This window comes from Tauraco erythrolophus, chromosome 4 (genome assembly GCF_009769465.1).
Source record: "Tauraco erythrolophus isolate bTauEry1 chromosome 4, bTauEry1.pri, whole genome shotgun sequence".
Lineage (NCBI taxonomy): Eukaryota > Metazoa > Chordata > Aves > Musophagiformes > Musophagidae > Tauraco > Tauraco erythrolophus.
In genome coordinates, this window is record NC_141468.1 from 4,924,558 (window position 1) to 5,203,983 (window position 279,426).

A 279,426-nucleotide genomic window follows, 5' to 3' on the forward strand; every position below is an offset into this window, starting at 1 on the left:
GGTGAAAGGAGACTATTCAGGCCAAAACAGGACCCCAGAGCAGGTAGGGTATAACCACTGAGTATGAGAGAATGAACTGGGAAAAGCACTGCCCTTCCCAAAGCGACTAGGAGCAGCCAATTCTGCTCGTGCTCCCCTCAGCAAGGGCACGTAAGGACAGAGCACGTAGCTAAATAAGACCAAGATGTGTTTTAACATGGTTCAGGTGCGGTTAGTTTTGGTGAGTGAACATTACGCCTGAGGTCTTTATTGTTCACGTTATCCCTCTCGTTGGAATAAGGCCTCCTGATTTTGCGGGGAACATGGCCGGCACTGTTCTGGGGATGCCGTTGGAGACCGAGATAAGCAATTCATAGAATCATAGAATGGTTTGGGCTGGAAGGGACCTCAAAGATCATCTAGTTCTAACCCCCCTGCCATGGGCAGGGACACCCTCCACTACACCAGGTTGCTCAAAGCCTCATCCAACCTGGCCTTGAACACTGCCAGGGATGGGGCAGTCACAGCTTCTCTGGGCAACCTGTTCCACTGCCTCACCACCCTCTGAGTGAAAAATTTCTTCCTTATATCCAATCTAAATCTGCCCTCTTTCAGTTTAAATCCATTGCCCCTTGTCCTATCACAACATGCCCTTGTAAAAAGTCCCTCTCCAGCTTTCCTGTAGGCCCCCTTTAAGTACTGGAAGGCTGCTATAAGATCACCCCGGAGCCTTCTCTTCTCCAGGCTGAACAGCCCCAGCTCTTTCAACCTGTCTTCATAGCAGAGATGCTCCAGCCCTTGGATCATCTTCATGGCCCTCCTGGACTCATTCCAGCAGCTCCATGTCCTTCTTGTGTTGGGGACTCCAGAGCTGAATGCAATATTCCAGGTGGGGTCTCACGAGAGAAGAGGGTCAGAATCCCCTCCCTCGACCTGCTCACCACGCTGCTTTGGATGCAGCCCAGGACACAGTTGGTTTTCTGGGCTGCCAGCGCACATTGCCGGCTCATGATGAGCTTCTCATCCACCAGCACTCCCAAGTCCTTTTCCTCAGGGCTGCTCTCAATTACTCTCTCAATTATTGAGGTGTGTTCACATTAGACATGTTTGATGCTGACTTTTGCCAACTTAGCAAGATGAACAGCTGTTCTTTGGGTGGGAGCTCAGCAAATTAAATTGCCTGGCATGCCTGCAGTCAGCATGAGCAGAGACGTTGGAGAGAGGCATGATCTAAGAGCTGAACTTCCACACACATTTCACCTGGAATGGACCAATTTGTGTCAAGGAGTCTTTCTGTGTTGACATACAAACACGTGCACCTTGATGATGCTCTGCCTTCACACATCTGCATCCCTCTGTTTTTCCATGCAGGACTCATGGGTAGGACTAGTCTGTCCCATTTTCACTTTACCAGTTAAACCCTGTAGGGAGTGTTGAAGCCAAAGAAAACGTTGGCACCTTCTAGGTCAAAAGCAATTTTCCAGACTGCAGACTGAAGCTGAGGGAACAAAATCAGAGCTGCATTTGGTCATAACATTGGTACCACAACTGCATGGATTCGTAAATTAAAGATTTCCAGCTCTCTGTTCTTCTAGGTAGAAGAATGAGACACCAGACATCCACCTCACGTAGAGGCATCCACATTAAACGCCCAAATAGAAGTGTCTGAACCAGAAACTAGATCTACCCAAAGCACTAACAAACTGTAGAATGTAGTGGCATTCAAAGCGAGAAATTTGACCAAGAAATTGGCAAGAGTCCCAAGGGGTTGCACAGGCATAGACATAGATAAATGTCCAGGGGTAAAATTAATTATGGTGTAAGTTCAGGGAATTACATGAAATATTTTCTTTCAGGTCTTAATCTAATCAATCTCCTTTGAAACATCTGAATAGGACCTGATGGTCCCCAGTTCTGACACTATTTGAGAGGTGCCTGTGTTCCTGAAAGTTCTTTTTTGGAGTCCCAGTCGCTGCCGATCTCCTTGCTGCCTTTAGCTGTGTGCACTCTGGCCCAGCAGAGCATTTCAGAACTTCAATATCTGGTATTATTCTGTTGGAATATGCCCAAAGTCTCTGCCAAAGGGCCTCAGAGCTGGAGATGTCTGACTGTTGGGGGGGGCTGCAGGTTGCCGAGTCCTGATATCTGGTATGTCTCTGTTAAACAGCAGTATAAAGATAAGAAAGTTGAAATAAAAAGAAAGCCTTTTCTGTATGTCCATATATCGTTTCCCAGAATGGTTGGTGTGTAGTGGAATAAATGTCAGGGCAGTAGGCACCCTGGGTAAATGTGTTGCCTTGCAGGTATACCCTGTTCTTACCTGGATCACTGGAAATTTTCAGATTTTCAAATTTCAGAAATTCAATATGGAAAGGGAAACTGATTCTTATAAGACACAGAAATGGTGAGAATTTCTCCCTGGCTGCAAGCCAAGTTAACAAGATTTAACTATTCTGAAGGACAGACTCTGCCCAGCACTAATTCGAGTGCTTCAGGTAAGACAGTGCATGAAAACTTCCTTCCAGGGGAATCTCAACCATGAGAGGACAACTCATGAAACAGCCCAATGGACACATACCACAAAGCATCTTACTGAGATCCTGTCCTCCTCGTGAAAGTCTGGCGAAGTTCACCTAACCTGATAGCAAATGGTAGGGCTTTGAGCATCCTCAGCACTTGTCCCTCATGCGTATTTTCTGTACCTTCTCGAGAAATTTCAGCTTTTTGGACTCTTTTGAGCAGGATATTTGAGCAGTTCGTGCCATCTAGTGGTCACACTGATTTCCGAATCTTATTTTTACCGAAAAAAATTAGGCCACATTTGGTGGTTATGAGATGACTGAAATAAGGGGCTGCAAAATAAAAGTTTAAAGTAAATTCTGTTTTAAAGGGATTTTTCATCTCTTCAGAGCAGCAGTGATTAGCTTCCAGGTCCAAGGTCCCAGATACATACAGAAAGCTGCATTAAGCTTTAAGGTTCTGATGAGAAATCCTAGAATCATAGAATGGTTAGGGTTGGAAGGGACCTCAAAGATCATCTAGTTCCAACCCCCCTGACATGGGAAGGGACACCCTCCACTACACCAGGTTGCTCAAAGCCTCATCCAACCTGGCCTTGAACACTTCCAGGGATGGGGCAGCCACAGCTTCTCTGGGAAACCTGTGCCAGTGCCTCACCACCCTCAGAGGGAAGAATTTCTTCCCTAGATCTAATCTAAATCTCCCCTCTTTCAGTTTGAAGCCATTGCTCCTTGTCTTGTCACTACACGTCCTTGTCAAAAGTCCCTCCCCAGCTTTCCTGTAGGCCCCCTCTAAGTACTGGAAGGCTGCAATAAGATCACCCCGGAGCCTTCTCTTCTCCAGGCTGAACAGCTCCAACTCTCTCAACCTGTCTCCATAGCAGAGGTGTTCCAGCCCTCGGATCATCTTCGTGGCCTTCCTCTGGACCTGCTCCAGCAGCTCCATGACCTTCTTGTGTTGGGGACTCTAGAGCTGAACACAGTATTCCAGGTGGCGTCTCATGAGAGCAAAGGGGCAGAATCACTTCCCTCGACCTGCTGCCCACGCTGCTTTGGATGCAGCCCAGGACACGGTTGGCTTTCTGGGCTGCCAGCGCACAGTGCCAGCTCATGCTGAGCTTCTCATCCACCAGCACTCCCAAGTCCTTTTCCTCAGGGCTGCTCTCAATCCATTCTCCACCCAGCCTGTACTTGTGCATGGGATTGCCCTGACCCACGTGCAGGACCTTGCACTTGGCCTTCTTGAACTTCATGAGGTTCTCACAGGCCCACCTCTCCAGCCTGTCCAGGTCCCTCTGGATGGCATCCCTTCCCTCCAGCGTGTCCACAACACCACACAACTTGGTGTCATCTGCAGACTTGCTGAGGGTGCATTTGATCCCACTGTCCATGTCATCGACAAACATGTTGAACAGTGCCAGTCCCAAACTGGTCCACTTTGACATCTTTTCCAACCTAAATTGTTGGTTCTATGATTCCATGATTCTATGATTATTGAAAAACCCTCCCCATTTTCCTCCTGTACACTCTCATCCTTTATGCACATCACTTAGCCCCACCTCCATGGGAAGCTGCAACACAGAAGATGATGTGGAGCAACACAGGGGAGGGGAAGACTAGCCAGGTCATGCTGTTTGGGCCTGAGGGATGCAGAGCTGCTTACTGAGTGACCTCTGCATTCAGAGACTGTCTCTTCAGGAGAAGCAATGTTGCAGGCTCTACATGTGCACCCTGTGATAGCTGAACCAGAGTTTCAGAAGAAAGTAATAAATAGGTGATGTGGGGAAGCACTGTGTGGATGGATCAATGCGAAAGCAAGATGCACGTGCTGTGAAGGCTGTGTACCAGTTTGGGTACAGCCTACAGGCTCCTAAGCTTTCTAGCATATCTGGAGATCTGTCATCTCCAACTTCAAGATCCAGGATTGCCCAGAACGTTGTGAGAGAGAGCAAATTGAGACTAATTATTCAATGCCTCTTCCAGCGTAACATCTGTGAAACAGCGTATGGAGCTATCACGTGTCAGGTTCAAAGTGGTCAGAAGGCCATAGTTCGTTCTGCGCGTAGTTAAGGTGTGGAACTCCTTCTTACAGGATGCTATGAATGCTAATTTTTTTATCCAGTCTTTTCAGAGGATATGATAGGGTTTTGGAAAATAAATTAACTGAGGACTAATAAATAAATGGAAACTGTCTCCTGTTCATGATATACCATAGCTACAAGTAGCTGGAGACTAAGGTGGTCTTTGGAAAATACCTAACATGCTTGCTTGAGTTCTTATGTTCTCTCCTAAGCACCTTTGGCAACTCTTACATAGCAGTGAGCTGGAAGGTCATTATTCTGCTTGAGTTCCTTGTCTAAATGTAATTTTGGGTCTCAGCCTGAGAAACAAACTGTTGAAAAGATAGAGGAAGGATGTGTAACAGCACACTAGTGCTGCTGAAGTCTTTTACTGAAACATAGAAATGTAACATAACATAGGATAAGAAAACAGAAAATAATTAATATAATATAATATAATCTTGTCTGCTGTTTTGTCACTGGGTCCATATAATATGGGGACCACTTTTCCAATTAAGTTGCTTAGATGTCTGCAAATTTCTTTTCTTTCATTCTTTCTTCCTTGCTTTCTCTGTTTTTTCCCACTATTGTCTTTCTGGCTTGCTTATCCAGTCTCTTGAAGCACCCAAAGAGGCAGGGAGGTCAAAACAGTTTCAAAAGCATCCAGGAGCTGTACAGCATGCATCTGACCATGTCGTCAGATGTTTTCACATTAATAACTTTGAAAAAACTAGAGTCGTTCCAGCACCAGCTATGATCCTCTCCCAGCCAGAGTGGAAAAAGGGTACTTGAATGGGTCAGGATCCAGCCCAAAGGTCTATGCCAACCCCTGTGAGATGGTTGGGTGGGAGGGCCCTTGGAGAAGCACAGTGTTGCTGTTTCCATCGCTCTGAGAACCAGTCTTCACCTCTTTTACTATAAACAAACAAGCTAGGAGTGAGTTCTTGCTTTGATCTTTTAAAGTTTTGGATACTCCAAGGTCTGTGCCTAGCAGGAAGTTAGCCAAACATCACGGGAAGCTACAAAAGCAAGAAGTGAGCCTATCCAAGCCTGAGCTGTTATCAAGGGCAGAGGCAAGTGAAGACACTATTTGGATAACCCTTGCTCAGGCACCACAGCTCAGACTTGCGTTGCAAGGCAAATATTTGCCTACGGCCTAAACAAAGTCAGCGTTTCAAAACTTTGCTCAAAATACTGCATAACCCTAAGCTGTTTCCTTGAACTTGTCTCAGAGAAGGAAAGATCTTGTGTCTAGTACCTATGCGGGCTGTTCTCAGGAGACAAGCGGGAAGAAAATGAAGCATCTGCTCTGCTTCTTGGTTTTGCTCTTCATTTCTGGAGTAGGAAGCTTTGATCTTGTTATCGACGAAATCCCAGATGTGAGTATTTCCAGGCAGGGCCTAGATCTCCCTTCCTTGCTGAAGTCAACATTGAAGCTGCAGATGGCTTTGGTGGGAGCAGAATTGGGTCATTACTTCACAGCTCTGCTTGTATCTCATGAATTCTCTTCTACTTTTAGCTGTAAATGGGATTGTTCTCATAATTGCTTTTCATCTGTCATTTGGGGCATTGCTGTTTTATTATTAAAGTTGGGATAGTATAGGCATAACTCCAATATCTTTTCAAGCAGGATTCATATTTTTACCTCAAATTTGCTTCTTCTGTTTGTTTTAAATATTCAAGTGGGCTTCTATGCTCAGACCTTCAGCGTATTTTATATCCTGTTTCCCTGGAATAAGTAGAAACAGAGCACCAAGATATCTCTGTGGATGGAGTCTCCTGTATGAACCGTTACGAACTTCAGCAAAGCTTCATATGGTCTCAGGTTTTTGTTAACAGGAATTCAAAGATGGATTTAGGATCCTATTGACTGTACGTTCCTCAGCAGAGGGGTGAGGGAGTTTGTAAAAGAGTTTATGATTTCTTAGGATAATACAATGGTGAAAAGAAGTATAGATATAGCTTTGACTCTGGAGCTGAGCCCAAACTTAAACCCCCAGACTCAGGTGAACCTAGATTTGGGTGTCTACACCCATTTCCACATTGCCATATTGCAGTATGCTGTGAAATCAGCAGGGATGGTGTGAAGCTTTCTTTTCCTTTGCAAGATTAACAAAAAGAACAGTGAGAGGGGATATCCTCTTTTTCTGTCTTCTTACAGCACTTTTCATAACACAGTGAGTTTTTTATCCTGAGTTTGAAATTTCCAAGAAAAATATTCTGGACCTCTGGTCCTTTCTAACCATAGATGCCGTATCGGTTTAACATCAATGTGCTTAAGCAATTTCAGTTAATTTTGTGCAAACCTTCACCTGTATGATATCATATAAGTTGGAGAGCAACTCCTGAACTTGAACTTCTTTATTACCATAAATTAAACTTTAAACAAACTTGAATTAAGAGTATCACTGTGGTGTAAGAACCTACGCTTCTAATTGAATCAGTGCAGCTTTGCATTTGGAAAAGACCTGATGTTCCTTTGCTGTCAATAGGACAAATTTAGTTATCAGATATGTTAACATAAAACCAAAGGCAGTTTATACTGGTTTGAGCAGAAATTCTCTGAACTTCCTTATTTAAGTGAGATCAGTATCTGAAATGCTGTAGTTGTCATGGCTGGACTCATCCTGATTATAATCTGCCTCTTGCTCTTTATGGGCATTTCAGTGTGTTAAATATTACTCCTTGTTTTAGAAGGAAAGGTTGTAAAATGATCGTAAGGGTCATGGTCTTATAAGAGTATATAGAGCTAGTTGGTGACAGATGGAAACTGAATATGTGAAGAAGCAGCATTTTTGTCTCAAACGGTTTGCACCTTTGCTCCTCATTCGCACTAAGGGGAGCTGAATTCCCTTTGAACTCTATTAGAGTGCTAACAAGTAATAAATCAAGTGGTAAACTGTAAGGCAGCAGCAACACCTCTTTTCTTCTTATTTCTCCCCTAGGAAGTGGAAAACCTGATTGACCTGGAAATCGATGGATTTCCTTCAAGTTCCAAGACGAGAAATGGCAGGTACCAGGTACAGTACCCAGAAAAGCTTCAAAAAAAGGGAAGCAAGAATGCCTTGGAGCTCTCTCCAGGCAGAATGTTCCATGCCAAGGGTTGTGAGTGTGCAATCAGGTGGGACCAACAGGTCCTTACATGCATTAAGACCTCCATGTCTCTTGTTGGGATAAGAACTGCTACTATCCTTTATGCAGTACCTAGCACAACAAGAATTTGTTCCATATCTGAGCTCCTAAGGACCACAATACAGATGCTAAACAATGGAGATACATGTCTGTCTAACTTCATATGTGGGAAAAATCCCATTGATACTCTTGTGGCTTTTCCATGAGAAAATGGAAAAGAACTTCAGACACTGGCCATGTAGGCTGAAACCTTTCAGTCCTGCAGGTAGTCCATTCATCCATATTTAACGCAGGTCAAAAAAGTGCAGCACGGTGTCACATGACTAATGAGTTGATGGAGTCTGAGACCAGGGAAGAAAATTTGTTGCCAACACACTCATAGGTTGCAGTTGGATTTCCCAGCATCTTTAAAGTTAAGCACAGGCAAACATGATTCTTCTTTATCCTAAGGCTTTTTGAAAGGGGCTTCATACAGAGTGTAAATGTAACTTATTGACACCTAAAGTCCCAATTACACTGCCAGAAAAATGGAAGATTTTAGCACAAATATGAATCAAGCCAGCTCACATTTGTCAGACCAGTATTCAAATAATTTGATCATGATCTAAGCAGAAATCCTCTCTAGCTGCACTTTCTCAGGGCATCATTTCTTTCCAACATGTCTGTGTCAGTGTCATAGGTATTATGCTGCTTCTGTTCCCCAACTTTCTGAATACATGTATATGGACATATACATGCAGTAATTTGCAATTCTACTAGTAGTTTTATTTGTACCAGTTATTCCTTACATTCCCTGATATTGTTTCCCATCCTTCACCTATCAAATGAGCCTTTGGAAACCGATAGAACTAAGATCTCAGCTGTAGGATGGGCCATCCTTATTTTATTTGAGTCACAATAAAAGATTAATAAATGAGATTAAACTGGACTATGTGAAAAATCTCAAGGCAGTAGCTCTTGGCCAACAGCAGGCACACAGTTATTTATTGTTAATCCTTAAAGGAAGACTGTCTTCCAAATTATTGTTTCAGCACTATGTTTTTCTACAACGAGCTCACTAGTCCACTGACAACAAGACAACAGAACTCCTCTGCAGATCCTACTGATTAGTTCTAAATAGAAAGAATTGGGTTTTATGTCCGGATCAGATATTCTGGTGAAAAATATTTGCTCCTGAGTAATTCCAGAAATACCGTGTCTCAGGTATGTGGATGGTCCTCGTGACCACAGAAAGAGAGTGCCCCATGGGCTGGAATGCAGGTAACCTTGTGAACCTCCGTGTGATGGTGCACTGCCGTTATCTCTGTTTTAGAGATAGATAATGGAGCTTGTGTTTGACTGCGAGGCAGGATGTTCTGCAGCATGTCCCCCAGTCCTGGTCCTGATCTCTTGCTGTCCATAGCCAGGTGAGATCACGCCTGTTTCCTTACTGCTCAGCCTGCCTGAGTTCCTCTCCATGAGAACCAGCACAGGAAGGGAATAGGAAAGAGAGAGAGTGAAATCAGCTGGCTGGAGAGCCCCCTGGCTCTCTGGTGTAATTGCAGCCAGGAAGACCAGGATTTGTCTTTAGCACTGTGAAGACGAGCTCTGCAGGACCTAGGTTTGAAATTACTCTTCTTGCAGCTCACAGTAAGGGTTGTGATCCCTAAAAGGAGTCTGTAAGAGGATGCAATGGAATTGTAATGTGTTAAAAAATGCTTAGCAAATGGCTCACATGAAAACAGATGGATCTATGAGGAAACAGCACCTCAAAGAACTGGGGCAACATGCCACACAGATCTGATCTTTCTAGTTCATCATGCCGGGCATCTAATTTTCAACCTTTTCCTGAATTCTTATGACTTTAAGATTCTTATGACTTTCTCTAGGAATTTTCATGTCCCAATACAAAAGTAATTATTTCAATTGGATGCAGTATAACATCTCTGAATCTGCTTTCCTTGTTTTACTAAGTCACACCTCAGAAGAAGCCTGTGAACTGCAACTTGAAAGCAATGGTAAACTAGGCATCCCTTAGATGACCTAAACCCTACCATCCTTGTAGTGTATTACCTCTTGCAATGCACTCCTCTCTTAGAAATCATGTCTGCTTCTTCCACAGATATGACAGGAGACACCAGGGTCAGCAGTGCTGGGTAGTAGTTAGGTTGAAGTACCCAGTATTTTCTTCATGGTACGCTGCATAGTAGTTGCAATATTCATGCACAGTGATTTCAACAAAGATCATTATGAAGGGCTAAATATCCATAGCCTGCACAGATGTCAGGAGAAGACGAGTCTCAATACATGAAGTTAAGGCCCAGCATCAAGACCTGATCCTTAAAACAGTTCCTGAGGCACTTATCTCCACCCTAATTAGCAATTTGCCACACACTACGTGTTGCACCAGGTACTGTTTCTGCGCAGTGCAGTCATCAGCAAATCTGAGTGTGGATTAAAGTCAAGGATCAGCCATGAATTCTCATGCTAGAAATAGCACAAGTCTCATGTGCCACGGAAGTCCCTACAAAGCCCCTGTTCTCTGTAACCACATCGGCGCTCGAACCTGAAGTGTAGTTACCTACAGCTCTGTCCTCCTGACCTGTTGAAGTGGCTGTCCTCTGCAAGGTTTGAGATCCTAGAGAGATGGTTGGCCCACCTCATGTCTGATCTCTAATAGCAGCAGTGGGAGTCATTACATGTGCAAGTGATAAGCGCATGTCTCCATCAGCACCTCCCCTTTCCCCTCCACCTTCACAAAAACAAACAGGAAGGAAACCTGGGCGTTTTGAAAGGTTTAAGCATCGTTTGTAAAGTGAGTCTGGAACTGTAGGCTCTTCTGAGAATCAGAAAAGCACCACAATAAAACAAATCCTCTCTGTGCTGAGGTCTTGGTCTTCATCTTTTTTTTTTCAGTTAAGGTTGGGTTAGTCTTAATTTGTATTCATACTGGTGATGTTTCCTACACCAAAGGTATGTCGGCACTGGTGAGGCCGCACCTGGAATATTGTGTCCAGTTTTGGGCCCCTCGCTTTAAGAGAGATATTGAGCTCCTGGAGCGAGTCCAAAGAAGGGCGACTAAACTGGTCAAGGGGCGGGAAAATAAAACTTATGAGGAGCGGCTGAGGGAGTTGGGGCTGTTTAGCCTGGAGAAGAGGAGGCTGAGGGGAGACCTGATTACAGCCTACAAATACTTGAGAACAGATGGTGGGAAGGTAGGGGAAGGTCTCTTTACATTAGTGATGGGCGATAGAACAAGAGGAAATGGGTATGAGCTTAGTCAGGGGAGATTCAGGTTGGATGTTAGGAAGTATTTCTTCTCTGAAAGGGTTGTCAGCCACTGGAATAGGCTGCCCAGGGAGGTGGTTGAGTCCCCATCCCTGGATGTGTTTAAGAATAGGGTGGATGATCTATTTGGGGATATGGTTTAATGGACATTAGGGATGGTTGGACTCAATGATCTCTAAGGTCTTTTCCAACCTAGAAATCTATGAAATCTATGAAATCTATGTCTGGGGACAACAGTCATTATTCACGATCTGGCTCTTTACCAGATGCGAAGGGTCCAGTTCACTGCACAGTGAGGTTTGTGGGATGCCAGCATGGACTAGGCAAGGACCAGTCCATGAGGCTTTGCAGAGGGTCTCTAGAGATCTACAAACTTCCAGAGCCTGAAATCCCAGTGTGAATGTTTCAGGTGGAGCCTGTATAGCTAGCAAATAAAACCCAGCATTTGCTCTCAGGCAGGTGGAAATCCTGCAGTCTCTCTATCTAGCTTTGAGGAATCCTTAAAATCATCTCATTAAAATGATCTTGCTATGACATGGGCCGTCTATTATGCAGCCCAAGATTTTCCTAGTAACAGTATGTTAATTATCTTCTAATGAACTTAGTAACTGTATAGCAAGTCTTATATGCATCATGTGACTAATGTAGCTTTCGTGAGCATCTTCTGTGGTTTAGGGTCCTCATGGATTTAAGTGCTACTGAAACCTGAGATGAGGTTGGTATGTTTTGGCACATTTTTACAATTTAGCCATCAGTATCAGAACTGGTCTCCCTAAGTTCCTGCTCATCATCCGTGGAGTTGAATGACTCAGTTCAGTTGCCCACACGTACAGATCTAGCAGTGTCCACAACATCTCACTGGGTGTCAGATATCATGCAAGACCTACAGGAGCCTCATGACCTCCTGGAGTCCCAGCTGACGGCCAGAGTAGCACCCTTGGGCACCACCAGCAACACTAGGTACTCACTCTTCTCATCAGTACAGTCAGCATCGTTCAGGGCAGGACTCATTCAGCCAAACTATTTCCAGATGAAAGGGATCACTTCATTGGCTGTAAGGAGCTGAGTTTACCTAGTTTTGATGTTAATACCTAAGCAGATGTCCGCATTAAACAATTGCATCTCCCCATAGAACTAGGTGAGCCAAATCCCATCCCAGGATTATTTATGCAAGTTTTAAGGAATTAAACAGAATGATTCAAATGGCCACAAGATGTCATCACCTCTTCATAGAAATTTCCAAATGGAAATATTCATATGGCAGAGCAAAAAAGCAATTAATGAGCAGTTTCAGCTCTTCTAAGCAGCACGTACATAACTAACTTCATATATATATAAAAGTACATAAATATAATATTAATTACACAATAGGGTTTTGTATACATATTGAATATAATACAAAAATATAAATATATATTCTATAATGTAAATGGAAAAAATTAGCTAAATAGGTCTGGGTTTTGAAGTTTTTCCACATTTCCTAGAAAAACAGTTACCTAGAAAAAGGTAATTTTTTTGTTAAAATCTGGAGTTTCTGAGTATAACTTTTTGACAGCATGTTTTGCTTTCAGGAAGAATGTTTCTGTTCAAGAAGAAAATGTTTTCTATAAAAAATAAAAGATAGAGGAAGAGAGATGTCCTTCTGTTTTTGATAGCCTCTAAGTCACAGCTGGGAGATCATGTGCTCCAACATCCTTTGTATAAATATATAAAATAAGACGAAAGGAATATGCACACTAAGTCTGAGATCTCAAACCAATTCTGATCCTCTTGGAAAGCAACTTTTAGATGTTACCACCGTCCGATCCCTGTGTTGAAACAGCCTCTATCTGTGTTCTTAGCTTCGCTGAAACACATTCTCCGTATTTTTCTTTTCCAGCGAAGCACATCCGACTGGGGGTATGTTGGAGATCTGGTGAGTTTTTTTCTACCTCTGTGGAAAATAATACTGAACAAAGTGATTTTCTAGTTAACCATTTTTTGGAAATCAATCCTTTTGTTTGCTCAGTTCCTTGTTTTTACTGCTGGTTGGGTATTAACCTATTTTCTTTAAACAAAGCACTGTTTGCACAATGCTGTTTGTACAACTGCTCTTGGAGGGAGAAGGGTATGGCAAATATGAAGAAATAAGCATCAAAAGTGATTAGACAAAGGCAAAGGCAATATCTTAACATATCTTAATACTGTTCTCCCACTGGCATGGTTAACCATTTGCAAGACTAGGTCTGTAACCAATGCTTCAGGTCTCCTTTATTTAGGACCTTTATTGAAAATGTAAGCTCTGTTCTCCTCAACATATGATGCTGAAGATTACTGTGTGCCCTTCTGTGCTGGATTACACCAACTGAGTCATTCCAAGGACAGGTTGCATGTTCAAAAGCGAGGAAAACATTCCAGCTCAATAAATTCCCCCTTTCAGCTGAAATGTTATAATGAACTATACTTACATGAGTAGCCTGACACAATATGGACATATTTTGCCAGGTAAAATATGGAGGTGTCTTGAACTTGAGTTCATGTCCCATCTGGCTGCCATATTGTAACGGATAACAGCTGAAAAAAAAGAAAAGGCACTGAGACTGTAAAAGTGGTTGATATTGCCCTCTGGGGCACATTTTCTAGCTATGTCACAAATTTATGGAGTAATTTTGTCAATTACAGGTGGAGGATGATGACAAGATAGGTCTTTACAGCTACAAAGTTCAATCCACCATAACGTCACGGTTGGCCAACACAATGATCCAAGCCAAAATGGTGAATAATGCAAAAAGGCCGCAGCACATAGTGTTTGATGTACAAGTCCCCAAAGGAGCTTTTATTGACAACTTTACTATGTAAGTAGCGGGCAGGTATCAGCCTTGTGCTCTCGCAGGGTTCAACGTGACAGCAGAAGGTGGTGGGAGGGAAGTACTCGTGAAAGCAAACCACCTCTTATTATTTTTCAGCTTCAGCATAATTTCAGCAGGCTTTCTCAAAGAGAAAAGACTCATGTCATCATACCGTCTGTCTGTCCATCTCTTCCTCTCCAGTAATTATTGGGCCGTTGGCCAATATTGGCAAAATGACAGAAGTCTCAAACAGACTAAGCTCCTACCTGTCTTGTGCAAGTTGACACCAGATGAAAAAAGAAACAGAGATCCAAATCAGAGCCCTTTTTGAACAGAAATAAACTGTCCTGGTTCAACATCCATTCAGAGAGGTAGCAGCCAGCTTGCTGGTCAGGAGACGTGTCCTGATCCATGTTCCAAATCAGCCATGACATGAGTAACTGCCTGTCCTGCCCCAAAGGATGGGGAAAGCATGAAGGAGGTGGGGGAGAGCAGATCCTCCTCAGAATACAAGAGTGCTGGCTGCTTGAAATAAAAAAGCAGGTAGGGAAAAAGATACAGAGCTGCTGGAAACCAGACTTCATTACTTCAGGATTAAACAAGAATCTTATTATTTCATTTCCCACCAGATTAGATTTCACTGATGGTTTTCTAAAGTGAAGAAACATTTGCCAATTGTGAAGTTGCTTCTTTTGTAAACTGACTGTGCTTCTCCCTCCTAGGGATATCAATGGTATAACATTTACCAGCCAAATTCGGGAAAAATCTGAAGCCAGAAAAATGTACTCACAAGCAAAAGCTAAAGGCAAAGCTGCTGGAATAGTAAGGTATAAAAACTTTGGCGTATGGATATTGTACTGAAATTATTAATAGGAGAACTGAGGTGACCCACACCAGGAGGAGATAGATGAAGGGGTGAACCTTGGGAAGGAAAACGGGTTGCTTACTTAGAGGAACTCTGATATTTAGTTGTTGAGGACTTGTGTTTCTGCTTTCAGCTTGATAAAACATACTGTGCTAACAGACAACTGCAGCTCCCTGGGATAGGTCACAGTTAGAATCAGACCCAGCAAATGCATAACTCGAAACCAAAATGCATAGAAGCTCTCTTTCTCGTATTTTCGCAAAATAACCCCACAGTTGACTTTTCAGGAGCAATGCCTTGGATATGGAAAACTTCAAAACGGAAGTGAATGTGCCCCCAGGGATGAAGATTCAGTTTGAACTTCACTACCACGAAATGATTCGAAGGAAACTGAGCTCCTATGAGCACCTCATCTCTGTGAGGCCAGGACGCTTGGCAAAGCACATGGAGGTAAAGTAGAGCTGGTGTATGTAGGCAGCACCCCACAGGTGAATCCTCATTGAGAAAGTAGCCAAGATTCCTGCTGCTCCACAGCAGGAGACTTCATCTACTGCTCCTTCTTTTTATATGGGCTCAGTACAAATAACCTCAAGGTCACTGCGTAGACTAGCACGAGACATTTCAAACCAGGAGCTATGTAGCTGCAGCAAACGTGTCCTGCCTCCTCTCGTGCTAACACAGCTGGGCATCTCCTGAATCGTGACTGACTCATGTCAGAACCACTTGGGCAAACAAGCTTTGTCCTATACATACCCTTGTGTAAACTTGCCTTGACTGAAGGAAAACAAACAATATTTGCTATTTATTTGGAACAGTGCTTTTCACAAAAATCCCAACTTCATGAAATGGCGTCCTATTCAGATGTTCTCTGAATGACAGTCCCTCCACAACTGGCTCCCAGAAGATGATTTGACTTATTCTTACTCTCTTTCTTACACTCATCCAAAGGTGTCTTCTGCCATCCAGCAACAGGCAGGATACAGGGCAAGCTGGACATTTCCATCTGGCCATTCTCATGTTCCTGTATCATAAATGTCTTCTTCAGCTTTCCATGACTTCAGCATTTATATGGAAGTTTGCTTCTCACATTTCTTTGGTGCAGGCTGTGATCTCCTTGGTGTCTTGAGTTAATCTTACTGAAGAGAACACCATGTCCTGTCTCCTCTCTCCATCCAACCAAAAGGGAAAATGCTCTCTGTCCTGTCAATAGCATGAGTAGAAAGGAAGAGAACTCACCATCGAGTGTGAGAACTCATCATCTGCCTGGCCTCCTAACCCAAAGCAACACTTAAGGAGAGTCACTTCATGCTTCTTTTGTGCTTTTAGCATAACCAGTGGTATCACCCTTGACTCCTGTCTCACCACTGTCCCCATGGGGTTGGACAGAGAGGAAGAATGAGAATTTCTACCAAATTATTTCTATTCTTTGGACTAATTTTTTTTCTTTCCATCATGCCTTATTTTCAGCATTACATGGATCCCCATCATGAATGAGACTAGCCCTACAGGAGCATTCTCAGGAGCATCTTAACCCCCAGATGGAGTTTGCCTATGGAGAGTTCATGAGATCCTGGTACCACTCTGGCACTGCTTCATACTAATGTTCTCCCTTCCTGCCTTTAGGTGGATGTCCGCATTATTGAGCCACAGGGACTTCGCTATGTGCATGTTCCTAATTCACTCGGAGACCATTTTGATGGAATCACCACTATCTCCAAGGGAGAGAAAAAGGTAACTGTCATAGACCGGAAAAAGCATGAAAACTTCAGTTTTCACACTTGTTGCTACACAATCATGGTGTTTTTTCATATCTGCTGGAAGCATGCAAAAATATGGCAAAAAAATATAGTCTTCATTATTGATACCTAAATGTGTGTACAAGATGCTCAAATACTACAGTGACAGCAATATAGAAATAGCGTGTAGTCCATCCATCTTTGTGCAAAGCTTTGAATTCGTAATTCTGAAAGAGCAATGCACTGGGATTGCTGGATGTGAAAAAGGTAGGTGATGAGCATCAAGTGGAATAACCATTCTGGAATAGCTCCACAGTCTCAATTTCAACTGAGAACATCTGCATAGGAATTTGTTTTAGGACAGCTCTTTTCCTTGACATTCCTACCCTAGCTTTTCTCCAGCGTAGCTCTTGTGTATAAGTAAACCCTTCAACAGCAGAGATGTTTTCTCAAGAAACTTCAAGCAGTTACTCTGGGAGGGTACAACTCTTCTTACTCTTACATGGACATCTAATACAGGATATATGAATCAGGCCCCAAAAGTCTGTCTATACTACTATACCACTACACTAGACAGTATTGTTTCTTGATATCCAGGCCTAACTTTGTGTCTCACTCACCCACATTCCTAGTTTAGCAAATTGTTTCAGAGATAGTGTGTGGCTGTATATATTATGTCTTATCTTCTCAAGGAACTTTCAAGTTATCCGTTCAAAGCAGAGAAATAAAGCCATAAAGTCTGCATAACCAATCATGTGACTAATGAAAATGATTCCTGTTACTCAATTCACAGACAAATTAAAAGCTCTCATTTGTTTGGGGAAAAAAGAATTATGGATAGTTTCAACTAGGAAAATATTAAATAAGCCAACATATTACTTACTAGAAATGGTTTGCACCGCTCTAATTGAAATATTTGGTGCTGTAGATCAGGCCTGATGGGATAATCCCAGAGTACTGAAGGAGCTAGTGGATGTTATGGCAGGATTGATCATCTACCAAAGGTCTTGGGAGTCTGAGGAGGGCCCTGCTGACTGAAAGCTCGCCAATGTTATTCCAATTTGCAAGAAGGGCATGAGGGAAGACCCAGGAAACTACGGACCTCTTAGTTTAACCTCAGTTCCTGGAAAAATTATGGAGAATCATAGAATCATAGAATCATAGAATGGTTAGGGCTGGAAGGGACCTTCAAAGGTCATCTAGTCCAACCCCCCTGCAAGAAACAGGGATATCTCCAACTAGATCAGGTTGCTCAGGGCCTCGTACAACCTGGCCTTGAATGTCTCCAGGGATGGAGCATCCACCACCTCTCTGGGCAACCTGTTCCAGTGTTCTACAACTCTCATGGTAAAAAATTTTTTCCTAATATCCAATCTGAATCTACGTCCCTCTATTTTAAAACCATTACCCCTTGTCCTATCACAACAGGCCCTCCTGAACAGCTTCTCCCCATCTTTCGTGTAGGCCCCTTTGAGGTACTGGAAGAATTGAAATAATTTATTGAATAAAGAAGATTATACTGGGTACTGTTGAAAGGCATTTAAAGAACAATGTGATCAATAGGCACCGTGAACATGGGTTCACCAAGGGAAAGTCCCGTTTACCTAATTTGATGTTCTTCTATGATAATGTCACCTGCCCAGCAGACAAAGGGAAGGCCATGGATGTAGTTTTTCTGTAAGACACAGCACAGCATCCTTCCGGACAAGCTGTCCAACTGTGGGATAAGTGGGTTCAGGGTGCACTGGGTGAAGAACTGGGTGAAGGGCACAACTCAAAGGGTTATAGTGCATGGGGCTACATCTGGCTGGCAACTGATCACCAGCGGTGCTCCTCAGGGCTCAATGCTAGAGCCAGTTCTGTTCAATATATTTATCAATGATCTGGATGCAGGCATTGAATGCACCGTTAGCAAGTTTGCTGATGATACCAAACTGGTAGGTGCTGTTGACTCTCTTGAGAGACAAGAGGCCTTGCAGAGGGGTCTACACAGATTGGAGTATTGGGCTATGATTAATGGGATGAAATCTAATGACTTGAACTGCCAAATTCTGCACCTAGGACAAAGTAATGGCGGGCACAGGTATAAATTGGGAGAGGAGTGACTGGAGAGCAGCCCTGCAGAAAGGGACTGGGTCGCTTTCTGGTCGACAGCAGGTTCAATATGAGCCAGCAGTGAGAGCAAACTGCTTTCTGGGGTGAATCAAACACAGCATAACCAGCTGGTCGAAAGAGATAATCATGCCACTGTATTCAACATTGGTGCAGCCTCACCTGGAGTACTGTGTGCAGTTTTGGGCCCCACAATTTAACAAGGATGTGAAGGTCCTTAAATGTGTCCAGAGGAGAGCAACAAAGCCAGTAAAAGGGCTGGAAGGAATGTCCTAGGAGGAACATTCTCTTCTCTTCTCTTCTCTTCTCTTCTCTTCTCTTCTCTTCTCTTCTCTTCTCTTCTCTCCTCTTCTCTTCTCTCTTCTTTGTGTCACAGGTGCTACTATTAAATCAGCATATCCAGGCAAACCTTAGTGCTGTTTTTCTTTCGAAGTGACAAAGTAGAGTACAGATAAAGAAAGAAGAAAGGTGTTCAGTGAAATAAGATATTTCATGAATAGATGAACTGGTTTTGTTTCAATGATCCACCTTTCACACAACATCTGATTGACTGATGATCACGTCTCATTTCAAGGCTCACGTTTCTTTCAAGCCGACAATGGCTCAACAACGAAAATGCCCCACGTGCTCATCCACAGCAGTAGATGGAAACTTTGTGGTGCAATATGATGTGAACAGAGATACCACAGGTGGAGAACTGGAAGTAAGTGTTGCTGTTTAACTGAGATGGGAGATCTGTGAGTACAAGAACTGCAGTCATTAAGTCAACTGTGCTAAACTTCATCATTCAGGAGAATAAGCACGAGAAAGAGCTCTGTGCTCAATTGAAAGAACAGAGAGATTTTAAGTGAGCAGAATGGATTTACTTAATTTATGACTAAGACGTAGTCCTACATATAGTCAGGAGCAGATTCCTGTCTTGTCCACAAGCCAACGTCTTTTGTACCTAGTAACACTCTGGTGATTTAATGTTGAGTCAGAGGACAGAATCGTTGAAGTTGAACCAATATATCACAAGGAGACAACCAGAACATCGCTATTTTTGTATTAACATGAAACAGAGATATGAGATTGAATTATTACAGACAGAACAGTCTTTTTAAATACATTTTTCATTCCTCCCTATCCTAGTGCATGGCAGTTGTCTGAGAACCAGACTCTGCTTTCCTTGAGGAAAAGTAAAGACTATGACATATAGATGGTGTAAGGCTACAAATACAGGGACATGCAGAGCTGGAAGTTAGATTTGGCCCATAAAAAAGAATAGCATTTTCTGCTCTGTTACTGTCTTGAATTTTCTGACATCTTTACTATAGCTCATTTCACTGTGAATATTTTTATTTTATTTTGCAGATTTTTAATGGCTATTTCATTCACTTCTTTGCTCCAGAAAATCTTGATCCTCTGCCCAAAAACATTTTATTTGTTATAGATGTCAGTGGCTCAATGTGGGGACTGAAAATGAAACAAGTAAGTGTTTGACCTCTATTGTAAAACGAACCTCCTGCCAAGTTTTCCCATGTGCCTTAACGCACAATTCTGTAGCCGACTGGCACTCAAAATTACCAGATAAGTTCTTTACACTTTACTCCATCAAAAGTCTCGCTGAATTTGGAGAATATTTGGTGAATCAAAGACTTCATGACTTTACTTTTTATTTGTAATGCTCCTTCGCTGTTGTAAGGAAGAGGTGATGCCATCAGCATATTAATTTTAGCTCTAAGTTAAAATTTTAACTGACGGATCACAAAACATTTTGCAAAGGCTCTGACCCTCATTTTCTCTAACCTCCTCTGCTGAATCCTGGGAAAGTCTTGGTGGGGATACTGCCACCCTGCTTTCAAAAAGTTGAGGACAAATTGCTGACAGCCCACTGAAAAGCAGTGAGAATTGTTTAGACAACATAACCCATTGGGGGAAAAAATGCAAAAAATAAGATGTTTTCATCTGCAGAATAAAAGACTAGAAGAGACATAATCAGCCTCCAAATATGCAAGTAATTGTTCTAAAAGGGAAACTCATCAACTGACTTTCATGCCCACCTAAGGTAGAATAAGATGGATTTACAGCTGGAGAGATTTGTATTAGATAATAGGAAAAACTTTTTAGTCCTGAGATGAGAGTTCAGAAGAATGTGCATCCTGTGTCACTAAGGTTTTTGAGAACTGGTTAGGCAAACGTTAGATAGGGATGATCTAGGTATATTTGAATTTGCTTTGGAGCACAATGCTAAGGCTTGGCAGATTGCTTCCTTGGGGAAATCAATGCCACAAAACTGGGATACAGGCTAATAGTCACTTGTTTAAATCACACATCTTCAAACAGATGTTACCCAGCCTGAAATGACAGCATTGCAGACAGAGCTAAGTCTCCTGAGCTGATACAAGCAATTTCTCTCTCCTGATCCACGATGTCTCACAAACTTCTTCTCTTTCTCACCTCACTCTGTTAGCAGGAGTTAAGCAAGGATGGGTTGAGGCACATGGGTTTGTGCTTGCTAATTGTGTTTTGTCTGTGTTTCTTTGGAGAAAAGTTCAACTTTATGCAAGAAGTGCAAAAAGGAGAGATTTGGATAGCAGACGCTGTTTTGCATTCCAGTGTTCATGCTCTTATCCATCATAGGCATCTCTTTGCTTGTAGTCACAAGTTAAGAAGATGCTTTCAGCAACAGGAAGCATAAACTTGTCTTCTCTTAAATTTCTTCTTCTCAGACCATCGAGGCCATGAAGGCAATACTGAGCGAGCTCCGTGCTGCTGATCAGTTCTCCCTCATCGACTTCAACCACAATGTCCGATGCTGGAGGGATAATCTAGTTTCAGCCACCCCAGCGCAGGTTGAAGATGCTAAGAAGTACATCCAGACCATCCATCCCAATGGGGGTATGAGGTTTTGATTGCAACGTGCTCATGGAAGTTAGATATGGCAGGAATGGGTACCTCAGACAACCTTCAGATTGGCAGAGTATTCCTGCCAAAAAATCTGATTCCCAAGATGGGAAGAGCGTGCCTAGGGCTAAATGAGAGCAAGGATTCCAGTTTATTTTGTTATAGGATGGGATGACATTTCCTTCTACTGAATAAACTATGACAGATAGAACACAGACAATAGAACAGCTGCCTTTAATCTATAGGTCCTATTTCCAGCCTCACAGATCCCAAATATTCTTGAAAGACCAAGGCTGTCTTATGCCTTTGTAAAGTAGATCATAAGCAGCCCACCTCCAGGGTCTCCACTGGCTGTAAATTGTAGACTACACCATGATCTACTAAATGCCATCCTTGACAAACTCTTCCTCCTTTTCGTGCCTTCATTTCCTATCTGATAAACAAGGACAGTTGCCTTTTTCAACCCTACAGCACTTTTGATGCTTCATTTGTTAGTGCTCAAGCTACTTGTACGGAAAGAGCTCAGGATCATTTTAATCTGTTGCTCTCTGAAGTGCAACCCTAGTGTAGTTGTGCAGTTATTTGTACGCCCATAGTGTGTAGAGGCTCTACCCAACATCAGAGCCTTCTGGTGCTGTGGTATCTTCATTCCCAGAAACATCCACTGGCAACATATAAGGCAGGATCAATACAAAGTTATAGACTTGTCCAAGATCATCAATGTGTTGGGAATAGGAACCCATATTGGCTATTTAGGTGCCTCATAAGCCTGACTTTGTTACCCTAAATGAGCTGACAGACAAGATAAGAGACATGCTCCCATCCAGCAAAGCCAGTCTGCAATGGAGCATTTTATTAGGATAATAAAATTAGTCTCTGGAGCTGCTAATGCTTTTCTTTCTTGACAAACAAAATATCTGTTTTCTGACTGCTCAGCCTTAATACTCCTGTTCCTGTCATACTAAGTTCTTACTCAGTCACTTCTATGCCACAAGCCAAACCTTCAGATAGGGTCAGTAAACATAGACCTCTTCTTTTCCAATCAAGATGTTCAAGGAACAGGCTGTAGCAAAAAAGAAATTTTCTTCTTCTTTCATTCAATCATCTACCTGTAAACCCACTACTTCTTCACACAGCTAATAATTCCCAACACCACAAATGGTCCCACTGGAAGTAGTGAGGGGAATGGTGGGGCGAAGGTGGAGGTGATAGCCTGGAATTAAAAAAGGTATCAACATCTGGTCTCTTAATGGAACTTACTGTGAAATGCATATGTACGTGTATATACAGATGTGTATAAATTCATATAAATAAGTGTTAATGTATTTCAATATCATAGTAAGAAAAAAGTAGCATGCTGAGGAATGAATTCAGATGGATTACAGACTATTTCCACTTACAGAGATGTACATCCTGATTAATTCTGTTGATTTCAATATATAGTGTAACTATAGGCAAGGAAAATGGAGAAGATCTGTTTAACACAATGACCCATGTGCAAAGCCTTTCAACTTCCATTTCTATAGGGAACCAGAGTGTTAGCAGACATACCGTAAGTATCACAGAGGAGGGGTTTGGCTGCCTTGATCTTAGGTCTTGTCCATGCTGACTAATTCCACTTGCATCTCAAAAGGGATCTGGATTTGACAAGAGACTCAACAAGAATCGGACTTGTTTTCTTCATTGTGTCTTTCACAGGCACAAATATCAATGAAGCTCTTCTCCGAGCCACGTTCATCCTGAATGAAGCCCAAAGCTTAGGCATGCTGGACCCTAACTCAGTCTCCATGATCGTATTGGTGTCTGATGGAGACCCGACAGTAGGTAAGGATCCTGCTCTAGGTGAGAAGAAAGGCCGGTGGGATTAGCCTGAGAAAATCATGCAACACGTAGACACTTTGACAGTAAGTTAAAACAATTCTATTCCCCTTTCTTCCAATGCCTGCGCTGCTCTTCTGCCAAGTGCCATAGGTGCCATGGGGCTTTGCATAGAAGCTTTCAAGAAATGAGCAGATTATGTTACACACGTTATGTACTTATTGCAATAACAGAGATGCCCAAGTCCTGTAGGAGAGGTAATGACAACAACCTTAGAAAAAACTTCCTCTTCCAATGACCTTAGCCCACACAGATCTATGTAGTCTCAAGCGTAACGTCGAAATCAGGAAGATAAACTATAAAACAAATTAATTTGGATTGGATTTGGTACAGGTGAAAACCAATTGCTTACTGCAGGATGCCAGCCCAGAAGAGGTTGCCATTAAAAATAAGTCTGAAAAAAAAAGTCAGTCTCAATGGTGGCAGAGAAAATCTTAAGTACAATAACCAAAGTAAAACCTTTATGGAGATGTCTTAGTCTGCAAGGAGCTTGAAGTAGTAATTCAGGGAGAAGTCCAGGTGTGTTACAATTACAGACTTCCCAGGAAGTTAATAGCAGCACTGGATATGCAAAGAATATGCATCAAATACAAAAAAAAAAAGTTCAAAGGAATCATCTTCAGTGGAAACGATTTGTTAATCTTCATCCAGGAGAAGCTGGAATGTCGCTGCAGGCACTGCAAAACAGATTTGGCATCTGATCTAGTTGTCTAGTTATCTCTTGTATTAAGAGAGAACCAGGGACACTAGAAGACCATGAACCTACTTACTTTGATGGAGACTTCCTCCGTTGCTCAGATGGATGTCACCTTTTGTGTGTCTCCAAGGTGAGCTAAAGCTGACGACAATCCAGAAGAATGTGAAGCAGAGTATAAAGGACGAAATCTCTCTCTTCTGCCTCGGGATTGGGTTTGATGTAGATTATGATTTCCTGCAGAGAATCGCAACTGACAACCGCGGCATGGCCCAGAGGATCTTTGGAAATCAGGAGACTTCTGCCCAAATGAAGGTGCGTTTCTGGCCCATTGTCTCTGAAACTGAGAGCCCAGTTCTGTTCACAGCTGTGGAGCTAGGTGTGGAGCTAGGTGACTCCACTAGGAAGAGTTACTGTAGGTTCATAGGGGAGGTCACAAAAAGCATTGTTTCTTCTGGAAAGTTCTGCAAGATGACAACTGTGAATTAGCTTAAATGCTCCTAGTTACCATTTTTGTAGTCTCTATAATACGTACTTTACTGCTCTGCTTAGGATTTATATTCTATAAAACAGTTCTAATTGTAAAAAAATATTTTCTGAATGAAAATTTAGGCCTGGATTTTACCTCAGACCATTTCAGCACCAACAAAAGGCCTACATCTAAATGTTAAATGCTCATCCAAAGTTTGCCAGTGTAAGAAAAGTTCAGTTCTAGGAGGCTGTTTCTCCAAATCCATAAGCAGCAATTACCGCTGAACAAAATCTTACATCCTTATTCTGTTTCTATTCATTAGTTTCATTATCTATGCAGATTTCTTGTACTTCTTTCCCAACACAGATGTGCCAGGACACGCAGAGGTGTGCCAGGACACGCTGCACGGTGTTCTGCCAAATAAAGCAGCACTGAGAGTGCAGCCCCTCGGTATAAGACAGCCTCCATCCATGGCACTATATGGGTACCTGTTTTCCCTCTCTGGTGCCATATACTAAACCCATCTGCGCACACATCCCAGTTCACATCAGCCAGGTACCACAGGGTCAGAAAAGGGTAGACAGCCTACAGCAAAGAAGCAAGTACGAGTGAGATATAGGTCTAGTTTTTTTCAACTAGCAGCTGTGTGTCTTACACAGTAGCCAAGATCTGGTCAATCTAATAATAGATTCAGGCTCATATGCATCTATGTTCAAGCCTTTTAGGACTGGAAGAACACAGTCCATGGGCTTCTGCCCATCCTTTGACTTCTGCAAGTCTTGGGCTTGATCATCTTTCTATACCCTGTTACAAGTGGACTAAGGTCTAAATATAAAGAAGTCTGCATTTTCTGAGACAAGAAGAGTCTCATTTGTTCATTAGGGCTTCAGGTTTTGTCGTTTACTGACCTTTCAGTAAGAGTGGTGCATGTAGGAGGGTTGCTTCAAGTACAACAAACTCACTTCTCTGTCTCTTTCCATCTCAGAATTTCTACAACCAGGTCTCCACCCCGCTCTTGAAGAAGATTCAGTTCAACTATCCCCAGGAGTCAGTGTCAGACATCACCCAGAGCAGCTTCCACAACTACTTTGGTGGCTCAGAGATAGTAGTGGCGGGGAAGGTCGACACGGAAAACCTGCAGCACTTGGAAAGCATCGTCACAGCGACAGCAGTGAGTGAAGGTGTCCCTAGGATACCTGCTCCTGGGGTTCAGGCTGGTTCATTCACTCATGTGCACAGTCTCCTTGCTGGAGGCTATTGCCAGCAGTGTTTTGTCTGCTTGGGTCCTGGATGGGAGTGTGGAGGAACTCAGAGGAGGGTTGTCCAACAATGTTTCACAGTAGCTTCAAAAACAGCCATGAACAGCCACTGCCTGCATCCCGCGTCCTGCCAGAGGAATATCCTTCTAATAAATGTACCAAACAAAATTCAATTGCAAATCAGAATTTTGCTTTAAGACTATTGAGTCCTCCTTCATCCTTTGTGGAGGTGCTGGGGAGGCCTTCTAAGGTAACTTCTTTCATAGCTGAACCTCCCACTGCTGGGATTTCAAGCAGGTGGCTCTACAGAATATCAAGTCTTAGCACTGTGCTTTTATGCTCTGCCTTGGGGCGTGTGTAATGAGACTTTCCCCATGTTTCAGGGCTGCTCTTCCAGGTCCTATATCCAGATCCTTCTTTCTGAGGAGGACACAAAACATTCACACTCTTATGGGGCTTAGAAGTTACCATTTGTTATTTGCTGGAAAAATCAAACACATTGAATGTCTTTTTGTATCAAAACACAGTGCAGTCCAAGAGTCTGTGGGAGAAAGTAGAACTTCATCCCTGTTCCTCAGTAGGAATTAGATGTGAAAAAGCCTGAGAGGCAGATAGCAGAGCATGTGGTAGCACCCTCTTTGGCCACTGCTGACAGCTCCTTTACCTGTTTTAATCCAATTTCACTAAAAGTGTCTTTAACAGAAGACTCTCTTGCTTCAGCTCCCCTTCCCATGGCAGTCAGGTCAACGGTGCCAGGACTTTCTGATCTACAGGTGACCACAGACAGAGCCAGAGTGGGTCCTTAATGCCAGCTACTCCAAGAGAGAAACTCAAAGCCACTCCATTCTCCTGGGTCACCCTCCATTACCTTTATCTCTTATTGATTGCATAGGCAAATGCAGAGCTTGTCATGGAAACCCTGCGAGATGTTGAAGAACTGGACGGCTTCATGAAGAAAGACAAATACGCAGATCCTGAATTCACTAGGAAGCTGTGGGCATATCTGACTGTCAACCAGATGCTGGCAGAGAGGTGAGGAGAAATGTGGTCTGTGAAGGGAGAGGTGAAGCTTGAGAGCAATCTGGTCCTCTCTGAGACCACAGCCATGAGGCTGCTCACAGGGTTTCAAGTGGATAAGGTAAACAAATCAAAATAAGGGTAGGTGATATCTTCAGCCACATTCCTCCTACTTTTAGCACTCACAGATATCAAGCAGTAGAATTTGGGAGCAGTTAATTAGAGGAATAATGGTCAAACAGACCTGGCTGTGGGGCTGAGGGAACGAAATGTATAGATTTGCCGTACGGAGCCTGAGTAAAAGCTATGGAGAGGTTCAGGACGAATCCCCACTGAAGCAGAAAGAGGTCTCCTGCTGAGACCAGGAGATGGAGCAGACTACTTTGAGTCCAGGCAAAAGACCCAAAAAGGCAAGAATAGTCTTCTTATGGAGAGTGCATTCACACAGACCCTTAGCCTTTCCTTCTTGCAACACCTACGAGTTCGTCTCTGTGACTGCTCTGTAAAGCTGCTGACCATGCCTTCTGTTTTGTTTTCCATCCAGAAACACAGCCCCCACTGCAGCTTTGAAGAGGAATATTACCAAATCCATCCTACAGATGTCTCTTGACCATCACATTGTTACCCCCTTCACAGCCATGCTGATAGAGAATGCCGAAAAGGACGAGATAATGCTGGCAGACCAGCCTAAAGACCCCAGAAAGGGCTGCTGCCCAGGTTAGTGTCTCAGTCTGTCTTACTCTACCTCTCATTTTGGCTTTGTTCTTCTTGTTTTGGAAGAAGTGTTGTGTTCATTGTTCACTCTGGGTATTTGGGCTTTGATAGCCTGTATTTTCAGTAAAAGTTGACCAAATCGTCAGCCACTTTAAGAGCCTCCTGTTACAGAAGTTTGGAGCCGTTGGCTTTAGTGAGGATTGAATGTGCCAACGTTGCAATGATATTTCCAATAAACCTACAGTCTCAGAGATTGAACATCTTCTAACTGGTACAGATATGCCTAGTTCCCTGCACTGAAGCGGTAGAATTCATTAAACTGTATCTTATCTCCACTTGGAAACTTCCTAAGATCGTCATCAATAGGCCGCAAGCTTACATGGAATCTGAGTTGTCTTAACAACAGAGAGTTCCTCATTAATTAAACTTCTGGATTTCTCCTTTAAATCCATTATTTCAATACATGTTCCAAGGTCTTTGTTACAGCAACCTTATATCCAGCCGAATGAGCCCGAGTTGGCTTGTTCTGGCATTATATACTAGAGTTAGTCCCAAAGCAACAGCTGTTGACATGCATGGGTGTCCAGCAGATTCAAAGTCATCCCTGCACAGCCATGTGCTTCCAACGAAACTTAGCAGCAGCTATTTTGTGCCCTCACCAGTCAGTGATTTGAAAAAGCACAACTGTTGCTGCCAGTGCCATGCAACCGAAGCACCAACAGTAAAAGATCAACTCCTTCAACAACAGAGTCTGGTGATTTAAAACCTATTAATAAACAGGAGTGTTTACTATGGGTTGTGAAGGAAAGAAGCAACCCACATTACACCAATGGACCACATCATCCATCTGGCGTTTCACACTGGAACTGGCTGTGACTTTGCTGAAACTCCAAGTACATCCTGCACGCTCGCTTCTCGTGCTCTGGATAACTGTAAAAATGTCCTGGTGCTGGCTCAATGAAATAGGGTTCTTATGTCTGTCAATTGTTATTTTTAGGTTCATTTATTCTTCTTTTCAATTTGAAAGTCTGCAACTGAGACCCAAAGAGAAATTAAATAGTTGTTCTTTGTACTGCATGCTACAACTCACAACTGCCAAACAGTTCAGCACGGAAATAGCATGCATTGCATTCATGGATAATGAATTCATTATACATGGCATCATCATTATCTTGATTTAGGTGATGCGGAGGATTTGAGTGATTTTAATGCAGGTTCTTGTGTCTTTGTGTTTGATGGAAGAGTGAAAACTTAACAGCACTGAATTCATGGTTAAGGCATGGATGGGTTTCAGGGACAGCGGGACATGACTCTTGAACCTCAGCAAAGGACAGAGCTTGTAAAATAATATCAAAGTAAATCTGTGCTTAGGAATGTGCAACACATGGGCTGTACTAAAAAGTTTGCGTATACAAGAGACAGAATGAGTAATCTGGAATAGATTTTCCTGTCTGTCCTTTCACAAGTTTGCGGACGACACCAAGCTGGGAGGCTGTGTCGATCTGCTCGAGGGTAGTGAGGCCCTTCAGAGGGATTTGAACAGACTGGATCGTTGGGCTGAGGCCAATGGCATGAGCTTTAATAAGGCCAAGTGCAGAGTCCTTCACTTGGGGTATAAAAACCCCAAGCATCGCTATAGGCTCGGGGAGGAGTGGCTGGAGAGCTGCCTGGCGGAAAAGGACCTGGGGGTGTTGGTTGACTACCGGCTTGATATGAGCCAGCAGTGTGCCCAGGTGGCCAAAAAGGCCAATGGGATACTGGCGTGTATCAAGAATAGTGTGACCAGCAGGAGCAGGGAAGTGATCCTGCCCCTGTACTCGGCACTGGTGAGGCCGCACCTGGAATATTGTGTCCAGTTTTGGGCCCCTCGCTTTAAGAGAGATATTGAGCTCCTGGAGCGAGTCCAAAGAAGGGCGACTAAACTGGTCGAGAGGCTGGAAAATAAAACTTATGAGGAGCGGCTGAGGGAGTTGGGGCTGTTTAGCCTGGAGAAGAGGAGGCTGAGGGGAGACCTGATTACAGCCTACAAATACTTGAGAAAAGATGGTGGGGAGTTAGGGGAAGGTCTCTTTACATTAGTGATGGGTGATAGGACAAGAGGAAATGGGCATAAGCTTAGTCAGGGGAGATTCAGGTTGGATGTTAGGAAGTATTTCTTCTCTGAAAGGGTTGTCAGCCACTGGAATAGGCTGTCCAGGGAGGTGGTTGAGTCCCCATCCCTGGATGTGTTTAAGAAAAGGGTGGATGATCTACTTGAGGATATGGTTTAATGGGGATTAGGGATGGTTGGACTGGATGATCTCTAAGGTCTTTTCCAACCTAGAAATCTATCAAATTGATGAAACTCCCATCAGAGCTGCTCTGTTTTCATAGACAGAGACCACTGAAATCACTCACTTTTCAAATGATTGACTAATTGTTCTTTTGTCATGATAGACTTATTGCAAAACTGGACTGTGCATGGGAGAACTTCTTCATGCATTGTGGTCTGTGAAATTAATATGACCTGGAAACTCAGGACTCTCTGTCTTTTTTAGTTTTTAGTTCCTTTATTATCTGCACTGACTTCACATTCAACTGTGCAAACTGTAAAAACAGCCTATAGTCTGAATTAAGAGTTCAAGATAGAAGATGCTGACAGAGATTTAGAAGTTCTAGCTGTGCAATCTTCTGTCCTGCTGTTGTTCCTGGCTCTTTTTTCCCCTTACTCCCCTTCAGAGCAGGGCCAGCAGATGAGAATATGCGCCCTGCTTCAGCTCTTGCCATTCTCAGCCCAATGTATTAAAATAAACCAAGTTTCATGGATTGTTTAAGATCATACTGCTTCATGAACTAAGTGGCAGAGAGAGGGCACATTTTACTTTCTTCTGCCTCTGCCATGGCAAAGGCAGAGAGACCTCTAGCAGAAGGGGACACGTTAGGGGATCATATTTTAAATGCTTGCACTTATTTGCAACCTTTATGCATGTGGGTCATCCCAGGGCATGCAGAAAGAGTTTTCCCTTTTCTCCCGCTCCTCAAACTCAGGACCCAAGTCAGCAAAGCTTTTACCACATGCTAAATTTTTTAAATTTAGCTGTTTATTTTGCAAAACACTTAAGCCCTTGCATTGAGGGCTTTGCTAAAGAAGGGCCTATTCATATGAATAAGTTAAAAAGTGAGGTTCCATTTTTCATCAATAGCTTAGGGTTAGCTCAACCGCCCTAGTAAGTTATATTCCTCTGATGGAGACACTGGAGTAAACCCGTCCTAACTTCATTATACAAATCTGTTTGTTTTAAAGAGTGTTGCACTTGCTTTACATTGGTATAAAGGTATCAGGCTCTGACCTCCTACATTGCTTTAAAAATTACACTAGCAAAAATCTCAGCATTGACAAAAACCTGGTTATGACTGTCGTTTAACAGGTACTCCAGGAATAACTCCAAACGCACCTAATAATAACAAAGGTATCCCAGCCTGGGCCAACATCACAGCTGAACAAGTTCACTTTGTGCATGAGCATAAGAGCCCTCTTGTGTCTTCTCTGAGCATAAACCGAGGTAAAAGCTCCAGTATTTCTCTGCAAAGTAAGACCACACAGAAACACTCATCGCCCAAGACGCAAATAAAGGTGATACAACCAAAGTGATCGGGCGCTTTGGGAGTTTCAGCTTCTGTGACAAGATGCTAATCCCAATAACGATGGAGGAGTGTATCAGTTGTCCCTATTCTTCTTGCTGAGGTTTCTAAATTGTTGGAAAAGCTGTATCTTCATTTAGGGGCTAGAGACTCAATCAACTGCCTAATGAAGCTACTTCACTGCTGTAGCAGAGGACATCAGTGTGAAAAGTCTTTGGTACAGCCTCTGCTGAAGGTCTGATCAGGGCACAATCATGCGCATCCCAAATGACAGCCACCTCAGTCAAATTTTTGCAAATCCATCCAGCACCCAAGGGTTAAGCTTTTCTTTATAAAATACTTAAGTCATTTTGACTATAAATAGACGAACCTGGGAAAATATGCTCTAAATTACAAGGACGAGACTAGGTTAGATCCTAATAGGATCCCAGTGACCTCATCTGCTGCTCCATGCTTCCCTGAGGCTGAGTCAGTTTGCTCAGCTTACCTTCAGCTTCTCTGCACTAGTAAAGCTGATGTAAAGTTACTGCCCTTGTAAGTGACAGATGAACGTTCGTTTGGTGGTAGATAAAAATCTCTGAATGCACTGATGACTGATGGGTCCTGTTAATGTTTGGGCCGTGTCCACAGTTTAGTGCCTACCTAAACAAACCAGCTGTGAGAACCGTTGCCTGTAAAAGCAGCATAACTCTGCTAACTCTGGGAGCGTGCCTGCCTGCGGATGTGTGTATTTACGTAGCTATCAAACAAAGAGCTGGCAAACTCCTTCTTGGCATAGCTCCAGATTTAATCTAAGGCTTTGGGTAGTCAAGAAAATTCTTGGAAAAGAAGGTGAACAAGGCAAGGTTACCCGTCCATCTTATACATGTGTTTTGCACTGGGAATTCTTTCTATTCCTGGAAATGTTGATCAAAACAGGCCTTGTGATCAAGTTAAGGAAGATCAAGCAGTTGGTCAGAATAAGAAAAGATGATTGAGAGCTATATTCAAGAGACTCAATATATTCAAAATATTCAAGACATTCAAAAGCTCCTTCACCTCTTGAAGTGTACCTACCCCACGGTTTCTTGTGAAGATATTCCTGGTCAGGGGTCTAGCACAGGAAAAGTCAAATGCTTCCAAGAGGTGAGGAACACCAGTGAATGAATGGAAGCTGGCCTGGCTATCCCCATAGGCAACACTGAGCACGGGGATGTCTCTGGATGTTGACGGGGAGATGCCAACCACCACCAAGCCAGCAAGAGCTGGGCAGTGCTTTGCACTTCAAGATGAAATTGGAGGCAGCTGCCTTCAGTAATAGGTGCAGATGTTTGTCTCATTCCAGGCAAATTATAAAGAACACAGGACTTCCAGAGGGGCCTAGTCCCACCAGGGTGTTAAACATACTGTGAGAACAAGTCCTGGATTGTATTCCTCAGAGAAGTTGGTATGCAGGATGTATATTTACCCAACATCAGTATGATGGTATGAACTTGTAACATGTCTGAGAGCTTCTTAGTTTGAGAGAGTGATGTCCTGGGAGGGTGTCACTGCTAGAAATAGGCAACAGCTCATCATGGACAAGGTTGGATATTAGTTTTGAACAGAGGTGTCACCCAAGTCTTGCTTTCCATGCCTTAGGTCCTTTCCTGGACCTAGGCCTTAAATATGTGTCCCTGTCTGTCTGGTGCGCAGATGGGTCCTTGGTCTCACCTGGAGGCTGGCTTCCATCATTAAGAAATAAAGTTCGGTTTCTAGAACTCCAGGTCAAACCTATGGCATCCTAGTGTGTAGCTGACCAGTTAAACCAGTAGTTCACTGCAGTTGGCAATGCTCCTCAAGCCTATAATGTCACATACTTTCCCTAAACAGGGGAAGTATATGAGGAGAAAGTGTCTGAGAGGCTTTCGTGAGGACCATCTGAGAACTGTCTTCACTCAGAGGGTGGTGAGGCAGTGGAACAGGTTGCCCAGAGAAGTTGTGGCTGCCCCACCTCTGGAAGTGTTTAAGGGCAGGTTGGATGAGGCTTTGAGCAACCTGATCTAGCGGAAGGTGTCCCTGCACATGGCAGGGGATGGGAACTAGATAGTCTTTAAGGTCCTCTCCAACCCAAGCCATTCTATGATTCTATAAACTTCCTTAGCTACTGCAGAGGTGGAAAGGGCCCTTGTCCTACTCTGAGAAGTCCCAAAAAGTGCTTCAAAATCCTCCAAAGAAAGTGTCTCAGTCTTTGTGTCCCTTACCTCAAGGGCAGGTACCAGTCTGCTTCTCATGCCTGTTTGTATTCCATGTTTCAGTTGACAATGATCCACATTTCATCATACACCTGCCCAAGAGCCAAAGGAACATCTGCTTCAATATCAACTCAGAGCCTGGAAAGATATTAAACTTGGTTTCTGATCCTGGTACCGGTAAGGAATAAAACATGGTTTACTTTACAGCACACTTTTCTTCTCTGAAAAAGTTCTGAAAGGTGTCTGGAGGGAGCAGGGGAAATGCCTACGGGGAGGACAGCGTGCCAAGAGAAGTGTGGCCAGCAGGTTGAGGAAAGTGATTATTTCCCTCCACATCTGGAGAATTGTGTCCAGTTTGAGGCTTGCCAACACAAGAAAGATTTTGACAAACTGGATCAAATTCAGTGGTGGCCACCAACATGATTATGAGACTGAAGCACAGGACATAGAGGGAGAGACTGAGACAGCTGGCTTGGGTCAGTCTTAACAAGAACTTCAGTGAATCTTATTGCTGTCTACAACCACCTAATCCGATGGTAAAGATGAAGCCTGACGTCTCCAAAATGCACAGCTAAAGGACAAGAGGCAACAGAAACAAGTTGCAACAGGTGAAATTCAGAGCAGGAGTGGGCTATTGGGAAAAACTTTTTCATTGTGAGGATGGCCAAACACTGGGAAAGGAGCCAAGATAGGTGAGGAAGTCTCCATGACAGGTGAAGATTCCCCTCTCTCATTTATGCTTTTAAAGAAGAAAGTGGAAGATAGATACAAAGAGAAATAAAACTGGAGGCATCCTTGGTGGCAGGCAGAAAAAATGTGTAACTGTACTCCTACAGGAAGCAAAGGGAATTAGCCTCTTCTTCTCAGAGGGCTTTACCTATCAACATTTCTTTAATTTCTGGGGTGTATGTGAAAAGTGATGAGTGTTTGGAGGCAGGGTAAGCTGGGCTGGAAATGTGGTGCCATTCCTCCACTGCCCATCGGCCCCATGCCCTTCACAGCCAGCAAGGGACCGAATGGCTTATGAATCAGCTCATGCTACCAGTAAGATGTAACATCAATTCCCACCAGACTGATAGGCTAAGGGGTGAACAGTGCTATCAGGAGGTGATTTAATAAATTATCCTCTTCTCGTGGCTGGCAAGATGAGAAAAACAGGATCAGAGGGGTCCCTGTTTCTCCTGATCCCATGGTACTCCCTGCTGAGATCAGAACTCCAAGTCTTGAGGTGGTGCTCCAAGGTTTAGGTAACATCTGCTTCTCTGCACTTCACAGGAGTCGTGGTTAATGGGCAGCTCGTTGGGGCCAAGAAAACAGAGAATAAGAAACTCAACACATACTTTGGCAAAATTGGCTTTTATTTCAAAAACAAAGGCCTGAAAGTGGAGATCACCACAGAAACAATAACGCTGAAAGATGGATCTTATGGCATCACGCTGACCTGGTCTGACACGGGGCACATCATTCGGAAACAGTAAGTTGCTGAGAATCTGTTGTCTGCCCTATGGAAACCATTTGCAACGCAGCATTGGACTGTCCCAGCGGTGGGTGGGATCCAGGTCACAGGGTGCCTACACATGGGCATGTGCATCTTAGATGTCTGAGCTCTCGTTATAGTTGATGAAATTAGGCAGTCGGGCCAAGAGAACAATTCAGTTGACCAGACACTTGTAGAAAGAGTTGAATTCCTCTTCCTTCTGCTGACTGCATTAACTAAGAGCAGGACTCAGTTGCCTGAACACAAGCACCTCAGATTATCTGAAGTATCCTCAGGGTTCCTGACATCCACAGGTGGATGAGAGACAGGACTCACAACATCCAGGAGACTTTCACAAGCAGATTAGCAGCTAGCAATCATGTTGGACAGCTTACAGCACTAGACACCTGTTTAGGCAATGGAATCACTTCCAAAATCTCCACTCATTGTAGGAAGAGTTTAAACTTGCGAAGCAAGATTTGGTTGCCTGAACATGGGCATGAAGTGTCTGTCCAATTAGTCACTGTCCTGCCAGACCTCTGGGTACCATTCCCAAGACTGTGGGTTTCTGACGGATCCTGTCATATCTGCCAGCCCCGTGTGGTTGTTTCGGATGCCTGAGAGCATCTCCAGGGGCCTGAGAGCTCATGTGAGGGCAGCTGAACTGAGCCTTCCCTTTGGTTCATCTCTGCTAGGCTTCTCATATCTGTGAAGAAAGAAAGCAACGTTACTATCAGCGTGGGTGAGGAGATGTCCTTCATGGTATTGCTGCACCGTGTGTGGAAAAATCACCCGGTTAATGTTGACTTCCTGGGAATTTACATTCCCCCTGAAAACCAGTTGTCTCCTGCAGCCCACGGGCTGATCGGTAAGGTCTGCGGGTTGGGTGGTGGGAACGGCAGGACATAAAGAAGGGGTTTTGCTGGATCTTTGAGTGAAGTCGTTGGTGTTTGTGTCCTGATGGGGAAGCTGTGAAAATTATTCAAATAGAAAATAAGGGCGATTCCCATAAAGTCCTGGAAGTCCCACGGACATTGTAGAACATCAGGGACCAGGAGATTATTCCTCATCCCAGCCAGGCGAGGGTGTTTTCAGAACAGCCTTGGTGACACTGTGACAGGGCTTCCCCAGCCTGGCTGATCTGCTGAGGTTTGAAAACAAAAAGGCTGAAACAAACCCCTCAAAGCTTCTTTCTGAGAAGACTTCTGTGAAAAAGTTGGTAATTCAGCTCTCCCTGGAATGACAGCCCTTTTCTGGCAGTGGTATAAACAAAAGCAAAGGCTCAGTTTACAGGGAAAATCAGCCCTCCAAGCCCTGGACCCACCCAAGGCTTCTTTTAAGATGTGGGCATCCTGAGCAGCAGAAGTTTTCCCAAATACTCTTCCCAACTCCGGTCTGCTTTCTTAGAAGACATTTGCTGGCTCAAAAGCAGAGCTTTTTACCCTCCCAGTGTGGGTGACCGGATAGCACTGGAGACACACGGTGCCCTGTGATCCATGCAGGAGGGGTTTGCCCGCTGATTTTCCAAAAGTGCCCGGCAGCAGCTCACATGAGAGCCTCAAAGGTTGGGACATGCAAAGAGCTTTAAACCTCTCTTTGGTCAGGTCAGTTTGCGTCTGAACCCGAAGTGTATATCCACCACCAAAGACCTGGGCAAGCTCCAGAGAAACCACAAGCCACCATGGAAGTGAAAGGCAACAAACTCACAGTTACCAGGTAAGAATAAGGTGCTTTATTGTTCTTTTTCTAAATCTGACTTTTTCTTTTTAATGACATCAATGACCACAAGCTGATTAATTCTCAAGGATTTCAGGGGAAAAAAAAAAATCCCTGTTTGCCCTCTGTTAATAAACCAGGGGACAAGTTGGGTTCTTTCATATTTTTGCATGAACAGCTCTGACTGTGTAGCTGCTCAGCATCTGACCTCGGACAGGCCATGTCAGAGTGTCTGGGACCACCACAAAAGGGCCCATGAGGTCATAGAACTGTAAAATCCATTGCGTTTTGTGGGTTTTTTCCACTCTCTGTTGGTGGAAGACACGCATCTCACTGCTTTGGCAGAGCAGCACCGTGAATAAGCAGGACTATCGATGTCTCCTTGTCTAACTGTCACACCGTGACCTCCATTTCGGGTGGCCTCTCTCTCACAGGGGGCTGCAGAAGGACTACAGGACGGACCGCGTGCTTGGGACCGATGTGCAGTGCTGGTTTGTGCACAACAGTGGCAAAGGTTTCATAGATGGCCACTACAAGGATTACCTCGTACCCCACCTGTACAGTTTCCTGAAGAAACCCTGAGTGCTCCAACATGAAACGAGTTTACGACACAAAATTCTTATCTGTGTTCCTTCACGCCCAGACAACTCTTCCCAACAGTAGCTGTCAGCCTATCAAGCCAGACCAGCCGATGGTGACTTCACCACCATTTGCTCTGTCAATGATCAGTGTTTCAAAGCAATGTAACTCCCTTTTCTGTTAAAAAAATATGGAATCTGTAATAAAGTGACATGCTGGGTTGTAGTCGGTATCCTGCTCCTGCCATGCCTTCGTTTATTGGGTACTAAACTCCTTGAAAAATTTCAGTTCACATTTCGCAGTAGACCTGTAACAGCACCGTGGTCCCTGCCGTGCGGATAACGCACACGACCGGATTTTGTACTTACACCTTCGATTTTTCAGACTGCTGGGAAAACATTAAGTTCATACACTGCTGGACTGGGCAAGAGGAGGATGGGCAACAGATGCAAAGGAAATTTAACAGAAAAGGAACATGGGCTCGTCAGGAGGCTCCAGTCATTGTGTTAACCAGTGGTGAGGATTGTCCTTGAAATAACTGATGCTGTCAGATTGCAGGTTAATTAATTAGATGAGTCAGTCTATTTTTTGTGAAAATTGTGACATCACAGTGGAGTTCATCCTCAGGTACAAATCTGGCAAAGCAGGAAAAATTTAGACTATCTAGAAATCCTCATCAGTACTAAAAACTTCCCTTCCAGAGGGATCAGCTCCCAAAATGAGTCTTGCTCTTCAAGAGTATTCAACAATGAATGAGATCAGTAGTGAAACCAATATGCATGTGTATGTACCTAGGGCCAGATTTAAAACTCTGCTTTCAGGCAACCTTAGGAAAAAACATGGGCCAGATTCTTCCCAGCAGCCCTAAAAATCGAGAAAGGGGACTCCAGTAACCTACTCACCATTCTGAAGTTTTGTTTCCTTCACTTCCAAACCAAAGGCTGGTACGCCATCTTTCCTGCAGCCATGGTGTCAGGAGTGAGAGGACCAATGTGTTGTAAGTGTCTCTTCAAAGCAACTCTTGGAAGTGTAAGCAACTTCCCTACGAACCATTCACTGCTGCTTTGAACTCATTTATTAGTTTTGGCCTCCACAAGATCCTGTAGCAGTGAGTTCCCCAGTTTACCTGGCCATGAAGGAAGAGGGAAAACCTATCAAGTGTGTTTTTAAAGCAGTAATTCCACTGTCTGCTTCCTAGCTTATGTGTGAAAACAAGCAGTGAATAATCTTTCTCTGTTCATCTCCACACAATTCATAACTTGTCTATTATATTCACTCTAACTTTTCAGGCTCCAGAATTTTACACGTAACTATTTTCAGTGAACCTGAAGCTGTTCTGTTCTTTCACTCAGCCTCACTACTCTCCTCCATACCTCTTCTCACTCAGTACCTGTTCTTCGAGAAAAGGCAGAGCTGTTCACACAAACCAGTTTGCACAAAGAGCCTGAATTTACAAACAAGCACGTCTGCCTTCTCCAGTTCCCTTCCTCATAATTATCCGTTTTTTCGATACTGCATTCCTGCTCGGATCCCAGACTGCGATCCCTGGACAGCCATGTGACGTCCTATGTGAGGTTGGTTCAGGCTTTTCCACACAGGAGTTGTCTCACTAAACCTCTGCAGTCTTTCAGTTTTCCTGCAGGGGTCCTCTGGAAACCACAAATCAACAAGACGGTGAATCTTTGAGGCAAGGAAAGGGACAAGGAAGAGTGACTTTTGCCTTCAGTGACATGGAATTTTTAGATGGCAACATAACCGATGTGCACATCACAACAGCATCCTGCCCTCTACAACCCTCAGCTGAGATCTGCAGACCCTGAAGGGTTACAAGGGCTATTGATTATCGATTATCTTTCTGTCAGGTTCCAGACACACACGACCTACTCAGAGGTGATAGTTTGTACTTTCCCTGGGACAACCTGCATCTTCGTTACACAAAAAGGCAGCGCACCAGCCGGGCACCTTGCCGTGCCCTTTGGCAGGTATAAACCAACAGACACCTCACGCGTTTAAAAGGCTGATAATAAATACACTGACCTAAGAAAGGTTTGTGTTTATTCCTGAACTGCCTTAGAAATTAAACATTGTACAAAATGTGACTTTTTTTTTTAAATAAAAAAGTAATGTTACATCATTTAGGATAAGTAACGTTACTCATGTAGCAGAGCAGGGAAACAATGGAAGCATGAACAAAAAGAGGCTCTGGAAAACCAAAACAGCGATCACCAATTCTTATCTGCACACACTTTGGCCAGCATCCTAGAAAGCCCACAGGTGACATCTCTCTTGGAGTCCATATGAAGATAAATTCCACATTACTATTATTAGGAACCCTGACAACAAGCGATGACTTGGATTCTACTATGGCTGATATGCTCACCAAAAATAAGTTGGTGATAGCACTCAATAAAGCAGACCATTCTTACAAAATCCAGGAAAATAATCCCTCGCAGCACTGTTACCTTCCCGCTCCTCTCTTAATCCCTTCCCTTGTTTCTGCAGCCAGAACTCAAATTTTGGCTGCAGACTGAGAAGTGTGTTGTTTAAACTCCACTGGCTCCGACACACACTGCCTCAAGCAGCTATTTGTAAGTAATTCTCTCTCTTATGGAACTTCAATAAATAAAATACTCCAACCTGCAGCTATCTGCTGTATTTTCCAAGAAGGAAATTGAACCAAATATTGTAACTTAACTTTGACGCAGAATCAGCTGAAATATTTCCACTGATAAGATTTCCACAAACGTTTTACATTACTAAATCCACAGTGATCTTTAAACAAATCCCATTTGCTTGTGGCTAATTGCTATATACATTATAAATACATACACACGCACACACAATTAAAACCCTGACATGGTAGAGTCCTGTGTCTGCCTGCAAGATGCCAGAAAGGTGTCTTTGGGAACCAAAATCTTCTCTGATCCACGACTAGTGCCTCAGGCAAGTTTGGAAATGTCTTCGTACGGGATATCTTCAACTCGGCGTCCTTTTAAAGGGCCCTGGAGAATAACATAGTAGAAGAAATAAGATGGAAATAGAAACTTGTTTGTTTGTTGAATTCCCAAGAGGGAGTTTAAAATGGCTAAAGGGGTGTACGAAATCCTGCCACATTTAGATGATTTTCAAGAAGCACAACCAAAGCGAACAGCTCTGCAAATCGCAGGCATTGGTGTTTTTCCTCAGTGCTGCACACAGCAGATGCACAATGACTACTTTCTTTTGAAGTGCTCTGTCCAAAAGCCACATGTAACTGCACATGGGCTGCTGTACAGGGCATGCACAGCAGGATGCATCCAAAAAACTGCAGGTCTGGGATTTGCTCACCACCCAATGTTTGGTTTCGTTATTTTCAATGTAATCAGAGAATGTGACAGGGCCTCCATAATGTCCCAGAAATCTTCTCACTTTCAGGACACTCTTTGTATTAATTAAAGTCCTTGCAATTTCGAGGCAAACATAAGCAGCTGTTTTGAATTAATTCACTGTGAACTTACAAGTAGTAAAAGATTTCATTTTGAACACAAACCTATTATATACAAAAATCATAGTCACCCTATAATCAACAGGAAACTTCTCACAGACTTCACTGGTTTCCAGGAGTATTTTCACCCATTTTTAATGTACAGACTCAGAACTCATGCAGGGAGGGGAGCAAATCTTAACACCTACAAGTATCAGAACTAAAGAAAAACTACTCTTGCTTTCCAGTATCAATGTTATCATGATCCCCCAACCAAAGTTCCTTCTGTGGTTAGGACATCCCTACAGTTTCTTCCCAAGTGAATTCCCCAGAATCCAACATAGGCTGAGTTGCTGCAGTCCATCTTCGCATGGGACCCTAACAGGGTCTCTCTTCTGCAAGATGTGTTTAAGAAATTTGGTTTTGAGCCAATATCCTCTCTGCTGTATCAATGAGTTTGAAGATTGGTTTTGCAAAGGAGAACAAAGAAGTAGCCACAGAAACAGACACAACAACATGGCCTAATTTTAGCCCAGAGAAAGGTGACACATCAAAAAAACCCCAAACCCAAAACCAGAAGAACCACCACAAATGTTAATCAGAAACAAGAAACAAATAACCACATAAAGCCTCACGTTTAGTCTGGAAAAGGCATGAGAAAATTCACTTCCTTGCACATTTCTCATTTTTTACCTTCCCACAAAATAGTACAACAGCCACGTTCAAAACAAACATACAAAATATTTTGCACGTCTCTTCAAAGTTCAAAACTGGCCGAATTCCGCACCCTGGTAGCTTTTTAAGGGCAAACAGCAAAGCATTAGTCTGCAGTGAGGAATACATGGCTGGTTTCGTACTGGTTGGGAACAGGTGGAGAGTGAGCACAGCACTTTATGTATCATAAATCCCACCTGTAAGACAGGATTAATGATATCATCTTTCCTCGTGAAAGCTCTCCGACATGCAGATGGAAAGCGCTCTACACAAACTAGACCTTGCAGTGTTTGATGCTTACAGAGTCGATGATTATTGTCGCTGAAAACCTCTTTTCATTGATGGATTCCAGGATGCCTTCATTTCCCCTGTAACCACCATTTAACACCATCACTTTCTTGCCTGAAAGGAGAAACAGGAAAACAAGTTACACAACAGGGCTCCCAACTTCTTTTGATGGAGTTGCGTTCACCTCCACTGACGGCTGAGGGAGGGAAGGTTCCTCCCAGCAGCTCCAGCAAGCAGCACCCAGCTTTGCTTCACAGACTGCCCATTTCCAAACCACACCTAAGTTTACTGCTCTAGGCTGCACTGATACTACGGGCAGAAACCACTGAAACTATGCCAGGGAAAGAAGCCGGAGCTATTTCTCCCGTGTCCCACTCCCTGTGCTAACAGCTCAGTGTACCTCTTTTTGCTTTCTGTCTCACACAGGCAGCCCCCTCAGGGCATCAGTCCTGGTGCAAGGGTGAGCACAGCCCACCTACAAGTACCATTATGCTAAAGAGCACTCACCGACACCATCAACCAGTTCTTCACCAGCTGCAGAAATGCAGAGTGCAGCAGGTCTGCTGAAGAATCTGTGAATCCCAAAATCCTGTTTCCCCATATGCTGAGAGTGTTCTGTTTACTGCTACCCTGACTGTTCCCTGAAATACTGGTCAGAGGCTACACACAAACATCAGCGTGTTCCAGCCAAAGAAATGCCAGTGAATCAAACAGGAGATGAGGCGAGCTTTGCCAAGTACCCACAGCTATTTGAGGCATGACTTTGGACGGAAGACACGGGATAAATACGACCAAGGGTTCCGTAGGGCTCCCAGAGATGCTTCCTGGCAGCTGAAGAAAGATACTTTCATCTCCTCAAATGAACTGATTCCTAAAGCACTTCTATCTTCTCAGAAAATAATCTAATTCTTACGAGAAGGGACTGTGAAGACTCAAAGCACAAGGAGTGTAATAATTCCCTAGAAAGTAACCAGAGGATATTTGGTAAATGATCAGAGTGGCTTATGAAACACTGTCCCGAAACCAAGATGGCTCTTGTCATGGTACTTTCAAGTGGATGAACTATAGTTTAAAAGAACTGAACTATATGTTTTGCAGTGACAGCTAAGCTGAAAAACAAACAAAATAGCTGTACCTGGTGCTGGTATGACAGTTTCTAGATGCGTCTGATCAAGCTTCAGTTTGTCTCCAGAATCAATCATCTTCACAACTGCTGTGTATTTGTCAATCACTTCCTATTGTGAAAGGCAGAGGCTAATCAGAAAAATAAAACAATTTTCTCTAAATTTACATCTCAAAATTAACAAACTCTGCACCATGAGTCTCCTCTTCCACATTTTCAAAAGCAGCAAGGACTTTGGAGCTGTCCTAACGGCACTCAGCTTTCACAGACTGCTGACTGGCCCCACTCTGAAGTTAAGCCAGATTAAAAGAACATCAACGACTGGTCTAATCGACCGCTGATTTTGTCAGCCTTGCCAGAACGTTTTGTCAACCTTCAGGTCAGTTATCTTAGCTACTTTCTCAAAGACGGAGAGTAAATTAGAGGCTTCTTTCCCCCATGGGAGGCTAAGATGGCTGGAAGCCACACAGTGACAACTGGGACACCACCTCTCAATGAGGCAAAATGTTACCGATCATCTTTGTGCCTAATATAACTCACGTTCCACTTCTCATTTTCAGAGTTCAATGGAAGACAGCCCTTGGGACTCATAAATTCTCCCAAACATCTATCAAAAAAGCTGTTATTTTGGGCTCTGTACACTCTTGTCAATCATTCAAAACACATCTGGGCGGCACCTTTGGCGCTCTCGCCAGAGACTGTTGAGCCCTGGCCTACCTACTAAAACATCATTTCACTGCCAGTGGCTAAAAGAAAGCACTTCCCAACAAGAGAGCGAGGCTTACAGCCTGAAGATTTTGTATGCAAATAGGATCTTACCCAAAGGCAGCCTGCAGCTTAATTATCAGTGCAAAACTGACCAGTCTCAGATTAAAATGCAATTGCACTGGTCTTGGTCATATCACTGTGACAAAGCGACTGTTCTCCAAGATGGATGTGTTAATAGGGACCAAATATGTAGGACAAAGAAAGGATCACTGAGTAAATGGCATTAAACCAATTCAGAGATTCACTCCCTGCCCAGAATAAGTCCCAACACAGGTAAGGTGATGTTTCAAGCCCTGTTGGTGTTGACTTAAGACTGAACGACTTGCACCAAGAAACAAAACTTCAGAAAAGCTACAAAACTACCAGAAAAGCCTAACCAATGCCACGTGCTTCCATTTGCACACTTTACCTTAACAACAGCTTTCTTCTTGTGATACTTCTCTCCAAGCTTTTTCGTTACAATTTTTACAATTATTTCCTGGAAGATTTGAAAGGAGAAAAAAAAAAAACCAAAACAGTAAATGCCAAAATATACAAAGAATTACACAATCTAAACTCATTGCACATTCAGGTCACTCTGACTCCAACCACAGATTGTACAGCACAGCGCAGGAAGCAACAATAGTAAAGACTCAGCATTCAGGAACTTGTCTTTATCCTCGAACTATTGCCTCAAAGTAGTAGCTCTCAAGACTTTTTTTTTGTTTTACAAGTACAGTTACACTTGAATTCAGGATATAACGTGACAGCCCACAATGGGTCAAAGGCAGGACTTCTTGATCTGGAAGTTCAGTCAGTAAGTAGAAGCTGAGGTCTCTCAGCTCAAAGGCTGATGTTGACTTCTACATCTGTGTGTGACTACTACTGCAGAAAGAAGAGGGCTGTAAATAACATCATGATTTAAACATGATGAGTAGAAACTCATGTATCAACACTTTATTTAGAGAATTCCATCCCATCTCAGATCAGGCACACAACGCTTCAGACTGCAGATCATGTTCAACCAGAAGAGTAATTCCTCCCAGATACTGTAATATTTCACATTTGGCAGGTTGGAAAATAAGAGTGAATTTAGTTTAAAATCTGCTTCTGGATCTTCACACAAATCAATAGCAGCTTTAGAGACGCAGAATTGGTTGTATTTAGTATAATAATAGTAATTTTTAAGACACTTACAGGCTGCAACCAGTAGTCTCTTCGAGATGTTCTTTTCTTCTCCTCTTCAAGCTACAGAACAACAACAAATAATCACCATTTACTTCCTCCTTTCACTGCAGCTTTTCCATGCCTTTGAAAAGCTAAACCTATTCTCCAGGCCCACATCAAGTGAGGAATAAAAACTCCCCAAAACTAAATAAACATAAGTCAGTATGTTCTTGCTGCATAAAAATCAATCTGATGAGATCCAGGAATCCATAATAAAATGATGGAGGATTTTGGTTGGTTTTTTTCCAAGTGTTTCTAGATATTTTCTTCTCTTCCAAAATCCGTATTCCTTTTACTTCCAACATCTCACTCGTTTGGGGAATAGGCACAGATGAACAGCAGAAACCAGTTTTAATGGGGAAGTGAAATCATTTTGCCTGCTAAGACATAAAAGTCTGAATTCCACATGAACCGAAGGTCACTTCAAAGGGATGCCCTGGTAAAGCAGACATTGCCACAGGCACGGGGCTATAAAGACACAGATCCTGCATGATTATTACCTCCATAATCTCATCCAGTGCAGATTTCTTCTTTTTCTCTTTGGACTGACCAGAGCTCTGCGCTGGATCTTTTCTTTTAACTGTCCCTTCCACCATCTTCAGCGCATTCGGTCCAAGGACGCTGCTGGAAGAGTAAGATGGTGTTTTCACAGCAGACCTTACATTGTCTCCTCTACCAAGATGCATTTGAAGAACTGGTTGTGCAAAAAGGCCTGCTGATCTATTTAAATTCATTTGTGCAAGGCACCTTCCAGATCCTGCATGCCTCCTTCTCTGGGACTGCATTTGGCAGCTAGAACTGATCTCCTTGAGGTGTAAACTCCATGTCCACTGACATCTGCTGCAAGCAGTGCAGCAGAATGAAAACAACCTAATGATCAGTTCAGCAGTGCAAAAGCAAAGAGTTGATTGGGACTTGAGTTCAATGGAGAAGACAAAAGCGGCTCTGTAAATAAGGTTTTCAAATTCAAAAAGGACAAATTTGTGGCTTTAGAGAAGCCACCTGGATAGAGCAACTCTCAAACATGGTAGACATGTAGAACTCCTTCCAGACAGAGGTACTTAGCCTATCTGGCAGAGGGAGAGAATACATGGGAATCTATAGAAAAGGGCTCCATATCCAGCAAATAAACACCATCTTCACCATCATATTCAAAAGAGGGAAACAGCCTACGAGTTAAGAAAGAAAAGAGCAATCAACACAAAGTTACATCTCAGCAATCGGGGAATATCTAGGTAGAGTGAGAACTGCCTAAGGGCAGCTTGAGTTAAGCCATTTTTATAAAAGACATTTGAATGCAGTAAAAAAATTTAGGTGTTCTCTCATCCAGAAAGGTGAAGAAGGCTGCTGCGAGGTGGACAGTAAGGTGATATTAATATGGCCTTACAACAAATCCCACGTTCTGCCTGTGGCAAGGATGTTGGATATACTAGCAAAGGGAAGATATGTAATGGGAATGAAGATACAGAAACGGTAGAAGTAGCAAAATTGAGAGAAAAGAACATATTTCAGAGAAAGTCTAGATAATCTCCATAGCAGAGTTCTAGAAGAAATAGCACATTAAATCCTAAATCAAAGAGCAAGTACTAAAAAAAAAAAATCTCATAAAGGGTATCAGACAATTAAAACATAACAATTGCAGTGCCTATATTCAAGAAGGAAAACATACCCAGCTGTGAGGTTATTAAGGGATTCCTGGGTGTCAATACTAAACCAAAACTTATTTCACATATTCATCAAGGACCCTGGGACAACGAGTGAGAGATCGCCACCACTGTTCGGGTGTGTCATCAATATGGAGGACACCAGAAAGAACTGGACACCAGAAGGGACAGGTTTATCTTGAAACCCACATTTTAAAACCCACAAAATTCAACAGCACATTATGAAAGCTCACATACTTTGGAAAAGTTGACACTGATTACCTTCTATCTACTGGGAGCCTTTTAAGAAAAAACAAAAGCAGAAAGGGGTCTGGCTATAATCCCAGCTGACAGCTACCAGTGTGGAACAGTCATGAAAGAGTCAAATGCAACCCTAGGAAGCATCAAGACAGACAAGCATTAATGCCTTGCATAAGTCATGGTGACGTTTCGCTTGCAGCATGCACAAACTCCATCAGCTCCCCTGTTCAAGATTAGCTGAAACTGGCACAAGGACAAGGAAGGGATATTTAGCGGATCAGGGGAATGGGGAGCTGAGGCCAGCACCGTGCAGACCTGCTTGTACAGCACAGTGCAGGCTGAGAGGCTAAAACTGTTCTCCACAAATACATGGTCTGAGAAAGCAAACAGCAGGGAGAAAAAGAACTATTTGTGTTAAACGTCCATACCAACATGAAAGCAACTGGTATAAACTGGCCCTGACTACATTTCACTGGGAAATTACAAACAAGGTCCTAACCATGAGAAGAAACAGGTTTTGAAGGGTCTTCCCTTGGGATTATAGGGCTGGGGAGACCCTACCTGTGTACAATGGAGGTAGATCAGTGTGCAGACAGGACTGGACACTGGTACACTTGCAGCACTGCAGACAGGAGTCAGTGTCCTTGACAGTAGCTTCTGCTCACTCCTTAATTAGAAGTAATTCTAATCTTACCTTTCCACTGAGTGAGATAAGCAGGGATCTGAAGATGTAAGTTCTTGATGGAAAAAAGTAAGTCCAGGGCTCCCAGTTTGCTCAAGGGCAGTCAGCATCAGAAGCCGTGCCCGCGGTGGCAGTGGTGGCTCCTAGCTTCATGTCAGCCACACGGACGTCCAAGGGAAGGCACACCCCCCTTCTCACTCCCCTTCTCAGCAAGGCTACAACTCCATCTCTGTACCCAACTACCAGTATCCCCATGCCCTCAAAACTCGATCATCCACTACCGACGATCTCCTGGTCCTATTTCTGCACCCTGCTCAGGAGACACAAGTGCCAGGTTTCTGTAGCTTGTGCTGCGAGCATAGAAGATAGGAAGTCAGGAAGTCCTGTAGCTTGTGCTGGGAGCATAGAAGATGGGAAGCCAGGAAGTCCTACTGTACACTGCACTGGGGTGGTGGACATCAGGTTGAACTCAGTTGATCCTCAGTAACAACCAACAGCTGCAGACACACCTTTGGGCTGACACAAGGCAGCAGCTTCCACATATGACTGAAGTGATTCCTGTATCACCAGTGACACATAAACCACTGTCTGGTCACTTTACCATGAAGTGGTATCCAAATTTTGCTTCCATTGCGAACAAATATCTCCTGTATGCTATGAAAAAATTAAGACTACTTGATATATGATTTCACATTCAGCCAAATTTTAGCAAGCACTTTAAGTATTCCTCACTGAAACTCTTCAGGTGAGTGTCTGAACTAAGTTTCAGGCTCATCTGAAGCACGACTCAATGCTTAGGGATAATTTACCAGTTTTCCTCAAAGCCCGAAATCTGTATCTATTATTGCAAAGAACTACTTTATTGTCTCATTTTCTGCCTGGCGTATCTCCCATCAGATATCTTATTTAAGAGCTGAGCTTGTGATGAGAGGAAAGCTTTCATTTTACCTGCAATGCATTTAATTATCATATTGCCTCACACAGTGCTCATCAAACAGTTTCAGCAAAAAGTCAGTACTGTTTGCATTATTGATCCCTTTTGTCCTGTATTTCCTGTGGTTATATGACAACAATTAAATTCAGGCGCTTTAGAAAGATTTACATCAGGTCGATTCAGCTTCTTAAATGATCAGAGAAAGTACTACCTTCAATTAGACAAGGCAACCAGACCTTTCAGGAACCAAAATTAACAAGTCATAGAAGGCAGCTGGGACTAGATGGCATTCACTTCAAAGGTTTTGACTGGATCCCTTATCCATCCTTCCACGTGACAGTATCTTCTCAGAGGTACCTCTAACTGCCTATTACTTTCCAGGCATCTGCCATGAACCATAGTGAATTCAAGAAGGCCCTTCACAGCACACATTTAAGATATTCCCATTCATCCATTTTAAATACAAAAGGAACCACGAAGTCGCCCAGTATCCCCTCCTGAATAACATAGCAGGATGAGATATTAGACTCCAAATGTTTCAGGACAAGATACATCTTCCTGCCCATACAGATATCATTGTCACATAAGTGCTTTGCAACAGTTAAGGGTTGCCCTTAAATTCTTTTCTCACCTTGTTTTAGAAGATGCTGCTATTGAAGTACTTGCTCCTTTGTTTAAATTAAATGTAACTAAAAAATAAAAAGACATTACTCTATTTCTATCTTTAAAAATAACTATATTGAAGGATGTTACAATTTTTAAAATCTGCAAATGGAAAAGATCATAAATTTGAAAATGTTTACTAATCTATGTTTTGCTTCAGCTTTTAAAGCAAATTACTTTAAACTTTATAAGAAAGAACACTCTGTATTTCCATATTCCAGCGCTCTTCACAACCGATCTCAAAGCACTTTACAAAGCACCGAGCAGGCCTCAGTGCTCCTTTCGTTTTAATCATTAAATCAGCTTCAGTATGTTCTAGAAAATTACACGTATCAAAGTCTGGTTACCTTTTTCTTCTTCACTTTCTCTGTTCAGTTCAGTATAGACTGGCTTTTCCTGCCAAAAAAACACAAAACACATTTCAAGAGTCAAACAGAAAACTGAGCCAGGATACCATTTTTTGGTGATCACTGATTAGCTCAGTTTTACAGACTGCTGCAAGATTATTACAAGCAACTGTAATATTCAACCTGGCTTGATTCACAGAAGATTACAAATTGAAAACATTGTCTCATTACAGGCTCCTGTGCAAAATTCTCTAATTAACACTCCCTACAGAGATGCTGTCTAAACTTGCTTGATTCCAGCGTGAAAGGAAAGTGGCCTTACTATAGCAGCTTTCTCTATTTGAACCAGCATGATTAGACTGGTTTCTGGACAGACTGATAACTCAAAGAAAGAAATTCTGGACTCTTTCCAAATTTTTTGAACCGAAGGCTCAGACCATTTAAATTTCAATTAGTTTTAAATTAAGAAAAAGACAACTGTTTACAACAGCATTTAAATTTATCTATCAACACCCAGGATCTAATGGGAGGTTCTAGTCCCAGGCAACAACAACGTGTATGGGAGTCATCGAATGATGCCAAATAAACAGATCCCAAATATCACATCAGCACTATCAAAATAAAACTTTTCACTATGTGGATTTTATTACGTCAGCCCCACCCCCCCTGCCCCAGTTATCTGTCTCAGCCTCCCCACTGTACAAGGTACTCGTTATCTGCAGCCACGAAAGTTGTGAAATACCATAAATGAAGACACATCATGCTGGTTACTGTATTGTTTACTCTCCCTTCCTAAATTGAAGAGTGATTTTTAAATCACTAATCACTCAAAGAGCAGTAATTATTACTCTTTTAGTACTGAAGCAAGCCAGGTACAAAGTAACCAAGTTTTCCTCCAGAGCAAGTTATAATCTGTATAGCAGGAAAGTCAGAACGTAAGTGAGCTGATGTGGTGACTCAAGCATGGAAGAAGCCAGTCTAAATGAAAGTGAAATGGCCAGGATCAGACACCAGGGCCACAGGATACAATTCCAGCAGATTTCAAAATCACATCAAACTTAAAAGGAGCTGAGACCTCTGCTTTCTTTGATTTATTTATTTTCTGGAACTGTGATTCCATAGAGGACCTTGATGGTCATCAGCTGTAAAAACCATGAGCAAGTTGGGCAGTAAGGAAATGTAACAACTTGCAATTTCAACAGAATCAAGATAGTCAAGGCTGCTATCAGAAGCATCTGGAAGAAGACTGTTCCTCGTGGCTTAGAAAAGAACAGCAATGCAGCCAAATACGCCCACTGCTCCCCAGTTTGAACTGGTGATGAGCTTGTCACCTGAAGCCTGAAGCTTACTCATCACCTTCCAACGCTGCAAAGGAAATACCAGTGCAAGAATCCCAGTAGCATCAAATACACCATTAAAGTAACCAAGAGGAGCTTTGAGCTGAAGGTTGACATACAGTGCAAGTTTCCTCACCAGTTCTTTCCCCTCCAAACCTCTTCTAACTTGCTGCTCAATGAATTTAGCAGTTTTTTCTTCATCATCAAGGTCCTGTTTCTTCTTCCTCTCTTGTTCCTGTTGCCTGCGAATAGTCTCTGGGTCCCTGTCAATGTACTGAATGTACCAGCCTTTTGGAGTCTCATCAACCTTACAAAGACCTGAAAAGTCAATGCAAGATAAAGTAAGATTAATACTCACAAAAGTCAGCAAGGGACAAAGAAAACACCAAGAACAAGGTGCTGGAGCACCTCTGCTATGAAGACAGGCTGAGACAGTTGGGGCTGTTCAGCTTGGAGAAGAGAAGGCTCCGGGGTGATCTTATAGCAGCCTTCCAGTACTTAAAGGGGCCTACAGGAAAGCTGGAGAGGGACTTTTTACAAGGGCGTGTAGTGACAGGACAAGGGGAAACGGCTTTAAACTGAAAGAGGGCAGATTTAGATTAGATATAAGGAAGAAATTTTTCACTCTGAGGGTGGTGAGGCACTGGAACAGGTTGCCCAGAGAAGTTGTAGATGCCCCATCCCTGGAAGTGTTCAAGGCCAGGTTGGATGAGGCTTTGGGCAACCTGGTGTAGTGGAGGGTTTCCCTGCCCATGGCAGGGGGGTTGGAACTAGATGATCTTTGAGGTCCCTTCCAACCCAAACCATTCTATGATTCTATGATCATTTTCACGGTCCATGTTCACTACAACAACGCAGATACTTTACCAGAGGAATGTAACCCTTACTGGCCTAGTGAAATTGACTTTTTATGATCTTTACTATCTGTTTCTGCCCTTCAGCGAGCTGGTTCTATTTGGAAACAGGCCAGAGTATATAGCAAAGTGGAGTGGTTTATACTACTTTCCTTATTGAAGAAAATGTTTCCTTCCCACTGTTTTAACAAGGAAGAAAACAGAAATCTGACACATATAAACAATATACATTAATAGCATCACACTAAAGGAAACTTAACTGTGCTACACTATTGTTACTCACTCCTGCTAAAGTGACTTTTCAAACACTGTATGACTCATGAATGTATCCTGCAGGACACAGGCAACCAGAGCCAAAGTAAACTTTCTGTCATACCACAGTGCCATTTAATCTCTGTTCCTTCCACTGAACACAAAACTGCAGATCTCAATAAACCAGGAATGAAAACTGCTCGCTTCTTGCCACCTGAAATACGGAAGGATTCCGTAGTCATAAGAAATGTTGTATCAGAGCTTTTAATTTTTAAATGGCAACTGTTGGAAGTGGATTTAGAATTTAGCAATACCTCCAGAAAATACAGACCAACAGATGAAACAAGGAAAGGTTCATGATTGACGCTCTTATCCCCGACTTCTGACATTTTTCATAAGCAAATTCCTAATGGTTAGCACAGAGATACGTCTGGACATCTGTTAATACATATACAGGAGGGGAGGGGATAAAAACGAAATGGGAGAACTAACATAAATGTTTACTGATCACTTATCAGCAACGCAATTATCCAATAACTCTAAAATTTCCAAATCCTAAGCAACTACGCTTACCTTCTCTTCCCAGCCATTTAGTAAAATCAGTCAGTGTCTCCCACTGTGTGGCGTTCATGTGGATGTGTTCTCGATGACTGATATACTCATTGTACACAATATTATTGTGGACTCTCTTTGTTCCTGAAATACAGAATTATTATTATTATTATTAAATGTAAGTATTAGGAGAAAGCAACCAAAACTTCTTGCACTGAACTAACAAAAGACATCAAAAACAAACAAGCAGTAAAATATTTACCAAATCGCCTCCTGAGCAGTTCTAGGAAATCATTTCGGAATTCCCTTAGGGGATAAAAATAAAGTATTTTAGTAAAACTAACAATTACAAAGTAACTTTCTATTGTCATTAACAATTAAACATCTGCAGTATAAACATGAGTTCTCTTTTGAACTGAGCATGACGAAATCCAGACACTCCTCTTCCAAAGGGTAACACCCTCTCAAAGAGAGAAAAAGGAAAGAACAAAATCTCAACACTTCCCACTAATTGCTGGTATTTCATTACCAGGTGTCTTCCCAGGCGGAGTGACACAAAGCACAGGGCAGGACAAAGGGCAGCAGTGGGAGATGGGGTAGCTGATCACTCATCTCACTGGTAATTTGAGGGCTTGAGCATAAAGCCTCACTTCAGACAGCTCCAGTCAAACCAGCTGTCCTGTAGGTCAGCTGGACAAAGGACTGGGGGAAACTGGGGGACATTAGTCACACCCCTGACTTGTTATCTCTCTGTGATGGGTCTTTCAGCTCTTTGTCATTCTGTGTGTGGCGGTGACTTTGCTGGGCCAGAAGGGTGACCTACTTGGTAACACAGAGCACCTGAAAACGGGGCTCTGGCAGAGATAAAACTGTCAGATTTGATCAAACATCACCGTTTCCTGAAATTTGATCAAACATCACAGTTTCCTGGAACGCCTCATGTACGTTTGAAAGCGACACCACCCAAATTTTCAAATTGCCATTAAGAAAAGAGCTGATGCTAAAATGTCTCAGAATCAAGTGTCGGGGGAGGCGAGTGGGCTGCGCAGATGTGACTCAGGAGTGAAGACCTGGGTGAGAACACACGGCAAACTTACTCGGAAAAGTAGTCCATGAATTGCTGAGGATTTTCAGAAGCCAGCAGCAACTGCCTCTGGTGGGACTCAGACATACAATGACACTTGAAGCCATTCTAGAAAACAAAAATAAATACTTTGTCTGTCTTTGTCTTGGTTTGCAACACTTGCACAGGCGAAGAGTAGTAAAAATAACAGCTTCTACATGAAATTTCTCAGAGGCTCCACAGAAAAGACCTTAACTTAGTCACAGTCTAAATAGGGTGGTTGTTCCTCCTGACTGGATAAGCCAGAAACAGAACTCTTTCCGAGGCCAAAAGCCTTAAGCCAAACTGTGAAAGGGTTACAAGACAGAATATCCCAGCAGTTCTCTTCGTCCCTTGTGGAATGGGATAGACATGGCACCACCCAGGCCCACCCAGGACCCATCCAGGTGCTTGTGCGAGAGCACTGGAAACATTTGCTGGCTTCCTGCCTGACCAACGCCGATGCCAAATGTGTTTAAGGAGGGGATGGTGTCTTGGGAGAGCTCAAGCTACGGATTGTGATGGTTTGGCCATCTCTAGCACAGGGCTGAAGACATCAGAGCTCCCCAAAAAGCACCCCAGGCATAGGATGTGTGGCCGCATCCTTGTTTTGTCTAATATTGACAACTGAACATCCACGGGATGCTTTACTTCTCTAAGGCACGTTAAAGAGACTGTTCATGGAGAATGAAAAACTAAAAGCACAGTTAGCTCAAGTGGAGGTACTTTCTGAACACAGCTCTGGTGGAAATCAGGAAGAATCATAGAAAGGTTTGAGTTGGAAGGGACCTCAAAGATCATCTAGTTCCAACCCCCCTGCCATGGGCAGGGACACCCTCCACTACACCAGGTTGCCCAAAGCCTCATCCAACCTGGCCTTGAACACTTCCAGGGATGGGGCATCTACAACTTCTCTGGACAACCTGTTCCAGTGCCTCATCATCCTCTGAGTGAAAAATTTTTTTCTTATATCCAATCTAAATCTCCCCTCTTTTAGTTTAAATCCATTTCCCCTTGTCCTATCACTACACGCCCTTGTAAAAAGTCCCTCTCCACTCACATCCCACAGGCATCTGGGTCTAAGTAGACAAGTGAAAGGAAGAGGAGGAAGCTTCAGAGAAAAAACATCTCTTTGTACCAGGTAATAAAGGAAAGAAACCAATCCAGAATCAGAAGGAAGGAGCCCTCAGTGCAAGAAAGACACACATCTGCTGGAGCGGGTCCAGAGGAGGGCCACAAAGATGATCCAAGGGCTGGAGCACTTCTGCTATGGACACAGGCTGAGAGAGTTGGGGCTGTTCAGCCTGGAGAAGAGAAGGCTCCGGGGTGATCTTATCGCAGCTTCCTAGTACTTAAAGGGAGCTACAGGAAAGCTGGGGACAAACTTTTTAATAGGACCTGCAGTGACAGGACAAGGGGCAATGGTTTTGAACTAAAAGAAGGCAGATTTAGACTAGATACAAGGAAGAAATTTTTTTTAATGAGGGTGGTGAAACACTGGAACAGGTTGCCCAGAGAGGTGGTAGATGCCTCATCCCTGGAAACATTCAAGGTCAGGTTGGACCTGACCGACAGGAGCTGCTCTGGAGTCAGCCCGATCTGCAGTGCAGCAGCAGACCTTGACGTGCAGGGGGTTTTCCTGAGGCAGGGAAACATCAGCAGAGAGACACACCAGGAGCCAGCGGCTCTCGCGGGAGCTGCTGATGGGGCCTGGGCATTGCCAGAGCGACAGCGGCCACCCCACACCCGGGAAAAGCAGCCTGGGGAGCACAAGCGACCAGGGGCACTGTGAACAGAGGGAGCACACAGAGCGTGGCACATCAGCCAGGGGGTAGCACGGCAGTCACCCTGCCAGCTCAAGAGGTGGGTTCCACGGGTGGCCATCAGCCCCTCAGAAGGAGCTTAGCTATGGTATCCACCTGGCAGAAAGCCATGTCCTCTATGCTTGCCAGAATGGATCTGACAACTCAGACAGAGCTCCCACGAAAACACACAGCCACCCAGGTCTCAGGCTGCAGGGAGTGCCAGAGCCATCCACTGGTAATGGTCAGCAGTGGTGGGAACAGCTGTGTGAGGTGTGACCAGGAGGACAAGGACCAGGCTCTGCTCAGCTGGTGGCACAGCAGGAAGTAGAAAGGTTGAGGAGTATCAGGGAGTCTGAGAGAGAGAGAAGACCGGTGGAACCATGCGCTGCCCTCCCTGAGGCAGAAACAGGAACGACCACCAGAAAAAAAAACAAGATCAAGGGCATGCTGTATCCTCCCTCCACCAGGCTGAAGGCAGCAGCTTACAGGAAAGGAGTCAATGGAGGCAAGTCCATGCTCGAGGCGGCAGGTGAACCCCCTCCTTGCCCATCTCGCCTTCCTAGGTGCCTCTGTACAACAGGCAGGAGGCTCTGGATGTGGAAGGTCGGTCAATGGATGATGCGGATGATGGTCCATCTACACCAGGGGTGTTGCCAGGGTCAGTGAGGCCTCACCCCCATATCACAACCACCTCCATGAGGAAGAAAAGACAGGTTACAGCTGTAGGTGACTCCCTTCTGAGGGCAACAGAGGGTCCAATATGCCAGACAGACCCTCCTCTTGGGGAAGTCTGGTGCCTCCCTGGGGCCAGGGTTAAGGACATCACTAGGGAACTTCCCAGCCCGCTGTGGCCCTCGGACTATTACCCATTACTGCTCTTCCATGTGGGTGGCAATGAAGCCACAACACGTAGTCCAAGGGCGACCAAAAGAGACTTCAGGGCTGTGGGATGGCTGGTAAGAGAACCTGGAGCACAGGTTATTTTTTCTGCTCTCCTTCCAGTTCTGGGCAATGACATTGGAAGAAACAGACGTGCCCAATCTATTAACACATGGCTCTGTGGCCAGTGTCACGGTCACAATTTTGGTTTTTCGATAATGGGATGGCCTCCATGGCACCAGGCTGCCTGGCACCAGGTGGGATTCACCTTTCTCAAAGCAGGATGAGGGTCTTTGCTCATCAGCTGGCGGGGCTCAGTCACAGGGCTTTAAATTAGACTTGCCTGTGACAAGATGGGAGCACCTGAAGAGCAGCAGAAAGAAATTCCAGACACTCCAGCCAGGAAGTCAGCTTTATTGGGGTCCCAACTTAAATTCCTCTATGCAAATGCATGTAGCATGGGGAATAAACAAGAAAAGTTAGAGATGTGTGCACACCTGCAGGACTATGGTCTTATTGGCATCATGGGGCCATGGCAGGATGAATCCTATGACTGAAGTGTTGGAATGGAAGGATACAGGTGCCTTAGGAAGGACAGGTAGGGGAGACGAGGAGGAAGGGTCACCCTCTATATCGAAGACCAGCTGGAGAGCATGGAGCTGCACCTGGGGATGGACAAGGAGTCAACTGAGACCTTATGGGTCAGGATTAAGGGGAGGGCAGGGACAGGTGACATTACAGTGGGGGTCTGCTACAGACCACCTGACTGGGAAGACAGAGTGGATGAGGCCCTCTACAGACAGATAGGAGCAGCCTGACGTTCACGAGCCCTGGTCCTCATAGGGGACTTCAACCACCCTGATATCTGTTGGAGGGACAACACAGCAGGGCATAGGCAATCCAGGAGGTTCCTGGAATGCATGGATGATAACTTCCTTCTCCAAGTGATAGAGGAATCAACGAGGAGAGGTGCTTTGCTGGACCTTGTTCTCACCAACAAGGAGGGGCTAGTGGGGAACGTGAAGCGCAAGGGCAGCCTTGGCTGTAGTGACCACAAAATGATGGAGTTCAATATCCTTAGGGTAGCGAGGAGAGAGCACAGCAGGCTCACTACCCTGGATTTCAGGAAAGCAGACTTTGGCCTCTTCAGGGATCTGCTTAGTAGAGTACAATGGGATGAAGCCCTGGAGGGAAGAGGGGCACAAGAAAGCTGGTTAATATTCAAGGATCACCTCCTCCAAGCTCAGGAGCAGTGCATCCCAACAAAGAGGAAGTCAGGCAAAAACATCTGGAAGTCTGCATGGATGAACAAGGAGCTCCTGGACAAACTCAAGTGCAAATGGGAAGCCTACAGAGGGTGGAAGCAAGGACAGTAAGGAAGCCTGGGAGGAATACAGAGAAATTGTCCAAGCAACCAGGGATCAGGTTAGGGAAGCTAAAGCCCTAATAGAGTTAAATCTGGCCGTGGACATCAAGGGCAACAAGAAAAACTTCTATAGGTATGTCAGTGATAAAAGGAGGACTAGGAAAAATGTAGGCCCTCTCCGGAAGGAAACAGGGGACCTGGTTACCTGGCATATGGAGAAGGCTGAGGTACTCAACAACTTTTTTACCTCAGGCTCCACTGTCAAGAGCTCCAGCTGCACAGCCCAAGTCACAGAAGGCAAAGGCAGGGACTGGGAGAATGAAGAACCGCCCACTGTAGGAGAAGATCAGGTTCGAGACCATCTAAAGAACCTGAAGGTGGACAAGTCCATGGGACCTGATGAGGTGCATCTGCGAGTCCTGAGGGAACTGGCAGATGAAGTTGCTAAGCCACTATCCATCATATTTCAGAAGTTATGGCAGTCTGGTGAAGTTCCCACTGACTGGAAAAGGGAAAACATAGGGGAAAAAAGAAAAACCCAGGGAACTACAGGCCAGTCAGTCTCACCTCTGTGCCTGGCAAGATCATGGAGCAGATCCTCCTGGCGACTATGATAAGGCACACAGAAAATGTGCCTTAGCACATCACAGGAGGTGATTGGTGACAGCCAGCATGGCTTCACTATGGGAAAATCCTGCCTGACTAATTTGGTGGCCTTCTACGACAGGGTTACAGCGTTGGTGGATAAGGGAAAAGTGACCGACTTCATCTACCTGGACTTGTGCACTGTCCCACAGGACATCCTTGTCTCTAAATTGGAGAGACATGGATTTGACGGATGGACCACATGGTGGATAAGGAATTGGCTGGATGGTCGCACTCAGAGAGTTGTGGTCAACGGCTCAATGTCCAAGTGAAGGCCGATGATAAGTGGCATTAATCAGCAGTCGCTGACAAAGATGTTAAACAGCACCAGTCCCAATATCAACCCCTGAGGAATGTCACTCATCACTGTTCTCCACTTGGACATCAACCTAGGAGTGAATCACCCCTCCAGGCACTTTTGGGCCTGTGCTCCCTCTCACTGAGGGTTGATCAGTCTCTCTGCAGGAGACTGAACATCCCCAAAGATGGATCAGGGCCAACACACTTTCTCCAAAGCAGATGAAGACTTCTCCCATGGGGGATCCCAAAGGGACTGCACCACCCCCTGCATCTGGGAACCCTCCAGGTCCCACCAATCTGTCCCCAAAGGGACCGTGCTCCATACAAGAAGGACTAGGGACTCCTAGGTGAGAATAATGGCCCTCTCCAATGCTCTCCTAAACAGACTTGCGGCTCCCTGTGCTCCCAGGAAGTAAGACCGCTACACACCCTAGAAGGATTACACCCCACAGATGGGATCAGAGCCCCCACAGGGAGACTGGAGACATTAACAAGGGGTACCTGGGCCAGCCCTGCACACTCCACAAGGGAACTAGAGAACTCTACAAGGTTATGAGGCCATAAATCCCCTAAGGCGATGGCAGCACCACATAAGAGGACTGAGGACCGCAACAAGGGCGATCGGAGCCCCTCCGTATCCCCTCCACCGGCACTGCGGACACTCACAAGGTGGATAAGGACCCCCGCAAGGGGACTGAGTACCCCAACAGCGGGGATCTGACGCCCCACGAGAACCGCCCCCCTCAAAGGTACCGGGCCTCCCTCCAAAGCGGTCGGAACGCCCCGCGCCCCCTCACAGACGATCGCTCTCCCTCCTCGAGAGACCGAGGCCCGCCGCGCTGGCCGGCCGCAGGCCCGGCGGCTGCCGGGGCGCGCTCACCTCATCGCGGCACTGCTTCTGGCACATCTGGCAGTACCAGCGCAGCTTCTGCAGCCCCTTGGACTTGATGCGGTTGGCGATAGCCTTGGGGCTGAGGAAATCCGACTTCCCCATGGCGGCGGCGGCCCGAACCCCCCGCCCGCCCGCCCCTCCCGCTCCTCCCGCCGGAAGTGGGGGCCCGCGCCCCGGAAGCGCTTGGCGCCCCCCTCCGGGCCCGGCTGCGCGCATGCGTGGTGCGGCCGCGCTGACCTTCAGCGGGGCTGTGGTGGAGGCGCCGCCATGTTCGCCCGGGGGGCTGTGGTCGCGCTTTACCAGCCGCAATGGTAACGGGCAGGGGTGCGGGCCGGGAAGGGCGCTGTGGGGGCGAGGGAGGGCGTCCCGGTGGTAGCGGCGGGGCGGATGGGGTCGGCCGTGGCGGGGCTGAGGGGATGGCGCTCCCTCAGAGATCGCGGGGCCGCCGGCCCCTGAGGTGCTGCGGAGGAGCGGTGACCTGAGGGGAAGCGGCTTCCCCGGGGCACGGCGGTGACCTGTCCGGGCCGAAGGCTCTGTCCTCTCTGCCGCGGCGCTGCGGGGGACGAGGGGAGAGGGCGGCTCGCAGGGAAAGGGCGCCCGGCCCGGAGGAGGGAAAAGGACAGCCTCGTAGGTGACAGGCGGTGCAGGGAGACTCTGCTCTCGTCAGGAAATGGTGTCGCCTTCTCTGCGTTGTTTTAATAATTTTTAAAAACCAGTTACGGTTTTTGAAAGTTGGGCTCTTCTGGTGCCGTGCTGTCTGGCCTTGGTTTTCATCGTGCTGCTATCTAAGGCAGCGGATAATGTATTAAATTATAAACGATGTAACAGGAGATAAAGAGAAGGGAGGAAGATCTGGATACAAAGTTTGGTTTAGAGTGGCTTGTCCCTGATACAGATGTGTTTTAAGAACCAGCAGTTCTTAAATTTTCATCCCTCTGAAAGAGACCTGCTCTTGATAGATGTTGGTTTGCTGGAGAACTGGAAAAATAAAACTTACGAGTTAGGGTTAGGGGCTGAAAAATAAAACTCATGAGGAGCGGCTAAGGGAGTTAGGGCTGTTTAGCCTGCAGAAGAGGAGGCTGAGGGGAGACCTGATTACAGCCTACAAATACTTGAGAAGGGATGGTGGGGAGGTGGGGGGGGCTCTTTACATTAGTGATGGGTGATACAACAAGAGGAAATGGGTATAAGCTTAGTCAGGGGAGATTCAGGTTGGATGTTAGAAAGTATTTCTTCTCTGAAAGGGTTGTCAGCCACTGGAATAGGCTGCCCAGGGAGGTGGTTGAGTCCCCATCCTTGGATGTGTTTAAGAATAGAGTGGATGAACTACTTAGGGATATGGTTTAATGGGGATTAGGGACGGTTGGACTGGAAGATCTCTAAGGTCTTTTCCAACCTAGAAATCTGTGAATCTATGAACTATCCTAATGGCTCCTGCATTTGTTTTCAGGGGCCAAGTCAGGAATATGGCAACTCTAAAAGACAGTAAGTACTGCTTCTGATTGCTTTTGAGAGAGGGAGATTGCTGCAGGAGAACCATATGTTAAAGTGTCATTCTGGTTAGGCTCTGTTGGATAAACTGGTTGTGCTACACCGTAACGTTGATATATGAGCCTCCAATACTTCTTGTATTAAGTAAGTGTTTTTCAGAAAAGGATAAAATGGTTTTAGCACAAAATTAGATGTCATTTCAGCAAGCCAATATTGTTTTACTCAAACATATTTTGAAAATCCAGAGTTTTGCTCACCTTTAAGAATTAATTAGTTTTCTGTTATGTTTATTTCCCTGTGCATTTATCCAACGTTGGGGAAAAAAAGGTTGACTTTGATAAAAAAGGTTTTACTTTGATAATGCCTCTTTAAGCCATTCCTCATGTCTTCTTTTTCAGGGATATTGCCTTGGAATTGCACTTGCCTATAGGACAGTTGTTTTGTTTTCTTTTTGCATCACTATTTGAATTTGATTTCGACACAATTTTAACAGAGAAGGAAGTTTATTCTCTTTCTTTATAGTATGGTGTCTTTTTTTTTTCCCTCCCTTTGTCATCTAGGAAAAGATGACAATATACCTCAAATGATATATTTGTGAAATATACAGAAGTGGAAAGAAAGAGAATAGTAAATAGATCTTATGTTGGGCTAAATATTAAATGTTATGTCTGGGGGAAAAAACATACTTATTGTAAAGATGCGTTTGGTTTAGCCAGATTACCACTTTCTTACTGTAAATACTAGGGGCATGTCTTCTGTGAGGTTTATTTGTGCATCATTTCTTTGGTTTTATTTGGTTTATTTCTTTGAGGAACTTGGCAAGATATTTTTGGGTGATTGTTGCTGGTATTTTACCACTTGGTTTTGATATCGTTATGCCCAGTACAGTCCATGACCTTCAACTATTAACCTTGTAGTTACCAGGCGCTTGAAGTCCATCAAGAACATTCAGAAGATTACAAAGTCCATGAAGATGGTGTCTGCAGCAAAATACGCAAGAGCTGAGAGGGAGCTGAAGCCTGCTCGAGTCTATGGAACAGGAGCACTGGGTGAGAGATGACTCTTGCACTGGATGATGTGGGAACAGAAGAAGAAGGTTTTCATGGTGGTGATAAAATGCCCAGAGTTTTTTAACCTTTTGGTAGTTTTTTTTTCCAAAAGCATTTGCATCTCTAGGCTTCCTTGAGTGTTCCTTATAAGTAGTTGATGAAAAGTGATTTTGAAGAGTTCTAATGTGAAGTGCATTTTGATTTTATTACTTTTTTAGCTTTTTATGATTGTATTTGTTCGTCATAAAAGCACCATAACTCTGAATTTTTGGCCTGCTTCTGTTAATGGAATTGTGTCCTGCCTCTGTAGCATCCACAGCTACTGCCACATCTCCTTGCAAGCTCTTCGGCTGCACGTGCTCCTGAGGCCGTGGATTTGCACAGCGAAGTTGTCACATAATCAGTGTCATTACTTAGTTATCTGATGCAGAGGTGTGACTGGCTTCGAATTGTTTCTTTGTCACCACTGGTTAGACACACGCAGACTTGAATGATTGTGAGGGAGGCAGAATTCATCTGACTGTGATTTGAAACCCCTTTTTAGTTTAGAATAATTCACAGGTGTTTTGATAAAATTTATGTGCTTCCTGGCACCCTTGAATAACTTCTCCATCTTCTTTTCTAGCTCTTTATGAGAAAGCAGAAATAAAGGCACCTGAGGACAAGAAGAAGCACCTCCTCATTGGTGTGTCCTCTGATCGAGGTCTGTGTGGCGCTATCCATACATCCGTTGCTAAAACCTTGAAGAATGAGATTGCCAACCTCTCAAACGCAGGGAAAGAAGTTATGGTGGTCGGAGTAGGTGACAAGATCAGAGGCCTACTTCAAAGGTGAAAAAGAGAAGGGTTTGGTTTGGTGGTTTTGCTTGTTTTCTGTGGTAGAAATTTCAAGACTGCTTTGAAAGCTGTGTGGTGTTCACAGACAGTTGCATTTAATGAAACTGCCCTCTACAGTTACCTGAAAGGAAGTTGTAGGGAGATGGGGGTCGGTCTCTTCTCCCATGTTGTGAATGACAGGACGAGAGGGAATGGCCTCAAGTTACACCAGGGGAAATTTAGGTTAGGTATCAGGAAAAATTTCTTTACAGAGAGGGTTGTGAAGTATTGGAACAGACTGCCCAGGGAGGTGGTGGAGTCCCCATCCCTGGAGGTGTTTAAAAACCATGTGGATTTGGTGTTGAGGAACATGGTTTAGGGACCCTGACAGTGCAGGGTGAATGGTTGGACTCGATGATCTTGAGGGTCTCTTCCAACCAGATTCTACGATTCAAGTTCCTTTTTAAAAAACAAAAAAGCAAACCTGCAAATACCTGAAGATGGCTTTTGATCATCTGGACATTTGTAAAACTGCTGCACAGCATTATTACATTTTCGGGATAAAAGTCTGAAAGCTAGCAACAGTAGCACGACTATAAGAGTGTGTTTATCATGAAGCTATCACAGTAACTGAAAAAAGACAAAGCTTATCTCGGACTCCAATTCAATAAAACGCTCAGTTCTGAACACAGAGTATCCACTTGTTCTAACAGAGGTTTCATGTCACTGCAGGACACATGGCAATTACTTCCTGCTGACATTCAAAGAAGTGGGACGGAGACCTCCAAGTTTTGGAGATGCTTCAATCATTGCCTCGGAGTTGTTAAATTCTGGCTATGAATTTGATGAAGGGTCTGTCATCTACAATCGATTCAGGTAAGATTAAACTGAAAAACTGGAAAACTAATGGGTAAAAGGCTTCAAAGAGCATATTGGCTCGATGAAGTAATAGGAAAACTGTAAATTATCATGTTTTGTCATAGGATCTTTGTTTCTTGAGGAGCAAGTGCGTTTTGGTGTGTGTGAGGAGCTGTTGGGTTGGTTTTTTTAATAGCTGTGGTTGGAATGATCTTTTTACCTGTATAGTGGGTGCTGTTATATTTACAGTCAGCACATCATTACCTCGACATGATATCTGAGATATCTTCATCAGGATTATCGTAGAACTTTGTGGGGTTGGAAGGCCAGAAGTTGTCTATTCTGGTTTGATTTTTAGCACTCAATTGAGGGTTAGTTGGACTGAAGAGCCTATTATGCTGCTTTTATACAGGTCTGTCATCTCCTACAAAACCGACGAAAAACCCATCTTCTCCCTTGAAACAGTTGCTGGTTCTGGTAAGTAGTGAACTAGAACCACCAGTTTCATGAAGTGATAAATCACAGAAAAAGTACTCTATGATATTAAAACATCTTATTATGGTGCTTGTATCATAAATTTAACAGATTGTTTTATCTTGGCAGTCCAAGGCTGACCTTTCGAGATGCTGTGGGGCAAGGAGGTTAAAAAGAACGGTTGTGCTAATTTTGATTTGAGATTCTCTCTCAAGCAGGAATTACACGTGTGCAAAACTGTCAGTTCCAGTGTTTTGGGCACTCAGTAATTTTGCATTACTCATTAAAAATACCCCAGGATGTTTCTGCAGCATTGTGTGGGAGGATTAAACATAATACACCAGTTCTGTCTTTAGCCTTGGTCAGGATCCGACTTTCCCGGCATTAAATTAGCATTAAAATCCCAACACAAGAAGGACAGGGAGCTGCTGGAACGGGTCCAGAGGAGGGCCATGAAGATGATCCGAGGGCTGGAGCACCTCTGCTGTGAAGACAGGCTGAGAGAGTTGGGGCTGTTCAGCCTGGAGAAGAGGAGGCTCCGGGGTGATCTTACTGCAGCCTTCCAGTACTTAAAGGGGGCCTACAGGAAAGCTGGAGAGGGACTTTTTACAAGGGCGTGTAGTGACAGGATAAGGGACTATGGATTTAAACTGAAAGAGGGCAGATTTTGATTAGATATAAGGAAGAAATTTTTCACTCAGAGGGTGGTGAGGCACTGGAACAGGTTGCCCAGAGAAGTTGTGGAAGCCCCATCCCTGGAAGTGTTCAAGGCCAGGTTGGATGAGGCTTTGAGCAACCTGGTGTAGTGGAGGGTGTCCCTGCCCATGGCAGGGGGGGTTGGAACTAGATGATAGTTGACCAACTGAAAATGAAGAGGTTAGCCTACAGAGGGTGGAAGCGGAGACAGATAGCCTGGGAGGAATACAGAGAAGCTGTAAGAGTGACCAGGGATCAAGTGAGGAAGGCTAAAGCCCTGAAGGAATTGAATTTGGCAAGGGATATAAAAAGCAACAAGAAATGCTTCTATAGGTATGTAGGGGACAAAAGGAAGTCCAAAGAGAATGTAGGCCCCCTCCGGAAGGATACTGGTGCTCTGGTTACCCGGGACATAGAGAAGGCTGAGGTACTCAATGAATTTTTTGCCTCAGTCTTCAATGGTAAAGCCTCTTGTCTTACCACCCAAGCTGTGGAAAGAACTAGCAGGGACTGTGAGGATGAACCACCGCCCACTGTACTTGAAGACCAGGTTCGAGAACGTCTGAGGAACTTGAAGGTGCACAAGTCCATGGGACCTGATGAGATCCATCCGCGGGTCCTGAAGGAACTGGCGGATGAAGTTGCCAAGCCACTGGCTATTGTATTCGAGAAGTCGTGGCGGTCTGGCGAGGTCCCCGATGACTGGAAGAGAGGGAACATAACCCCCATTTTTAAAAAGGGGAACAAGGAGGACCCGGGCAACTACAGACCGGTCAGCCTCACCTCTGTGCCTGGCAAGGTCATGGAGCAGATTCTCCTGGGAACCATGCTAAGGCACATGGAGAGCAAGGAGGTGGTGGGTGACAGCCAACATGGCTTCACCAAAGGCAGATCGTGCCTGACCAACTTGGTGGCCTGTTACGATGGGGTGACAGCATCGGTGGACAAGGGTCGACCAATGGATGTCATCTACCTGGACTTGTGCAAAGCTTTTGACACTGTCCCGCACGACATTCTTCTCTCTAAATTAGAGAGTCATGGGTTTGATGGATGGACCACTCGGTGGATAAGGAATTGGCTCAATGGCCGCACTCAGAGAGTAGTGGTCAACGGCTCAATGTCCAAGTGGAGACAGGTCACAAGTGGCGTCCCTCAGGGGTCCGTGTTGGGCCCGGCCCTCTTCAACATCTTTGTCGGTGACGTGGACAGTGGCATGGAGTGCACCCTCAGCAAGTTCGCCGATGACACCAAGCTGTGTGGTGCCGTCGACACGCTGGAAGGGAGGGATGCCATCCAGAGGGACCTTGACAGGCTGGAGAGGTGGGCCCGTACCAACCTCATGAAGTTTAACCAGGCCAAATGCAAGGTCCTACATCTGGGTCGTGGCAATCCCAGGCATAAATACAGACTGGGTGGTGATTGGATCGAGAGCAGCCCTGAGGAGAAGGACTTGGGAGTACTGGTGGACGAGAAGCTCAATATGAGCCGGCAATGTGCTCTTGCGGCCCAGAAGGCCAACCGCGTCCTGGGCTGCATCAAGAGGAGCGTGGCCAGCAGGTCGAGGGAGGTGATTCTCCCCCTCTACTCTGCCCTCGTGAGACCTCACTTGGAGTACTGCATCCAGTTCTGGAGTCCCCAACATAAGAAGGACATGGACCAGTTGGAGAGGGTCCAGAGGAGGGCCACGAAGATGATAAGAGGGCTGGAGCACCTTTCCTATGAGGACAGGCTGAAAGAGTTGGGGCTGTTCAGCCTGGAGAAGAGGAGGCTCCGGGGTGACCTTATAGTGGTCTTCCAGTACCTCAAGGGGGCCTACAGGAAAGATGGGGAGAGGCTGTTCAGGAGGGCCAGTTATGATAGGACAAGGGGTAATGGTTTTAAAATAGAGGGAGGTAGGTTCAGGTTGGATATTAGGAAAAAATTTTTTACTATGAGAGTGGTAGAACACTGGAACAGGTTGCCCAGAGAGGTGGTGGATGCTCCATCCCTGGAGACGTTCAAGGCCAGGTTGGACAAGGCCCTGAGCAACCTGATCTAGTTGGAGATATCCCTGTTTTTTGCAGGGGGGTTGGACTAGATGACCTTTGAAGGTCCCTTCCAGCCCTAACCATTCTATGATTCTATGATTCTATGATCTTTGAGGTTCCTTCCAACCCAAACCATTCTGTGATTCTATGATAAATCGAATTAAAACATATAAAATACTGAATCTGCCTGCTATTTAAAATTCTATTACGAAAGTACACGTTGTGTGTAGAGAAAATACCTCTGCATTGCCTTAAGCAGAGAAGCGGGCTGGTGTAGTAGTCTTTCACGTGGCATTACATGGTTTTGCCAGAAGTGATGTATCTTGGATGTCTCTGAGTCCACCCTTCTGTATTTTACAGAAAGCCTGAGTATCTATGATGATATTGATGCTGACGTGCTTAGAAACTACCAGGAGTTTACACTAGCAAATATTCTGTACTACTCCCTGAAGGAATCTACCACCAGTGAGCAGAGCGCTAGGATGACCGCTATGGACAACGCTAGCAAGAATGCTTGTAAGTCTACTCCGTGAGTTTCCCGGGAATTCAGCAGTTGGCATGAAAGTACTGACCTCCCTTTGTGTACTTCTTTGCTTCCAAAATTATAAGAAATGAGCTGGTTTCTCACTTAATTAAATTTTGAGTCTTTTTTTTTTTTTTTTTTTTTTGAGCCCGTCCCACTGGGATTTTTTTCTGAACACATGAGCCTTATTTAGTCCGCGGAAAGAGGGATTGCTGTCAAGTGTATGAGAAACAAGACTAGATAACTGGAAGTGAAATAACGGATTCCTTAATGAGAATATGAAATACTAAACTAATCTTGTAACGGCCAAATATTCTTCTCACTCTTCTCATGTGGCTGGTCTGAGGATTCCCAAAATTGTTACAAACCTGTACCTACTTGTGAGCCTGATGTAATTAGTGCTGCATCAGTTTAAAGGAGGGGAAACTGAAACAATGGTTAAATACTTTATCACTTCTCATGCAGCAGGGTGAAAATATACCAGTATCCCTGGGAAGGTGTCCAGGCTGAGTACAGCCCAGAGAGTATGCCCGTGATATTAGTGGGAGAGAGCTAGTAGAGGAAGAGGTGATACTTTCTGTGTTTAAAAAATAAATAAAGCCTGGCTCCCTTTGCCAGAACACCAGTAACTTGAAGGAAATACCAGTGTAGTTAATTGACAGGTCTGATTTAAAAGCACATAACACGTGCTTGTGTTGCAATAAGCTGTGTCGTACGATGGTGTTCTCTAGTCTGTCAGCTGTTCTTCAGGTGTTTAACTCTGATGCCTCAAGCCAAATTATCGAGTTTCTGAAATGTCTGCTAGTAGTGTTACCTCCAGGGGCAAAAAAAATGGAAAGTGCACTAAGCCTCTTGATTGTCTGCATGGATTTACAAGACTGTTTGATGTTCTGTTCACGCAGCTTCTCTTTATCTGTGTTTGAATACTTATTGCGTGTTTAAATTCCAGTTGGTCTTTTTTTCCAGCTGAGATGATTGACAAACTGACCTTGACGTTCAACCGTACCCGTCAGGCCGTCATTACCAAGGAGCTCATTGAGATCATCTCTGGTGCTGCTGCTCTGTGAGTACCTGCGTCAACGTGATGCAGCAGTTGTTGCACAGTCGTGCAATGCTTGTACGTCCTGCTTCCGTCGGGGTAATGGGGAAGTTTGGGGCACGTGGGTCCTGAGGCTGAAGGGAAGACAATCCGTGGGGTGACTCTCGAGTTTTCAGCTTGTATGGTTCTACTAACAAGTGTGAAGTTTGACAGTCTTTTTCGGCCAGATGAAGTTAAAAAGCTGGTAACCCAGATCTTTAGCTTCAACACACATCCGTGCCTGATCAGGCAGTGGTTTTCCTCCTTTTTGCCTTTAGTGGATTCCCCTCCCTCTTGCCTGGGCTGCTCTTGCTCTGCTCACACAGCCCAGTAGTGTTGGTGGGGAGGAGCAGCCTGGGTGACTGAAGTGCTTTTGGACAAACCGGCTGGTGGTGGTGTTTAGAAGCTGAGAGTTTGGGGTGGGGTTAGGAGGAGGAGGGAATTTCTGGAGCCTGTTGATACTGAATGTGTATTTTACTTCAAGTTCAGTGTTTTGCTTATTTCCCTGAGAAAGAAGTTTTGGGAAGGTGTGTACTGCAGGCTACAAATGTGTGGACTCAGACCACTATTTGTAACTGCACGTAGCTAATGCGTATTATTTCTAACAGCTAAACATTTGTGCTACACTCAGATGCAAATCCATGTGTTACTATCCTCTGTGTTTACAAAATGCCTGGAATACAGTTACATGGTGTATTGTGCTCCTCACAATACATTTGCGTTACGAAGACGTGCGTAGTTTTGCCTGAATTTGCATGAGTTGCTTCCTAACCTGCTTGTTCTGTTTTTTCTCATAATACCATAACCAGGGATTAATCGGGAAAAGCGGTTCAGCCAAATCCAAGAGGTAAAGTTATGAAATAGAAACTAGATTGCCTTTTAAAATGAATTTACACAGGGAATCTCAAAGCCAGAATTCAGCAGTGTTGGTCAGCTGGGAAACTGCCTGTTGCTAGTTTGATCTGTCTGAACAAAAAGTTGTTAATAATTTTAAGCAAAATAGGTTGATGATAGCACACACCCACGTTTGACATCATTTTCTGTGGGTTTTTTCGTGGGTTACTTGATTCATTTGCAATTACTGTTTTAATTTTTCTATTGTGCCTTGATGACTGAAAAATGTCTGTATGCCAGACATCGTACCTGAAGAGGTTTCTGTAGTGAAATAACCATGTTCAAAATGTAAAGCTTCAAGGGAAAATAGACTTGATAAAGCGTTTGTGGGGCGGGTAAGGAATATTAGTGAGTTGAAGTGTTCAAATTGGAGGAGAAAAAAGTTTGAAATTAAAAAAAAAATATAATTAAAAGGGTTTTAATTTGCTTCAATTTCCCTTACAGGTGAAGAAGAGCTCTTCTGAGCATATGGTGTAACCTGTGTGAAGGAGACTGCTCTGTTATTTCGTGGAGAAGTGGTAAAGCTCCAGAAATCTGTAAATTCTCACAATAAACCACGTACATGAAACAAGTGCTCTTGGTTGTCCGTGGAGCAAACGCTCTCGGTGTCTAAATCTCTGGGTTTGACTCGGGTGTGCTTTGAAACAAGCTCTTTGAAAGCTGCGCTCTACATTTTGTAGTGTATCTGCCAGGCAAGATGTAGAAGTGGGTGTTTCTTCTGACGAGTGGAAGACATCGCCTGTCTTCGCCCTGTGTCCAAAAGCCTTGGATTATTCCGTACATTGTGATGTGTGCTGAAGGAGACCGTGGAATAGCCTCTGCATCACACAGTTGGAACGCTGATTTGAATCTCATTTGAATCATAGAATGATTAGGGTTGGAAGGGACCTCAAAGATCATCTAGTTCCAACCCCCCTGCCATGGGCAGGGAAACCCTCCGCTGCACCAGGTTGCCCAAAGCCTCATCCAACCTGGCCTTGAACACTTCCAGGGATGGGGCAGCCACAGCTTCTCTGGGCAACCTGTTCCAGTGCCTCACCACCCTCTGAGTGAAAAATTTCTTCCTTATATCTAATCTAAATCTCCCCTCTTTCAGTTTAAATCCATTGCCCCTTGTCCTGTCACTACACGCCCTTGTAAAAAAGTCACCTCCCTCAACCTGTTGCCCACGCTGCTCTGGATGCAGCCCAGGAAATGGCCTTGAGCTTCGGAGCCATCTGTGAGTGTGACCCAGGGCCAGGCGTGAGCAGCCACCTGTGTCCTCAGGCTGCTGTTGGGTTGGACCTGTCTGCTGGTCTACAAACGGTGGGATGAGTGCTGAGCCTGTGACAGCGTGCTTCTGTAGAGGTGGCTTGGCTTAGCGAGGTGCTGTGGTGTTGACACCCTGCAGCTTTCGGTGTGCTGCCTTGGCACATCAAGACGTACGCATGGATAAGAAGGGAAGCAGGATCATGACCTGAAGTGGGATTCGGGGAAACGAGAGAGTCTGGCTTGGGGCAGGTTTGTTACATGTTTAGAAAACACTTCCAATGACTTCTTTTAAGGAAGTAGGGTTTTCGTGCTGTTGCTCTTCACACCACTGGAGCAGCAGACTGGTTGGAGTGGGTGAGCTCAGGGAGTACTGAAATGTGGGAACAAAAACCAGCCACCAGATGTTGTGATGGTGTAGAAATCCCTGATCTGTGCAATTCTTAGTTCACAACCCTGAGCCTGTACGTCTTTTAAGCATAATTTTATTTTTATTTAGAACCCTTTTAAATCATGTTTTGTTTCCTTTTCTACCAAAGTGTGGGAAACTCTGCTCTGAACATGCAAGCCTAAAATGGCAGTAGGTTGTAATTTACTGTTAAAAGTTGAGAGCTAGCCCTGTTGTTTCAACAACTTCCATGTTTTTTGAGGTAATCCTGATGATTTATGTTACCCTTTTCCTCTGTAAATTTATCCTTCCTCTCTGTTCTCTTCCATGTGAAATTCTATCCCCATTAAGGAGTAATTTCAGGCTCCTGCTGGTTTTCTAATGCGGCTCCCACCACATTCCTGACCGGATGGTGCCTGAACCAAGGTCCGTAGCCCAGGGCCAAGGCTTTCCCACAGTGCCTGAGTTTTTGTGGCCACCTGGCCTGCAGCCACCACCTTGCAGGGCAGGGTGTGCAGTCCGTGGGCTCGGTGCGACAGGCAGCCGTCTGCTGCTGTCACCCCAGATGAGAGGGATGATGTGTGGAACGCTGGGCACGGAAACGCTGGTCTGAAATGGTTGGCAAAGTGGAAACTGCTGCGTGGGCCCTGGGCAGGGCCTGCCTGGTGCAGCGGCCATGTGCCAAGTCAGCTGGGTCCATCAGGCAATGTGAAGAAGGAAAACACCCCTCCTGCTGTCCCCAACCATCTGACTGTTCCTCGCCACCCAAAGGAATAGTCCTTTAGTTCCTCTCAAGCAAGGAAACCTTTTCTGTACCCTCCATCCTTCCCTTCTCCCTTTCAAGACACAAAGGAGCACCTCGCAGCACAGCCTGGGTCGGGTCAACGTAGCTAAGGAGCAGCATGTCCACAGAGGAAAGTTCTTTCCAAGTCCTTGAATCCTATGTTAATTCCCTGAAGAATACTTCTGAAGTTTCAAAACAGGAGCCTGTGTGTTTGCAGCTTGCCAGAGCACTCAAAAAAAAAAAACCCAAACCAACCCAAAAACATTTCTAAGGTGGGAAATGTGATGCCAGTTCAAAACTGCCCAAAGCTCCTCAACGAACTGACTTGAGACGTGACCATACCACGAGACTGTTTATTGACTAATCGACACACTACGAATCATCTAATAAAGAGCTAATTTGTGAGCTAATTAACTTCTAATAATAGGCAGCTCTTATTTACAATTTTGTCCTTCATGCTCCGATTAGTTACACACAATTACTGCGTTACAGTTTAGCACTTGTTCCTACTCCAATAACAGTTCTGTTACTCCTTGTTTGACCTCCCACACCACTCGGGAGCTGTTATTTTTGTTTCTGATCCTCCTTTTTGCCACCATAGTTTCATTCTTTCCCTGCTCAGTTTTTTCCCCAAGTAAACAACTCGCCCATAAACACTTTTTTCTCATTGTTCCCACTTTTTTCTCAGTGTTTCTACTACCTACGCAATCCTGGCCTTACAGGTAATTATTTCCAGAGCTGCCTACATACAGGTGACCTTGCAAAGTTCTTCTTCCCCAAAATATCCCCCAAACTTTCCTTCAATTTGGCTCATACTGGCTCTTAAAAATTGTCATTCCAAGCTATGCAAAAAATTACAGCTCCAGAAGAGATTCACAAAAGTCATCTTCTCTTCCTCGGCTCTGATGTTGGATGAATTACTGAAATTAGAAAGGGGAGAAATGTAACAGATCAGCCTTTTTTGTTTTTTTCTGCAAAGAAGAAATATCCCCTACAAGTCTTCTGGCGTTAAAGGCAATTTTGTCTTAAAGTGTCTTCAGTCAGGCTCTTTCCTGTGTCCTTAAGTCTCTTCACTGTCAAAGGATTTCTGTGTTACGCTAAAATTTCTTCTCCGTTTCTCAGATTCCCATTCCTCAAAGCACAGGCCTAACCCTGCAAATTCCCAGTGAGTGCGGGAGGTCGCTCCAGAACAAACCCAACGCGGTGTCGATGGCGTGTGTGTGTCGTGGGTTAGGCTGAATCTCACGCACAGCCAGTCACTCACCCTCCCCCACCCCCAGGAATGAGGGAGAGAATCAAAGGATAAATGGGAAACCCGTGGGTTGAGATAAGAACAATTTAACACAGATGATTTAATACACAGTGTAGATGCTCACCACCCCCTCGTATGCGAAGCCCGTCTCGTCCCAAAGCTGCAATCCCGGACGAACGCGAGGCCCCGAAATAGAGAGGGGCAGAGAGAGCAAGAGAGTACTCTGAGAGTGGGAGTACTGGGAGAGAGAGAAAAAAAAACAATAGAGCAAAAGCAGCGAAAGAGCCAAAGTGCAAAAGCCCTTCTTCCCGGCTGACCCTCACTTTTATACTGGGCATGACGCTGCGTGATATGGAATACTAATTGGCCAGTTTGGCCCTCAATCTTAAGTTCCACCACAAATCACAAGGGGAATTGTGTCCCCCTTGTCCCAACTATGCTCCCCCCTTATCCTGCCGTGCTTCTGCACTCCGGCACACTGAAAAGTCCTTGGAGTCTCAAACATCAGCTTGCTATCAGCATTCTTCTCAGAGCGAGCCTCTGAGTAAAACCAAAACACGGAGCTTTTCTAGCTGTTAAAAAGAAGAGCTAACTGTCCCAGCTAAAACTAGGACAGAGTGACACACAGGGCAGCAGCACGCAGCATGAGGCCATACAGCTGCGGAGCGATGCGGTGGGACCTGAATCCGCCATTTCCGAATCAAAAAGTGACCAACTGGCAGGATTAGCACAAGGAGTAATTAAAGGGCTTCGCTCAAAAGGGAAAATCTAACGGCAAGGTCTTGGCAGCGAACGTTTGATATCCATGCGTACGAGGCGCCGAAGGATGTTGTCAGGGAGGGGAAACCCGGTGACAGCCATGGCTGCAGAGAGGGCTGACACCTGACTCCTCCACCCAGCTGAAAAGAATAAAAAATATCTCAAAATAATCAAACAGGGCTGCGGATAAACTGCTTTGACGACAAATTTTCAGCTTTCTGGCAACACGCGGCATTGCTGCCCCTGGGTTCTGCTCCGGCGCCTCAGCGCAGCCCCGGCTCTGGGCCTGAGGTGAGGGAGCCGCGGTGGCCCCTCGCTGCTGAGGGAGCCCAGCCCCGGGCCCGCCGGCCCCCAGCGCTCCGAAAGGCCGCCCGACATCAGCATTTCCTCACAAAAAAAACCCATTTCGGGGTTTCTTGGGGCAGCAGCGCCGCTCCGCAGCCATCAAACCCCTCCGCCCGCCCCGCCCTGCCGACGGCCGAGCGCTTCGATGCGACGCGCCCCGCTCGATGCGCTCGGCGCTGGAGCGGCGCGGCCTGGCGCGCGAGGCGGGGAGGCGCGGCGCCAAGATGGCGGCGGCGGCGGGCCGTGCGTGAGCCTCCCTCGGCCCTCCCGGCCCAGGGCGGGCGGCGGGCCCGGGCGGCGCCGCGCCGAGCCGGCATGTGCGAGACCTATTCACGGTGGCTGCTGCGGGTGTCGGTGGCTCAGATTTGCCAGGCGCTGGGTTGGGACTCGGTGCAAGTCTCGGCCTGCGACCTCCTCACCGACGTGCTGCAGCGGTACCTGCAGGGGCTGGGCCGGGGCTGCCACCGCTACTGCGAGCTCTGTGAGTGCGGGCCGGGGGGCAGCGCTGTGGGGAGAGCGGCTTTGGGAAGGGACGTGGTCGTTGCAGGCTGGGCATGGTCCTGGGCAGGGGGCTGTGGGTGGCCCTGCTCGAGCAGGGGGCTGGAGCGAGCCACCTCCGTGAGTCCCTCCCTGCTGGGCTCGGCCGTTCCGTGAAGAGAGACCGCGGGGCAGTGCTGTGCGCCGTGGGGAGGGAGGGCTGGGGGGTAACATGGGCACGGGGAGGGCAGCTGTGGGGCGTCAGGCTGTAGGGTGCTGTGCAGGGAGGAGGGATCTGGAGACTCGGGCTGCGGGGCGGTGAAGGAAGGCACGGGCAGACAGGCTTTGGGCTGCACAGGCGGCTGTGGGGCGGCAAGTGCGAGGTGCAGGCATGGCAGAGACCAGGCTGTGGGGCAGTGTGGTGGCGTGGGGAGGCTGCCTGTGGGGCAGTTCTGCGGGGGGAGACCCTGGGAAGCGATTTGTGGCAGGGAGGTGTGGGGCAGTGCCGGGAGCCTAGGGGGAGGTCGGGCTGTGGAGGAGTGTGGCGAGATTGGCTGCGTGACAGTGGCCCACGGTGTGGGCATGGGGCAGATGAGGTTGTGGGCCAGTGGTGGGGTCTGTGGGCTACTGCATCTGGGGGAAGATGAAGGGGAGGTGGGCTGCGGAGCAGTGCAAGGGACAGAGAGAATGAGGAGGGAAGCTGTGGGGCAGTGCTGGTGCATGTGGTGACAGGCTGTGGGTCTGGGGTGTGGACAAGGGTGAGGAGTTGGGACTGTGGGGCTGTGGACTGGGCAGAAACGGAACACTGAAACAGTGGGTCTGGGATGCGGGGAGGTGGAGCTGCTGTCCCGCTTTCTCTGACTGTCGTGTAGCAGAGTATGTGTGTACAGGAGAGGGAGGTGAGACTGTTGACGCTACTGCCGGGGCTGTAGTGCACTGGGTCTGGAGGAGATGTACTGGAAGAGGAAAAGGAGTAGCTAGGCTCTTTGCTGGGTAGGGTGTATGCATGGGAGGATGTGATGCTACTGCTGTGTTGTCCTTGCTCACCTCTTAGTCAGGGTCTGTGCCTTGGTGGGAATGCTGAGGAGGCTGTGGAAGCCCGCTGCAGATGGATTGTGTGTGTCAGGTCCAGGATGCGGGCACAAGGGGAAGTGCTGAAGCTGTAGGACTCAAGGTGTGGGCTGGCTGCATGGGGTGGGGAGGTGGGAGGTGTTAACCCCATGGCTGGGCCTCTAGCGCGTGTGTCTGGGGTGTGTGTAAGGAGGGAAGAGACGGAGCTGCAGTGCACAGGGTCTGAGAGGTGTGTCTGGGGGGAGTGGAGTCATCTGCGTGGGGAGACACTATTGCTGGGGCTGGGTATGTGTGTGTGAAGGGGCAGCAGTTTGTGGGGCTGGAGGTGCGTGTGTGCAACAGGAGGTGTGGGGCTTTAGTGCTGGGGGGGACACACGTGTACTGTGCTGTGTGGGGTCAGGAGTGTATGTGTGTTGGGGTGACATGAGACTGTGGTGCCTGGTGCCAGGGATGCCCGTGTACCAGGGCAGCACGGAGCTGTATACATGGGGATGGGGATGTGTGCGTACAGGGGGAACGATGGTACTGGTGGGCTGAGAGCATGTGTACAGGGGATGTGGGGCTGCAGTGTGTGAAGGCAGGGATGCACCGGAGTGTTTTTTGGAGTGAGATAGAGCTCCAGGATGTGGGAGGGTGATGGGGCTGCATGTGGGAGGTGTGGAGTATGTGTATGGAGAGCAGGAGGGATGGGGCTGGGGATAAGTTTAGTGCGTGAGGTGTGAGTGTCCTCATGTGGATGCAGTGGAAGAGTTTTGGCTGGATATAGAATCATAGAATGGTTAGAGTTGGAAGGGACCTCAAAGATCACCTAGTTCCAACCCCCCTGCCATGGGCAGGGAAACCCTCCACTACACCAGGTTGCCCAAAGCCTCATCCAACCTGGCCTTGAACACCTCCAGGGATGGGGCATCCACAACTTCTCTTGGCAACCTGTTCCAGTGCCTCACCACCCTCTGAGTGAAAAATTTCTTCCTTAGATCTAATCTAAATCTGCCCTCTTTCAGTTTAAAGCCATTGCCCCTTGTCCTATCACTCCACGCCCTTGTCAAAAGTCCCTCTCCAGCTTTCCTCTAGGCTCCCTTTAAGTACTGGAAGGCTGCTATGAGATCACCCCAGAGCCTTCTCTTCTCTAAGCTGAACAGCCCCAACTCTCTCAGCCTGTCTCCATAGACAGCCCCAACTCTCTCAGCCTGTCTCCATAGCAGAGGTGCTCCAGCCCTTGGATCATCTTCGTGGCTCTCCTCTGATCCCGTTCCAGCAGCTCCATGACCTTCTTGTGTTGGGGACTCCAGAGCTGAATGCAGTATTCTAGGTGGGGTCTCATGAGAGCAGAGCAGAGGGTCAGAATCCCCTCCCTCGACCTGCTGGCTGCGCTGCTTTGGATGCAGCCCAGGACACGGTTGGCTTTCTGGGCTGCCAGCGCACATTGCCGGCTTATGTTGAGCTTCTCATCCACCAGCACTCCCAAGTCCTTTTCCTCAGGGCTGCTCTTAATCCATTCTCCACCCAGCCTGTACTTGTGCTTGGGATTGCCCCGACCCATGTAATCTTGGGCACTGTAGTTAGCCAACGCTGCCATGGAGGTGGCATGTGCAGGAGCTGGGAGTGATGGTGGAGGGCAGGATGCCCAGGGCCTCGCTGCGTTTGGGGTGAGGCTGTGCTGAGGTGGGAGCACGGAAAGGGTGAGTTCACACCAAGTGGGAGAAGAGAAAGAAGAAAGGTCTGGGACTCTGTGTGAGGTCTGCTGGCTAGGTCACATAGGAGTACAGGGCGTTTGTGTGTGGATGGGATGGGGAAGGGGCAACAAGTATCACTGCTGGGTCTGGGAGTGTGACAGAGGACGAAGTTGTGTGTCCCTTGGGGTTGTCTGTGTCCTTGGAGAGACTGTGGTGGAGGTACTGAATGGGGCAGATGACCTTCATGCTGGTAACTGCAACATATGGGGCTGTGGGAGGGCAGGATGCCCAGTTGCTTGCTGCGTCAGTAATGCTGACTGGGGGGATGAGAGGATGCTAGGGGTCTGCTGGGTGTAGGAATGTCAAGAAGGGGGTGCCAATGTCCTGTTGGGTCAGGGAGGGTGTGGGGAGGTGGTGGTGTGTGTGGAGAGGGAGGCTGTCGGGGCTGCTGAAGGGCCTGAGCACAGGGAGCATTGCAGGGGATGTGGATCAAGGCTCAGGCTGTCAGTGTGGTGGGAGAGTCGTGAGTGTGTGCGCGTGGAGCCCTTTGGTGCCCTGCATGTGGGGCAGGGAGGGTGTAACGGGGCAGGGAGGACAGCAGAGATGGGGCTGCCACTGCTGTTGCTGGATCTGTAAGTGTTTGGGGAGGGATGAAGCAGGGGTGCACAGTGTGGGGAGCTGGGGGAGAGCGAGAGTGCCCTGGAGGGATGGGTCTAGGCTGTGTATGCGTGGACAAACACGGCTGATTGTGCCTCCTGCGCCAAGAGGGACTCGTTCCCTGTTACCGTTTCCTTCAGCGTGCTGGGGAGCTGTGGGATTGTGGGCTGCCACTGCTGCTCCACGTGTCCATGTGTACTTGTGAAGTCCTGGAGAGCCCTTTTGAGCGGAGGTCAGAGCTGCTGTGGTTGGGTCTGACCGCAGGGAAGGTGTTGAGAAGAAGCAGGGGCTGGAGCTGGGATGGATAATGTGATTGCTCGCCTGAAGCGCTGAGTGAGGAGAAAGTGACTCACTGGTGGTGGATTTCGGGCTACCGTAGTCACCACCAGTTCAGAGGACGTACTGGCAGGAGGTTATGTATGGAAGAGGGAACAGGGATGGCAGCCCTGAACTGCCTACATGTAGAAGTTTGACAACTTGTGTCTGAGTTGTGGAAGCTGTGCTAACGAGGGCACCACAGCCGCGGATGAGAGCAGTGTCAGAGGCACATTGCTGTCAACTGGTGGTGGATGCAGCCTTCAGATCAGAGGAATTTCGAGGGCTGGAGATAATGTCTTCTTCTGTAAGAGTGAATTTGGAGAGTGTGTGGAGCAAAGACCTGCGGATTGGGAGGCACGCCATGATTAGCTTGGTGAGGAGAGGAGCAGCCGTGGCCTGAAGGTGCTGCTGCTTGTGCTCGTGCCTCTCCTCCGAAGCAGAAGTTACCACTGCTGTGGTGATCCCTGATCAAGGAAAGTGATGATCTGAGCATACCTGGGCCTGCCTTTGCTTCGGGATTTCAGGAATAACTGAGATCAAGTCCAGCACAGCTGAGCTTAGGAGGGACTTAGTGAGATTGCTGCAAACTCTTTGAGTTCTAGGTTGAACAGGTTTCCTTGTACAAGCTTTCTGCAAGTTTGAGAGCTCGTTGGATGTGAAGCCATGTGTGGTTAGTCTGGAAGTGGGACTGTGCAATATTAAACCAGCAGCACCAGTGCAGCTGCTGCTCCTGTGAAGTCTGTATCTCAATCCAAACAGAGATGATCTGTGAAGAGATTAAAGGGGACAACATGGAGAGTTTGGGAGAACTGGATTATGGGGTGAAAAAGGAGCTAACCTTGGCTGGGGATCAGAGATGTCCTTCGGTGTGGTTAGTACAAATTTTGGGGAGATCCTTTCGTAACTGCATCACTGGTTGAGCAAGAGAGGAGTTGTTGAGCAGCGTGTCCCCCCCTGAGCTCAGCTGAATGCCACCAGTACCGCAGTGATTGTAAAACTGGGAGGAAAGGATGCGGAGATGATGAAAATACAACTTCCCTTTGGTGCTTGAGAAGTTGTACTCAAGTTGAGAAGAAATACGGTGTCCTTCTCCTGCTTTGGGTGTGTTTCCTGAAGATGGGGAAAGGAAATTTTTTCCCCCCTCTTTGAATGGAGAAGGAAGTATCACAGTCGTCTTTTTTTTTTTTTCTTTTCTTTTGTGGAGGAGAAGGGGATTATGCTGTTTTCATGCCAGGTATTTCTTGTATTACCTCTCTTAAAATGATTCCTGTATTTATTTCTTTAAAAGTTTTGTAAAAAGACATCTTAACGCTCAACTGATGTCTCTCTGCTTTTTCAGAATTGTTTCCTTTTGCTCATAAATAAGTTACTGTACAAACCCAGCCCTGGCTGAACGAGCTGAATTTTGCCATGGTTTTGCATAAGTAGAATTAATTAAATTCCAATTGTAACATCTTTATTGTCAGTGTGTTATCTCAGAGTCAAGCCAGTGGGGTTTGAGTTAGCAGGGTTGTCAGCTGAAGGGACAAAATCTTTGTCTTGGAAAGGGAATGGATTTACTGGGACGTAATTGAGGCAGTGTGGTATTGCTCTGAGAAGCATGGCATTGCCGTTCACGTTGTTTTCTCAGTTGCAAAGGAAAATGGATAGCTTTCCCAGCTGTGTTAGATCTTTGTTCCAGCTGTTACATCCCATTAGGAGAGCTGCATTCAAGATTTTCCTTACTTTTCTGCTGTTGTTTCTTTGCATTTGCAGTAGCTGTCGTTGATGGGAGCTTCTGTGGCTGCAAAGAGAAGGCAAAAGGATTTGTGAAGCGGGCTTGGGATGTGTTTGATGCCGTGAAACGCTTCTGAGTACTGTGTTGGGAGAGAGAGTCAACTTAGAGGGGAGAAAATAAGGGTTTTTTCTGTTAAAGTACACCATATTATGCTGTTCAAATTTGTGGAAAGCTTGTAAGAGGAAGCCTATTCAATCCTGCTGTGTGCTTCAACATGTTTTTATCCTAAAATTCTATAAAATATTTGCAAGACAGTGTTGGAGTATGTAATGAAGGTATTGAACCACAAACCCAACTGACACGGTGTGGTTTGTGAGCGCCGAGTTCCATGTTTTTGGTTTTGTTTGTTTGAAGCAGAGGTGAAAGGGGACAAGTCCTCTGTTGTGTGCCACGTCGTTGTGCACTCACGTTTCCCATGGGTTGACAGAGGTGGTGGCACATCTTTGGGTTAACTGCCGTGGGTTTTCCAGTATAGAATCATAGAATAGCATGGTTTGGGTTGGAAGGGACCTCAAAGATCATCTAGTTCCAGCCCCCTGTATGTGTTGGTTTGTTTAGATTGGGGAAAGGTCCAGTGAAGACAATGCTAGCTATGGATTTAAGCTAATGCAGCTTGGCAGTGGGATAGTGGGTTATAGACACACAGAATATGTCGTGGTTTACCACTTAACTCAGCACATCCAGTAAGAGAGTTCAGTTTCCAGTATATTTACGTGGGTGGTGCCATTCATGAGAGGGATGAGGAGGCGAGTCAGGATTTCTGTTCCCAAAAGCCCAATTTTTCTATTGCATTGTTTTAAAAAACCAACCAGGTAGAAGCTACTTAACTTTAATCACTGGGGGCATTTGGGCACATTTGAGCAGGACAAATCTAGATCATCTGCTGCTAAAACTAGAAGTGTAATGAACTAGATAATTAACCTGGAGGTGTGTTGGATCTAGAAGTTGCTTTTTCAGTACCCTTTCCCTGAATTTTCAGTGTTGAGCATATGCTTGGACATGCTATGCTTTTTATTTTTTTAATTTTTTTTTTCTGTTGGAATTTGCTTACAGCACGGAAACATTTTAAAAATTTCTCTTTAGTTTCATATCGTATGACTACTTTTTTGAAGATTTTGAAGATGATAAGAGGGCTGGAGCACCTTTCCTATGAGGACAGGCTGAAAGAGTTGGGGCTGTTCAGCCTGGAGAAGAGGAGGCTCCGGGGTGACCTTATAGCGGTCTTCCAGTACCTCAAGGGGGCCTACAAGAAAGATGGGGAGAGGCTGTTCAGGAGGGCCTGTTGTGATAGGACAAGGGGTAATGGTTTTAAAATAGAGGGAGGTAGATTCAGATTGGATATTAGGAAAAAATTTTTTACCATGAGAGTGGTAGAACACTGGAACAGGTTGCCCAGAGAGGTGGTGGATGCTCCATCCCTGGAGACGTTCAAGGCCAGGTTGGACGAGGCCCTGAGCAACCTGATCTAGTTGGAGATATCCCTGTTTTTTGCAGGGGGGTTGGACTAGATGACCTTTGAAGGTCCCTTCCAGCCCTAACCATTCTATGATTCTATGATTAATTTTATGTAAACACAGACTCATAGAATGTCTCAAGTTGGAAGGGACCCATAATGACCATAGAGTCCAACTCCCTTCTCCTCACAGGACTACTTAAAACTAATTTTTTATGGATATATAAAAATATTAAATAATATCTGAAAAAAATGATATTAATAATGGAACTACATTTATAGTGCAAAGGCAAGTTCTGATCTGGTGAGCACAACGTTGTAGCTAGAAGGAAACGTGACAGATCTTGCAAAATGTTTTGCCAGGGTAGAGCTGGCTCCAAACTTACTCCAATGTCACTGCACAGTCTCCTGTAAAGGAAAATTTAACTTCATTATAGCAAATCTCTGCTTTGGAGAATGCAAACAGCAGACCAGTGTTTTCATTGGGAATTACCGCAGTGGAGAGAATTGACCTGGCATCACCAATTTTCTCTTTCTAGTCAAATGTCAAGTCAAATTTACCTCATATGCTTTTTTTTTTAATTTTGTTCTTTTTTTTTTAGTTACTTCACTCTTATCAGTGTGTAATAATAAACTCTATCAAAGTGTTACATTTTGATAGTCAGCTTAAATGACCTGATTCCCTGTACTGATCCTGAACAACTGTTGTAACAAATCTGTCCAGGGCCCATAACATTTGTTACAAGAAGTGTACCTCTTTATGTCCTGATAACCTTAAATGTTGATGTTTTTAAGCTAATTAACTTCTCGCTAGCTACCAATAAAGGACAACTTGGGTTTTTGCTTGACGTTTATGAGGTTAGTGGGAAAAGGAGCAGCCAGCATCAGTAGAATCATAGAATGGTTTGGGTTGGAAGGGACCTCAAAGATCATCTAGTTCCAACGCCCCTGCCATGCCTGCTGGTAACTACGTTAATTGGACCCTTTTTCCCCACTTAAGTGTGCTCAAGTAAGGCTTATATACTGATTTAATAATCTGCTGTGTGTGTGCTCCTGACTGTTCTTGTGTATGCTGGATGAAAGTGGTGTTTTGTCTGCTTGGAAGAGTTGTCTTGGAGTAACTGTTCAGTGTAGATACAGGGGTATTTAATGGGTGGCAGGGTTGTGTGATGTGCTGGAGCACAAAGAATCTGTGATATTCCACCTGGAATACTGCGTTCAACTCTGGAGTCCCCAGCACAAGAAGGACATGGAGCTGCTGGAGCGGGTCCAGAGGAGGCCATGAAGATGATCCAAGGACTGGAGCACCTCTGCTATGGAGACAGGCTGAGAGAGTTGGGGCTGTTCAGCCTGGAGGAGAGAAGGCTCCGGGGTGATCTTATTGCAGCCTTCCAGTACTTAATGGGGGCCTACAGGAAAGATGGGGAGGGACTTTTTTACAAGGGCATGTAGTGATAGGACAATGGGCAATGGATTTAAACTGAAAGAGGGGAGATTTAGCTTAGATATAAGCTAAGAAATTTTTCACTCAGAGGGTGGTGAGGCAGTGGAAGAGGTTGCCCAGAGAAGTTATGGATGCCCCATCCCTGGAAGTGTTCAAGGCCAGGTTGGATGAGGCTTTGGGCAACCTGGTGTAGTGGAGGGTTTCCCTGCCCATAGCAGGGGGGTTGGAACCAGGTGATCTTTGAGGTCCCTTCCAACCCAAACCATTCTATGATTCTATGATAAATTACTGTAATAAGTACATAAGTCTGTAATAAAAATACTGAGGAGCTATACCTAATAATTTGCTGATTAATATAAAATCTTTAAAAAATCTGTTTTGTAGCAGACATGAAGGTGAACACTGAGCTATTTTAACAGACCGTACACGTTGCATGGGTAGTGACTCGTTCATTTTGCTCAATGTATTTTTTACAGAGCTGCAGTGGCTCCCTTTAAAAAATCCAGCATGAAACTAAAAGCTTTTCTGTTCTGTACTTGTTTGCTTGTTAAGTTTTCACTGATTTATGTGAACTTTTGGAGTTGGTGATGGGAGTGAGTTTGACAAAAGTAAATCAGCGATTCCTGACACTGAATTTCAGGAAAGTGAGATAGTTTTTCCCTAACCCCCACCCGCCCCCTCACAGTTTCTTCAGATGACATGAGCATTGGTCAGCTTGTTTGCTGGAGGAATTCTTGTGACTTTGGCAAAATTAACTAGGCTTTGGTAGCTCCTAAAAATTCTTTTCCCCTCAACTGAGAGTGAGCTTTTCTTGCTAGAAGGGGAGTTAGTGCACAGCCGTGGTTCTCTTTTGGTTTGTTTTTCTTTGTGGTCAGCGGGGTTTATCTGCAGGTGACGCCGAGCAGCGGGATTGAGGGCTGGATAACTTTTCACTCAAATACTCGGCTCTGCGTGGATTGTGTTTGCCCGTCGTTAACGGTGCTGTACTTTTTGGGAGATCCATTTCTGCATGCAGATTCCTTCTCACCCAGCGTTTGTTCTCATTCATAGGGAAGCTGAGAGTAATGTAACTGCACGGCCATTCCCACAGGTTTCTGGTGAGCTGTTTTGGGATCAAATGGTCTTAATTTAACTCTGCTGTTTGCTGCAGCTGTATCAGTTTCGAAGCACAATTCCAGTTCAGGGAGATAGTATGACTTAAAAGCTTGTGAGAAAGATATTTTCTTAGTTCATTGTTTGCAGGGTAAGGAGGTGAGTTGTGACTTGCTGGATGAACTATTCCCACCTCCTTCCATCTCTTCCCAGTCCTGGACAACAGATATTATTTGAAGTGTCATGGTATCAGGAACAGCACGAGACTGGAAACCAAAAGCTCCAAAGCTGTTTGTGATCTGGCACTGACTTGCTGTGTGACATTGGATTGATTATTTCACTGGGAGGCTTCATCATCTGGATTTTTAAACTGAGGATAGCACAAATGTCTGAAGGACGTTGAGACAAGTTCAGTAAGCACAGATGAAACTCTTTTTTTGGCATTATTTACTTAAAGAAAAAAGCCTAAGACTAAATGAAAGACCAGGAGTGAGTGTTACATGTTTGTCAGCATTCTCCTTCATGTGTCAGGCTTCTGCTATTTTAGTGAATTTTTATTAAACCAGAGAGAGAAGAGGAATGCTAAACTGTTCAAATAAAAGTATGAAGGTGCAAACTTTTATTTGATGAATCATCTGAAATTACATTTAATGCATTTTTGTTCTGTGTATATTTCTAATTGATAAGTGTTTAGATTTCAACACAGATATGAATACAGACCTGGAACTTTTTTGGTACGCTTTTACCACTGAGGACACTTCTAGGAAAGAAGATGTTAACTGATTGGTCCTTCCGTTGCTGTGACAGTTGCAGGTTTAAAAAGTTTTTTAGCTTTTAATCAATCTAATGACTTAGCATTGTCACTTTTGAGGCAAATGTCAAAGGTATGAGGAAACTGAATCTTCTTCAGGTTATTTTGGGTCACCTTTTGAACCTACTTTCTAACACACAAAATTGTTTTTTGATGTGGTCATATAAATATTTCCGTGCTTCAGTTACTCTTAGTAGTTGCTTCTCTGCCATGTGCTCTTAAGAAGCACTTGCAGGAAGAAGTCCTTTTCAGCATTTATCACCTGCTAATCATGTCAGCACACTTTTTTGGAGGTTAAAAAGATCACGTGCAGATCTAGGAAAAGTCTTTTTCCCATCACGGTAATAACGAACTGGACTAAACTGTCACCCTGAATACACAACATTGCTGGTATCAAAAGGCACACACTGAGCAAGGGACTCGAAACACCTTCATGAGCCCCAGTAATGGGCTTGGTGGCACGGTGCATCTTGCAGTCCTGTGCCCCAGGTTATAGAATCACAGAATGGTTAGGTTTGGAAGGGACCTCAAAGATCATCTTGTTCTAACCCCCCTGCCTTGGACAGGGACACCCTCCACTACACCAGGTTGCTCAAAGCCTCATCCAACCTGACCTTGAACACTTCCAAGGATGGGGCATCTGCAACTTTTCTGGGCAACCTGTTCCAGTGCCTCACCACCCTCTGAGTGAAAAATTTCTTCCTTAGATCTAATCTAAATCTCCCCTCTTTCAGTTTGAAGCCATTGCGCCTTGTCCTATCACTACATGCCCTTGTAAAAAACCCCTCTCCAGCTTTCCTGTAGGCCCCCTTTAAGTACTGGAAGGCTGCAATAAGATCACCCCGGAGCCTTCTCTTCTTCAGGCTGAACAGCCCCAACTCTCTTAGCCTGTCTCCATAGCAGAGGTTCTCCAGCCCTCGGATCATCTTTGTGGCCTCCTCAGGACCTGCTCCAGCAGCTTCATGTCTTTCTTGTGTTGGGGTCGTTGGGGTTGTCCAGCTGAGAAACCTATGGCAGCATTGTCTGGAACAGGCTTCCCAGAGAGGTTGTGGAGTCTCCTTCTCTGGAGATGTTCAAAACCTGCCTGGATGTGTTCTTGTGTGATCTAATCTAGGTGGTCCTGCTCAGGCAGGGGGATTGGACTAGATGATCCTTTGAGGTCCTTTCCAATCCCTAACATTCTGTGATTCTGTGATTGTCCCTGCCTGTGCGCTTGGTTTTTCTTCCAAGGGAAGCTGGATGCGAGCACAGTATATGTCTGTCATTGTCAATATGTTTTCCAGGTCTAGGCAATGCCCACCTGGGAGTGAGTGCTGTGAGGCTCACCGTGGATTCCCCTGTCCTGCAAGCAGCACAGGGAGCATCCAGTGAATCAATATGCTCTACTTCTGGGCTTGTTGAAAAGTTTTCCCCACATTTTTCTTTTTAACTGGCTGTTCAAGTTGTACCTGTTAAGTCTTGACACCTTAGAAAATGGTTCAGTAAGTTCAAAGGTATCATTAGTCTGAAGGGCAACTAAAAGTGACAATGCAAAATTTCTTAGCTGTGTCAATAGTCTAAATTTAGGTTTTTAAGGATAAAACACTCTTCTGTCTGCCTAATAACTGTAAGCATCTCATTAATTACTCCACAGTGGCGATACTCTCCTTTAATTATGTTTGTGTAAGTCTCCACATTTCTCCGACCCTAGAGTCTGCAGGGGAAACTGGTATTACACTTGTACTGGGTATTATACAGCCACAAAATTTGAGATGGTTCTTGTCGTATGGAGTTCACGTCCCAAATACAGACGGACAAAAGAGGTGATAACTTGGTCTGATCTCCCTTTTAGCTGTGGAAAGAATTAAAACACAAGCGGCTTGCTCAGAGTCACACAAAAAGCCAGTGTTACAAAGCTGAGAATCAAAACCATAATCTGAGTATTACCCTTATCTTCACCACAAGACTAAGAAGAGAAATTCTAGAACAAAATTCTTATTTTCTGAACCTACCTGCAGGCGTAAGTTGGCCGGGGGTTTGGATTCATCCAGTGATGTGAGAACCAGCCTGCTTGACTGCTTCGCCTTCAAGATAAACCAAGAAGAGATTAGGTTAAAGGACAAACAAAGGAGCATCCCCCCCATTCTCCGAAGCTGGGGCTTCACAATAGCAATTGTGTTCCTTCAGTAAGCATGGGCTGCTTTTCCATGATTGCTTTTTAAAGTAAATCACAGCTTGTCATCATGTAGGGATGTAATATCTTCATAAGCCAACTATACAGAATGTTAATAATTCGGTATTTTATTGAATTAAAACAAATCATGTTTGGGGTTTAAGGCATCTTTTTTTCCTGTTATTGTTGTTATGAAAAGTTAGGATGAGACTCAAAGCGGTGCCCTGGCTACCAAAGGCAGGTGCCCAGTTCTCCCTCCGGAGGCCTTCAGAGGGATTTTCCTCTGTCAGATCAGGGAAACTGAGGCACTTGGAGGACTTCTTCACTGTATAGTTTAAATCTTTGAGCCAAATTACATCTGTAGAACAAACTGTATCCTCTCTCGAACTATTTTCTTGGAGATCACATTAAATAAAGATCCCGACTGCTACACCAGTAAGGTCTTACTATGCTTTTCGTAAGGAAAAGAAGATTTTTGCTGTAGAGTCAAATAGCGCCCTAGGAAATCAGCCCCCGAAGTTTAGTATAAAATACTCCCTTCTCATCAGATCACTACTTAATATTCCTGTGTTTCATCTGGGAGGTATATCTAACAGGTAGGTAAAGTGACTCATAGTTTATGAAGCCTGTAGATTTCATCTGGTGGAAAGATACTACGTGAAGTATTTTTGTTATCAAGAGATAGGCGAGATACCTTCTTTTTTGCTACCCGTAAACTACAGTTGAGTCAACAAAATGAAACTGTGCCTTTTCTAGGTTGAAAAATAACGTTTGGTATGTTACATGCTGCTAAAGGGTCACTTTCTGCATATGCAGGGCTTGTTTCGTTCATTTGAATTTACCTTATGCCACCGAAAACTATTTGAAGTGGCGTTGCGTGGTGTTAATTGACTGTTGCAGGTAAAGCTGCCTGTTGCTGCTCCCTCCGTTTTGCTTGGTTTGCTTCTTGAGGTGCAGTTCTTTAGTGATAGGAATTGAAACAAAGTGGTATGGATTGAAATAAAACACTTTTAAACGAGAGCGTGATCTTAGCCTGCGACGTTGTGTAGCCTGATGAGCTGTGAGCCTGGCAGAGTTGTGGGGCAGCAGGCTCCGTTACTGGTGGTGAGCCGGGGCAGATTGTCATCTCCTAAACGTAGATCTGCAGGTCATTTTTTTTTAAACTGAATTTTTGCAAAAACATTGATTTCTTGTTGGTTTTTTTTTTGTTACAGATGGCCGCACAGATCCAATTTTGGATGATGTAGGTGATGCCTTCAAGCTTATGGGGGTAAACCTGCATGAGCTAGAAGATTATATACACAATATTGAGCCCGTCACTTTTGCACATCAAATCCCTTCGTTTCCCGTCAGCAAGAACAATGTCCTGCAGTTTCCCCAGCCGGGAAGTAAAGATGCAGAAGAAAGGAAGGAGTACATTCCTGATTATATGCCACCCATTGTCTCCTCTCAAGAAGGTGGGAAATTAATACCTTGCTTTAAGTTTTCGTCCCTGTGTGTTTGCGTATTTGCATCCTGGAGCAGTTCAGGATGTGCCGCCCGTCGCAGGTTGCTCAGGAAGGATCCCACTGGGAATTACACAAGTGTGGTTTCAAAACAGGTGGCAGTGCTGCGGCAAGTTTATTTTCCACTCTTTTACTTTCCTCCAAGATTAACTGGTGTCAAAATACACTGTGTTAATACACGTTTCTATAATGCATTTAAGTTTTAAGTTTTCAGATGACAATAGAAATGAGTGCTTTGTGTTACCTTTTATGTGTTAGCCTGCCTCCTATGCATACTGCAAGAGCTTACGTAATTTGGTGAAGGTAGAAGAAAGAAGGCTGGCGAGACTAGCACAGCATTCTTCTTCCTTTGGACAAATTTAACAGGAAAAAGCAACAACCAACAAATCTCTTCCAATTAAAATGAAGTCGGATTTAAAATAAGGCAGTAAGAGTCGTTTAGAGGCACAGTGCTGGCTTTTGATTCTCTTTGCTAATGTTGATTAGGATTTCATCATTACTATTCCAACTGCTCTCTTTCCATTTCTTGTCCCACAGAAGTGGGATTTGAGGATGACAGGGACAGTGAAACCAACTATCCCAATGCTACGAGCTGCAGTTAGCCTGGGAATTTTTTAAAAGTGGCAGCAGAACAAGCGAAATCGTTTTTTTCTGTTTTTCAGCTACGTGAGACTTGATTTCTAACAAGATAAACCTTTAAGAAATGCTGCCTAGTCTAACTTTTCTTTTGAATAGTGAACGTCACACAACTATGTTTTGTGGGGAAATAAACATATGTAAGCTTGTGGGTTGGATTCAAAAATCCCAGACAGAAGAACTTTATATTTTTCAAGAGAGTGTAATGAGCAGGTACAGTCCTCACAAGAGACTTATTTAATTTATAATTTCCATGGGGACAGAACAGATATCATGGTCTGTTACACATATTGTTCTTTTTTAAGAGCTGAAGTCTCACAAGTCTGTACATTGAAATACGTGTAAAAATTCTGCCCAGTGTAAAGATGAACATACACGGTATCACCTTATTGGGTAAACAAAATCCATTGCTGTCTGCTACGAATGTCGCGTGGGGCAGTTTTTCAATGATTTTTTGAGCTGTAGTAATTGTATGTTCAGTCTTCCATACATCATGTTGAGCTAGATAGATGAAGTTACTATGTGCTCCAGTTAAACCGAGGGAAATTATAGCCAGGAGCAGGTATCTGAAGTGTAAAGGGCTGTCAGACACAACGGTTTCAGTGTGTTCAGGACAAATATACTATTTCCAGTAACAATGTGAGGACTTACTCACGCTGGTGAGTATTGCTAAAGCTCCGTAGGTGTTACTTTGCTGTGTTCTTTAATTGCACAGAATAGTTATTTTCTAGATCAATAGCATTTTAATGTCTCTTGCCTTAATATAACTCAGGAGGTGAAACTGCTGTTCAAAGCAGAAATGTTTTCTTGGATTGAAAAAGAGATACTAAAATCTCCCCTTTGTCAAGTTTGTTAAAAGGGTTGTTTTTAAAAATCTGACAGTGAACTCTCTTAACCCACGAAGAGACAAACAAAATGTAAATGTCACATATGTAGACAGCATTAATAAGAGAAAAGTAGAGAGGAAGAAGCCATTGAGAAGTGAAAAGGAATTTTAGCCACCCTGTTCTGGCTCCTTTCTCGAAACGCTTCAGTCTGATTTTTGAGGAGGTGAAACAAACACTGTTCTGTCAGAGAAATCCAGCGTCTTTGGACTGTAACAAGTTACCCGGCAGTTCTGCATTTGATTGTTGTTTTTTTTTTTCTCTCACTTGGAAAACCATACTTTAAAACTGTGCAAGAAAGATCAAATCTAACAGGGCTCACAGCGACTGTAGACGAATATCTGAACACGGGGAGTGAGAGATGAGAGTGTTACAGACTCCGTCTGGTGATATATGACATACAAAGAGAGGCTAAAAATTGAAATGGGGACAGTTGTGCTTTTTTTTTTTTTTTTGTATGTAACTTTTTATACTCTTTCTCTTGCAAGTTAGATCCAGGAGTCAGATTTTAGCAGTCCTTATAAATAATGTATGAGTCCTTTTAACACCCGAAGCAAGAAGATATTATTTCCGAAGTTGGATGAGAACCAGGAAAACTTCTGATGCCTAAGGCTAGTGTATCAGAGGACTTATAGACACAAATTCAAAAATGAATACAATATTTTTTTTAAATGGAAATTTAAAGCAAGCATTACACATGACTGCTGAATGCAGGTTGTTATAGTTGCTGTAAAATGCTTATAGTTGAGGACGTTTTAATTTTGAATTAAGTGTTTTCTGAAAATGCTATTTGTAATTTTGTGCCCTGTGTGGTTTTTTTTTGGAAGGGATGAGGTGGATCAAGAAGCTGTTGTATATATTTTGTTGTGTTTACTCCAAGTAAAATTTGGAAGAAAAACTTTTACTTTTGCAAACTAAAGGAATGCATTGTAAAAATGCTAAAGAATTGCAGAAGCTGTTTGAACAGTTTACGGATCTTTGTAGAGGAGGAAAAAAAAAAACGTGCTGCTGCGAAGATTGTGCGGTCCATAATATTTGAGTTGCTTTGAGTAGGCAATAAAGATAATTAGTAACGAAGGAAGACTTCATGCACGTTACGATGCATAATGTAAATCTTTCAGTCACTTAAAGGAACTGTCAAGAAGACTTGTTATGTCCCATTTTGTATCGAAGCCTAGAGCTCAGCTCATGTTATGAATATTTATTTACTGATAGGATTCAGAAATTACTAGTGCTGATATATTTTAGGAAGAATGTAGCCATGAGGGTCTAAGGGTGTGAGCAGAACAAGGTTTATTGGGAGAGGCAATGTATTTTAATTTTATCACTTGATCTAATTAAAAGTATTATCTCTAGTGACAAACTGACTTCATAGGTAATTTTAGCTTGGTGCTTTAGTAAGAAAAAGCTTTTTTTAATTGTTAGTTTAAAAAAAACCCAAAACAAAACGGTGTTCAGTGTGCACCATGACCAGTAGGTGTTGCTAACCTCCTTCTAGAACGTCCTCTAGTTCTGTGTGTGTAACTAACTTCTGATTTCCACTTGTGCTAGAACTGGTGGTGGTCCGTTCAGAGTGGGCGACATTCCCAGCAGCTTGCGTGATGTCTTGTGCGTGTCACAGAATCCCAGAATGTCAGGGATCGGAAGGGACCTCAAAGGATCATCTAGTCCAATCCCCCTGCCAGAGCAGGACCACCTAGATCAAAAAAATCTTTGTCGTTGCCAAAGACTCGGTAATAGCAGACAGATCTGTCCAGCCTGAGAGAAGCTGTTTCCTTCATGTGTACTTAATAGTGAGAAATGCTGAAACGGTGCTCGGAATGACTTCTGGAGTTGTAGGGGAAAGGGAGGAAGGCAAACAGGTTTTCAGGATCTGTATTTTGGGTCGGTTGGAAGTTCCGTTCAGTGATACAAGTTTTGTTCCAAGACAGCAGAATATGTTTTCTTGCCTTAAATACAGAGTGCCTCGTTTCAGAGCGTGCACTAAGCAAATGCTTGCACCGAGGATCTGCATACATAACTGTACACTGGATAAAACAATCTGACTCAATATTGCCATGGCAAACGTTGGGGTTTTAGCAGTATTTTTACAAAGGACACCGAAGGGGTAATTTTATGCCAATGCATCATGATGTTCACCGCCTGCCTATTTTTAATTAGTCTCCTTTTTGTTTTTTGAGTTATTTTAGCGCCGTTGTCACTAAGATGTCATGGTAAACTTGTAAGACAGATTAAAAAAGGAGAAAAAAAATAAATTAGTTGCAAAACATGATGGTCATGCTTTATTTCTTGTGCTTTAATGTGAAAGAACATACATTTTGCAGTAATGCATCAACTTCATAGAATTTGTTGATTGCATTTGAAGCAAAACAGTACTGTGCTGAAACTAGGCCAGCTGAGAAAGCACAGCTAATAATAATCACTATTACATTTTGTGATAATGTTGAGAGGCCTGGATCCTCATGCTTTAAGAACATGTACTGTTCTCCATAATTAAGACACAACTAAAGTGAAGTGTGAATCCTACGTGTGCCGTGGTAACCTTATTTTTAAGCTTCCTGGAATTAATTTCTACCTGTAATTGCTGCCTGTTGCTATTACCTCATTTTAAATAATAATAACGATTTATTTTATTTGTAAATAACCACTTGATGTTATTTAAACTTTAGGTTATTTAAATTGCTTTCTTTTTCTGAATTTTTGAAGTCACAGGTACTCCATCCATATTTCTCTGACTGGAAGACTGAAGAAAACCTGTTGCTTTTGTGTGTGCAATACTGTTCATAGTCTATTATATTTTATTAGACCCTCATTCCTCTCTCACACTGAAATTGTACTGGGTTAAATCAGAAGGGTATGAGGGAGATGAAATGAGAGTCTCTTCCCAATAGTTGAGATTTTTTTGTGGGGAGAAGGGTAGCTTTTAGGGAGTCAAACTTCCTCCTCAATTCTTGTTTCATTTTTTTCTGTCTTCTGCTTCATTCTGCTTCACTCCCACTTCATAGAGGTTCAACTCCTGTCCCTTAAAGATGATCTGGAAACAAATGTCATTTTTAGGGAGCATTAAGTTTTGTGGTCTTTCATTCCTGATAACGCGTGTTCAAGCACTGGCATTGTATTTCTGATCAGTGAGTCAGGACTGGTTTTTGGCACGGTGTACAAATTCGGTTTTATTTGTAGCCTTTTGTCTGCAGTGTCGAAGCATTTTATTCCCCCGGCAGATCAGAGCATAAAATTGTCCATCTTCTTACAGTCCTGCCTTTTCCCCTCTTTGCTTTGATATGATGTCAGGACCTGTTGCCCATCAAATCCTGATGCTTGCAGCCACCTGGAAGTGCGGAGACCCAGCTGTCAAATTATACCTTGTCTCCGAACGTCTCTATTTTTTTCACATTACATTAGTTAGTTGCTAAAAATCACGTTTGTTACATGTGTTACATTAGTTGCTAAAAATCACATTTGTTACATGTGTTACATTAGTTGCTAAAAATCACATTTGAATTTATGAGAATGGGAGGAGGATGAGGGGTGAAGCAAGGTGCTAATCAAAATGACATGATTTTCGCATGTGATGTCTAGGGTCTACCAGTGCTAGAATTGTAATTGTATAAAGCATTAAGCGTCACGGTGGTATAAAGCATTAGTGTCTAGCTCCAGTGACTAGATATATCAGATTTTAAAATTGTGAGTGGCCCCCCACTCTAGCAATGCTTTCTTTGGCTGTGGTCCAGAACGGAATGTAGCAAGCCTTGGATCTCAGGCCCCAGTCATTTCGATCTCTGGTTTCCTCAAGGGTTAAACAAAGCCAATTCCTCTTTCTAAATTAGCATGTGGTGGGCTTAAAAAAGGATACTGGGATATCGACTTTGCCATTTGGAGAAGGCAGGTCTCGCTCTTGTCGTTTTTAAGCCTTTCTGCCTTTCCCCAGATGTAGCTTCACCCCACAGACTCACCATTCTTCGTTCTAACAGCTGCACCGGTGATTTCAAAGCAGCGATGATATTTTCAACAGAGCTTTTCCAGTATACTTGGTTAGGAAACCACCACCCATCAACAAACAGGTGCTGTGTAGTCAACCAGTTTGAAGAGTTAAACCCCTGGCAGACTGTGAACGCTTTGCTCCTGGCTGCTGAGTATTTGCAAGCATCCTTTCGCCGTCCGTGCAGCGTGCTGAATGTTAGACACCGATTGCTTTTGTGCAGACGAGTCTTCACGCGTGCATCAGCCTAGCAAGGAAGAAGCAACAGGGGAAACAGGCAAAATGAGAAAGGCAGCCAAGCTTGAGATGCAGGCAGAAGAAAGGTGTTGGGAAAGAGCCAATAGGAGAGGCAGGTTTCAAAGAAAGAGGAAAATGGGGGCAGGAACAAAAAAAAAGTGTACGGAAAATGTGCCCGCTTTAAATCTTGCCATTAGACGGAAAAATAACTCTTTTCACAGAAGGCGTGCTGATAAAGCTGTCATTGGGAAGACAACTGTATCTTTACCTTTTCTTAGGAAGTTGTATCATAATCGAAAGCATAATTTCCAGTGAAATACTGCAAGAAAGGATTTAATGAGGAAGATTTAAAAAAAAAAAAGCTTAAAATGTGAAGCTAAATAGACTGTCAGCAAAGAGATTCATTTAATTTGCAGCACTGAAAAAATTTTTTGGGGAAACAAATAAAAATTTTGATTTTATAAAAAATAAAATGCAGGGGGGGGAGGGGGAAATCAATGTAATAAGTGCTGTAGTAAAACTTTATCCGTGGCAGAAACCAAACCACACGGCATCCGTAGACTATGGAGACAGAGGCATACACTGTTTTACATTCTGTAGGAGACTAGTACCTAACGTTTTCTTAATCATTCATGTCTTTTGGAAAAAAAAAAAAACACAACAAACTTTGCAATTTTTGGAAGAAGCACAGTGGCAGCTGAAAGTGAAGAATGGAGGAAATGGATTAAAAACTTTTGTGTTGGTTTTAGGAGAGAGCTCGTGATGGATTTTAATGTTTTTGTTTGTTGGAGTCTTTTAAGTATTGTATCCTTCAAAACAAATAAACCAGCTGGAACCTGACTGTACCTGAATAAGCAAATCAGAAAATACATTTTATAAAGATGCTGAATCCGTTTTTTTTTTTTTAAAGGAATAATGAAGAGTTAGTAATACTACCTATAAAAATTCAGCATTGTTCAAATGTATTTATTCAGCTTCTTTAGCTCTCTAGTTTTACTCGCTGCATATAGCAGAGGAAATGAAGTTAATGTGACTTTTCTTCAAGGGGATATCATCCTTTTAAAACCTTCTCATGAAGATTTTTTCTGTTTTTCAGACCTGTTTAGATAACTTACAAGTTGTTAGTGATTCTTGTGGGTTCATAATGAAGACTGCACAGTGCACGAGTTTTCTCATAAAAGCCAGCCTTTTGCAGTAAATTATTTACATTGAGTCGGAATGAAAGTCATGGATTCTTTCACTGCATTGTGATGTGCAAATTGCAATTTGGGCCATAATAAAACTGGAGGACAAAACGGGACTTTATGATAAAAGGATTCTATTGTCTTGTGCATTTCGAACAGAAATGCTGTCATGATTTTTAATTTCCTACTGATCCTTTTTCAGCAGAACTTTTGTCACTTGTCTTAACTCGTCATGTCAGATCAGTTTTTTCCCTTTTCTGACAACGTATGACTTTGTTTAGCGCCTACGTTGCTTCCTGCACTGTCTGCTGCTACTATACTTGAGGATTTTATTTCCTCTGGATCATCAGACACCTCTGTGCCTTTGAAAGCATAAGTTTCAAATTAGGTTATCGCCTGATAGCCACGTGTCACTGTTCCCAAGCGTTTCAGACTTTCCCTCTCTGCACTGAGCGTTTTTGGTGATAGAGGTGAGGGGGGTGGGAAATGGAAAGTCTAGCCATCGCTTAAAGCAGGATAAAAGGGAACTGCAGCTGGCCTATTTTAAAGGCTGACTTTGTAACTTTATTATTTTTCAGTGCTTTTGCTTCATGCAGGAGCTGTTCTTATTTTTCTTCTCATCGTATGCTTTTAGTTTTTTCTCTGACTTTTGCCACCAGGGAAGCTTTAGCTTAGGAAAAAGGTTAGTCAGTGCTTACTAACAACCCCTGGCCTTTAAAAAGCAAGTAATTCTTTTAGCTGCTGGGAGCAAACCCATGAATTCGATTGTTACCCCACTGCACAGGAATTTGTGCCACGCTTTGAGAAACAGCTCATAACCCAACCAAACCTTAATTTTTGTGCTCTATTTGAGAGACTTGTTTGGGAAGGACATGGAAGTCAAACATGTTGGTTGAGACCTCGTATGTATATCTGATTTTGAGACACGTGGCCTTAAGTTTCTCCAGCAATGCCAGCATCCTCCTTCTGCATATTAACAGCTGTGGCATTTACATGGACACGAGGAAAGGTCCATGCCTGGAGTTCAGCTTGTTCTGAATAACGCTGCTGCCCAGAGAAGAGTGATGTGCAAAGTAACTTTTTTTGGTTAAACACCTTTGAAGCTTCTGAAACATTTCTTTCCTTCTGTGAAAAATATCCATGCTTGGAACTATTCAGGAACGGGCATTGCATGGTATTTACACGCACTTTTTCAAGCATGGCTGACCCTGACCTTGATCTTGGCATCAGGACAAGCCTGTGTCTAGACAAAGGTCACTAGTGGAGCACGGGACCCATATCTGTCCTGGGTTACTCAGGTGAATGACTCATTACAAGCTTCTGCAGACAAGCATGTGGTAGAGTCCAAGTTAAGACCGAGGAACTTTGGCTTCTAATTTTTGAAATTATGACTAAGAAAGCTCATTTGAATTATTTGTCTCTTGCCACACACAGATAAGCGCTAGAGCTTTACCATACAGCGCTCAACTTCAGTGCTATCTTCCAGTCTTCACCTTTGAGTACGTGTTCCTGTTTACTCCAACTCTCAACTAAAAGGAGTATTAGTGAGTGGGTAAGTCATTAGGAAAGGATAACTCATTTTTGTGTGTAGGCAGTTCCACTTCATTCCATAAGAGCCTGAGAAATGTAAAGTTGGGTGGATAACAGGGAGAATTCAAATTAGAAGGCATTTGGAGACATGACCCTGGTTCATGTAGCAAGACATTTGAATAATTAAAGTTCATCTGTACCTGTTTTTGTGGAATTTTTCGGTTTTGTAATTGCACTCTTTAGAAACATTAATGACTTTCTGACGACAAGACGGTATTTTTATATGTTTCTTTAGTTTTGATTTCGTGTCTTGGAACAGCTGTGTGTTGCGTGACTAGGTAAAATGTAATTCTGTTTGCGTGTTGTGTATAAATGTGTATTGTTTGGGTCGGCTAAGCCAAAGCTACTGTAGCATACCTGTGTTTTTGAGAAGCAGTGTCAAACTCGAGCAGGGCTGGATCTGGCTTGTATGTAGCCCAAGGCTGGAAAACATAGGGTCTTCAGGTGGTAACACAGTCAGTCACAAATTTCTCCGACTTGATTTGAGATTAATATTTCAATCATGGTTGTAAGTGATGACGCCACGCAGCCAGAGGTGGTGTTTTATATGGAGAGATAAATTGAAGATCAGCTTCACGTGTGTGTGTTTAAAACAGTCCGATAACAACTTAAGTGGCCTTTATTCTGGCCACTTTACAATCTGCAGCGTTCTGCTTAATTTATTTTCTTTGGTGAACTTGTTTGCCCTCTGCGCTCGCACTGTTGATGTCTGCTGCTTTCCCATTCCAAAGAGTTGTGTTAAAGGAAGACTGCGTGTTTCATGTGTATTCCTACGGTTGGGATGAAGCATACTTTTCTTCAAACGTTATGAGCTCTTTTCCCTGAGGGGAGGAGGAGGATGGTACTGATTCTGTGCGTCTGAGAGGTACACCTTAACAGATTGGCCAAATAATCCATCCTGAATTGGAGAGTGAATAATTTTAATACCCCTTATCTTGCATAGATTTTTGTGGATATTCATCTCAGCAAATGAACTTTGCATTTCTGAATGTTTAGAGCAGCGTGTTCGTTCAGGTACGGCATACTTGAATCTTAATATTCTCCAAGTTTCTCCAGGTTTCTGTGCATGTGGGACTCTTGTTCCAGGCATATTTAAACAAATGTTTTGCACTTGTGTGCGGACAATGCTAATTACGTCTGACAGTCACAACTGGGAATAGCATGGAGGGAATAATGGTTCTTGACCAGTCGCTAAAACACAGGAAGTCCCGGTGCCATGGGAAGGGAGAGAAACTCACTTTTCATTTCCTTTGGAGTCCAGTGTGTTCAGATTCACTTTAAAGGGAGCTGAGGTGCAGCTCTGAGGATTTCGTTTTCGATCGCGTGGAGCCCGGCTCAGCAGGCAGGCAGTCACCAGCCAGAAAAGCTCTCATAGCTCAGCTGCTGGGTGTCCTGTTCCAAATTAAATATGAAACAAGGATGCGTTTGGTTTTGCATGAGAAACTTTTAACGCATTCATTAGAGAGACTTGGTTTCTGTTCTGAATGTTTTAAATCACAATATCACCGACAGTGATAGCTCATCTGTAATCTCTCTGAGATAACGAGTTTCTCTTGCTAGTTTAAAGAGAATTTACTATTCTTACATGCAACAGTTTTAATTTTCTATAATACAGCTTTTACATATGTGGATCAGCAAGGTTTGTTGTAATTCAGTTACTTTTTTTGTGTGGGGGGGGTGTGTGTATAAAATACTCTACAAGCAAATATTTGCAATGTGACCAAAACATGCCCATATATTCTTTTTCTTTTTTTTTTAAGAGAAAAGCTACAGGTAAAATCATCTATCCTTGTCTAGGGAACTTGAGTTGGGGTGTTTTTTAAGAAGCTTTAGAACTAGAAGTGAAAATCCATTTAGATTTTGGTGAGATTTAGCCATCCATTTATCCTTCTTTAGCATCACACCTTAACTTTTTTTTTTTCCTAAGTCCTTAAAACTATGATATAGAATCATATTGGTTGTAATGAGCTGAAAAATCGAGGAGGAATCTTATTGTTGTGGTGCTGCTCTATAGTTCAGTTACACTTACAAACTGCAGCATATGAAGGGTTTATCACAACGTTGCATATATGGACACAATTCAATTTTTATTTTTTTTTTTTGACTCCTGGGGAAAGTAAACTTTATGTGAATTAAAAAGTGATAAGTGTCTTAATGCTTATGTTGGAGGTAACAACCTTCTCTTAGATGAACTGATTTTCACAGAGTACAGCTTAAGCATAGTATCTATTTAAAACTTCAGGTGATTCAGGCTGAAACACTGAATTTCTTCAAAACCGCGGTGTAAACTTCAGTTTTATAAATGACCCGTCTATTTAAGGTGTTTTTTCTTTACACAGACGTTCCTTCTCATGTGAACTCACTAAGCTGAGCTCCTTGCACATATTTTTGGTCCATCTCTGCTCTGGGAGGCAGAGCGCTCGGTGAGATGACCTCAGCGTGTCTTCTAGACCCCCCGGTGTAATCTCATGCAGAGGGGATGCCAGTGAAAAGCTGTGGTCTTAAAAACTAGCCCTGCTGCCTGGTCAAAGACAAAATGCTTCCCCTGGTGTATGAAGTGAAGAATGTTAGAAAAAATTTGATCTTGAATTTTGCGTTATTTGTATCGGTGGTCTGTCTGTCCTGCGTGTGGGACATCCGTCCTGTGATTTTCCTGGGTCACAGGCTAAGCCAAGCAGGGTTGGTGCAGGACTCATGAAGAGGAGACAACCCAGGCAATCCAGTGGAGCAGGAAATAGTCTCGATTAGTAGATGGCATTTTGTAAGAAGCTTGATCTGCTGTTGAGACTGGCATATTTCAAATGAGATGAAAAATTAAGTCCTTGCCACTCGTGGTGATTAAAGCCTGGGTGGCTCACTTTTCACGAGCAGCATGTTGAGCCTGCTGGCGCGGTTCCAGTTGGGTTATAGAGTTCTGCCAACCTCAGTGCCCCGAGCAGTTTCAAATTCGTGGAGAGAGAAAACCACTTCAGCCCCGCTCTGTGCCACCAAGTAGCCACTGCGTCCTCCCACCAAGATGAGTGCATTTCAGCAGTGACTGAAGTGATGCTGAGTCCTCTTGACTGAATGAATGCAGCAAGCGTATTTTTTTCTTTTTTAAGGGTAAATCCAGCAGTGCATGTGTGTTTTCTGAGTCAGCATTAGACCTATATGTGTGAGTGATGATAAATAAATGCAAGGTCGTTACGCTTTTCCTGGACTAGGACAGTGAGCAGAGGCCATCCTGGTATCAAGTCTGTGTTTGCAAAGGAGAGAACTGTGTGTGATCTGGAGGTGCTGCAAACGTGCTGAAGAAACAGAGACAAATAAACAGAACTGTTGATTCCTGTTATCAAAATAGTTTCCTTCCTTTCTCATGCACCAGGGCTGCGTTTGTGCATGTTATAGATGATAATTTCTGTGTGGCATTTGTAGCAGACGACATACAGAAAAGGTGTGTGGACTTTTGGAGTAGATGCAAAGAGCCAAGTAGAGGGACAACTGGTTATCATCTTCTACAAAAGGCGTGTGACGTGGGAAGGTGATGCTGGCGGTGGGGGGTGTGTGCCACCAGGAGAATGCACGTAGGGGTTAAATAACTTACAGTAGGGTTTTTGTAAAATAGAATAATTCTTATCAGCTCCTGGTAAAACGGCTCACACTTGTGCTGCTCTCAGAGGCCAGTGTTACACATGTGCTTATTCCATGGGGTAGCTGTTGGCCTTATCTAAATGGAAAACCCTTTCCAGCTTGAGAACAACTGAGCAACTTTTTAATATCAAAAGGAGCACATTATACGCAACACATGTACAAGACTCAAAGGAACATGTATGCTGCCTAAAGTTTTGGAGCTCGTGTGTGTGCGTGCTAATCTCCTGAGAGTTCATTGCTCCAAGCTTTTATCAAGAGCAGAGGGAGTCGGAGCCGAAGACTTCTGTGCGCTGCCTCCATCTGAAAGAACCAGCTCCTTTTTCCTTAGTTCAAGGCAATACGCCCAGAAGTATGTGTACATCGTTCCTATCAATGCAGTCACAGGACTCTGACTTTCTTTTCAAGTGAAAATAAATTAAAATGTTTTCATTCTGTATTGTTAAACAGCAGAGGAGGTTTCTGCTGCAGTCTAATTGTCTTAGATCTGTTTCTCAATGCAGCACATCTTGGCATTAAGCTGTTATTACCTTTTTATGTTGTTTAGAAGAGATTAAATATATTGGTGGTATCTCAAGGGAAAGACTAGATGCTGGTTTTACAAGGAAAAGCATAGATGTGGTTTAAAAACCTGCTGTCTTCTGGTTGTCACAAGTTGACCACAGTTCAAGCTACTCGGAGTTACTGTGGCCTCTAAACGTACAGTTTTGCAGTTTCTTTGCCTTAATTGGTTTAAGTTTTTCTTTCCCAGATAATCTTTTATGAAAGGGCAGTGAGATGAGGGAACAAGTGAGCTTCAGAGTGAGAGATGCCATCAAGAAGTCGTGTGCACTTAGTATCGCATTAACAGGGAGGGAACACGCGAGCTATCGGATAACACGCTAAACACCCTTCTCCAGAATTAGGTGACTTTGTCTCCTCTCCTGCATTTAGTGTCCCAGCGTCTCGCAGAGGTCGGGGTTACTTTTTGAACAGCCAGAGCTGCGTTAGTGCCATTCATTTGCTGAATGGTAGTTCATTTTTTTTCTCTCTAGTGTTAAGACAGCAGCTGTAACCTTTTCATTTTAATGAGTCAAAGCTTTGTTAACCCAGCAACCTCTCCTGGTCAGAGGTAGCATGGTACATGAACATAGTTAAGGCATTTCATTTTCCATAAGAAACGGTACGCAAAGAAAAGTCTTGCTTCCTCATGCAAAGAGTCAGATTCCTAATTACAGCGGGGTTGATGAGGAATGACATTTGGCAAAAATCCAGAGCAATGCTCAGCCTTGTTGCCTCTTGTTGCAGAGTGAGGCACCTTAACTGTTCTGTCATAGAATCATAGAACGGTTTGGGTTGGAAGGGACCTCAAAGATCGTGTTGTTCCAACCCCCCTGCCATGGGCAGGGACACCCTCCACTACACCAGGTTGCCCAAAGCCTCATCCAACCTGGCCTTGAACACTTCCAAGGATGGGGCATCTACAACTTCTCTGGGCACATCACATCTTCTGATTTAATGTAAGGAAAGTTAGAAATATAAGTGGATATTTTTAAAATTTTTTTTTCCCCTCCACTTGTATTTGAGAACATACATGAATCCTCGATGAGTACAGTATTTATTTGTTTAATGTTAGCTACCTATACTGAGTTGTATCACACCTACCTTCACTGCTGATGCAGTGTCAAGGCTGAAACTTTTATTCTGCAAAACCCAAGTCATTTCTCTTAAGCTCTTATTTTGGCTTTTATGTGCATTTCTCATTTACAGCATTCCTAGCGAAATATTTGTCCTTAAATTAACAGCAGCATAATCTGGTTTCATATGGCAAAGGAAATAATACAAAAGATCTAGGCTTTCTCTAATCTGAGTCCACATAGTATCTTACATTGCTACATGTTATGTGGCTATAAAGTGCATTACATGAGTGGAATATTTTAGTGTTACGTTAAAATTTGCAATTTTAAAAAATTAGCATCTCTAAAAGACTAATGTTAATGTTTTCTGCACTTTAATTAAAATTAATTAAATGTGTTTATTTCTAAGTTTATTTTAAATTGCTTACTAGCTCTTTCTACCACCACCTCTTTTCTTGCTCAAAAGCAAAATGAAGGAGCATATATCGAGAGAGGGTGATTGTACACCACGCTCTGGCTTTCAGAATGGAAACTTCAGGAGGGAAAGAGAGAGGAGCCAGGCGAGCACATGCAAAGAAAGTTAAATGTTTCAGGCCAATATGAGCAGTGCAGATCAGATAGCTACAGTCGTGTTGTATCTTCTTGGAGGTTGGATTCGTAGTTACTATGCAGTAATCTCTACTTAAGGAGCGCTTAGTGTGTGGTACACCAAGCAAAATTTGGAGCGTGAGGTCCAGCTCTGAGTGATCTCTGTCCTCAAGAGACAAAAAAAAAAGAGACACCAAAGTGGTCTGGCTTTAGCAGTTGGCTAGAGTTTGGGGGAAAAGGAAAACAGCTAAAATGCTATCGACAGTAGTGAAGAGCATGTTCTGTGGTTGAGTTGAACCAGAGCCTTCAGGGCACACCAAGCTGTCAGCAGCGTCATCGCCATTCCTGTTACAGCTCTGGGAAGAGCACAGGACCACAGCCCATCTCTAGTTGCACCCCCATCGCTTTGAGGTGCAGAGGACATGGTGATGCCGTGGGAAGGGAGATGACAACTTGGTGCCCTGTGATGGGAGCACTTGGTGGAGAATGCTTTGGATTAGAGCTTGCACCATACCCTTCTACAATGTACATGTGTGTCAATATCTGCTTGAAGGACTCCTTTATTCAGAGACCACATCTGCATCTTTTTGTTCGATGTTCCTTGATGAATCCGTCTAAGGAAGAGCAGGAATCCCTGCTGAGAAGGGGATTGTCCAGGTGGAGTGCCACGTTAAGAGATGATCCTTGCTTTGCTAGCCAAGCAGTCTTGGGATATGGGTACACTACTCTCAAGGTTAGACTGGTCCTGAGATGTCCTTTCTCCCTGCAAAATGAGTGGGTGACGTGTCTGCAGACTGTCAGTCAGTGTTTGGAGTCTGTTAATGAGCCAATTTTACAGAAAATACACGTTCCATTGTTATTTCTTTTCATTAATGTTCTAGATAGCGTGAAAAATTAGATATTTTCCTCTTCCCTCTTAAAACTCAACCAGATGAGGCGTTTTCAAATCACACAGCTGTGGGTTTTCGCCGTAGCTATCGTATGTCGTTTGCTGCTTAATGCAAATTCAATAATCATATCAGTTCAGACTTCTCCACTGATGCAGTCAGTGTGTTTTTAGCAGTAATATTTTACAAATCACTGCAGAAGCGCGTAGGTTGCACGCTATTTTCAGAGGAATTTCCAACTTGAAAGTGCGGTGAGCTTCCTTTACAATAGCTAGAAAATCCTGAGGTGTAAAAGCCCGAAAGGTCTTTCTCACTCTTCTCCCTTCAGATACCACACGTGCAAGAATTTTATAGCATCGTTCCAAGCCTCAAGTTGAGAGAAGTTATGACTTAAGGCTATTGAACATGTCGTTTTCAAGACAGCTGCAAGTTCTGCTATTTTTAAGCACTTCTTCACATGCAACAAAAGCTCTAGTTGTTATGTGCAATAATGTATTCAATAACTTTGATTTAAAACATTTTTTTTAATTTTAGCTACGTTTTGCTAATAAAAAAAGCAATATCGAAGGAAATATTTTATTTTACTCAAGCAGCTGAAGTCTTACAGCAACTTTCTCACAGAAATTCAGCTCCTAAGTGGAATCCATGCGTAAGATATTGCGTTTCTAATAGATTGAGTTGTTTGGAGTTTTTTTTCTCTGAGAATTAAAAATGTCTGAGGCATGATTTAAAATGGAAATAGCGTCATAGCCTTCACCATCGTGTCACTATCAATTTGCTGTAGTTAAACCATTTGGGGAGATAAAATAGATTCAATGGAGCGATCAGATAGTATCTCATAGTCTTTTTATTTAGATGCTCTTCACTCTTGATGCAGAAGAGAGCATGGATATATGTGCCTGTGTGTGTTTCCAAAAGGATCTAAAGAGACTAAGGGCTCTTAGTGCTTAGTGAGTTTTAGTTTTTGTTGTTAGCTCATCTTTTTGCAACACTCATTTCTTACCTTTTGCACATGTTATTACTTTGCTAAACTGGCATGTTTAGGAATTAAGTTTTTTTTCACCTCAAAGCTCAGTCTTTCCAGCATTCTGGAAATTTTCGTTTTCCTAAACGCCTCCTAATTTGTGTGCCACTTTCCCAGCTGGAAATGGAACATGGTTGTGACAAACAGTTTTACACTGTTTCCATGGATTGTTGTGGGTCTTCTAAGACTGACCTAAATGTTGCAGTCAGATTTGCTGTGCCTTTTCTCTCTGCCAGTGCATACCTCTTACTAGTAGTTACCACTCTTAAGTAGTCCATGCTTCTCTTTCTAATTAACAGCTTTCTTGAAATGCTTTTTTTTTTTTGCATGCTGAGATCAGCTTGCATTGTTCTAAGCATCGTAGTTTATTTATGTATTTATTTCTCATGGCTGTCGTTTTCCATGAGCATTTATGCCACACTTTCAATGTTATACAAGTTTCATTAATTGGGATGATCTTTGTTTTAAAATATGACACAATAAGAGTATGGCTAAATTATATTCTTTTGGTTCCTTGCTAGATAGCTCTCTCCACTTTTTCATTACCACTTGTCTGCATTCTTTCAGCATGTTTAATTTTTTTCCAAGACTTTTCAAGTAAGATTTTGTGATACTGTAGATATCGAACTTTAAAGCTTCTATTATGATTTCCAGTTATCTATTATTTTTGTAGTTCTTTCAGAAGAATCTGAAAATTGATCCAGTTCTCTTTTTTCTTTTCTTTTTTTTTTTTTTTTTTCTGTCTAATCTTATAGTGTTTTTTCCCTTACTATGTCCTAATTCTGTTAGGGTTGAAGTGGTAGTTGTTAGGGTCGTTCTTTTGAAGAGTGTGCATATATTCTGGACTAACTGACAATATTAATTAGATACATGTAATAACAAGCAGCTTTACTAATGAGTGAACTCCTGATAGAGACAGCACAATAGTTTGAGGCATAAATTTTCTTGAGCAGCAAGACAAAATGATCCAGATGCTCTTCGCTTTATTATCAAAACAATGTTGCCCACTATGTACAGGTTTCTTGGGTTTGGGATACACACCACTTGGTACCGACTGGCTGTTTGTAATTCTGGAATTTGGCAGTGATGGTTACAGTCTGAGTCTACTCAGAATGAAAAAAAAAAAAAAAAGGCAAACCAAAAATAAAATATGTTGGTTCTACCTCACTGAAAAAGTTCTTCTATACAAGTTTTATTATAGAAATGTGAAGATATTATTAAATGACCAGAATAAACTGCCCAAGAAGTTCAAAAAAGTCAGGATAAAGTGCAAGGAAAGAGAGAGGCTTTAAGTGTTTGCAGTTTGTATTTCTATCCCTGTTCGCCTTCCTGGAAACTTGCCCTGAGTTCGTACCTGGGACTGGTGGCACGTGGTAGCGGATACGGAGATGTGGCTGTAACCCATGACTGCCCTTACAGGCAAATGCTTTTCTCTAGAGTTCTTGCTAAAGGATAAAAATAAAGTTAATTTTCAGTCTTTTCTTACTAGAGTTTCCTTTTATTTCCCTAGCTTGTGTTCTTCTGAAAAGGCAAAAAGGTTTTCCTTGCATAGCTGGACAGTGCAGGAGTCTCTGAGTGTTAATTTGTCTGGCTGGTGTTATATCCAAACTCGATGACTGCTGTGGTCCAGATTTAACATGTTGTAGAGGTTTAAATATTTGTCTCCTTAACATTGAAAATAAATTTTGACATGTATTTTGACAGAGTTGCATCAGTGCTAACTGCATTTTTTTAGTCGGAAGATTTACTATTATATCCAATTATTTTCCCCTATTAAATGTGCTTATCTTGGCTTACATACCCCTTCTCCTAATTTTTAGTAAGACTTTTTAGTTTCCTTACAGGTAAAGCCTGGTGTGAGATATTGAGGGTACAAGGCACAGAAGTAACGAGGAAGAATGACTGAAAATGATGAAAGTCCATTTTTACTGAAAGTACGTTAGTCTCTTAAGGCAGCAGATAGGTTGGTTTGGTTTTTTTTTTAATGAACAAGTGGCTTTATTTTTATAAAAAAACTTCTGTGCAGATGTCTAAAAGGGAAGAAAAATTTGATGACTTTGCCAGTGGAGCAGCCTGCTTAATCACCATGATGAGATCCTAAACGAGCTTTCTGAAGACAATTTCTCCACTGTTGTGGAGAAATCTAAAGGAACAAATATAATAATAAGGTGCCAAAAAGGTAAGATGTTCCCTACAGGTGTCTCAGCAAAGTTCTCACAGTCACGTTTAGTTTCCCCTCTTCAAATTACTTCTTCATTTTTGTGATGGTTTTTCTATGTTTTCTCAACTTTCAGAATTTTTTCTGAATCTTTTTGAAATCTTTCAGAGGAGAAGGAGGCAGTTTTGTTTGGCAAGAGTCTCCTGCCTATATATGCAGATTATTTATTCTCTGAAATGAGAATTTTTGGGGTTATGCTGTTTCCTGAATTTGGCTAACAATTTAACTTGGAAATAATGTGTTGCTCTTGTTCCTTTTCGTTAGATGTTCTGGTTTGGGTTGGGTTTTTTTGGAGGGAGGAGAGATCAGATTTCAGTGCATTTCAATAATTTTTAAATCACCTAACTGAAATTATCTCCTTGGGGTAATGTTATATGCATACAAAAAGCTTCGTTTCCCTTACAGACCACAGTTTAAATGCACCAACTACATTCACTTTTACAGGAGTGATGCAGGGGGGAAAAATGTTCTCCATTTAGTGCTTTGTTAGCGATAGGCTGTTTTGGAAGATGCTTGTATTTGTGTACTGAATATAAAAAAGTATGTCTGTGAGATCAGATCTAATATGCTATCACTGATTTTCACGTTGTGAAAAATGTAACTGTAAAAAATTAGTTTGGGCCAATGCATTAATCTATGGTAAAACTATAAATTTACCCTTGGAAAAAAATCTGCTTTGCATATTTTAGCCTGAATTCACCATCGTAATGAATAGTAACCACAAAAGCTGCAGCAAACCTCCCAGCACACAGAAAAAAGGCATTTTTTCCCCATTTTCCATGTGCAGAGAGCTAAGCATATTCTGACCAAGTGCTAAAGAAATGCTTTTGGGGCAGAAGCCAAGATTTTTGTGTTTTGAGGAAGGCTGCTTTGCAAAGTTCCTGTTGTGTGCTGTGGAATCTGTGCTGTGAGTGCAGCAGCGTGCTGGGCGTGCAGAGGAAGGTGGGTTTGACATCTGCACATCCATTTTGTCTTTCCATATTAATCTGTGGATAGATTACTTGCGAGTTAAATATGGTTTCAGGGTTTTTTTCATCTGATTTAAAAAAGAAATAAAATAAATATTTGTTTGTTGGGAGAAAGAAAAGGATTTGCCCCTGAAATGGGCTCCCTTATTCTCTAAGCAACTTGAATTTGCACAGAGAGCTTTCCAGCTTGTATGGGCAGCACTGATGGTTAGGGGGGTGCCAGGCACTCCTGTCTTGCTCTGCTTCACCCTTCTTCCCCTCTGCTAGCTCCAGCCTTCATTTTCTCCTTGTTGTAGTGACTGGCAGCAGATATTGGAGCAGGGAAGAGAGCTGAGAGCGTGATGTCTTCTGAGATGAATCTCAAACATCAGGGGAAACTCTAGAAAGTTATCAGCGCTTAAACCCCAGGTGGCAAATTAATTTGGGTGGCTGATGTGCTCTTCAGTGGCACTGGAACAGAGAATTCCTGAAAATCTCCATTTTCCAGATGAGTGAACAGATAGGTCTGTAGTAAATTAGGGATAAATATTCTCTTTGATTACTTGTTTGCTATTTTGAGTACAGTAACCTGCTTAAATTCTCTGTAGGAGAAGAAGGTGGCCCGATCTTCCTATTTTTAGCTTCCATGTCTCTTCAAAAAGCCTCAATTTAACCCTTAGAGGAAGAAAATGCTTTTCACCTTTATTGCTTGCTGGAACTTTGTAGCATTTTGCACAGTGAACTGTCAAACCTCTCACAATTCTTTGTTATTGTGATTATTCAGAAAACTATGCCATCATCTTATAAGTTTTGTTGACAAGGAGATGAGCTTATGCCAGAGTGATAGGGGGATATTTCTGCACATCAAGAGAACTTTTGTGAATCACAGCCTGTTGGATTTTCTTAGAAATACACACTGAATTTAAGAGTCTCCCTTTTGGGAATGAAAAGGAATAACTTAATACAATTAATCACTCCTGGCATTACCTGTCTAAAAGAACGCATTGAGATTTTTAGATTGTACAACTGTCTTGCGAAACAGAACACTCCTTTCAGAGAGGCAGAAAGCAAGCCACCTACAAGCAGGCAGAAATTGCATTAAGACTACGGATTTAAACAAAATGGCAAATGGACCTTTAGGATCCAACAGCAGCAGTAAATCTTCCATCATTTGCATGGAATATTGAGTAAGCAGCTTGTTAAATGTGTTTGTCTAGCTGGAACTGGTGGTAGTATTACACATCTTTGATATTGCGTTATTAATATGCTTTTTTTGTTCTTATTGCACTGATGTAGCTTAATTTTATCACCTCCATTTAACCTGTGGTGTGCATGAGTTTCGGTGTACGTCCAGTGGAGGCTCACCTGCTGCCATCCGTGCAGTGGTCTCTTTTGTGGAGGGGGGAGCAAAGGGGACTGGTGAAAATTAAGCTCGCAACACAGATTTAAAACTGAAATAAGTGGTGTGTGAGGACGGCTGCCTGACTCCTTAAAAAGACACAATTTTCATCTGTACTGCTGTGTTTAAGCAACTAATTTTACAGGACACAGTTAACTAGGAGTATTCCAGCCGTGCTGGTGCGAAACCGAGGCAAAAGAGGAGGTCGATCTGGATGCAGAAACCCCAGGGCTTGTAACAGTATGTAGTAAATAAAAAGGCTGTCAGGATGGCTAAGAACTCGTATCTTTCTTTGAAATTAGCAGCACCTGTAGGTACTCCAAACCCTGAAGGTTTATGCTTAGTTTTAGCACCCAGATTTCAAACCATTGTGCTCGATAAAGATTGCAGAAGACAGTGTCTGTCTCCAAGCCGGAGCGAGCATCCTGCTCTCGTTCTCCAGCATCGCCATCTAGATGAGTGTCTGGTAGATTGCCACCTCTCAGGAGGCTGACAAGGTGGTGGAAGAGTTACTGTCATCTACAGTACGTGCAAAAAACTCGCTTCGGGACTGGCAGCCTGAGTTTGTGTTTCACATCGAATGTTCTCTGTCGTTTAAAAGCACATACATTTAGTATTTCTCAAGAGTAAGATGTTGGGGTTTTTTGTTATTACTGATAAAATGAAAGCAGGAAGATCACTGTTTACCCCCAGTTTTAAAAAAGGTGTCACTAAGGTGGAAAGACAGGAGTTTTAACTGTCTATGTTTGCCCCTTTCATGCTGCTCACCTTGTTCCTCTGCATACCCGGAGAGCACAGTGTCTGTTCTTACCTGAACTTTATGACTGTGATCTAGTCTAAAATATCTGGGTGCTTGTGGGTGGACTTTTTTGCAGGTGACAAAAATTATTTGTGAGTTAATTGTTAGAGAGCTATTGAATACCACGGGAATTTGGGGAAAAGGCAATGCTCAGCCTTTCAAAACTGGAGTTCATTTATTAGTTGAAATTCTTAAAACTTTGGTCATAAAAAAAAAAGCAAACCATTAAAATGGAATCTCCTTTTATTCATCTTTCATTCCTTTTATTCTCCCAGGTTAAGGGATATAAGGTAGGGTCTGCCCACCTCGTATCTGCAAGAGCTCAGTCCTGAGAACCTCCGTTTTTATAGCTAAGAAATTGTGCTGCTGAAATAGTTCCCCCAAACACACAAAATGAGAACGATTGTGCTGAAACCAGATTGTGAAAATCCACCCTCTTAGGAAGAGTTTACTTTTATTTGGTCCATTTAAAATCCCAGTTGTAATGGGGAGATGGGGAGATGTCGTTTGGGGTGGATTGTTTAGTTGTTCGATTTGTTTTGTTTTTGTTTTTTTTTTCCTTAAGGAAAAAGGAATGGTGAGGGAGCTGTCAGAAATTTCTATGCTACACTTTTGGTCATGCTAAGATCCTTTGCCTCCTGTTTCTGTTTCCCCTTTCCCTTTTCCACTCGGCCATCTGAAACTGGAATTGTGAAAAACATCATCCGGCCTCCCCTCGGTGCTTGGGATGGCGTTTAGTTTGCTGGTTTATTGGCAGGAGCCAGACAGCAGTATTTTGAGGGTATTTACCGTCTGAGAAAAAAAAAATAAATTCGTTTTCTTGTTAAAATGTATTGAATAATGCATCATTTTCTAAATGTGATTTAGATTATTTTGTAGCCTTCTTGTTTTTGACGGTGTTTCTGATATTATCTCATTATATCCATCATAATGCATAAGTAAACTGAGTTGGATCTTAAGAAAAGCATTAAAAAGCAAGAAAAGTGAGCAAAGTGTAGGATCCTAAATAGATTAGTCCGGGAATGTCCTTGCTGGATGGATCCTGTGAGCGAGAACGAAACAATTCCGACCTCAGACGTTGCTTTTTAAACGTCTCCTGAAAAGATGAGCTGCCATCTCGTTGAAAAACGCGCGCCTGCCACGCTGGCCTGTTCGCCCTGCGGAAAGCTGGCAGAATTCCGTTTTGTGAGGATCCCTAATTTGAAGCAGAAGCCATCCCGAAATACCGATCGATGCCCGGTTTGGTGTCCTTTTTGGTGCTCGTGCAACAATTGAGCATTATTTTAACGCCGCAGCAGAGGGCACTGTTGGAGCGTTAAAGGCGCTTGAAAGTCTCATCTCCAGCTTTTCTTGATATGTTTTTCTTTTTTTTTTTTTTTGGAAAGTGTTTAATGTTCTCCATGTAATTAAATTCAGTTCCCTGTATAATTAGCAATAGAGCCTTATTCTTTGTGCCACTGCTGTGGGTAGTATTATTTTTGTCTCTATTTGCCTTCAGTCAATGCGAAATACTGTTGCCTATCAAAACGCGGAAAGTTTTATTGCTCTCTCTCAAAGCTAAGCAATATGTAAAGGTGGAAATATAAAACTGTGTAGTTAGTTTCATTTAGTTGCTGAGAGTAAATAGGAAACCTTTAAAATTCCTGCTCGTGGCTCGGGAAATAGCAGAGTTAATGCGCCATAATAATTTTACCTGTGTATCCAGACGTGTATTATGATATTGTTGGATTGTCGGTACTCACAGGTTGTTAAAAATATATGCACAAATCCGTAATATTTAATTATGTGGGAAACCTATTGGTTTTATTTGGCAGATTTTTTTCTTTCTTTAATTTGTTTTCCTCTGTGTCTTTGCAAGAGGTTACACTGTATTGGTGCTGTTTAGCATATTGAAATATTAATTACAGAGTGATCAGGCATAGTTATTTTTCATTAATTGCAAATGCAAAGTAATTACTGTGACCTAGAAATAGTTTGCTTGTCCAAATCCCTGTAAACATCCTAATTTTTTTCTAATTTATGAAGAGCAGCTACAAAACATTGTGTCAGAAAGAAATAATTTTCTGAGGTAGTAGAGATCTTAAATCTTAATACTTACATTATATTAGAATGCTCTTACTGCTTGTAAAGAGAAGATATTTGGAAGTCTATTAATATTCTGATATATTTGGCTTGTAAATTGGCAAATACGTACAGAATTAATTACAAAAACCACGTTCTAGTTTTCTTTCAGAAAGTGACTCTTTGTCTGTGACTTGGTTGAGTTACACGAACAACCCGGAGAAGTTTGCGCTAAAGATCGAGGGAAACGCTCTGCCGCCGACTGGCAGGATACTCTTACATTCATGTAAAAATCAACCACAAAAGACATCATCTCCAGAAATCTCTGTTACCTTCGGAATAGTGAGGAATCTTTTTTTGGGGGGGAGTTGAAAATGTTAATTAAGTTATCAGCTGCTAAACACGGTCGGGAGGATCGCAAGGAAAGGAGAGTTTGGAAGCGTACGGTGCAGATGGATAACGGCTCTTCGCTTCTAGGGCTTCCACAGGAAATCCTGGAATCAGGGCCTGATCCTGCTGCGGACCTGGTGCCTTGATGGTCTCGGAGGGTCTTTAGGAGCGGAGGGCCCCGCGCTCCGCAGGGTGGCTCCGAAGGCAGCCCCGCTGCGGGCGGCGGGATTCGCGTCCCAAGGCCAATGTCTAAAGTCACCGCCAGGATTATGCAGCTGGAAACGGCAACTGGAAATAACAAAGGCAAAAGTTGTGGGTGCAGTGCAACGCAGCTGGCTTTTGCTTTCACAAAGAGAAGCGATTGCCTCCAAAAAGAAAAAAAAAAAGCACGCTCGGCAGTATTGTGTGCAGTGGGTTGTAACGATCTGGCGTTACACGTTTTCTGAGGGGACTAATACTGTCTCTAATTAAGTGTACGGGTTTCTTCTTTTAAAGCTTTCTTTCATATCGTTTCCTATTTATTAGTGCCTCCTCACATCTGCTCGGTAGGCTAATAATATTCAAGGAAATTCTCGTTTCGCCTGGAACATTAATACTGATGTCCTGCTCCTGTATCATCTCTGTAGCTGTTATCTGCTGTGTGTGTTCCCCATGAGAGGCTATCGCAGGTTTTTAGTCCAGACTGTTTGTATTCGACAAGGTCAAGATAAGTTTTATCTCTATAGATAAGTCAAGTGCGTCAGGATCGATACAGTTACAGTAAAATACATTGGCAATATTTATTGCCAAGATCCTAATGAATTTTTAAAGCTTGCAAGACTCTGTCTCAGTGTAGTGTGGACGCCCTAAATGGTTGCTTATAATGAGGCCTCTGCAATTGTAGAGTTAGGTACTTTTTAAAAATAAAAACCGTACAACTTTTATGTTTTTTAATGGGGAGGGAGCTTTATGCTCCTCCTCCTCCCCCAAATCCTAACAGATTCTTAAAACACATTCAAAATAAGCGTTTACTTCCCATTCACTTGGATGTCTGTACAGGGATTTATGAGGCTTATCCCCAACTTATCTGTTACAATTAAAAAGTTGCTCTATTTTTAACACACTGAAAGTTTTTTGGAATTTTACCTTCCATTTTTTATCGACAAGATAATTGTCTTTGCTTTGGCTTTGACAGAGTGGCTTAGGCCAGTTTCATTTGTGATATAAATTTCCCTAGGTGCATATTTATGCAGTTAAATCAATAAGTATTTCATAATCTCTCTAAATACTTATGTAACTTAATAATTCCAGCCATTATGATGCGTCTACTTAAATATGTATTTTATGTAGGGGCATTTAAAAATGCAAATTATAGGGATTATTTTCCTTCAGGCTTTGTATTTTTCTGTTGCATCAGATAGAGAGTAAGAAAATTAACCCACAAAAAATCCTGCTAAAGTAATACTGAAGATCTGACTTATATCCGGTAAAGATAATTTGTTGATAAGGCTGCATTGCTCGTTCAAGCTCATTTTGCTTTCTCTGTTTTCTGTAGTTGATCTTTTAAACCACACGATGCAGCCATGGCAGCATAAGGACTAAATTACGGAGAAAGTTTCCACCTTTGCCACAGTCACCTAATTTCGGGTCTTTTTGTAACACCCCATTGTTGTCTTTTGTAGGTATGTTTTCTACCCCTCCTGGCTCCAGAGCGCTCAAAAATTACTTCTTTGTCTTTTTAATACTTTGAAATTCGAAATCGGGATTGGTAATACTGTGTTCGGAAGCTGCTGTGTAGCTTCTCGTCGTCTTTACCACGGAGGTTTGATACCTGACACTTTTAATTTAATTTAATTAGGGAGGCAGAACCCCATCTTGGTGTTCATTAAGGGGATTATTCATCAAAGTTATTGCTTCCTTGATGGAGAATAACAATATCGCTCGCAATGGCTGATGTTGCTCTCATAATTATATTACTTTCTACTATTTTTCTCTCCAGGGCTTTGTACTTAGTCTCTTTATTTGAAAATTTTAAATTGAGGGAAGCGTAAACTTCTGGTATAGGAAATTCACGAGGGCCACATTTATTTTAGTCCAGTAGCTTTATGTCACGTAAATGCTTAGTTGAATTTTTTTTGTTCCTGCTTTTTATTGGTTCTTTGCGCTGTCTTTAAATATTTGTATTTCTTTCAAGCTCAGCTGCACTTCAGCTCGAGGCCTGAGGTTTCTGGCTGCCTGTTTGCTGATGTAGCTGAACTCTGCCGCGCTGAAATCCTGCAGAGATCGCTGTGCTCAGGAAGCCTCTGGAGCAGGGAGTCACCGTGGGGTTTGCTGGAACAGAGTCGAAATCTAATGTAAAATTAATAAGGAGGGGGGAGAGCTGTTTGCAAAAGTTATCTTTTGTAACGCAGCCCTAATCAAATATTCACAAAATGACGGCTTTAAAAATAGAACAATTGTCCTTTTAAATCATGACTAGTTTGGTTAATTTACCCCCAAGTATCCGGTGTCTGTGACTCAGAAAAACTCTTATCTACTAAGGGGGGGGAAAAAGAGCATTGCAGAAAAGGTGACAAGTTTTCACCTCTTTCCTCAGAGAACATTTTAATTCCACTTTAATCAGCCTGCCAATAAAAGAGTACTTGGCTTTCAAGGGGAAACAAATCAAAATATGCATTTATCAGTCACGAGGCAGAATTCAATCGCTCACAACTGATGAACTCCAAAAGGAATGAAACTAGTACTATCATGCTGCCTTGGTGGTGTGCTTTGTACTATCAAAGAAATGGTACTATCTTTTTCTGCCACATCCACTGTTTGTCTGTCATCCCTAATTACGGCCTTTCAAAAGAAACGCTTCATAATTGCTGTTAATAGTGAAAATAAAAAATTTCGCATCTAGATAACTAAACTAGTGTTCTGCTGTGTGCAGATTTGTATGCTCTGCAGCTGCCAAAATAACTAAAAAAAAAAAAAAAAAAAATTAGGCAGAGGTGAGGCAGAGGAAAGAGAAAGAGGTTGCAAAGTGGTACTGTCAGTGTTATCACACAGGGCTCCTACAAGGGCATATCACCGGCCTGTCTTATTAAAATAAAACTTTATTTTCCACTAAGAGGAGACTTCAGGTTCACGTTGCGCTGCACAGGTGGGATCTCATTTCAGACTCCTCTCTGCTCCCGTTAAGAAAGAAGAGCCTGAAGTGGAAAGAAGGTGGTTTGTTGTTGGTTGGGTGATTTTTTTTTTGTATATTGCAGCAAAGTTGGATGCTGTTTCGTGTATGGGTGTGTTTCTAGGTTGTGGGAATTGGTTGCTCTGGGTTTTCTGCTTGTTTAGCGTGAGGCAAACACATTGCTCACTTTATTGATATTAAACAGAGTCGTCCTGATGGTTACAGTAGTTAGACTACAGCATGATACACAAAGCTGAATCTTTCTGGTGAGAGAAGCTGCATTCTTTGGGCTTATCTTGCTCCCTGCACTGGAATTTACATGCGTAACTACCAGTGCATCAAGATGAGTTTTCCGCCTTTGTGTGGTTTGCATCTCAATGAGGGTGGAGAGGTGCACTCTGTTTAGCTTTCCTTCTCCCTGCCCTGAAAAATGGTTAAAACTCACCTCATACTTTATTTATGCTTTGTTCCATCCGACTCCTCTTCTGCGAGTAAGGATTTACGAGGCCGGAAAGCAAGAGCCAAACTGCTCTTCTGTTTCGTTTTCTCCATTTCTCCTCCTTGTTTGCTTGCTTTTCCGATTTTTGCTCCCTGTGCGAAACACGCTTTCCCGCGCCTGACTGCGTCGCCCTTTCGGGCACGGCTCGGGCAGATCCCGAGATGCTCAGCTCCCCTCATCGCGCCTTGTTAAAAAATCCTTCCTCCACTCCGGTGTCTTGGGATTGCAGCTTGACGCTGGTTGTGCAAAATACCAGCCTTGGTGCGAGTTTGATGTGCAAAAACACCAGGATCTGACCTCTAGTCTCTCCTTTTCCCCTTCCTGTGGTTCCACAGTATCTCGCTTGTGTTGTCCCAGTCTGGGGAGCTTTCTGCTCTCCTCCATCCCACTGAGCTCCATCCTCTCTTCAGATCTCACCTCCTGACCTCCTTTCTTTTTTTTTTTTCCCCAGGAGTCGATTAGACAAAGGAGATACGTTGTCATGTGGATGGTATATACAAATAAATTGCATTGTATTTTTTCTTTTTTTTACGGTTGATTCTAATCTTGTGCTTCAAAAGCGTGCTAGTAGCAGGTAAAAAGTATAAAGTAGGATTGTTAAAGTGCCTGTTTGGGCCAGGCGTTTGTGAAAATGAATGTGTTGATATTGCCTGAATAGATAGGACAACTTGGGATACTCTAAAATTAAAAAGCGGGGAGAAACAAGGTAGAAATGTGACGGTGGGGGAGAAACTTTCGTCTCTTTCGGTTCGAGAGTGGTTTCATCAGTCGTAGGGTAGTAGTAGTGAAGGGGTTTGTGTGCTCAGCTATTAATTTCAGCACTGCTTGTATTTAATTGACGTGAAAGCGTGCTTGATTTAAAAGATATGTTGCACAGCTTTGGAAAACGAAGTTTAGGAAAACCAAGTAGAACTGTAAATAATAATAAGTTTATAAAAATGCTCCTCTGGCTGCAGATAAATGATTTAGGATTCTAACTTGCCATCACTTAAATAAACAGTTGACTTTACAAACAACAGATTGTACGGAAACCAAAAGTTTTCAAAATAACCATAATTTTTAAAGGAGAATTGTAAAGCTTTGCGTGGAGCTTCTGACATTTCATGTATGCATTTGCATTCATGCTCTTGTCACATAAACCTTTGCAGACTTCATGCTCTCGTACATGTTGCTCGAATTCCTGCCTCTGTGGCCCGATTTTCTGATGATTTACTGCTGTCAAGAAATATTTATATATTCACTCTGGGAAGACATGGAAACATTACTTTTCTTTAGGCAGTTTTGCTCAAGAAATAATCTATGAAGGTGGTAGTGTATTATGTCTCTGAACCACTTGGAATATACTTGGTATATACAGGCTACTAACGTCTTAAATTAAAATGTCTGTACTGTGAATGTAGATAGTTCTGTGTTTTCCGGAGAGCTGATGATTAGGAAAATGATAAATCATTAGACAACACTAAGGAAGGTATGTCACATGAAAGTTGGAGGAGGAGGAGGAGGACTACTAGGTAAAGGATGAGTCAGAAGCTGGCAAGGTTCTTGAGAATTTGGTAATTAACAGAAGTGAAAATAGGAGTCAGCAGGAGCTGGAATGACAAAGATCTCTAACTCATTTTAAGAATACAGAAATCCAGGTGTTGTAATGTTGATTCTGTATCCTGACAGAGGATTATTATCCTGTTTGTTATCCTGTGTGTGATAGGTGAATTCCAAGTATTACACAGAAAAGTATGAAATGCTCTTTGGAGGACAACTGTAGAACATCCTATCTCAAAGAAAAAAGTATTTTCTCTTAAGTTTCCCTGCAAGGCTTGTGTGCTGAATCTTTTTTTTAATAGAGCTATGGCTAGTCTTATTAATTGTATCAAATTATCTTCAAGTTTTTAATGAACTTTAGAGTTTTTTGGAAACATTTCCTGCATTTACTGGTACACTTTTGGGACAGTGGAAGAAAGATGTGTTTTATTTTGTTGTCTTTGGGAATTGAATGCCTAATTTATTTTTATCTCCTCTGTACCTCTACCTGTACTGCTTCTTCTTTTGCCTTTTTTCCTTATTTTTTTTCTTTTAAATGAGCATGTAAGGCAACTAGATAGTTGTGTCACAGCTTTGGCCAGTGATTTCTGCCCTTGTGGGTCTAATTAGCTGCCCTGTTATATTGCCATATTATGTTGTTTGGCGTGGTACAGCCACCTAATATTACTACTTTTTCCTGACCCTCCTATAAAGGGAAACCACAATAATTGAAGTGGCCTCTAATTCTGTAGCCTTTTCACTGGGTGTATTTGCGTGCGTTACTTTAGTGTTCTCAAACAATTTTTATATGATGCTTCTCATGGCCAAATCTTGTTCTCAATAAGATTAGTGGGAAATGTCCCCCTTATTTCTTTGGGGACAAATTTTGTTAGTGTGCAATTTATAACTTCAAAGACAGCGATAAATAGCTGGTCCCCGTCGCTGGAGCGAAACACACTTGAGTGAAAGGTCAGAAAGAGGTGGCAATGCTAAGAAATGTCTCTGAATGTCAGAATCAATTAAAATATTACTTTATTTAAATTACTGATTCCATGGTATTATTCTAATTCGTGGAGCCTTTTAAAGCCATGAGTTCCATTTGGAAATATTAACACTAAAAAGCATTGAGTGCCTGAAAGCAGTGGGTTTGGGGCTTTCATTACTATTTTTTTTAGGAGATTAATAACTCAGAGTCCATCTCGTTTACAAAAGCACGGATGTAAGGCATGAAGGAGAGATTGATTCAAGACCCTTTCCTCGCTGCTTTTTAATCTGCTGCAATTACTGTATATTCTTAACCCTGTAAGTAGATGAAGTTGGGAACTTAGCTAGCCTTTCAAAAAAACAACAAGCCAAACCCACGAGTTTGGTGCATTGGGTTTCAGAGCAAGACGCCACCGCCGTCGCCTGCAGTGTGGTGGTAACCTCAGGGTCAGGCGAACTTGAACAGCAGCGTTCGGTCCGTCCCGACGTCTGTCAGGCTTTTCCTGCCAAGTTTTCCAAGCAGCTTTGTCCTGGTGCCTTTGGCATGAAAGAGAAGAGAAATACGTGTCGTCTGCTGGTTTCGCCTTCTCCGGTCGGAAGGAGCTTTTACCTTCCCGACCTTCCCGTTTCACTCACTGCGGAGAGCTTTGCCTGAGCTGTTGTGATGGGAAGTCATGCGATTTAAAGAGAAATATGTTTTGGCACGCCATGTTTATCTTATGATAGGAGTTGTTAAGTGTCTAATGTGTAGCTTGTTTTTACCATGAACTAGAAAACTGGACGCAATGTTTCATGTTTTATTTGATCCAGCACACGCATTTTTGATGCTCACTTAATGTTCGAATCAGTTCAAATCCAGCTTTCTATAAGTAACTACTAGCTCTTAGCCTCATTTTTCAGATTGTCGTGCTCCATACTATTTTCAAATGTGATCTAGTCTTTGTAGGAATGGCTCTGTTATAAGTGTTCATATAATAAATACATACTTAGTTCAAAAGGTAGTTTCAAAACTTAGGTGGTAGCTGACCTGGAGGACAGGCAAATTGCCTTTTTAAGAATTTCCCCCAGTATTGTTATCTGGGTTTGCATAAAACTTAGTACTTTCCAAATTAGATGAGAATACCAATTTAAAAAAAAAAAACAAACTTTTGTGAAATAGTAGCTTCTGGTTTTGAGCATCACAAACCCAAGGAACCATTTACGCTTTGGATTTTACAGTTGTGATGATGCAAAAGATGATTCAACCAGACTGAACCCCCAATCAGTTTCATGTACTCATGGGTTTCTTTTTTTTAAGCCAGAGGAATCATCATAACATTTACTTCGACCTTCAGTATAACAGACAGTAGATTTCTCATCGACTTGCTTTGTATGGAGTCCAGGACATTCGGAATTTTAAATCTATTTTCCCCTCTAATATGGCCTCTGTGCACCTCTTGCAGCAGGCAAATGCTTTCACTGGCAGGGGCAGGCTAAGGGGCGCTGACTGATAAGGAAAAGTGACAATGAACTTCAAAAGAAACAAAACAAAACAAAAAACCCTAAACCAGTGTTTGAAAGCCTGACCTCTGCTAACTTGACCCTCTGTTTCAGGGCATTTCGCTTGTGTTGGATGCAAAGGGATGGCTGCGGGTCTGCAGCGACACAGCAAGTGAGCACCAAACCCTGTAACTGAAAGCTCCTCAGTGGTCCAGTCTTGATTATTGGATTATCTTGATTATAGTCTTAATTATTTTGTTCCTCTTGATTTTTGAAACTTCTGGATGTGCTTAAAGCACGTTAAGTTCTTAACCATGAGAACTAGAAAGTGTTTGCACTGAATGCCAGGATCACTCATGCAGTCTCATGGACCTGCACATAAAGTCCAGAGAGAAACACAAAATACCTCTTTTTTTAAAAAAAAAAAGTGGTAAAATATAGAAAACTTCTTATATGCTTTTTTTCCCCCTCTGGTATTTTCCTTAGCTTCGTGGATTAGGAAATTCAGTTGAGAGAACTATATACGGTTTGTATTTTTAACATTCTCCTGGACCATTCATGACCTTCCAGGGATTTCTAGGGAGTAGCAAGGGGACCTCCTCCGCACGGACAAAGCATTTTGTTATTTTTGGAGAAATTTCTCATTCCTGATAGTTGGAGCAGGAGCAAGACACAGGCTTCCTTGCTTTTATTGCCTTTTTGCTTGGCAGGGTGGGGGAGGACCAAGGAGGAGGGGGAGAGGCAGGGGATGGAGATGCACGATATCGTTAGGGCTGTGGGGAGGTGTTTGGATCTGAGCAGCGGATGCTGAATGACAGTGCCGGTCCCGTTACTTCTTCTGCCTCCCTTGCGGGAGAGTGTTTTATGCAACAGTTTGTTTAAACCAAAAGAGAAACATTTTTATAAAACTGGAGAAGAGGTAGCATGGTGTGGCAGGACATGGTAGCAGAAGTAGTCTTTTAAGTGTAGTAGGTAAAGGAAGTGCTGGGGTGCAGGGAGCCTAATCTGCTAGAGATCTGGGTGAAATGCCAGTTGTGTTTGGGTTTCTGTTTGTGTGTGTATTCCCTGCGTTGTTAGATGCTGCTGTGTCTGAAGGAGTGCTAGCTGCTGCAGGAGCTTTAGAGAGGTATGAAAAACATTCCTTCTAAAAATACTGGGAAGCTCCCTCCACCCCCATTGTTTATTGGAAACTTTTCCCCCCCCTCTTAAGATATTTGATTATGGTGTAATGCAGCTAATTTAAGCATCTGTTTATCACTGCCTGGCTAGACTGAATGTGAAATTTCAATTGAATTACCTCCCAAGAGAGCTTTGAGCTCCGAGGGTAAAACAAATCATTTTCTCTCCGTTCCTCCGGGATTGTCAATAAAAAGAATTCATCTAAATAGTTTACATGCGTTTTGAAACGTTGCATCTACTAGACTTGGTTGTGTGGTTAGTGGAAAACTGCCAGTGTGAGTGGAATACTGGCTGTAACTCGACTATGGCAGTGTTATTGCACGGTAGTGCAGCGTCTGGGAAGGCTACAGCTGTGAAAGCATTTGCATTGAAGTCATTCATATTTGGTCAATAAATATGCATATTTTATTTTAGAACAGAAGACAGCGTATAAACCTGAGCTTACTACAACTTCTGATATAAGCTGCCACCAGCCCAGTAGCTTCTCCAGCTTTTCCAGTTGGTGTCTTAACAATAAAGTGAATTACTGCTGTGGGCTGCTGGTGGGACCCCATGAACCCCCCATCACCACCGCACCTTTGTCTGCTCCTAAGTATTTGTGTGTATGCACATTGCTAAAAATATTTCCACTTCCACAAGAAACAGTAGAGTTTCTCTTTTATTTGTCATCACATCAACAAAGATCTGGGAGAGGGCAGAGACAGGTTTTTCTGGCTCTGCAAAAAACCTAGTTAGTGGGTTTACATCTTCTCTGTCATTTTAATAGTGCGAAGAAGGGAGATTTTCCTCCTAGTTGCCTTAGATTTGAAGTGAAATCTGCGGCCATCCACATGCAGAAGACCTGCACACGTGATTTGTAGGTGCTTTTACCCTGTCCTGGGCTGCTCTGCTGCAGGACAGGTGCTGCCCTCACTCAGACTGGGATGTGCGGATGTGTCTGTGAGTTGCAGGCAGCAGTCTATGTGCTGGTGATGCTCCGGTGTCTCCCGGCTGCTCTCCCCAGAGGACAAGCAAGTTCTCTTCCAGCTGAGTTTGCTGACTGGGAAAGAGCTCTAGACTGTCTCAACATAAATAACTGTGGGCCACATTTCCAGATGCAAGCGAGGACAAAAAGATCAGGCTTCCTTATGGGAATATCCATGCTAACCTTTGAGCCCATCACCAGAGTCTCTCCAGTGGAACACCACTGTACCCTTCAGCTCAGACCTTCCGGCTTAGTTGGAGCTGCAGTGTAAAGGCTGAGAGTAATTTAATTCAAGCAGGAATATTGCAATCCCAAGAGTCGTATAACTAGAAGATGTCATGACAGTGTGAATGCTTGTAGCCCAGCTATTGCACCTCAAACCAGCGTGCAGGTAACCCAGACAGCGAGCAGACTGAAGGGAGATGGACACCTCTCCTCTTGCCAGCAAGAATTCCAGCTGAGAGTGAGAAGGTCCAGCTAGCAGTAGTGAGATGCTTCATCAGCGAACACCTTCACACCAGCTTGCCTTTTATAATGTGGATAGCTAAAATGTGCTCTCATTCAGGTATCCAGGCAGTGAAGAAAAACTTCTTTAGAAATCTTCTAGTAGTGGTAGCAGTAAGAAGATCGGAGGTTCCCATGCAGAGCGAATGCCTGTTGATTACTTTGCAGTGGAGACGCGTTTGGACCTGCAGGAGCTGCCTGGGTTAGCAGCTAAACTCGTGTCATTACCCTGTTACTCTCTGTCTCGTGTCCTGGTTCTATTTTTATTGATTATAAAACCCATCTCATTATGTTAACTGGGATTGTTTTAGATGACATAGAAGTTGGGATCATAGAATCACAGAATGCTTTGGGTTGGAAGGGACCTCAAAGATCATCTAGTTCCAACCCCCCTGCCATGGGCAGGGACACCTTCCACTACATCAGGTTGCCCAAAGCCTCATCCAACCTGGCCTTGAACACTTCCAGGGATGGGGCATCTACAACTTCTCTGGGCAACCTGTTCCAGTGCCTCAAGGATAACAGTCAAAAATCAGACTTAAAAAACTGCGCGAACCTTTAAATAAAGGAGATTGGGTGGATGATCTACTTGGGGATATGGTTTAATGGGGATTAGGGATGGTTGGACTCGATGATCTCTATGGTCTTTTCCAACCTAGAAATCTATGAATCTATGAGATGAAAGCTTAAAGAAATTTTAGATTTCACTTGTTCAGGAGTTTGGTGTTTCTGTGGTCATTCTGATCGTTGGTCATGTTTAATGGCAAAGCCTGAAGAAGTTAAATACCATTTGCATAACCAGTATATTTTCATGGCAGCTGTGATGAGCAGTAGCTCCCACAATCATCACCGGCAGGGTTTGAAGGAAGGGGTGTGATGTCACTTGTTTACTTGTCAATATTTTCTTTAGTATGAGGGATCTCCTGTTTGAAGTACTTGTTTTCAGAAGCAATAAAAGTTATACACAAATTGCAATGGTCTACGAACGATTCAGGTTTTAAATTATGTCAACGTTCATCGTAAGCAGCAAAGGTGTAATCATGGTAAAGATCATTCTGGATTTTTATTCCAAAACAGTAGTAGACCAGAAGTCTGCGGGTACGTTGACGCTTTGGCCTGTGTTGTGAGATGCTAATAGTTCATATTTCCTTTCTGGCTCTAAATATGGAACTGTTTTGACAATTTAAGTATACTTTAAAACGATTCATCCTGACAGAGTTGATAGTAACCTAAGAAAAAGAATTTTAAACCCCAAAACTGCAGTTTATCATAATGAGTAGCTCACCCTGTCAACAGCAAAGCCGTGTTACGGTGTGTAATAGGGTTTAGAGACTGCCACGGTGAGGAAGGACAGGTCTGGTAGTTTTAAAGTACATGACTAGAAGTAGAGATAGCCCCTTCTTTTTACAAGGGTGTGTAGTGATAGGACAAGGGGCAATGGATTTAAACTGAAAGAGGGCAGATTTAGGTTAGATATAAGAAAGAAATTCTTTACATTGAGGGTGGTGAGGTACTGGAACAGGTTGCCCAGAGAAGTTGTGGATACCTCATCCCTGGAGGTGTTCAAGGCCAGGTTGGTTGAGGCTTTGGGCAACCTGGTGTAGTGGAGGATTTCCCTGCCCATGGCAGGGGAGTTGGAACTAGATGATCTTTGAGGTCCCTTCCAACCCAAACCATTCTATGATTCTATGATTCTCTGTGACCATCCATAGTCTTCCAGCATGCCTCCAGACCAAGGGGGCTTCACCTGTGCCTCTCCCCCATTGCTTGTAAAACTATGTTAAGAACAAATTTATTTTTGAGATGCTCGAACTGAATTGGTCTTCTTTAGGAGAGGTGTGCAAAGATACCAGCTTTTTAAGATAAAACAGATACAAGAGTTTGTGTAGCGTTGAAAGCAGGCACCTACATGAGAACAGTCTTGGAGTGTTTTCCAAATACAAATAAGTCCCGTGTCACAAATAGTCAGAAGTCTCCCTTGAATGAAGATCATTACCCTCAGGGTGCCTGTTGGTCACTCTTTAAAATTCTAATAAAAACAAAGAAATTAATTATCCAGTATAAAAACGGGGCCTACGTCTCCTGGCGAACATTCAATTAACTTTTAGTGCTTGCTACTTAATGTTGTGTTTGACCAGTCGAGCATTGAGAACGACTTTCCTTTGAAAGGGAGCTGGGGTGGAACGTGGCGTTGGGCTGGAGCTTTGCTCCAGTTGCGGCTGGTCATCAACATTTTTCCCATGATCGCTGACTGTGGAGCTGGTTATGTTTTACTTATGCATGCGAGATGTAGTTTGCTTTGGGACAGGTCTTTTGTCGGCTGGATGATGTTTTATAGAGAATATAATTTAGCTAGTTTTGCAATCGTAGACTGGATTGCAGTGGTTGAGCATGAACTACCAATTAAAAGCAACTGTATAATACTTCTAATTCCCATGACTAATGGGCTGAAAATATGGAGCTCTTTGACCTGGATCCGATCCAAGCTAAGGATGAATTATGTCACATAGATCACATTTGCTACTGTTAAAATGGCAAATGGTGCAAGAGTAAACCCCAGAATTTAAGAAATACTGACTTCTAAGGGATGAGCTGACATGACGAGAGATATATTTTGAGAGTAATGCATGAGCAATACTTGAATAACTTTTTTTTTTTTTAGAACTTTTACCTATTTCTGTACGCATCGATATAATTTATAATCTCCTTTCACCATTAATCTCCTGCTGCTTTGCTAAAAAGTGATTGCATACAATTGGAAGGTGAAGATTCTTCGGCGTTTTTTTATTAAGTGCCCTGTGTCCTTTAGATTGGCAGTGTAAATCTCGTTGTTACAAGATGTATCTTTTTTTTGTTTTTAAATGCATCGCATATGTAGAGATTCTCAAATTGATCTTTGATTGTCATATAGGATGTATATTTTCTTTTTTCCTCAAAGGGATGACTGAAGTTGTTAAATTTGGTGTTAAATCCAGTAATCTAAATAGCCAAGTTTTGTTGTTCTCGTGGCAGAACAAAATTTCAGTATCCACGGGTTAAACTTAAGGCTGGTTGGACTGCTAAAAGCTGTATAAATATGCAAGGCGCCGGAGTTTATACGAAGGAAAGTGCTCTGCTCGTCAGCCGAGGGAGTGATTACGTGGCAGGGCAGTAGGAGTTCTCCTGGAAACAGGGGAAATTATCAGCGGACCAGGAGAGAATGCAGAGGTTGATCTGCTGAATACAAATAAAGTATTGAGCACCAGGTTCTGCCTCATGGAGCTGGCGCTTTGGGAGCTGCTGTGATAAATGCACTGATAAATTGGAGGGAATGAGTGCTATTGCAAAAGCCTGATGAAGGCTAGAAAGTGTCCAGCTAGTAGGAATTGCATTGCTTGGTCAGGCACAATGAAATTAAATAGAATTTGCTTTAGTGAAATTGCATCAAGGATGATTAAAGGTGCTGCTGGGAGAAGAAGGTGGTGATCACCTTTCACTGAAGCCACTTCAGTGACTCCATTGCTTACTCCTTTCCTCTGTTTTTTCTCCTCTACTCATTTCCTCTAAGTTCAAGGCTCCTCTCTCTCTCCTCATCCCTTCCACCATTGTGTTGTGCCCCTGCTCCGAGCCTGGAGGTAACACCAGGGCTGCTTCAAAGATCAGGGAGCTCATCAGAAGCCGCTTGTCAGCACCATTCCTTGAGACCATGAGAGTTTGCCTGAATAGACCAGGTCCTGCACTTCCCTCTCACAAATACACAGCATTCTTCATTCCCTATTCTTTCAAAATTGCATTTTGGGTCAAGATTTGGCCTTTCAGTTTTGCTGTCAACAGCTCCAAAAAGCCGATCCGTGTAACGCGGCACCTTCTTGTCTAGGTGAGACCGAGACACGCCAGTCGGAGCTGCTCGCCACTCCATCCACAGCTCCGCTCTTCGGATCCACGGTTGGGATTCCAGTCTGTGTCTCATTTCCAGTTGAGACACCGAGCAGTCTCTGATCCCCAGCTGCTACAGCCACCTATGGTGTGGTGTCACAGGCCACCGCAGTGGCTCAACTGCTCTTTGGATGTTTTCTTGATGCAGAAGTCTGCATCGAGTCCAGGTCAAACTGCTGTTGGTTTCGCTGTATTATTTTTGCGTTACTTTTTAGGGGCCTTCGGAGAATGAATTATGAGGTAACTCACATCTTTCCAGTTTTGCTTTCCTTTCTGAAAAATAAAACAGCAGCAGCAGGCAGGACCAGGGGTTGCTGTGCTCCACCGTGTGTGCAGGGGAGCTGTGGTACCATGAACGCAGAGTTTGAGTGACTTGAACTGGGTTTTGTCCCGGATGGGCTGACAGTGTAACCGGTCTTTTAAGCTAAACAAAACACATAGGCGCATAGAAACACACACATATGTGTATAACCATGTGTAACATCCATGTGTTACCAAGACGAGATGGTATCTCATGACTTTTTTTGTTTCTATTTGATATTTAAATGATCCTCCAGCAGTGGGACTAGAGTTACATACTCTAAATAAAAAAACACACATTCGAACTCATGTAAGAGCCCCCTGGCACTATAAGTGGTGCCTATTTCCTCAGATATATATATTTTCTTGAAGAGTTTAACGTTTTACTACTTCTGCTGCTGGTTAATACTAGACTGAGAAGTGTAAGGAGTATTTTCCGTGATCACAGTTGTTGGAACAGTGCATGTGCAGAGCTATATTCAGTCATTTATTCCCTCTTCATTTTTGTAGCAATTGTAGCATGAACTAATTATTTTCTCAGCTTGAGATGTACTGGAGTTGCGTTTGATAACTGTTTATTTTACAGACACTTTTTTGAAGGAGTGACATGAGCTTGGATGTGGAGTCCTCTGCTCTGCTCTCTTCAAAGGCACGGGGAAGATCAGGGGCTTTGCCGGGGGAAAAAAGGTTGGGTGGTAGATTGGTACACCGCCTTCATCCATGTATGAATATCCAGGTGAAAAATTAATGCTGCCACTAACGGGATTATCTTCTGCTCCGTGCTGGCACGTCCCTTGTATTGCCCAGACAGCAGCAGAGGTAGCCAAACGGAGCCATCCAGCTCAGAGGAGGTGAGGGGAGAGAGAGAAGCAAAGATGTTTCAGCAAAAAAATCAACACACCGTTGGGTTTAAACCACTTCTCTTTGCTTATCCTGGGAATCGGAGCCACAGAAACGCTATCTTCTCTCTGCCGTTGACTCCCTTCCTAAGGATTTGCTGTTGGCTGGTACGAAGGAACCTCAAATATATCGCGGAGCTGGAAACTTGCACCAAAATCAAGCCATAGTAGTAATAATAATAAGAGTTCCTGTTTCCTACGGATTTAAATTCTCAGTAAATTCGACACCAAGTATAGCTTCTGAGGTGATAATGTATCAGATTACACTATATGGTTATTTTTTGTGGCACGTCAGTGAAATAGAAACTAATATTCTATATTGACGTTTCAGAAGATGTTTCTTCAGAGGGTTAAGCTTTCAGTGAGGATTTGAAGACTTATTAGTATAAATGTGACTGTTCTGTGTGTGTTTCAATCCAGGCAGACTGCTTCTATTATAGAGAAAATGTTAACAACTCAATATTTTGGTTTAGAGTTATAGATGGTAGAGTTTTAGAACATAAATACATGCTCTGTATGGCAAAAAAATATGAAACAGCACATGAAAGAGTTCATTATCTTCATAATTCCGTAACTTCATTAGTTCCCTAACTTACTTAGTGCTCAAGCAGCATTTGCTGGGTGCTTTGTATGTGCACAAAGGGGCAGTTTTTGCCCTGAAAAGCTCAATCTTGGGGTATCAGATGTAGGATTTGATAATGCAGGAAGCAGTAAACGATGACCAATTCTGTAAAGTTTTAACTTTAACAGCTGGTTAAAAAAATTTGTAGGCTATTCTTTAACAGAAAATGAGGTTCTCAATTGCACCGATACTTTTCTTGAAAGGGATTTTGCTTTCTGTAGAAAACTGCCTTTTTGTGGTAAACCAGAAGACTTTTTTTTTTTCTTATAGGGAAGAGTTCTTCGCAGGAAACCATTTTCTGACCAGCTTTAAAATACAGAGATAGCAAAGACCACTTACAGTTTTTTCTCATCGCTCCTAAGGAAACTAAATGCTAAACTCTCAACATGATGTGAGGTTTACTGAAAGAAGGAAAGGTTCTTGCCTTTTTATCCTTTGCCCATACCCCAGAAGAGGAAGAAAGTAAAATAAAATATAAATACCAGGGTATTTTTGCCCCTAAAGTTATTGTCAAGAGCTTTAGCTGCTTCAGTGCTTTCCTGTTTTCTCCCCTCTGAAGTTGTGCTTGTTGGTCCCACTTGCAGCAGCTGACACAGGGACAGCAGCAGCCTAAAACATTTAAACATGAGTGGGACGAGAGGAGGCGAAGCAACGTTGACTTTTTCCTTGAAAATGTGACTCTTTCACCAAACGTAGTTAAAACAACAGCTTTTCAAGTGAGAAACCTGAGTTTCTATTTGGAAATGCTGCTGTAACGCTGCTGGAAGTCCTGCCTTCTCCTCCTGGCCTAGGTTCCCTGGGTGGACTTCAGTTTCTTCATCCGAATGAATGACTGTGCCTTTTTGTTAAGCTGTGCTGGAAAACAGGAGAAAACAGTCTAGTTGGAAGGCTGTATGTCCAGAGAGCAGCGAGGAGGGAAAATGAGAGGCACCAAACTGAAGTGCCTGTGAGATACAGTGATGGTGGCTATCATCTTTCAGACAAAAAGGTTTTGGGTTTTCATCTTTCAGACAAAAACCAACCTCGTGGTCGCAGTGGTGCTTGCCAGTAGCACTTAGTGTTTGCTAAATTGTGTGCTTGCCCCTTAAGCTTCCTTTAGTATGTGCAACATCAGCATTTACTTGTGTTAAAGCAAAACGGTGTCAGAAGTACTTCATTAATGTAATGGTGGGTCTCTTTGGATCGCCCTGAAAATATTTGTCACTTCAAAACCAGTTGTCGTTCATATTTGTCACTGCGGTACCAGGTTTCATTCCTAGACTCTGTTGGAGCAGTTTAGGTCAATCTGTGTAGCAAATCAGTGGCCAGACTAGTATTGGCATTTAAGATTTCTTGATTCATTCCCTGACCCTTAAGAGCATGATAATTTTAAAATAATTGGTATTTTGTTAGGCTTTTTAATGAGAAAAATAGTATGTGCATATTTTTCATTTTGGCAATTGTCTGTTCAGAGGTCTCAGCCCAAACAAGCAAAATCAGAGTTATAATAGATGAAAAAAACAACTTTGTTGATGTTCTTAGTTATTGGCAGTTGCTATAGCAATAGGCTGCCACACTTTCTTGTATAATGGTTTCAGTATGGGGCTGCTCACATCAGTCCGGTTGGAGGTGCATCTTCCCTGGTAATGGAGATGAAAAAAATATCTTAGCGACATATACACCATAAAATTGGGTTTTCATGGTTTTTGGAATGCTAAGAGTTATATGTCTGTGTGTTGTTGGTTGGTTTTTTTTTTTTTTTGTAAGCAGTACAAAGCCTTAATCAATTCCCAAAAGTTTGTCCAGTGGGATAACTCCAAGTGAAGCATGTTTTTGTTACAGCATCCCGGTGCTCGGTCTGGCTGGTGCCAAAGCAACGCAGCTGCGTAACCATGGTGGAGGAATCCTACTTTGCCATGTATTTTTAAGACCATAAAACTTGACTTGAAGGGCAGAATGCCCTTCCTCCAACAACACTTGGAATGCACTTCCTTACTCTTCACCCCAAAGCCCCAACTCCGTGAGCGTTTTGATGGCATGGGATGGTTTCTTCTTTCTGGCTCTAACCAGGTTCTAGCAGGTTTTTCACAGATGCTAAATTGCATGTTTGCAGGCTGCTCGTGGTGTGTATTTCCATCCTCACCAGAAAATAGCTTTTCAGGCAGCAAGCCACAGCTCTCTGGATCTTCACCTCCAGTGTAATGGGAGTGAGTTTTTGGAGCGCTCCAGCGCATCAAAATTCGGGCCGGCTGTGCGTGTTTCAGTGTGTGACGTTGTACACACGTGAGGACGTTCACACGTAGCCAGGACCCTCACTCGAATCTCACGTTGCTCGTTCAGGTACACTGTGCCTTGTCCGAACAAGGACAGGCATAAATGGGAATTAAATGGGAATTAACAGACAGACAGACACTTCCAGGATCAATAGCAGGTCGGGTCTCTTCCTTAGACAGGAGGAAATCCAACAGGAAAATTGATTATTAACACGATGCAGTAGAAATACGAGGATAGAAAAGGCAGGAAATGAGGCTTGGGATTTTGGTAGCTGTTTTAATTTGGCTATGTAGTTCGTAAAATGTCCACAAATTAAATTATGTGCTTTGGTTAGAACATGAATATGGATTCTGGCATGCTAAACTCTGCATACGTGGGAAATCTGGATTTGGCTGTGGAAAAGTTGTGCATAGAGCACAAAATATTTTGGGATGGACAGACTGAGATGTGCTGCTTGTATAGGAGAGTTTATGTTGAAATATATACTCAAAAATAAACCTGGAACAAAGTAATTTCAGCTTCAAAGTGTATTTTCAACCTTCATATGGTTGCTTGACTATAATTTCATTAACTTTTCTTTTAATTGAATGTGGAGGCATACTTAAACTCTGAAATTTAGATCTAAATGTTTTTTTTTAAAAAAATCTAAATCGCTCCTGTTGAGGGATTTGGTTCAGGATCCTCTTTAAACATGTGTGTGAATATTCACACCGGCTAATACAGGCTAACACAGATACCCAGGTTGTTTGACAAGTGATTATAAATGGGAATTAAAGATCCCTATAAAGCCATTGAACAGCCAGCCAGTCACCTCCAGGAAGGTGATTCAAAATACTGGATATCTAAACTGGATGTCTAAAGAAAATTATAGAAATACCTCAGATTCTCCCCTCTTTTCCTCCCCACCCTGTTCTTCCAACAGAGATTGACACGAATCCATTAGCAGAAAAGGCGACTGTTTCCTCCTTAGTTTCACAGATTGTTTTAGCCTTAAACACAACACAGCCTACGAAAATGCAGTTATTTAAGGTTTTATTTTTAACGTGGCTCTTCATTGCTAATTGAAGAACGTGAGATTAAAAAAAAAAAAGCCCGTAATGTGAATTAAATGTGGAGGTGGACGGTGAGTGTTTGTGTTACAGCAATAGTAGCACAGGTTCATTTCCTTTGTATATCTTACTTCAGTTTTGCCAACTGCTAGGATGGGGTTTTTCCAGCTTTTTCTGTATGCTTTTCCAGGGGCTTTTGTTTCTAGAGATGTAAACTGAAGGAGATGACATTTCCACGCAAAGAGAAGAAATGTTTATTTTAAGAACACACAAGTACCCAGTTACAATATAACTTGTTGAATCCTCCGTGCCAGACTGGCTTTGCTGGGAAGATGAATGTGGATTTGAAAAGGATCCTGTCAAAGTAATTGGGCTTTACAGCCGACTCCTGTTAGCCAAATCTTTGCTTCAAGCTCCTCTGTTTTGTCTTTTAAGCATGCAGTAGCAACGTTTAAGAGAAAAAAAAAAAAAAAGGTTTGCAGCCTTGGTGTGTGTGGTGAGATATTTTCATAGTCTTTGTACTGTTTCTAAACAGGGGCTGAGCCTTCCCCTCTGCTCCCTCCCCAGAAAGAAGAAAAAAACAGAAACAAGCACCCAAAAACCTCAATACAAGCGGACCGAAGCAAAATGAGCAAAACCTCAGACGAGTTTTCGTTAAGAGTTTTGGGGCTTTTTCTCCCTACGCCGATGCCGTTGCTAATTTATAGCTGGAGCAGCCTGCGGCTGCGGGGAGACGTGCCGAGCTCCGGGGTGGGTTCACTGGTCGGGATGGGGATGCTGTAGGTCACGGCTGTGGCTCGCAGTGCCTGGCTGCAGGTCCCTGGCTCTGCTTTGGGTCCCCGGGCGCAGCAGAGATCGGCGCCGGCTCGATCCCGCTCTCAGCTTGCGGAGAAGGGTAAACTGTCTAAAACAGGTTTTCGCCATGCCTTCTTTCTCTGCCAAAGTTGTACAGATGCAGGGAGTCAGAATATCCTCCTGCCACCTTTCCCGAGGCATTTTTACACCCGCGCTTGGCTGTAAATTGGAGAAGCAACAAAACAAAGGAAAGGGACAGTATCAGGGTCAGCTGAGCTATAGCAGTCACCTCCTGGGGGTGTTTAACCGTGCATATATTATTTTCTTTCTGTCTAACTGTTGCATATGCGACTGCAGACAGCGTGCTCTTAGAAAAATTAGAAGTGGGCATTAAATATTGTGCTGCAGGGTGATGTGGCAAAGCTGGGGCTTTCTCACGGAACTTTGCAGAAGCATCCTGCTTCCCACTGATCTTTTATTCAGCATTTAGAGATGTTAAGATTTGCAGTCCTTTTCCTGGCATGTTTTTTCCTACCGGTATGCTTCTCGCACTCTGCTTTCCTGTTCGGTTTTCTGTATTTCTAAATGTTGTGTGTATGGACAAGGTTTCATAAATATATATGTTCCTTGGTGGTTTCAGTTCGTGCGTGCGTATATGAATATATATCCCTCGATGGAGTTTCAGTTCTGCTACAGACGCGATGGATTTCTTCCTCTTTATCAGTGGCACCATTAGTAGAGATAGAAATGGAAACTTTTTCAACTAAAACCAGCTGGGATATCATTGATCAAGATACAGTCTAACCCAGGAAAATGGGGTGTAAGTAGTAATTGGAGCTGTAATACAGTTGAAATGATGTTTTTTCTTGCTGTTTGTTTTTAGGATATTCCATGACCTATTCATTCATTCATTCTCTCTCTCTCTTTTTCCCTTAAACCCATAAATTTCTCAAAGCTAAAGAGGGTTTTAGGGCTGATTAAACAACAGATGGAAAGGGTATCATTTTGTTCTTTCAGAAAATATTAATACATTAGAAGTTTGTAGAAGGGGAAATATTAATCTCTGAGGAATTTTCAAATCAGTGACATCTTTTTCCTTTACTGTGTTATTCTTAACGTTGGTGTTTAAAAGCATGGAATGAGACTTCCTAGGTTCATGGATGTTTGTTTTGTTTTTTTTTTAAAAAAAACCAACTTCCCTAGACACTGGATTTACATTTTAAAAAGAAAACACATTACAAAGACCTTGCCGTTAACTTTACCGAAATGAGCATTTGATGATGAGTTTCAAAGGAAACAGATTAAGTGGTTAGCAAGTACTGTGGCATTTGGCACCGGTGCAGATTCAAGCAATAAGTCAAAAAGACACAGATAAAATATTGTCAGGGAGCTGGCTTTGTTGCATCTGTTTTGATGACAAAGATGTAATTTTGAATTATTTTGACAAATTAGAAATGCAGTTTACACCAGCAGGTATTTTTCCCTTAAATGCAGAATGCCAGAGAGACAAAACGACTTGCCTTGACTATCTTCTCTTCCATGCCCATCCTCCATAACTAAATTCCGGAGTCAGCTCCGGAAACTACTTTACTTTCCTTTCTAAAACATATTTTAAAGACAATAACTAAACTGTATTAAATATTTACATGTCATCAGTCACCGTAATTACCATAATGTTTACATTCTGTTTGCAGAGAGTGAGGGAGGTGGTCATGCAACAGCAAGAGGCAGCTGATATTTAGGAGACAACCTCTATCGTGGCGTGATCGTTGTGAGAATACTTTGAGGCAAGGAAATACTTTTTCCAATCAAATGCATTTCATTAGAAGATTCAATCATCGATCCTGCCTTGCTCTCTTACTTTCTCAGTTGGCTGCGTGAACATTATTAATATTCGCTTCAGGTTAGCCCAGATATGGCTCAGATTTTCCCAGTTTCTTCCCTTTGTGATTCTTTCCGTTCTCTCCCTCATCCCAAGTACTTCTTCCCAGCATACGCCTGTGGGTTTTACACCCTTTTTTGTAGAAGGGTGATATTAAAACAGTATTATAGCAGCCCCTACTAAATGCAGAGCCTGCGTGTATTGATTACATGGGATTAGTGGCTGTAGATGTGTGTACACACAAAAATAGTTGTTGGACATCTTTGGCCAGTTGATCTCTCTGCTGGTCAGTCTCCTGTTGGATTTATAGTTTTAAAAGATCCATAACAAATTCAGAAAATTGCTTTTTTATTAATCAGTCTTCAGGAAACAGAGGAAGAGTTCTCACCTTTCTTATTCAGTTTTTGAAAGATCCTCTGTAGTTCCTCCTGTATAACCACCAAAGCCACATCCATTCCTAGAGCAGTGTTTAGGTTCTGTGTATCGTGACAGTACATTACCCCAGTTATTCGGAAGGGGTGCGAAAGACCAAATTTTAGCTTGTGTAGTTCGTAATATATCAGACATAATGTTGATGTACAAAAAAGCTGTTATAATTGAAAAAAATTCTAGATGTCCAAAAAGTGTTTCTGTCCATTAGAAGTTTGACAGTAACACCTTGGCTGTGAACATCTGGAAGAAATTTTAAATGGTCTGAGTCATTATTTGTTAAAGCTGAACTATAATCTCTATTTCTAAATACACGTATACATCACAGTTGTGCTTTGGCTTTTAGTTTCACCCTTAAAAAATGCAGTCATCTCAAATCAGACCAGGAAAACCATTACCCAGGTATTTTTGTGTGTGCTCATTTTCAGACATAAATCAGACACGCAGTACAATATCTTCTTTTTATGCTGAGGGAATCTCAAAGCATCTGAAAAGTCACACCTGCATAAGGCTGCATGAAGATACAGTGGAGCCATCTCTTGTGAAAGGTGACAGGTAGATGATCCACAGCCCTTTGCCTAAACTTTGTCCTCCTCCACGGTGGCACGAAGGACTTTGTCTTATACACCCTGGTGTCGGGAAAATTGCAATAACAAGTTTAACGTCTGAGCAGACTAAGAAAGCTTGTTTATTTTTGCCTTAGTTGCAGTCCCTTCACTCCTACACAGATGCATCAAGCTCCATGGCAGTTATCTTAAAAGGATGAGGAGCAGGTTGGAAATCCCATTAGGATTCCGCACAAGGGTTTCTGAGCGCTCCACGTCTGCAAAAAAAAATTAAAAATTTCAGCCCATCCCTTAGGATTGCAGAGGTAGCACCACTCCTCGTGGCCCAGAAACGTTTGTGCCATGAGTTGCTCTTTCTTCCACCTACACTGGCTGTGAAGTAGTAAGAATTCTTGGCCATAGGACACACAGAGCCATGAGACCAGATAATTGGTGTTTAGAAGTGTTGCCAGGATCATGTAAAATTGTGTTTTATGTTCTCATCATTCGGGAGAGTTGTTTATTTAATTTTTTTTGGCGGTGGCAGTTAGAATAAACGTGCTAGTGTTTCAAATAGCATAATAATGCGTTGTTTTTGTGAGGAAACAGAGCTCCAGAGGAAATGATGGTTTGATTTTGTGCATATTTTCTGTAGCAAACATTTTTGGCATTCCTTTTTTTTTTTTTTTTTTTTTTTTTCATACTTTATTTTTCCTGCTTGGTTTAATGCAGCATAACCTCCTCTAAATCTAGTGGGAAGTGTAAATGTATGTAATGCTTTTTCTGTGGTTAGAAAATACATGTAGCATTAAGTTATTAAAGCTTGACTTTAAACTATGTCTTGGGCTAATGATTTTACAGTATAATTGCTTTAGTTAATTTGAAGGCAGGTATACATACAGCTTATTCCATTTTGGCACTATAAAGTTTGCCATTGGTATTATACCTCATTTTTTATGATTTACATAATTTGTGAAACAGATTTAATATTTTGTGTGTGAGCTAATTAGTTTCTGGTTTAGAGCCTTCATTGTATGTTCATTGGGTTTTGAACACCTTTTACAGTAGCACAGAAGGTCATTGTTGGATCTAAATTCTTTGTAGAGCAATCAATCCCGATTTAATAAAATAAGTTGCATAATTTCTAGTGTAATTAAATTGGGTTACACGGAATTGTTTTCAGCTGTAAATTTGCTGAATTGGAAGAAATATGGTAGTGATGTGTTAATTACTGTGCTGTGCTCCTTCCCTTGTTATGGTATAGTTAGTTTACTGGACTTTGGATGAGCACCATTTTATATGCACCTCTAACGAGCTCTTAAAGGGTGTCTGACTTTTCCTAGTAGAGAAGGGAAAAAAAAGGAACATGTCTAGTAGAATTAAAAAAGTCTTTCTGCATAACTTTTAGCGGATTCAGTGTTAGGATGTCGTTAACGTTTATGAGTAATTGCCAGATGACAGCAACGCCAGCTCTTCGGCAGGTGACGGCGAGGGTGGGTGGCTGAAATAAATGCTCCTTTTCCAGTTCCAGGGGCACGCCAGAGAAACGGAGCCCCTCCGTGCACAATAAGCATCTGCAGTCACGTCACACGCCAGCCCAAAAAAGTTCTTTTTCCTCTGGTATGTGATTCCTACATAAGGGCACATGCTGGCTGTTTTCCTCTCCAAGGAATTGTTTTCTTGGCTGCCGCCATCCCGTGTTTAACAGCACTGTGCAGCTTTAACGGCTCCTGGCTTATTAGGAGTCTAAACAGTCTCCTGTATCCTTTGTGTCAAAATGAGTGAAAGCTTTGGAAATCATTTTGGGATTCATTGAGCAGGAAAAGGAGTTGCTTGAAAGAGTCAGACCCTGCAGAAAAGCTAACTTCACGTGTTGAAAATGAACAGTTAGAATTCCTTTCCAGAAGTTTTTTACATCCATTCCTTGTGCTAACTCAATCTCTTAATTTACCAGATTATTTCTGTACACAAATTACTTCTAATCTGGGTTTTTCTTGTCTGTCTCTACCTCTCTTTTTACCTGCGTGGCCCACACGAATGTGCTCATGCTTTTTTTTCTTCGTAAAATAGTTGCAGTTAGTACAGAGATAAATTAAAGTTAATGAGATAGAACCAGAACACGGTGCAGGTATTTCCCTTCCTCTGTTAGGAACTGGTTCTGGGATTTAAAAAAAAAAATAATAAAAATTCCATCAGCCACAACGCAAGTCGGTATCTCGTGGGACAGTTGCTGTAAGTTGTACCCTGTGTGTAACCCTGGCTCTGCTAAACGGATTTTGTGGTAGAAGCAAATATTAACAGTTGCCTTCGTGCTCTTTGCCAACGTGCAGCTGATTTCATTTAACAGTGCACATGAGCAGTCTCCTACGCAGACCCTGCCATAGATGTTTTTTGATTATTTCTGAGAACCTTGAACGAAGGCTGTGTTTTTCTGACATGTTTACATGTATACATAGCTGTACAAAAAGAAAGAAAAAAAGAAAAAGCTGACTTATTATTGTATTTGCAGCCATTCTTGCTCAGCATAGAGTTGTTAGACCTTTGCAATACGATTATACCAGCAGAAGCCTTTAAGGCATTTATTTCCAAGTAGGAATACAGTTTCTCCTACTTTAAACAATTAGATGAAGTGTAATCTCACTTTCTTCCTGTGGAATGCCACACTTTTATTGCTATCATTGATCAGTTGCGAGATGTAAATAGGACACAAGCTGAGGAGCTTGGCTCAAATAAAACCAGATTGTATTGATTCTTGTGTGGTACAGAATGAAACGGAAAATCATCTGACGTCCACTCGCCGTTCATCGAAGCAATTTTTAAAGAATAAAGACTGAATACATACAGTATAAATTCCTTATCTTGTTTACTTGATACACACGTGCAGTTCGACAGTCAGAAACCTGATAAAAATCGCAGCTAAATGTGTGAGATAGCACCTATTATTTTCATTTTAAGTTTAGAACGTGAGATGTCGTAGCGGGGTCTAAAAGCAGCTTTGAAGCACGCAGAAACTTTGGAGATGTGCTGACAATTTATTGACGGATGCCTAATGGCAGGGGGGAACTCAGAACATTCACATCACTGACAGCAAATGAAACAGAGTGAAAAACTGAGGTTTTGTCCATGCAGCAAGTTAATGATTTTCTTTTTTTTTTAAAAAAAAAAAAAAAACACCAACACAAAACCTTTCCCCATCCCCCTGCGCTGCTAGGGAGACAAGACGGCTGCTGATTTCTTAAAGCCTTAAAGTTAGCTGACCTCCTCGCTGAACCCAACTTTAATGTAAACATTTTCTTGAGATGGTTCGTAGCAGGGCCAGCAAATCTGGAGAATATTAGTGGCGCTGTGTTTGCGAGAAGCAGGAATCCCTTGGTAATTCTTGGGAGCTCTTTTCCAGGCCAAGGCAGCCTGAGACACAGTTGTGTTTTCAGTTTTGCAGGGTTCGTTGGTAATGCCCTGTGTATCTTTTTAAAATGTAATTAGTAAAACACATAATTAGTTTTCGCTTTGAAGTCGAGTTTTTCTTACTTGCTTTCGCTCCGTGAAAACTCTTTCTCTTCCCCCACCAGAGGGAAATACTACGATAGCACAATGTTCGTGGTGCTTTAGTCGTCCACGGTCTGGCGTGGGTGTCCGAATCTAAACAGAAGAGAGAAATTAGAGCAGGGCTTCCTCCAAATCACCTCTCTTTGCAGCAATATTAAGTTCCTTTAATGCTCCACGCTTAAGCGGAACGCGTGGCTGCCGACTCGACCCCGATATTTTAAAGAAAATTTTATGCTTGTTTGGGTGTTTGTTGGCACTTTCAGGATCTTCTTGTGTGCCCGTTCTGTACGGCATGAATTGATTACAACGGCTGCGTGGTGCCTGATCACGGCAAGTATTTTGCAGGTTGCAACTGGGGGCTGAATTTTTAAGTTTTCCTTACCTGCGTGCCCTTTTTTTCAAGATATTTTGGGTTTATGATAAACTTGAGCAGCTGTCGAAGTGACATGCTGAAACAGGATGTAATACTTGGCACACACTTCTTGTTTTTCAGCTTCAAAACACTTTTTCACACATTAATTGATCTCCCCAGCGTCCCAGTCTGCCCAGCACTTGCAGCATGCCTGGAGTGGGTGCACTGGTGGACAGGAGTCTGACGGATGTCAGTCACTCGTGCTTGTTATACCCTAGCACGTGCTCTGTGTTGTAATGCACTGACTACAAAAATCTAAATTTACTTGAACAAAAAAGCATGTTCATCCATAAGAAACCTGTGCCTGTTAACAGGCACTTGATTGCTGTCACTGCATGTTGCATGTTAATCTGTACTCCAAAAATTGAACTCAATCTCTTGACTCATTAGATGAAAAAACTTGATAGAATAGACAGATTGACGGAAAGAAACTGTGTGTAGTTACTTTTTTTTTTTCTGTGAAAAAAAATACAGCAAAATTGCTTTTTTGATTCAGAAGGAAACCTTACAATTCTTCTATTGAAGAGCGTCTGAAATCCAGTTTTCATTTTCAGCACAGGGCCGCAGAGATGGAAAACTCCCTTTAGATCTTTCATTTAAATTATTGAGCAAACTTGCAAAAAGGAGGAGAAAAAGAAAAAGGGGAAGACTGATGTTTTCTGCTTAGGTGTTTTCACTTCAGCGGTATGCACCATTGCCATCCTGAACAAAACTCCCATGAACAGCACAAAACTGGTGCTTTTGCAGAGTTAGAGCAGCACCCAGGCAGGACGTTACCAACATCTGCTGGTTTTCCTTGATGAGTTGCATCAATTAATAGTTCTTCTCTTGCCCTTCTATCCCAACTGTCTCTATCCATCAACTCCACCATTAATTTTTCAGAGCAAGGATTCTCTTGGTTTATCTTCTCATGGGCTGTAGCGTGTTTTGAACACACGGGACGCTAGTTGGAGTGTGTGCGACTTCCTGAAATATAAATAATAACAGAAAGAGTTTATGTTACTACATGATAATTTGATTGATGCTTCTCACAGTATTTTTTTCAGGTTTTGATCGCAGGTATGTTTAATTGGTGTTAAAATTGGCTGTTGTGTAAGCTCGTTGTCATGGCTTGTTTAATACCTCGTGTTTGCAGTTGTCCTGGTTTTACCATCTTGAAAGATGGTTTCTATTTAGTTCCTTTAATGTTTTCCACAGTTTGTTTTAAAACCCACAAATTTAGCTGAAGTGTTTGTTTTTTTACTTAAGAATGTTAACTTTAGAAATAAAATATTTCCTGTTTATCAGCAAAAGTGTTTCTTCCCACTTGCTGGCATGATTTGGAAGATGGATTTTTTTTATTTCCTTCTCTTACGCTGCCTTTCTTTCTTGTGCTAAACATAATAAACCCTGAGCAATGATAAAGCTTATTTAACCCAAATATACCTGCCTCACCTCAAATAAATACAAAATAAATTGGGCAAAAGAAAGAGATAATATTTTTGAATCAGTACACAAACATTGCTCTCTGTAAGATATTCATTGTACTGCAATAAATGGGGAAAATATATTGAATTTATGCACACATGATTGACTTTTCATACAGTGAACCCAGGTTAAACATCTTGAATATGGAAAATGAATAGAGCTAACATTTTCATATGAAGCAATAATGAAAATGAACAGAGCTCCATTTCGACTGATAGCAAAGAACATTTGATACTCCAAGGCATAAAATGTGTTTAGTACTTGGGTTTTGTTAAGCCTGACAGAAGCCAGGAAATGGGGCGGTACAACTGCTGCATAAAGGCTGCTGCCGTACCCGATGACAGGCTCCGAGATGTAACTGGGTAAAAACCATGATGCCACCCGACTGTTCCTCCTTCCCTGCAGGAAGAGGAGAAGGAATTCACGGCTGCGTGTCCTCAATGGGTTCATGTCTGAAAACATCATTAGGATGTGGTTTATATTCCCTGGGCTGAGCCTGGTGCCAGGTGGCAGGGAGAGGGGCAGGAGAGAAGGGAAGAGCAAAACTCCTTTTTGTAGATTTTACAGGGTGGACAATGTGTGCCATTTTTATTATTTCTTTTTTTTTTTCCTCCGTGTTTTGTTCTGTAACAGCCCTGGATGAAATGGAGTGTAGTCCAGGTAATAGGAAGGATACCACGGTGCTTTCCTGTTCTGGTGGGGTGGATGGCTTGCAAACCAGCTGCACTTTGCAAGTACTAACATTACTTACTCTGGGTTCCTAACCGTGGTCGTCCCATCTTCTCCCTCACGGCAGCATCTTCTAGTCAAGCCATTCCAACAGAGGATAACCAGCCTGTACTTCAGGAGCTTTTTCCTGCCGTGATTCCACTCCCTGATGAGCTTTCCTTGTGGAGTCTGTGCCTGTTACCATTCTGATAGGCAGAAAAATCAGAAGTCAAAATATTCAGGTCATGCGAAAACTGCCCAAAACTTTCCTTCTATTCCCTTCCCTTTCACTTCCAGCAGAAGCTTGAGTTGCTTTTATCTTACAGCCCTATAAATGCGCTTGTTTCCGTAGTTGTAACCCTATAAATGCTGATGTTTAACGTGGGCTGTGTTAGAAGAGTTGACCTCTTATTTGTTCTTAGTGTTTTCAATTAAAGGTACCTAAAAATCAACCTAAAGAAAAGCTTGGCCCAGCAGTTAAGGTTTGACATTAAGCTCCTGCGTACACGCAAGGAAACTTTCCTGAAGAGTCACACAAGGGAGAAATTTGTCTGATCGGTGAACACACGGTCCATATAGCTCTGAAGGCAAGTTTGGCTTCCACTCAATTAAAATAGGCTCTTAATTGATCCGGTGCTAACCCAGAATGGGAGCTTTTTGCTTTCTTTCAAGGAGATGGAGGCAAAAATAAACTAACAAGGACACCTGTCGGCTTCCGAGCTCCGGGTGTTTTCAGACTGTGTCTGCTGAAAGGACATGATGCTTACGGTTTAATCATCATAATGATGATTTACATTAACAGCTTAAATATATAGAGCTTCCTAGCGATACCACAGCTAAACCTGTGCTTAAATTCCTTAGGACTGACCTAAAATACCTCGGTATTGTCTATTTTAAATACAAATGCTGCATCAGCATCCTGGACATTTAAAGAGCCACTGGAGAGATGGCTACTTCTGCCCTAGCCTAATGGTGATCTGTTTCACCAAGTGACATCACCAAGTGGTGATCACCTTCAGCCAAGTTGAGGGTCTTGGACCACTTATCTTTGCAGTGATTGTTTTCAGTATTGTGGATCTTGTTAAATGCATTTTTTTAACAGGATTCTCTGTACTTCTTGTAAGTTGGTTGTTGTGAACGGAAAGTCTTAATTGCAGAGCCCTTTGAATTTGTGTCCAACCTTCAGCTGATCCAGGAGGAAGTCTTCTTATATCATTTAATCTCAATTTATTCACCTGTGAAATAGGTGTGATGTAATGCTTAAAAAATTGCATTTAGTACACCAGTATGTCCTGCAAATAAATAAAATATTACGTATGGAGAACTTGCTGCTATGTGGTAGGACAATGACATATACTAAATTTTCTGGACGCAGAGGACGTAGAAGGGACAGTACAGTTGTGGGTTTTGAGTATCGTGTGAGAGTAAAACATTTTAGTCCACCAAGGAAGATACCATACCTCATTTAGAAGGTCCTTTGAAAGCCCACACAGAGTCTTGGGCCTATATTTTCCAAACCAAAAAACTAAGTGAGGCAAATGGCAGAGGGAGAAGGCAACTAAAGATTTTTGTCTTCCTGTCCTTAAAATTATCATTCTTGTCTGCAGCTCTAAAACTGATTTGTTGCCTTGCGCACTGGAGCCCTGAGCTCTCCCGATGCAGCATCAGCCTTGCTGTGCCAGTTCTCCATCTCAGGAGGAAGATGAAGAACAGTTTTGCAATTAGTGCACTAGACTGGGATTCAGAAGATTGGGGTCAGACTTGCTTTGTGACCTTAGGTAGGTCACTTCCTCCATAAATCAGTATTATTACAGTAATATTTCCTGTCCTTCATCTTAGGTATGTCTTCCATATTTGATTTGTAAACTGTTCTGACTGAGGGTTTTTCGGGTTAAGTCTGGACAGCATCTACGACAATGAAGTTCTGTTGTTAGCTGAGGTCTCCAAGATACTTCTTTATTAAAAGCAATCATAAATTCAAAGCTACTATTATGTTGCATCATTCTTTTAAATGTTGAGACATACGAGGTTTTACTTGTTGAGCTCAAAAAGTCAGGAAATACCAGTGGTGAGGTTGGACATAGAATCTTAACATGTCATTGCACAAGTGTGTTACTCAGAACTTAATTTCTTAAGTGCACGATATCACTAATATTTGACTTACCAGAGCTCTGTAAACAGCAAAGGATGCAGCATGATGTCGTGCACCCCGAGCAGTGATCTGCTGGAGCTTGGTTTGGCAAATCTGATTCTACAAAACTACAATAGAGTAGTTTTGCTTGATATTTACACCTAGACACTTAGTACCTAACTTAGTCCTTGGTTTATGGTTTTGTAGGTACTCCTCGTTGTGTATGTATGAGATTCTTTTCTGCTTTAATTTTATTCACTTGTAATGTTATACTTTACATTGAACATTTAAGAATCCAGAGGAGCATTTTAGAGGAACAACAAAATTTCAACCGGTATATGTCGTGTGAATGAACCTGAAGCCCAGTACAAGCGATCTGGGTACTCTCCGTTGGTCCAGTGCTTCCCAGTTTCAAACTGACTGTGCCTTTGCAGCCCGGCCTGTGTGCACAGGAAACCCCTGCTCGTTTCTGAGCAGACCTAGGAAAAGAAAACAACGGGAGCGAGATGCCTTTGCCAGGGCAAGTCATTCAGCCTGCTCTGATTTTCCAAGTATTCCCCAGGCGTGCTGCTGTAGAAGAGTGGGCAGCAGACTGGTTTTTCTGTTCTGGCAGGACACACACAACCAGCAGATCATCAGATGGTCTTATCTGCACTGTCAAAGATGTATAACTCAACTCCAGTCTTTCAAGAGTTAGCAGGTATCCCTGTCAGTGTCTCAGGATGGTTTTACATTACATTTGCAGAGTATTTAAAAGAAAGAAACAGGAAAAAAGGATTCATTTTGGCTGCACACTAGCAGCTTGGTCTGTTCTGTACGTGACCAGAGATGTGCCTTGCATCAAAGCTTGCGTGCACAAGGAAGGGGGTTTGCCACCACAGGAAGGTCCATGAGTAGAAGACTGAGGTCCAGAAGACGCTGTCCTAGATCATTTCTGCAGAGTCCAGTTTTGTTCGCTTTTGCATGGTAAGGAGCAAGGCAAAATCGAAAAGCCCTGACTTATTTGAGTAGGAAACCTCGTTTATGCTTGTGGAAGTAGGGCAAATTAATTCACATATATGCCTGGTTTAACACAGCTTCTTGGAGGGTGATATCCCTCTGTTTCACGTTGCTTCCACAGCCGTGTAAATTCTCACTTTCATTATTTTATACTTTATGGAATTTACATAGGTGGATTCAATGATACCATACCTAGTTTTCCAAAAAAAAAACCTCCAAAGCACCATTCAGAGAGGTTTCTCTAGTGGTTTCCACCTCAGCTCCGTCACCCATGGGACAGCAGAACTGCAGTTAGTTTTGTTCTACTTTCATGTAATTTGAGCAGCAGTGAGCAATGTTTCCTAAACTTTTTTTTGTTTTTAAAGGCTGTGACAGGCCAGACCTGATAAATTTTAGCATGATAGGGAAAGCTATAACCTGCTGAAAATGGGGGTTATAATTAAAATGTGTAGGCACCCTGAGTTATAGCTGTTGCGAGTGTTCCAGCTATAGTAATAATTGAAGACCTTTTAATAATTTTGTATGTTCTTTTCTAGCTTGGCCTTGAGCTTAGGCAGGACTTCAGTTTCGAGATAATTTTCTTGTCCTCAAAAGTTAAATTGCTTTCTTTAATATAAAGCATACAATAAGGAGTGCAATTGAAAAGCTGCATGCATGCCTACTGAACCTGCTCTTTCAGCATGAGACTCCACTCGTTAGGAGCAGATCCAGAGGAACAAACACTCTTTTATTATTAGATGATAAATCCCTGATGCCGTATCACTGTTTTGGCTTTCAACCTTATTGAACTTTCAAGAGAAATGCCTCTGTTTATAACGTGAACTGCCCAGTAGCATCCAAATATCTGTCACTGTACTGTGGACTTGAATTTTTATTTGGTAAACCGTGCAGTGTGCTGTGTTGTTAACAGCATGTCTGATGCTGTACGACTAGGATCTGGCTTATATCCTGACGAAAAGCTGTAGAATGAGATGTGGGGTTTGCTATTTTTATTACAGAATTTCGATTGCAAGTTAGAACTTCTCATAAGCTTTAATTAAAGGAGTTGGCAAATCAAGGTAAGTTCTTCGAAGTGCCTAAGAAATGCAAAATGCTATTTCTGCTGGAAGTCGTTGGGATTCTTATTCCTAAATTACCGAAGTGCCGTTGAGAATATGACCCCAAATTCAAAAATACCTATGCTGAAGGCAAAACCCCACGTGCTTTAGAAAGCATCATTTACTACCACGTAGAAATATCTAAATAAATAATAATACCTCTAGCATCTGGCTTTGTTAAATGCAGAAAGCCTGCTGGAATGGAAAAGCAATTTCCATTGCTTCTGCCTGCGTGCACATACGCGTGTTTGGCGAATTATGTTTCCATGTTTGAGTTTTTCCATTCACCGTTCTCAAGTACCTTCAGCAGTCTCTGAAATTGGGGAAACTGAGGCACGGCTGAATATTATTTTGCAGGCAACTTAGTGTAGAGGCATCTGTGGCAAAGCAAAGATAAAAGTTGAAATTCTGCAGGATCGGTGTCTTAGGTGCAGGGTTGCCTATGAAATTTGCTTCCAGATCATTTCCTTTGAGATACCCCACATGTTCCTTCAACAGCAATCTTTGCTTTTGACACAGCAATGGGATGCTATGCCAAGAAAACATTTTTATAATATTGATATCTTTACCCACAGTACAACATTTGTTTAATGTTTCGTAAGGTCTCAGCTACAGCAACCAACTAGCAAAAATTTTCTTCTTGTGGGAGCTTTCTACTGAGTTCTAGCACGTAGTCAAGATCTGGTATTTTATAACGCCAAGAAATGTCGTTAAAAAGCTTTGTAAGCCATCAGGCTTTAAACAGTGTTTTCTACAGCAGAGTATCAAATTGGTAGTCAACCATAATTTGGTTTTTAAGTTTGTCTGTTGAATGAGTACCAATTTGTATAGATAATATATTGTGTGTTCAAGTGAGTGCTCTGCTTTTGTCCATTCCCTTCCATTAAGAAGATGAGACCTCGGATAACTAGGAGTTTCAGATAATGTGGAATCAAATATGTTAGCAAGTCATACTGTAACAAATCAGCACAATGACTATTTTATGTTTGAAGTGGAGATCGTGTTTGGAGTGCCTGTAAATGCCTTGTTGGAAAAATCAATTCCGAGCATCCCCTTTCTCCATGTTTTGATTCATTTTACCTCGAATGTATTTTGACACTGGATGTTTCAGTCCACACACATGCAGGATTTAGCTCTCTTGGCTTTTTTAAGCTTAGTCCAGATTTGCACCAGGGTAGCTGGGAACAACATGTGCTTTTGACAGACACGTTAACCAGTGCTTAATTGCCGTATTTGACTGGTAAAGCAACGTAAGAAAAGCATGCACAGAAGACACCTGAAGAAGTTAAACAACATGGCTCTTTTGAATTGTTTCCTCAAGACATCTCCCTAGACCTCAAACTCCTAATATTTTTGGACGTCTCGAGTTTTTTGGCAGACCTGCACCATGTAGAACAGGAACGCTATAGCGTCCTGCCCGGTGGGATTGCCAGAGCTTGTTTCCTTTGGGGCAGTCAAATCATGGAATCATAGAATCATAGAATGGTTAGGGCTGGAAGGGACCTTCAAAGGTCATCTAGTCCAACCCCCCCTGCAAGGAACAGGGATATCTCCAACTAGATCAGGTTGCTCAGGGCCTCGTCCAACCTGGCCTTGAACGTCTCCAGGGATGGAGCATCCACCACCTCTCTGGGCAACCTGTTCCAGTGTTCTACAACTCTCATGGTAAAAAATTTTTTCCTAATATCCAATCTGAATCTACCTCCCTCTATTTTAAAACCATTACCCCTTGTCCTATCACAACAGGCCCTCCTGAACAGCCTCTCCCCATCTTTCTTGTAGGCCCCCTTGAGGTACTGGAAGACCACTATAAGGTCACCCCGGAGCCTCTTCTTCTCCAGGCTGAACTGCCCCAACTCTTTCAGCCTGTCCTCATAGGAAAGGTGCTCCAGCCCTCTTATCATCTTCGTGGCCCTCCTCTGGAGTAAATGAGTAAATAAGGCTTCCTGGGACACTCAGAGACCTCAAAGCACTTGGGGAAAAATGTCAATAATCCCCGTTTGATAGAGGGTGGGAGCAAGGCGCGGAGCTGTGCCTTGTCAAGCACCACCGAGCCGGTCGCTGCCAGAGCGGGGCCTTCAAATCTGCTTGAAATAGGAAAGTTGATCAGAGAAGGAGATATGAGAGGGCGATTCCAACCTGACAGATCGGAGGGAGAGGTTTTATAGAGAGATGTAACATGTTCCTTAGTTTGATTTACTTATTTTTCCTTGCTAAGGAGAGAGTCTGCTGTATTTCACGTTAGATAGTCGTTGCCCTTGGTGCAACAAGCTTTTGCGTTTTCTGAAGGGATGTATCGGATATATATATTGTGGAAATGTGACTGTGACCTATTTAGGCAGGTTGGAGTGGGGTACAAATCTCTGCACTAGGAAGAAGGATCATTTTCCAGCTGGGCAGAAAATCGCATTTCTTCTGTAATAGAACACAAGAGCTCATTGAACACCGGAGTGCAGTGGCTGAGCCATCGGCGCTCCGCCGGGGGAATGAAGTCTCCGCTTAAATATTCCATCAGATAGCAGAAATCCTGAGAGTCCGGGGAACAGAATTACCAGCTTCAGCAGATGACCAGAAAGTTCCTCTTTTTCTTGGGAGAGACTGCTCGGCTGCAGCAAAGGATTGTTCTTAGAGGAGCTGCAAGATGCTTTCTGTAGGTATTCTCCTTGCTGGTTGTAAAGGGCTGAAAATAAAGAGGAAAGTGTTACACATGAGCATAACCCTGGACTGGCAAGAAGATGATCTTCAGAGATCTTAGCACATTTAAATAAGCCTGTCTTAGGGAGGGGAACTTTTGAATCAAAGGCTTCTGTTTCTCAGAAAATCAACTGTTTGACCTAAAAGCTCAAAAGTTCAGTAGGGGGACTACCTAAATTATTAGGGGTGAAATAAGGTGGTGTCCTTGCCCATGGCAGGGAGGTTGGAACTAGATGATCTTTAAGGTCCCTTCCAACCCAAACCATTCTATGATTCTAAGATAGTCCAGTAATTGTGTTAATAATGCTGCAGCCAGGATCAGACAGTTTGTAGGAGGTAATACTCCTCCTAGGCCTCCCATTGTGGTCGAGGGGAAAAAACAAACCAAAAAAACTTTCAAGTGCACGAGATCCTGGCAAATAGCTTGTGCATCCAAAACTACATCTGTTTTTTTTTTCCATCTGTTCTTACTAGTCTAGTAGGAGATTGCTTCTCCTTATAAACCTGGACTTTGCTGCCTTTCTTCAAGAAAAACTTAAAGATGAAGGATTTTTTAAATTTAAGATTTAAATAAGCTTGACAAATTCACACTGTAATCAAAACATTAACGTGCAAGACTTTGTGAACTTGGACGGTATCGTGTCATTAGGTTTGTGCAGGTGCTCTGAAGTACATCACAGTTATTAAATTTCACAATGTGAGATGGGCAGATCTTCTCCTGGCCTCGTGCTAGCGTCACAGCAGTGATCTAGTTGAATTCCCCTACGTTATGGAAATAGCTAGTGTGGAACCTAAACTCTGTATTACAAGTTTTGACACAACCCCGTTTCCACCAACGGGGAACATATATTATTTTCTGTCCTTCAAAGCTGCTTTTCTGTAGAGATAACGTTGGCATGGATAGCTTCGAAGATAGGCGCTCACTCGGCGGAGGAACATTTCTGTATTACTCACAAAGATAAGGTGGTATTAAGAACTTCCTTGGAGTTCTTACCAAAAATCAATTCTATCTTTCATAGTTCTCCAGAGATAATTCATCCCTCTCTCCATCCTAATCCGCACTGGTGGGGGCGGAGGCAGGGAGAAGGATGTGGTACACAGAGTGGATGTTACAATCTCGCAGTCCTTCTGTGATTTATTTTAAAATTAAAAACTGTACCTTTTTTTGAATGGGGCCTCAGCCACAAAGCGATGGTCATTCCCAAATCGGTCATAACCTGGTGACCAAAGTAGCAAATGTATTTCAAGGAATTAAACTAAACTACTCTTTCTGCCAGAAGAAACTACTGATGGGTTCTTGCAGTAGCAGGAGGAGCTTGCCTCTCCTAAGGAGAGATGCAGAATAATAGAATCATAGAATGGTTTGGGTTGGAAGGGACCTCAAAGATCATCTAGTTCCAACCCCCCTGCCATGGACAGGGACACCTTCCACTACACCAGGTTGCCCAAAGCCTCATCCAACCTGGCCTTGAACACTTCCAGGGATGGGGCAGCCACAACTTCTCTGGGCAACCTGTACCAGTGCCTCACCACCCTCAGAGTGAAAAATTTCTTCCTTAGATCCGATCTAAATCTGTCCTCCTTCAGTTTAAAGCCATTGCCCCTTGTCCTATCACTACAGGCCCTTGTAAAAAGTCCCTCTCTGGATTTCCAGAATCATACAGCAGATGAACAAACACCAACATTTCCTTTTTTTTTTAAGACATCTTCCCTAATCCACAGAGTGAAAGATGGGCTTTTTCTCCTTCTGACTGCATAAAAAAATAGCTGATTAGCCAGATTACACCTTCTCCTAAGCAAAACGTGAGTTGGTAGGATCAGTGTTAGATTTCCAAACTCATCCTGTACTTCTAATACTCAACTCTGCCACCAGTATTTTGTGAGACAGTGACCATACGTAAGTAGTTTGTCCTTTCTGAGCCCTGTTTGGTTTTCGCTCTGTAAGATGAGAGCGCTGGTTTTGTTTGGCTCTGCAACTTCTGTGTCGTTTGTGGATGAAGAGCCTGTGAAAATATGTGGCTGTGCTATGAGCAGGTTGTCCTGAAGTATCTGGGTTTGGTAACAGAAAATTCCCAAAACAGTGGCTTGGCACAAATACTATTCCTGAGCAAGAATGAATTTAGGCTTTTATTCTGAATTGGGTATCTTGTGTCTCTAAATACGTGCTATTCTTGAGCAGTCATAGAGCTTATTAAGCATATGGCTTATGATAAATGATATTTTTTGCCACTCTGTCATTCAACATGTCTGGTATATGTCAAGGGTAATATTCTCTTGGAGTAGTGTAGCGTATTGAAAATGGAAATAATGTATTTACAGTTTCTCAAGTGTCCTGAATAAAATTGTTACCTTTTCTCCTCCCAGCTCCTTATACTTTTAACCATAACTGACTATATTTTTCTTTTCTAATTTGCAGAAGGCGTAGGTGCACGTCTTTCTTACTTGGAGGATTGAGAAGGTGTCCTTGTTCTTGCTCACAAATTTTATGGTTAGATTTCTTTCTACCTGTAAGGCACCTAGATTTTTTTTTAAACAGCTTTCTGTGCAGATAGCTGAGTAAATCTTAGATTTTTGTAGGAAACCTTTTAATAGCCAGAGCACAAGGTATTTATCCAATGGTAGCAGATATGTCTTAGAGACCCATAAAGAATTTATGGCAAAAGGAAGCAAGTAGTTATTGTATTAAAATTCCTAATACTTTATTTTTCTTGTTACTTCATCCCACAGTTCTAGAGGTCATTTTGATTGAACTTAATGAGTTCCTGGGTGTACACAGAGTGCACCAACATTTTGTGTTTGTTTCTCCAGCCCAGAAATGGTGGAGGAGGGGGAAGAAGCTCGGAAATAAAACAAGAATCTGGTGTCTGCCAGGGTCTCACCCAGCACTTGAAACAAACTCAGATTTGTGGATCTGAAATTCTTAGTTGTTAAAGGCTCTTTAGGTCCCTGCAAAAGAAGTGGTGGCAGATCCTTTTTGTACATTTCAGTGATATTTCATCTCTGAGAGAGATTTCTAGACTTTATCTGAAGTTCTTCTGCTGGCTGGCTTTCTGCTCGGAGCAGTGACAGTTCTTGGTGGGAGGGCGAAAGGAAAAGATTTTCCTTCTCCCACTTTATTAGGGAATAGTACGGTATAAAGAGAGGGAAACAAAACAAAATTCAGAAGGTAAATTGAAAGGTGATCTCTGCTGAGTCGAAGACACCATTCAGGATCAATAAATAAATCTCCTGTCTCAGAGGGAGAAAGAATCTTCTGTCCTACTGCAAAGGAAGAGACCTGAATAAGTCTTCTCCTGAACTTTCTCCATCTGCAGCAAGAGGCTGAATGGGTACACAAGCATCTATATCTACCCTTAAGAGGAGATGAAGGAAGTTTCATCTCACAGGAAAGGGCTCATAGGTCTACTAAAATACAAATATCAAAGTTAGCGACAGAAATCACGCAATAGTGACCTAGAACGTTGTGTGTTCATCGTGTGCCGTTCTTTTAAGCCAGAGGACTGACACCACAGGTCTGACGTAGGCTGCTCCGTGCTGGCTGGAAGGTTTGCCTGCTGTAGCTGTGGGATACTGCCAAGAGGAGCAGGTGTGCTCTCATCTTGGGCTGGTTGTTTCTCCCCCTTTCCTTTGAGTTGGTTAAACAAGTTGATTAGGCTAAAAGTTGGGGTTTTTTTTCAGGAAGGAGGGAGAGGAGAATTTGGCTTTCCTTCAGCTCGCTAACCTGAGCTGCCCTGTGGCTGCACAGCCACTGGATGCTCTGGGACAACGGATGGCAGAGCATGGCTGTGCGTGAAGCCAGGGTAAGGTGCAACCACGCTCTAAGGCAGTCTACGTTAGATGGTGTCAGTGCCCCGTGTCCCAAGGTGCTGATCTTTGGAAGCAACTGCATGCTCTTGAGCATGGTTTTAGAAACCAGAAAAACCCCAGTGACTGTAGGCAAAGTCATCTTGGCTGTAATGAGCTAGACAGATATATTCTCGTGGTTTGGCATGGTGGCACTGACTTCACCATTTTAAGAAGGACAATCTGTAACTTAGTGACCAAACTGGAATTCTTCAGCTATTCCTGCTTGCTACTGTAACATATGAATAATAAAGCCAGATCTGCAAAAGTAATATATCTAAAAGTTAGATATCTAACTGCAAGGAGGTGGTGGGTGACAGCCAACATGGCTTCACCAAAGGCAGATCGTGCCTGACCAACTTGGTGGCCTTTTACGATGGGGTGACAGCATCGGTGGACAAGGGTCGACCAATGGATGTCATCTACCTGGACTTGTGCAAAGCTTTTGACACTGTCCCGCACGACATTCTTCTCTCTAAATTAGAGAGTCATGGGTTTGATGGATGGACCACTCGGTGGATAAGGAATTGGCTCAATGGCCGCACTCAGAGAGTAGTGGTCAACGGCTCAATGTCCAAGTGGAGACCGGTCACAAGTGGCGTCCCTCAGGGGTCCGTGTTGGGCCCGGCCCTCTTCAACATCTTTGTCGGTGACGTGGACAGTGGCATGGAGTGCACCCTCAGCAAGTTCGCCGATGACACCAAGCTGTGTGGTGCCGTCGACATGCTGGAAGGGAGGGATGCCATCCAGAGGGACCTCGACAGGCTGGAGAGGTGGGCCCGTACCAACCTCATGAAGTTTAACCAGGCCAAATGCAAGGTCCTACATCTGGGTCGTGGCAATCCCAGGCATAAATACAGACTGGGTGGTGATTGGATCGAGAGCAGCCCTGAGGAGAAGGACTTGGGAGTACTGGTGGACGAGAAGCTCAATATGAGCCGGCAATGTGCTCTTGCGGCCCAGAAGGCCAACCGCGTCCTGGGCTGCATCAAGAGGAGTGTGGCCAGCAGGTCGAGGGAGGTGATTCTCCCCCTCTACTCTGCCCTTGTGAGACCTCACTTGGAGTACTGCGTCCAGTTCTGGAGCCCCCAACATAAGAAGGACATGGACCAGTTGGAGAGGGTCCAGAGGAGGGCCACGAAGATGATAAGAGGGCTGGAGCACCTTTCCTATGAGGACAGGCTGAAAGAGTTGGGGCTGTTCAGCCTGGAGAAGAGGAGGCTCCGGGGTGACCTTATAGCGGTCTTCCAGTACCTCAAGGGGGCCTACAGGAAAGATGGGGAGAGGCTGTTCAGGAGGGCCAGTTATGATAGGACAAGGGGTAATGGTTTTAAAATAGAGGGAGGTAGGTTCAGGTTGGATATTAGGAAAAAATTTTTTACTATGAGAGTGGTAGAACACTGGAACAGGTTGCCCAGAGAGGTGGTGGATGCTCCATCCCTGGAGACGTTCAAGGCCAGGTTGGACAAGGCCCTGAGCAACCTGATCTAGTTGGAGATATCCCTGTTCCTTGCAGGGGGGTTGGACTAGATGACCTTTGAAGGTCCCTTCCAGCCCTAACCATTCTATGATTCTATGATTCTATGATTCTAAATCCCTTCATAAAGTAATGAATGCTTCATGAGAACATGAAGTGTAATTACTTTTTAATAACTGCTGAGATACGTCACATCTGAACAGCTTCTTATCTAAGAGTATCCTCAGGCAATTTTTATTTTTCTGGACATGCATAAGAAATGAAGCCACAGTGTCTGCCATGACAGGTGTGAGATAGAACAACTCAGGAGTGAAGAGACTCTCCCTAAAGGAGCGTTTGAGTACCAAAGCTTGCAGGATTTAGCATCACATAATGGAGAACCCAAACTAGCAAGCGATTGCTCCACATTCACATTCTGTCTTCTTCCACAGTCGCTTTGACCATCTGTCCGCATCATTATTTGTCCCATCTTCCTCATTTTACCCCTGAAATACTTATTTGGTGTAAACTCCTCTTCATCTCCTCTCCCGCAGCACTTCTTACCATCCAGTGTTCCATGGGCTTTCTGGATGATTTGTCCTTCACCCTTTGCTTCAGTCTTGCCTTTGGCCACCACTCTCCTTCATGAAAGTATCCCGAGTGACACGAAAAGCAAACGTGTTCTTGCCTCTTCCAGTTTTCCTGTTTCTGCTAAACGTCAGCAAAAGAGAAAGCTTAGAATGAGGGACAAGAAAAAGGTGGGCAAACTGTAATATTTTCTGGGGTTTGGAAGGGATAGGCCATGAAGACCAAACAAAAGGAGGAGAATACAAGCATGACAGAAAACAGAATCAGAACAAAAAGAAGAAACAAGGAAATGGGAAAGAAAATCTTCAGTGTTGTTTGTGTTCATGATTTATCCATGGAGCAGTGTGGGTGAAGGCAGGTCTTTACAAACATAGTTCAGGTCCCTGCCCCGTGAATTTACAATTTGAACTGGGAGGTGGGAGAAATTAATGCAGAAAGCCTGCCACATTTCAATTTATTTCTCTGTAACGCATCCCAGAGCATATTTAGTTTTGGGGAGAGGAGGTAACGATAGATTGTTGTTGCTAATAGGATTTGGGTCAAACTGCTGCTTACTGTTTGGCACGTAACTAGATTAATAGGGGGGTGTTCTTAAAAATTACATGCCACGGCAGGAGGATAATCCCCTCCCCACCGAATTTCAAGTCCCGTTCATCAGCAAAGGTGTTTGGCTGAGCGTACTCTGCAACAATTTATCCATTAAAACCCAAGCTTCCCTACCACTGGCTTTAATCCTAGCTTGGAAGGAGCTCCCTTGCCACGGCTGAGCACACTCCATTCTGCCTGAATCCCGAGAATACCAACAGTTCGTGCTCACTCCCATAGATAAATCTCCCCTCCACCCCCTAAAACACGTGAAGACAGAGGTGGTAAAGGTTTGAGTTTATGGAAGCCATGCAGAAGCTTTGTCTACATTGGCCAGGAGCTGGAAGACAGTCAAGCAACCTAGGTTAAAAATTGCCACACCACCCCTCCGGATGCTAGCAAGGGCTGGTTGTAGCTGTCTACCAGAATGGCACTTCTGATTACAAGGAAACTATGTCTAGAAAATAGCTTATGTGAGGTATTGCATGAGATCTCCTGGGGCTGGAAGGTTGATGGGCTTTTAGAAATAAAGACTGTAGGTTTTGTTTGACGGTGGCGGTTTTAAGAACATGGGTTTAGCAAGTGTGGCAAGAAGAAGGACATCAAATAAATAGTTACAGATGAATTTTAAATCAGCTGTAAAGGCTTTTGCTGCATTTAATAGCTAGAGGAAGTTTCATGTCTCATGATGAAGAAGTTGCCTTTAGTTTCTGGCTTCTTCGGGGGTCTTTGTAGAGCATCGGCTGGTGTCCCCGGTAGTGTACCAGTCTCAGGTCCATGAAACAGGAAGATTACATGGGAATCCAACAACTCTAAAATGAAGGATTTATTATTTTTTTTAATGTCTGAGTGGAAAGTTAATGTTACGTAAAACTGCCTGCTGAAGCCAATTCCTTCGCTAAATTTGTTTTCGTAAGGTTTTTTCATTTCTCCCGTGTGTCCAAGAAAAATATTACTTAGCTAAAAGACATTAATTCAGTTTAAATCAGAGTATCAAGCCCTCTGAGTCTAGTACTGATGTGTGTGCACAAGTTTCTTGTTTAAATTAAGCCTGCTGGCTACTGGCTCTTTGTTTGTTTCTCCACTATCCCTGCTTTCCCTATATTCAGGATGCTTATCTCGTAAACTGCTAGAAAGCGAACAGCCAAGTACCATTTTTTAAATAATTCAGATGGAAAAGCAATATCCTGCAAAATTTCTGTAATCAAGTATGTGTACAATCCAGCTTGTGCAGAAACTTGATCAAAATAGATCCTTAACTTCTAGTTAAGCCTAATTAGGTTTGGGTTGGTTTTTTTTTAAAAAAAAAAAAGCAGCGTTCGATACAAAACCACTTCTCATTTTCCTTTGCAATCAGCACATCATTTTTGTTTTGTTAAAGGACACAAGTTGCATCCCAGAGATATACAGCGTGGGCAGGCTCTGCAAAACAATTAGTGCATCTTTCACATGGTCTAAACTTGATTGAATAATTACTCAAATAACGGTCAGTAATGGAATACATAGGGTTATCTCGTGGCTAATCCCCAGGTAATGGAGTTGGTGTATCTCTGATTTTTCTCTTAGCAGTTCCCAGTGAACAGGAGCCTGAGACAAAAGTGATTATGGGAAGTAGAGGGAGGAACTGGAGGCCAGCAAGGAAAAGGAGGCCTTATCTTAAGCAATTAATCAAGAAAACTCCTATTGTGGGACAATTATTCAAAGCTCATTCTAAAATAGCTTTAGAGCCTGAGGTCCTGAAGGGTTTTTTTGGTGTGTTTTTTGCTGTTGTTTTTGTTTTGTTTCAAGAATTTTGCCAAGGTCGTTGGGAGCACTGGGGCAGACCGTGCATGGAAATGCAGGCTGCTGCATACTCAAGAGTGAGTTGAGCACAACGTTGGCTTCGAGGTCGTTGTCAGAGCTGCAATTGCTCTGACAATTCTCTGACAATTCTCTCGTTGTCAGAGAAAAAAAAAAGGTCGGAATGTTTCTAAACAGTGACAATATTTCAAAACTTGCTTAATGTTTCCAGAGAAACATCCTCTGTTATTCTGCATCCATTGCAAGCGATACCAAGAGGAATGTCTCACAGATCATTTCACCATCGTGCCGTGCTCTTCTAGTGTACATGCAGGACTCTGACATCTCTGAATCTCTCTTCTATTCCTTTTCTCTGTTTTTTTTGCACTGCTTTTTGCTTAGCTTAGTTGTCCTACAAAGGCTTGCAAGAACTACAGAAGCGTAGGATTGTTTCATGGCTGTGGCTTTGCAAAAGACCACAAGGTTTTTCCAGTTGTCCCCTAAAAAAGCTCTTTTACACTGAGAGCATCTAACAGACCCCTTTGCTCTGTTTTAGCCTCTGAGCTCCCTTGGAAATGAGATTTATTTGAAGATGTTGCTGTGATCCATGAGTTCCTACGGAAAGAAGCAATAGATTTTAGCAGCTGTCCCTGAAAAATTATAAGGTCGCCGGAAAAAAAAAAAAAAAAAGGGAGAGGTTTTAAATTGGATGTGGTTTAAATTTTCCTACGGCCTCCCAAATTGGGCTCCTTGCTAGAGTGGGAAGCCGCCTGCAGAATTATTACTCGGCACGGTCACCCCGTGCTCCCGTACCACTTTTTTTTCCAGCGGTGCTGACAGCAGCATTTTGAACCCGCCGTAGCGTGGGGCTGCCCGATCCGGTTTCAAATAGCTGCTGAGTGCCGCCTGAGAAGTGCTGCCGTCTGGATGTGTAGGTGATCACGCTGCCCTGATTAGTTTTCTCTCTGCCTGTGGGCACCTTTTGCAGGGCAGGGTTACAGGGAGAGCCGGGACGCACATGTGCTCCCATGCAGAATAAAGCGGGAGAGGCTGGAAGACAAAGAGAGTCACTAATTGGATTTGTAGCTGGAAGAAAAAAAACCCTCTCAAAGTAAACATTTTCCCCTCTTTTTGGCTCCTCTCGTGAAGGCTGCTTGAAAGTATCTGTTTCGGGGGTGAAACCTTCCCAGCAAATTTAATTTTGAGGCTTGTCAGGCTTTATTAAAACCTTATCATCAGTGATTTCCTTCTCTGCTAGATCAAGCAGATTGTATTTGTTATGGGATTCGTATTGTACCTCAGGATTCTTCCCAGCAAATGTGGGGTTTTGTGTACGTACCAGGATACACCACCACTAGTTGAGAGTACGGAGGTCCCGGGGTGTGCGTTGTCAGCACATATTCGTGAAGACTTTGGATGCTGTTCAGACAAAGTCGTGGGCTGGAGCTGCAGTTGTATGTCCGAGTGAGCAACTGTTAACTGAATATTCAACACGTTGCTCTGGGTGGCAAAGGCATTGCTGATTGCTGCAGTATCCTTAAAGGAATGAGCTGATATACCCATTCCCAACAGCTGGAATATTTGGTAGACACTTTGGGATATGGTGTGCATACGTATATTAAGACAGAAGGTGAAAACATGCCTTTTTTTACTTTGAAGATGTCTTAACTCTGTTTGCATTAGTGGGAGTTTCCAGTCATAGAATCATAGAATCACAGAATGGTTTGGGTTGGAAGGGACCTCAAAGACCATCTAGTTCCAACCCCTCTGCCATGGGCAGGGAAACCCTCCACTACACCAGGTTGCTCAAAGCCTCATCCAACCTGGCCTTGAACACTTCCAGGGATGGGGCATCCACAACTTCTCTGGGCCACCTGTTCCAGTGCCTCACCACCCTCACAATGAAAAATTTCTTCCTCATATCTGATCTAAATCTCCCCTCTTTCAGTTTAAATCCATTGCCCCTTGTCCTGTCACTACATGCCCTTGTAAAAAGTCCCTCTCCAGCTTTCCTGTAGGCCCCCTTTAGGTACTGGAAGGCTGCAATAAGATCACCCCGGAGCCTTCTCTTCTCCAGGCTGAACAGCCCCAACTCTCTCAGCCTGTCTTCATAGCAGAGGTGCTCCAGCCCTCAGATCATCTTCGTGGCCTCCTCTGGACTCGCTCCAGCAGCTCCATGTCCTTCTTGTGTTGGGGACCTCAAAGCTGAACGCAGCACTGCAGGTGGGGACAATGGCAAGGCTTTTTTATTTTTTTATTTTTTATTATTAACTTTCAGTGACTTACGTTCATTAGTGCCACTATGGATCGATACTGGAGATCAGGGGTTTCCCTAACAGTGTAGACAGACTTTTTGCCGTTTATCCTACAGTGCTGGATCTGGTTGGCATTTTTGTACATCTCAATTCATATCTTGAAAATAAACTTCTCCCTCCTTCAGTTGTTCTCATTGTTATAAAATATTTTTTTTATTGCTGAGAAAATACTTAAATTTCCCGTTGTTATCCAATGAAGACAATCAAATGGATGGAAGAGTCTCTAAATACGTGCTTCGGTTGTTTGTTTTCTTTTTTATAGTGCCCAGAAGTAACCAAAGCACTTTGAAAAATACAGATACGGTTCTTGCCCTGAGCAGCTTATCATTTGGTTTCAAACGTGCCCTTGCAATTCCAAGTAATGCACAATAGGAAGAGGAGAGGAAAGGCAATTAATGGCCAAATGAGTTGTTGAACTCAGAAGTTATTTGAAGGTGATATAAACACTCGCAGCCTTTTTATGATGGCAAAGTTGCATCTTTGTCCTGCATAGCAAGAGTGATGATGGTCTTTAAGTCGTGTTGAGCCAAGGCGTCCTTCTGGTAATGCATTTTTGCAGAAGCTCCATCACGTGAGCAAGTGGATAACAGATTAGTACCCAAAATAGCCCAGGTTTACCTCTGAGGGAGTAAAGCAAGTCTCAGGCAGATGCAGGTAATTGTAGCTGATTGCAGACCTCATCTGGCAGAGATGTTCTCTCTCCACCCAGGTTTTGTGCCACACCTAGCGCAGCGGTGTCCGTGTTTATCCTCTGGGCTTTGAGACAAGCTAATCATTCCGTAGGAGACCTCTGCCTCCATATTCCCATTCCGTGCTACTGCTTACACGTCCAACACCTTCCCTGCGCTGATGGATATTGCCACCATCTCCCCTCCCATCTCTTCTACCTTTGCCACAAAACCAGTAACAAGTCAGGTCATCAGTGATCACTGGGCTGAAGAGCACATCAGCTATTTATAGCAGCGATATAAACAGAAATATTTTTATTAATACAATCTAAAATACCCTATTGTGCCAATATGTCTGTCTCTTACTTGCTGTCTCTGAGACTCCTGAGGATGAGAAACGCAACTCTTAAATTCTGGCACCTGTGCCCTAAACCACAATTCTGCTCTCATGGGCACATCACACAGAAGGCAAAGCTTTTGAGATTTAAGTTTTGAACTTTAGGGAAAAAAAGGTGAGGCCTGAGGTAGCAGGGTAGAAGAAATATGTGATGTCTATGGGTACGACTATGCCTTACCTTTTCTGGGGCTCTTTAGCTCAGTTGCAAAATAAGATATTAAATAATCACTGTATTGTCTCACTTCCGAATCCAAGTACCTGAGTTCGTGTGTAGGTTGCAAATCTGTGAAGGACTCAAAGAAATTCTGCAATGCCAGGTTCAAATTATTAGTATGGCAGAAGTACAGATAGCCCAATGTAAAAAATACCTAGTTTATTCTTCCAGTAGGAGGTATAAATAGTTGCTTCTTAAAATATTTCTAAGTCTGGGTTTTTTTAGCACAGGATTTTATTGAAGGTGGAACAGTATATTTTCTTATACAACACCATAATATCTAAAAGGAAAAGCACTGTAAAATCCTTCCAAATGTTTATATAGTTTCAGTGGTTTTGTTTTTGGTAAGATTGGTGATACTGGAAAAGCTGATTTGGAAAGCTCAGCCAGGAAGATTAGATAGGGAGGTGCAAAGTGAAAAGACTGACCGTCTGCTTTCCTTTTGTCAAGAAAAATACATATAAAGCCCTCGTATTACATTTGAGAATCGTTAGGGAGAGATAATACAACGTGGATTTTGAGTCTTTAGATCACAAATTTGATCTTTGCAAGAGGAGCGGTGCCGAATCTTAGTTGTAGCAGAAATTCTCATCCAGAAATACTCCCAGGAGGATTATTAAAATACTACAGGCATTGACATCGGCTGCAAAGATCTACTTGTGCATATTTCTTTAAAGGGGGGGGAAAAAACACCTTAATACACAGTATTACCATAGCTGGGCCCTATTATACTATTGTAATCATAGCTGAAGCAAGAACGGTGATTAACGATGGCAATTTATTGTATCTGACGAGGGGAGAAAATAGGAGATGTTGTCGTTATCATAAATCATATCATAAATAACCAAAGAGAAGCACTCAGAAAGCTTGTGTGGTGTCAGCAGCAAGCCCTTTCAGGCACGTTAGCCCAGGATGTAGCCATAGAAACCCCAAAGTCATATTGTTATCTTAGTCTTGCTGCAGTTATGTGATACAACAGTATTAACATATAGATTAGGCCATTTATAATACTAGGTGTCATTTCAGGTTGGCTTGCTTATATAGCATTTTAGTTTTTTATTGTGCCGAATGTTAGGGAAACGCTGCATTTTTACAGGTCAGTATAGAGCCATTTATAACGTATCGGCTTCACACCTCTGTCAGTCTTGCTAATGTACTCTGTTATTGATTGGTTGTACTCTATGAATTGTCATTGCCTAATTACCTTGTCTTCACTAATAATTTCATTTTTTAGAAGTCAAAATGTTCCTTTAAAGAGAAAACCTCTATGCCTGCACATGTACTTTTGGGCGAGTTCCCGATTCTGTTAAGGATCGTACACCCCAGAGGGAGTAAAAAGTATAATAAAAAGCAGGCAGATTTGTCTAGATTTTGTCACGGAGGTTCTCTGTCTGCGGCTGTACGTTTTGATCAAACGACTGTGGTTTTCACATCATGTTCTGTGCTGCAGATCTCGGGGCAGAGACTCAATCACAGGTAATTCAGAACACCACCAAAGTGACCTAACCAGGGCTGCTCTGCTGATAGGGAGCTGCCTGGTTCTTACACATCTTCTCACTCCGTCACTTCCCAAAGATGCTTCTGTGGTTGTTTTTTATTCTCCGTCCAAAACCTGTGTAACAGCTTCAGACACGTTAGCGTAGCATCGCCCTGCACATGCATTTATTTGTGTATGCGTGTGTGATCTACAAAAACGGTTAAAAAACTATTAGAAAGTCAAAGTGAAAATCATAGAATCATAGAATCACAGAGTGGTTTGGGTTGGAAGGGACCTCAAAGATCATCTAGTTCCAACCCCCCTGCCATGGGCAGGGACACCCTCCACTACACCAGGTTGCCCAAAGCCTCATCCAACCTGGCCTTGAACACTTCCAGGGATGGGGCATCCACAACTTCTCTGGGCCACCTGTTCCAGTGCCTCACCACCCTCACAGTGAAAAATTTCTTCCTCATATCTGATCTAAATCTCCCCTCTTTCGGTTTAAATCCATTGCCCCTTGTCCTATCACTACATGCCCTTGTCAAAATTCCCTCTCCAGCTTTCCTGTAGGCCCCCTTTAGGTACTGGAAGGCTGCAATAAGATCACCCCGGAGCCTTCTCTTCTCCAGGCTGAACAGCCCCAACTCTCTCAGCCTGTCTTCATAGCAGAGGTGCTCCAGCCCTTGGATCATCTTCGTGGCCCTCCTCTGGACCCGCTCCAGTAGCTCCATGTCCCCACTTTGTATTTAGACTTTTTTTTTGCTTGCTGTGTGCAGCGCAAATGCCGGACTGACATTTTGTCAGGTCAGAGAGAGATCGTGAGTGTAGCTGATAACAATCTGCCAACGCTGTTTTTCTGTCTTCAGCAGGAAGCTGGGTGTGTCATTTTGAGAATCCTGGGTAGTTTGGCTTCATAAACATTGCATATTCTAAAAAGTATCATAATGAGGACCGCCACTAGTACGTGTTTAAAAATGTTATTCTCATTGCATCCGGTATCCTAAAGCAGCACTGGAAGCCAAAGTTGTGCATTACAGCTGAAGCCAAGATCTGATGTCCAAGGAGTGATGCTCCACACCACTCTCCTCTTCTTTCCCGTACCTTTAGGCTTGGCTGATCCTGAGGTGGCCTTTTTACTTAGCCAACTGGACAGCTAAATACTTCTTTTTTTTTCCTTCCTTTTCTCTTTTTTTTCCTTCCACCCCTGGATATATTTCCATCTGAGTTAGCCCATTCAGTCACTTCACTATGGAGAAGAGGCGAGGTGAGGATAAAAGAAAGGAGGTGCAGGACTTTCGTCTGGCTTTTGCTAGCCCAAAAGCTTGAGTAGTATCACGACAGACCAGATTGATCATTTGAGTTCAAACTAACAGATATTCTTTGTTAGTTAAGCCTTGATTAGTTCCCCGTTCTCCTGTACAGATGCTTGAACCAGGACAAAAGATAGGATGGGTCTGTTTCTTTTTAAAGCAACACTGTCATGTAGAACTAGAGCTTTAGTAGTTGTGGTTTGTTTCTGGCAAACTATCGATATCTTATTCTCATGCTGGTTTTCAAAAGTTTATTTCCGTTGATTTCATACCAAGAAATGCCTAATCAAGAGTGTGAAGCAGTTGTTCAACAGGGTGGAGAGATAACGGAATTGATCTGGAAATTCGTGAGTCCTGAACCAGATCGTTGCTATTGTCAGTATTTGAAGATGGATGGACGTATTTCATCAATAGGGATGGAGGGGGATTTTGTCAACCACTTGTAGCTTCTTAAACAGATTAATAGCTACTTTTCGAGTGATTGATAAATTTATATACCAAATCTTTCAGTCCTGTTGAACACCTCCAAGTTCAATCCTGGCTAATTCCAATGGTTGAAGGCACCACCCAGCCATTTGGGCCAAAATTTTCCAATGTGACTGATGAGTCTTGATGTTAACTTCAGAGAGAGGTTGTGAGAGAGATGCAAAATCACCAGCCACACTTGAAAGCTTGGGGTTTTTTTAAATGTATTTGTGGTTTTTGCATTTTAGAACATACCGAGAAGGCACTGGAGTGAACTACTCTGGCAATGTCAGTGGAAAAATTTGAGACACATGGAAGATGAGCTCCTTGATGGTCTCTTCCCATAGAAAGTGGTCAGGGTTCTGTACTACGTTGCTTGATCTCCTTTATACAGTAAAAGAGAAATCTGTTGGTATATCGCCTGTTTGGTAAACAAGTCATATCAGTGATCACTTGAATTCATATGACATGGAAATTATATATATGATGATATATGTATGACATTATATGTATACACATATATCTATATAAAATCTGGCATTTTAAGCTCAAAATGTGTTGCAGGTATCTTAGTGTGTTCATTTTGCATTAGAGTATCAGGATATTGGCCTGTAGGATATCAGGATTGAATTTTGTTGCTCTTCCATTAATTTCCTTTATGGACTACATGCACACTTTCTGTTTGTTTTGGAAAAAAGCCATTGTTGTTACAAGTTAAAGAGGTAAAACCTATCATGGCATAAGAAAAAAATCTTTTCACTTTGAACAGAAGTCAAAAGCCCCTACTATATGATATGATAGGGATGTTGAACTCTTGACTTAGTGACTTAAAATTTCCCAAAAGATATTTTTGGCTTAATCTCATGCTTTATCTAGACAATAGGAAAAATATTCTGCAAGTTTGCAGGAAGTTTTTTGGTATTTTTTTTTTCACTAAAAAGTTTCGTATGTTGGGTGGGAACGATCGTTTCCTTTCTTGCATTTGAGAGGGCGAGCTGGCTTGTGTAGAAAACCTTCAGCTCGATATCCATGCGGTCCTAAGGAGCATATGCTTGGAAAGAAAGATGGATTGCAGATTTCTGTGGAGGCACTGCCAAATTATTTCCTTTCATGAGTCCTGAGTTTCCGTAAAAACCCTGACACTTTCAACTTCTGTATTTAGGTACTTGGTACCATGCAGTGCAAAGGAGTCCAGAGGCCTGATGTGAGCAGAACTGTGCGTGAAAGAAATGTGTGATCTGCTGGTAGATCTGTATTTGGCCATTTTGTATTCTGTTAGAATATAAAACGTTCAGATTCTGTTTAAAAAGAAAAGGGTTATGGGAGAAATTTAAAAAAAAAATAGGCGTGTATGAGCTGCATGGAAACATCTGCTCATTCCGAACCGTGTGCTTAGTGGGTTTGCTCTGAGAGCTGATACTGTTTATCTGCCAGCTAAAGTTAGTATCAAATACTGAATGCCAAAATCTTGCATTATTGTAATAACAAGAGTTGGTTTCCACAGGAACTGTTACCTGCCAGAGCTTTGTGCAATGAATATGTCAGCCTTTGCACGAGGTAGGAGGCAGCTGTTACTAACACCACGTGATGCTTTCTTCAGCAAGTGGTGTCCATCTTTTGGCCAACATGTCTGACTCTGCTTCGTCTTGTACCTAAGAAATACTGGTTTATTCTTAGATCTGCAGGTCTTAGCCAGATACCACCACCCTGTGACAGAGGGAAATATTAATCCAGCTTCCAGAAGAGAGACCACAACTTTGCTTAAATTAAATACCAGCCAACAGACGGTTTTTGGCAGAGTCAAGAGCTGAGCAGAGATATTGTCTGTCCCGATCTGTGCCTTGTTCCTTAGGACGTAGTCTAATTGTAAGTGTGAAGCTACCAAGTAAAAAGTCTGGTAATGAGCAAGATGATGACAATTTAAATTTTTTATATACATATATATATATTTTATATATGTGTGTCTGTGTCATAGGTTTTCTGGCTTGAAGAATGTCTATACATAGGTGTGTTTCTCATCAATCAGAAGACTTTTGCATCTCTTTTCTCCTGCCTTCACTTTCATCTGACCTGTTGTTGAAAGAGCAATGCGTGCAGCCTCCTCTAATGAGGCAGCCAGGGGAGCGTGATGGCGTGGTACGGGTGATTGCACTTCTTTTTCTGCAATAAAGGCAGAATTTCTGTTCCTTTGTACCCCTGTGTCAGTTTTAGGGACAAATAGTCCCTCAAATGTCGTGAACTTGCAAGTTCATTACTGAAGTGTTGAGTATTGCTGTCCTGAAAGCGAGCTGTGGCCAAATGAAGAAGGTATATTCAATAAGCCTTTGGGTTTGGAGCCTGTGCTGGGCTTCACATGATGTACGAAGAAAGAAATTTAGCGCTTCTTTAGTGTTTTTTCATTAAAAAGGTGCAGGAGTTTTGGTTTCTTGCCTGAACTATTCAACTTCAGCAATTTTCCAGCGTTCGAAGTGGTGACAGATCCCTGCGGCTTTTGTTGGGGATTCTAATGCTTTTTGTCCCGAGATCCCAAGGAGCGCTGTGTGTTTATCAAGTTCAGCTTTTACAGCTCCTCGGTGAGATGAAATTATCGTCGACAACAGTACGTGGTGTGACCTGCCCGAGATCAGCCGTGTCAAGAGCGGAGTGGATTCCTTCCTCCTTTTAACTTCAAAATCATCCTTTCATGCGAGTGAAGAACTTACCTCGTTACACAGACACAAGACCACGCTGCGCGTCCTAACACGCTCCAGTAAGAAACGCTGTCTTAACAAACGGTTTTCTCGGAAGCAGTGTGCTAACAGCCATCGGCCTGTCTTATTCCAGCGTTGGAGAAATTCACCTTCGGAGCGGCGACGGCTGAGCTCAGCCCTCCTGTACCCCGTGCATCGTCTGAACGCGGGCTGGGCGCGTGGGGCCGGCCGACGTAATAAATTGCCCTGTGTACCTTCAGTAATGCGAGTATTAATATTGATCCAGCGCTGACTTCTCTAACAACAGCCCCCCTCCCCAAAAAAAAAAAAATGTATCTGTTATCTTGAGAAACCTCCCAAACAGCTCCAGTCTCCTTTCATTACAGGAGAGAGTTATTAGGGCAGATGGCTGGGGTGATATCCGTTTGACCTATAGATGCTAACTCAAGAGTCGGATCATTAATAAGGTGGCCAGAGATAGGGGGAGATGGCAGTAAAGAGAGTTAAAAAGCAATCCTGTGAGCAAAGGATGGCGCGACGCGAAGTGCCGGGGAGTGGATGAGATGGACAAAGGTGAAAAAGTGGCTGCGTGGTTTTAAACGCTCATCGCCAAGCCAAGCAGATTACGCTTGGAAGGTGATGTTTCCCTGTGTTTGCTTCCTGCTCCGGCGTGAATCCTTCTGGAGGAAAAAGAGCCTGTCGCTCTTGAACGCGAGACGTAGATTTCACTTTCTCTAATTAAAACTCTCCCAAAAAAAGTGCTTTATTGTTTTCTGCCACGGTCACAGCTGCGGTGGCTTAGGTTTGAAAGCCGCTGCCTGGCAGAAAACCAGTCCTCGCTGAGGATCAGACCGTGGCCCCGTTCCAAGAGAAATTTGGGTTTCATTTGACCACGATAGGATTCCAGATTGTCATCTGAGCATGTCTGAAAAGTGGTGAATGTGTGTCAGTAGTTAAGTGCTCGTGAACTTCCTTAGTCCCTGGATTGTTCAGGACTGACCCAGGCAATTTTTTCCAGATGTTTTGGGGAATCCAAGTCCATGTAAGAGGGATGGTAATGCTTCTGCTTCCTTACTGAGTTGTCTTTGTGGCTTGCAGGAATGTGCATGAAAGCTGGAGCCAAGACACCCCAATTTCTAGTCTCACCTCTACAAACTGCACTTTAACCTTTCCTGCCCTTCGCTGGCATCTCCACCCAAGATCACAGAAACTTCGTGGGCCTGGTGCAAACTTTACTTGGCCTTATTTAAAAAAAAATAAGCATTGCTTTTTTTTTTTATTGTACAAAACTCCGGTCCCTGTTCTCCAAACCTCCTCTGAAACTGTTTTTTCACCTTTGATCCAGCAGCTGCTGATTTTCTGCAATCCTGAGTAGGTAAAACATGAGAAGCACCTTGGGATGAGAAAAAGTTACAAAAATATGAAATATTGCCGTGCACTTCCGTGAGACACAATATAACCGAGTGGCTGTTTAAGCGGACACTGGGCAGAAATCTTTAACAAATAAATGTTCTGATTTTTCTAGTAAATGTAACTTTTTTACTGTTCATTGCAGTAGTTTCTCTTCTGCTTTATTAACTCTTTTTAACCCCATGTTTTTTATGTTGCTATCTGCATGATCAAACCCTGTCTTTCCTAATGATTGAATTTGGCTGCCCTTTTCATCTCCTAGCTGAGGCAGAAGACTTCTCTAAATCCTAATTTTAGAGTATAGTGTTTGTTTTAAATTTTATCGCTCTTCTTAAATGAAAACAAACTCTCAGCGGCGAACTGGGTTGAATGGGGTTGGGAGGGAATTGCTCAGTAGCAACCGGTGCTGTGTGACATCGGATGAATGCTAATTCTTCATCCCCAAAACACTTTTGAGCAGATGAAGGCAGCTGATTTCTGCCACAGCTTAAACAGAGATTGAAATTACTCCTGTGATCTAGAAGCAGATTTTTTTTTTTCCCCCCATAGCAGGTGCAGGCTCGGTCTGCAGTGATTTCTCAGTTGTACTCTTAACTTTGCAGTTTAAAAAATTTAATGTCAGTGCCCAGCCAGGCAAAACCTAACTCCCTAACATTTCTGTTTTTCACGGAAGGCTAAGACTTTATCCTCAGGCAAAGTCTCCTCTCTGGGCTGGCTGCTGTAAATCCTCTGGGCCCTGGCAAAAGCCAGAGTTGCTAGCTCATTTTACTTAATTTGTGATGCTGGCAAGATTTGTGCTGCAGCCCAGGGCTCTTGACTCAACTCTCCTAAATCAGAGCATTGACACGTTACAGTAGAGAAACACCAGCTCAGAAAACCTGAAAATAAACACCTCGAAAAGAGATATTTCAGAAAGATGCTGTCTTACAAAGCTTTAAATGGTGTTAGTGGAACGTTCTAAGTTTCTTGGTGTTTGCTTCCTTAAAACCACTTGCTCATTAAGAAGTTGGGGTTTATCTGCTGTCATAATAAATGGATTTTACTACGTGTTTCATGAGAGAATCTTAAGGCACTTGATATCTTTCTGCAGAAACACTGCTAGACAAAATGCCACGCGTTTTTGCAGGTGGGTAAACAGAGACATGGGGAAAAGGGAAGTGAGGTTGTCTGCACAGGAATGTTAACTGGCATAGGTGTAATGACGTAATTAGAGCAAATATAGATGTGTCAGGTTAACGCCGATGTGCTCGCTCGTATTCCGGACTAAGAATCCTTTTTCCTGCTTGGATAATTCTGTTTTGAAAGTGAGGAAGTGTATCCAAGAGGATAAAGTGCTTGGCTGTGGTTGGGGAGATCAGAGGTTCTCTTCTTAAACCCACTATGGATTTGCTGAGAGATCTTCAGTGAATTTTCTCCTTTCTCTGCACCACGATGTCACATGTGTGGGACTGAAGATGGTGTTATATGTAGGAAAAAAAAAATTGCTATTAAACAAAAAAACCCTGAGCAATCACACAGGTGGTGTCCACGCTGACTTGAAACCGTTGGTGCTTGATGTCCACACTGTGTGTCTTTCAGGTTTATCTTATTTTCAAAAACTGGTGGATTTGATCTCGTAGCCTAAATGCTCGCTTGCGACTGGAGCACGTTAGGTGTATTCCTCTGGCAACGTAGCTTTTGTTGTGGTTTCACTATAGCAGGAAACCAGCATATGGACTGCAGGATTGCTCCGTGATGCAAACAAAACAACAGTAAGCAGGGATGATGGGGAGATGCATTTCAAAGGTGTGCTGCTGATCCAGACCAGCACGCACACACACGATGCTGGGGTGTTCCCGTATAATCATAACAGGTAACGTCCATTTGCAGCAAGTTCTTAAGATGGTATCAGAGACAGAACCTGGCAGGTTGTATGCAGCTTAGTCCTCTGCTTTAACCTTCAGGCTGTGCTGCTTCAGGAAAAACAAACCAGGTTTAGGAAGATGTTTTCCTCGTAGCTAATCTGTAGTCAAAATTGTGTGATATATAAGCAAAACAGCTAATTCCAGTGAATTTTAATCGAATGTATGCTTTGCAGTCCACTTTGTTACAGAAAAAAAAATGCTTCAACATCTCTCTTCGTTTAGAATGAATGAAGCAGGTTTGTGTTATTGTAATCCCAACAATTGCAGTAAGAAATAATCAGGACGTTTTTAGGTTGATTATGGACCTGCTCCACAAGGTCTAGCACCATTGGAGAGCTCTACTCTCATATCCTTTGCTCATGGGTTTGATGTTACACTGCGATGAGGGTACCTGCCAGTTGTGACGGTGACTGATGCAAGGCAGAGGAGGTGCTACGCTTTTCTTCCAAGTAGACCAGTAAGAAGGTGCTAGGTGGCCGGTTATCTCTTATGGGCTGCGTGTGAACATGTGCTCTGATGCTTGTCTGTTTCTGTAAAATGTATTCTAATTACCTTAATGCCTTTTTAAAATGTTCTTTGTTACAGAAGAGGAAGAGGAACAGGTGCCTACCGATGGAGGTACTTCTGCGGAGGCCATGCAGGTGCCACTGGAAGAAGAAGGAGATATGGAAGAGGATGAGGCAATTAATGATGAGAACTACTTGAGCAAGAGACCGTTAGAAAGTCCTGATGCTGAGGAATTTCCACCTGTGAAACGGCCAAAACTATCTGTTTCCAAAGGGGACACCTTGGACGGAGCTTTGGAACCGCGTGAGCCTCTTAGCTCAATAAATACTCAAAAAGTACCACCAATGCTTTCTCCAGTTCATGTTCAGGACAGTACAGACTTAGCCCCTCCTTCACCAGAACCACCAATGTTGGCTCCCATTGCAAAATCGCAAGTGCCAACTCCCAAAACTGTAGAGACAAAACCGTTTGTACCCAAAACGAAGTCCAAATCAAGTTCTCCAGGACAGAAGACAAAATCACCTAAAACAACGCCCTCTCCAGTGGTAACTGGAAGTCCCATACGTTCACCAAAAACTGGATCCAAAGAGAAAAAGTCACCAGGTCGCGCCAAGAGCCCAAAAAGTCCTAAAAGTCCAAAGGTTCCTGCTCATGTTCCCCAACCACCTGTCAAGCCTGAAACACCAAGTAGAACCCCTGTGGCTGCATTAAGTGACAAGATAGGAAAGGAAAACGTTCAAGTAAAACAAGGACAGACGCCACCTGAGCCTGCCACCAAGCCAAATATTGAAAACCAGACTAAGAAAGTACCGGTAATGGACAAGACCATTGATGATTCAATCGATGCTGTGATTGCTCGTGCATGTGCAGAACGAGAACCGGATCCCTTTGAGTTTTCCTCTGGTTCTGAATCAGAAGGGGAAGTTTTTACCAGTCCTAAAAGACTTTCTGTTTCAGAGACTACAACTCCTAAACCTTCTGTTTCTGCCAATAATGCAAATAAGGCAGGAGCAACTCCAATACCTCCCTCAGGTGGGACTTCAAGTTCAGACATTTCATGGACAATGGATGACTCAATTGATGAAGTCATTCGAAAGGCAAACATGGGGACACCTTCTAATCCACCTACCAACTTCACTTATTTCTCCTCACCTTCTGCTTCACCGCCAACTCCAGAACCTCTTCTCAAAGTTTATGAGGAGAAAACCAAGTTGGCTTCATCAGTAGAAGTGAAAAAGAAATTGAAAAAGGAGCTGAAGACAAAAATGAAGAAGAAAGAAAAACAAAAGGAAAAAGACAAAGAGAAAAACAAGGAGAAAAATAAGGAGAAGGAAAAGAGCAAGGAGAAGGATAAAGACAAGGAAGGAAACAAGGAAGCGAAATTTCAGTGGAAGGAACTACTCAAAGATGATGATCTCGATCCCTATAAATTCAAACTAAAGGACTTTGAGGATGCTGACACAAAAGTAAAGTTGAAAGATGGCAATACCAAAAAAGAGAGAGAAAAACATAAAGATAAAAAGAAAGAGAAAGAGAAAGGCAAAAAAGACAAGGATAAGAAAGACAAAGAGAAACTTAAAGATAAGGGTAAGGAAGATAAGATAAAGGCTCCATCAGCACCTCTTGTGTTACCTCCCAAAGAAATGTCTTTGCCCTTGTTCAGCACACCAACTGCCATGAGGCTCCCCAGCATGTTACCTTCCTTGTCTCCAATGCTTCCTGAAAAACTGTTTGAAGACAAAGAGAAACCAAAAGAGAAGAAGAAAGACAAAAAAGAGAAGAAGAAAAAGAAAGAAAGGGAGAAGGACAAAGAAAAGGAAAAGAAAGAGAAGGAAAAAGAGAGGAAAGAAAGAGAAAAGAAAGAGAAAGAAAAAGAGAAACACAAACATGAAAAGGTAAGCTGTTTAGATGAGTTGAGATGTCATAATTGCTTGCAAAATGCACTTGGATTCGTGTATATATGCTGAGCGTTGTTTAGCAGCTTTGAGGAGATGTGTGATTACAGGTTTAGTATTCTCTAAAAATAACAGCTCCAAGGAAGACATCCTCCAAGAGCTTCAGGGATTGTCCCAACTCTTTGGAAGACAAAACAATGGAATTTTGTAAATTTGAAATGCGAGGTGGTCTCGCTGGTTTTCCTCGATTCACTTTTCCTTTCAAAAAGCTGGGGCTCAGACTCAGCAACAGCACACGCACAACAAATGTGCACAAATTTCCTTCTGTAGATTTCCCCTAGTAGGGCCAGCAACCATGTACCTTTCATATAAACTTCAAAATGTAGTTTCTGAGAGTCTGCTGTTTCAAAGCTTGTACAAGTCTGTAAATTACCAGGTGGGCAGCAGTGAGGAGCAGACTGCCTTCAAATAAACAAGTTCCCCAGGTATCTCAGATGCTCAGAAGAGCTGCTGAATCCTCTTTTAGCAAGACCGCCCCCTTGTTGCTCCAATTTGTTTGAAGTAAGAAAATTGTTTTCAAATTATGGCCTAAATGTTGAAATGTCACCTTTCGTTTTGAGTCTTATGCTTGAGAGAGAAGAGGAGAGAGAGTTTTCAAGTGGGTTGAGCACCTTCCACTCCTGTAACTTTTACTGATTTCCATCAGCCCAAGATAATTTCTTCTTTCCAATATCACCTAATCTTAAGAATATGTTTAATATTTAAGAAATGAAACCAGCATATTTGCATGTTATCAGATTTTAAATCCATTAGAAATGGCTCCCATAATTCAGGGTTTGCTCTAATTTTTTGTCACTTCACCTTATAATACGCATTAAATTGTTAATATAAAAAAAAAAAAAAGAAGAAAGAAGAAGGAGATTGTCTTCATATATGATAACCTTGGATACAGGATTTCCTAAATCTCTATCCTTAGCATTAGGAAGCACTATTTAAGTTTTGATTTTACCAAGATGCTCTTTACATCCTGCTTTGAGCATAATACTCAGTTCATACAAGCTCAGATTGGGACATTCCTCACTTTCCTTTTTTGCCTGTTGTGGTACCTGCTGGACTTGAAACAAACTGCTGATTTCAAAACTTGACATATTTTTTAAGTTGACAAATGGTTTTTCAGTGCAGAATCCAGGTAATCTGGAGAACTAACATTTATCTGCTGTGGACGAGTCAGTGATCAACAGGGTGGTGGTCCAGTTGTCCGTGTTAATTTAATGTCCAGTTTTAGACTGGAGCAACACTTTCACGGATTTCCTATTTTAGCTGTTTGCCCCTCATGCCTAGGATGTCTTGTCAGTATTTCATTGAGAATTTTTGCAGAGATTTCTTTTCAAGTTAAATACATGTGTATATAAAATAGAGACTATGAGTTGCTCGTTTTTCATGCATTCAATTTTGCATTTCTTCTGCAAATCCCTATATCTAGTTTGCTTTAGAGCAGTATGACAGATAGACAAACAAATACAAACTGGTAAAGCTTGGGTGTAGACTGAACATATATGTATTAGGAAAAGGAGTTCGACAGTAATAAAAACTTGGACAAATTAAATTGACAAAGCTGCCCATTACCTTGGCAAAAAGTCCCTGTCAAAAGATAAACTTTAAAGCTAGAATGCATGAAAGAGTCCCCAGATAGAATTAAAATTTAAACTGATTCTCGATAGATAAGCTTTTTTTAAATCCACCTCTTTGCTGCAAGTCAGGATTTTAAAAATAAATTTCCCCTTTAAATCTCTTGAGCGATTTTCATTTTTTGCAAGGCCGCACTGCTGGTGTCCTGGAAAAATGGAGAGTTAGAGCTTTATCAGTTGGTGCCCTGAGGTATGTGGCAAAGAAGCTAAATCCTTGAAGATTAGCAAAAAAAATGCAGCACATGGCAATAAGGGGCTTATATGACTACTAGTATTAGTTCAGGTGAAAGAAGTATTGCTTATACATAAAACTGGACAAATCCACTGACAATGTATTTTTAGTTAGCTACAAAGGAGTCTTATATTGCTGGACTTTACCTCTTTGGTGATTTGGGAAGCTTAGTAATCCACTGTAAATGCTCTTCTGCTGGCCCCAATTCCCAGTATTACTCCAGAATGCTGCTCTTTCGTTTTAACCCCTAAAAGTACATGTTTCCTTAATTTAGCTTTTGGATCACACAATGACTTATTTAGCCAGCAGTTGTGCTGTAAGAGCAAATGATCAAGTTACCGCTCGGACGCTTAACCTTCGGTGGCGCGGCCGCTTCGACGGCGTGAGCGCAACCGGAAAGATGAATTTGTGGGCTAACGGCAGCTTCAGCTCTTGATGGCCAGTAGAAAATATCAGATTTCTATTTCTAATATCGCTATACTTAATCAAAAGAGTGTCTCGACGTTATTACCTAAGCGTGCATCCCATCCTGTTGGGGAATTGAAGCTTTCCGTCAAGTTTTGCCTGCAATTTTGCCCCGAGCTGCTGGAAGACGCAGACCAGCAACGAATACTCTGCATGAATTGCAGAAAGCAGAAGCTGCAGGCTGCGTGCTAGAAGTGTTGGGTGGTGAGACCGAGGAAGAGGAGCTTTTGCCTGGGGCTCTGCTGCAGCTCTACACTCTGCTGTAAGCGTTGGGGTGCTGCCCTCGGAGCCAGAGAAGCAGACAGCGAGCTGGGGTGCTGCCGTGCGCGCACTGCCAAAGTAAAAGCAGGCAGTTGAAGCAGTTACACCCCACTTCTAGGATGGAGATTACTGGGCGTGCTGAAGGAGTGACTGAGCAGCTCACGAAGCAGCTGCTGACCCAGTTTCAGCCAACCTTAATACTCTGAGCTGTAAACTAAAGTAGTTGAGGAAATGCTCCATGAGAAACGGAACCATCTTTGGATTGGGGCAGGGCTTGCCAGTGCTGCCCCAAAGTAAACTGCCCATACTCATCCCTAGAAGTGCTCTTTTCATCCCTGGAAGTGTTCAAGGCCAGGTTGGATGAGGCTTTGAGCAACCTGGTGTAGTGGAGCATGTCCCTGCCCACGGCAGGGGGGTTGGAACTAGATGATCTTTGAGGTCCCTTCCAACCCAAACCATTCTGTGATTCTGTGATTCTACTTGTGACTCAAAATCCTATCATCGACGTGGAAGAAAAGCAGGATACCCAGGATATAACTGTGAATGCTCCTTAATTTTCCCTCTGCTCCAGTCATGCAAACCCTACACGCAAACTGGTGTTGTAGAAAGATGCTTCCTCTCCTCTTGTATCAAAGGGTAAGATTTAGGATTGTCATGGAGCCCAGTTTTCCTCTCGCAGCAGACTGTGATGTTGGTGTCTGAGCATAAAGAAGTGGTTTGTTTGCTTTTCGTCTGCGCCGTGAGCCCACACCACCGTCGTTGAGCACATCTTGGTGGTATATGCGTAATAATACAAAAGACCTTCAAACAAAGGATGGATGACATGAGTATCTTTCTGTGCTGTGTGCTGGAAGCTAAGTAGCAGTGCTTGTCCTAGGAAGTTTCGGATTTGAAACAGTCACTGCAGAAGGAGGAAAAACCTGGAGGAAAAGAGGTAAGATAACCTAAGGCATATGCCTGAGCGTCTTGTACCCAGGATTCAATTCCATGTCTTTATCCAGTGGATGACGCTACAGGTTAAGGTGCCAGGAAAGCAGTTAAGAGACTTACCTATGGAAAGTGACAGTGAAATTGTTCCAGGCATTAGGAGCTCGAGAGGAAAAAACCTCTTGCAACACTCCAGGGGGATGACATAACAAAAAATCGTGCTATATAAACAAAGGAGTAGAGGGAGGCCTGTGGAATAGGCTAATACGTATCCATTGAGAGCTTTATTGAAAAGCATGGTTAACTGTGTCAAAACAGAAATACCACTCAGGCTGCAGCCCTTCTCTCTCTGGAGTAGACATCTCCTAATGAGCAGCTCTGATTCTTTGGGCAAGGTGTGCGGCACGGGACTTGGTCATTGCCATTCCTCAATGTAAGTCTTAATTGAGTCCTCCCACTCTGGCCTGTCGTCTCCTGCGCTGCTTTCCGTGCTTCGAATTGGTTGTTTGCCCTCCTTTTCTTAACGAAAGCTTTTTAAAACAGATTTCTCCCACTGAGAGTTGCTCGGGTTGCCATTTAGTGTATGCATCCTATTTTTGTCTCTTTAGGTTCCTCGACCAGATTCAGCCAAGTGGTTATTGTATTAAATACGATGACACACATGCTCAAAATTCTGGCAGATACTGGTTGTAAGAGTTTAAGGACATATTAAGGAATGGAAATCCATTGGGGTATCCCCGCGCAGGTCACCAAGTTGTGTGGTGCTGTGGACTCACTTGAGGGAAGAGATGCCATACAGAGGGACCTTGATAGGCTTGAGAATTGGGCCAGTGCAAACTGCATGAGCTTCAACAAGTCAAAATGCAAGGTCCTTCACCTGGGTCAGGCCAATCCTAGGCACAAATACAAACTGGGCAGAGTGGGTTGAGGGTAGCCCTGAAGAGAAGGATTTGGGCTCAACATGAGCCGGCAGTGCACTCATGTGGCCCAGAAGGCCAGCCGCATCCTGGGATGTATCAAGAGAAGCGTGGTCAACAGGTCGAGAGGTGATTCTCCCCCTCTACTCTGCTCTTGTGAGACCCCACCTCGAATACTGTGTCCAGTTCTGGTGTCCCCACCATAAGAGAGTCATAGATTTTTTGGAGCGTGTTCAGAGGAGGGTCACAAAGATGATCCAGGGGCTGGAGCACCTCTGCTACGAGGACAGGTTGCAGGAGCTGGGATTGTTCAGCCTTGAAAAGAGAAGACTTCGGGAGGACATAATAGCTGCCTTCCAATACCTGAAGGGAACTTACAGGAAGGCTGGGGAGGGACTTTTTACAAGAGTGTCCACTGATAGGACAAGGGGAAATGGTTTTAAGTTGAAGGAGAACAGATTTAGATTAGATTTTAGGAAGAAATTCTTCAGTACGGGGGTGGTAAGACTTTGGAATAAATTGCCCAGAGAAGTTGTGGATGTCCCCTCCCTGGAGGTGTTCAAGGCCAGGTTGGATGGAGCCTTGAGTAGCCTGGTCTAGTTGAGAGGCGTCCCTGCCCATGACAGGGAGGTTGGATTAGATGATCTCTGAGATCCCTTCCAGCCTATGCCATTCTATGATTCTATGATATTCAGGTCATTTAAACTCCACCAGATACTGAGGTTGGAAACCAGGCCATTTGAAAAATAGCCATTAGAAACGTCAGTCTAATTGCATTAAAAAGCAGCAATTCTGTTATACCGATGTGGATAAGCACTCTCATAAAGTATTGAGTATTGATACTTGGGGTTTATTTGCTTCCTCAGTGTCTAACTTTGATTCAAGAGGGTCACAGTTCATTTATGTGATAAACCTGGCAAACAATTGAATTTAAATCTCAGAAAAAAAGTGCAAACACCAGTGGACGCCTATCAAGTTTGCGTAAGAAAGTCAAAGCATTTCATGTCATTGTTTAGAAACATACTGGGGTTTTTCGTGTCTCTAGAAGTAAATCAGGAAAACTTGTTAACAAAGTGTATGAGCAGGTACAAATGCAATGAAACATCAAGTTGACTCTTTAGTCTAGAATTCATATTTGTGACTTGCTTTGGCTGGGAGCTCCCAACAGACTCTGACCGTCCATACTACAGCGTGAAACGTGAAAGAGCAGTGATGAGTCTGTCATGGTCTGTCTCGTTAAGCCGATATACTCTACTTGGTTAACTCCATCGGTGCTTTCATGTAATTAATGTATTTTGGGAATCTGCTTGCAGTCTTTGATTGATGATTGTGTTCCCTTGTACAGATAAAGGTGGAACCAGTTGTTCCGGCTCCGTCACCGGTTATTCCTCGGCTGACATTAAGAGTGGGTGCAGGCCAAGACAAGATGTAAGTACAAATAAATCCCTCTGCAAGGTGTATGCTTGCCGCAGTTCATCCTCTGTCACTTGGGGTAGCTCTTATGTTCAGTGAGAAACGCTTAAAAATTAGTGGCAAATTATATTCATACACCTATGACATCTTTTGACCATTCTAATGAAATATCAAGCAGAACACTTGCCAATATAAACTTCTTGGACATTTTACCCTTTTTCTTCTGCTCTCCAAGTGGGATCCATCCATCTTGCATCCATCCCACTGTATTTCCCGCTCCATGCCTTTCTAGGGCATAGATTACAGGCTGAGAGAGTTGGGGCTGTTCAGCCTGGAGAAGAGAAGGCTCCGGGGTGATCTTATTGCAGCCTTCCAGTACTTAAAGGGCCTACAGGAAAGCTGGAGAGGGACTTTTTCCAAGGACGTGTAGTGACAGGACAAGGGGCAATGGCTTTAAACTGAAAGAGGGCAGATTTAGATTAGATATAAGGAAGAAATTTTTCACTCTGAGGGTGGTGAGGCACTGGAACAGGTTGCCCAGAGAAGTTGTGGCTGCCCCATCCCTGGAAGTGTTCAAGGCCAGGTTGGATGGGGCTTTGAGCAACCTGGTGTAGTGGAGGGTGTCCGTGCCCATGGCAGGGGGGTTGGAACTAGATGATCTTTGAGGTCCCTTCCAACCCAAACCATTCTGTGATTCTATGATTCTGTGATTACAAGACTCCATCTAGACGTGTACGATGCCTCCGGTGACATTTAGTGAGTTTTTCATAATGGACAGTTATCCCTAATGTAACCTACAGCCGAGTTTCATAACACTCTTCAGCTAATAGTTGTTTTATGCTTTAAAACATAACAGTTGAAATTCCTTGATACGTGTCGGTTTTATTATTGTAACTGTTGATGATTATTCATGAGCGTACCTAACGCATTTCAAATGTTGGTTCATTAGCTCCTTAATTATTGGGTGCTGTTGTACAAATAATAGTTACTTTGTACCGTACGAGCACAAATAGGATGATCCCTATCCCGAGATCATACAGCATAAGCAGGTGGCTGGAGAGGCTGGGGAAAGTATGTGTCACTGGGCTTTATAGCCTGGTCCCGTGTTGTATGTGAAGGGTTTCTTTTAATCAGTTTTTTTCGTGTTGTTTTTAACAGCGCAGAGCACACTTTCATGTCTGATGATAAACACAAGCATCAAACAGATTTTTCCTTTCCGTTCATCACATTAAATATTGTAATGTAGTGTCGTGGGTTAGGTTGAACCTTCCCCCCACACACACAGCCGGTCACTCCCCCTCCCCCACCCCCAGGAATGAGGGAGAGAATTAAAGGATAAACGTGAAACCCGTGGGTTGAGATAAGAGTGATTTAATACAGGTGATTTAATACAATGTAGGTGCTCACCACCCCCTCGTATGCGAAGCCCGTCTCGTCCCGAAAACTGCAAAATCCCGGACGAACGTGAGGCCCCGAAATAGAGGGGGGCAGAGAGGGAGAGATAGTACTCCGAGAGTGGGAGTACTGGGAGAGAGAGAGGAAAGAAAAAAAAAAGAAAAGCAATAGAGCGAAAAACACAGCAAGCGCAAAAGAGCAGAAGCGGCAAAAGCCAAAGCGCAGAAGCCCTTCTTCCCGTCTGACCCTCGCTTTTATACTGGGCATGACGCTGCATGATATGGAATACTAATTGGCCAGTTTGGCCCTCAGTCTTAAGTTCCACACAAATCACAAGGGGAATCGTGTCCCCCTTGTCCCATCTATGCTCCCCCCTTATCCCGCCGTGCTTCTGCACTCCGGCACACTGAAAAGTCCTTGGCAGCTTGTTATCAGCGTTCTTCTCAGAGTGAGCCTCTGAGTAAAACCAAAACATGGAGCTTTTCTAGCTGTTAAAAAAAAAAACTCTGTCCCAGCTAAAACTAGGACATGTAGTTGTTTCTCTTTTGTAGCCTTTATGAACTAAATCTCCCAATCACTAATTTTTCTTTGATGATTATTCTCTTTTTCTGTGCTGTCCTGCTCTTCCCCACTAGATAACTGTGACTTTTACTGGTTTGAAGTTCCTAAGGGACTTCAGGCACTTCTTGGTTTCTATGGGACACCTCCACCTCAAATATCAGGACTTTTTCCTGCCCTTGAACCATTTCTGCTTTCTTTCTTTCACAGTCTTTGAGTGTGATCAAAAATTTCTGTCCCTCAGATTGTTGTACAAAAGCTCCAGCTTTCTAAGAACAGTTGTTTGAGCTGCTGTGCAGACTGTCCCATTAAAGCCCACAAATCCATTTTCCTACTTAAGGAGCCATAGATACTTTTAAACTCCTCTTTTTTAAGGATCATACAAGTGTTTATATTGGGAAAACTAAGTCAACTTTCAAGGCAGAACTTCTAAATTAAAATTCTGAAGCCATATTTTAGCACAAAAGAGTTGACTTTGCTTTCCATCTTATCTCATCCTGGTCTTTCTTATACCCAGACGCATTTTGGGAAGGGATTTCAGACTCCATCTGCTTGCTAGAAATCATATGGGTAGAATCATAGAAATCATTCCAGCCACTGGAATAGGCTGCCCGGGGAGGTGGTTGAGTCCCCATCCCTGGATGTGTTTAAGAATAGGGTGGATGAACTGCTTAGGGATATGGTTTAATGGGGATTAGGGATGGTTGGACTCGATGATCTCTAAGGTCTTTTCCAACCTAGAAATCTATGAAATCAGCAGCAGCCCTGCCAGCTTGAAATGGGTCAGAGATACTGACATCTTGGTTTATGGCCTTTTGGGAAACTCATTTCCCAAATTCCAGTTTTCTTTGTGCATCATTAGTGGCACCATGACCAGCATGTGAGGACCCCAGGTGTTGTGATCCTTAGCATGGCAGAGCCTAGAGTTTAAACTCTGATTCCAGGATGAGAGATACACAAAGCTGACTTAACTCAAAGGTTCTAGGCAAATTAGAGGAGAATTAAACACTAAGGCTGAGATCTTCAGGGACAGGGAAGTCCTGGAGGCAGCTGGTAGCAAATGCTAAGTGGTGGTTGTGCTCCAGCTCTCTGCAGCATCTGTGCAAGGCCTAGGAAGAGAACTTCATCTTCTCGATGTGACACTCATCCTTGAGATAGCTTTAGGCTGCGTAGCCAAACAAAGTTTGAGTCATTAGTATTCCATCTATTTGCTTACTGCTTTTCCTTTCTACCTTAAATATCTCCTCACTGCCCACCATACTGTCACCCTAAATTTGTCCCGATATAATGACTCTCTCACCCAGTTGCACCTTCTGGCTGATGGCAAACAAGAACTTGTGGAGCTTTGTAATAGCTTTTAAGATTTGTCATTGTATTCCAAGGCAAATCCAGGAAAAAAAATTTCTGTTACATGATTGAATACAGTTTGTGCCATGTGGCTCTGGGAACTGTTTCGAGTTGCGTGTCCATCTGGTAGAGCTGCCCTGCTCTAAACAATACTTTTGCTTTCATCCTAAAAAATTACTGTTCAGCCTGAACTCAGAGCGTGTTTTAATTTTCGTGTGTTGTGATCATTATGAAGAGGACTGATGTGGCTCTAAGGCAAAGCATTACGTAGCTGTGTAAGACTTGGGACCTCTGAAGTAACACCAGAAGTCTCTGTGACGTCAATTTGAAGTTATTGGTTGAAAAGACCATAGTAGGATCATCAGCCTTTTAAGTAGCTTGTAACAGGCAGAAACAAAAGGAAAGTTAAACTTGAGTTTTCATCTGTGTTGATAATGGAGTTGTGAATATCTGGTCATTATCATATAGAAATGTTGTGTTTCAGTTAGCATGTCTCTGGAGTTTACTAGCATGAGATTGTTTGAAAATACCATGGAAAGGTATGAGAAAAGTTATTGGAAACTCATAGAATTTGGTAAGTAAAAAGCAGATGGACTAACGAGCTATTTCAATTTCCTGTGTTAAAGAGAAGAGCTGTTTGGAGGCTTTTGGAGGTTCTTAAGTATCTGTTCAACTAGAGGTTGGTTTGTTTTGGGGCAGCTTCACATAAACATTGTTTTTCATGGAAATACTTAACATATCTTGGTGAGGCCACAAAGTCTTTCAGGTGTCTGAAGGAAAAGCCTCAGATCGATGGTGTTTGAATAAGCTTAGTCAGGGGAGATTCAGGTTGGATGTTAGAAAGAATTTCTTCTCTGAAAGGGTTGTCAGCCACTGGAATAGGCTGCCCAGGGAGGTGGTTGAGTCCCCATCCCTGGATGTGTTTAAGAAAAGGGTGGATGAACTACTTAGGGATATGGTTTAATGGGAGATTAGGGACGGTTGGGTTGGATGATCTCTAAGGTCTTTTCCAACCTAGAAATCTATGAAATCGATGAAATGGAGATTCACATCACACCATAAACGCAGCACAAGGACAGCAACACAGTTTATTCTCTATTATTTTGCTTCTTGACTCCTCTGCTTGGACCAACATGCAAAGCAGAGGCAGAGAAGTCTCCTTCTTTCTTCTTTCTGTGCATATGAGTATGTATTGCTCCTAGATTCAAAGTGATCCCTGCATTCCAGCTTGTCCAATGTGCAAACATTCTTACGAAACACATAAGTTCAAAAGAGACAACTATGAATAATCTTAGGTTAATAGACATGAAAATGTACTGTTGCTAAAGGATGGAGAAACCAATATTGGAAAAACTGTTCTATTTCAGGTTTTTTTGCAAGTGCTTTAACTACACAGTAAAACAAGAAGAAAGTAGATTATAATCAAAGCATTTCCATCTTCGTTGTAAACAATTACAGCAATACTTGCATGGATGCCACATTAGAAGAAATTTACTGGATTCCATTCTAATGCAATTAGAGCTAATTTTGTTCTTTAAATGAATAAAAGGTCAGCTAGTAAATCTAGTTTATCTCAAGTCCAGGCTTCAATAAATTGTTTTATTTAATTTGTTGTAAAAGATCTTATCCTTAATGGGCCTAGCTCCTACTAGTTTGCTAGTAGGGTTCTAAAATATTTATGACCACCTTTTTAGATATGATTTGAATGATATGTAGGAAGGGCTTTTCACTGTTGGTTTTTTTTCCACTCCAGTGTTATCAAGGTAGATTGCTAACTGAGTTAGTATAGGAAGGAACTAGAGATGCTATCTTTTTTTAAAAAAAAAAAAAAAAAAAACAAGACAAAACAAAAAACCACAGCTAGAATACACTTCAAAATTCTAAATCAACTGCAAATGATGAGCAGAATTGAATACTTTTGTTTGATGACATCCTGGTTTCTTTTTGTCTAGTTATTTTTTCTAAGCACAATCATTTTTCAGACACATAAGTGTTTTGAAAGCATATCTGTTGCTGAGGTGTTGACATTCCAGCAACTACCACAGTTGACTTAAACTTTAGCAAAGGTGTATGCTGTAATTTTTGATACTTCAGATAAATTTATTCTACATTTAAATACAGTTTTTAAGAAAAACCACATGGCCTCTGACGCTAATGCCAGACCATAAAGCAGAATACTACTCACTGGTTGCTGTTTTGATGCTTCTGTGACTTAGAAGCAGGATACGTATTTTTTGTGAAATCAAATCTCCAAACTTACCTTAAAATGCTGAGCTTTTGTTCCAGACTCATACTGCATTGTATCATAGCTCTGCCACCAGCAAGGAACCTGGAAACCAGACATGAGAAGAAAGACAGGTATTTTAACAGTGTTTAACTTGTAAACGTGACCCGCCACTCTAATGAAGTTGCCCCTTATCTTACATATTTTTAAAGTGAGCAGATATGTGACTTTCTCAAAAAAAAATCATACACATGCTCAGATATGTTTGTACATGTGTCTGTAAAAAGTGTATATTAAATAACCTGTGGATTGTAAAATAAAATCCTAAAAGAGTTAAGGGATAGAAGAAGTTTTATTATCCAGATATTTAATTGACTCCACCAAAGCTTTTTATCACTTGGTAGGATATTATCAGCCCAAGGCCTAACTTATGTTCGTTTGGAGGCTCACTCGACTGCTTGATATCCCCATGACAAAAGCCACCAGCATTGCTGGCTGACATTGTATGGAATCTCAAAGCCAAGTGGCATATATATAGACCAAATTATTTTGTGACCAGTAGATGTGACCTCTCTGTGTGGTACTGGTGACCCAGAAGCGTGATTTAGAGACTAAGAGGACAGATTCAGCTGTCCTATTGCTACCTATTTTATTGCACAGAATTTCTGTGATCATCCCTCTAAGAACATCTGCCACAATAAGGTGCTCAGAGCACATATTTTCATAAGATGACAAATTAGCATGTGTTTGAAAAAATGCAAGCCTGAAAGGAAATGCAGCTTGAGAAAATCTCATTGAAGCTATAACTCTACCTGGAAACACAACTGGTCTGTCAGAGGAGTTTATTTTTCATAAATTTACATGGCTTGGGTCATCACTGCTGCTTGCTCAAGAATTGGTTCTTTTAAGTGCAACCACAGTTGGGCAACAGAATTGCAGTAAAACAGTTCTTGATTTGTACTTTTTGAATTTCTGTAAAACTTCATTACCTAACCTGAAGCATGCAGAGTACACCAGGTTTATTACAGGGTAATGTTCTCCAAAAAACAGATGCCAAAATGACGGATCTTCAATCTCCAACAAGCTTTATTTAAGGAAGAGTTGAGCTGCAAATTCTCCAGAGATTAAATTTTCTTGGGAAAACTATACGCACACATACACAATCAGACTTTTAAAAGGTAGTGACACCAACAGAGGAGAGAAGAAGGTATTAGCAAATCCATCGACACGTTTTTTATTGACCTGGTCGAAGACAAGATGTTAGGCAAGGGCTGTGTTGGTGTTCCCCTGAGCTCACCGAGGATGTGTAGTTGCTGCTGTAACAGGAATATGTATTTTTTTGAAAACTGCTTAAACTCCCTGGGAGTTGTGAAAAAAGCCAAATATCTAAGACAGGACTTTGCTATTGACTTCAATTAAACTGGAATGCTGCCCTGTGTAGTTTCCAAGAATGCATCTTAGTTTTACAGTATCGTCTTTGATGGCTATTCAGGATCTTTCATTTTTCATAGAGTTGTTCTCACACGGATAAATCAGACCATGTGAAGAAACTTTGGAACTTTGGATGCTATTTAGCAGAGAGCTCCTCAGACTTCGATAATTTAGATTGCTGTCTTCGAAGTGTTTGCCCACAATAGCTGAATAATGGGGTTCATTAGCCTCCCTGTGTAGGCATCTCCAAATTATTTGCCTCTAGCCTTGGCGCCCTACGTGTGGCTGGAGAGAAAAGGGTTGGCTTTTTATTGACTTGTCAAGCCATAGGTTTGCATTACCAGCCAAGTAGCTCATGACCCGTTCCATTTATTTCACTGTTTTGTGGTGGGCAAACAGGTAAAGGAATCCTGCTGGAAGCCCCTCCTTCTGCCCGTTTTTATGAATAAGAGCAGTGTTTGGAGCAGTTAAGGCACCGTGACCAAATCCTCCGAAAGACGTAATGCAAGCAGCATGGGGCCATTGTGGGACACAGCTGTGGGCGGTGTTGGTTACCCTGCGAGACGTTGCTTATTCAACAGAAAGCTCTGGAGAAGAACTTACTGTGGAATTAAAGAGGAGGGAAAAAAGTGATACTTCAGGGAGAAAAATGTAGAAGGGTAAACCACTGTTTGGGAAAATTAAACAATAGAGCCCGGGCAGTGAAAGTCTGTGTTTATTGCAGGGCTAATGAGTATCCCAATTATTTTACAGTGTAGCACTTCACAGAGAAAGACCATGTTAACCATCCGTTAACAGAATTAACGCTCTGGGTGTCAATCCGACTTTTGCCAGAAAAGAGCGTGTAATGGTGAAATCGTTTTTGATATGATCAATAGACCACCTAAGTGAGGAGGCAGAGTAATGAAAAATGATCCTGCTCCTCTCCAAGGCTGCAGAGGTGTGCTTAAGGAATTCCAGTGATCTTTACAGCTTTCATAAATCTTTGTGTGTGTGTAGAGATACCTGCATTTTTCTCTTCTGTAGGCTTTCGAATTGTAAGAGCTAGAGGACTGATTTTCAATGCCTTTTTAAATGCTGAATGTATTTAAATGAATATATTGTCTCAGGTTTGATTCATATCCCTTTCCTGATTGTTCTTTTTTAGTGTAACATATTGGCCGTGATCCTGCAGTAAAATCCCCATGTGTGGTCTTGTATCCATCCAAAAGTCTTGTTCACTTTCATGGAGGTTCCCCAGCCTCTCCCTTGCTGCAGGATTGCAGCTTCTACATGAAAAAAAAAAAAAAAAAAAGTGAAGAATACCATAGCCCTTTTACCAAAACAAGTACATGATCATTTTTGTTTATATTTCTAGAGGTGATTTAGAAGCTTTTTTTCTTCCTTGAATGTGAGTTATTTCCAACTTCAGATGTAGTCCTTAGCTTTTCTCTTCTCTCTTTTTTTCTTTTTTTTTTTTTTTAATTACTGAAGCCACCTCAGCTAATTATTCATCCTGTTTATGGTAGGTGGTAGGCTGTGGCAAATTATTTTCATTTTGCTGCTGGCCACGTTGGGTGATGACTCCAAAAGTGAATCCATAAAAAGGCTTGAGTCATTAGAACACAAAACAACTTACTGTGAGATTCTTTGATTTTGCTGCTTGTTGCTCAAGAGTAAAAAAATTGTATACTGTATACCACAATTAAAAAAAAAATAATACTTCAGGCATGTTTAGACACATAAGCAAATTGCTTGTGTGAAAGGGCATGAGCATCTGCCCTTGCAAAGCACAATAGAAACCGATCAAATATGTGTGAAAGATTAGAAAGGCAGATGGGTGTTTGTTTAAAAAATAGACTTTGTCTCCATAGAAGATGACTGCAAGAGAAAGGTACTAATTTTTTACTGTCTTTGACAGAGGTGCTTCTTTTTATTCACTCTTTTATTGAAGTTTTTAAACAAAAGTGAGGAAACTACATAGACCCAAGGATTCGTGTTATAGTTCCTGAGAGCTGGGCATGGACAAGAGGGCTGTAGAGAAGTAGCTCTCCATAGACACAGAGGAAAGAGATGGTCCTACCTGAAAGTAGTAAAGTTGTCCTGTGAGCAATTGACTTTGAGCTGTACAGAGCCTCCAAGTTCAGGACTGACCGACTTGCTTGATTCTTTCAAAAACTTGTCTCAGTAACAAGCTGGAAATTACAGTTTTAGCAATTTCTAAACCCATGCTCGCATGATTTTCTGGTAGTTAATAAAATCCATATTCTACACTAGTTCCCATTAAAGAGGGTAGATGTAGGACTGGTTCATGGGCAAGCTTCTAGATCGGGCAACCCATAATGTTTCCCAAAACAAATGACAGTAAAGGGCAGTTTGCAAGGAACGCGTAAGAAAAAGTTTGCAAAGAGCTCACTGGCATAAACATGTTTTACCAGCTTCTGGTTTTGCTGTTGAGAACTCAGCAGAAGGGGATAATGCCCAGGTGGTTTTCACATCGAAGCTCTGAGCAGTTTGTTATTGATGATAAGAGAGAAGAGGAGATGCAAGATACCAAGGCGCCACGCTACCAGCTCAGTTTTGTTTTGTCAGACTGGTGATGAACCAGCCAGAGGTGTAAGTCAGAATGGTGAGAAAGAATGAGGGGGAGATTTAGGAGTCATCGATAGAAAGGTGTTTGTGGTTGTTGGGAGAAATACCCTGGTGTAACAGATAGGGAGGGTGGAGGCCGAGGGCAGAACTCTGTTTCACTTAAAATAAACAGTAGAAAACCTATAATTCAATTTCAAGAGTGCAAATGTCCATAAACCAAAGGAGCTGGCTAGAAATGTCAGCTGGACTGAAGACCTGATGGATTCAAAAGTGGTGTTTTCTGCCTGTGGGAAAGGGGCACTTGTAGCAAAATTACTACAGAGTGAATTGTTGTGAGCAACTCCTTCCAAAAGAATGTTGGGAATAAGCATCGTACCTCTAGGAGAAAAGGACTGTGAGCAAAGAAGTTGCGTCTTCAAGGCAAGAGACTGTGCAGGTGAAGTCAGACGTGGCAGAAGTTAAGCTGAATTAAATGTTTTGAAGGATATTGAGCAAATAGGAAAAGAAGGGAAGAAGGAGGACCATGGAAATGAAGACAGGAAGAAGATGAAGGATAATATAGGTATGAACCAAGAACAGAAAGAATGCTTTCCCTCTAATCCTGCGTTCATTCTCTCCTTTACTGAGAACTAGGAAAAGATGGATGACAGCAGTAGGTTGATGACGGTGGAAATTACCATAACGAACTGGGAAGCAAAATATAGGGACCTTTACGCAGTGAAATCAAGGAATGAGATAATCTTTTTCCCAAGTTCTAGAAGAATTGGGTCGTGAATTTGCAGACTTAGTGACAAGTAATTTTTAGTACATTTCTTTTTATTTTAAAATGCAATGTTTGTTAAATTTGTTTTTAATAAATAATAGAAAAAATAGAAGTGCTTAAGAAGAGAAGAAAGGAAAAGTGATCTAGACACGCAGTGACAGCAGTACACGTAATTATAAAACAAATTTTGGAGGAAGGGCTGATTAAAGGCTGATAGAGGGTAGATTTCGATTAGATCTAAGGAAGAAATTTTTTTACACTGAGAGTGGTGAAACACTGAAACAGGTTGCCCAGAGAAGTTGTGGATGCCTCATCCCTGCAGGTGTTCAAGGCCAGGTTGGATGAGGCTTTGAGCAACCTGATCTAGTGGAAGGTGTCCCTGCCCGTGGCAGGGGGGTTGGAACTAGGTGATCTTGAAGATCCCTTCCAACCCAAACCATTCTATGATTCTATGATTAAAGGCTTGGAAGTGATAGAATAAAACACAAAATGGAAGTAAGCCACACCAACAGGATTGTTATCCATCTTTGATAAAGCAACTGATTTTCCAGGTTAGCCTAGTCCAGTTGACACTGCCTGTGAGAAATGTGGCTGCCAGTGGCTGATTTTTTGCCATGCATCTCAAGTGTCTGTTTTTTCCACCACCGATGCTGAGAGTGGCTGCCTCCACCTCCCACTGCAGAGTGATTTCTTCTGGACTGGGGAAGCAGTTGCTGGGTGCTTCCCCTCCAAGGGAAAGTCTCAGCTGCGGTGGAGAAGAGCTGGGACACTCGCATGTGCGTAGCTGGAATAAAGTTGACATCTGTCCTACTGATGGGAGAAGGAATGCTCTCTTCTGGATGAATAAAAGATGGCAAATCTGAGCTGGATTTCAGGAAAACGTTTAATACTATCACACAGGACATTCACAGTGAAGCTGGCAAAGACGGGATTAGCGAAGGAGCTGCTCAGTAGTAAGGAACTAGCTCAAAGGAAGATAGCAACTAAGAGTTGTAAGAGAGCTTATCTAAGCAGAGAGGAACATGCTCAAGGATGTACTTCAGGACTGGTTTGATTTAATAATTTCATTTACAATTTTGTCACAGAAGGAGGTAGAACACCAGTGGGGTTTTTTGGCAGTAAGGTTGAAGGACCATGTCAGTACAAATGAGAATCTGAGGATTGTCTGGAAAGAACTGGATCCCCTTGAATAGAAGGGGAAAATGGTATTTAATTCAGTAAATGAAAAATTGCATTTGAGGCTTTGCATTTGAAGTGTACCAACAGAAACTTCAGCCAGAAGTGAGGAGCTGATCGGTAGGTGTATCACTGCGGCGGGTGCGTTAAGTGGATGAGAGATCATTAATTGATCACCGAATGACAGGGTTGCCAACATGATACAAGTGTGACCGTGGGATGCATTGCAAGAGGTAATTTTAGCAGAGATAGTGGAAGTGTCCAGGCCATCATATGAGAACTGGTTGATACCTCGTCTGAAATGTTATATTCAGTTCTTGAAGGCAGCTTGTATTCAGGAAGGATGAATTGGGAAGAGCAGGTGCAGAGGAGGGTTTGGAACACTGTTAGAGGGAGCGTAGGGGAATCCGTGTTATGCTAGGCGAGGAGAGCAACTTTGTGTGTTTAGTCTAGCATGTGAAGAGGGGATATGATTGCTGGCTACAAGGACATCAAGCAAGTAAATATTTTGGAGGGAGAAAGCTATTTAAGCTAAAGAACAATGTTGGCACACAAACAAATGGGAATTAATTGGCTATGAACATAGGCTGGAAATTAGAAGAGGCTGCCGTGCCACCAGAGCAGTGAGATCCTGGAACAGAGTAGTGGTGGGGACAAAAAGATTAACTGGTTGTAAGATGAAGCTCAATAAACTTGTGAACGGGATTAGGTGACACAATACCTGCAAAATCGCTGGACTCATTTGCCCAAGACGGGATGTTTATAGAGTTTTGCCGTGCTGATGAAATGGAGAATGGGCTGTCCAGCTCTGTGTGCGCCATCGAAGGTCAACACACGTACGTGGAAGTTGTGTCGTTTGTATGAGACCAGTCAGTGTCCACAAAAATGGATGGTATCTTGGAATAAGTGTTGAAAGTTCATTTTCCTTCATAGAGAAGAATATCGCATTGCAAGCAGTTTGTCACATGGAAATATTTATATCTTTTTAATTTCAAGTTTAAGTACTGAAGTCTTTTCACTTGCAAAATTGCTAGGGGCTCCACTGGAGGTTTGATGCATTTTGACTCTGCAAACGCACGAGTTGGTCGTAGCGTGTATTTCTGGAGCTTGTATTTGCCAATATGACTTGTTTGCACAAAATAAAATATCCAGCAGAGCATAAGAGATAAAAACTAAATTTCCCTTTTGAAAACTAATATGGGAATTAGCCTACGTTACAGAACTTAAATTACACCGATTCTCCTCCAGGGTGGGAATAAAATTTTCAAAATCACCTCTAATCTTTGAAGAATCTAAACCATATGGAAATCTTTCTAATTTCCCTGGGTGTTTTTGATGCTCTTACCCATAGGTCTTACAAGTATTTAGTTTTTTTCTGGTGCAACAATCTCGGTTCCAGGTGTGAGATTTTTCAGTAGTAAAATAGTTACACCACTTAAATTTCTAGCGCCAAGGAACTTATACCAGTAAGGGAATATCAATGCTAATAGATAATAATATCACTCGTAGTAATCCAAGTGAGTTGTACTAGTTTTAATTATGTCAGTGCAGTTGATGGTGTCATTTTCCTACGTACCAAGACTCCTTCAGCTCCTGCTCCTTGCTTAAAAATGGGTCATGGGTTCAGAAAAGAATTAGGACTTTTCAAATGTTTTTCCTTTGGGCAGAGAAACAGCTTCTTTGGAGCTCTGCCTCCGAGAAACAAAGATCGCTGTGATTTTTTGCTAGATGTTCCAAAGTAATGATACAGTATTTTTTTGGAGCTCATCACCCGTAGCAATCATTCAGCCCTGTGGCTCATATCCTATTTTTGAAAAGCCATTTCCTTTCGGTGCACATGTCTTTTCCCTGTGTTTATATGAAGCAGTCAATGGGGCTTTCAGCCGTGAGGATCAGAATTAAATCAAATAAATTACTTCCAAAGATAGGAAACCATTTCACACCTTGGAGCCTTATTTTGCTCCAGATGTAGCGTGTTACAGCTCGTGCCCGTTAGAGCCGATTATAAACCAACTGACCTGTCGCGACACTTAAAATATTGGTGGAATTTGCACTTTTTGTCGGCAAGCCGACGCTTCGTTTTCATCCCGTTCGGATCTGTAGCTGTGAACGCAGCGATTGCCCCGGAGTAATGATGAAAATGGGTTTTCATTTACTCTGCCGTTACAAAGAGGTGTATCGATACATGCATTCAGTGGTAAATCCACCAAGGTTCTGTAAGAAGTACAGATCCTCCTGGCATTTCGAAAGAAATCCAAAGTGAATTTAGGTTGGACGCAACCAGATACACCAAGTTTACATAAATTCTGGAGTTTTTTTAAAGGGAACCTTTAGTTATGATTTATGGAGGCTCTTATTACCACATCTACTCCAAGGGTTTTCTCACACCCCTTCATTCTGGAGGAACTATTTTGACTCAAAAACAACTTTAATTGACTTTTTATCTTGCAGCGTAGAGCATGTTTGTGATATATTGTCAGACAAGCAGCCTGCAGAGAAGTGTGCTTCTTGTCTCAGGCCTCGAGTGTGCTGATGGTGGTTGATGCTCGTTTGTATCTGATTACCTCAAAAAATACTGATCCAGCCTCGGGTTTAGAGTTTTTTGAATTGGGGTGGGGAAGGATTTTGTCTCGTTTAGTATTGTACTTGCAGACTTTTAATATGTAAGTGCTGATTCTGGAATCATACGAAAACCACGATCTTTCCCAAACATTTGGGAAAGAAGACAACGACATGTGTATGGTGGTGTCCAAAAGTAGAGTTTAAATCCTAGCAGGGACATAGGCACCAGGAGGATCGAAGCGTTGCCGTAGTGAGTCCCGCCTACTTGCAGTGTGCTCTGTGCCTCATTTTCCTGTCTACAAAACAGAGCTCATAAATCTTGTCATCATTTACATAGTGTTTTGATATCAGGTTTCTCTCCCAAGTCTGAAGTAACGTTAATTATTAGTCGTGGGACTGCTATTTCCCTTTGATTTCTCCCCACCTCCATATTGCCATGTGTGCAGCCCCTTCTTCGGAACGGAGGACAGGCTAAACCACCCTCCCTGAGATTACTCCATCACCTCTAATAGTGTAGCACAAAGCCATTCGTTTCTCCACTCTGGATCCTAAAGTCTATGAACTCTATTAGCCCAAGGGAGTGGTAGGCCCAAGCGTGCTCCGAAATGCCGATCTCCTGTTTTGATAACTGAGCTCTAAAATCAAGATAAACAAGCTGCCCTATATACTGAACGTGTCCTAATTGCACACTTCAAGCAAACCAGCCAATCAATGAGTGTGTGTCGCCCGCTAATGAATATTTGTAGTTTCAGAAGATTTCATATGTGATGTTTCTTGTAGCTTCTGCAGTTATTAGCAGACCGGCTTCGAAGACCCTGTTGAGGAGGAGAACCTGGCTTTATCTAGACCAAGAAACTATGTCATTTAATTTCATGTGTTAGCTGGGCATGGTCACTCTTATTCAAATTATATTAGCTAATACTTCTTTAAAACTGTTTACACTGTGTGCAAAGTTGTGTTTAAAATCCTATTAGCTAATACATTTCCTAGTCTAGACTCGGGGAGGGTTGACTCCCTGAAGAACGCATAGCAGGACTTTGTTTACTTGGAGGGGGTAGAAGAGGGAGGCGGGGAATGAAGGGGTAATGATGTTTGAAACCGTCCAAATGACTTTTGCTGTGCCAAATATTTTGCTGTCTGTCTCTCTCCTCGCTTTTATTATTGCGAAGAAATTTTTTATTGAGAGGTGGCTCTCAAGTCGTGAGGGTAACTTTGGAAACCATGGGAATATTGCCACCAAGCAAGGTCTTGGGTATTCAGCATTGAGAGCCTGGGCTCTCTGTGGGAGCAGTGGAAGGAGGAAGGCACAGAATAAGCATCTGAGTCGGGGTGGCCAGTCTGGCAGGAGCCCCAGGGAGCCACACGCTAAGACTTTCATTGAACCAGAAACATGGCTCATGGACATTCAAGAGCCAAAGAGAAAACTTTCTTGGTGTGAGATGACAGTGGCTTCCCAAATCTACCCTCACTAACAGGAGAAAGAGGCTGGATTTCATGTGTGAATTGCTCCCAGGATGGCCTGATGATAGGACTTCCTTCCTTCTGCAAGTCACAGACAATTTAAGTTATGAGTCCTGCACTTCGACTCACAGTTTGGCACCCTACTGACACATGTAAAGAGCTGGAGCTCCAAGATTAGGTACCCAAAGCAATCACTGGACATCAAGTGGTGGGAATGCCTTCAGTGTTGCTGATGAAAAATCATCCAACGCCTTTAAGATTCTGCTCCACTCTAAGTTTCTAAACTTCCTCGGTTTTGGTTTTCTTCCCCTAGTCACTCATGGTAGGTCTCAGAAGGGAGGCGTGGTGACAGGTTGGGGAATACCAAACCCATTGCTCTGTTTCCTTTTACTAAGTCTGTCCTCACTATAACTTGTCATGGTTCTGATTTAGTAGTGCAAGTGGCATATCTTGGGAGAAAACCACCATCATCTCAGCCAAGCATTACATACTGTATATTTCCAAGCCTTTCTTAAATGATGGCTTGGATTATTGACTTGAAATGCAGACAGTGTCTCTGATCTTGGCGGTACTGCCTTTCGAATATCGTAAGAGAGTCACAGTAAACTCTGAAGTTGAATGTAAAATTTCCATTGATGGTGGAACGGGACTTTGCTGGTTCTCTGGAGTTGTTGCAATTTGATTTTCGGCGTGGTTTTCCTACTTGTGTCTCCATTTTTTGCTTTCTTAAGATATTCTCCTCCCTGGGAAGTCTTAACCTTTCTTTAAGTCACCTTCTTCCTACTGTCCCGTCACAAATCAATTGCACTCCCACAGTTACCATTTAAATATAAATAAGTTAGTTAAATGATTTACTAAAACGTGGTAAAACAAATAGACCTATCCCGTGTTTTGTTTGAGGGCGCTTTTTCTGTTTGTTTTTTTTTTTTCTAAAACATCCTTTTCCTTCTCTGTGTTTCTAATCTAGAGCCTCATAGTAAGGGCTTTTTCTGTCTTGCCCGTTAAATTGCACGCACATCAGTAACACTGTGTATCAACATTCATTAATAAACGTTGGGTCCTCCATGTATCCCCCTTCCTGGGCAAGATTATTCTATACTGTGTATTTACTAGAGCTACATCCTGTCTGCTTCAGCTCCTCGAGTAAGTAGCAATATTTTAACTGCTGAGTATATAGTGTGCGTCATTTATTTGTCCTGACTAGATCCACTGCTGATTTCATAAACATTTGGGGAACGAAATACCAAACCAGCAAATATTTGGAGAACCCCCTAATGTAGGATCTTAAGAGGATGATCTCGTCTCTCGGTTTGAAGATTAAAATCAGTGCTGTTCACAGCTGATTAACTTTCCTTTCTAATATTTCCCACAAATTGAGCTAATGGAATAAAACTTAACGAAACAAGGTTTAGTAAAGCCACAGAGAACATTTATATGGCAGCGAGCTATAGAGGGGTTCAGACAGTCCTGGCATTCCTGTTAATGGCTCTGTGCTTTTTTTCCTGTCCAACGGATGTAGCAATGACAACAGTCCTTGTGTTGGAGTGAAACTTTGATTACCCCAAGGTGGTGTGAATTAGCTGCACTGTATTGTCGTTATATCTAGTCGCTGATCAGTCGTTGCTTTCTTTCCCATCAACTCTAACGATTCTCATTTTTGGTCCTACAGAGTCATCAGCAAAGTGGTGCCAGCTCCAGAGGCCAAACCTTCTACTCCTGTGAGCCGACCCAAAACACCTCCGCCCGTGCCGTCACCGGTACCAGCTCCTGTTCATGTCACCCCTCCTCCAGCTCCAGCACCTCCTCCTCCACAGGCTACCGTCTCACCAGTCCTGATCCCACCGCCCTCTCCAGCCGTCTCGGCGGCAGGAGGCTCCAAAGCTCCGGTTAGGAGCGTGGTGACCGAGACCGTCAGTACTTACGTGGTAGGTAACACATACTGCCATGCTTTGTCCATGCCAGTGACGTTCTCTTGAATTGTTGAGCTCCTGGGCGACTCATCATCTCAAACTGATGGTACCTGGGCTTGGGATGTTGCTCTCTATTAAGCTACTCTTTATCTGGTCCTTCCTTCCACACTCTTGTTTTGAGGCATTAATAGCTTAATTGAAACACCACTACTTGGACTGAATTTTTTCTGTGTTCCCAGTTCCATGTTTAAGTTTCTTCTAACAAGTCCAGTTATATCTCACTTGGTATTTTCTACTAACTGAGATGGAGCATTTATTTTTGGAGGTGGAAATTTTTTTATAGATGCTTTCGTAAGTGCTGAATTGAAACCTCAAATGTCAAACTCACCATAGATTTTGCTGTCAGTCAGGTAGAGCACAAAACCCTCATACAACATCAAGAATTTGACTTAGCTTTCATTTGAGATGTGTAGAGTCCACTAATCTCTTTTCTGGTTTCCTCAACTTACAGAAATTGCAAATATTTGTGCATCTCAGAAAGTCTGTAGATAGTTCATTACTCTACAGTTCAGTAGTCTGTTTGACATACGCTCTGAACTTGGCCTTTCTCTGGTAGCCTTAAGACATCTTCATTCCTTTAGAAAAGTCTCCCATCCAACATGATGAAGGAACTGCATGCTCTAAAAGAACACGGTCATACTTCTGGGCAGGACTAGGATTGCTGTGCTACTGGAAATTTCTGCTTTAGATGTGATGTGAAATGGAAGTCCTGACTGCTTCTGGTCATTGAAGAGCAGCAGGTACCATTAACAACGGCAGCAGTGGTGTTATCCTCCCTGCCCTGGCTGAGTTCCAGCTCAGTTGGTGACACCTTGCTTATCTGTACTGGGTAGCAGTTAAAAAAATCTCACCATTTAAAACACCTGAAACTTGTTGTTATTACTGAGTTTCCTGTGCTTTAATTGCAACATATGCATGATTTTTCTCTTTTTTTATTTTTGTTCCTGTTTTTATAATGATTCCTAGTGTAAATCTACCCTACTGTTTCTAATGGAAAAGGTGCTCTTCCCTGCTGGACTTAAACTGTTGTATCACGTTACTGGCTCTATTTAAACAGCTGCTGCATTTCACTCCCGAGCTGGTTACAGCACTAGGCGACGGCACATAGGCTGTCCGTGTCTCCAGGGAGCAGGATACACATCCTCACCTTCTGTACCACAGGAGTAAATGCAGTGTCACTCTGACAGATTCAAGTGGTGCCCAGAAGCTTGGAAATTCACTCTAAGAGAGAAACATTTCCGAAATACTGGACTTCATCCTATTTTATCCAGTAAGAATTAAAAGCAAATAATTTAGAGATTATGTCAGTTTGAAGAAGGAAAACTTAGAACTTTTCCTAGGTACTTCTAGTGGTAACACTCTTAGCACCTTCTGGAGAATTTAGAGGACGTGTAGGCTTCAGGTTCGTTCTTTCTTTCTTCACCATTATAGTTGAAACTAGGGCTTTACTGCCTTAGCATCCAGCTATGTGCACAGGCAGAGAGACTCTTGATGTGAGACATTTATCAGTCAAAAAGCTGAGAGAGAGATTGAGGAAGAAGGGAATAATTAATAACTGTTAGCCCCTTGTACGAAGGGAATCCATGATATAGGGTGATGAAATGACTTTTCCCAGGTGGCACACAAAAGCTGTGCTAGAGATAAGACTGGAGCCAGTGTGACAGAGGGGCACAGCTCCCTTCTGCAGGGGAGGGCAGGAGGGTGATTTTATAGTTTAAAAAACATACGTACAATGTGGGATCTCCCTGTAGGAGCATCTCAGCCAGTGTGCTCTGATCGTTAACTCTCAGTGGTTTCTACTAAAATAGCACTCGGCAATCACATGCCATCCCTTCTTCCATGACCCTTGGCTCGTTCGGGAACAAGAAGTTACACAATATTTTTAACATCCTCATCCAGCAGCCCAAGTTCTTGTTTAACAAACAGGCAGAGGTTTCAATGATTATAGACCACCCTGCCCCTCTCCAGCCCCAGAAAGCCTGAGGCGAGTGTTCTGCAGAAAAAACATCCCCTCTGAAAAACTAAATTTGAAGAAGTTGACAGGGAGCTGTTGGAGCAGGTCCTGAGGAGGGCCACGAAGATGATCCGAGGGCTGGAGCACCTCTGCTATGGAGATTACAGGCTGAGAGAGTTGGGGCTGTTCAGCCTGGAGAAGAGAAGGCTCCGGGGTGATCTTATTGCAGCTTCCCAGTACTTAAAGGGGGCTACAGGAAAGCTGAAGAGGGGCTTTTTCCAAGGATGTGTAGTGACAGGACAAGGGGCAATGGATTTAAACTGAAAGAGGGCAGATTTAGATTAGATATCAGGAAGAAATTTTTACATCGAGGGTGGTGAGGCACTGGAACAGGTTGTCCAGAGATGTTGTGGCTGCCCCATCCTTGGAAGTGTTCAAGGCCAGGTTGGATGAGGCTTTGGGCAACCTGATGGTTGGATGAGGCTTTGAGCAACCTGGTGTAGTGGAGGATGTCCCTGCCCATGGCAGGGGCTTCAAACTAGATGATCTTTGAGGCACCTTCCAACCCAAACCATTCTATGAAGTTAGGATATCTGTCTTCTAAGGGGACAACATCAGGCAGCGCTGCCTACACCTGGCACTGCCGGTGCCTAGAACAGGCAGCACGGTGGATGGGTGCCGCCCAGGTGCCAGTGCCCGTGCCGGGGGACAACGCAGGTGCAGCCAGGCTGCTCCAGCAGGTGGTAAAGGGCTGCAGCCATCAGCCCACAGCATCGCTTCTCTGCAGCAGCGCGGTGCAGCACCTCCTCCTTCCCCAGCAGAGTCACCCCACAGAAATGACTACGGACCTTTCCGCGCCGAGCGCAGGAGATGTACCTGCGGAGCAGATGCTTCTCTGCCCACTTCAAATGACTTTGCAGGTGTGAGATTAGATGCATAGATAAGAATGATCATGGCAATCAAGCAGCTCTAAAATCCGACTCGTTGTATGACGTTGCCTACTCCGTTTCGCTGTTGGGAAGGGGATTGTTCCCTGCTTAATAGTCCCGGGCTTTGTATTTTCTTGTTTTAAATCACAAAAAACATTCAGGGCTTTAAGAGGAGTCGGTCAAGAGTGATGTGTTGGTTGCAGCTCTGGTACGTTCCTATTGATTTTTCGGGAAGTGGTGTGAGATGTGCAGACCACCGTGTAGTAGCTTTTTTTTTTCTTTTTTAAGAGCATTTGGGGCTTTTCATCTACTGCTTCTTAGTATCGTTTTTGTAAGCTGTACAGATAGCAAAAAGTTATTGCCTTAGATATGTGTAACTGCACTAATGCATAGCAGCTGAGAACAAAACAGTTTATGTTTTTGAGATTCAGTGATAATGTGCAAGTCTTCATAAAAGAATGATGAAATCAGGGTAATGCCCCATTTTCTACTTTGCATCGTTAATCGCGCTTCTTTGGGTGGATTTCATGACATTTCGCATGTATGTTTTTACCAAAGAACTGTTAAAGAAACCACTTGAAATTTAAAAATACAAATAATGGGTCTAGCAGGATATAAACAGGAAAAAAAAAAAAATCATAAAGCTCTGAATATGATAAATCCGGTAAGCAGCTGCCTCATACTGTAAATGATCTGCCTCTCGTTTCATTTACCCTTTAGTAAATTGTTCTGTGGCATAAATGTCATAAGGGGAATGGAAAGTTACTCAGTAACAACTTTTTTTATATCCTGATCTTATCAGCTCGTTGAAGTTGAAGACTTTGGCTAATAAGTAATATGGCAATATGTCCCCGTGGCACTGTGCTTGGCGTGCGTGTGGGACCAGTGTCTCACGCAGGGGGCTGCCGTCGCGCGTTCTTGCCGTTAGCAGGGTAGAATTTAAAAAGTCACCATAGTACAGACAGAGGAGGGATTGTGTCCTTAAGCCCCGGCTGCTATATGTGAGTGCCTGTGCTTAGGTCGGGTGGTGTAACTGGCTTTGCTGGTTTACAGGACAATACAGAGAATTGCATGTTTTTGTCATGTCCAGTACAGGAAAATCAATTAAAACGTAACGATCAGAGAATTTATAAATACCAACAGCGGCCGCTGGATAGCTTTGTCACATAAGCAAGAAACAACTTTTTATTTTATTTCATTTTATTTGGTGAATGACGATTTTGCTGCCTGCTTAGCCCTGAAAACCAGCTCACTTTCCTTTTTCTTTGCACCAGATCCGAGACGAGTGGGGTAACCAGATCTGGATCTGTCCTGGCTGTAACAAGCCAGATGATGGCAGTCCAATGATAGGTTGTGATGACTGCGATGATTGGTATCACTGGTAAGTTGTTCTCATCCATCCTGTTCCACTGTTCTCTGGCAGATTGGAGCTAGATTGTTAAAAGCTTTTTTTTTTTTTTTTTTATTTTAATGGTTCACAACGCCAGGAGCGTTTGAATGGCTTTGCTGCATCCAATTTAATAATCTGGAAGATATTTTTATCTCTGTTTCTCTGGAATTTGAAAAAGCAGATTTTAAGCCATGAAGGAGAGTTACTTTTTAATTAATGGGCATTGGTGATAACAGTTGTTTTTGAAACTGCTGGGAAATATTGCTGATTCCGGTAATTTTGTGAGAACTACAGGATTATGAGCATAGTGTATACAGATAGACATTTCAAATTACGAAGCATTGTATGAACAGTAATATAAATGTCAGCTCTTATAAAAGGGTTGGAGGGAATTAATCACTTTTTAGGCGTTTTCTTAAACTGCTACATAAAATCATATGGTTTTTTGCAGATGTGTTGAAGAAGCATTTGAAATTATTTTAAATCTAGCCCATTATACCTGAAAGTGCGCTCATATTTTCTATTAAAATAACACTTCTTATCTGAGTGCCCTTTCGGTACATTTTTTGTTTGTTTGTTTCAAAGCAAGTGGGTTTTAGGTTTCTATTGATCATTCTATTCATTAAGAGAATGGTAATATAGTTGCTGTATTAATTTGAAGACCAGATCCTGGCTCCCACTGCAAAGTTGCATGTCTTTGGGTAAGAAACAAAAGGAACGTTACTCCGCTGAAGTGATACGGTATTTTCCCATCCTTCGCAGGCCTTGCGTTGGGATCACGACTGCACCTCCAGAAGAGATGCAATGGTTCTGCTCCAAGTGTGCCAACAAAAAGAAAGACAAAAAACACAAGAAGAGGAAGCACAGGGCGCACTGAAGACTTCTCCGCGGATTCGAAGTCGTGCGGTCGCCGCGGCGCCTTCTGCCCCGACGCCGTTGCAGGGGGCATCCAGCCTGCTCGTGTCTCCCGCTCCGTCACCGGCGCTTAGGGCTGTGACTCTGGAGTGAACTGGGGGCAAGGAGATGCTCTCCGTTGGGGGCTGTTCCGTTTTGCAGACCGCCCGAGCCCCAGGGGGGTTGGATTTTGGTGCGTTCTGACGGTGTCGTTCACCTACCGAGGGAAATTTGCACAGAGCGATACGAAGACTTCGGTAGTCCATGGTACCGCTCCCGCTCCTGGGGCTCGGCAGCAGCAGAGATGAATGTTGTAAATACAGATATTTGTCCTATTCTTTCTCAATTTGTTATTAATCCCTCTTGAGCCTTTGCTGTAAGGTGCTCAGAGGAGGAGAAAATGTAAATTGCAGTAAGTTGTAAACTGAGGAGACCTCCTGGAATGATTTCTGTAGTCTGGATACAGTTCAGCCTCTATTCCTGCTGAGCCAGGTAATCATAATGTGGAAATAAAAAGTGGCTGGTAAATATTTTTGTGACGAGAATATATGAAGCTTTTTTCCTTGATTTTTAGTACTAACATAAAATAAACACGTTCAAGCTTTTGTGATATATCTTCTATTTTTTAAAAAAAAAATGTTTCTATTGTGTCGGATTTTTTTCTTCCGTGTGAATTTATTTCGGTGGACCTGTAATATATTTTATACTTTGGTTTTTGTTTTTCAGTCTCCGTCAGTGTACCTTTTCATTGCTTGTACATTTCATTGGTGTGTAAAAACACTTCCCATTAAAAGATTTTCACACGTGTAAATACCTGATATTTATAAAGTACTTTTTTTTTTTTTTTTTTAATTATTTTCAGGCCTTGAGAATTTTTGTTTTCTTTGCTTGAGAATACAAACCTAGCAGCTATTGGAAGCCCGTGCGACATACGTCTGTCCTCATGGCTTTAAGGGATTGGCAAGACCTGCCCCAGTGATGCACACACAAGGAGCCGGCCGGCACCGTAATTAGGCTTCAATTCAGATACTTAAACGTGTGGTAACTTCTTAAGAAGTGAGTAATCCTGTTGCCTTCAAGGAGCCTGTTCCCACACTTCGTTATACGTGTGCTTAAACGCCTTCGGAATTGGGAGCTCAAGTCAGGGGGCTCGGCACTTTTAATGGGAGCTACAGTGTGTTAATCTGTAGCTGAGCTTTTTTCCTTTTTTTTTGATTTTTTAACAAGTGGTAGTGAGTTTGCCAAAACGATCGAGCTCATGTTTAAGTGAAGGAGATGCAAAACAACGTTGAGGGCAGAAGACAAGTTACTCTGTTTTGTGTGTTTCCTTGGAAAGACCAGTAAAGTGAATACGAGTTATGTTCCCCATTGAAAATGTCGGGGGGGAAATCGCAGTGAAAAAAAAAAAAAAAGACAGTGTTACATGTTGTAGTGCAACAGGTCTCAGAGCTAAATAAAATGTAAGAATGAATCTGGAAAAAAAATATATGCCTTTTGTTTCCGAAGCCGTAGGGAACATTTAGACTTCAGTGGTTAGTTTGGGGATATTTCTGCTTTAAACCGTACAGTGAGAAACATCTGACGTTTGAGAATGTGGCCCTTTAACCTGTTGTGCAGATATTAAGAGTTATTTTTTTAAATGCATCCAAATTGATATTAATGAGAATGAATTAGTCATGTTTTTAAAAGTACCAGTCTAGTTAGAGAAATGAGGCTTTGCTGATAGAATTGTTAAATTGCGAATCCGTGGAGATACGGATGAAATTGGTTTATTAAAAGTGCACTGTTACCTTCTTTGTTCAATGCCACCTCATTTATATTCCGTCCCTGCTAATTACCAGTCAAGAAAGTTCTTGGATTTGATTTTTTGGTTTATTTTATTTTGAATTGTTGGATGTTGCAAACCTGATTCTTGTGTTTTTCCATGTGTAATGTGCCGACATACAAAATACACAGTCTGTGGTCACTTCTGGTTGCAATAATAAAGAACTAGCTTTTGGTAAGTTGTTTATCCATTTCCTCTTCCCCTCCGTTAATCAGAACTTCTCACATGTAATCAACTAAATTATTCAAGGTGCCGTGGGAGGGCTGAACTTTGCCGTTTCGATGGCCGTTCAGCTATTTGTATACATCCTTGTGCGTTGCTGCTGCCGGGTTGGTTCCTACCCTGGGTTTTATGATTTTATAAATGGCCCCTGTGGCAATAAAACCAAAGCATCATTTTCAGGAGACTTGTGTGGCTGACGGGATTAGTAACAGGAGAAGGGGCCCTTCACCTCCGGGTCATCGGTTTGAAGCCAGCCTCAGTCTGTGCCTCCCCTTTGGCGTAGGCTGGTCTGTATCAGGAATCAGGGCTATAAAAGAATAATCAGCTTCCAAAAATAGTTACCCCCTCAACAGCCGGGTGGCATCAGGCCTTTCTTGCAGCCCCTCGTACCACCCAACGCTGAGCAAGCCCAGCTGCTTCCCCAGATGTTTGTATTTAAGTGTTCAAGGCCAGGTCGGATGAGACTTTGGGCAACCTGGTGTGGTGGAGGGTGTCCCTGCCCATGGCAGGGGGGTTGGAACTAGATGATCTTTGAGGTCCCTTCCAGCCCAAACCCTTCTAGGATTCTATTTGCTGCCATAACTTCATGGGCTGTGTGTTTTTTCCGTAAACTCTACCAGAGTTAGGGCTGCTCCCATGATTCGCTACTTGATTTTATGGGTGGGCGTTGGTGTTCCTCTGAATCCATTTATGATTTGGGTCTTGGCACCACCGTCCATGGGAAGAGGGCACAGCGGGTGGGTCACAGGTTGGTTTCCTCATTGATTGTCACGGGAGAGCATCAGCGTCTCTGACTGGTTTACCTGCCTCGGAAGGCAGCTTCATCCAAGAGGAAAGCCAGTTGCGAGCGCTACCCCTGGAAAACATCTATGTCTATGATTAGTTGGAGTAGAACCGGTTAGAAGTTTAGAAAGTAAAGAATTAAAGTGTTTTCAGTGAGGAGAAGACAACTCACCACCTGCCCACGGTATAAGGACAAGACATAGAATTTTCCCCTTTTTACAGATGCACCATACGTGGTGGATTTCAGCGAGTATCGATAGCAAATATATAAGAAAAGAGCGTAAAAGCTATTCCGTGAGAAAAGCTTGTTGAATCCTGCCTTTACTCTGGGGCCAGATTATTATCTGGAGTCAGTTGGGAGTCAGTTGGAGCTGTGTCAGTTTACACCAGCCCAGGAGCTGCCCGCTCGACAGTGGGGCTGGGGAGCAGCTCCATTTATGGTGAAACGAGGTGAGGCTGAGGGTTTTTTTATCCTTTTTCTCCTGTAAATTCTCCTTTAGGGCAGCCAGAGCCTGCAGGACGCTGGGGAAAACGGCAGTGCTGGGTGCTCCCTGCAAAAGCGTGTTGGTCATTAGGCAAAACTGCAATTTGTTAATGAATTTCAGACCCAGGAATATCTATGATGTTAATATCGAGACAGTAAGCACAAAGCTCAGAAGTAGGAGAAACTATCTTGACTACTGATTTTTATTGGAGGGCAGAGATATAACTGCAGAGCATCCATCCCCGGAGTAATGGGGATGCACTTTTCCCGAGATAATCTTCCTTTCGGGGCTGTATGTCGTGCTCAGAGCATCATTTCTCTGCTTGACAAGGTGTTTCTCTTCTGAAGGTGTCCGTGGCTAAGTACAGTGAGGATCTTTATGCTCCGCAGCTGATTTGTGATTCCAAATGTCCTGGAAGAGAAAGGGAATAAAAAAAAAAAACACTCTGAATTGGAGGGTATCAGAGCCTGCTGACTTTGTCTGGGCTTTCCAGAGATAAAATATAGTGTATTACTTCGCTGTATCACCTAAACCTTCTTTGTTCTCCTTTCAATAGGACGATTAAACAAAGACCTACTAACCAAATTAAAGTATAAAATGAACGCTGAGATATGGAAACCTTGCCAGGAGGAATGTTAATGAATGGAAGTTCACTGAAGGCACGCTGGCTAAGTTTTCAATACAAATAGTTTTATGGCCAATCTCTTTAGATCATAGCAGTTTTCTTTAGAAGTTTTAAGTCTCGAAAGTAGATGAGTTTCCTTCGCCAGGGAATGAATTAGATAATGCTCTGAATAAACTCCCTCTTCGCAGTCTTGTCAGTCATGCTGCTTAGGAAACTCTCCCTTTCTTCTGGAGACTCTGGGATCAGCTGTAACCTCAAAAGTAGAAAGCTGCTATTAATCCGTGTGTGCTGTATGGCAGAGGAGGCTGTAACGGGAGATTTGCGGCCGGCAAACAGCTCCTACCTGGCTGATGTGGGCAGAAGCCTTCAAACGTGAGCTACGGCAGCTGATCCTGGTGGGCTTTCCCTCAGAGGTGCTGCTTCAGCCTCTTCAAGGTTCACGCCAGGTGAAGTGGGGACAGACTTTTTGGCAGGGCCTGTTGTGATAGGACAAGGGGGAATGGTTTGAAACTGAAGGAGGGGAGATTCAGGCTAGGTATAAAGAAGAAATTTTCTATGATGCAGGTCGTGAGACACTGGAACAGGTTGCCCAGAGAGGTGGTAGATGCCCCATCCCTGGAAACATGTAAGGTCAGGTTGGACGGGGCTCTGAGCAACCTGATCCAGTTGAAGATGGCCCTGCTCATGGCACAGGGATGGACTGGATGGCCTTTAAAGGTCCCTTCCAACCCAAACCATTCTGATTCTCTGATTCTATGATGTAGCTCTTTGTGCATATGGAGTGACCTTTTGCACCAGGATTTTCCATCCTGTGATGCTCTCTGGAGGAAAGAGGAGAGCTAGGGGCTACTCGACCACTGTATCCCCTCTGCCTTCTCCCCCATAATGTTCTTTCTAGTCCATATTTGCTCCAGAAACCCTGACCCTTAACTCAGGTTTCTGGTGGCCACTGCTGAAACCACAGCATCTCGGTGGCTGTTGGGCGCTTTGCGTCACGAGGACTTGCCTTTAAATGCGTTGGCACTGAGCAGGCGCTGATAGTTGAGATTTGGTGGAATATTGCTGCCACGAGCTTTGACCAAGGAAGCCAATTTTTCAGAAAGCGAAATGTCAAGTAAACCCAGGATAAGTGGAAGATCTCCCACTTATTTTTGAAAACACAAGGAGAAAGACCTTTCTAATGAATATACAGCTCCGTGTTGCGTTCTCAATGGGAGTGTTCCCATAAGGACTTTGAAACAGATTTCTAAAGCCAACCAGAGAATAATTACCTTATTTTATTGCCCAGACAAGGGGGAAAGGGAGAAAGAGATTTAAAACACATTTACAAAAATTTACGTTTTCATCACCTGTCACGAGTAGGAATTTGGTTTTTAAAATTAGAAAGTCTTGCCTGCCAGTTCCTCCCTAAGCCAGCGTGGGTCTGACAACTTACTGTGCCTGTCGTTTGCTTACGGTGGGACTAATGACAAGTGTGATGGGATGTCACTGGCCCGACGCCCTGGTGTCACCCGGGGCCTCCAGCGCCGCTGCTGCTTAGCTGCATGCAGGAGACCTTCAGTCTTCCTTCTCCCCAAGGGTGAGACTGGACATTATTTGCTGTGGATTTTTTTAATTTAGTATCCAAATTTAAAAACAAAAATAAAATTTTTTTCTTCCTTATACATAAACAAATTAGGAAATTGAGTCAGGCAATAATGTGCAGTTGTTTAATTGGGATGTCATTTACAGCACTTTTCTAATAAAGGCTGTGAGAATTGTCATGTTTAGGGAATATATCTGCTTGTAGGTCTTGTTGTCCACATGGTAACCATTGCACATGTTCAAAGGGAGAAATGTCATCTTGTTACGGGGAAAGCTGGATGATGCAGTTCTCAGCTCTGTCGTTTTCTTTACTGGTGCGTTTGGGTGCAGGATTGGCACATGTCCCAGTTTCCATCCACGGAAGGAGGATAACGTTTCCTGGCCTGGCAGCTCTTCTTCAGCCTTGGACCCAGGTGATGTGAAGCTTGTAAAGACAGCCCAGACCTTCTCACGGGTTAAATAACTGGAATAACACCCTGCACCAGAGTGGATAAAGCTACAGAACTGTTGGGAGCTCCCTTAGTGATGGGTCTGTCCTTGAACTTGCTCCTCAACTGAGCCTCTCTCTGCACTTCTGCATTTGTGTTTTCATTGAGGTTGGGAGCTGGAAACTGTCTACTACGCTCCTGAACCAGACAGATCCTTTGGTTTTGCAGGTTTTAGTTGGCCCTCTTCCAACAAGTTTTCCAACATGAACCCAACCCTCTTTTCATCCATGGATTTTGAGCTGTTCTGTGGAAGGAGCCTGTCTGGGCTCACATTGTTTTGCTACTAACTCTTTTTTGCTTCCAGGGATACCTGGTGGGGTTTATCTGAGAAACAACTTCTTGCTTAAAATTACTTCAAGGATGTCGAAATACACCCCTCGTAATTGGTACAACAGGTGCCTTCTCTGGGCTTTGTGGGCTGTGAAATATCCGAGCTAGTGCTTGGAGTTGGCTTGTATTAAGATGCTGAGAATTAAGTGATGCTGTTGTTCTACTTTCTGCAAAGACAGGTGCTCGGTCAAGCCCAAAATCCAGGCCTTGGCCTCAGTATCTAATAACCCAGCCCGACCATCGACACTTAGTGCCACCTGCTTTCTAAAAGGCTGGATTTGCGGTGCCACAGCTCAGGAAGCACGTCCCTTCCTCTGGCTAAATGCTACATTTATTTGCTTTCAGGGTTGCTTTGGCCTGACAGAAAAAACAACCTTTCCCAAAGCAAGGATGTTCAGTGATTTTGTGATGAGGATCCCACTGAAGGTGTTGTAGGTGTCTAATACATGAGAAGACCTTCAGGGAATATAACCACGACCTATGCAGAGTCTTGAGCTGAACCAGCAAGAGAGTCTCTTGGAGATGCTCTGGTTTGGTGGACACTTTGCAATGGAGAAATGTCTTTCCAATTCAATGAACTTCAGGTGTCATGTTTATATTCTGTCTAGGATGTTTTTTTAAGTCTACCTGGAGGTTTCATAGCAAACACAGCAACTGTCACTGTGCACTTGCTTAGCATTTATTCAAACCCTGTTTACTCATTTTACTCGGACCACAAGAAATCTATTTTGCAAAACCCTTGTGTCCCTTAGAGTTGGGAAAAACATTTCCTACCTACCAACTCCTTTGGAAGCTGATCCTGCTCCATTTAATTCTCTACGTCTCATGTTTCTGTGCTCTGCAAGATTTGGCTAGATGACCTGTGAGGGCCAGGATGGACCATTTTTACCCTGTCACAGCGATTCCAATTCAGATGTGTTTAAGATTACTATTTAGTTATTTTGAAGATAATACATATCTACCTTCCCTTTCAAGCAAACATGCATCTGGGTCATGGACAGCTGAAGTGTACTTAGGAGCAGCAAACTGAAGGCAACTGACAGCAAGTTCGTCCGTTCCGTGTTGCCTCTAATTAGCAGCTGCTAAAGCATTAATGCCTTGAAAGGAGCAAATCTGAAGTATGTTCCATCTTCCACCCATAGCACACAAGGTAGCATGGCTACGTCATGAAACAAACACTCAGGACCTTGTGGTGCCTTTTTCCTCTTTATTACTGTGGTAACAAAAGTGCAGGAGGAACAGGAACAGTTCTTACATGACCCATACTGCTGGTGGCAAAGTTTCAGCTGTTCTCCGTACACATTGCAGTGACCTTTCCATCAGTTTGAGACTTTTTTCCGTGTCCAGAAAAAAGCAGATTGCTTGGTACCACTAAGAGCATGGACCTATTTCTCTTAGCGTGGCTTCTGCAAATAGAAAATGAGATGTTTGTCTCTAATGAATCCAAACATTATGGGATACTTTCATTCTTTTGATGGGCTTGGATGGGAAAAGGATGAAGGGACAAGCAGAGGGTGAAATAGTATAAACTACTGAGAAAACACGCAGCTTGAGTAGATATATTTGTCCAGGGTAAGAACAGCTCCATTCCACCTTCACCCATCATTGCCTGCATTGTGGGCTTTGGAGTTCATCCTTTACCCACTGCAGGTCCAGCTCATTTCTGTGCCCAGGATCTTTGGAAAACTTAGTTCTTCAGAGCTAAAACAGGCACAGTTTGCAACTTCTTGCACATCCAAGGGCAGATCTGCTATTGCTAATGATGGTGAGGCCCAAGGTGAGCTTTTGGCAGGTATCAAATCCTCCTTTCAAGCCAAGAAGTTCTCACTACTAGAGAGCAATGCTGTGGTCTACTTAAGTTTTGTAAGCCGTTAATGAGTCACTTGATATCAGCCGGATCAGTTCGCTTACATGGAAAGGGCTCCAGTTTCTCCTGGTGGCGTTGACTTTGGCATGTAGAGCAGGGGAGCACGGAGCTCCAGTGACTACTGATCCTTCCTACACTCACTTGCACAAGGGTACGGCAGCACGATGGACTCATCTCGGATTCCTTCTGGAGGTGGTGACAGAGCTCCACCTTAATGAGTTCATCGCCCTGCCAGCATTCTTCCCACACCCAGGTGCCCATGTTGGCAAAGCTACGCTCCACCAGCTCGCTGGAAAATGTTCCCCGAGTTTTTAACAGACTTCAGATCTCAGGATGCCTGCCCTACTCCTCATTTTCAGTTGTCCTCTGTTGATGGTCCAGTTGTGTTTACAACCAGAGCTGAGAGTGCTGGTTTGGTGTCAGGGGAGGAGGGTGTTGGGGAGACATGGGGGGACCAGATTACTTGTGAGGGCTCCCACTGGGCCAACTTTAGTACAAGTCATTCAGTGTGCAAGTGGGTGGAGGGAGGAGCCAGTGCCTGAGCCAGTGCCTGAGGCTCCGATGACTGTTACACCAGCTCTGTTTACCAAAGCCATGCTTAAATGGCTGCAGAGCTGCATCACGTCTTTGTTTTTCTTCTCTCTTCTGGATCGCATGCACTGGCCGTGGAGTTAACACTTACCAAATAGTATTACTTGGACTTTTGGTATGAATCCAGCCTTGGATGCACACGTTGCAAAATAGTTTCAGAGCTGAGTGTGCGCTTGGCATCGCCTCCCCAAGGTACTCCAATTTTCTGCAACGACTTGGTAATTTAGCTGTTTGTCTCCGTTTTGAGTTATCCTTATCTCAGTCGGAAGTGTCCTGCTGCTTGCGATGGGTCCCTCACTTTTACTGTTCTGGCATTGCACGTTTCCTCTCTGTGCAAGAAATCTGGCTGTTGTCATCCACTGGAGATACACCTTCTACACCTCTGGTGCCCAGGAGCATGGAAGCTGCTGGAAATCAGACCTCTGCAGATAGCAACCTGCCTCTTCCCTGCTGGCAACACACTCTGCAGCTGGAGAACACAACTCATCACTATTTGTATGAATTTAAGACATAAGGGGACCTCCTGAGACATCTAGTCAAATTTTGCCGTCACAATGCAGCACGTCCCACCATGCCACTCCTACACTTGCGGGCATTTGGGCATGGCAAGTGTGTGTCCCCAACAACTGCTGGGAGAGGGTAATAAAAATAGATAACTCTTCAGCGTGGCTATTAGTTTAATGGCGTAAGGACTCAAAAGCTGTGGTAGTTCTCATCAGATGTGCTTGGAGAAATCATGGGGCCCGGCTACCATCACTCACTTTCTGTGAACAAGGACTGGTTTGTTTTCTGCTGGCATTACGAACAGCGAAACCGAAGCAGGGTGGTGATGTGATTTGTGCCAGGTCATAGAGCACGACAGGGACAAAGCCAAGATGGGGACGGGCACCTCTGAGCTCCCAGCTCCCCTCTACTCCAACTAGACGAGGCTGGTGCCGGAGCCGTCTGAGGCCAAGAGGGTCAGTATCTGCAGAGAAAAGTCACCTAATGATACAAGAAGGGAAACTTTCTTCTGCTTTCGAAGCTTGAGGTCCCTTCTAGCAGCTAATCCTTGCTTTAATAGTGACATTTGTTGCAAAATATGTCTTTGAGCTTTCTTCATCCTTGGGTACCTCTCCAGGTACTTTTCCAGGCACCTTTATATGAACCTATCACTGCAGGCACCAGCTTAAGTTAAGTTTTTATCCCAAGTGAGTCTCAGCTGCCAAGTTCTCCGTATAATAGACATGCAGAAGTCTGGATCCCTCTGCAAGGTCCTTCCAAACCAAAAGCATGGAGAGATGTCTGTACGTGGGCTCCCCCTGAGGCTGCTTGACGCAGCTCCCAACCACAACTGGGGTACAACGCCAGGCGAGCCCAGCAAGGCACTTGGCAAGAATTGGGCAGGAAGTGGTGATTTTGGATAAAATCAGGTTTGTCCCTTCTTGAACCAAAAGATGCGTCTCTGCAGAGACCCCAGTTGCTTTGCCCCAGACTTACAGGTAGACAGGACTGTGGTCTGGTGAGCAAACTGGAAATGAGTCTCTCAACTGGTTGCGATAAATTCTATCAGACAACAGACGTTTAAGAAAGGCATTTCCATTTCTGTGGTCCCAGGTCAGGATAATGTGTTTCTAAATCCACACTTGCTTTTTTCTTTAGGTTATTGCATGGCATCTTCAAGTTGAAGTGGTTTAGCTGCCTCCACTGTAATTTTCCACACCTAGCTGCTTTGGATTTCTTTTTTAAGTCTCACCTTAACTCTAAATTTATTCAGGTTTGTTTTTGTTCGTATGATAATCACAACATTCTTTTGATACATTTTTTTTCAAGCCTTGATTTACTGAGATTTGCTTGCAACCTTCGTTCCAGTTTACCATTTTTTGTGCGTGGGGATATTTTAAATGAATATAATTATATTTAATAGCTTTTGCAGGTACTAAAGCATCTTTTGATTTGAGTCCTAACTTTCGTTATTACCCCACACACACATACACACCTTTTTAGATATTCTCTGTTTAACCTATGCCTAGAGATTAATTAAACTGTCATTAAAATGCCTTTAGTACGTTTTGTGTCCTACATGCCTGGAAATATTTTTTTCCCACAGTCAGAATTGTTGTGCTTGTACCAACAATAACTGGCATGTGGCTTGTTTTGTAGATCACCATGAGATATAACGAACACTCCTAATTAGAAGAAAACACATTCATTTTTTGGATGCCTGTTCAAAGTTTTCTCAGGAAGACCCACTAGTTTTTCATTTACATCTCTCCACCACTCTTGGCCAGCTCCGATGCCAGGGCTGAGCGCTCCCTCGGGAGCACAGCATGAGTCCTGCATCGCAGACAGTTGCGAAATGGAAATTCAGGATCTTCCTGACCAGATATGGGGCAGAGTTTCTATCCCATCCATAAATTTTCAAGCTTTTAGTGTTCAAATGTGTATAGCCCAGCCTTGGGTACAAGGTGTCCCTCCTCTTTCAATATTTCAGCTGGGGGAGAACCCATAGCTGGAAATTAATCTGGATTTAGAGCACATATGCTTATCTACAGCCAAATCCTACAGCTGGCTTTGCAAAAATGGAGCTGGTCAGAGAATGGGAATGGGTATGATCTGGCCATTGCTATCGATGACAAGAAAAACTAAAGAAAGCAAAAAAAACCTCCAAAATTTTCTCATTTTTTTTTCTCCCTGCATTGTTTCCAGCCCAGTCATCTCCTGCAAGCTGGATTGCTCAACCAGAGCAGCACCATGTCAGCACCATTTGCCCTTTGAGTGGAAGCCCCCATGTGTGGTGCTCACCAGGACCTACTGGGATGGGAAATGCTGCCTGAACACCAGATTGCTATTGCTGCCATGGCAGGACTGAGCTTTGCCAGGTGGGCTGGAGGGGTTGGCACAGCCCCGATGATGGACGAGAGAGATGTGCGTGAAGCAGGAGTAGAAATTAGGAGCTCTTGGTATCTCCCTGGGCAAGGAGAGGGGCTGGTCCAGGTATTAACATAAAAAATTTAGGACACTACACAACCTTGACTAGGTGCTTTCTTCTCCAACCTTTTGCAACTCCTTAAGAGGATTAAAAAACAACAACCACCAAAAAAAAAAAAACACCAACAAAAAACCCATGAATGTGAGCATCTGGGATAGAAAAACAAAACTCAAACTGCACAACCTCTCCGAGGACCTAATTCATCTCTTGATGACATCTTTTTTAGGTGGAAACCTGGACTCTGAGCTCCTCTTTCCCATTTCCTAGGGAGCTGAAACATGACATGGGGCTGGGCAGCAGGCTCTCATGCAAAGTCAGCACCAGCTTGGAGCACCAGCACCATGCCCTGGCTCCTTTCTGGTTCCACCTTCATCAGAAAAGGACCTGAGACTCCCAACATCCCAGAGTTTTTCAGCCAGGGAGCCAAGCTTGGAGCCCTCCTTGTTCCCTTGTTTAGCGGAACATGCCAAGAAGGTGCCAACCTGGGGTCATAGAGGCTTTTAGCATCTCCCCTCCTAAAAGACACGAGAAGAATAAAACAAAAAATGACAGGAGAAGAATAAAACAAAAAAATGGGAACAAATTGCTGACTTCTTGGGGAAGATGGCACTGAAGATAGTGTAATTATAATTCCTTTCAACAGCTAAGAGGAGTTGGGCTGTTTCACTGCCTGACTTCCAGACCTTGGCAGGTTTTGCAGCCGTAGGCTTTGGAGAGCCTCTGCCCAGCAATTCTCCCTCTGCTGGTAATTTGTTACTGGTTTAACATGAGCCTTGGCCTCCTAGGCTGGTGCACCAGTGGGGACACCCTTGGGACATCACCAGCGAGCATCATGGGCAGACCCCGTGGCCCCTCTTCTCCTTCCATGACTCAGAGCCAGGGCAACCACATCACCTCTCAATAACAATTCCGTCTTTTGTAAGAGGGCTGACAGCGACCCACCTTGCAATTAGCAAGTAGTTGGGGAGAAATGCTAATAAGCACCCTGATGAAGGCAAACCGAGGAGGGAGGCGGACACTGCCTTGACTCAACGTCCTCCTAGGATGGGGGAAGAAGAATGCTCAAGATCTGCTGGACATGATTTTGCGACACAGCCTTGCTCACCCTCCATTTCCAAAGACTCTTGGGGCATCCCATCCCAGATGAGTTGGTGGGGAGACCGGGAGAAAAGGTCATTGCTGGTTTTAGAGTGTGGCTGTCCACTGCCATCCTCTCCCTGTGAATTTTTGCAGCCTCTCTGCCTTTCTGCTGCCACAAACACCTTATTGCCAACATCCTTTTCATCCTTTGCTTCTCTGGTGAGTACCGCTTTGCAGGAGTGTTGGAAAAGCCTTAGCAGACCACCGTTGGTTCAGAAACAAGGCGTCGCTGCCCCAAAAAAATCCCAGATCTCCACTCCTGCAGTCTTCAACCCCTCCATCCCCCCTCACAGGTCAATGCTGTGGGTTATAATTTGTGCTACAGTAGCTCCAATCAGGACCTGGGGTATTATTTATCGCAGTTAGTACCTGCCATCAGTCATGAAAACTTAACAAAGACCCTATTGGGTTTATCTATAGGCAGCTAAACAAACGTATCTTGCTCTGCCGTTATCTTCTTGTTAACAAAACGCTATCAGGATGTTCTAAACATCAGCATTTACTGCACAAGAGCCCTTTATCTGGCATGATATATAGAGAGCCCATCAATTAGTACAGGGGGCTCAGAAATACCTGCCACGCTTTGCTCAAAAGTCCCAGCACCATCCCAGGGCTGCATCACAAGCAAATATCCCTGCGAGTTTCCCAGCCTCGAGCATCCCTGTGTGAGCGGGGAGAGCTCGTTATGAGCAAAAATGATGACAAATATATTTTTTCCACTTTTTTTTTTTTTAATATCAAGCTAGGCAGGCTGGAGACTTTCCATGGAAGGAGCGGTGCAAGAGCAGCCAAGGCACTGGAAGGTGCAGGGGATGGGGAAAAGAGAAACAGGCTTTTATCCAGAAAGGCTGGATGCGGTTTGGGAATACAGTGAAAAATGTTATGAGACCGTGCACCCTCCTGAGACCAAGACTTTGTCTGCAGGATCAGTCCCTCTCTGGTCCCCCACCATAACATCGCACTAGTGGAGCAAGACTCACTCTTGCTCACCATTAACTCAAAGGGATGGACATGGCACGTCCTGGACACCAACCACTGAGGATCCAGGGCAGCTGCTTTCTTCAAATACCTCTTCTAAATCACTACCTCAGCAGAGGAGCCACTTCACCCCACGCCATAAACCACCATCCCATGTGTCAGCTGGACCGATGATGTTCCGCCCTCCTGCATGGTGGTTGCATCGCAATGGGAAAGTGATTCTTCAGATAAATCGCAGATTGGGAGCTTTAACCCCAACTCCTGTTTGTCTCCAATTATTTGAATATCTTGCAAAACAGAAACTTTGTAAACAAGCACACGGCCTGGTTTGGAAACCACTGAGGCTGTCTCCAAGTGATGGTTTGCACTTGGGAGATGTTTTCCTCTAGGTGGATCTCAGGGCTTCATGCACTTGCAGAAGCTGGACTCATATGGATTTCCCAGTCATTTCAGTGGCTCCACGTATCCAAGAGAAGAAGCTAAATGTTTAAAGGTTGTTAATTTTATTTTTTTTTAATTCCAAAACTAAAAATAAAGGGAGAAACAGCAGAGCTGGGGCTGGGCTGACCTCCGCCTGGCTATGAAGAGGCAGCATCCAACATTTAAATGAAATAGGTGATAAAACCAGTGAAGCCAGTGATGGGAGTCAGAGAGGGCAGATGGGATCAGAGCTTTGGGCCAGGCCGGTGCGATTAGGTGTGTTTTGCACCAGGCTGAGCAGGACACTGTAGGAAGGAGGCCAGAGAGGTGCAGCAATACGGAGAGATAAGATCCCAAAGCAGTGCTGGAGCTGTCTGGACAGAGAAGAGTAGGAGGCACCATAGAAATTTCCTAGGAGCTTATCACCGTGGGCCATCTTCTCCTCCTCTTTCACATCCGCAGCAGACCTGATGCCGCAGGACTGTCCAAGCAGCTGCCCAACCCTCGCCCGTCCCTGCTGCTGTCAGCTCTCATGGCTGCAAGACCCATCGCAGCAGGGTGGGGGTCTCTGTCCTGATGTGGTTGGGAATGTTGACCTCCAGGGATGTTCAGATGCCTTAAAACAGAGCCAGAAAGAGGCAATAAATATCTTCAGGCCAGGGGCTCACGATCCTAGGCGCTGAGAGGTTGTGGAGCTGGTGGCCAGCAGATACTGAACGTGGACATTTGTCGAGCTTGGCTTCAGTGCTAAATTCACAGATTCACAAAACGATATTTGTGCCTTTATTCGCCCTGTTCCCGGTGGGAAAGGGCTGCTTGCTAAAAGCCAGCCCAAAGTGCTGCATCGCATTCGGTCTCCAGAGGCGAAGGATGGGGCTGAAATAAAATCCAGCAGCGTGGCCCCATATGGGCAAAGCCTCACTGGTGGGGAGGGAGCACCTCAGGTTAGCGGGGCCCTTTCCAGCAGCACATTAACCCGTTGTCTTCTTACAGCCTGAGCTGGCTTTTAACACCCTTAAACCAGCTCCTACCACCACGAGAAGGACCCCCTATAATTTATACCCAGAGCCAGGGCGCCCAGGTAATGAGCCAGGTAGCAACTGGACTTAAAAAGAGAATCACCTCGGTGAGGGGGTGGTCATTGCTGATCGTTATTTTGTTATTTGGTTTTGGGAGGTGCTTGGTTTTGCAAGGCACATCTCCATGTGGGTTTTACATTCAGATATTCACCTCACACCACTCTCATATCATTGCTGTTGGCTGTTTTTTCCTTCAACTGCTATTAAAGTTACTATTTGATAGGAGAACAAAAGACAAATAGGAAGCATTGGTGCAAAACCTCACCATCTAAGCATGATCTTTCTGGACCAGGAACTCTAAGCCCCTGATCTGTGTGATATATGGTTTGGGTACAATAATATCTGCTACTGTTATTATTACCTATATTACAAAGATCTCAAAAAAAAAAAAAAAAAAGAGGAGGGATTGCACACGTGCTGGCTAGTTTCTCTGTTAGGGGGAGGGAAAAAAAAAAAGAATGAAAGTTTAATAAACGTGTGCTGTGTTGTGGATGACTTTGTGGCGACCTTTGTTGCAAATGGCCTATGCATGCGGAATAATGGTCTCCGTGCAGAGAGGGAAATGGCTTAGTGCTATCATCGTTGCCTCGGTAACCATCAGAGTCTCCATCTAGCAGAGAGAAATGAGTTATGAAAAGGCTTGAGTGAAGAAGGGATTAACACATGATCCCAGGGACAGCATGTCAATCAAAATCAGCGGAGAAATTACACTGCTCTATTTGAGAATGTCTCCGGAAACGCAACCTTAGTGGGTGTACGTATGTGGATGTATGCAGGCATGATGGAGAGATGTGTAGCTCTGAGCCTCAGATGGAATATATATCTTTATATATATATATATAAAAATATATATAGTTATATAAATATATATAGTGTAAGATATCTGCGAGCACTGGTGTGCACAAGCAACCCCTGCACACATGCTACCTATACATTCGTATCCAAACACACACAAGAGGTACCTTTCCATAGGGACACACCTTTAGGATTCCCATATGGTGGGTGGCCCCATGCTCGCTGGGCTCCATGCTGCCCCGAGCAGCCAAATGAATGAAAACCATTAGAATAAAAAAAAAAGTAAAAGTAATCCAAAATGTATATTTGATCCTGAAATTTGCTCGTCCTCTCTCCCGTCCTCACCAGGCTGCGTTAAAGTGTCCCTGATGGCTTCCCTCACTCCTGCAGGATAGCCCAGGGGATGAACCCCCTAAAGTCTTTCGTGTACCGCCGAAACGGAGAGCAGAAGGACACACTTCCCCTGTAACAGAAGGACACGCTTCCCCTATAACTCGCTCAAAATGCAAAAGCCAGGGCAATATGGAGCCTATGGCTCTAGACTGAGGGCCTTGGTGGCTTCTCCTGAATATCTTCCATCAGCGTCGCACTCCTGAGCTCTGCAACTTGCAGGTCAAGGGCATGGGAACGAAACCCACGATTAACTCCCTCTTGGTTTTAGCTCTTGCAAAAGAGCTAAGCTCTCTACCCTCTTGGTAGTTACAACCCCCCTGCGCTGCTCAGCCGTGTGTAGCTGTGCACACATTTTCTATGGCGATTGTTTGCCTTGATTCAGCTGACGAGCTTTACATTACCTGGGACCAGAGTGAATTTTCTGCTAATGTCGGGAGCAAAATGTGATTGTCGGGAAGGGAGGGCTTGTGCGGCTTCGCTCCTGAGGAGTGTGGCTGGAAAAGGCCCCGAGTATTTGTTCTGTTCATTGGCCACTTCAGTAATAGAAAACTTTCTCTTCCAGGAAATTTTCTCTCTCTTTTTTTATTTATTTTATTTTAAGCAGGTGATTATTACAGGGAAAGTAGAATTTCTCTTTGGTGTCTTCGCTGCCTGCTGAGCTGCCCAGCCTACCCTCACACTGAGAAGTGGAAGAGCACCTGGGGAGGAGATACATCCCCCAAAAGCATTGCTGGATCACTCAGCCCTCCGCAGCCTGAGCTCGTCACCCAGCACGTCCCACTCACACCCGCTCATTGGCACAGTGTGGACCCCTCGCACCCACGGCCCTGCACCCCTGCATGAGCCCTGTGTGCAGCCCATCCTACTTACTCACACCTCACACTTTGGCTACAGGCACAGTTCGTTGCTTTACAGCCGTCCCTATATGTTCCATACGTGCACAGCCTCTTCACCTGCCCCCATCCTGCCATGCCCCCATCGCCACAGGCAAACATCTCCATACATCCCCCTCTCCTCCTAAGGCACAGACATATGGGGCATCTCCCTAAATCCTCATGCCAAAACACACATGCCCTGCATCACCCCAGGACCACAAACCCTCACCCAGGTACTCAGCCCTCCCGGCCAGCCCTGCCCTCACGCACCCTTTGCAAAACGCACCTTCTCAGATGCACCTTTGGGTTCTCCCCCCGCACACAAACACAGTGTGCCCCCCCCCTACCCACACACTACAAAATTCCCTCTGCATCTTCAAACCCCTACGGCTGTACCCACTCATCCAGGGTGCCCCCATCCGCACCCTGCAGCCTCCCAGATAAAACACCCGGGATCACGCCCAAACGTGATGCCACTGGAATACATGTGTCGCCCAAACGCTCCCAAACATGCACCCCCCGCGATGGACAGGGACACCCCAGCCTAGCCAGGGCCACCATTAAACCCTCCACCAAGGGTTTCCATAGCCCTCCACCACCATGAAACCCTTGACCTTGGCTTTTCTGGGCTCTCCAAGCCCCTCATCTCTCCCCATACCCCATCCTCTTCCTCCCCAGCTCCTCGCTTTCCTTTCTCTCGGGTTTATTTCCCCTCGGCTCCAGCTCCTTTTCCCCTTTCCTTCCCTTCCCCCCTGCCACGTCCCCAGCCTCCCACACAAGTTTAAAGCCATCAGCCCAGCCAACGGTTAACCAAATCGCCTTGACCTCTCTGCTATTTGATATTCGCCTCCTTGACACTCATTTAGGAGAGCGCAGCGGTAAAGCAGACATTGGACAAGTCCAGCCTGAAACCAAAGCCCTATGAAAGGAGGAGAGAGATCAGAAGAACCTGATAGCTAGGAACTTGTTCTCTCCAAAGGCTTTCTGGACATTTTAGCCTGGATCAGGGGTCCGTGGAGCGCCAGTTCGTCGCCAAGCAGGGTGTAAACGTTAAATGTTAGCTATTTGTTCCAGAGATTGGCATGAAGATCGAGCCTTTCTGCCTCCTCTCCCCCCCGGCCCCCCTCCCGCAGTCTCTCCAGCCCGTCCAGAGTCTCACAGACACTCATTCATTAGCGGTTTAATAACCCTCCCGACGTGATAACATCCTTTACTCCCGGCTCCGCGAGCGGAGGTGACCCTGGGGTGGTGGGGAGCGGCTCACTCGAGATGCTCCGGTGGGGAACAGGCGAGAAGGGGGGGGCTCGGGGGTACCGGGCAACCAGCACGGGCTGCTCTTCGTGCAATTGCCGGGTGAAGAAAAGCATCTTCCTTCCTTCTCTCCTCCACCAAAAAAAAAAAAAAAAAAAAAAAAAAAAAAAAGAAAAAAAAAAACACCACAACAACAAAAAAACCCACAACACTTTGGTACTCGAGTCCCTAAAAGTCCGCGGGGCGCCTCCTCCCGAGGTCCCCAAACCCGGAGCGGCGGGCACAGACACGCTGCCCGTCCCCCGCAGCCGCTCCCCATGCCCCGTGTCCCCAGCCCCGGCTCGCCGGAGCCCCCGGAGCCCTTCTGGGATGATGCAGAGATGCCGGCGGTACCTCACCTCATCAAGCCCCAGATTCTTTTAAACGACTCTAATTTCAACATTAATCGCGTTTGCCCCGTAACTGCGGATCCAGGCATCTGAAGCAACCTTTCCAAACTCTGATTAGTTCAGCTTTGTTCAGTGCCTTTTCCTCCCTCTCCTTTCTCCCCAGTTTTAGTTTGGGGTTGTTTTTTTTTTTTTTTTTTCTCCCTCGCTCCCTTTCTGCGCCACTTTCACGCGCGGCAGATAAGATATAAAATACTCTATCGGGATACTGTAATATTAAAGATCAAAAGTGGCATCAGTTGAAGACCAAACGCACGGAAAACAAAGGGGAAGGCTGGGAGATGTTCATCAGCTAATTACAACTGCAAATATTATGCAAATTTATCTTGGCACAGAAACGGAGAAAGCGAGTTTAAGTGCGGAGATAATGCTGGAATATTGAATGTTCAGCTGAGGGTGGGACGTGGTCCAATAAATCCATCTGAGGGAGAACCGGTATTATATATATGTGTATTCCTATCAAATCATCTACACTTCATTGGGGGGAGGGGGATCAAAAATTGCGGTTATAATTGATACTTGAAATTCCTTGACAAATATTGCACGGAATATAGGGTGGAGGACGAGTAGGGAAGCAGAGATTACTGTTCGGATGGAATTTGTGAAACACCGCATGTAAAATGATAAACCTATAGCAGGGAGACGCGCATTTGCAACACGCACACGCGGGGTGGTGTGGGGGGGAAGGTCCCCCCCATCTCAAGACCCCTTTAGGCAAAGGGGAAAAGCGAGTTATTTTTCAACCTCATTTCAGAAGCGTCTCCCGCTTCCTGGAAAAAAAAAAAAAGGACCGTGCTAGACCTGGGTAATGATTAAACACCGTCCCTGTGCCGTAAGAGCCAACAAGGGATGAGAAGGAGCCAGGGAAACTTAAACCAAGGCAGAAAAAGGCTGCCAGCACCTGTCCCCCAAAATTTTAGCATCAGGAGGGCTTGTACACAAAGAAAGAAAAAAAAAGGGGGGGGGAGGGGAGGGGGAAAAAGAAAGGGGGAAAAAGAAAAAAAAAGCGAGGCACAGCAAATTGACCACGAAGAGGATTTTAGGCACCATTTTCTCTCCGGTGCTGTCCAAGAAATTAAGGAGCGGGGATGCTCTAACGTGGGTCCGGAGCATCCCCCAACCCCTCGACACGGTGTTTTGTTTTATTTTTTGGGGGGCGGGGGGAGAGTGACGGGCTCGAGCCCTTCTGGGATTTGACCCAGGCGGTGGTTCAGTCAAGATGAACTTCTGGGCTGCTGTTACTGCTGTTGGAATCTCCTCCGCCCCCCCAACAACCCACCCCTTAGAGGGGAGTAAAATGGAGTTGTTCGCTGCAGAAAATGTTTGAAACGCATCTTTTCCCTGCTCAGGTGAGGAGGTAGACACCAGGTGCCTCTTTCCTTCAAGGATTCAAACGAATCCAGCAAAATATCAGCAGATCCTCCCCTCCTCAGGCACACGAATATCAATAATTTCAGGTGAATGTTTGTATGTGTGTGTGTGTGTGTGTGTCCCCTTCTTTTCATTTCTGCAGCCAGAAACACAGAGCAGCGTTCATTTGCATACAAAGCAACCCGCGGAGTTTCTCCAGTTTATAAGAAATGCCTTAAAAAAATAAAAAATAAATAAATAAAAAAAAAGAGGCAGAGACACAGGGAGAGAGAGGGGAGAGACTCCTACCAGCAATTTTATCGATTTTTTGCCATGCATGTATTTATTCGGCAACGGGGCGGGGAGAAAATTGAACATTATTGGCAGCCCTCCTCCTTTTTTTATAAAAAAAAGAAAGAAGTGGGTGAAAAAAGAGAGATGCAAATTGTGTTTTATCTTAACCCGGCTCCGTGCTTTATTCAATGTTTATGATGCATTATCTCCCCCTTAAATAAAAAATACATCGTGTAAAATTAGGATCTCGCAGCCACCGAGAGGAGAAGCTCCGGTCGATTTTCTTAATTTCAGTCTGAAAGTGACACACTAATTAAAGCTCCTCATCGCCCCCTCCCCGACTTCTTTTTATTATTATTATCAGATTTACTTTACACTTTCCCAATTAAAAAAAAAAAAAAAAAAAAAAAAAAAAACCAAACAGTTTCACTGCTCCCAGGATAAAACCGAACTAAAATAAGGACCCTCGGTTTTTGGTATGGTTTCCTTTTTTTTTTTTCCCTTTTTTTTTTTTTCCCCCAACGTTGCCCATCGCTTTCCGCCATCAGATTCATTGTGATGTATTAGATGCAATAAATTATCCCATGTAACAAAACATTGGGAGCTGAAAGGGTGATAATCTGGAAAGCAGAGATAAGGATTCATTATTCCGAATCATTATGAATCCAACGTTGCCTCTGACTTCTTTCTTAATCAGCTCCTCTGATCCTGGATATGTGAGCAGCACAGATAAGGAAAGAGTCATTTATAATTCTGTACCTCGTCTAATATTTTAAATAAAGTCAGAGGCAAGAAAACGCTATAAAACACAAGCAAGAGGCGGGCTCCGAATGAAATATCACTTCGATGTTGTTAGAGCCGCACTAAGATTTAATTAAAATTCTCCACTTCCACGTGCTTTATATATTTTTATAAATATATTCTGCCCTTTGGCTTTAATGGATAGGAATTTGCAGCTGGGGCTATTTGTTGGGCTCTGTATTTGACTTTATTTATAAGTCTCTGATTTGAGTGAATAGAAGAGGTAGACGGGGGGGGGGGGGGGGGGGCAGGAGGGGGGAATTATTTGAAATTCCGAGGTTTCCCCCCAGCCCCGCTCTCCCTCCCCATCGCTCACACAAAGTCATTAGGTCGATCCTACCGAGGTAGGAGGCTGCGTTTAATGGAAATCGTTTTAAAGCGAATATCCTCGGCGCACACAAAGCCCAGGATCGATGCCAAACCGACTGATTTGGGGAGATCAAGACGGAGGGTGCTTCCTCCCCCCTCCTTGGAAACGAAGATTGCGACGATGGTGTTAAAAAAAAATAATAATAACCTATAGGAGACTATTTTAACAACCGGGTGGGGGGAAATTATTGATTATTAACAACTTTTCTCCGGGGCGGGGGCAGAAAAGGGGATGGTTTCTCTCCGGGGCAGACAAGGCACTTTAATTTTAGCGAATAAAACATCCCCAACCTCCTTCCTGCAACCGGCGGAGCGGCTATCACCAACAATAACGTATGGATTTATATTTATGGAGGGTCCGACTGCAAATCTTGGTTCAGGCGGAGCCGGAATCGATTGTGTGCGCGCGTGTGGAGGTATTTATTTCGATGTACACGCGTCTAAACGTGTGCCAGGAGGAGAGCAAGAGGTGGGATTAGCCACACGCACTCGGAGAATCACAGGCTCCCCTAGTGAGTTGGAAAACAGAAGGAAAAAAATATGTATATATATACATATACATCCACCCCATGTATATATATTCCACGTATATATTTTTATATATATACACAAACACAAGGAAATATATATATGTGTGTGTGTGTGTATATGCATGTATTTATTTATTTAAATGACCTCTGGCTACCTGAATATTGCTTTTAATGTATATTCGGACCTAAACTGCAGGCATCGAGGAAGGTCTGTGATATTTATGATAAACCCCGGGTGCCATTTAAAGCCTCATTAGTTATGTTTAACCTTTGAAGCACCAGCCATCATAGCTGCAAATGAACTTCACGGTGCGGGGTGAGTGGGGGGGAGTGTATGTGTGTGTGCGCCTGCGCCTCTGCCCAAATTCCGCCCCCCACCCCCCACCCCCTCCCCAGCAAGCCCCAGCTGGGGGAATAGAGACAATAACACGGGGACTCCATCTCCATGCGCTTCCCAAGCGGTTTTTGCAGGGGGATCCTTGATTTTTCGTTTCCCCACCTCGCCCCCACTTCCACGATGTGCTCAGACATCCCAGATCCAGCTGCCTCACCCTTCCACCCACCTCCCTCCCACCCCTTTTTTTTTTTCCTGGGCAGTTTTGGAGGGATCCAGCAACATCGCCTTCTATGTTGATCTCGCCTCTGTCCCGCAGCACTATTTTGGGGAGAAGAAATCGTGGCGAGCAGAATATTTCCCAGGGATTTTTCCCTGCCCGGTGATGGGGAACACACACCCCGATGATTTTAGCTGCGTTCTCGTTTTTTTATCCTATACCCTGCAAGGATTTAGCCCCGGCTCCTTCACTCGGCTCAGTGCAAGCCACACAAATATCGTGGCTTTACAATACTCGTTTTCGAAGCTTTTCCCTGGCAAAAGTAATTTCTTGGCCAGGGTAGATGGACTCAACCCATCTCCTCCCGCTGTTGGGGTGCCCGAGCCGTTTCCATCGGTGTTTCGCGGTGGGAAGGCTCCCTTCGCAGCTCTAATGAGCTTTTAAGTTATTACCTTAATTGAATGTGTTTTCTAAAGATAGAATTGGGAGGCGATCGCGTTACCTTTCACCTTACAGAGAGTCACTCTAGAAGCGCAGATAGCGAATCCCCAACGTCAGCAGAAAAAAACTCACAACAATATCCCTCCTGGAGTAGGAATATATCTTTTTTTTTTTTTTTTTCCCCTTAAGTGATCAATTTTCGCCCCCGTTTCTGAAGCGCCGGTTACTCCGGCACTCAGCGCCGCCGGGATGCGCGGGATCCCCGCCGGGTACCGCGGAGACGGGCCGGGAAGGGCGGCTTTGCATCACCCCCCCTCCACCTCCCCCGCACACTGCACGAGTGGGTCTCCCACTCGTGGGGCCTGGGAGCTGCTGCACGCACCTTCTTTAGCCCTGGGAATAAAGATCTTCTGGTTTACTCCGGTGGGAGCATTTCACGCAAGTGGTGGATGTGGGGTTTGGGATTAAATAGACGGGATGTATGTGTTTCTCCCCTCCCCCCCCCCAAATTTTTTCCCCCTCCCCACTTCTTCTCCCATCTCGGGACGTACCTGCCCACCCCTGTAGAACAGCGTGGACAACCCAGGACGCGTTTTCCGCTGCGATGTCTCCCCCCACCCACCCCCAGTCTGATCCTCTGGGTTGTGTCCGGCTTTGCTGGCAGGACCCCAGCCCGGGGGAGGCTTTGCAGAAATAGGCACCCACCCCTAATAATCAAAAGGAGCATCACCAAACCGCGGGGAAGTTTCCTTGCGAGAAAATGCACCCGTGTATCAAGGGGGAAGGGGGTAGGGGGCACACTGAGGCTGCAACATTAGATTTTTGGGACTGACTCGAGTTGGGAGTTAAATGTGGAAAACCAGCGGCCCCCTTTCGCCGGTCCCTTCAAGATTTGGGGCATCCCCCGGAGCTTGCGGCATGGCCACAGCCCGGCTCTCAGGCTTCTCCGGCTCTACAGCAGCTCAGGGAGGGAGCTTTTATTCCCACCCCCGGCTCTCCAGCCCCTGAAAGCCCCCAGGAAGACAGGGGAAGGGTCTGCAGCTCCCCTCGGCCGTCCTGTTTGCCCCACACGGAGATCTGCCCCGCGTTCAAGCCCGTCCAGCTCTGGGAAGACAGACAGTGGGGGCAGGGGGGGCAGACCCCCGGACTGGGATCGACCCTCAGGATCGGTGTTTCCTTGCAGAGTTGTCACATTTCTGCATGTGGCCGGGAGTCTTCCTCGTCTCGATGAAGACGGAGAGACACGGGAGACGGAGGAGCGGGGGGACAGGGGGACAGTGTGTGTCCCCCCGCTCTCAGAGTGCTAAGGAACGTGTGCGGATTATATTTTTTTTTTTCTGTCCAGATCCTGGAGCATTACATAGACATATATATCAAATAAAAATTAATAATAATTTTAAAAAATAAAATAAAGGAAAACAGGGTCAATAAAAGTCCCTCCCAAGGAGGAGCGGGGACAGAGGAGAAGAAACAGCCCCTGGCAGTTCATGTCACCGCTTTTCCTCGAAAGCTTTCGATGCCAGCGGAGCGAGCCCCGGCGTTATTTGTAGGATCATACGCTTAATTGCTTTTTTTTCCCCTCACTCTTCCCAGGCGTTGCAGGCTCACGGCAGTGACAGTTGCTGCCGGGACGGGTTACATCACGCTCACACCGCTGCGAGCCCCAGTACCTGGCGCGTCCCACCCCCCCGGCCCTGCCCCTGTGTCCCGTCCCGTCCCCCCCCCTCCACCCCGCCTCCACCTCCCCGCCCCATGTGATTCCCGGGATGGGTGTGTAAAGAAATGGCCCATCATATTTCTCTCACTCTTTCTCTGCCCTTTCCCAACCCGGAAGAGCTCTGATCTTCAGCCCAGCCCGAAGGAGGAGGAGGAGGAGGAGGAGGAGGAGGGCAAGGGTGGGCGTTTGGAGGATGCGGCTCCCCCAGGTTTTCCCCCTCGGTGGGAGCTTGCGACATGCCAGCAGCCGCCACCGCGGCTCCGCTCCTCCCGCACTCCTGCCCTGAGAGCACCAGCGGAGCGGGACAAAACAAAAAGCATCTGCCCAGGTCAGTAAATTCTCCGATTTGTGTGTCTGTATCTGTATGTGTGTGTGTCCCCGCCTTTTTTTTTTCCCCCTTCCTTTTTTTGTTTTTTGTTCCCCCCCCCCTTTTTTTTTTTAATTCTTTCGCCTCCTTCTTTTACTCCTTCTCCACGTGGAGGGGATTAGGATGGGGATCTCGGCTCAAAGGGCTTGAAATTCAACACGATCCCCCCTTATCGCTTGGTGTGTGTGTGGGGGGAGTTGGGTTTTCCCAGTGACCTTGGGGTATCCCCCCAGTATCCCCCCGGCCCAGGAGGGAGCTGAAATTTGGGAAGCGGGTGAGAAAAAAACCTCTTTCACTCCCGGGTGTTAGGGGCAAAGGAGTGAGAATGGGATGGTCGGGGGTGGAAGCTGGGACACGACATTGTCTGGGATGCGAAATATTAATCTCAGGACGGGAAGGCGTGTATCTGCGTATGCGGGATCGGGGCCTTTCCGTGCCAGGCTTCGCCCCTACGTGCATATCCCTTTGGATACAGCAGACTCGCATACGCGTATCACTTATATGTCCGTATACAGCGATGTCCGCGCGTGCCCGCGTGTGCCGATGTCTGCGAGCGCGGCTGCGAACAGCAGGACGTCTGCGTTTCTATGCTGTTCCCATATATAAGGCTTACCGACGTTGATTTGACTATATTCTGTCGATCTGTGCTGTATGGTACATGATATATACTATATATTTAGCATTATATATGTTTATGTTAAAATATCTATACATAACAAGCACACCACGCTTCTAATAGGATCTAATTAGGGTGATCTTCCTCCCCTTCCCGCGCAGATTCCTCCTTTTACGTGTTGTAAACCTAAAACACAGCTACCCCAGCCGCGGAGGAGAGATGTGCCGTTAAGGCAAGCTGGGGTGAAGAGGGAAATGGTTCCGCTCCGGGCCCGGACCTCGCACCTTCCCCGCGGCTCCCGGCTCCCGGCCCCGCCGGGCAGCGCTGCCCGCAGCGCCCGGGGAGATCCACGGGCCGGGCCGGGCTTTCTTGGGCTCCGGCAGGACTCGGTGCCCGAAGGAGGAAAGGAGAGTTTCCCGTTTCTTCCGGCACCCCTGCATTTAGATCTCTCTCTCCCTTCCCCTCCTTGTAGGAAATTTTTCCACCCTTCAGACTGGGCGGAGGGTATTTCGGGAGGGAGCCTGGCAATGGCTCCGGCCAGAAATGTGCGTCTTCAAAAAGGGAGAAAAATATAAAAATATGTCTGTCTGTCTATCTGTCGATCCATCCATCCCTCCATCTCTCCCCCCCTCCATCCCATCTCCTCTTACCTTCACGTGGCCGTACACAGGCAGCGGGCTCCGGGTGACGGATTTTAATGCAACCGGATAATTAATAGTCACCGGTCCTGCTTGTTTTCTCCATTATTTATGGGCCGCAGGTGCGGAACGGGGGAGCCGGGGCTCGGCGGTGCCGCGGGCAGGGGATGCAGCGGCGACTGCCCCGGCCGGCGGGCACCGGTACCCTGTTCCCGGGCGCACCGGGTCTGGCATCTCCGGCCACCGGGGCAGGCAGAGAGGACAGAGAGGGTCCTGGCAGGCTGGGGGGCACGGGAAAGGAGAAATAGGCTCTCGGGAAGGAAGTGGGGGGAGAGGGAAGGTCTCCCCTCCGGCATTTTGCTCCCGGCTGGGGCAAAGCGCTTCCTTCTCCCCGGGGATGTTTTTTTGTTGGTTGGTTTTTTTTTTTTTTTTTTTCTGCAGAGCCGAGGGGGGTGTTTTAATTTCAAGGAGGGGGGAAAAAAGACGAGTAAGTGCTTCCTCGCAGGGGCAGGTAGGGAGCGGGTTGCGGTGGAGGGGGACGGACCCGGCTGGGGGCTCCGTTCGCCCCCCGGAATGAGGGCAACATCTCCATCGGGCGGGGCGGGGGGGGAAGACAGCATGTCGGGGGTGCCTATTTGGACACCTCAAGGGAATTTGGGGTGGGATAGTCCCCCCTTAAAGCAATAAAGAAGTCGTCCGGATTCCCCCTCCCTCCCGATGTTATCTCAATTTGGGACCCTGGGACCCCAAATACGCCCCCTCCCTCCCCCCGCCCCATTTACGGAGCGGGGCGCGCCACTGTGCGATGCGGCCGTGTCGTGCGGGGTCGTGAACACGGGAGGTTTATTTTGAGGGGTGTTGGGGGTGCAGGGTCTCCTCTAAACTAGCCGCAAAAGGAGGCTTCCCGGAGCAAATCGCTCCGGTTTTGATCCCGGGAGGTCAGGATATGCCCCCGCGCCTCGCCAAGGAGCTGGTGTTAATTCTGCCGCCTCTTCTCACGCCAGCCGCCTGGCGATTTGTGTTTTCTGCTTTATCTAAGTCCCAGGGTGATTCCTGCTTTTGGGAAAAAAAAAAAAAAAAAAGTCATTAAACCCAACGGCAGCTTCACCTTCTCCATGGGGTGCGAGGAAAACGGCGCGACTCGGGTTTAAAGCCCGCAAGATGCTTTGCCTTCGCTTTAAGCCGCCTTCAAATCCATCGCTCGAAACCGTCCTGCCGAGAAATCCGAAATAAAACGCCTCCCCCCATTCTTTGGGTTTTGTTGTTGTTGTTTCTTTTTTGGTTAAAGCGCATTTCCTTAACCTCACCTTAATTTGAAGGGGCTGTTCAGGCGGATTTCTAGTTTTTTTCTTCTCTTATTTTTTCATTTATGGGGTAGAAGCCTTTCCGGAGCGCTGCCCGACCGCCCCTACCCCAGCGCCGGGCGGGCGGGAGCGCTGCCCGGTGCCGCGGCAGGGATCCACGCAGGGCAGTGGGCCGGGAAGGCTGACCCGTGCGGCTTGGAGAGCAGGAAAAAAAAAAAAAAAAAAGAAAGGAAGGGAAAAAAAGAGAGTAGAGGAATAAAAGGGAAAAGGAGAATCCCCTTACAAGCTACCCTTTTGCTGTCTGAGAAAGGGAAAGGGAGGAGAAAAGGGACTTACCGGGTTGAGCTTGAGCTGCGGAAGGGAAGGAAGGAGGGAAGGAAGGGTGCTGGACTCTGCCTGCCACCCCGGAGCAGGACGGGGCACCGGCAGCGGGGATGCCACGGCTAACCCGCCCCCCTCCCCTTCTCCCCTTTGCCCGGCTCCTCTCCGCGTCTGTGCCGCGCAGTTTGGGGAATGTGTCGGGGGGAGAGGTCGCCTCTGGGACTTGCGGAGCCGGTTTTTGATCTTTCTCAGATTTTTTTTTTTTTTTTTTTGACTCCTGCAGTGTCCCGGGGCAGTCGCCCTCCTCTCAGCTTCAAAGACGGGGGGGGGGGGGGGGGGGGGGGGGGGGGGGGGGAGGGGGGAGGGGAAAGAAAAGTCCCAGTTTCTCTCCTAATTTTAATTCTTCGAATTTCTTTTCTCCGGCAGGGCAGGGTTTTCCCCCTCTCTCTCCCCCCCCTCCCCCCCGCCTCGCCATCAAATAGCATCATTTACTCCGAAAAAAGCGTGTGTGTCTGGGGGGCGGTGGTGCACGAAAGGAGGAAAAAATTGGACCCGGTGTAATCAGACGTTGATTTGTTTTCTCTCTGCATTTGCATGGCTCGGCACTTCTTTGTGTGCGTGTGTTTATGTTTCCTCTCGATCTTCTCGAAGGAGAGATAAATGAATTATTAGACGAGAACGGAAATATATATCTATATGTGACAAAAAAAAAGGAGTAAAAAAAGATAAACCACCCATGTGGCTGGTTTCGAAGTGGGGAGGAAGGCTCGCATGGGATGAGAAAGGGGAGTCGTGCCAGTCTAGTGTCTCCATCTCTCTTTCTCTAGGACTTTTATTATTATTATTATTATTATTATTATTATTATTATTATTATTATTATTATTATTATTATTATTATTATTATTATTATTACTACTATTATTTTGCCAGCCACTAGCTGAAAGGATGCTGATTATCATTTTACTGATAAAGAGAGAGTGGGGGTGGCCTTGGGGGAACAAATCATAATTCCTGCCTGATTCATGAAGAGGGGGAAAAAAAAAAAAAAAAGAAGAAAAACAAAATATTCTCTCTTCTCTCCGCCTTTGTTTAACCCGAGATTATCTCAGCAGCCTTACCAGGGCCCAGCCATCCTCACGCCGGGGGCTGTCCCCGGGGGCTGGCAGGCTCCGTGCCCCGGGAGGGGCTGCCCCGGCCGGCGGGCACGGCTCAGCGCCGGGAGATGGCAACGCCGCTGGCAACCCCGGGTCCCTCTCCCTCGGCAAGAGAGCAAGTTTCTGTATACGGGAGGGGGGAATAAAATAATAATCGGAGCTCTGCCTTGGGCCGTGTCCTCTCCGTAACCCTCCGATCCGTCGCTCCCGGCTGTTTGTACAGCTTTACCTGTACTATTCTGGTACCCTGGAAAAAGAAAACCCAGCCCGGCAAACGTAACTTAATCCGCTTTCAGTCAATTGTCGTCTAAAAGGGGGCTAAAGGAAGGGGGGGGGGGGGGATGTGGGGGAGGAGGGGGCTTTTTCTGCCTGTCCCCGCCCCGAGGTGCCAGTCGCGGCGGTGGGCACCGATGAGGCCGGAGGCAGCTTTAGTGCCCCGGGTCCCGGCACCAGAAAAACCTTCCCTCTATCTATTTTAATAGGAAGACCTGGAGGGAAAAAAAAAAATTAAAAAAAAAATGGTGAGGGACAGCTTTAGTGCCCTTCGACTGCTTATTTTTAGGGGAGAGGTAGGCCGGGTAACAGCCCCATCTCCCCGAGTTTGAGTTGTTTTTGTTGTTATTGATGTTGGGTGTTGTGTTTTTTTTTGTTGTTGTTGGTTTTGGTTGTTTGTTTGTTTTGTTTTTTTTTGTATTTTCGCCCTTTTTGGGACTTCAGTGACTTTTGTCAAAAGCGTTTCCTCCTGATCTTTTAGCACCAGAATTAGTCCTATTTTGTCCCCCCCACTCCACCCCTCCTCTAGGTAGGAGGGATGCTGGAGCCCCGCTCCCCGCAGCCTCCCCCCGTTCTCCCCCCCCCCCCCGGCAGAATTAACCCCCGAGCCCCCGAGTCTTATCTAGCGGCTGGTGGCGAGCTTGGGGCTAATTGCTCCAACAATGGGCTCCTATTAACGCCGAGCTGTCACTGGAAACCCTGCTGGGGGCTGGGGGGGGGGGGCGAGGTGATGGATTTGCAGCCACAGCCTGGGAAAAGGACGGTCAAGGCCAACGCTCCTCGCAAAACCCCCAGGGATCACCGATTAATCCGAGGAGTGGGCCAAAATGATGGGTTTACTTTCTTTTTTTTTTTTTTTTTTTGAGGGGGGTGTTTTTCCCTCGGTTGGGAAGGGAACAGGAAGATTGCGGGGTGAAAATGCAGGCAAAGGCTGAGAAAACTAGATTTGAAAGCGGGTATCCTGCTCCCGAAAATAGGACTGTGGCTGCGAGGGGACAGGCGGAGCGCAGGGTCCCGCCGTGCCACCCTGTCACCCCCCCGGTCGGGACAGGGTTGTTCCCACGTCTTCCCCCCCGCCACTGATCAGACGGTTTAGCTATTGATTTATTTTATTTTATTTTATTTTATTTTATTTTATTTTATTTTATTTTATTTTATTTTATTTTATTTTATTTTATTTTATTTTATTTTATTTTATTTTATTTTATTTTATTTTATTTCATTTCATTTCATTTCATTTCATTTCGTTTCATGTCACTATTTTATTTCTTTCATTTCTTTTTTTTTTTTTTTTACTTTATTCATTTTATTTTGCGTTGAACATTCCGTTCCCTCCAAACAACTGAATGAAAGCTGTTTCCTCCTACCCCCGGACAGGGAGAAAGGCACGTTTTCTCGATGGCTTAGCATTTTTGTGACCTCTAGACGGAAATTTCCCTCCTGTGATCCCACGGTTGTAGGTCCCAGGGCTTTAACTGTGGGAGGGGGGGCCGGGAATCTCAGTTCACCTGCCCAAATTGCCCAGCTCGGCACTAAGACCCACACCCTCTACCCAGAAGTTAAAAGATATTTATTTTTAAAGTGACACTTTCCAAGTGCTGGAGATCAGCTCCGCAAGCAGGGTCTGCTTGGGGTCTGGGGAAGTTTGGGAAGCAGGGATAAAGGGGCAAATCCCGGGGAGACACTTTGCCCTCCCATCCATAAAACGCATTAAATGGCGGGGGGGAGTGGAAAGTTTGTACTCTTGCCTGCAAATAAATGCTTTGCATACGATGCTTCCCTCTTTACTGCCCTCCTCCTCTCAAAAAAATCCCCCCCAAGGAGGAGGAGTGGGTAAGGGACCCCCTCCGTGCTGGGGCACCCCGCCGCCCCCCTCATATCGCCTCGGGGAGAGGTCGCGGGGCCTCTCGGTGCGGAAGGAGCCGGCAGGGCATCCCGGCAAGCGCATCAGGAGAGATCGCCCTGGTCCCCCCACCCTTTTTCACTCCCCGTGCACCCCAATAACTGGGGTAGAGAAAGGAGGGGGCACCCTGCAAAATAAAAAAGCTGTAGGCAAAGCGGCTCCTGTCTAACTGGGGGGAGAGAGGAAACACGAGCTTTCCCAGAGCGAGTCAAAGCCCCTGGCTCGGGGAGGGCTATCAACATCCCCCCCAGCACCCACTCCCCCCTTCCCCTGTCCTCCTAATGGGCTGCCGAGAGCGGTGCCCGGCTCCCCCCGGGCTGCGGGGCTCGGCGCTCGGCCCCGACGAGGCTGGACAGCGAGGGGCAGCGCCAAGTCCTGCCCCGCCGCTGCCTCCCCCTTCTCCGGTCCCCTGGACAGTCCCAGGATGGGGGTGTTGGACCTGCTCCCCCCATCTCGGCCCGTCCACCCCACCCTTCCCCGGAGCTCCCAACCGGGCGCGTTTCCCCGGTCCCCCCATCGCCCCTGCTGGGCTGCACCGACCCCATCGCACGGCTGGTTTCCCGGTTTTCATACCTGTCCCGGGCAACTTTTTTTTTTTTTTTTTTAATAAAATAAAATAAATATACGTATGCGCATCCCCACTGAGGAGCATGAAACCTCGGCGGTGCTTCTCTGTCCCCACGCCCAACAGCGGATGGGCCGCACCGTGGGCTTAAAACCGGTTTTAAAATGGGCGCGAGGACCCGGAGCATCCGTCTGGAGACTCAGCTCCTCCGTCCGTCGAGGAGCGGCCGGGGAGGCATTTCCAGGCTGCAGGTTGAGCCCAGCCCGGCGCTGCCGCCGCGGGGAACGGCGCTGGCCTCGCCGACCGGAGACCGCCCCGGCGGCACCCGGCGGGGGCAACGGCAACGGCGCGGCCGCCGCTGCGGAACCCCAGTTTTTAATTAGACCCCCCCGTGTATAAAAACTCCTGAGAGGCGCTTCCTCTCGCACCCGGGTAGACGGTCTCTTGCCGGCGTGCGGAGAGACAGCACGCAAAGGCACCCTGTAAGTGACTTTTTCTACTTTTTTTTTATATATATAATTTTTTCCTTTCTTTTTCTTTTCTTCTTCTTTTCTTTTTCTTTTCTTTTCTTTTCTTTTCTTTTCTTTTCTTTCTTTTCTTTTCTTTTCTTTTCTTTTCTTTTCTTTTCTTTTCTTTTCTTTTCTTTTCTTTTCTTTTCTTTTCTTTCTTTTCTTTTCTTTTCTTTTCTTCTTTTCTTTTCTTTTCTTTCTTTTCTTTTCTTTTCTTCTTTTCCTTTTCTTTTTTTTTTTATTTCTTTTCTTTTTTCTTCTTTTCTATTTTCTCTTCTCTTTTCTTTCTTTTCCTTTTTGTTCTCTCTTCTCTTCTCTTTTCTTTCTTTTTCTTTTGTCTTTTTTTAAAAAATCTTGTCTTTTTTACTTTTCTTATTTATTTTTCCTCTCTCTTTTTAAGTTTCCTTTGCTTTTTCCTGCTTTTTCTTCCCCCTCTGTCTTCCTATCTGTCTTTCCTGTGTCTCAGCGTCTTCGCTCCTCCTATCTCTCTTTTCCCTCTTTTCCCTCCTCTCCCCCCTTCTCCCTTTCTCTCTCTCCTCTCTCCGTTTCCCTCTCCCCTTTCTCACTTTCCTGCGTTCCTCTCCCTTTCTCCCTTCCCCACCCCTCCCTCCGCCAGCCCCGCCGTGCCCGGGCTGTGCCCTGGCCGGTGCCCCGGACCGTGCCGTGCCGGGCCGTGCCGCGCCGCGCCGCCGGCGGGGCCGCTAGGGGATGCCCTGGCTCAACGCAGCGGCCGGGCCGGCCGGCGGGGCGCGGGCGGGCAGCCAATCAGCGCCGCCCGGGGCCGGCGCCCCAGTTCCTGCTCGCCCCCCATTGGCTGCGGGCGCGGCGGCGGCGGCCCCCGCTGGGCGGCGGGCGGCGCTGCGGGCGCGGGGCCCGCGGGGGGCGGCGGGGCCGGGGCCGGGGCGCCCGGGGGTCCCGTCCCGCTGCCCCGCCTCGGACGGGGAGCGCTGAGCCCCGCGCAGCCTCCCCGTCTTACTTGAGAGCCACTGGGATCTCCGGTGGAACTGGGAAGGGAAAAAAAAAACCGCCCTAAACCACCCCAAAATCTTAGTATTTCCAAACACGCGCTTATATCCCTAAAAAATTTAACAGTTCAATCCTTTATGAGATGGAGCAGCTCTAACCCGCCGGTGTAGTAGGAGAGACAGCTTTATTTCAGGTGGCCAGCCCCCCCGGAGGTCCTGCACCTGCCGGCACATCCCCGGCTGGGCTCGGTCTCGTTCTGGGGGGTGTCCGGTCCCTTTTCGCATCCCCCGGGGTGTCGGCAGCAAAGCCGAACCGATCCCCTCCGCGCACGACCGACCTCCCGGAGCGGCCACTCGCAGAGTTTCCTGGCCAGCGGGAAAACTTATTTTCCCCCTTAACAAGGGAGAATTAAAAATAAAAATACATGAAAAAGAGGCGAAAAAAGAATTAAAAGAAGTTGGTGGAAGGGGGTTCCCGCGGGTGAGCGGCGGGGGCAGCGCGGAGGCGGCCGGTGCGCCCCGCCGGTCCCCTCCTCAGGCGGGGACAGGCTCCGCCTCCCCCGGGCTTATGACACTGGAACCTCCTTAAGTTGCGTCTCGCCACAGCTGTCTGTAAGCACTGAGCCGGCTGGCGCCATCCTGCTCCTTTCAGAAAGAATGCCTTCCCTGTAAAAAAAAAAAAAAAAAAAAAAAAGGAAAAAAAAAAAAGAAACAGAGAGAGAGAGAGGGAGGAAAAAAAATAGGGGAAAAAAATAAGGCGAGCGAGCGAGCACAATCTGATCTGATCAAGCACTTTCAGCTTCATCCCTCCTGGGTCACATACTGCTTCTCCACCAAGGTTTGTGCGGAATTTCTTAAGCAACTTGTCGCTTTTTCTTTTCCCCCCTCTTCCCCCCCCGTCCCCATTTTCCCCTCACTCCTTCCTTTCACCCCCACCCTCTTCTCCATCGCTTTACCCTCCGTCCTCGGTTTCCCGACTCCTGCCTTCTCTTTCCCCCCTCCTCCGCTTCCCCCCTTTCTCGGTTGCATAATAATTAATGAGCAATCAAAGTGGCTCAAGGCTGCAGAGCAGCGAATGGCACAAGTTCTCACCGGCTTAAGCCGCTGGAGCTTCTGAGGTGCAAATTGAGCAAATAAACAAATAAATAAACAACCGCGACGACAGAAAAAAAAAAAAAAAAAGGAAGACACACGTATACACACACACAATAAGAACAAGAGTGCGAGCTGAGGCGGCAGGAGCGCGGTGAGAGCTGCTGGGCTCCGCTCCGAGCCGGGAGAGGAGAGAGCGAAAGAGAAAGAGGCGCTGGGGAGAGGTGGGTCCAGGGCAGAGCAGGCGCTTCCCAGGGATGGCTGCCGAGGGATGGGATGGGTTTGCTCTTGCCTAAAAAGTCAGGTGCTAAAGTTCAGAACTTCTCAAGCACGTTTCTCTCTCTGCTTCTCTCTCTTTCTCTCTGCTCCTTCCCTTTCCTCTTTCTCGTTACAGGTGATCAAAGAAGAGAAACATCTGCAAAAGAGCGGAAGATACCAAGGGGATCTCACTTCGTAGAGACTTTTTTCCCCGAGTTTGTTTGTTTTCCCTTTTTTTTCCTTTTTATTATATTTTTTCTTTTTTTTTCTTTTTTTTTTTTTTTTTTTTGGAATCGATCGTTTATCACCATAACCCCCCCTCCCTCCACTTTAAACCAAACCTAACCAGAAACATCCCCAAACTCGCCGAGCACTTTCCCCCTTCCCTCTGCATAACTCCAGCACCGTCTCCCCCTCCTATCCCAAGCCCTCCGCGCCTTGCTGAGGAGGAGGAGGAAGGAGGAAGAGCAGCGGCGGAGCAGCGAGCGTGGAAGATGGAGGTCTCCACGGACCAGCCGCGGTGGGTGAGCCACCACCACCCTGCCGTGCTCAATGGGCAGCATCCGGACTCGCACCACCCCACGCTTGGCCATACCTACATGGACCCCACGCAGTATCCTCTCGCCGAGGAAGTGGATGTACTTTTTAATATCGACGGACAAGGCAACCCCGTCCCTCCGTATTACGGCAACTCCGTGAGAGCCACCGTGCAGAGATACCCCACGGCCCACCACGGTGAGTGTCCCCGACGAGACCTCGGTTCCCACGGGGCAGTCCCGGTCCCGGCCCCGGCTCCGGCGGCTCCGTGCTGCTCCGAGCCCCTCCGGCCCGGCTGCCGTCGGGCAGACCCCGGCAGCTCTCCTGCCGGCAGGGAAACTACGTCACGGGTGGATTTTGGGGTTGGCTTATTGGAAATAAATCAAAATCCAGAGTTCCTGCCTTTCTTTCTTTCTCTTTCTTTCGCTATTTATTTTTTCTCTTTTCCTCTTATTCTTTTTTTTTAATCTTTCTTTCTCTTTCTGTTTCCTTTCCCTCTTTCCTTCTTTCCTTTCTTTCTCTTTCCTTATTTCCTCTATTTCTTTCTTTATATCTTTGTATCTTCTTTCTCTTTCTTGCTCTCTTTCTCTCCTCTCATATCTCCTCCCTCTCTTCTCTCTCCCTTTCCCCCCCTCTCTCTTGCTCTTCTTCTTTATCTTTCTTTCCTTTCCATCCTTCTCTTGTTTTCTTCCTCTTTCTCTCTCTCTTTAGTTCCCCTCCCCTCTTCTTTAATCAGGTTAACAGTTAGGGTTTTCATGCGGTGTTTAGTTTGTGCACGATTAAGCTGCTCTGGAGAAGAAAAGCAAGCTGGAGAGCAGGGGTGTGAAAATGACTCTGCTGTCCTCACGCTTGGGCTATTTCATTCGCACTTGGTGAGCTTGTTAGGCTCGGGCTGAAAGTTTTGCACATGCACCCAGGGCCCCACCACGGTGAGTGTTAAAAATAAGAAAGAAAGAAACTAAATCCCGTGGTGTAATTAGGTATCAGACCTGATGTGTTTTCCTGTGGGTCCTGCAGGAAGGTAAGGATCCACAATGTGAATTTTGTTCCTGGGTCACGGTTTTTAGAGAGGAGGTGAAATACCTGAGGCCAATGGGGCCCAGGTCCATGGAGGGATGAGTGCCTTGGTGCCATCTTTTTGCGAAGAATGGGAGAGATCCAGTATTTATAGTTGAAGTTTACCTGTATGGTTAAAAAATAAGGAAAAGAGAAAAATAAAAAAAAAAAGGAGGGAAAACAGCAGATGCTGACTTGTGCAGCTGGATAGTGACCTTTGTAACAGCGAAATCAAAAAACCCTCGAGGTTTGCATGGGAAATTGCACCCCAAAATCAAGGAGAAGAAAGCGGGATGAGCGAGTGGAGATGGAGCCGAGCCGGGTTCAAGGGGCTGCTCCCAGCCCTCAGCCACTTGTTGAGTGCGAGTCTGCATTAGGCTCCGCTCAGTAACTGCATTGTTCTGCTATTAGTCCCTTTAAAACAATTATTTCTAAGGATCAGCAGCCTTTGTCCTGTCTTTCTTTTCTTTTCTTTTCTTTTCATTTCTTTTTTCCAACATATCAGCAGAAAGTGGAAATGCGGTCTCTCTGATCTAGCCTGAATATTATTTACTATGCTACTTCCTGGAGAAGATAATGAATCTTGACCCTTTCTATTGGTATAACCCACCTTCCCTTCCTTTCGAGCAGTTACTTTCAGTATTGTTCACAAATGTCTGGTGCGATGAAAACTAGCTTGGAGATTTTCTAGGCGCACACAAGCTCCCATGCAAACCTACGTGTCCACACTGCGCCAGTTCTTTAACTGTGACTCTGTAGATCTGTGTTTGCATCTCTCCTTCTGTATATTTAGCAGCCTGTATACATATATCGTGAGACTTAAGAGAGGTTAAGGCTCTCTAAATGTCAGTGCGTTTCCAGAGCTTTATTACCAGGCACAAACTTGCTGTCCTCCAGTTGGATAACTGTGTTTTTCAGCTCATAGCGATTTGCTCAAGTTGCTGTGGATTTAGGTAGATTCGATTCTTTGGATATATCTTTTTAAAGCAAGGGCAGCGACCAATTTAAAAATACTAAGTACCAACCCTTAAGAACATTTAGAACCAAACTGAAAAACGCTTCGAGTGCGTAAATCTGGTGTTTGGTTGTGTTTTATTTTTTCTTTTGCAAAGTCCAGGTCTGTATTTTAAAATGCAAGTGAAGGGTCTCTTGTCATAAGAAGGGGATGGAGCGTTTCTTTTGAGGCAGTTGGCACTTTCTGCGCCTGCCATATCGCCACGAAAAAGCCGGCTAACACTTGTGTGCAGCCTCATGGAAGAAAAAAAAGACCAACTAGGCGGTTTGCAAAGTTTAGCAGCTCTATTGGAAAGGTGATTATCACGTCTGCGGACATCTTCTGGTCCTCTTCGTTTGGCCAGAATATTCCCAGAGTTTATAGCCCACGGCTGCGTTCGGGAAATTATTTTCCAGCTAAGAAAAAATTAAAAAAAAAAAAAAAAAGAATTCTGCAGTCGGGGCTTGGCAATTTCACGCAGGATCTTCGCTTCAAAGTCCGCGTGGGATTGTCTGGAAAAGGCAGAGAGCGAAGCAGGGCTCGCCAAATTCCGTGTCCCAGGGCTGGCATCCCTGCTAGGGGGGAGACCCGGTCCTGAGCAGGATCGGGGCTGCCACCTCGAGCTCTCGCAGCTTTAAAATTCAAATTTTCGAAAGAGAGTGGGGGGTTGCCTCGCGTGTTACTTTGCTCGCGCTCCCCCCGAATGCTGAGCCCTTTGGGAAGGAGGAGGAGGAGGGTTACAGCCCGGCACCCCCACGGGGGGCTTGCCGGGGTGGCAAAGGGAGTGTAACCGGATTTTCGCTGTTCTTTCTCCGAGCAGGGAGCCAGGTGTGCCGCCCCCCGCTGCTGCACGGCTCGCTGCCCTGGCTGGACGGGAGCAAAGCGCTGAGCAGCCACCACAGCGCTTCCCCCTGGAACCTCAGCCCTTTCTCCAAGACTTCCATCCATCACAGCTCACCAGGACCTCTTTCCGTCTACCCACCTGCCTCCTCTTCCACTTTATCCGCCGGCCACTCCAGCCCGCACCTTTTCACCTTCCCACCGACCCCTCCTAAAGATGTGTCCCCGGATCCGTCCATCTCCACCCCCGGCTCCACCGGTTCCAGCCGGCAGGACGAGAAGGAATGCATCAAATACCAGGTGTCCCTGGCCGATACCATGAAGCTGGAGTCCTCTCACTCTCGGAGCAGCATGGCCTCTTTAGGAGGAGCCACCTCCTCCGCTCATCACCCCATCACTACCTACCCACCGTATGTCCCAGAATATGGCTCTGGACTTTTTCCCCCCAGTAGCCTCTTAGGAGGATCGCCGACCGGGTTCGGGTGTAAATCGCGACCGAAAGCACGGTCAAGCACAGGTAGGGCTTTTGGCTTCTTCATCCCCGTTGCTCGGGAGAGGAAGCTATGGGGGGAAAGCGGGGGGGCGAAAGGGGAAAGGCTGCTCCCCCCCCCCCCTTCTGCACGCAGAGGGATGCGCACAAGCATCCGTGTGATGAAAGCAGCAGGGACTGAAGCCCTCGAGGGGGACACACACACGACTTTTCCTTCCCCGCAGGTTGCCCTGGTGGGTTTATAACCAAACTCCCCCTTTTCCAACGCAGGCTGGGGGTACAACCCCAGTCACACCCGTCCAGGAGCCCAAACTTTCCCCCCTCACTCCCTCCTGCCCCAGGGGGGAATCGGCCCCCTCGGCCACCCCAAGCGCCTACGGCGCGCTCCGCCGCGGCTCCTAAGGAGGAAGCGAAACCGAGGGAACCGCAGCATTAGTGTATCTCTCCGTATTTTAATAATGGTACTAAATCCCGGCCAACTTCCCCCGCCTGCCCTCCGCCTCGCTCTTCCCAGGGCCTCTTCCCATGAGGTGCCCGGAGATGCGGGGAGGGTTTTCCCTGGGGCGGTGCGGGAGCTCTCCCACGCAGCCCCCAGCCCCATCCAGCTCCGCGCCAGGGTCTTTAACCACCCCCAATGCAAGACCCCAGTAGCATCCCCCTGGCCGCACCGTTCGTGGGGAGCCGGGGGTTCCCAGCGCTTCGCGCACCCGGTGGAAGCGGGGGGGGGGGGCGGGGTGTGCGGTTGCGCGGCTTCGGCTCCCGACGGCCGAACGCTCCCGGCTTGGACGTTTATGCGCACCGAGGGGTAGTGTGCGAGCCGAGGGGTGTGTGTTTGTGTCTGTGTGTGTGTGCGCAGAGGAAAGGGCGTCTAGTTAAAACTCTTTTTTTATTCCTTTTTTTTTCCCCCTCTCTCTTTTTTTTTTTTTTTTTTTTTTTCCGAGGAGGCTGCTGCAGGGTTGCCTGGCATGAATGAGATCAGTTTTCAGGGTTTTTCCAGGGTGACATTTACTCTGTCTGTCTGAGCAGGGACTGTCTCTATTTAGCTGATATGTTTGAGCTAATCCAATTATTTTCAGACTGCTGCACGCGACAGTTGCATTGTTTATCCAGCGCCAGGAACTTTAATAGAGTCCGGATGCGGTTAGAGTGACAAAAAAACCCAGACCTGTATGTTTTGTACATGAAAGCAGGAGAGAGAGAGAGATGGAGTGAAACAAAAGAGAGGGACAGAGACTCAAACAGCCCCGGAGCGGCTGCCGCGTTTAACCAGAGGGCAACAAAACGACCTGGGTATTAACGGCAGCGCTTCCCCGCCTGGCCCCGGTATGGACCGGGTGCTGTGTCGGGGTAGGGACCGGTTTATTCTCGCCCCCGGTGCAAACCGGGCGGTGCTGTGCTGCCCCGGCCGCCCCGGCGCCCGCCGAGCCGCAGCTCCCGCCGGGGCACCGGCTGCGCGGTATTTTCAAACCGTCTTGCCCACCCCCACCCCTCCCTACTCCACCTCTTGTTTGCCTTTTGCCACCTTCTGTTACTTTACCTTCTAGAAAGACATCTGCGGTTCGTGATAAACCAACCCCAGGAGCAACACCTATATTTTTTTTTTTTTTTTTTTTTTTTTACAGTTGATTTTAGCAAGCTGGGAAGCTCGCAGACAAAGAGAGTTAGTGCTGGAGAAAAAGGAGGGAGGGGGTGTTTTTGCAGGACGAAAGAGGGAGAAACGGCTGCAAATGTCTTTTTTTTTTTTGTCTTTTTTTTTTTTTTTTTGGTGTGTGTTGGAGGGGTGAGAGGAGAGGGGTTTGATGCAAAGGCCCTGGAAAAACGGTTGCCGTTTGTGGTTAGGGTGCGGATGCCTCTTGCTCGAACGCAGCGCGGTCTGGGGCAGCGGGGAGCTGGCTGTCTGCTGAGTTAGCTCTGCTCAGGCCGGCTGAGGTCTTCTGCTGCTCTCAGATGGGCTGGGAGTGTTATTAGGTGCAAGAAACCCCCCCTACAACAAACCAAACATCAAAATACCCTCCACATGACCCTCTGAAAGCAGCTGAGAAACATGCCTGCATCCCCCCCCCCAGTTGTCTTCTCCAAGCTGGGAGCTGATGGGCTGGGGGAAACCCTCCAAGATAGCTGGGGAGAGGACAGAGAAGTGCCAAAAAGAAGAAGAAGGAGGGAAAGACCTTAATCAGGGCTGAGGTGGGCTCGGGGCTGTTTGGGATCCCAAAGATCAGGGATGGACCATCAGGCTGAGGATGTGGTGGGGAAGCAGAGGGGTTTCTGCAGGTTGGGTGCTGGAAGTTTAATTGCAAATTAATCGATAGCAGATATTGGCAGAGTGGTTGTGTACTGACTGGTGCTGGGGAGGTGTTTCGACTGTTGATCTGTGGTTATGCTGAGGGTCCTTGATGTGAGGCCCAAGGAAGAGTCCCCCTGGCTCATGCCGCTCTTGGGAGCTAGAGCAGTCTCCAAGGAGAGACTCTGGGGTCCTCATACACATCAGAAAGGGGAACATGGACTTAAATTTGGTATTCATCCATCTTAGGTGGGGTTGGAGGCTCCTGCAAAGCCTGCCAAGGTTTGTCTGGTCCACATGGCAACATGGGGTCTGGAGGGCTGTGAGAGCCCTTAGTCCAGAGGTGCGGGGGAATTGCCCGCCTCCCTCAAAGGAGGGTCCTGTGAGAGGGATGGCAGCTTCTCCAGAGAGCCCCTCGGGCCACCATGGCTTTCGGTTGACGTTGTCACCATCTCTCTTCTCTGCTGGTGGGACACAGGCCTGATGCTGCCTGTGGGGTGGTGCTGGGAGGGGGATAAGATCAGGCTCCACCAGATTCACCCCTGCTTGTGCCAGGGATGTCACTCAGCCATGGCCTTGGACCCTTTCTTCAACATCCTGAGCTTGGAGAGGACAGGCAGGGTCTGGTATGGCTGGGTTTCTTGGGGGTTGTTTTTTTTCAGGGGGGTGAGACTTTCCTCAGCCCCTTTTACTTCTGCTTTCCCTAAGTCAACTATTTGCTCTTTTGTTTCCAGAAGGCAGGGAGTGTGTAAATTGTGGGGCTACCTCAACCCCTCTGTGGAGAAGAGACGGCACCGGGCACTATTTGTGTAACGCCTGTGGACTCTATCACAAAATGAACGGGCAGAACCGGCCCCTGATCAAACCCAAGAGAAGGCTGGTGAGTCTCCGTCTTTTTTATTCTTTCTTTTCCTTCTTTTGCAACTTTTACTCCTTATCCACATCCTGGGATGGAGAGAGGAAGCTCAGCCAGCTCCAAAACCTTGTCCCACTGCATCAGAGAGCTGGGAGGGGAGGATGCTCGGAGAGATGCTCCCAGTCACTATGGGCCTCAGTTGTCTGATCCTCTTGCAAACTGTAAAACAGGTTAAAAAAAATCAAAATTCAAGGCTTCTTGCAAACCAGAACTGAGTTTTCTCCCAGGTTGCAATGGGGCAGATGCCTCTGCACAGCGCTCCTGGATGGTGACCCAAGGATGGTGACTCTTTCCAGGGGACAAAGGGAGAGGAATCATTTCCTGGTGACCAAAGAGATTACCAGGAGAACAGAATTTCTCCTGGTCTCTCCACACTGTTGTCCTCCCCCTCCCAAGTGTATCCCCATCCCCCTTGGCTAGCGGCATTATGGAGGGGGGACCCAAGCTGGGTACTGGATGCCACTGGAGCATCAGCCAGACCTTGGTCCTGCAGAGCGCTTGAGTGATGGTCCTTGTGCCACTTGAACATGACGTGGTTGGTTGTACCTGAACCGTGTGGGTCTCAAATCGTGTCCTTCCCCTCTGAGTCAGTGTGAGCGAGGACACAAGGCAGGGGATGGCAAAGCCTGGTGAGTGTGCAAAGCCAAGCGTGTGCCCGGGGCCACAGAAGTTGGAGGAAGAGGAAATGTGAGGGTAAATATTCGAAATGATAGTTGCCAGCCTCGTGACTGCGCTGCGTATACGGGCAATATGTTACAGCATCCCCAGCGATCTATTTATGAATTTCCCTGGAAGCCACAAAAAGGTCTGGAAGCTGTAGGCACGGCTAATAAATGCGTTGAAGTGTATTTGACAAATAATCAGGCAAACCACAAGGGGAAAAAAATATATCAAGCCAGGGAAAAAAAATATGTTCCCTGCTCGGGAAGTTATTGAATGTTTTGAATTGAGGCATGTTTGGTTTTGTTAGGGTTAAAGATGCCGATGGGCTCCTGGGGGCTGCTAGAAACGTTGAGGAAAAGCGGCTTTCCGTGGAGTTTCTGAGCTGATGGATGGATCCAGCTGGTTGTGTGAGGCTTGTGCCTGGCATGGCCGGATCCTGCAGGCGGGAGAAGGGTGGTTCATTGGCCTCGTGTTCCCTGCAAAGGTGCTCACGGCCTCGGTCTGGCAACTCTTAGGTGTGGGTTCAGCTTCATCACCTGTGGGATGCCTGCAGAATTGGACCAGCATTATTCCCACAGATGCTGGGAAGTGTTTGCAGGATGCGGCCCCGGGAGGAGTTATGCTGAGAAGGAGCAGTGGTGTCAGCTCTGTCTGGCCGTGTGGGTTTTGGGGTTTGCTCCTCTACCCCTAAACTTCCTGAGGGTGAGACCTCTCTGTACATTCCCATACAGGCTTTTTCCGTATAGGAAAATGTTGGTCTCCCTCATCTTTCATAGCCTTGTTAGAAAAAAGGAAAAGCTTTCTAGGGAGGGAAGTACGGGCTGGGATTTTAATTTTTTTGGGCAGCTCTCTTGTTCTTTTCTCCTCTTCCCCCCGGCCCTTCTGTCTTAAACACACCCCCCTCATTTTCTTTTTTTATTTTTTTTTTTCCTCGTTCTCTCTTTATGTGTAAAGTTAACTTCCTAGGAAAAAGCTGCCGGATATCTGAGCCCTGGAGATAACTCCTAAACAACAGCTCCAGTTTCCCCAGCCCAAACACACAGGAGCTTGAGCGTATCCAAACAAGCGGAGGGGGAGGCAGAATAGGAAGGCGGCTGGAAAAGGGGGGGGAGAGCTTTCAAAAAGTGTCTGATGGAACCACGAAAGAATGTCCCGAGTCACCCTCAGCTCAGCACATGTAAAATGAACTATATAAATAAATACATTGTAAAAGGTCATTCTTGGGGAGAAAAATATAAGAAAGAAAAAAAGAAAAGAGAGACCTTGTCTTGCATAATCACTTCAATCTTGGGCATTTTAGTTAAAGTTTAAGTTACAGAAAGTTCCTGTTCTTTGGAAGCAGCCTTTGCTAAACGGGAACTTTTGATTTTTCTCTATATTTTTTTTTCCAGTACTGCCTGGGGAAAAAAAATCAGAGAAATATTTCTAATGCTGTTTGCATCTATATTTATTTCCCTCGCTAACCTCCAAAAAAAAAAAAAAAAGGCACCAAAGCTGGGCCTGCGTTTGGGTTTCACGCACATGGAAGTAGATGTGTGTGTGTTTGTGGCTTGACTTGATCTTTCCTGGCTTGTGAAGGCGAGCAGGCTGGGGAAGGTGGCGTGTGTATGGAGGCTCGGGGTGGGGATCCAGTGTGTGCTCCTCTCCCTCTCCCTCCGAGTTTCCTGCGCGACTTTGGGCTGGTTTTGATCCCAGGCACGCTGAAGCTAATGAAAGGATGTCGATGGGTTGTAGAGAGAAGGCGAATAAATCCTTAGATGCTGAGAACCCAGCCCAAGCCTTATTAAATTCAATGGGTTTCTTTGTAAGAGATTCCTTTAGGGGAGATGGATGGAGCTTTGCTGGCCGAGGAGGCTCAGATAGCTCTGCTTCATTTTGGGGTGAAGGTGGAAGATCTGGAGATGTTGGCAGGAGGATAAGGAAGAGGCAGGTAGTACCACACCACCGCTCTCCTTAAAAGGTCTATAACCCTCTTGGAGACTGTTCTTGTCTCCATTGAAACCCGTGGCAGTCCCATCACTGCTGTTGCTGAGATGAAACCTCTGGTTGGATTTTCTTCCTTTCCTTGCCCATGTGCAGGCAGAGCTCTCTGCATCCATGTCCAGTCATGCTGGTTTTGGAAGGATTATAGCCAATTTCTCAGAAGGCCCCTGCACGTGAAGTCTTTTTTTGAGAAGCTGATGCTTGCAGCTTTCTGGGTGCTTCATGTAAATCCAGACACCGAGAATGCCCCTTAATTAAGCATCTTTATCAGTGCTTGATTCCTCCTCCACCATCCTCAATTCCACCTTCTCATCACTGCCAGCGCTTCTGAAGTTGTGCCCTCGCTCACATGCAACTGGGCCATGGGATCTGGTCCTACAGAAGATATAGGGCACCCTGTTAGTCATCCCATAACTTACATGGCCAGGCTGGGGTTGGTGATGAGTGTCAATGAATGCCAGCACTGGGAGCTTTTACAATAGTGTTATTATTCATTGTTTCCTGCCCACTGCTGGTGTCTCCAGTATAAGTTGGTACAGCGTAAAAGGTAGAATCTGGGGCTGAAAGGGCACGGAGTTTAAAATATTCAGCTAATGATGCTGAATTTTTACAGGGGAAAAGCAGCAGATGGAAAAGGTTTTAGAGAAGATGGCAGATGTTGTGATTTATTCGTTTATTTAATGTCAGAGTTTGTTTGAAGGCAGTAAGGTGGTGACCAGACGTGTCTTTTAAACGCACTTGCCGTAAGAGAAATTACGGTGAGCGCTGTGTAGAAACCCCAAATATCTTCAAAGAGGATGTTTCCCCTGTGTGGGCTGAGTCAAATATCACTGGTTTTCAGAAATTTCCTTAAGCTTGATTTTTGGGTCTGATAAGACTCAATCCAGCCTCTGAACTACCCGTGCCGGCCAGTGGGAGCCAGAGGTGGGCAGATACCTGCAGATTCAGCCCCCAGGTCTTGGCGAGAGCCAGGCTTTGCCAGCTGTTGTGTCCGTGATGTGTTTGAAGTTCGCGTATTAACCCGGGGATTTTGATGGGAATTAAATTCGAGGCCGTGGCATGGTCCGAATCTGGGAGGACAGGACTGAGGCATGTGTACGCACATCTGTTTGGGGCTCTGCTCTTCGTAGTGGGATGCTCCAGCTTCTTCTGCCAGTGCTCGAATTTTTGCAACCAAAGACCTGCGTCCCGTTCCTGGCTCCTGCTTGTCGTCAGCATGGAGAAGTCAGCTAGAAGCCTCTTCTGGCTTGAGATCGTCGAGTTTCAGCGTGGTTTATGGTCAGGCAAAATGAAACTGTCCTCACGGGCAGCCCATGAGAGTCCCTTGCTGTCAGATCAGGCTCTCCGTGATGCTTCCTAATGCTCATGGGCATCATATTATTTATATTTTAGACAGTCCTTTTTGTCTAATTAAAAAAAGAACTCCCACTCTATCTAAAACAAAACCAACCCGTCCTCTCTCCACCTACGCCGCATTCAATTATGATTAAAATTGCAACATGACCTAACAAGAGTTGGTATTAACGCTAGCGCCGTGCCAGTGTCCATGTTTGCATTTTGGGTTTGTTGTACGGTCTCCAAAGATGCAGTATTTTATTTTTTTTTTAAAATGTTGGATGTGCTACAGTGTGCGGCTGTGTGGGGTGAGGGGTAAATTTGAAACAGTAAGAGGACAAAAGAGAGCATTAAAGGCTCAGTTCTGCAAGGTGCCAAGCATTGCTATGATCTGGCAAATCGCTTAAGCACATGTTTTAACTTTAAGCACATGAGCAGTCCCATTGAAAGCAACGCATCGGGATGAAATCAGAGCTCTGGGACTGTGTCATTGATGAAGAAGAGATAGGACGGGGATCTAAAGGTCTTTTTTTAGGAGCTGTAGGCACTTGCGCACACGCAAACATGCATACACATTCACGTAGAAGTCTGCAAACTCCTTTTTCACCTTCTGTGGCAGAAGGAAAATTTGTTGGCTAAACTCACAGTTTTTAAATGATAAGCACGAATTCATGCATGTGAAAGAGGAGCGACTTTGCTAAATTTGACTTTGCTAAATCATTATGATTCTATGATTATCACAGCTAACAAAAAAGCTTCTGTATACACCTCGACACATAAACTTTTTTTTCTTGTTCCTCCGCCTTTGTGAAATGGTAAATTCTTCTTTCGGGCTCATTACCAATCCTTAAATAAACATGACGGTTTAGACTGCAAAAGGGTGTAATTAAAAAGTTGGGATTCTCGCTCTTTGCCACAGTGTTATTTCCGATCTGGAGCCCGTACCCTTTGAAGATGAGCTGAATTTATGGGACCGGGCCGTGCTTGTGGTCAGACCCGGCAAGCAGCTGCCCACCAAGCTCAGAGCGGGTCGCATCCGGCGCTCGCTGGAGCCGGCGTGACTCATGCCGCTGACTCCAGCAATTGTTGGTTCAGGTCCTGGCTGCAGAATTAGACCCCTGGGGGGTCTGAGTGAATTAAGATGGAAAGACATGTTGGCATTTAAATAATATTTTCCCCTCTGGAATGGGCTGTACCAGCGCTGCTAATTTTGATGAGTTCTATCAGAGGTTTAGCACTCACTTTTAGGATGCCCTTTGGCACCTGATTCAGTTCATATATAATTTGGGATTAAAGTACCTCGGGGATTTTTTTCAGAATTATTATTTGTTCTCACAAGCCAGTTTCTGGAGGCCTCTGCTGATGTGCGTCAGTCTTGCAGGGTTGATGTTTTCTTTCTCAGCAATTTTGCTGATTGCATCTTTTTGTTGTTGTTGTTGTTAACAAGGGTGCTTTTTTCTCCCTTTCCTTCTCTTCCCCTGTCTCTCCCCCTCCTTCCCACAGTCTGCAGCCAGGAGGGCGGGCACGTCCTGTGCAAACTGTCAGACCACCACTACCACCCTGTGGAGGAGAAATGCCAACGGCGATCCCGTCTGTAACGCCTGCGGGCTCTACTACAAGCTGCACAATGTAAGTGTGACTGTAAGTGTGTCTCTAACGCTCAATAGCAGGGTGCTTGATGGTCCAAACTCTTCCTTGACTTAAGGATTTCCAGTCTCGGGTGGTGCTGAGACCTTCTTTACAGCTTTGGGAACCTTGGGGGTTGGAGCAATGAGTTGGCATTCCCTCAAGTGTAGCTGATTTGAATTGAGGAGGTATAAAACAGGGTTGTCCATGGGTAATGTTAGAGCTTTCCCATGCCTGAGCCAAGAAAGGAGGGGTGGATCAACACAGAGAGTCGTTATCTGCTGCTCATTGGACTCAGTGCGTCGGAAAAGACAACACATCTTGCAAGCCGATACCACTTCTATGCGTATCTTGGCTCCTCCAGAAAATATAAACTCTGGAAAAAAAAAAAAAAAAAGTGCCAGCAGCTATTTAGATCTTTCTTGGGTTTGTGGCTGCCTTTGTCCCATCCCTCCACCCGTCCCCAAAGATGATTTATTTAGGTCTTGTGTTTGCCTCAGTTGACGCAAGCAACTCTTAAATCAAAAAGGACTTGATTTAGTTAGCGGGTTGCGGATTCCGCTCAACCTGTGATGTGAATTTTAAAGCATCTGTCATGGAAGAGAAGGAAAAATGAATTGAAATGGCTGGCAGATTTAATCTAATATCTCCATGCAAAGCCAGCTTGCAGGAACCAGGGATATGTGCCCCAGGGAAAGAGCTAAAGGGATCTGAAAAGTCTTCTACTGCATAATACTGCTAATAAAGGAGTCTTAAGGCTACTCCTGTTACTCTCATTCCACATGTGACATTAGAATAATTATTATGTCAGAAGAAGGACTTTCAATTTCTCTGCTTTGATATCACTTCTTCTTTTTTTCTTTTTTTCTTTTTTTCTTTTTTTCCCTAGTGGTCGTTTGCTTTATATTTGACTTAGAAATCTTGGCTATGTTTTGCCCTCATGTCCACCCACACAAACACATCAGAGACGGATCAAGTTTCATGGGGCACCCAACCCTTGTGGTGTCTCAGTCCTTTCCATTTGTTATTTCAAGCTCTTTGGTTTCTTGGGATGAGTAAACAAGTTTGGATTAAGTCGGAAAAAAAAAACCCAACCAGACTAATTTTTCACCTGTTCTGTGAGAGGCATCTCTTTCGGAAGAAAGAAAAATGTGCTTACCCTTTAGTGGGCAGGCGTTTCAGCACGTTTTGAGTCGTATGTAGCAAGCAAAGCTTGTCATCAAACTCTCAGTGTGATCACTGCAAACAAACGGGCTGAACCCGGAGTGAAAGCTCTCAGAATATCACAAGAAAATATTCTGTTTGCTCTCTCCATGGCAAGAAGGGAGCAAGGTCACCCAGCTTCGCTGAAGGAGTCTATGCTTATGCTCTGTTTTCATTTTGACCTTGCAGCCACCAGTGATAGAACTTAAATCACGTAGCTTGGGAGACCTATAAGGACACTTACACCTGAGCTACTCTCCCTGCACCCTAACAAAGCCCTTTGGAGAAAATAGGCTCTTCTCAGGTGCCGTTCATTGGACCTGGCGGAGATGCCTGTGTCTGGATGAGATGACTTGCACCCTTGAAGACAGTGTAGTTTCTCCCCATGACTACAAAAGGTGGCAGGATGAGGAGTTCAGATGTGTCTACTTGCATTGTAGACATCTGACTGGAGGACTCCCCCCCCTAAGGTGTCTAGAATGGTGCCTGAGTGCTAAGGTTCTCCAGAAACGTGCCTGCAAGAGCACATCCTTTTGGAGTTGGCCCGAATTGACCTCTGGATCCACTGTTTAGGGAAACTCAGATCCAGTTGTGAAATTTGTGACATGGGGCAGGCCTTGAGCACATTGGAACCATTTCCATAGTCATTAAAAACACTGACAGCTGCTTAAAAACTCAGCACAGCTTCTTACCCAAGTCAAGTAGCATCTTGCCTTATGAGCAACTCCATTAATAGGACCTGCTTAAATGAAACCCCTAGAGGACTGAGATACTGTGTGCAGGAGCGTAACTAGGCAAGGACACTAAAATCTGGTTATGAGTGGGTAGATTTCTTTTTTGTTACTTTTTTAAGATGACGCTTAGTTCTGACTGCAGTGAGAAACAGGCAACGCAGCAGCCAATAGTCCTTGAGTGTACCACCCTCAGCTTCAAAGGTCCACGATGGCAGAGAATTGGAGCATTATTCTGCAGACCAAATGGCTTCAGAGGCTGTGACTGTGAAGGCCTCATTGGGCTTCAGAAGCCAAATATGAGTGAGTTGTTTTGTGACCAGTGGTAAGGCGGTGGTAACTTCATGGAGGTTCCTTCTCTTTTTGGCTGCTGGGAGGCAGGACCTAGGGAGCTGTGCTAACTGCCTGGTGAATGGCATCAGCATCATCCTTTAATAGCTCAAGGCAGGGAGGAAGGTTGGTGGTTGCACATGGACAAAGTTCCTTGGCTAGTGAAAATTGGTCTGGTCTGTTGAAGTGCGAGACTTGCTTGTGTAGGCTGTGGTCCTGCTCATGTTGTGTATCTTAGCTGGATCGGCTCTCCATCATGAGAGGTGGCAGAAATAGAGAGGTTCATCCTGGCATGTCCCTCCCAAGCACCTGAGTGTGTCTGCACAGGTGTTGCATCAATGTCAGTGGAAACCCTTCGGCCGCTCAGAAGATTCTTTCACCCTGTTTTAGTTTAGGTTGTAGCAAGTTCCTGACTGCTTTTTTATCTCCCCCTCCCTTTTGTATTTTCTTTGGGTTTAATGAGTTTTTCTTAGACCTTCAGGTAATTAGAGTATTTTAACGGATTGATCTGAAGATGAAATGTACCCAGTTTTTAAGTCCACACCAGAAGTGATTGCAGTGAAAAGGCTATTTTTTTTTTCATGGAGCTCTATTTTCATGGTGTCATTTTTTTTTCATGGGGCTATATCAGTTTGTTTTACTGTTGATTCCCACAGCTTAAGCAAACCCATTTGTCAGTAGGATATAAGCAACAATCATAATAGTCTTGGGGTGCATTTAGTGAAGCTGCTGGCATTTCTCCCACTGACTTCAACAAGAGCCGGCTCCATTAACACCAGTATTAACAATGACTAATATTTCACATTGATACGGTGCCTTTCATCCCATAGCATCCCAGAGTGCTTTCTAAGATACAGCCAGCCTGGAAGATTAACCCAACATTGTAATAACTATGTCTGAAGGATAAATCCGCTTCAGTGACAGGACCTTATTGAGGTCAATGGCAAAATCCCATTGTCTTCAGCCAGAGCAAGATCAGACCTATAGTGTCTAAGACTATCCCCTGGATTTGATCTGTTGAATGTGAAGTCCTTGTCCTTGTTATTTCAGTCCTTCTTAGAAGCAAGATCAGCCTTCACTCACTTCAGGGATGGGTGGGAGCCTACCTTGCTGGAGGTGCACAGCAGACCGGCCTGTGCCCGTAATGAAATGAGTGAGCTGCTATTATTTTTTGTAAAAGTCCTCAGAGAAAGCCTCTGTTTCACAATATCCTAAAGCAAGGCTATGCATCCCAAGAGCAGAACAGTCAGTATTTTGCATATTATAAAACAAAGAGCATAATTTCTGCCCATAATTAATTGCCTCCATCTGAAATTAATGAATTCCATATATGTAAGTTGGGCTGGTTAATTTTAATTCAGCATGTGTTTGTCACTTTTATCACAATGAATTTTCAGGGAGAAGGTCTTCCCTCTGGGTCTCTCGTTTCTCTACCCCAGAAATAGAGATGAGTCCATGACTTTGATGTTTTGGGGACAACTTTTAACTCTGCTGTGGCTGACCTTTGAAGTCACTGGAAAAATTTTCCAGCTTGCTGCTGTGACTCTGCTGGTCTCACTCTTCCTCACATTTATCTGAGTCCTTATCTGTTTGGCACCCGGGTCAGGTACCTGCTAGAAGGATGAGACCATGTACCTGCTAGAAGGATGAGACCATGTACACTTGGATGATGTGTCCAGCTGACAGCTTGGATGGTATCTCTGACCCCAGTTGCAGGGCTGGCCACGGCTTTGTCACCATCCTGAGCAGAACTAGTATTCCCATCCTTACGTTTCACATCAAATCATAGCCTGGGCCAATCTGTTTTTAGTAATTGAGTGAAATATGACAGACGTTGCTTTGGGGAAGTGGTCATTGTCCTTCAGAACACAACACCATGCTACATAGCGTTGGGATCCCGCGCTTGCTATAAGTCCAGCTCCAGTCCCAGCATCAGGCTGATGTTACTTTGCCACCACCAGCTCCTGAGCTTGCACCTTTGCTGCTTCACCTGGAAATCAATTCTGGCTGCCCCTGAGCCTTGGTGTCATGATGCAAATCCTCATTAGGAGCTGGGGAGCCTGAGGCTCGTATGTGCCTTGCCAAATCTGAGCTGGATTCATCAGGGATTGAGACTTCCAGGTCTCCTCTAGCATTGCTGCCTGGTGGGGCTCACCTGGCGTTGCCTCCCAGCTTTGGACCTGGGCAACACGTCCCTCCTTGGCTGACTTAAAAAACATCAGGCAAAGCTTTCCCATCCCAGCCATCCAGCTGGAGCAAAGGGTCTTGTGTGTGTATCTCCATTCCCTCAGTGAGGACAGGAAGCCAGAGAGATGAGTGACCTTGTATTTAAAGCCCATGATATTTGAGGTTTTTGCTTATTGCTGCCCCAGGGCTGCTGTTGGACTGCACATGGACAAATTCCTCCTTCCTACCTTCAGCAAGCAGGGCTGCTCTCTCTAGTTCCCTTTATCTAGAGGTAAAGGAATCAGCCTTTTATTCACCCATTTTTAGGATGAGATGAAGTTTCCCATCACTGCTGGTATGGTGAGCCTAGAGTCACTAATTCAGACTGGGATGATGAACATTGGGTTGCCTAAATTGGAGCAGATGAGCCTGGTCCTTCCTCTCCCCTGCCTCCATCCCCACATCTAACAAGGAGCTATTGTATCCCTTTTTCCCTGGAGACAGAAATCTGTGAAAAATCCCCATGCTGCAGGGAAAGACACCAAGCAGTGGCTGATAAGCAAGAAGTGAAACTTTGCTGTGATGTGGAAGAAGAGAGTGCTTTGTCCCTTGTGCTGATTTAAGATCGTATGAACGAAGATTTGCTCAGGACCGTTGCAGAAAGCTCTTCATTGTCCTTCACCGGGGTTGAGACAATACTTCTCAGTGGATAGCAGATCCATTTCTCCCCGCTTTTCTCTCTTTTGCGGAATATCCATCAGCTATGTGATCACATTTGTTATGAATAGTGGTGTTCAGCCCTGAGGAAGTTTGCTGGGCTCTCCTGTCTTCTGCCATGTGTGAAATTCTGCAGAGCAGCCAGTGCAGAACCTGTGTAACTCTTCATGTAGGCTCCCAAGTCCAGATTTTTAAGGATGTTTATGGATATTGGAAGCATAAATCCCTTCCCAAATGCATTCTTTTGGGATTTCATGGCACCTGTGCTACTGCATGTTGCGACACTGGCTCTATATGCAGCAATAGGAGTTTCTCACAGGTGGTTCAACAGAGCATTTGCTACCATTCCCTAACCCTGATGAGTGTACAGTTGGTCATTGCAGCTGCTTATATCCATGCAGAATAATATAATGCTTAGGTTTCCTATAGATATGTCTGCATGATAGCAGAAAATGCTCTGCTGAGCAGCACGGATAACTGTTTTGGCACCCCCAAAAAAACTTGGAAGGCTTTAGAAATGAAATTGGATTGGCTAAAGTAAACCTGAAAGGGTTATCAGAGCAAAATCTTTTGAAAGAAGAAAAATAAGACAAATACCTGTGCTTTTTGTGAAGAGTTTTCCCAGCTCCCTAATGCCACTGTGAAAGTTTGAGACCTCCTGTAGCACTGAAATCCCCCAGCAGCACTTGCTGCTAATGGTTTTAGGTCAGTCACAAAGCCTCGGGGTGAGATGGTGTCCGTGGGGAATATTTCAAGGTGATAATGATTGGTTTCATTCCTAAACACAGTGCAATTACCTAATGCACAGATAGTTGAAATTTTTCAGCTGCCGCGATTTATTTGGGTATGTTTTTCTCTCATGAGATTCTGCGAGCAATTTTCTATCGTCTTCAGAAATTCCAACCAAATTTGGGATTTCCTGATGGAATCTGAGTTTTGCGATCGCTGGGGGAAGAGGTTGTTTAGTTGTGGCACATGGGGTTTACAAGGGGAGGAGAGGGGCTGCTGGCTGTTCAGCTGGTCCTGGGCACGTCCCTGGGACCGCCTGGTCATGGGGTACACAAATCCCACGGTGATACGGGGAAAAGGGATGGAAGCACAAAAAAAAATAATTGATTTTTGTTTAGATTAACAGACCCCTGACTATGAAGAAAGAAGGAATTCAGACCAGAAACCGAAAAATGTCTAGCAAATCCAAAAAGTGCAAAAAGGTCCATGACAACCTTGAAGACTTTCCCAAGAGCAGCTCCTTTAACCCTGCCGCCCTCTCCAGACATATGTCCTCCATCAGCCACATTTCACCTTTCAGTCACTCCAGCCACATGCTGACTACACCGACACCGATGCATCCTCCATCCAGCCTCTCCTTCGGACCTCACCATCCTTCCAGTATGGTCACTGCCATGGGTTAGCAAGAGACTCCCCTGCTGAATGCTTACGGTCTCAAAATGAGATTTACTTTATATACTTGCATTTTTGCAGGCGTGTGGTTATGGGTCTGACATCCCGAATCAAATGGGAGGGGGAAAAAAGAATTAAAAAAAAAAAAAAAAAAGTTATTTGAAGGCATAAGAGAGGAAAAAATAATATTAAAAAAAAAAGAAAAAAACTACAAAAAGCACAAAAAAGGAAAAAAAAAAGAAAAAAGAGAAAAACGTTTTAAAAAAAGTTTTAAAAAAGTGATGTTTGCCACTTTTTAAAGGAACTCACTATGGCGTCTATGTATTCTTACCCACTGAATCTGGATACCATTTGTGAATAAGCCATTCAGAACTTGCATTCCCTATTGGACAGGATCTCTAGTGCTGTGAAAAAAAGTAATAAAATAAAATAAAAAACGCTGAACATTGCATATAACTTATATTGTAAGAAATACTGTACATTTGAGGAAGACTTTATTGCATCTGAGGAGCTGTAAAGAAAAAGGCATGAAGGACTCCGAGAGATTTTTTTTTTTTAAAGGAAAAGAAAAAAAAAAAGAGGACGGGAGGACAGTTTAAAAACCAGAAAAACAAACAATGCAGACCAAGAGGAAACGCGGTCTTACGAACAAATGGACCAACTGCCAGTCATGTCTTCTCCTTTTATTTTATTTTTATTTCGTTTTGTTGTTGTTGGGTTTTTTTTTTTTTTGTTTTTTCCGTTTCTTTTTCGTTTCTGGGGAGGGGGAGGGGGCTGGCTAGAACGGTTTTGATGATGCATTAACTAACTAACTAACTAACTGAATAACTAAATAAATAAAACCTGTAGGGAGATCATTCATTTTGGGCCACGGGCCTTTTCCATAGGAAGTACCAATGGTGTCAGGCAATCAGTGTTAACATGCGGACATTGCCAACAAGGGGTTTTCAGATAGCCATTCTCCAGGTCTATACGCATTGTGAACAAGTTCCTGTAATTGTTGTTTGTATGTATAATTCAACGCACCAAAATAAGAAAGATGTAGATTTATTTCATCCTATTATACAGACTGAATGGTTGTACAAATTTATTTACTGCTAGTGATAAGACCTGCTTTTTTTTTGTTTTGTTTTCATACTTTTTCCTCCTTTTTTTTTTTTTTTTTTGAGAATAAACTAGATTAAATTCTGTTGACTTAAAAGTGTTTTGTACTTGGGGCTGGGAAAAGGAATATGTTTCTTTATTAGTTTTTTTTTATTATTATTATTTGTTTTGATGGTATTTATTACATAGATATCACGGGTACGGGAATCTGTGTCTCTGCGCTCATGCTGACAGCCAAAAGAGTGTTTGTAGTGGCTTGATAAAAAAAACAAAACACAGAACAAAGGAAAAAAAAACCTCACCTCAAAAATAAATGGACTGCATGTTAGTGTAACCCCACTGTCCAGTGTGTGCTCCCTGTCCCTCGAACCTCAGCCCAGCCGCTGCCCCCATCTGCTGTCGGACTCCCGTGTGAGATGGGTCCCTTTTGGCCTCAGTCAACCACCAAGGTTGGGAAATCTGTATCGAAGACGATTTGGGACTGGGATAAGTGCAATGGGTCCTTATGGTCCTGGCTACTTTTTGGGCAGTACTAGGAAAGACCCCAAGACTTTGGATAGGAGCCGGAATGATGCTTTCTGCTCTGCTCCATTGAGTACTCAGTGGTATAATTTGATGGTCTACAGTTGAGATCTTGATGAGAGGTCAAGGTGGACCTCCTGTCCCTGTGCTTGGAGGAATGAGCAGAACCTGTTACAAAAGGCTAGATTTAACAGTAGAGAGAGGACAATTCTCAAAAATGCAGAGGCTGATGACCGCCCCTTCCTGCAAGAGTGTTATCTGAAATAATGTCATTTGTATTAATATTATTACTGTTAATAGTAACGTTTGGCTCTTATAATTTGATTTCTGATGATTTAAACTTAGGAATCTGTCCTCTTTTTAGTCTTCAGTCTTTACTCTTCCAGCTTCTTTATACTATTGTAAGGGTTGAACATTTACTTTCCAAATGAAGGGTTAAACTTCTTATCACCCCACTCCATTTGCTGGAGATTTAAGCATGGTGTGATAAGACAGAGGTTGCCAAGGCTGTGAGAAAATGCTTAAAAAACCCCAAAAGGAAAAAACAATCCCCAAACTTAAAAACCTCAACAGACGTGACATGCAAATGAATGATTACTTTTTTTTTAAATGCAGAATCAAATAACTGAGTTCTTTTACCCAGAAGTATTTGTACTCCTGCCTCTCAACACCAAGTGGATGGAAAAATATCACCATGTCTGTCAGATGCTATTTCGAATCCACCTTCTCTTGGGTGATAACTGGAGAGGGTAACAGTGGCATGGACTAACCTTCTGCTGCAGGATGGCTCAAATGAGTAAGGATGTTTTGTGTAAGAAAGACCACTTTGAAACTTTCAGGATGATTATACACAGGTCAGACAGTAATTTGATTTGGGAATGGGGGAAGAGGGGAAGAGGATTGACCTTTATTTGGACTTTTTCTCCTCTGTTTCAAAAAGAACCTAGTTAAACTATGTCTACCATAAAGGAGGATTTAGCAGATGTAAGCGGAACAGGCAGTAATCGATTTGTAATGTTGCATATTCTTTCCTTTTTACTCTGTTGACAAAAATGTGTAAAAAAAGTCAGAACAAATGGCATACGTTTAAAATCTTATGTTAATCACCTTTCTGCTTTCTCAATGAATATTTTAAGCATAAAGACTGAATGTTGAAAATAAAACAGAGTGAAGAATTACTGAGATGCAAATGGAGATCTTGTTGGCTCCTAATTAATCAGCTGTGAACTATAAAGCTTTTTTTCAATTAGGCTGACAAATCAAAGGAAATAATCATCTTTGCTGATATTAAGCTTGAGAGATTATTATTTCTTAATTCGTGATGCTGCAACCTTTCCCTCCTTTTGCTCATCAACAGATTGCAGTTGCACTAAGATATTGATTCCAGGACCTCAGCAATGGTGAAAATTGGAGGAGGATTCGCACAGCAGAATTTTGCACATGTGCATTATTATGTTTGAATCTTTCCTTTTACTTTAGAGGGAACTGGCTGCTGGCTTGCTCACTTAAACTTTTTTTTTTTTCCTAAAAACTGGAAACACCCTCTTGCAGTTTCCTTCTGATGTTGTTTCATAGGTCTTAGGGGAATCGAGTGAGATGAAGCGGGACCTGCGCCAGCTCAGAGAAAGAGCATCCTGAAAAGGACACAAATGCAGATGCTCTGTCTGCAAATACTCTAGGAAACATATATGGTTTGTCTGGAGAGTCCTTATATCAATTATCTCATATTCTGATGCCAGGAGCGGGATGAATAAGATCTCTCACATCACATACCCCCTGATTTCTGCCCGAGATGCTAAATTAACGAGTGGTCTACCAGTTTTTCGGTTATGTGTTTTTTTTTTTTTCTTCTCTCGGAGTAAATATTTCAGAATTTTAATGTATTGAAAGGTTTTGCTTGTTTGTTTGGTTTTGTTATGGGGTGGGTTTTTTTGTTTGTTTTGTTTCGTTTGTTTGCTTGGGTTTTTTGTTTCTTTCCTTTCCTTTAACATATGGGAAAAAGCTGGTTTACAGAAAAAGGCAAGAGCTGTTTTCCTTGGACAAACATCTTGTGAATGGTGACTCTGCCTTGCTTCATTTCTGAAATTGCAGGGAAGAACTGTCAATAGGCAGGTTGGAGCAGGAAAACCTTCTGAGTCATGGCTGTACTTCGATAATCTATACATTGTAGGAAACACCATGGAAGTCATTAGCGGGGTCAAATCTTGTGGTCTTTTTGTAGGCAAAATGCCTTCTGGGAGTTTGAGTGAGTAATAGCTGCTGTGCTGATGTGACCGTGGTGACCACGTTTTACTCATGATCCAAGCAAAAGTCCATTGACATCAGTGGAAAGACTCCTAATGAGTAATGCAATAAGACTTGAATCAAGACCTCCTAAATATGAATTTTAAGTGTTATCACCTTGATTTATCTGCCTTAGTTAACTTTTCAGCTGCATTGGTCCTGTGTCAGTACACATGTGCACACACAAACACACACACGATATCGAAGGGTTATTTTTAAGATTACCAAGTTCAACGTTTCAAAGAAACGAGAAATGCTGTAATTATCACCATCTGCAGGACTTAAATTTTTCTCCTGTGCATTTGAATTACGAGTTGTCTTAGGATGCATCTAGACCTGTATTCTTGGGTTCAGATTAGTGGTGTGTTTTTAATTTTCCAATAGTTCCTTCTTAGGGTGATGAGATGCAGCATGATTTCCTTGGACCTTCACTCAACATGCTACCACACTAATGGGAACACAGGCCACAGGGCCAGACTGAAACTAGCCTGAAGCAACCCCCCAAAACATGGTCTTTGAGTCCTCAGCAAAAATTGTTTGTCCCTCCAGAGTCACTCCTATCTTTAATACACACACTGCTATAACTCCCAGATTCTCATGCTCCTTTTTGGTCACCGAGACTCCTTGATTCACTCACCACTGGTTGTAGTCTGAGGAAGAATCTGGGTGGGTGATGATGGGACTAGAGGGAAGCCGTCCTGTTTTTTGTAGAGTTTGGCAGGTTTTTCGGATAATAGACCAGAAGAAGTTCTTATGGAAATACCAGTAAACTAAGTCTTAAAATAATGTCATGTTTATCCCTAACTCTTTCATAGAGGTTCTGTATGGCATTGGGAAACTCAATCCAGTCTTGTCGCATGGGGACAGCCACTAATCATGTGATCATCCCTTTTGGGAATGCCTAATTTCACACCCTCAAGTCTGCTTTGCAGAAATGTTCAGTGCTCTCAGTGGTATCTCAAGCCAGGGGATCTCATGCCTGCACTAATCCTGCAGAATACCAAGTTCTTTAAAAACACAGGGTTTATCTCAACCTGAACTGCAAATGCAGTGCTTCATTTCTTCCACCTGCTCCCATCCTCAAATCTAGAGAACAGATAAAAACTCCTTCTCTCCTCAAAGATGTGATTCTATGTGTTGTGAAGATGAATCCATCACTTGTGAAGTGCTTGGATGCAGGTGGGTGAGCATCATGCAAAACCTATCAGCTTCAGCACGTACGCAGGAAGGAAGTCATGAGGAGTAAGAAAAATACAGGTCCACTGCTCACGAAAGGCCCTGTCCTCTCTGTGCCCTGAATGAGGCAAAGGAAAAAAAATTGGGTGTGATTGTCTTATCTAGAAGGAAAAATGAAGGGGGAGGGAGGGTGAATAATTCCATATCTGTCGTTTCCTAACATTTCAGTGGTTGATTTTTTTAATCTTCACATTGGCTTTTTAATGCATTGTTTTGGTTGCATTCTTCTGTGAAAATATACGTGTACAGGTATAGGTGGGTGCTTATCGGTGGTATGGACTCCATATCCCGTCAGCAAAGGAGTTGTGGCGTGTGTCATACCTATGTGTAAGTACGTCTATACCCAGAGAACTGGAGGGCTCCTGTTGTCATCTGTCTGTCTTCATGGGTTGTGTGATGTTCTGTGTGTGCCTGTGTGGATGTCCAAGCTACAGCTCTACAGAAACCAAGGCACAACACTAACATATAGCAAATTTATACCTGTTTCACAAAATTCCCTGAGGCTATGCAGACTCCCGGGTGGATGTTGGATTGCTCTATCCTAGAAGTATATTTTCCTTGTTATAAGTTTAAATTAAGGCTTTGACCTGAAGCTCAACTCATTTTTTTCTCTCATGGTACAAAACACCTGGTTATTTAACCTGTCCTTTTACATTTCCACTCTGGGTTACTGTTGACTCCAGAGGCACTGAAATAATTCATGAAAACCTGTCCTCTGGGAAGGCAGAAGTGACTGAAATGCTCAGGGAAAGCTTGTTTGTGAACCTTGCAGGCTGGTGTTCATGCTAACGTGGATAATTAGTCTACCTTCTGCATGCGTATTTAGGCTTCACCTATGAATAGTTTCAGTTCCCAATTAATATTATACTGCAATATTATAGTGCAATTGTTTGCTCAACTATTTCTGTACTAGAACCACATTAATCTTCTTACACTACTTGACCGGATAACTCTTTTCTTGCTAAGCCACAAATCACCCAGTGTACAAATCGGGGTGGTCCCATTGCTGCAGGGAGCACTGCTGTCCTTACATCTGGGTTGCTTTATTCTAGGTCAGGATACAACCCTTCAGCTCCAATTCTGCTTTTAATTACACTCTTCCTTAATATTCACCAGTCATAGGAGAGCTTCCTCTCTCAGCTGAGGTCATTATGAATAATTAAGAAGTCAGGAGAAAGCAATATGAACTGCTGTAAAGGCAGGGGAACGTTGATGACTGTTGGCTTCTTGAGACTCTTGGTTTCTTCCCCCGTGTGCCAAGACTGCCCATGGCCAGGGAGGCCAGAGGAGCATTCTCTGCAACAGGTGAAGTAGTTTCACTTGCAAAACCTCAAGCTTCTTGCAGAAGGTCATCCCTTTTCTGCATGCGTGCAGAAATGATCGGTGATGAATTTACTTCCTGCGGAGTGGCACTGGAGCAGATTTATAGATTCTGTGATAAATTTTAAACTATATTTAGGGACTCTGAGGAAACAGTAATGAATAGGCATAGGTCCTGAACTGTGATTCTTGATTGCAGCTGCTTCATAATAGACTTTTTTAAAAGTACCAGTATGGGACAGGAAGTGGAGGGGAATATAAAATTATGCTGAGCTGGAGAGAGGAGGATCCTCGAGTAGGAATTGAACAGGACCCATGGGAAAGCCAAAAAATGAGGAAGGAGGGACTGAACCTATGATGGATTTCTGAATGGTCACCCAGGGTCTTTCCTTTAATAGCAGGCAGGATGTTTTCCTTTATGAAAATCCGATAAAGTTTGTCAGACACTGATAACCCTTCTATAAGAATTCTCATACTGTGTATGTGTGCATAATAGGGATATTGTCATCTATTAATTTCCTAGGGTGGCTTTTCCATGAAATCCTGTACATCAAAAAGAGTTATGCTTGCATATGGGTCTGTCAACCTTGTTTGTATTTAGTAGACCTTTTCCAAAAGGGTCATGGGAGAGGAAGGTGAAAACCTACGGATTTGATGACATGTATCTGTCCCTGTTGTGGATGCATAGGTTTTCATGGATATCACACAGGAATGGCTGTTATATTTGCTCTACAGAGTTGTCCTTCTGCATCGGGGGGTGTAAATGCTGGGAACAGGCTCTGGTAAGGGCATCTCTCCTTATCACCCCATTGGCAAATTGACTTGGAATTTTATCACACAAACCCCAAACATCAAATTCAGCATCTCTGCTCTGAGTCACTGTTCCAAAGTGTCCCTTCTCTCTGCTTTTGCCCTTAGAGTGGACAACATCCATGTCTCACTTGGCGTCTGGCTTTAGCAGTGTATCTCAGATTTCGGTTGTCCATGGTGCAGAGCAAATCCGCTCAAACTGTTTCTGACCTGTTTGGGTGTAAGTAGCACATCTTTGGGAGGTTTTTTTTTTTTTTTGACAGTTGGACTGGGAGGCAGCTAGGAGGCAACAGGCTTTCCAAGCCTTCAAGTAATACGTCTTCATGCCTCCTTGCTTCTTGAAGACCTCAGGCTGGTCAAGCACACAACTTCTTACTTTACTTGAGTATGATGGATCAGCATAGAGTGCGTCAGCAGCTCAGACATTATTTATGATGTTTGGAGACATGAGGAAATCCTGTGTTTCACCAAATTTTCTTTCCATTCCCTCTGGTCTATTTGATCCACATCTCTGACATGGTGTCATGCATCTTTACTGTGTATGTAAAGTGAATAACAGCTCAAATCTGCCTTCAAACTTCGAGAATCGAGTCTTCATCCCGGTTGCTAAAAACAATTGCCAGGTCTTATTCTTTACTCATTCCCAGAAATTGCTGGGTTCCTTCGACTAAGTTCTCCCTTCAGGCCATTTGATATCCAAATTTTCTCTCTTCATCATAAATCTCCTGCTGGGTTAAGAACATGAACAACTTTTCCTTTAAGGCTGTCAATGAGAATCTAATGGCATGGAAGAGAAAACATCTATCATGCTTATAAAAGTTTATTGATTTTGGTAAGTGCTCAGGCTAAGATCAATCCAGATAAACATATTCCCGCTGTTGCAAGATAGTAACAAGGATTTCTAGGTGTTTTTAGATAATTCTGTAACATATTTTAAATGTCATCTTTGACCATTTTTTAGCTTGGTGACTGACTATGGGTTAGCAACATGGATGGACTGCATTACCTAAATGGAGGATGTGCCCTTTTCACAGCTCCTGGGTGCAGAGACATTTCTGTCCACACTATCTGCAGTAATGGATCAGGAGCAGCAATACGTGTGATAGACTCATAGGCCTGCAGATATGTCAGGTGGATCATCACCCACAAATATAATGAATCAGATTGACCTGCAGAATAGTTCATTTTGCATCCTTTCTGCTAAACCAAAGCCAAACTTCTTCTATGTATAAAAACAAATGATCTCATTTCAAAAAACCCTGCACTCTAGTATCTGCTCATTCATTTCTCAGTCCATTCCACTGTCTTAGGCACTCCATCCTTAAGACTTTCCCATGACCTCTAGCCTTTGCCCAAGTACTGATTTGCTGACTCTGTGTTCAGCATTAGGTGCAGCACAATTGATTCAGTTGATTCAGCAGTTGATTCAGAAATATGAATCAACCCAGGTCCTGGTCTTCTGAAAAATGTTGCTTCTGAAAAAGCCCTCTCCTCTCCCTTGAGGTCCATCTCCAGAGCCACAGGTGCTGAAAGAGAGTCTCCTGTCTCATTTGTCGGCTTTGGATCAGCCCTGAGCAAGGGTTGGACGTTGGATTTCCTGGGCTGTCAGCCATTCTTGGTCCTCAAAGGAACAGACAACCTGTCAGAGATGATCAATAAATGCCATTTCCTGGCCTGGAGTGTGAGGTTTTTAAAAAAGAAGCTCCCGGCAGGAGATTCAAGCCTGGGATGTAATTTTGACCACACTCAGTTGATATTCAGTGAAGGGGGATTTAGGATGGTGGTGGTCTTGCTTCAAAATGTTCACAGGTCTTGTGTCCTCAAGCAATGAAAAAAGAGATGGAAAAGAGGTGATCTGATCACCCTTTGGTGCTGCTTTTTTATACCAGTATCCTGGTACATTTATACCTCCCTTATACCTAAGGAAGATGGAGTTACACCTTATTTATACTGGACTGGGATCAGCATTTTGGCTGAGTCCTTTGCATTTTTATATGGTCAGGGAAAGTCCATCTCTGCTCTCAATCGCGTCAATGTAATTGATTTTGGTGGTGTTAGAGCTGTGGAACTAAGGCTGGAATTAATCCAATAACAAAGTTATGCCCTGAATTACACCCACCAGTTGAGACATGTGAAATAGGAACAGCTTTGGAGTTCAAACTCTCTTTGTAGTGAATACGCAAGGAAAAGACTTCTGTTTCTGGAAAATGACATGTATTTAGAGTCCTCTGATATCTGCAACCTGCACCAGTGTCTATGGGAACCGGCCAGTGACTCACTGTGGACAAATAAAATAGCTGTTTTCTCCCTGAGGTCTCTTACGACAGGTTTCTGACTGTGTATGCTGTGTTACCTGGCTCATTTTGCATGTTCCACTACCTCCTTATGCTTGGAGTTAGAAATATCCAGTTGGAGAAATGTCCTTTTCAGGTATATCTAGTCGACTATCGTATGTCACCAGGCTTCAGATTCTTCCTAGACAACTTTGGACCCTGTAGAGAAGAGGTTTGCTTACAGGTAGTTGCCTGGAGTATCTCAAACAGTAAGTGGAGAAAAAAAGGGGCTTCTAAGGTTTGTGTGATAGTTTGATGTGTGGGGGGGTGTTCTGGTGGCAGGGGAGGGGATTTGCTCCCTGTGCCACCAGATCTGAGTCCCATCCCCCCCGGGGGAGGTTGAGCCAAATCGGCGCCTCTGCGAATTGCCCTATTTAAGTTGAGACAAAGGGGCGGGAAAGGGCTTTTTGCTCAGGAGCGAGGAGAGAGCAGGAGGGCGCTGCCCTCGCTCCTGGCTCCCGGCCGAGCGGCCGCTCGGGCCCGGGCCGGCGCCATGTGCTCAAGATGGCACCGGGGGAGCCGCATGGGGGGCTCGGGAAGCGCCTCGCTCCCGGGGTGCCCGCCGGGCCGAGCTCCCCCAGAGAGGATTAATATCTAAGAGAAGACAACCACAACGACCGGGTCAGCAAAGATGGAGCAGGAGGAGGTGTACTGGAGCTGAGGCTTCCCTTGCAAATCGGTGTGAGATGGCAGGCGGCCCCCTGCAGCCAGGGTGTACTCGGCGGAGCAGCGACCCACTCGTGGCCCGTGGAGAAACCCACGTCGGGAAGGAGATGCCTGAGCCCAGGAGAGGTCGTGGAGCAGGGGATGCGCGACCAGGTACTGTTAATAATGGGGCATGGGATGCACGACGAGGTCGTGGAGGCATCTGCAGTCCGTGGGACGGCCCACGCCGACGCCAGTGGCAGCAGCTCCCTAAGAGGCCGAGACTGGTAAAGCCCGAACTGGTGCGATCCATGGGGAAGGATTGCAATCCTGCGGGCAGGACTCATACTGGAAAAGTTTGGGGACTTTTTCTTCGTGAGTAGGGGATCCACCGAAGCAAGGGAAAAATGGTGTAAAGACTCCTCCTCCTTTAAGAAAGGCGCGGCAGTTAACAGCATGGATGAGCTGACCTGCACTCCCCCATTCCCTGTCCCCCTATGCCACCGGGGGGGAAGGTAGAGCCAGGAACGAAAGGAAAATAGGGGGTGGGGAGGTGTTGTTTTAAGATCTGGCCTTGTTTTCTCTTTCTCCTCTCAAGTAACCGGTTTCGTTCCCTTTTGTCTTTTGTTAAGTAACTGTTAATAAATTGTTTTGTTTTATGAAGAAAGCCTGAGTCATGTTTTGCCCGAGACCATGCTTGGTGGGTGCTCCCTCTCGGTTCTTGTCTCGACCCTCAGTCCAAAAACCACGACAGTTTGGATCTTATACATATTTTAGACAGTCATTTTAGGACGTCAGCCACATCCTGGAAGTGCCCATTTCTTTCTTCTGAGCAGTTCTACTGAAGATGCTGTCTTTGCCAGTACCTAGAGGTAGGAGAGATAAGTCCTACCCCAGACCTCAGTGCAAAATTTGCAAGAATTGTCTTTGTGCAAGACAAGGGTGACTTTACTGGCCTTTGACATTTGCACAGAAGATTTTCTGGTTAGTTTGAAAGTGGTCTGACACTACTTGATAGCAAGGAATTTTCCAAGGCATATAGTAAGTAGAGAAGGAAGGAATATTGCTCCTCACCTAAAACCCCCCTCCTAAAATGGCATCCCAGCAAAGTCCCCAAAGCTCAAACCATTTCAGATCTGGCCATCTTTGGTTTTATCAGCACTGTCAATGTTGCACTTGGTGCTGCAGTGGTTCTTCCTTAACTTTATTATGATCAACTAATTGACGCAAATCGGGTTTTCTTTTTGGTCTTAGACATGGTATCAAAAGGGCTTCTGGCAGCGGCAGCAATAATTATAGACACGAATTGTTCTAATATTTATCTTACCTAACATCTGAGGATGTAATTGGAGGGCACTCAGGCACAGCAATGATGTTAAAGGAGCTTGAAATGCCATTGTATAAGCAAACACACAAACACATAAATACTTTGATTCTTGGCTACAGAGAATTAATGTTTCACACATCTTAAGGCGGTGTTATTTCACTGTTAAAGCACTAAAATCAAGTCAGGACTCCTGTGTCCTATTTTAACTTGTGGATTTAACCAGTCACAAAATTACAGTCACGTAGACACAAATCTGCGAAAAGGCCCTTAACTAATTATATACTTTTTTTTCCTTGCCCATAATAGCTTTCAAGACTTTATCTGGGATGGTGGAAGAGAGGTTTAGGGTCCAATACTTATTTCTGTGATTGTTAGGTTCTCATCTTTTTCTGCATCTGAAAAATGAGGCTAATTAGCTTCATGTCATTAAACATTTCAAAACCATTTGAGATGCAAAGTATTGTATCTCCTTCATTATGCAAGAGTAACAATACGTTTCTGAGTGTGATGTTAAAAGCTTCAAAGCTGTAAGAACAGAATACAGTGGCTGCCATGACAGTACAGACCCAGTCCAACTCCAATTAATGACCTCAGAAATGCCAAAATCCCTTTTACAAGACACCTACTGAATATTACATTACTTTGCCGTGGCAGGAACTAGGTGATGCTCTGTCTGAGAAATGCTACTTTCTGGGGATAAAGTCCTGATGACTCTTCTAATTCTGCAAGCATACCAACCCACAAAGCATGGTTGTGCAGAAACCAGTGGGTTGTTTTAGTTAATAATCTTAAGAAGTGAGAGATTAGTAACATGAAAAATAATTCTGGCTACTAAAGATGGTGTTAGATTATGGCACTGCATTGATTTCTTCTCACAGGAGCTAAGTTCCTGGTGGAGTAAACAAGTTTCTAGCCTCCCTGCAGCTTAAAAAAATAAAGTTAGATTTAGAAAAAATAGCATGTGAAAGAAATGGAGACTCGTTTCAAAATCTGAGCTTGAAGCTGTCTGAAAAAAGCTGTGGGGAAATGATTTCTCAAATGTATAATTTCAACATTTTCAAAATGTTTCTCTTTTGGAAATGTTTCCAAAGTAAAATGTTTTGATTTTTGCATGTCCAGCAGGTCGAGGGAGGTGATTCTGCCCCTCTACTCTGTTCTTGTGAGACCCCACCTGCAGTACTGCGATGAGGTCTGGGGCCCCCAACACAAGAAGGACATGGAGCTACTGGAGTGGGTGCAGAGGAGGCCATGAAGGTGATCAGAGGGCTGGAGCACCTCTGCTATGAAGACAGGCTCAGAGAGTTGGTGCTGTTCAGCCTGGAGAAGAGAAGGCTCCGGGGTGATCTTGTAGCAGCCTTCCAGTACTTAAAGGGGGTCTACAGGAAAGCTGGAGAGGGACTTTGGACAAGTGCCCGTAGTGACAGGACAAGGGGCAATGGATTTAAACTGAAAGTGGGTAGATTTAGATTAGATCTATGGAAGAATTTTTTTAAAATGAGGGTGATGAAACACTGGAACAGTTTGCCCATAGGAGCTGCATTTGCCCCATCCCTGGAGGTGTTCAAGGCCAGGTTGGATGAGGCTTTGAGCACCCATGGCAGGGGGCTGGGACTAGATGATCTTTAAGGTCCCTTCCAACCCAACCCATTCTATGATTCTATGATTCATTTGGAAAAGACACTCTTCATAAAACCTGACTTATCTTAAAAAAAGAAAAACAAGAAAAAATTAATAAGGCTAATTAATGTAAAAATTAGAGTGTCAAGTTGAACAAAGTATTTTGCCTTGACACATCATTATTTTTTAAAAATATTTCAGCACAAAATTAAAAATGAATGTTAACTCTTCTTCAATTTTTATTCGGTTTCTGAATGGAACCCCTCCTCTCCTTCTAGTGAAGGCTAGTAATTTTTTTTCCAGTTCATTCTTGGGCTTAATCCGCTCCGTTTGTGATCAATCGTCAAGCTAGGCCAACATGGCCTGACTTCAGAAATCCCATCATTAGCAAGGATCGTGACATTTTACTGCTCTCTTTAGACACCCTATAGAGATATCCAGTGTAAGAAAGCTTTATTTTATCTACGAGTGACATATTGACCAGTATCCATGAATGAGATTGCACATTTCAGTCCAGGCAGAATGATGAACAATAATAATAACACTGTAAAATCAGTGTGCACACACACACATGGAGAGTGAAGAGCAGGACTTCTTGGCTGGAGATATGAATCTAAAGACTTTCAACTATATAGTTATCAATTCAGCTGTCAAATAATTTTACCACTTCCCACTGGATTTTTGGCATGAAGATCTCTGAGGTCATCTTGCCAGGAGCACTAACAAATAGAGGAGATGAGAGTTTGTCTCTCCTCTCCTCTCCTCTCCTCTCCTCTCCTCTCCTCTCCTCTCCTCTCCTCTCCTCTCCTCTCCTCTCCTCTCCTCTCCTCTCCTCTCCTCTCCTCTCCTCTCCTCTCCTCTCCTCTCCTCTCCTCTCCTCTCCTCTCCTCTCCTCTCCTCTCCTCTCCTCTCCTCTCCTCTCCTCTCCTCTCCTCTCCTCTCCTCTCCTCTCTTTCTCTTTTCTTTTTCTTTTCTTCCCCCAAAATGAGTGAAGGAGTATGACTTCATCATTGCCTTTCCAAGAGAGTTGCTTATCTCAACAGAGAGATTCTAGGGACAGCACTAGGCTCTGTAAAATGCAGAAAATCAGTCTACAATGAGTCCAGAAGGCTCTTCCTGAAGGGTGGGTGTCTTGGCAGGCTCATGGATTGTACATTGCTTTAGTTTCTTAGGATAGATTTTTGATGGCATGGTGATGTATTGGAGTCTTCCAAGGCATGGAGTACTAGCACGGAAAGAGAAGTGAGCCTAGGTGAGCCAAAGTTGTGTATTTTCACAAGTCCTTCAGCTGCTCCCCTATAATCCAGGAACGTAGGGGTGTAAATCCTAATCTAATATCTTAGTAATGTTTGATCTACTACTAATAATAGCTCCACCTACTTGACATGGGACATAACTGACATTTGTAAGGTCATCTGAGTCTTACAAGTAAGATACGACATGAATAAAACATACTGTAAGAAAAACAGTGCTGGCATCGCCATTTCATTTTAATTCTTACTAACAGGGGCCTTGCCAGCTTGGAACTGAGGCTTCCGGCCACGAGAATCCCAGCAGAGAGTCCTCAAAAATAATTTTCTCATGTTGCTTTTTATCTCTCATTTCTAGAGAGGCTAGTGCAAAAAAAATAAATCCCCGGGGAACATACCCATGCTGTGCCCCGAGTTTGATTTAAGGGGGGAACAAACCCATCAGGTCAAGAGAAATGGTTAACTGCAGCAGAGCTCGGTTACCTCTGCGTGACCTTCCTGGAAAACGTGGACGGGAGTCTCTCGGTGGTGCTGCAGATATTGGATGACTCTGCAGCGTTGTTGAAAGACAGGGGTGATAAATAGTGTTTGAGCCATGTTTCTTCCCTCCTTCAGGCAGAATTTGAGATTCTCAGGTATACGGCCTTGGGAGAGTGATTCACGAGGTACCACTGGCACCGGCTGCCTCTGGGGAGAAAGCTGACACTTCCAGGACACTGACCTCCAGCCTGCATGCGTTTTAGATGTTTCAGCACCCTCAGGAAAACCACAATTAGACATTGCCTCCCTGTATTTAACACCCAGAGACCAGCAAAGCGCATGGCTGGGGAATGAATATTTGAAAAACAAATGGCAGAGATTAAAAAAAAAAAAAAAAAAAAAAAAAAAAGAAGACTTTTTCTTTTTAAAAAAATAAAAATCCCAATATCTCTGGCATCAGTTGGGTGAATTCGAACTTGTTTGGAAGTGAGCTGAATACCTTTTTGCACCTCCCCACACAATCACCTTGCAGAAAAACAACCTCTCAGCCAGAAAAAAAAAAAAAAAAAAAAAAAAAAAGGCAAACCCACACAGATTTTGCACTTTGTAGAGGCAAGATGGTGCTTTAAATCTTCCTTCATTATACAACTAAACCTGGCCAGGCTGAGCCTTGCACCCGCTCCTCCTGCCTTCCCCTCCTGTGAAGCACACGAGCTCTAGACGTTGGCAGCTGAGTGTAGGCAGGATCTCAGATATCATGGCAATATAAATAAATAGAGAATGATGAGATAAAGCATACAGGCAGATGGAGGTGGTGATAACGAGATAGGCTGATAGGGTGGTCAGGGTAACTGCGCTTCAGCACATGCATAAATACGTGGGTTGTGCCCCTTGCCCTGGGGGCAAAATATCCAGCATCCAACACGACACACATGCGGCCGTTTAGCCAAAAGTACTCCAAAGCCTACAGTAAGGATAAACCTCCCCTTGTGCAGCACATTTAGAGCAACAGCATTTTCTATTAAAAAATCCTTGTTTTTAAATGGCAGATATTCATTAAACAGGACAGGTATAATTGGACCTCAAGATTTCAAGGAAAAGTTCAACAAATAAAACACTCCAATATCACCCCACCTTTTTAGGCAGGTAAATACCCAGATACAACATTGAGAGGTGCTTCTATTAGCAGAAAGGTCCAACTGGCTGTGAGAGGAGTGAGTTTTTGTTACATTTCCAAACTTTCTGCTATGAGAATCACCAGGGAAAATGTGAGGGTCGTGGACTGTAGCCTTTTTCTTGACACTTGACCAGCTTTTTGGTGTGCAAACGTTATTATAGACCTGTACAAGCTCAATGCTGATCCTGAATTTCTGCCTGTTGGCATCATGCTGTCTGTGAGCCCCTTCACTAGGATAATGACCACAAAACTCAAGCTAGTTATGGTCTGGTTTGATACTGAGTCTGTTACTTGCTGGGTATTTTCGCTAGAACACTGGTGATGATTTGAAACACTGTCTTGTCCAATGCTTACTTACTAAATTCAGCTTTTGGTAGACAGCAATTAACATTTTGTATTGTATGGTGTGGAGGGGAATGTATGTATTTTTAATATCGGGGACCAAAATGCTGGTTGAATTTGTTGAAGAAATTTATGACATGTAGGGATTTTTAGGATAAAATATTTCTTTTACGGAAATAACAATCTGATTTGACTTTTTAAAGCTGAAGCTTTTTGCATTTTTCATTTCCAAATGGTATTTTCTTTGAAGGATTGACCTAATTTAGAAAAAAAAGATAAGAAACAAAAAAAAAAGTTTTAAATGACTTTCAAATGATACTTAGCATCTCATTTTCAGATGAAGAAATGTTTTGGGCTGACTCAAATGATTTTTTTTTGTTTGTTTCATTAAAACCAAATGAAAACCTGCAAACTTTTGCTTTGCTTTGGCTCTGTCATTTTTTTTCCTCCGTGGTTGTTATACTTGGCCACGCCACTGGAAAATGCAGTAATTCACTGAAGTGAATCACCACTGGCGACCTCTTTGAAAATACTTTTGGTGATACATCTCAAACATCTCCAATCTCTCACGTCTTTCCTCAGGTCTGAGCATTTGTTAATTAAGTATTGGCACACAGTGCCAAGGGAAAAAGCTATTACCATGAAATGAATGCAAGATTTTGTGTGACCTAGTTGGAGATATCAGGACCATCAGCTTTCCAAGCAAGGAGAAAACCCAAGGTTCTTGGAGTATTTCCTCCTCAAACTGCAGTAGGCAATTTCGCATCGCTGCTGGGAGTTATCTGTCCGTATAAAGTGGTCAAGAACGCAGCCACTGCAACAACTAGGTAAATTTGGCTAAGAAATGATGATTTTTTTCTATGGATAAACGACATGTTCCGAGCCTCAGTATTGCCTCATCTGGGTAATCAGGCACTGGTGCAAAAAAAAAAAAAAAAAAGACTGAACTTTCTGTGGATGTGCAATGCAAACAAAACCACAGCTTTGCCTTCCCCGCCCTTGCACCAAAACTATGTTGAGGTTTTGGAAAGTATACTCATATTTTCATTTTCACTCCTCCAAGGTAGGACAAGAAGCAGGATGTGCTGAAATACCACAAAGGACTGTCTGGTCTGGGTAGGTTTCTAGCACACTTCTACAGAGCCCAGGAAGGCTCTTGTTTGTGAGTGGATCTGGCTTTTCCTGTGAGTTGAAACCCTCGCTCAGTCTTGCCATTCTAAGTTCAAAAATCGAGTCTTCGTTATGGGTGACTGCGAATGATCTTGGCTTCCAGGTGTAAAGAGAGCCAAACAAAATCTTCACTCCTAAACTAATTTTACAGATGAACCCTGTGGCTGATCACATCCCCACTGAGGCTGAAGTGAGCTGCAAAACTTTCTGCTCTCATTAAAATCAGGGTGAATCTTATCCCTACCTTGAAACAGAGCAGAGGTGGACCAGCAGATAGGGACCGGCAGTGGAGGAGTCAGAGAGAATAAAGTAAGATTACTTCATAGGAGAATTACAGTCTTTTATTTGCATTGTTTCTTTTCTCCAGCTCTGAGCTTTGCATAAAAGCCGTCTTTGTTAAAATATTGTGTTGGGCTATGGTATTGGATTGACAAAAAGGCATTTATTCTGGGGTTTAATGCAGCACAGAAACAAGGTATAGTTGCTTTAAATGAAAATCAAGGGCAAGCAGCCTCCTGAGAGACTCAAAGTTTAAACAAATTACAAGAAGTCTTTCTCAGGTGAAATTGGAAAGGGTGCTCTGTGATGCAGAAGAGTGGCCATGAGTCCTCTGTGTTCACACCGTCTTGGGTATTGTAAGGAGCTTTCTTGTGAAACTGTTTGCCAAACCAGAAGTCCTAAATTGAAATGTGTTGACAGAAAGAATCTTACTACGTATTTATAATTTAAATACATCTTGAGGCAGGTTATGAGATGATGCGGGTAAGTCATAATTCACCCTCCTTCCTTCCTCCCTGCGTCCTGGCGCTCCTTCCAGCACTGGCCAAGGCTGCCAGGGCATTTGGTATTGCGGGTGCAGATGCTGGGCATCATCCCTTCGCCCTGAGTTTCGGAGGGGTGCTGGGAACTTGGCAGGATCAGGCCCTTCACCTCATGCAATCCTATGACCCTGAGGGAGCCCACACACAGATTTGTTCCGTAACACATAACAAACAACTTCGTTTTACTTAAAGGGAGGGAGATGAGCACTTTGAACAAATGATGCATTAAATCAGGGCTGCCAACTGCACCTTGATGTGAGTGCTTTATGCCAAGATCTGTCTATCTATGTATCTAATCTTTTCTATTCCCAGCTCTTCCTGCTCATCTTTCTATCCGTCTCACTCCCTCTCCGTATATATCTTCCTTATTTCAAACTCTTTCTGTGTATCTATCTGTTAATCTATCTACTTATTTTGATGGCTGTCATCAGAATAGCATATATTATGGGGTTTAAACTGTACTGGCAAAGGACACATAACAATTCCTCTGACAAAATTACAGTTGCATGGAAACCAGGCCCCAGTTTAACTTCACCAAAATCAAGGGAAAACAGTAGCTGGGTGGCAGGTTTTGTTGTTCAGTGATTTGAGCCTGGAGCTGGGGTTTAGGGGCTGTAGGATGGTCTGCTGTGGGGTGGTCTCCTTGCAGTGTCTCTCCTGCCCTCATAAAGTTTTCCTCCTTTTTCTCGTTTCTACACTCTCCAGCCCTGCTGTGGGCATCATAAACAGGTTTTTATTTTTCACCTAGAAATCTGACCCATGGGCTTTGTGGCACATAGAGATATGGCACTTAGGGACATGGTTTAATGGGTCTTGGCAATACTGGGTTTACGGTTGGACTCAATCATCTTAAAGGTCTTTTCCAATCTAATGATTCTATGGTTCTATGGTTCTATGATCTCCAGGTGCTACTGAAATGAAACAACATCTTGTTTTCCCCATACTCTGCCCTCACACATGAGAGGTGCCCTCCATCTCTCGTTAAAGGCATCTAGGGGGTGAGCTGCCATTTTGCGTGCTCAATGCAGATAATTAGTTTTACTCTCTCCTCTCAAACTATTCAATTTTAAGTTTTTTATTTCTATTTATTTTTGACTTTCCGTCATCTGAAAAAAAAATGAATCTGAGTCTTTCTCTTCTCCCTACCCCTTTTTTCTCTGTTGTCCTCATGTTTTACTCTCTGTATATGGTAAAACACGTACTTGGATTACTTGGATTGTATTCACATATATTAACTTCTACAGCCTGCAGCGAACAATGAAAACCCATCCTAGTAAGGAAATAACAGTAGCTACACATTGGCTGGTAAAGGCAGAGGAAGAGTTTCAATGTACACAAGGAAATCGAACCTCCAATTTGCATAAGACTAGGCTGTGCTAATTTGTTAAGTGAATAGATAGATGAGAAACAAAAACATGCCTTAGAGCATGCAGGGATGGTTACTGCAGAAACCAGTACCCAAAATGGGTCAGATCCAAAAGGGAAGCCGGCAGAGCCCACTGCCTGCTGCCGGAGTGGGTCTTGATCAAAGGGTGAATAAAAAAGCAAATATTCATCTGCTCCCTGAAACCGCAGCCCTTGCATTTGAAAGGCAGCAGGGAGCCACCTGGCACTAAAGGATGCTCCAGAAGTGATGGTATATCCAGGGACATATGCAGAATTTCCCAGGTACCCAAGAAACCGAGGATTATTTTTTTTTTCAGGGTTCACCATCCCTATCAACCTTCCCAGAATTTGGCAGAGAAGTTCTGATGGAGAAGCACAGAGTGAGGCAGATGGGGACATGGTCTCATTTCCTCTCCTTTCCCAGTGAAGTGCTTGTCACTCTTGCAGACAAAACTTAAATTTCCCAAGGGAAATGAAATCAATGGAAGTCTCTGGGACTTTCCGTCTTTGTTACCTGTAAGGGAGACAGTCTTTAGGTCTGTGCTCAAGAAACATGATCACCTCCAGCAGCAAAGAGAGAGAGACTTGATATTAGCCATCACGTGAATGTACACACACCTATGATATATATATGTGTGTATGTGTACATATACATGTGTGTATATATATGAAAATCCAGCTGAGTAGGTTTTCCATGTTGAATAAATACCTGGGATCCCCGGGATCAGACAGTTTGATGAAATACACTTTTGCTAAGCATTTGCTATTTTCTCCACCAATTTGATTTATTTGACTAACAATAAGGAGTGATCTTGGAGCAAGAACAAAAATAATCGTTTCTCGATGCGAAAAAGCTCTAAAATAATAAATGCCAAGAGCTCGCTGAGATGAAAGACCTGAGGTGGTTGTTCTGGAGGAAGGGAAGCTGCTTTGTGGAAGTGCAATAATATTTTCCTTGCCTTAAGACTATGAAGGCTTTTCTGTTCAAGCTTTCCCCTGGAGCTTTAGCAGGATACGGCCGTGTTATTGCACCTTTGATAGCGCACAGCCAGGCGATAGCTGCCTTAGCAGGTGTGTCAGGGGTTGCAGGGAAACTTTACAGTCAGGGCTTGTTTTCAGGAATCCGTTTGATTATGTCTTTAAACAGTACAGCTAGGTGGCAAGAGACCGCAGCAAACTGCTCCCTGTAGACAAGGTCCCGGGTGGCTCAGAAACGTTGCAGCCTTTCCAGCTAGAGGTTATGAGAGCCCCTCAGGTTGCTGAGCTGGGTATCCATGAAGGCTATTGTCTCTGCTGCCTGCCTTTGACTTGCTTCTGGCTGATGCCACTGAATGAGGAGATATTGATCATGATCCTTCCAGCATTACTGAAAGGTGTCTGAACATCTCCAGAGGGAGGTGGTACTGGGACCTGCAGAGAGCAGAATGGAAGTAAATATGTTTTCCTGGAAAAGTAGTAAATGGGGTAAATTTCAGGGGTGAGGGAAGTCAATCCCTAGCTTTGACCTCAAGGTCTCTGAAGAGGATTCAGCTATGCTCCTTATGGGCTGACATTTGTCAGTGGTTCTTAAAACCTCCTCTTCCTGTGATTAATACGCTCACCATTAGAAATAATTTCTCTCGTCTTGTCTGATGTCTCCAAGGAAAAACACAACACTTCATAGTATCCCTAAACCACCAATTACTTCTTAGTTACATGGTAAGCCCAGGAGATCACAAGCTGCCCCTTGGGCAAACAGCCGTTACCCATTATGGAAAATAACGATCTGACTTTCGGATAACTGAAAGGGGAGGATCATGAGTGCAGTGCTCATTTGTCAGAGAACTGCCAACCATTTTATAGCTGGGAATGGCTGAGAAGGTATCTCCCTTGCTGGCAAACCACAAGGGAAAAATATGCAGCTATCAAAGGGGTTCATGAACCTAGATACATCGCTGGGGTTGCTGTTTTTCCACTGGGCATTGGCAGCCCTCTGGTCTTCTACTGTAGGGGATATCCAATGAGGGCCCATGAGATATGAGCTCTGAATGTGGGCGTAGGCTGAGTGAGGACTTGGATCTTCAATGGGAAGAATTACAAAACTGCCTTGTGGACAGGACTATGGCTATTGCTTTAGACATAATCATATTTACCAAATTCATTAGCTATGCAAAAGAAGCTAACAGACTTCTTTGCTCTTGTGGACCCATCATATCCAAGAGACATGAGAGTCTCCCATTTCTATAAGTGATTTTCTGCATGTTCAGGTTCTGTATATCCTCTCTGACAAGGAGCTGCCAAGGAGACGTGGCCTGGCCAGTTGCTTGGTTTTTCTCCTGGATGTGGTGGTGGTGTATTGTCCTCCTCACCATGGTGTGAATGTGCATAGTGGGAAAACTGAAATCAACTGATTTTAGTATATCATGTTGATTTCCCTGTTGATATCTTTTCTGATTCTTTGAAACAATTCCCTAATTAACTACTCCACTAGTGAACCCAACAGGGATAAGTAGAGTTGTAACCCCCTTTTGTAGCATGTTATCCAAAATACCCTTCAATTCCCTAGGAAAATCGTGGATGGTTCTGAATGGGAACCTGTGTCTCTGCATGGCTTGTTTCCCATTGAGGGAGGTCCCCACTTAGCTCAGGGAGTCTGAAGCTGGTCAGACTATTTCTTCACTGCCTTTCTTCTGTACCCTGCTCCAACTCTTCAGCTGAATTGTTTATCCTTCTTGAGGTGCTCCTGCTCCCCTTTCTGCAGTCTTCCTCTCGTCAGGGCCAGATCCCAGTAAGAAAGCTATTGCTCTTACTGTGAAATATACGTAGCTGTATGTTTAGGAGAGTATTTGGAGTAGGAGTTTTGAGGGGTTAACTGGCTTCAACTGGTGAAGCCAGTTAACCTAATGAAATGCCCACCTCACGGTTTTGTTCCTAAGCTGTATCTGTGGTGGATGAATGTGCAGGAGGCAATGAGTGCTTGTGGCCATGGCTGCTGCTTGTCTGTCCATCCACCTAGCCATGGTCATACTCTCTCAGAAACCTCAGTGCCTGAAATGCCCGAATATCTGAGATCCCACCGCGTCCCTTCTCTGAAAGCATCCTGTCTACTCCAGCCTTCCCCAAGCTTTTGCTGCAGCACTCAGTTTGGCACAGTCCTGCAAGCCATTTTGTAGATCTTAATGATTGCACAGCCCTCATTTTGAAGGCTCCCAGTGTTTGCTTCAGGTATGCCAAAAAGAGAGGGTGCGGTACAGACTTCGATGAGTTGGCACCCACTGACTTGAGTCAGTATTTTCAAGCCCTCAAATTTGCAGATGGTGGAACCTGGAGCACTGGCTTCACTCGTGGTCCTCCTCCTTCTCCTTCTCCTTTCTCTCTTTGTCAACGATGCATGGAGTGCTGGTGGGAGCCATCGTGGAGATCATCTTGGTTGGCAGGGTGAGATGAGTGGGGAAAGAGGAACAACATCCAGATGGCAAGAACATCTCAGTGCTCCTCACAGCAGTAGGATGGCCACTGGGCAATGTGAGACTCTCATCTTTGAGAGGACGTCATGGGCTTGAATTGTACCACTTGGCTAGGAGGTATCTCCACTTTGCAAGCATGACATGATAACCATCTAGAGCTGTCCAAGTGTGTGCAGGGTTATCTTTGGCAATACAAAGTGTCAAACCAATGGCAATGAGCTAATACAGCGCCACGGCTACATATTATCATGACTAGTGATGGGACAAAGTTGAGCTCAGTTTGAACCAACATATCAGAAAGGATCTTCTTTGTTGTGAGAGCTTATGGGCAGTGGAGCTTTCGTCATGGAAAAGCGGAGACTCTATCATATGGAGTGTTTGAGGCTGGACAAGACACTAAGGAACATACCAATCCCAGCCTGCCTTTTTCTAACCTGTTGCCTCACCTGAGATCACTCAGATCTCAGTGACAATAGATCGGGGAGGCCATGCAACCTGGCCCCCAACCAAAGCAGGATTCTTCCACCTGCCCTGCCTATACCACACACAACAAAGAGATGGCTGTTAGCTCACGATCATTTCCCCCCCCTGGTTTTTTAATCCTGAAGTAAACACGCTGCAGCTACAGGAGGGGTGGTATGCAGACACTGGGCCAGGGCTGGCTTCCACCGTGGTGGTAGGAATGGGAATTCCACTGCAGGCTAAGGGAAAGGGAGAGCCCTCCAAGCTAACGTGATGTGGGAGGTCTAATTCCTACCATCCCAGGCCTGATTTGTAGGCAACAGATTATTCCACTGGCTTTCACGATGTTTTTTATATCTTGGGTTTTTTTTTTTTTTTTTTTTCTTTTTTTTTTACATGAAAGCAGGAGTGTGTGGATTTTGCAGGTAAATTATAATGAAAGCTGATGGGTGCTTGTGTAGGCTTGTAGAGGGTTTGTACACAGAAAGCAAGCAGGGGCTGGAGGGAATAGCTGAATGCCCAGGGAATGTTTAATTAGAATATAGTGAAAAATCTAAAGGTTATACCTAGCCCCAATTCAGTGAAAGACAAAAAACGACTGTTCTCAGAACATACCTCAGCAGCAAACCCTGTCGCACCTGATGCAATGTTTCCCTCTTGGGCCACCCACCTCTAAGACACGATTATGCAGTGAGAAAGGAGCAGCGCTTTGCACTTTCTGTTATCATGGTCCTTCTTAATTATACCTGCGTAAGCGTTCAGACACGGCTGCAACGAGCATGGTACATATCCAGGGGAAGTGAGATTCATCTGAGAATCTCCTACCACTTGGCAAGCGTTTATTAACTCAGCCTCCCAACACTCCCGTGAGGAAAAATGTGTCGAAACCTATTTTCAGTATTAATTTAAAAAAACCCCAAACTT

At 44.1% G+C, this 279,426-nt stretch overlaps 5 protein-coding genes across 13 annotated transcripts; 4 read left to right on the forward strand and 1 right to left on the reverse strand.

Annotated features, from left to right (window-relative positions):
- The first annotated feature begins 5,853 nt into the window (after window positions 1–5,853).
- On the forward strand, window positions 5,854–37,495 carry ITIH2 (inter-alpha-trypsin inhibitor heavy chain 2). Its single transcript, XM_009980517.2, has 21 exons — window positions 5,854–5,937; window positions 7,504–7,578; window positions 12,837–12,872; window positions 13,619–13,791; window positions 14,508–14,612; window positions 14,938–15,100; window positions 16,274–16,381; window positions 19,073–19,201; window positions 19,852–19,968; window positions 21,210–21,378; window positions 23,083–23,208; window positions 24,090–24,271; window positions 25,414–25,599; window positions 26,580–26,719; window positions 27,249–27,421; window positions 30,826–30,960; window positions 33,316–33,429; window positions 34,528–34,726; window positions 35,425–35,597; window positions 36,334–36,445; window positions 36,880–37,495. The coding sequence occupies exons 1-21, from the start codon at window positions 5,854–5,856 to the stop codon at window positions 37,025–37,027; spliced, it is 2,847 nt and encodes a 948-aa protein (XP_009978819.1). The 3' UTR covers window positions 37,028–37,495.
- Window positions 35,395–59,225, reverse strand: KIN (Kin17 DNA and RNA binding protein). 5 transcript variants are annotated; one of them, XR_015222106.1, is made up of 14 exons: window positions 59,089–59,225; window positions 53,209–53,303; window positions 52,374–52,417; window positions 52,133–52,255; window positions 50,590–50,771; window positions 49,117–49,165; window positions 48,738–48,795; window positions 45,087–45,210; window positions 44,557–44,607; window positions 43,790–43,858; window positions 42,625–42,724; window positions 41,503–41,603; window positions 39,881–40,026; window positions 35,400–35,435 (listed from the first exon to the last, which is right to left on the reverse strand). XR_015222106.1 is itself a non-coding variant. In XM_086609756.1 (13 exons), exons 1-13 carry the CDS (start codon window positions 59,200–59,202, stop codon window positions 35,430–35,432), a joined length of 1,116 nt encoding a protein of 371 aa, XP_086465882.1. In that variant the 5' UTR covers window positions 59,203–59,225; the 3' UTR covers window positions 35,395–35,429. The 5 variants fall into 5 exon arrangements, 4 of the variants coding, with proteins under 4 accessions (XP_086465882.1, XP_086465880.1, XP_009978820.1 ...); XM_086609756.1 differs by lacking the exon at window positions 39,881–40,026 and having other exon boundaries at window positions 35,395–35,435; XM_086609754.1 differs by lacking the exon at window positions 35,400–35,435 and having other exon boundaries at window positions 38,268–40,026; window positions 45,087–45,207.
- Window positions 59,226–59,334: 109 nt separating this feature from the next.
- On the forward strand, window positions 59,335–69,570 carry ATP5F1C (ATP synthase F1 subunit gamma). Of its 4 annotated transcripts, XM_086610430.1 has the most exons (10): window positions 59,335–59,411; window positions 60,551–60,585; window positions 61,509–61,640; window positions 62,266–62,470; window positions 63,188–63,331; window positions 63,726–63,790; window positions 66,871–67,026; window positions 68,000–68,096; window positions 68,921–68,958; window positions 69,450–69,570. In XM_086610430.1, the coding sequence occupies exons 1-9, from the start codon at window positions 59,368–59,370 to the stop codon at window positions 68,925–68,927; spliced, it is 885 nt and encodes a 294-aa protein (XP_086466556.1). In that variant the 5' UTR covers window positions 59,335–59,367; the 3' UTR covers window positions 68,928–68,958; window positions 69,450–69,570. The 4 variants fall into 4 exon arrangements, with proteins under 4 accessions (XP_086466556.1, XP_086466558.1, XP_086466557.1 ...); XM_086610432.1 differs by lacking the exon at window positions 68,921–68,958; XM_086610431.1 differs by lacking the exon at window positions 69,450–69,570 and having other exon boundaries at window positions 68,000–69,443.
- Window positions 69,571–74,096: 4,526 nt separating this feature from the next.
- On the forward strand, window positions 74,097–202,188 carry TAF3 (TATA-box binding protein associated factor 3). The gene is made up of 7 exons (XM_086610718.1): window positions 74,097–74,262; window positions 87,924–88,166; window positions 169,988–171,804; window positions 177,640–177,722; window positions 194,865–195,120; window positions 199,323–199,429; window positions 200,201–202,188. The coding sequence occupies exons 1-7, from the start codon at window positions 74,097–74,099 to the stop codon at window positions 200,313–200,315; spliced, it is 2,787 nt and encodes a 928-aa protein (XP_086466844.1). The 3' UTR covers window positions 200,316–202,188.
- Window positions 202,189–234,928: 32,740 nt separating this feature from the next.
- Window positions 234,929–254,942, forward strand: GATA3 (GATA binding protein 3). 2 transcript variants are annotated; one of them, XM_086609943.1, is made up of 6 exons: window positions 234,929–234,990; window positions 235,639–236,237; window positions 238,910–239,446; window positions 242,435–242,580; window positions 248,101–248,226; window positions 254,498–254,942. In XM_086609943.1, the coding sequence occupies exons 2-6, from the start codon at window positions 235,997–235,999 to the stop codon at window positions 254,780–254,782; spliced, it is 1,335 nt and encodes a 444-aa protein (XP_086466069.1). In that variant the 5' UTR covers window positions 234,929–234,990; window positions 235,639–235,996; the 3' UTR covers window positions 254,783–254,942. The 2 variants fall into 2 exon arrangements, with proteins under 2 accessions (XP_086466069.1, XP_086466070.1); XM_086609944.1 differs by having other exon boundaries at window positions 242,438–242,580.
- Window positions 254,943–279,426: the final 24,484 nt, after the last annotated feature.

What these genes read in the sequence shown, in the direction of transcription:
- TAF3 (XM_086610718.1), top strand. Translation starts at nt 74,097, where the DNA reads ATGTGCGAGACCTATTCACGGTGGCTGCTGCGGGTGTCGGTGGCTCAG. An exon ending in AGACCGTCAGTACTTACGTG is followed by an intron (nt 195,121 to 199,322) that starts GTAGGTAACACA and finishes TCTTTGCACCAG; the next exon opens with ATCCGAGACGAGTGGGGTAA. An exon ending in TGCGATGATTGGTATCACTG is followed by an intron (nt 199,430 to 200,200) that starts GTAAGTTGTTCT and finishes CATCCTTCGCAG; the next exon opens with GCCTTGCGTTGGGATCACGA.
- ITIH2 (XM_009980517.2), top strand. Translation starts at nt 5,854, where the DNA reads ATGAAGCATCTGCTCTGCTTCTTGGTTTTGCTCTTCATTTCTGGAGTA. An exon ending in CGAGAAATGGCAGGTACCAG is followed by an intron (nt 7,579 to 12,836) that starts GTACAGTACCCA and finishes TTTCTTTTCCAG; the next exon opens with CGAAGCACATCCGACTGGGG. An exon ending in GGGGACTGAAAATGAAACAA is followed by an intron (nt 19,969 to 21,209) that starts GTAAGTGTTTGA and finishes TCTTCTTCTCAG; the next exon opens with ACCATCGAGGCCATGAAGGC.
- ATP5F1C (XM_086610430.1), top strand. Translation starts at nt 59,368, where the DNA reads ATGTTCGCCCGGGGGGCTGTGGTCGCGCTTTACCAGCCGCAATG. An exon ending in ATCAGAGGCCTACTTCAAAG is followed by an intron (nt 62,471 to 63,187) that starts GTGAAAAAGAGA and finishes ATGTCACTGCAG; the next exon opens with GACACATGGCAATTACTTCC. An exon ending in TGAAACAGTTGCTGGTTCTG is followed by an intron (nt 63,791 to 66,870) that starts GTAAGTAGTGAA and finishes TGTATTTTACAG; the next exon opens with AAAGCCTGAGTATCTATGAT.
- KIN (XM_009980518.2), bottom strand. Translation starts at nt 59,202, where the DNA reads ATGGGGAAGTCGGATTTCCTCAGCCCCAAGGCTATCGCCAACCGCATC. An exon ending in AGAAGAAAGCTGTTGTTAAG is followed by an intron (nt 42,725 to 43,789) that starts GTAAAGTGTGCA and finishes CTTTCACAATAG; the next exon opens with GAAGTGATTGACAAATACAC. An exon ending in CGACAATAATCATCGACTCT is followed by an intron (nt 40,027 to 41,502) that starts GTAAGCATCAAA and finishes GTTATTCTCCAG; the next exon opens with GGCCCTTTAAAAGGACGCCG.
- GATA3 (XM_086609943.1), top strand. Translation starts at nt 235,997, where the DNA reads ATGGAGGTCTCCACGGACCAGCCGCGGTGGGTGAGCCACCACCACCCT. An exon ending in ATACCCCACGGCCCACCACG is followed by an intron (nt 236,238 to 238,909) that starts GTGAGTGTCCCC and finishes TTCTCCGAGCAG; the next exon opens with GGAGCCAGGTGTGCCGCCCC. An exon ending in TCTACTACAAGCTGCACAAT is followed by an intron (nt 248,227 to 254,497) that starts GTAAGTGTGACT and finishes ATTTTTGTTTAG; the next exon opens with ATTAACAGACCCCTGACTAT.